At 36.8% G+C, this 288,358-nt stretch overlaps 1 protein-coding gene across 1 annotated transcript; it reads left to right on the top strand.

Moving 5' to 3' along the window:
* Positions 1 to 114,700: 114,700 nt before the first annotated feature.
* Positions 114,701 to 258,867, top strand: ADGRL4 (adhesion G protein-coupled receptor L4). Its single transcript, XM_069595650.1, has 15 exons — positions 114,701 to 115,192; positions 116,560 to 116,709; positions 189,638 to 189,790; positions 201,257 to 201,327; positions 202,112 to 202,285; positions 202,390 to 202,573; positions 204,326 to 204,442; positions 208,029 to 208,231; positions 214,722 to 214,895; positions 216,148 to 216,351; positions 219,096 to 219,316; positions 219,446 to 219,512; positions 253,923 to 254,014; positions 255,378 to 255,546; positions 255,907 to 258,867. The coding sequence occupies exons 1-15, from the start codon at positions 115,171 to 115,173 to the stop codon at positions 255,967 to 255,969; spliced, it is 2,064 nt and encodes a 687-aa protein (XP_069451751.1). The 5' UTR covers positions 114,701 to 115,170; the 3' UTR covers positions 255,970 to 258,867.
* The last annotated feature ends 29,491 nt before the right edge of the window (positions 258,868 to 288,358 follow it).

Genomic DNA, 288,358 nt, shown 5'->3' with positions numbered 1-288,358 from the left:
GAACTAAATATCTAACTGCCCATTAAAGAGCAAAATAGTAGCAAAATCAAAACAGATTATATTTCTGAAATACTTAGATTCTATAATTGGAATCCAAACAAAACCACAAATCACATAACAAACTATTATCAAGAATTGGGACTATAGTCATTTGTTGCAATAGATGTGTCCTGGAAAGTTATACACAAATTGAATTTGTCTAATCAAATCATACACTAATACTTTTTATTAAGGGAAATTATGAATCTCTTACCAAAAAATTGTCCAGAGGTTTATACCGGATTTGCTTGAATCAAGGTAAATTCTCAGGATGGCATCTTTCAATATATTAAAAGTGACAAATAATTGGAAAGGAAATATCTGATGAATAAATTAAAAACCTATATCTTGGAGTCTAGACTCCTACAAAATAAAGGAGCAATGTCCCTGGTTCAATTTGATTCAGTAAATTTGTAAAATAATCAGTTATTTTAAAACCATACTGCATTCTTTAAGATATCATAGGTTATGTTTCCTTCCAAGTACTTCAGAAACCAAGTAAGAACAAGTTTTCTTTCTATAATACATATTAATAACCTCTTCTTTCCCAAGAATGTTTTTATTGAAATACATACTCATGCATACAAAATTCAAGATACTTCATTACCATATGAACTATAATATGATATTTTTTATTTGTTTTATTTTTATTTTTTAATATGATATTTTAACATACAATTTCAAAATTATAGTTTATCTAAAAGAGATCTAAAACAATAAAAGATGATAAAAATTATCTAGTTTCTGTAGAAAAAAAACTTAATCTGCTAAGCAATAACATCTAAATGTCAGAATCTATTATTAAGCAAAACTTTCTCAAATGCTTCCATCACCAAGAGAAACTAGCATGTTAAACCATGAAATTCCAAATTTGCTCTCTATGGAATTCATTCTTATTTTCATAACAGAAACTGAACACGTTACTACCATAATGAAATATATTTAGTCGATAAAATATTTCTATGCTGACTTCATGAAAAGTTTTTTACTTGAATGAAGATAAAGATGAGGACAAATTTGTCCCTGATCAAAATGTAGGAACACCAAATGGCAGCCAACAATGTCCAGAGAGTGGTTTTTGAAATTTCTGTTTTCCAGAGGGTTTCCCAAATGGCTCTTTTTGATATTGCAAGCAGATTGCTTCAAAGGGCCAGCCATTTCTCTAGAGTTCACTTAAATATCTGTGAGCGTGATCTTATTGGGTTACATATTAGATGTATACTGATTATTCAGTTAGCTTCCCCAGGACACTGTAGTTAAGGGGTTATACTGGCTTTCCATTCAAAGGCACATCTAATATTGAATGCAGAGCAGAACTACCTTTGAATTCACAGTCACTGTTAGCCTTTTTAGCATGAAATGTCATGTGTTGTGGACTTTGAAGATATAGTGCCTGAATCCACATGCTTTCATTTTTCAAACAAAAGAAAATGTAGAATTGTACAATATCACATTGTTCTTATCTAGGACTGAAGTTGAGAAAGTATTAAAAAGAAATAATAATTAACACAAACTATTTAACTAAACTCAGCAGTATTTCAGCTGCACAGCAGCAATCTGATGGCAGAGACCCTAGTATAACTTCATACATATTTCAGAAGTTGTTCCTTATAATCCAGTCTTGACTCCTGAAATTATATTAAGCATTTCTTGATTCTTCTTTGAATATTTAATGTCTCAAATTTATTATGTATTTATTTTTGCACAGTCTATTCTCTGAGACTAGATCTAATAGAGACTAGAAAAGCATCATCCCAAATCAGCATTAGGGGCTTCAACAGTAATATCATAGAGTAGTTATCTAGTTGATATATCCACATTCTGCCTGACAGAAAGACAGCCCCTCATTGCTTCTTTTCAGGATAGAATACAGAATAGAATGTACAAGTTGCTCTTAGCTTTAGTTTCATGAATTTTCCTTTAAAGAAGGGGCTTTTGGTAACTGAGATGCTAAAAGAAGTTAATCTACTTAAAATAGTCATTCAGGAAGCATACATTTGTCTACTGAGACCTTGCTTAGTTATTTAAGATAGAAGACAGAAGCCTACAGGACTTATTTGCAAACAAAACTTACTATGATCCCTGGAGTGTGCTCAGGTAGCCAGCAACCAGTTTATACAGGAACTCAAAGGAGCATCCTCTTGTCTCATCTATACCCTCTTATTCTCCTTCCCTCCATCTCATGTAACTCAGGAAACTCAGTCTTTGTGTCTTATTTTTCTCGCTTTTCTGTATCTTCAAAATGCCTATGAAGCAATTACTGCTTTAAGTTATTTTTCTTGCTTTCTATTATATGTGCCCAAATCCTTGCATTCTAGGCTATATAAAAATGAATAAGATGCTCTCCTAATTTTTAAAAATTTATTAATTTTTTAATTGAAGGATATTGCTTTACAGAATTGTATTGGTTTCTGCCAAATATCAACATCAATCAGCCATAGCTATACATATGTCCCCTCCCTCTTGAACCTGGCTCCCACCTCCTTCCCCATCCGACCCCTCAAAGTTGTTGCAGAGCCCTAAAAGTAATATTGGGAAGAGAAAAGTGCGTTCACAGATTAATTTATGTAATTGTCTCCCCTTTTATTGCAAGCATTGGCACTTGAACTCCAAAAATAAACATTTTATGAAGGGCACAGAAGCCAATAGGAAATCAACCCTGAATATTCATTGGAAGGACTGATGCTGAAAATGAAGCTCTAATACTTTGGCCATCTGTTGCGAAAAGCCAACTCATTGGAAAAGACCTTGATGCTGGAAAATACTGAGGGCAAGAGGAGAAGGAGACAGAGAATGAGATGGTTGGATGGCATCACTAACTCAAAAAATATGAGTTTGAGGAAACTCCGGGAGATAATGAAGGGCAGGGAAGCCTGGCATGCTGCAGTTCATGGGGCTGCAAAGAGTGGAACATGACTTAATGACTGAAAAATAACAGCAACATGTAGTAAGTGCTATAATGGCAGAGATTTGAAACGTTGGTAAATCCACAGGAGGACAAACATGGAAACAAATTACTCCCCTCAAGGACTTTGCAAATGATACCATCCTGAAAGCAGGTAAATTTCCTAATTTGCATGAGATTTTATAACTTGTAAAATACAGGTGTTAGAAATGAAAAATCCTAAGAGTTCAAATGATTTAAAGGATGCTTTTTAATTTTGGAGAGGTATGAAAAGTTTAATTCTGAATGATTTTTGGTAGGCCATTTTTGCTGTTGGTTATTCTGGACATGAAAATTTAACATAATGAAGGGTGAATTTGAGTTATGAACGTGCTAATTTTTATAATTCAGTGGCCCTTTAGAGAACATATGCCTAGGGAATTAAGTTTAGCTGAGTTATGTTGAAGAAAGCTTGTAGAATTGAGACCTTTGGGCCAAAATGCCTGCGAAATACAATGCAATATCTTTTTTTATTTTTTTTCAAAATGGAAGGCACTTTACTCTCTAGGATATGATTCTGTGTTCTTTTATTCTTTCCAAAACATGGAGATGTCCACAAGGATCTGTTGAAGAATTTTATAATTTCCTGGAATTTCTTTTCTTTTCTTTCATCTTCAAACATATGCTGGTTCAATCTGACCCACACTTTTACATAATTTGCATTCTGTAATAGTCATTTATTGCTTATCTAAAAATCAGTCCCAAATTTAGAAGCTTACAGAAATAACCAATTTTATTGCATTTTTGATGGTTCAGTTGTTTGATCAAGGCTCTATTACCTGACTCTTCTACTCCATGAAGTGTTGAATGAGGTCTGAGGCAGGCAGGCATTTGTGATTAGTCATGTGACTCTTTGCGAGAGTCATCTGACTCTTTGTAACCCCATTGGCTATAGGCCACTAGGCTCCTTTGCCCATGGGATATTCCAGGCAAGAATACTGAAATGGGTTGCTATTTCCTCCTCCAGGAATCTTCCCAACTCGCAGATCGAACCCATGGTTTCCTGCATCTCCTGCATTGGCAGGCAGATTCTTTACTATAGCATCACCTGGGAAACCCTGTTAAACAGTTACCTGATGCTATTCAGTTGACAGATGGACCAATCTTGAGTTTCCAAGATAGTTTTGGTAATAGGTCTGGAGCCTTTGTAGCAATAATGGGGATGTTGGGTTTAGCTAGAACTTTCCATGAAAGCACCTACACATGTCCTCACCTGAACATTCTCAGAGTACTCACATTTCCTAGATGGTTTTTGACCCCAAAGAAACTGTTTCATGAAAAATGAGTGGAAACTAGTCTTTACAACATAGTCTTGGAAATCACAGATTATAACTTTTGTCACTTTTTATTAAGGAATTAGATACCCTCTCTAAGTGGGAGGAATAGCAAAAAATTGCAAACATCTTTAGCCTATCACAGTCTGATGTGTGCTCATCAATTATTTACATTTCTCTCACTTGAAAAATAAACTCTTTGCCCTTTTGAAGCCCCCCAAATCATCACCTCATTACAACAATGGGCTCAGATTCTAAATTCAGAGTTTTATGTCTAAATCAACTCCAGCTTAGAAAATGTAATTGCATATATTTATGCATAAAACTATCAAAAAACATAATGACTTAAATATATTTGTCATAAGTTCTTATAATTTTGTGAATGTACTGGACCCAGCATGATATTCTCATTGAGTATCTCTCACATTGCTACCTTCAGGCAGGACCTGCAACTAGAATTACATAAAGACATTTTTACTCCATCTGGTTCCTCAGCTGGTAAGCTTTGAAGAAAACTGGGATATCTTCACCCATATTCCCCCAGGTAGCCTCTTCAAATGGCTTAGTTGAGTTTTCTCAGCAGAATACGCAGACATCTAACATCTCCCAGAGTGAGTGTTTCAAAAGACAGGAAGAAGATTCTAGTCATGAAAGACTCAGAACTGAATACTGGTACAATGTTGTAATTTACCACCATAATTTACTACCCAGAAACTACCCAGATTCAAGAGACATATACTCTACATTCATAAGACAAATGCCAAACAGCTTGTAGCCATGTCTAATCTTCCACAATTCCAGGCAACCACAATTTATTAATATTTACAGTTCTCCAAAAACAAAAACACACTCATGCCCTTCCCAAAGTCTTATCCAATCATAGTATCACTTTGAGGCTCACTTTTAGAATCGTTTCACCTAATGGAGCTTCAAGTGTAAATGATCCTCATAGTTGCAGTTCCCCTAGTACATCCCTTAGTAGGGTTTCATTCAAAATGAAGACTTGATAACTACAAGATAAGTTAACTGACCCCCACCACACACACAGCCAACAAATAATGATGATATGGTCTTAGGATAACCACAATAGACTGTCCCTTTCATGGGAGTAGGGGGAGAGCAAGACATACGTAACAGTCATCATGGCCCATAGAAATTCTGAAATATAGCTGAGCACATGTTGACAATGTATGCATTAGGAATCTCCTTTGATCCTCAAAAATGACTCCTTGGTTCTGCTTTCTAGGTTTTTTTATCTTGCCCATAAATTCACCTTTTCTCCTTTCATGAGAAATGGTCAGTATTTGACATTTTATATAAAATTATATAATTTTATTCTGCTTCCTGTTTATAGAAGTTTAGAGTCCTAAAGTCAATTTACTTGTGTTTACTCTCCCTATCCCTTTTAGGCTAAGCTGGTAGTACAATTTTCTTAAAAACTTTATGAGTTTTCTGTAAGCCTTGTAGGAATTCACTCAAATAGAAAACACTTTAAAATTGCCTTGAGACAAACAACTTTCCATCAGTTGAATTCAGTCACTCAGTTGAGTCCGACTCTGCAACCCTATTAATGCCAGGCCTCCCTGTCCATCACCAACTCTCAGAGTTACCCAAACTCATGTCCATTGAGTCGGGAATGCCATTCAATCATCTCATTCTCTGCCGTCCCTTCCTCCTCCCATCTACAATCTTTCCCAGCATAAAGGTCTTTTCCAATGAGTCAGCTCTTCACATCAGGTGGCCAAAGTATTGGAATTTCAGCTTCAACATCAGTCCTTCCAATGAAAACCCAGAACTGATCTCCTTTAGGATGGACTGGTGAGATCTCCTTGCAGTCCAAGGGACTCTCAAGAGTCTTCTCCAACACCACACTTCAAAAACATCAGTTCTTCAGTGCTCAGCTTTCTTTCTAGTCCAACTCTCACATCCATACATGACCACTGGAAAAACCATAGCCTTGACTATACAGACCTTTGTTGACAAAGTAATGTCTCTGCTTTTTAATATGCTGTCTAGGTTGGTCACAACTTTCCTTCAAAAGAGTAAGCGTCTTTTAATTTCATGGCTGTAGTTACCATCTGCAGTGATTTTGGAGCCCCCAAAATAAAGTCAGCCACTGCTGCCACTGTTTCCCAATCTATTTCCCATGAAGTGATGGGATTGGATGCCATGATCTTAGTTTTCTGAATGTTGAGCTTTAAGCCAACTTTTTCATTCTCCTCTTTCACTTTCATCAAGAGGCCCTTTAGTTCCTCTTCACTTTCTGCCATAAGGGTGGTGTCATCTGCATATCTGAGGTGATTGATATTTCTCCTGGAAATCTTGATTCCAGCTTGTGCTTCTTCTAGCCCAGCATTTCTCATGATGTACTCTGGAAAGAAGTCAAATAAGCAGGGTGACAATATACAACCTTGATGTACTCCTTTTCCTCTTTGGAACCAGTCTGTTGTTCCATGTCCAGTTCAAGCTGTTGCTTCCTGACCTGCATACAGGTTTCTCAAGAGGCAGGTCAGGTGGTCTGATATTCCCATCTCTTTCAGAATTTTCCACAGTTTATTGTGAGCCACACAGTCAAAGGCTTGGGCATAGTCAATAAAGCAGAAATAGATGTTTTTCTGGAACTCTCTTGCTTTTTACATGATCCAGCAGATGTTGGCAATTTGATCTCTGGTTCCTCTGCCTTTTCTAAAACCAGCTTGAACATCAGGGAGTTCACGGTTCACATATTGCTGAAGCCTGGCTTGGAGAATTTTGAGCATTACTTTGCTAGCATGTGAGATGAATGTAATTGTGTGGTAGTCTGAGCATTCTTTGGCATTGCCTTTCTTTGGGGTTGAAATGAAAACTGACCATTTCCAGTCCTTTGGCCACTGCTGAATTTTTCAAATTTGCTGACATGTTGAGTGCAGCACTTTCACAGCATCATCTTTTAGGATTTGAAAGAGCTCAACTGGAATTTCATCACCTTCCCTTGCTATGTTTGTAGTGATGCTTCCTAAGGCCCACTTGTCTTTACATTCTAGGATGTCTGGCTCTAAGTGAGTGATCACACCATCGTGATTATCTGGATTGTGGAGATCTTTTTTTTATATTTCTTCTTGGGTATTCTTGCCACCTCTTCTTAATATCTTCTGCTTCTGTTAGGTCCATACCATTTCTGTCCTTTATTGAACCCATCTTTGCATGACATATTCCCTTGGTATCTCTAATTTTCTTGAAGAGATCTCTAGTCTTTCCCATTTTATTGTTTTCCTCTATTTATTTGCATTGATCGCTGAGGAAGGCTTCCTTATCTCTCCTTGCTATTCTCTGGAACTCTATATTCAAATGGGTATATCTTTCCTTTTCTCCTTTGCTTTTCGCTTCTTTACCCAAAACCCATGTTTTACTGCCTTAGAGGTAGTCTTCTCCTTGAGAACATGCTTTACCTTGAGAATATTTCACTAGGAAAGATGGAGAATGAGAGACAGTTTTAATTTCAGGTCTAGCATGTCTTGGGTCCTTTATGGTTCCTCTAAATTCTGCTAGAAGACTGAAACATTTTATCTTTAGGTTACCTCTCTTTTCATATTTTATCTTAAGGACATGTAAGAAGTCAGTTTGCACTTTTTATATTTTTCCTGGAAATCTCTCCAGCGAGATCAATGAGTTCATTTGGTGACCTTTTTATTTTCACCATTACAGCAGATAACAGAGTGGCCAAAATTTGGCCATTATATAAAAAGCGTCCTTTTCTATAACCTCTAAATGTTTTACTTGTGATCCTTTGATCCCTCACTAATAGTCTTTTTTCAAGGCCTTTATAACTTGCAAATAATTTCCTCAAATTTTTGTCCAGTTTGTACCTGTCACCTGTACTCAAAGCCAAGGTCATGTTTTAGGTTTCTCACAGAGTCAGAGACGACTGAGTGACTGAACTGAACTGAATTGAAAGGCAAGTTCCCACTTCTTGCTTCTAGTTTCTGTTCTGGTTATCTAATAAATAACTCCAATTTGGCTTATTAAAACAATATTTGTTTTATTATATTTCATGGCTTTTCTGGGTCACAAATTAGATCAGGATTCGGGGAACTTTCCTTTTATATTTCCTGAGGTTATTCAGTTATATTCATCTGGCGGAGGCTGGTAAAAACAAACAAAAAGGATCAAATATTATGACTTATATATCTAGAGCCTTCCCAGGAATATCTGAAAGCCTAACTTCTTCTGGTGTTGTCCCCTAAAGTGCCCACAAGTGACCTCTTTAGCTTCATTGTCTTAAGATAAAAGGACTTCTTATATACTGTCAGAGGGCTCCAAAGAGAGAGACCTTCCCTGGAGGTTCAGTAATTAAGACTTTGCCTTCCAAGACAGAGGATATGGGTTCCATCCACCTGGCTTAGAAGCTAAGATCCCACATGCCTCACAACTCAAACACCAAAATATAAAACAGAAACAATACTGTAACAAATTCAATAAAGACTTTTTAAAGCTTGAGGAAGGGGTAGGGGGGAAGTTGAAGGATCAAATGACTTGGCCTTGAAAATCCCAGATTTTTGTTTCTACTTCTTTCAATTGGCCCAGCAAATTACCACAACCCAGATTTAAGATGAGGAAAATGATACTCTATCTTTAAGTGAGAGGAGTAGCAAATACTTTGCAGCCATTTTAAAATGTACTGCATATTTCTACTACACATTGAATAGTTTTCTATTAAAAAAAAAAACTTTTAATGTGGGCTTTTGGATATCTTCTATGTGAAGTTTGTTTTGAAACTGGTGGTTTATTCTCCAGTAAATAATGTTGCTGTATTTAAGATTCATATCATTAGTTTTCATGAGGAAATTCTTTGTGTTTTGAGGTAACTAGTCTGCACATGTATGTTTATAATCCTAGGCTATTAAAATGTTACAAGTGTATGCAGTTATGACTCTGATACTGAAGTACAGATATTTCTTTGGAAGATAAAATATTGTATAGGGATGATGTAATGGTTTTGTTTAAATTTAAATTAGGGAAAGTTTCCCCCATTCCAGAGATAATTCACATAAGCCCTGTAATGTATTAGGCCTTGCAAAGGTAAATCTATAAATTAATTGTAATGAAAATACTATGACTTGTTGTAAAATAGATTTTTTAAAAAACCCAAATTTTACCTTTCCCAAATCCCTGTCCTTGTTAAGTAACTTCATAGTTACTTTATAATTATAATTCCCCTGACTCTGGGTCTTGTTCAATACATTTAGAAATGAGTGTGTCAACTGTGAACCTGGGTTTCATGAGTCTTTGCATGCTTGTAGTTCTGGAATTGTCATAACAATGTTCTCAGACCAGCTTGATGTAGAAGTGATAAATGGACCATATCCAAGTTGCCCAAGTCATTCCAGCCAGAGCCAGCCCAGATTAGCCAATAGTCAGTACACCTGCAGACATGCGAGTGAATCTAAAAATCTAAAGAACCCCAAGCAAAGCAAAGCCTAAATCATGAGCACACACTCAACAGCTAAATAGTGCTGTTTTAAGTCACTTACTTTAAGAATAGTTGCTCACTGAGCATTATTGTAACAAGAAGTAACTGATACAGAAATTTATCCTAAGAGTTGGGTGATATTATAATAAAAATCTAAACTATATGGCACAATGTAGGGACAAATTTTTAGCAGAAGGCTGGATGTGCAGTGAAGAGATATTAAAAGGAGGTTGGAAGAATTGCAAGGGAGCTGCCAAAGGAAAATAAACAAAGGGAACATACTATGTAGTTGCAAAACATTTTGTAAAACTATTACTTGCTTTAACTTACAAGATAAAAGTAAGTAGCAAATATTTTATTTTGAACACAGAAATTTCCAGGCAAAAATTTGAAAACAAGAGTTATTTTGTATTTACTATATATGAAAATGTATTCCACTCAAGAGATGAGCCCAGAATAATGGCTAGCGCAATAGAAGAACAGAGGGTCCAGAACCTGCTAAGTTGGAAGTTAAAATGCTTTCTCATCTCTAGCTCTCAAACTAAGATATGGCATAAGAGATAAAGGTAAATCAAGGGTTCAGATATGAGTCCCTTTATTATGACCCCAGAAAGCATTAAGCAGTTAATAGTACCCTTCACCTGGACAAAAGGATTTCTGCAAACTGAATGTCCTGATTCCACAGCAGTCTGAACACTATAGTCCACTATAGTAAAAGTACTATAACCAAATATATAGAGATGCAACTCTCAAAAAGGATAGCAAGTGTGGCTTTGAAGCTTGAAGCCTACTAAATCAAACATTTTAAATACATTTAACATTTTTAAAAGAGATGCACTGGCAAAAGAATAAATAAGCTGATCACTAATCAACTGAGATTTTCAAAATGTAAATAGATCATTGTTGTTTAGTCTCTAAGTCACTTCAAACTCTTTGCAACCCATATAGTGTAACAGGCCTCAAATAGTTCATTAAGACCACAAATTTATATGGTCAGGAAACAAGTTTTTAATGATCTTTATAGGAAAAAAAATTCCAGTGCTGTCTTTAGATGTGACAAAAAGGTGCTCTGGAAAAGGAAAGGCATCCAAGTGATAAGGACTAAAAGCTGTAGAGAATAAAGGAATGAGGAACCCTTGTTTGGTATCAGAATTGGACTTAAGAACATTCTCCATCACCATAATAGAGGACCTTGTTATAACTGTGCAGTGCAATTTCACAATTTCTAGATGAATGACTTCCAAAGAGCCTTGGGTTCTTTGTCTTTGCTAACAGTAGTATTGACTGTTATTATCCTGCTGCAGTTTTGCCAATGAGTGTTGTGTGTGAGTGGGACAGAAAATTTTTCTTTGGTCCATAGGACTTTATATTAAAAGTAGCCACATTCAAATTCATGTAGATCATAAGATCTTAGGGTAGGAACTTCTCTGTGATTAGATGAGAATTGAATTTGTTGTTCAGTTGCTAAGTCATGTCCAAATCTCCTAGACCCTGTGGACTGCAGCACGCCAGGTTTCTGAGTCCATCACCATCTCCTGGAGTTTGTTCAAATTCATGTCCATTGAGCTGATGATACCATCCCACTATTTTATCCTCTGTTGTCCACTTCTCCTCCTACCTCCAATCTTTCCTAGCAACAGGGTCTTTTCCAATGGGTCAACTCTTTGCATCAGGTGGCCAATGTACTGGAGCTTCAGCTTAAGCATCAGTCCTTCCAATGAATATTCAGGATTGATTTCCTCTAGGATTGACTGGTTTGATCTCCTGGCTGTCCAAGGGACAGTCATTTTGCATAAGGGAGGAAATGAAAGATTTGGCCCTTCCAAGCAGATAGGCTCTTGCAAAATTGCTCAAATTCTTCATCTCTCTATATTCACACTGTTTGACTCATAATTTGCACTGTTCTTTATCTCTGACTCTTGGCTCATCATATGACCTATTTGACCAATAGAATTATGAACTCCAAATTCCAAAGGACTTACAGGTTTGTCTCTTGAATGTCTGCCATCACCCTGATGACATGACCAGTAATATCAGTGCTTCATGGAGGACAGCTGAGTCAGGACTCCTCAGTCTTCCAAACTGAAAGCATATCAAGCTCAACCCCAGATAGCTGAATGAGCCTAGTTAAGATCTAAAAGTTAACTAGATAAATTCACTGAAAGTGACCTCTTGCACTTGTCCATTTAGTAAATGCTTAATCATTTGAAGACATTGCAATTTAGAGTTGCTATTTAGTATTTTATGGCAGTAGATATTTGTAAAACTTTTTATGAAATATTTCAGGCAAACAAAAATATTGATAATGCTAAAATTAAGAGCAATATATCTAACCAGATTAAGAAATAAACATTCTGAATTCATTTGAAGCATCTATGTGTAACTAATCATTAAATTATCTTTCTTTATATCCCAGAGATAACAGTGATTTAAGTTTTTTTTTAATTATCCTCACATTTTTTATAATTCTAGTAAGTCGACAGTTTTTCTGAAAACAAAATATAATATTACTTTCCATTTTTTTAAATTATGTGATAGTAATATTATCATCTGCAATGGCTTTTTATGTTCATTATTATATATTTTTAGTTTTTGCCATTTCAAAACACATTACACCAGTTCAACTGTTTTCACTATTGTGTTTCATTACTTTATGTGACTGTGCTACAATTTACTAAAGCATTTCCTCCATATGGACATTATGTTATTATCATGTTAGGACATCAGACACCATTTTGTATATTGACTGCATATAAGACTTTGGTTTTAAATTTTATATCCTACTGTTCTGAGTTACTAAAAGCAATGAAAAGTTCTTAAACCAGCATATATTTTATTCATGCTTCAGGATTTGCCTTGTGTATTCAGCTAAGAAACATCAAATGTAATACTGCTCATGTTGACATATTCCATACATCACAACTCTGCAAAGCCAGCAAAGTTCACATAACCTAGATTGCCTTAACCACCAGGAACAGCAAGCAATTTTTTAAAAATAATATAAATTTTACTATCCTGTATAGACTTATTCAATATTTAATCAATCCTAGAAAAAAAATTGCATTATTTGCTCACAGTTTAGAGGGGTCAAAACAGACTCCTTGGCAATTTACTTTTTAGTCCTGGCTTAGAGATCATTGCTCTAAGTGCAAATAAGAATACAGAAAAGTATTTTATGTGTGATTGGTTAATATTCTGTAGTGAGAAGGCAGTATTGGGAGTTTTAAGGGTGCAATAAGTGCTTTCAAGAAAGATAGTAATGAAGAACTGTAAATAAAATTGAACACATTTTATTTTCCAGAATATCTCTTAGTGATTCTATATGGGGCTTGTTTGTCCTAAATAGACACAAATATTATTTTTACAAACCAGTGCATGGGTACCGAGGGAAGCCATTATTTGGATAAGTTCAGAAACATTAAAGGCAGTATATTCAATGGAATTTGGGGGCATGTGCTCCTGTTGATGCTGGTGCTGCAAAATGTTGACCTTATTGCAATATCAAAATACTTATGTTGAAAATCTGTACACTCCATTTCATTCACTATTAAGAGGAACTTGATTTTTGAACATGAGAAAATCTAAATGTCTAGACAGGCACATATTAAAGAATCATATAGATTACTTCTTATGTCTCAAAAAACATTGTTAGAAAAAATCAAGACTCGTAAATATTTTTACTAGGCCAAAGACTGATCTTATTTAACAGTCTTTACTTATAATAATAAGAACAGTTTCTATTCCTATCACGATAATATGATTTATAACACTTCAAGGTCCACAGAACAGAGTAAATAGTTGATATTAAGTAATTATCAAAACTTTTTCTTCAAAAATATTTTTAAAATAGCAATGATCTATTATTTACTGTTCAAAGACAAGTCTTTATAAACATTTAGATTTTACAGTACTTGAGTAATGTGTAATTGTGCCAACTTGCTACACTTTGTCTATTCAAATTATTACAATTTTAGAGCAATCCATTTCCTTTCACTCATCTAGGCAGCAAATATTTTTATAAAAATTTTCCTTGTTTTATCTTGAATTCCTATTGCTATAAACTGTATGTTAAAAATTCTAAATTAGCAACATTATGAAATGAGGTGCCATCTACAAATTTCAATATAATAATGTGTCTGAATTGTATCGCAAATAATTAAGCATTCAGTCAGCCATAAACCCTCAAGCTAAAGTCTTTACATATTTTTAGGCAATGATCTCCACTTAAAAGCTAAACTTAAAATGCTTTCATAATCAATAGATTAATAGTCGTCAGCAAACAAAATCTAAGAGTTTAAACCAGTGAACAAAAGTCTTCATATTTTCATTCAAGTCTATTCTTTAGACATCTCTACCATATTTGAGGCTCTTTCAGTTGTATATTGCTACACAAAAAAAGTCAATCCAAAATATATTGGCTTAACATAATCTTGTGGGGTTTTTTTTTCCCCCTCACAATTTCATAAGTTTCCTGAGCAATATTTCTTTTGGGTCCTCCTGTACTCACTCAAAGTTTTGCATTCAACTACAGGTCAACCAGTGGTTAATATCAGAAAGAATGGCTGAGATAGTAGGATCATTTTCCCCAACTGGTCTTTCATTCCTAAGGAAGCTCCTTTGATTTATTTAGATTCTGGTGATCTCAGAGTGTCAAAAGGGCTGGGCCAGCTTCATAATTTGTTATATTAATAACAGTATTTAATCAACGTAGGTCCTTCTAAGTCTGGTGCTCTGTAAGACTGCACAGGATGCATGCTCAGAAACCAGCCCTCAAAAAGGGCAAGAGAGGAAGCTACAGAATTTCTTAGAGCCTTAGATCTTAAGTTAAACAAATTCACATCTGCTAGATTATATTTGTTAACACAAGTCTATGCTATGCTATGCTTAATTCCTCAGTCACGTCCAACTCTTTGCCACCTCATGAACTGTAGTCTGCCAGGATCCTCTGTTCATGAGGATTCTCCAGACAAGAATACTGTCTCTTTTGCAATGCCCTCCTCCAAGGGATCATCCCAACCCAGGGATCGAACTCAGGTGTCCTGCATTGCAAGCGGATTCTTTAGTATCTGAGTCACCAAAGAAGTCTATGAATACTGGATTGGGTAACCTGTCCCTTCTGCAGGGGAACTTCCTGACCCAGGAATTGAACCAGGGTCTCCTGAACTGCAGGGGGATTCTTTACCAGCTGAGCTACAGGGGAAGCCCCAAACACAATTTGAAGGCCAGTGCATATTCAAAGGGGAGGACCTGTATGGGGAGAATTTGTGATAATATTAAAATTCTATTCTAAGAAATGCTTTAATTCTGCCCCTTCTTTTCCCATCTAAACACCCTCAACATTTTCTCCCTTTCAAAACAGATAATCTTTAAAAATATTAACTAAATTCAATTCAGCTCAGTTCATTTCAGTCGCTCAGTCATGTCCAACTCTTTGTGACCCCATGACTGCAGCATGCCAGGCCTCCCTGTTCATCACCAACTCCCGGAGTTTACTCAAACTCATATCCATTGAGTCAGTGATGTCATCCAACCATCTTATCCTCTATTGTCCACTTCTCCTCCTGCCTTCAATCGTTCCGAGCATCAAGGTTCTTTCAAATGAGTCAGTTCTTTGCATCAGGTGGCCAAAGTACTGGATTTTCAGCTTCAGCACCAGTCCTTCCAATGAATATTCAGGACTGATTTCCTTTATGATGGGCTGGTTGGATCGCCTAGCTGTCCAAGGGACTCTCAAGAGTCTTCACCAGCACCTCAGTTCAAAATCATCGATCATTCGGTGCTCAGCTTTCTTTATAGTCAACTCTCACATCCATACATGACTACTGGAAAAACCATAGCTTTGACTAGATGGACCTTTGTTGGCAAAGTAATGTCTCTGGTTTTTAATATACTGTCTAGATTGGTCATAACTTTTCTTCCAAAGAGCAAGTGTCTTTTAATTTAATGGCTGCAAAAACTATCTGCAGTGATTTTGGAGCCCCCCAGAAATAGTCTCTCACTGTTTCCACTCTTTCCCCATCTATCTGCCATGAAGTGATGGGACCAGATGCCATAATCTAAGTTTTCTGAATGTTGAGTTTTCAACCAACATTTTCACTCTTCTCCATCACTTTCATCAAGAGGCTCTTTAGTTCTTCTTCACTTTCTTCTATAAGGGTGGTGTCATCTGCATATCTGAGGTTATTGATGTTTCTCTCAGCAATCTTGATTCCAGCAATTCTCATGATATACACTGCATATAAGTTAAATAAGCAGGGTGACAAATGTACAGCCTTGACATATTCCTTTCCTGATTTGGAACCAGTCTGTTGTTCCATGTCTAGTTCTAACTGTTAATTCTTGACCTGCATACAGATTTCTCCTGAGGCAGGTCAGGTGGTCTGGTATTTCCTTCTCTTTCAGAATTTTTCAGTTTGTTGTGATCCACACAGTCAAAGTCTTTGGCATAGTCAGTAAAGCAGAAGTAGATATTTTTCTGGAACTCTGTTGCTTTTTTGATGATACAATGGGTGTCTGCAATTTTATATCTGGTTCCTCTGTCTTTTCTAAATCCAGCTTGAGCATCTGGAAGTTCATGGTTCTCACACTGCTGAAGCCTGGTTTGGCAAATTTTGAGCATTACTTTACTAGCATGTGAGATAAGTGCAATTGCGTAGTAGCTTGAATATTCTTTGGCATTGCCTTTCTTTGGGATTGGAAAGAAAACTGACCTTTGCACTCCTGTGGCCACTGCTGAGTTTTCCAAATTTGCTGGCATACTGAGTGCAGCACTTTCACAGCATCATCTTGTAGGAAATAGCTCAGCTGGAATTCTATCACCTCCACTACCTTTGTTAAATTTAATATCAGAACTTGATTTTCTTGACTTGCATCTTTTGATCACCTTAATTTCCCCTTCTTCTACACATTCACCTCTTATTATTGTTGTTGTTGTTTTAAAGGTACTAAATCATGTCTTACTCTTTCCAACCCCACTGACTGCAGCACACCAGGCTTCCCTGTCCTTCACTATATCCCTGAGTTGCTCAAATTCATGTCCACCAAGTCGGTGATGCTATCTAACCATTTTGTCTTCAGCCATCCCCTTCTCCTTTTGCCTTCAATCTTTCCCAGCAGCAGGGTCTTTTCTAATGAATTGGCTCTTTGCATCACATGGCCCCAAAATATTGAAGCCTCAGCTTCAGCAACAGTCCTTCCAAAGAATATATACAGGATTGATATCCTTTAGGATTAACTGATTTGATCTCCTTGCAGTCCAAGGCACTACAATTTGAAAGCATAAATTCTTTCATTGGTCAGCCTTCTTTAGGGCCCAACTTTCACATATGTGAATGACTACTGGAAAAACCATAGCTTTGACTATATGGACCTTTATAGGCAATGTGATGTCTCTGTTTTTTAAGTTTGCCATAGCTTTCCTTTCAAGGATTAAGTATCTATTAATTTCTGCAGTCACTAAAATTTCTCTTAATGGCTGCAGTCATCATCCACAGTGATTTTGGAGCTCAAGAAAATAATATTGTCACTGATTCCACTTTTTTCCTTTCTATTTGCCATGAGGAGCTTGTGTAACTGAGTGAGACTGTAAGCCATGCCATTCAGGGCCACTCAAGACACATTGGTCATAGTGAAGAGTTCTGACAAAGTGTGGTCCACTGGAGGAGGAAATAGCAAACCACTCCAGTATTCTCACTGCAAGAACCCCAGGAACAGTATGAAAAGACAAAAAACCCCCTCACCTATGGTAGCCAAAAATCTGACCTCTTTTTTCGATGTGTTTGTTTATTTGGTTGGTTGATTTTTGAAGTATAACTAGCCAACTACACTATGTTAGTTTTTGGTGTACAATACAGTGATTCAATATTTCTACAAATCACAAGTGATAAGTCTGGTTACCATCTGTCATCATAGATGTCATCAGAATTTAAATAGGAAAGAAGATTGAAAATGAGTAAATTTAAAAGCATTATTAAAAAGCTATATTTTTAAATTTACATATATATTTATAAAAATATATTTGGAAGGTGAAAGGGAATACTACAAGATCTTCAGGTTGTTCATTAGACTATATTGAGATCTCTGCCAGGTAATTTATTATGAACAAACGTATTTAGGTGGGTGGATATGGAGCTGTTCCATTTCAACAAAACTGTGCAGTAATCTCCAGATGCAGTGTAAGCCCTTCCAAAGCACTGAAGTTCTGTATAGCTCAAATGAGAATTAGTCTCCGAGTGTGCAAAATAGATCAGGCTGTGAACACACATTTCTGACCTGTAGTTCAAAGGGACTAGTCAGCTTTAAAGAGAACAAAGAAAGACTTTGTAAACGAAATCTTTAAATCTAAGGAAGAAAGGGAAAAATCTAAGGTGCTGTCAAGTTCACCATGGGCCACCCAAGTCCTCAGAGCAGGAGTGCTAATGTCGCTGGGCTATGATTAGCAATGAAAGGCTCTTTTATCATGTTGACAGATTCATATTTCCGCCAACACTTGGATGTTTTCAGCATTATTTTAATGCTGTCTTCTGATTTTAACTTCTCTTTAAATGTAATCTTACCTCTAAAGGCAATGGGTCCCAGTTCTCTGCATTAGTTTTTACCTTTCAGTGGCATCCTATTACAGCTTCTCTACATTTTGATTCTAAATTTGCCTTGTGTTCCTTTTCTGATGTCCAAAATAGTGTAGGAGGGTAGGTAGTTTGGTTCTTATAATTGCTCCCCTCCTCTTACCTGGAAGCGGTACAACCATGTGTTTAGCAGAAAGGAAATTGACATAATATATGTTGTTGTAAGCTGTGATAATTGTAGAGACTTTGTTGGACCTATCCTTAGAAGGGAGTAAAAAGTTTAGTAACTGAGAACCGCAGGAGCTTTGCTGGTATCTTCCAACAAGAGCTCAAGGTTTTTGTTGTTATTGCAGTTTTTCTGCTTGAGAAAGACACAGTGAAAGAGGAAAGAAGAGTAGTGATGTCTGTTTCCAATTTCAGGTTAATTGAGAGATTGGTTTATTCTGCTAAGAGTGCACCAAAGAGAAGAAAACCATTATGGGAAAGGGGCAAAGAACCTAGGGAGAGGATAGATTGCCAGAAGTGTGGATCTTATAGCACTGAACACAGGCATGATACAGGCCCCCTTGCAGCTTCAGCCAGAAGGACTTGTTTCTGCCCCTACACTGATCGAGAGTGAGGCTGAGGACATTGAACAGGCTGAGCTTAGTGGGAATTTTCAGCTTTCCATATGCTGTTCACTACTGCCAGGCTGTATTATGTTAATTAAACCTCTTCTTTCAAAGTGGTGATTATAAAAGAGGTCTGCCAATGTCCAGCATAGTGCAGAAGCCCAGGAACAGAGGACGGGGGCTCTGCCAAGAGACAAGGGGAAGCCCAAACACCAGGACTCTGGCATTTTGGGGAAAGTGTAGTCAAAACAAGATTAACTGGTTTCTTGATGTATAAATGAAACAGTGAGCTCAGTCCCCAGCAAAAGCACTGTGAGTGGTAGATACCTTGAAGCCAAATTTACTAATTAGAATAGTCTCAAACAACCCCACATCTGCTGCCAAGGACATCAGTGAAAAAGAGTAGATGAGCTTTCCTCTACAGGGCCACTGTGCTTTACACCCACCCACTCCCTCTTACGTGGTGTGGTTTGAAATGGGAGGTTTCGCATTACCCCTGAGAAAGAGTAAGACACTAAAAAATTTGTGTAAAGAGATCCATTTTTGTAAAATAATGACAAAATCTGTCTAAAATGGAGGAGAGTACATATGGGAGAAACAAAGTATGTGTGGAAGAGCACCGAGGTAAACCCGGAAAGAGCTGCATGCAATAAGGGCAGCTCTGTTGCTCAGTCATCTCCGACTCTTTTGGGGCCCCTTGTCTGTAGCCCCATGGACCTTAATTGATGGCTGCATGGCCCAGTGCTGGAGCGACTGTGAGGAGACACCGCACATCCAAGGGCAAAGAAGTCCCAGGAAGATGGTAGGAGTGGCAAAATCGAGTTTAGCATCAAACCCCATACCCGCCAGAGGCCCTCAGAGGACTCAAACTAACCTTGTGCACACCAGGACCCAAAGGCCCCACAGAGACTGAGACAGCACGTTGTTTGAGTGTCTCCTGTGGAGGCTCGGGTCAGCAGTGGACGGCTGCAGGGGAGAGGCTCTGGGTGCAGTAGACCTGGATATGGCATAAGCCCTCTTGGAGGAGGTCACCATTAAGCCCACCATAGTGGCGCCAGAACTTACACAGGACTGGGGAAACAGACGCTTGGAGGGGACAAACAGAACCTTGTGTGCATCAGGACGCAGGAGAAAGGAGCAGTGACCCCACAAAACTGACCCAGACTTGCCTGTGAGGGGCCAAGAGTCTCCAGTGGAGGCATGGGTAGGCTGTGGCCTGCTGCCTGGTTGGGGGCACTGAGTGTAGCAGTCCCTGCATGGGACCTTTCGAAGGAGGTCCCTATAATCATCATTACATCCACCATAGTTTGGCCCCAGGAAAATAAAAGGGAGGGAACACAGCTCCACCCATCAACAGAAAATTGGATTAAAGTGTTACTGAGCATGGCCCCACTCATCAGAACAAGACCCAGTTTCCCCCTCAGTCAGTCTCTCCCATTAGGAAGCTTCCATAAGTCTCTTATCCTTCTCCATCAGAGGGCAGACAGAGTGAAAACCACATCACAGAAAACTGACCAATCTGATCACATGGACCACAGCCTTATCTAACTCAATAAAACTATGAGCCATGTCATATAGGGCCACCTAAGACAGACAGATCATGGTGGAGAGTTCTGACAAAACGTGGTCCACTGGAGAAGGCAATGGCAAATCACTTCAGTATTCTTGCCTTGAGAACACCAAGAACAGTATGAAAAGGAAAAATACAGGACACTGAAAGATGAGCTCCCCAGATGGGGAAATGCCCAATATGCCAATGGAGATCAGTGGGGAAATAACTCCAGAAAGAATGAAGCAATGAAACCAAAGCAAAAACAACACCCAGTAGTGGGTGTGACTGGTGATGGAAGTAAAGTCTGATGCTGTAAAGAGCAATATTGCATAGGAACCTGGAATGTTAGGTCTATGACTCTAGGCAAATTGGAAGTGGTCAAACAGGAGATGGCAAGAGTGACGTCAACATTTTAGGAATCAGCGAACTAAAATGGACTGGAATGGGGGAAATTAACTTAGATGACCATTATATTTACTACTGTGGGCAAGAATCCCTTAGCAGAAATGGAGTAACCATCATATCTGTATGCAGGTCAGAAAGCAACAGTTAGAACTGGACATGGAACAACAGATTGGTTCCAAATCAGGAAAGGAGTACGTCAAGGCTGTATATTGTCACCCTGCTTATTTAACTCATATGCAGTGTACATCATGAGAAATGTTGGACTGGATCAAGAACATGCTGGAATCAAGATGCTGGGAGAAATATTAATAACCTCAGATATGCAGATGACACCACCCATATGGCAGAAAGTGAAGAAGAACTAAAGAGCCACTTGATGAATGTGAAAGAGGAGAGTGAAAATGTTGGTTTAAAACTCAACATTCAGAAAACTAAGATCATGGCATCTGCTCTTATCACTTCAGGGCAAATATATATGGAGAAACAGTGACAGAAGTTATTTTTTTGGGCTCCAAAATCATTGCAGATGGTGACTGCAACTCTGAAATTAAAAGACACTTTCTCCTTGGAAGAAAAGCTATGACCAATCTAGACAGTATGTTAAAAACCAGAGACATTACTTTGCCAACAAAGGTCCATCTAGTCAACGCTGTGGTTTTTCCAGTGGTCATGTATAGATGTGAGAGTTGGACTGTGAAGAAAGCTGAGCACCAAAGAATTGATGCTTTTGAACTGTGGTGTTGGAGAAGACTCTTGAGAGTCCCTTGGATTGCAAGGAGATCCAACCATTCCATCCTAAAGGAAATCAGTCCTGATTATACTTTAGAAGAACTGATGCTGAAGCTGAAACTTCAATACTTTGGCCACCTGATACAAAGAAGTGATTAATTTGAAAATACCCTGATGCTGGGAAAGATTGAAGGCTGAAGGAGAAGGGGATGACAGAGGATGAGATGGTTGAGTGGCACCGCTGACTCGGTGAACATAAGTTTGAGTAAACTCTGGGAGTTGATGATGGACAGGAAGGCCTGGTGTGCTGCAGTCCATGGTGTCGGAGACTCAAACAGGACTGAGCTACTGAACTGAACTGAACTTCTATATGACTGCCAATAAATAATTATTAAAAGAATAGATAGGTCAACTGATAAATAGAAGTTTAGAAGTGATGCAGAAAAGTGGAAAGAAGAGGAGAGATGAAATAGAAAAAGAATAATAAAAACTTCCTTTTAAAAGTTGCGATTATATATATTATTCAGTCTAAATGTTGCATTTTTATAAGGTTCAGTCAGTTCAGTTCAGTCGCTCAGTCATGTCCACTGCAGCACACCAGGCCTCCCTGTCCATCACCAACTCCCAGAGTTCACTCAAACTCACGTCCATCGAGTCAGTGATTCCATCCAGCCATCTCATCCTCTGTCGTCCCCTTCTCCTCCTGCTCCCAATCCCTCCGAGCATCAGAGTCTTTTCCAATGAGTCAACTCTTTGCATGTGGTGGCCAAAGTACTGGAGTTTCAGCTTTAGCATCATTCCTTCCAAAGAACACCCAGGACCAATCTCCTTTAGAATGGACTGGTTGTATCTGCAGTCCAAGGGACTCTCAAGAGTCTTCTCCAACACCACAGTTCAAAACCATCAATTCTTCTGCGCTCAGCCCTCTTTATAATCCAACTCTCACATCCATACACGACCACGGGAAAAACCATAGCCTTGACTAGACGGACCTTTGTCGGCAAAGTAATGTCTCTGCTTTTTAATATGCTATCTAGGTTGGTCATAACTTTCCTTCCAAGGAGTTTAGATTACATGTGTTTGAACATGTAATAATAAAAATTAGAGGAACCTCAGGTAGTCTGAAATATTGATTCTTGAAAGAAGTAAAGTTACTTCGATGCTCCTTTCATGTTAATTCCTGAACAAGTAAATAGCTGAACAGCCATCAATAGTTATGATACACTTGTTAGAACCCATGAAATGTCAAGCATTATTCTAGTTGTGGGACCGAATAGTCTCTCTCCTCTCACTATGCCTCTTTCCACTTCATAAGAATAAAAAGGTAGTGTGGTATGCCATGGGCCATGAAGAAGAGGAACCAGCTGGACCAAATAATAACCAGCAGCAGTGGGTATGGTGACACTTTCCCAACAGGGATGAAGAATGGAGATGTTCATATATCCATAGTACAAAAGTGAAAGATAAAAGTTTCTAACCATGTCCTGAACACATACACCATGCCCACACACCTTTATAAATTAAATTGTCTTCAAATAGTGATATTTTTTTAAAATATAAAACTTCTAAAGTACTACTTGGTTCCCATAACTTTTCATCTTCTTAACACATTTACTTTGATCCTGGGTTTTCATTGGAAGGACGGATGTTGAAGCTGAAACTCCAATACTTTGGCCACCTGATGCGAAGAGCTGACTCATTTGAAAAGACCCTGATGCTGAGAAAGATTGAGGGCAGGAGGAGAAGGGGACGGCAGAGGATGAGATGTTTGGATGGCATTGCTAACTCAATGGACATGGGTTTGGGTAGACTCTGGCAGTTGGTGATAGATAGGGTGGCCTGGCATGCTGCAGTTCATGGGGTCGCAAAGAGTCAGACATGGCTGAGTGACTGAACTGGACTGAACTGAATATAAAGGAGGATCAATTCTTTATAGCAACTAAATATTTGCATAGAAAATCATTCTTCTAAAACAGGCACCTGTCTTGTTTGTTTGTAGCTTTTTTTGTTTCTGTTTGTTTTTATACCCACTTTATTTTTATTCTCTTCCTTGCCTACAGTAGGAGCTGAAGATGTAATCTGATTCTTGGCTATCCTGTAAAAGCTTCACTTGCTGTCAGGAGCCCAATACTATTGTCCTTTTACTGGCAAAACTCCCAATGAGGTCAATCAGAGCTTTCCTCCTGACCTAAGGAGAGTGCAATTGGGTCTCAGTGCAGCAGAAAATGTGAGCAAATACAGCTGGCTGTTTGGTCACCGTAGATTGCTCAAACACATTTAGAAGGATTGAGTTCCTCTAATTCCTGCTGGGTTGCTGACCTTAAATTTGAGCAGTAGGGTATCAGAAGAAGAGGCTTGCTTTGGAAAAATTCTGTGTCCTTTTTCTTTAGGCATTTTTGCAGACATTTATTTTTTTTTTTCTTAAGTTCTATCACGAGGATTAAATAAATTCAGATAATTAGCTAGCTAAGTTTGTGAGGTTAGAGTAGGAATGCTGAAATTGGAGAGGAAGAGAAGGAAGGAGAAAGAGGAGGATTGGCCAGAAGAGAAATTACATAAGGAGATAAAATATAACATTTAATGATTATTTTTTCAGAGGATCCAAAATTACAACAATCAATACAGTAATCTACAGTGATATAACATAGTAAATTACATTTTTAATCCCTAAAGCACTTCTAATATTTTCAAAGTCAGTAAAATAAGCCTATATGATTTTTTCTTTACATTTACTAGAGCACAAAATATAATATCTGAATTATTGCTTGAATCATTTCACTTTAATTATATAAAAGCATGCGCACTATATTGCTTCAGTAATGTCTAACTCTGTGCGACCCCATGAACTGTAGTTTGCCAGGCCCCTCTGTCCATGAAATTTTCCAGGCAAGAATACTAGAGTGGGTTGCCATGCCCACCTCCAGGGGATCTTCCTGACTCAGAGATCAAACCTGTGTCTCAGAAATCAAACCTGTCCTGCTTTGGCAGACAGGTTCTTTATCACCGTGCCACCTAGGAAGCCGGTAATTGTGTACAATCAGGAGCAACTCAACTGTGAAGTAGTCTAAAACTGAAACCTTGTTTTATCATTATTTTATATTCTTTTCCTTTTTGGTTGATTGATTGAAGAGACTTTATTCACTATGCATTACTGAAGTTATCAACTGGATTTTCTGTTGCTCTTTTCCTGAGATTTCATCATTGACTAAAAGAACATACTTGAATTTACATTTTTAATGAGTTTCTATTGAAATGTAAGTGGTTCATGGAATTTTATCCTTCGTTGTGGAAACAACGCAACATGAGGTCTATACTCCTAACAGACTAAGTATATAATACAGTATTTTTATCTATAGGCACACTCTGCAAAACTGAAATTTTATTCCTGTTGGTTAGTGGCTCTGTGTTTTGCACTTATCCCAGCCTCTAGCAGCCATATTTCAAAGCTTTGGTGCTGTGAGTTCAACTATTGCTATCTGCTTCTGTGAGCAGACATCTCATGTAAGCGAACTTATATATACCTAAAAGTATTTGTTCTTTTATAACTGGCTTATTTAATTTAACATTATGTCCTCAAGATTCATCCATGTTGTCACATATTACAGGACTTTATTTATTTATTTTTTTTAATTTTAGTTTTTTATTTTTTAAATTTTAAAATCTTTAATTCTTACATGCATTCCCAAACATGAACCCCCCTCCCACCTCCCTCCCCATAACAACTTTCTGGGTCATCCCCATGCACCAGCCCCAAGCATGCTGCATCCTGCGTCAGACATAGACTGGCGATTCAATTCACATGATAGTATACATGTTAGAATGTCATTCTCCCAAATCATCCCACCCTCTCCCTCTCCCTCTGAGTCCAAAAGTCCGTTATACACATCTGTGTCTCTTTCCCTGTCTTGCATACAGGGTCGTCATTGCCATCTTCCTAAATTCCATATATATGTGTTAGTATACTGTATTGGTGTTTTTCTTTCTGGCTTACTTCTCTCTGTATAATCGGCTCCAGTTTCATCCATCTCATCAGAACTGATTCAAATGAATTCTTTTTAACGGCTGAGTAATACTCCATTGTGTATATGTGCCACAGCTTTCTTATCCATTCATCTGCTGATGGACATCTAGGTTGTTTCCATGTCCTGGCTATTATAAACAGTGCTGCGATGAACATTGGGGTACATGTGTCTCTTTCAATTCTGGTTTCCTCGGTGTGTATGCCCAGAAGTGGGATTGCTGGGTCATAAGGTAGTTCTATTTGCAATTTTTTAAGGAATCTCCACACCGTTCTCCATAGTGGCTGTACTAGTTTGCATTCCCACCAACAGTGTAGGAGGGTTCCCTTTTCTCCACACCCTCTCCAGCATTTATTGCTTGCAGATTTTTGGATCGCAGCCATTCTGACTGGTGTGAAGTGGTACCTCATTGTGGTTTTGATTTGCATTTCTCTAATAATGAGTGATGTTGAGCATCTTTTCATGTGTTTGTTAGCCATCCGTATGTCTTCTTTGGAGAAATGTCTATTTAGTTCTTTGGCCCATTTTTTGATTGGATCATTCCTGACTTCAGGCTCTACTACAAAGCCACAGTCATCAAGACAGTATGGTACTGGCACAAAGACAGACATATAGATCAATGGAACAAAATAGAAAGCCCAGAGATAAATCCACACACATATGGACACCTTATCTTTGACAAAGGAGGCAAGAATATACAATGGAGTAAAGACAATCTCTTTAACAAGTGGTGCTGGGAAAACTGGTCAACCACTTGTAAAAGAATGAAACTAGATCACTTTCTAACACCGCACACAAAAATAAACTCAAAATGGATTAAAGATCTAAATGTAAGATCAGAAACTATAAAACTCCTAGAGGAGAACATAGGCAAAACACTCTCAGACATAAATCACAGCAGGATCCTCTATGATCCACCTCCCAGAATTCTGGAAATAAAAGCAAAAATAAACAAATGGGATCTAATTAAAATTAAAAGCTTCTGCACAACAAAGGAAACTATAAGCAAGGTGAAAAGACAGCCTTCTGAATGGGAGAAAATAATAGCAAATGAAGCAACTGACAAACAACTAATCTCAAAAATATACAAGCAACTTATGCAGCTCAATTCCAGGACTTTATTTTTTTTAAGCTGAATTATTTTTTTTTCAATTCAGCTTTACTGTATTTAGCAATAACAATGACTTTTTTTCTATAAGAATTTATTGAACTAGAGTTGATTTACAATGTCAGGTATATAGCATGATTCAGTTTTATACATATTATATACATATATATATATATATTATTTTTCAGTTTCTTTTCCATTATAGGTTATTACAAGATATTGACTATAGTTCCCTGTGTGTGTGTCTTTGCTGTTTACCTAGTTTATATACAGTAATGTGCATCTGTTAATCCCCAATTCCTATTTGATCTCCTCTGTCCCCTTTCACCTTCAGTAACATAAATTTGTTTTCTATGCCTGTGAGTCTATTTCTCTTTTGTAAATAAGTTCAGTTGTAACACTTAATGGATAAAGAAGATGCGGTGCATATATACAACAGAATATTACTCGGGCATAAAAAAAAGTAAAGTAGTGTTATTTACAACAGCTTGGGAGAACCTAGATTTTATCATACTAAGTGAAGTAAGTCAAACAAAGACAGATATTGTGTTCCATTCATTGCTGTGGTTAAGTCACTCAGTTGTGTCTTGCTCTTGGACTGCAGCACGTCAGCCTTCCCTGTCCTTTGCATCTCTTGGAACTTGCTCAAACTCATGCCTACTGAATCAGTGATACCATCCAACCATCTCATGCTCCATTGTCCCCTTCTCCTGTCTTCGATCCTTCCCAGCATCAGGGTCTTTTCTAATGAGTCAGCCCTTTGCATTAGGTCGCCAAAGTATTAGAGCTTCAGCATCAGTCCTTCCAGTGAATATTCAGGGTTGATTTCCCTTAGGATTTACTGGTTGGGACTCCTTGCAGTCCAAGGGACTCTCAAGAATCTTCTCCAGCAACACAGTTCAAAAATATCAATTCTTTGGCACTCAGCCTTCTTTATGGTCCAGCTCTCGCATCCATACATGACTACTGGAATAACCAAAGCTTTGACTATACAGACAGACATTTGTCAGCAAAGTAACATCTCTGCTTTTTAATACATGAAATCCAACTTGAATTATTGACAGAAGTTTTAATAAGGATAGAAAACAGTAAAGATAACAATTATTATTTAAAACAAATAAAATATTGTGGGGGCCAAAACTTAAGATGTCTGAAAATATAGATGTTCTCTTAATTTCAATCAATTTAGAATTTGCTAGATTTTGTCACTTGCCAGCCCCAAGTCTATGATTTTGAATCCTGTTGTTTTCAAGACTTGATGTACCTTATGGTAAAATAAACAAAAAATGAGATTCATTGAATGAAAATCTAATTCTAGAATTATTCTTCTACCTGCATTTTCATATGACTTCCAGTTCCCATGGACACTCACTATGGGGACAACAAAGATAGAAAAAATCCACACTGAACTTGGAACCAGAAGGCATCAATTTGAAATGTAGTTTGTTCACTTACTAGCTATAGGATCTTGGGGATTCAAGATTGGAGTAGAGGCTGTTTAAACCATTCTTCTCTTGATATATAAATAAGGACTGATACACAGCAACATGGATGAAGCTCAAAAGCATCTGTTAAGCAAACAGACTAGAAATACATATTATGTGACATAATTTTTCAGAGCAGACAAAACTAAGCAACAGTGAATCAAAAGAATGGTTTCTGCAGGGTGAGTCTGGAGGGTGAAGGCAGAGATGAAGCCTGACTGGGAAAGGAAATGGGGAAACTGGTGGTGAGTATGTTTAGTATTCAGATCTTGGGGTTTTCATGAGGTTGTATATATTCAAAACCACTATGTAGTACTTAAGATTTGTACATTTTATCCTACATAAAATTTATCTCAATAAAATACTATACAAATCTATGGAGAAGGGAGAAAGAAAATGAAAAAATAGAGAAGCTGAAAGTAACTTGAAATAATGCCCAAATCCACAAGATGGGAAGAGAGGACAGGACATCAAAAACCCATTTGAGGGTCTGTGAAAAATAGAGAGCTACAACTAGACCCCAGTAATCCAAGAGGCAGAATATCCACTTTGAATAGGATTCCTTTCCTGACAATTATGCATTGTTACTTCTCCACTGTCTTCATGATTCCCTTAAAAAGCAAATTGCTTTCCAAGGCATGTTAGGAGTTCATGAAACAAATAGAATCTATTTTTTTAAGTCTCCACCTGAATCTATAAAAGTATCATTTACAAAATTTCAAAGTAGAATTATTTCCAGATCTATCCCAAGTTCTTGAAATAACCTGATATGTGTCATCCATATTTACTCTACAATGTACTACTTGGTGTTCTACATTATTTTAACTTCTAATTCCAAAAGACTGCAGTCCCCCTCCATCCATATCCCATCACCCCAAAACACACACACACACACACACACACACACACACGTGTACATTGCTGGGAAATACCTTACTGGAGAAAGGGCACATAGCACGTGAATATTTAGGAAGAAATGGTTCTGAAAAGAAATATAATTATTCATTAATAATCACAGAAATTGAATCAGAGGCATCCAGTTCATCTCCTTGCCATTTCAAGATTTTTCTCTCCATTAAGATACTCATATAGCAATATAAACAAGTGATATTGCATTTTATTAGTTCACATTTTAATATGACATTTATATTCCATTTTCTATTTCACTAGTTGTCATGTATATTCCTATTGTTTTCATATTCCTCCTTTTGCCAATAGTGTTTTTAATAAGATTTTCCTTATAAAGTCAATTCTAAAATGTTTTGATGTTCTATATAATCAATTTTTCATAGTTCTGTAATGATTGCTTCATAACATTCTATGGCTGGTTTTATTGCCTTTGTTTTCATTTATAGAACTATTATAGGAATTGAAAATATAAATGCATGTGTAGAGTTTTCCATATCACTGCAAAGATTTAAATTTAGAATTTTTTCAGGGCAGTCTGTAAAAACATGACAAAATAATCAGAGAGTTGAAAGATGGCTGTTTTCTGATGGAATATTGTTATTGTAAAGCAGACTTACTACAGATACCAAATGACCTCAGTAAATAAGTAGGTTTTTGCCTGTTGCAGTTAGTCAACAAACCTGCATCTCTAATGGTATTCTTAAATTAACTAAAAAATCAAGTATATACCAATCAATAAATTACTTTAGTGCTTGGTATTTTTATTAGTTTATTTGTTGCTGAAAGACAACAAAGACAAAACATATAGTGTGTGCAATAAATTAAATTGTTGAAATCTTTAATTGCTTCACTGACTTTCTGTCATTGGAAATGCACATACACACACACACACACAAATGAGATGAGAATTAGTGATAAGAAAAGTCTGGAACATATTATTCTGCAAAAAAACAGAAACGTGCTACAAGTAGAACTATTCCTAGAAACTTTTACTATCCAGAACTATCCTTTTGGGTACAAGACTCCAGACGATTGGTTCTCAATCCCAGCAGACTCAAATGCTTCCCTTATGCAACAAATATCTTTATAATATCACTTTTATTCTCTCAATACAATATTCACAAGTAATATCATGAATCAATGGCCAATTTAAAACAGAGATCATTAACTGTTCTATGATGGAGACAATAAATTGATTTATAACAATATACTCTATATTAATACTTACATTTTAGACATAACTATGCTAGTAAGCATAATGAATTAGGTAGGTGTGCATTCCTATAGGTAACATCATTGTGAATGTACAGATAAAAATGCAAATGGACTCATTTCATTGTGTTGCTGCCTCGAAAATCAGAGAAATTACAGTGTGATTCTGAGAAATGATGAGTCACTCTTGGTAAAGTTCTTAACAAAGTATAACCTTTCCTAAAGTTACACAGTTGTTGCATTACTGGAAAAAAATCTGTGTGTACTAAAACTATTCACAAAAATACTTGATTTTACTAGGCTCATTTATAAACAGGTCTTTCACTTACATGGTTACTCAGCAGAACATTAACAAGTCATGCAGTGCCATAGAATCAGCCGTTGTGCAAGACTTTCTACACACTCAGAGCACACAGCGTTCCTAACAATTGCCTATTAAATGACAGGAGAGTCTCCCCACTGGTCACGACAGCAAATGCCCCAACACGTTTCTATTTCCCAAAGAACCTCTAAGGGATTGTACGTCCAATTAAGAACCACTGCTCTAAACAAACCACACTATATCTGTTTGCTACTACATACAAAGCACTGGTCTCAGCAACTGTAACAAAGATAAAGTTAAATCACTGCAAAAGAGAAACCCTGCACCTTCCTGCTTTTCTCTTGCTTTTAGAATAAGAGCCTTGAGTATAGAAGAGAAGAGCAGCGCCTGCATGCATATTCTTTCTCTGATGTCACAGAGGTGAATACTTGTTATTATTGGTCCCAAAAGCTTTTCCCAGGACAATAATTTTTTTTGGTTCATTTATTTTCCAGATGGCAACTATCCCTGTAAGAGGTTTATATGTAATTATAAAGCATGAACCTTGAGATAAACTTATCCCATTAAGCAGCATGACATCAATGTGCATACATGCTAAGTCACTTCATATATGACTCTTTGCAAACCTATGGGTTATAGCCTACCAGACTTTTCTATGCATAGGACTCTCCAGGCAAGAATATGGGAGTGGGCTGCCATGCCCTCCTCCAGGTGATCTTACTGACCTTGGGATAGAACCCATATCTCTTATGTTTCCTGCATTAAGAAATGGGTTCTTTACCACTAGCACCACCTGGAAAGCCCATGACATCATAAACAAGACTGGAGTAACCATCATGGTCAACAAAAGAGTCCGAAATGCAGGACTTGGATGCAATCTCAAAAAAGACAGAATAATCTCTGTTCGTTTCCAAAGCAAATCATTCAATATCACAGTAATCCAAGTCTATACCCCAATCAGTAATGCTGAAGAAGCTGAAATTTAACAGTTCTATGAAGACCTACTAGACCTTTTAGAACTAATACCCCAAAAAGATGTCCTATTCATTATAGGGGACTGGAATGCAAAAGTAGGAAGTCAAGAAACACCTGGAGTAACAGGCAAATTTGGCCTTGGAATGCGGAATGAAGCAGAGCAAAGGCTAATAGAGTTTTGCCAAGAGAATGCGCTGGTCATAGTCAACACCCTCTTCCAACAACACAAGAGAAGACTCTACACATGGACATCACCAGATGATCAACACCGAAATCAGATTGATTATATTCTTTGCAGCCAAAGATGGAGAAGCTCTATACAATCAGCAAAAGCAAGACTGGGAGATGACTGTGGCTCAGATCATAAACTCTTATTGCCAAATTCAGAATGAAATTGAAGAAAGTAGGGAAAAACACTAGACAATTAGATTTAAGGGCCTAGATCTGATAGACAGAGTGCCTGATGAACTATGGATGGAGGTTCATGACATTGTACAGGAGACAGGGATCAAGACCATCTCCAAGAAAAAGAAATGCGAAAAAGCAACATGGCCATCTGAGGAGGCCTTATAGCTGTGACTAGGAGAGAAGTGAAAAGAAAAGGAGAAAAGGAAAGATATAAGCATCTGAATGTAGAAGAGTTCCAACGAATAGCAAGGAAAGATAAGAAAGCCTTCCTCAGTGATCATTGCAAAGAAATAGGGGAAAATCAGAATGGGAAAGACGAGAGATCTTTTCAAGAAAATTAGAGATACCAAGGGAACATTTCATGCAAAGATGGGCTCAATAAAGGACAGAAATGGTATGGACCTAACAGAAGCAGAAGATATTAAGAAGAGGTGTCAAGAATACAGAGAAGAACTGTACAAAAAAAGAGTTTGAGCATTGCTGTTATTTTCTTTTTTAAATTTCAGATGATGTAGTTACTCCTTTCTCTATCAGCTGAATCCTCAAATTACTACTGTGATTCTAAGCCCCTACTGCATAGGTACTGCAGAAGTTACCTTTAGCTTGCTGATCTTGGGGATGGCTCTAATTTTAGACTTATGAAGTTTCCCAGAATATGTACTGGCACATTGTGTTTCTATTTATAAATCGTGGCCCTCCAATTTTCCAGTGTTAATTGAATTTTCCAGTGAATATTTTTATTCCTCTGATTCACAGCACTCTAGCCCTGTGAATTTATAGGTACATAGGTGCCTGGAGAATCCAAGGGATGAGGGAGCCTGGTGGGGTCATCTATGGGGTTGTCTATGGGGTCGCACAGAGTCAGACATGACTGAAGCAACTTAGCAGCAGCAGCAGCAGCAGCCGGAGGTCTGGAAATCTCATGAATCAGCAATTACAGTAGTTCTAGGTTATAAGTTCTCTGAGGGCAGATAATGTTTTTCTTCTAGCCAATACTTTATCTCTGTCTGTTAGCATAATGCCTAAACCTTAGCAGGTGTTCAATAATGGCTGTTAAAGAAATAGATTAATGAGTGAATTCTATATAGGATTTGAGGAAACACTTTGGTTTGAATTGAGTCATTCTGATACAATTGCTATGGCTATTCTCTCTTAATCAAGTTTCTTCACTTTTTATCTTAATTATCCAAACCTGTCAACAATCTATGGTTCCCTGTCAGACATGATCCAACTTACCATTGTCCATGACTTCTGAAATTAAAAATAGCATCAAATTTGTATGAAAATCACCCCTTAAAATATCTCCGAAATCTTTTTTGCCCAACAATGAATTGCCATTTGCTGCATATTTATCATAGAAATCAAGCTGTATAATAATCATGTTGTATTTTATGCATATTTTTTTCTATGACAGTAAAAGTTCTGCTTTTGGAGAAGTTACTCTCCAAGTATTGAAAGGGCAAAAAAGGGAAGTAATATATATATATAGGTCAAAATTGAACAGTATGCAAAAGCTATTCCCTTCATTTATATAACTTTTATAAATCAGAACAGAAACTATTTAAGAGTCTATAAAACATTCATGGCATCATTAAATTGGCTGGTTTGTAAAGGTTTGCCTTTCATTGAGGTGATATGTCGATACGGGATGATGTCGAATACAGCTGCAACAGCAACGCTACTCCAATGGCATGCAAAGATTCAAAATGATAAAACAATTTGAATATAAAATATGAACATAGTGTGGTAAAATGAAGTGAATTAATCTTATATTCATTGTAAAGAGCAATTCCTCAAAATATATGAGCCAGGCTTAGAAGCAGTGTTGAAATACTATCCTGAATGGTATGCACAGATCAGAGTACACCTCTCAGTGACACCCCAAAACAATTTTCCCAGTTCTGATTGTTACTGGTTTGTTCTTTTTAAAGGAAAAGAAGTATCTCAAACCAACTTCAAAGACTAATTGGAAATCCCAACTAGGAACAAACCCTAAATGAATTCTCTGAAAATAGTTAATGGGAGTTGAAAATGAACTGCAATTTCCAACATAAAAATGCATAAAAATATTCCCATCAGAGGAAGTAAAATAGAGCAAAAATTTGCTCTGGTATAGGGAGTCTCAGAATGGCTTATGGAACAGGAGATCAGAATGCTTGAAATATTAGGGAGAAATAAGAATTTGCAAATGAAAAATATTGCAAATGATATATATGATTTTTATATATTTGCAAGAGTATTTTTTAAAGTAGCAATGAAAGGAAAATAATCAGAGTCATGTCACTTTAGCATCAGAGAACATGGATCCACCTTACCTCACATTGTTGTCAGACTCAAAATTACAACATACAACGTGTATTTGTATTTGAGTAGGAAGACTTGATAAGGTTAACTTTTTGGTGACACTATCAAAAATTCTCACATCCCTGTTTTGTCATACTGTAAGCCATTTTCCCTTTATTGGTGTTCTGTGTGTGTTAGTTGCTCAGTATGTGACTCAGTCATGTCCAGCTCTTTGCAACCCCATGGACTGTAGCCAGCCAGGTTCCTCTGTCCATGGAATTCTCCAGGCAAGAATACTGGAGTGGGCTGCAAGTCCCTTAAACAGTGTTCTCTAAAAGCATTTAAATCGGCTCTCCTTCAATTTATTTTCCCCTCCTCATTCAGATTCTAAACTGCACCCTAAGCCAAAACCCCTGTTCATCTCCCCCTGTGCCATCAGAATAGATTGGTGCGGTGGTGTCCACCCACTCCAGTACTCTTGCCTGGAAAATCCCATGGATAGAGGAGCCTGGTGGGCTGCAGTCCGTGGGGTCGCTAGGAGTCGGACACCACTGAGCGACTTCACTTTCACTTTTCAGTTTCACGCATTGGAGAAGGAAATGGCAACCCACTCCAGTGTTCTTGCCTGGAGAATCCCAGGGATCAGGGAGCCTGGTGGGCTACCGTCTGTGGGGTCGCACAGAGTCGGACACAACTGAAGCGACTTAGCAGCAGCAGTAGCGGTGTCCACAGCAGGGCTTCCAGTCTGTCGTCATACCCCTCAAGGATTGCAGACACATTTTCTATTAGTCAACAGTGCATTTTCTTAAAACACTTCAGGATTAACCAATTTCTACCCATTTGATAAATTCCTTCATGTCTATATGTAAAATAAACTGAATCACTATGCGCTGAATGCACAGATGCTTCAATGCCCTAATATTCAGTTAAGTCTTTCTTTAGCTATTTTTTAATATAAATTTATTTATTTTAATTGGAGGTTAATTACTTTACAAATTTGAGAAGGATTTACAATTTCGGCAGCCAATCTGCAAACTGCATCTGATAAGAAGGGTAGCAATTGGAGACTTGGTCTAATGTTCCCCAAATAACAGCTATCTCGTCTTTCAACACTTTCCATACCAGTAGAATGAGCACAGAAGGGACATCCTGGGTACAACATTCTATCTAGTAATTAGAAGAGTGTTTCACTTAGCTTTTTTTTTTTGTTTTCAGTGTTAAATTCAAGCACCAGATTTTGTTCAAATTTCACAAAGTTTTATGCTAGTGTCCATTTTTTCTTTTCATACATTATACAAGATTTCACAATTGTAGTTAGTTGCACTGAGCGGCTTCAACTGCATGTAACAAATTTTAATAAATTCTCTTTTCACTTTTATTCTGTTACAAATATTTTCTAATTTTTTGTTATGACTTCTCAGATAAACCCACCATTTAAAATGGACATTTAATTTCCAAATACATGGGGTTTTTAAAGTACATTTGATATTAATTTCTCATTTTAAATGTTTTCTCTCTGCAATTACCATCTGTGTTTTTTTTCAGTCTTTTAACTTTATTGAGGTTTTCAGTGGCTAAATGAAAGATCTCTCTTGGTAAATGTCACATTGCTCTTGAAAATATTTGGGTTATCTTCAAATATCTTTTGATACTGATTTCTACAATAATTCCACAGTAATAAGATAACAGACTCTGTATGATTTCAATAACTTTAGACCATGAAATTTTTGCACCTTGTTTTATGTACCCAGATATGTTCCAATGTTTCTGGTTTATAGTCTTTGGGAACTTGAACAGAATTTGTATCCTGCTGTTGTGTGAAGATTGTATAAATCTTAATTATGTTAAATTGGTTCATAGTGCCTTCCAGATCTACTATAGCCTTCTACTTTTCTCTCTATTTATTCCAATAATTTGAGAGTTTGATATTGAAACTCCAAGTAAAAATCTTAACTTATCTACTTAAAAAGTAATCGTAATATATAATAGAACTATATGTAACTTTGTTTCATAATTTCCAAGTTTCCTGTAAATGTGTTTTTATACTTTCATAACTTAAAAAAGTAAAAAAGAAATATTAAAGATACAAAAAAAAAATCAAGCACCATTTAGACAACATAGTTTGAAACAAAAGAATGATTAAAGACTTGGACCAGGAACCACACCAGATCAATGACCTTAAAACACCTACTTATCTGTGTCTCAGTTGACTCTGCATTCAAACAGTAATGAAACTTATAATATTTTCTTAGGGTTAGAAGAGAATTAAATGAAGTACTGTGTATAAATTGCTTTGTATAGTCAGAGTATGGCACATAGTAAGGGCTATATAAACTTTTACTGTCATGAAAGTACTGGTAATGATGCTCTAATCCAGAAACAAATGATACAATTTCAAAAATTATTCTAATATGAAAAATGTGATTATATATTTATATATCTAGTGAGGTCTTTTAAAAAGATTCCATGTCAAGATTATGACAAGAGGCACATATGTGTACTTTTCCCTGATTTAAAAAGTATCTACTATTATTTTCTTCTTTTGCTCTCTAGACTGGAAAATCTGAAGATAAAGCTCTTCAAGTTTTTCAAATAGGGATCATCATTAGGAGAGCCTTGATGGGATACATTTAAAGAACTGATTTCTCTATGGAGGTCTTACTATATATTAAGTTTCACTGAAATTCATATTGAACAGCAAAGTGAAGGTTTGGTCACCGTTAACCACAATGTATTCAATTTTCAGATGAATCCTTTATAGACAGAGCTATATTTAACCTGAATGCTCCTTCTGTAATCCACAACAGATGCATATTAGTTGAAAAGAAACCAGTAAGCTCTTGGATATGACATAATAACTGAAAGATTTTAATAAGTCTTTGTTTTGTTTGCCTGAATTAAAACAGTAATCTTTTGGCTCATGAAAGAGAAGAAACAACTTATGATCACCAAGATGCATTTAAAAGAGTTCCTATTCCAGTGGAGAGGAGGGTAGAATAAATGCTATGTTGTCGCTCAAAAGTCAAATCTAGAACAGAGTTAGAAATGAGTAAGAAAGACTGTTTTCCTTATTTAATTTTTGGCAGAGATTTTCAAAAGCTGTATCTTCACAAATAACGATTTTATTTATCTCAATAGAAAAAGTATTATATTTGTTAAAGATGTTTTCTTTTCATTTGTGTGTATACATATATATATGTATTTTCATTTATTGGGGGATAAAGACTAGTTGATCGAATGCATTTGATACTGTGGTAAGTATATTACAGACATATTGTAATTTAAGGCTTATAATAAACAAATATGATTATATTTTCTAACTTTATAGTTAAGGAAATGGAAAGTCTACAAGCTTCATCCAACATGAAGAGCCAGCAGGAGAGCAAAATTTAAATCTGATGCTGTTCCACTCTAAATTTTACACTCTTTATACTATACTGTGCAGTTGTTTTACCTGAAATAACTTCTTTGGGTAAATTATGTTTTGTGTTTTTTTTCAGCTGGTTGTTTGAAAGTGTGGGAAATAAGGCTAGGTGTGTTTCTCAGCTTCCCTTTAAGTAGTTCAGCCATTATATTTTTTATTTTTCTGCTTTTTCCATTTGGTTGAAGTATCCTTTCTCTTTCATCTTCTGGATTAGCAGGTATTATTGCTTAAACAAAGGTACTGATTGAATCATAAGTGCAACAGATTTGTATGACCAGATCTGTGGCTACTGAGTGCCAATCACAGCATCAAGATACCTTTTGTGGTGCTTTCAGAAGATCTACTATGAAACATTTCTTTCCACCCCTCTTTTAAGAAAGTTAAGTTATCATATCCTTTGAGAACTTTTAGCAAAATAACTGGCATGCTATTAAGAGCCACTTCAGGTACCTAAACAACTACCTCTAGTCAAAGGAAGAGTACATCCATAAAGTTGAGGCTAAATATGTTACTTTCAAAACTCTCCACTGCCTGCACCAAGACCTCATTTCCATGGGCGGATCCTGAGACACTTATTACCCAAATCAAAGAAAAATGCATTATTCAGTGCCCTTGTTACTAAATTGAGATTTTTAGATTTCTGAATGTGGAAAAATATTGATTTTCAAAAAACTATTGGATTTTAAATCAGTTAATGAAAAAAAATGAGATGATATATTCCATTCATCTAAGAATCTCTGACAATATTTGCAAAGTCTAGAGCTAAAGGCCAACACAGCATCCACAGAACCATGAGGCTCAATCATAAAGTAAAAGTCACTAGTTTTCATATTTCTAGATGAATAAAAAGTATAATTACTTTGGAAATAGGAGGGATATTATCTCAGAGTTTTCAAATTAATCTTGTCTTTAATTAATTAAAATTAATCTTATCTCTAAGTCTATGAAGGCAAGGATCTCATTTCATTAATCATTCTATTACTACTACCTACTGCTATGTATGATGATGTGGGTGCTTAAAATACATTGGAAAAAGGAATTAGCAAAATAATGAATGGATGACTTGATAATAGCCACAAGCAGAAAAAAAAAAAAAAAGAATCAGATCACTCCAACACTGGGTAAGAAGCTGTGTCAGAAACCAAGATGCAGGATGAGGATATTTTAAAATAAATAACTTCCACCCCTCCCCCAATTTGCCTATTACTGTCTCTGATGATATACAATCCCGAGTGAAAGTGTTAGTGAAAGCTTTGTTAATACGTATTCCCTACATTCCAATCCCAGAAAAGTTATGTCTGACCAGATTGTGTTCTATGTCTTCTGTCATCCCCCTGCTGGTCACTCCTCCATTCTCCCTAATGTCACTCTGATTGTAGATCTTACATTGCGGTATTCCTAATTTCCCCTGCCCTAATAGTCATGTATTGACTTTAAAAATATATGATAGAAGTTATACCAAGGCAAAACACATCAGTCAGCAGGATATCTTCTCTATTAAATTTACCATCAAATATTTTAATCAAAGAATCCAAGTCACCAATTATGAAGTATTCTTATTCTGGAGAGGGGTTTGGGGAGGACCATGAAATTGATAGATTAAGTAACTCATCAGCACCTCCGCATGAATGGCTCAGAACCCTACCTTAATAGCTCATTGTGTCAATTTATTACAGATTCTCAGATAAGTAATATTCACTCACAATAGCATAGCAAAATCCCCAATAGCTTTTTTCATATAAATTATTCAACTAAAACTAAAAGAAATTGCAGAATATCCAGTTTACACATTGCTAGCACAACTTAGTGACCAATTATCTCAGGGTGATCTTGTCCTCAGTTTAAACCTACAGAGAAACAGAAACTTGGAAATGAGACACACAGCTTCAACAACACATAGAAATATAACTAGTACATTGTACAGGGCTAGCAATTCTAATATTTTATGAAGTATATTTGTAATTCAGTTCAAGCAGTTTAAATCCCAGCCCCTGCCAATGAATAAGTTTTTGTTTTGAGGATTCAAAAACAGAGTAATAAACAGTTTCTTGACCTTAAGATCTTACTAATCAAGTGAGGAATACTTTTAGTATACAAAAAGTGTTAATATAAAGAAGAAATTACTTGTCAAGAGGTATTAAATCTCATGGGAGTGAAAGAAGAAAAAGCTTGCATTTAGTTGGGCTTCCCTGGTGGCTCAGAGGTTAAAGCGTCTACCTGCAATGCTGGAGACCCAGGTTCGATCCCTGGGTTGGGAAGATCTCCTTGAGAAGGAAATGGCAAAACCCACTCCAATATTCTCGCCTGGAGAATCCCATGGAGGGAGGAGCCTGGTAGGCTGCAATCCACAGACTCGCAAAGAGTCAGACACAACTGAGCTACTTCACTTTCACTTTCTTTCAAATAAGCAAATAAATTGATGCGTTTGCTGATCAACAGGACTAACTCTGTGCTATGCACTATCTGATAACTATACATTTATTATAGAATTTATTATTTTACTGATATATAATAAATATATAAGCCCATTATTTTCACGTGGATAACGTGGATGACTATGTTGTTCGTCAGTCGCTACGTCATGACTGACTCTTTGCAACCCCATGGACTGCAGCACACCAGGTTTTCCCTGTCCTTCACTATCTCCCAAGGTTTGCTCAGATTCATGTCCAATGAATTGGTGATGTTATCTAACCATATCATCTTCTGTTGCCCTCTTCTCCTTCTATGTATATAATTATACTGAGTCTAACATCCATCACAATACACAATTATGATTTTTTTATTTTGATGAGAAATTTTTAGTTATTCCCTTAACAACTTTCAAATACATAGTTCAGTATTATTGAAAATTTAATAAAATATAATTAACACATACAACACCAGCATGAGGGTAAAGGGTTAACATGCTTTTATTATTCCAGTGACAGAGCTGGGTTGGACCTGGGTAGCCTCACTCCATAAAGCTTCTCTTAAACACTCCACCACACTTCTCTCACTTTCTTCTGGGAGAATGATGTGAATGGTGCAGTCATTAATAAAAGCATAGATATCAGAAGGAGGAAATTCTCTGGGCAGAGAAGAATATTCATATATTCTTCATATGAATTCATATTTCTGTATTTCATATGACAGGATTTGACATGATACTCAAGGAGTTGGCTTAAAGAGGTGGAGAAAACTCCCATTTTGATATTGGAAATTAGCCAGCTTCATAGTGTTGTGATTGGAATAAATGAGATTACCACAGAAGGGGCAAAATGTGACAGAGAAGATGATGAAGAGCAGAGTCTTAAGGAAAGACTTCATTTAAAAGAAAAATAGGCCTCAGAGAGGGAGTAGGCACAACTGCTATGATTTCTGAAGAGTTGAGAATGCCCCTTGGGCCAGGCTTCTGCTTAGGCCAGTTGCTCTAACGGACAGCATTCGACTTCTGACCCATCCAACACCCTCTGCAAGGCTTTGTATCTGGCATATAGGAGATTTTCAAAAACATTTCAAAAATGTTTTCAAGTTAAATTGCAAAGAACTAACATTTTCTGTATGTATTTGTTATGGGTATTAGGTTTTCATAACTCTACCTCATCAACCACTTAATTTCTTTTCACCACTTTTAGAAAGGAAGAAACTCATATCTTCAATAAATGGGGAACCGGGGAGTCAACTGCAGGCTTGTCTATTTCTAAACGGATCTCTATCCTCTAAGCTGTACACCAGAGATGTGTGTCTTTTGTTCATTGAGTTGCTTGTAGTGCAGTTTTATTGTTGCAGTGACAAGGATTGAAGAAATAAGAAGACTTAAACAGGAAATAATAAGCTGTCATTTTTACAGTCATACTATCACAAAACAAAGTTCACATGGAAGAAAAAACCAATATGGTGACTGGAAATTGGGTTAAAACTAATTATCACTCCCATCTAAACAAAGTAGTGAACCAAGTAGTTAGCAACATAGAAGTTTTGTGAAAAGATAGTTTTGTAGTATCACTGTAGTTAGTTATTAGTACATCATGCAAAATACCAGGCTAGATGAAGCACAAAATGGAATCAAGATTGCTAGAAGATATATTAACAACCTCACATATGCAGATAATACCACATTAATGGAAGAAGGTGAAGAGGAGCTAAAGAGTCTGTTGATGAGGGTGAGAGAGGAGAGTAAGAAAGCTGGCTTAGAGCTCAAAATTTTAAAAATGAAGTTCATGGCATCTGGTCCCATCACTTCATGGTAAGTAGATGGGGAAAAAGTAAAAACAGTGACAGACTTTATTTTCTTGGGCTCTGAAATCAGTGTGGACAGTGACTGCAGCCACAAAATTAAAAGATGCTAGCTTCTTGGAAGAAAAGCTATGACTAACTTAGACAATGTATTAAAAAACAGAGACATCACTTTGCCAGCAAAGATTCATATTGTCAAAGCTATGGTTTTTCCAGTAGTCATTTACGGGTGCTAGATTTGGAACATAAAGTTGAGCACCAAAGAATTGATGCTTTCAAAGTGTGGTGCAGGAGAAGACTCTTGAGAGTCCGTTGGACAGCAAGGCGACCAAACCAGTCATTTCTAAAGGAAATCAACCCTGAATATGTATTGGAAGGACTGATGCTGAAGCTGAAGCTCCGATACTTTGGCCACTTGATGCAAAGTGTCAGCTTATTGGAAAAGATTTTGATGCTGGGCAAGATTGAGAAGGGGGTGACAGAGGAGGAAAAGGAGGTGACAGAAGAGGAAAGGAGGTGACAGAGGATGAGATGGTTGGATGGCATCACTGACTTAATGGACATGAGTTTGAGCAAACTCAGGGATATAGTGAAGGACAAGGAAGCCTGGTGTGCTGTAGTTCATGTGGCCACAAAGAGTTGAACATGACTTAGCGACTGAATGACAATAGTAATTTTAATAGGCAAATCAGTTCAGGTCAGTTCAGTTTACTTGCTCAGTTGTGCCCAACTCAGCACACCAGGCCTCCCTGTTCACCACCAATCCCAGAGCTTGCTCAAACTCAAGTCCATTAAGCCAGTGATGCCATCCAACCATCTCATCCTCAATTGTCCCCTTCTCTTTCTGCCTTCAGTCTTTCCCAGCATCAGGGTTTTTTGCAATGAGTCAGTTCTTTGCATCAGATTGCATCTATCAAAGACAGGAAAGTGTCAAAACTAACAAACACACAGTCATACAGGTCCTTGATAATTGGACAAAATTCGTTCTATTTACAAGATTTCACACTCACTGTTTTCATTTTTTGTTTATGTGTGAAGAATTTTCTTTTTATCCTTTAGTATTTTGGGATTTATTTTAGACAAAAGCACCTGATTTGAAACTTGAGGAAATGGATTTAAATCTTTCTTTAAGGTTATCAGTGAGATCAAGAAACATGTTATTCAGGCATACAAAACACCATGACCAGGTGGATGAACTCTTTGTCCTGCCCTCCAGATCCTCTCAAAATCCCTGGGGGAAAGGGACAGGTCATGCAATTTCAGAGGAAGGGTGGGGAAGTGGTATTTCCTCTTTTGTAAGAGGAAAAAGGAAACTCATCCATTTAGGATGTTTGAGTTTGATCTTAACCCTTCTGATCTAGAGTTGTCTGTTTTTTGTTAGATAGGTGAGAAAGTTGTGCACTGATCCAAAGAAAAACATAATATCTGAATTATGACCCTGCTCCCCCATTAGCAGCCACATGAACCAACCTTCTGCATTACTAACTATTCAAGTCTACAGGGAAATCTGAAAGGGAATGTGGCATGCGCCATAATGTAGAATTGGAAGGGAGAGACTCCATCAAAAAAAAAAAAAAAAGATGGCATTTTATTCTCTATTAAGAGTTCTCATTCATATGAAGAGATGTTGAAGAAAGAATAACATTGTTTAAAAGGCAACATAGGACTTCCCTGGTGGCTCAGAGGCTAAAGCATCTGCCCGCATTGCGGAAGACCCAGGTTCGATCCCTGGATTGGGAAGATACCCTGGAGAAGGAAATGGCAACCCACTCCAGTATTCTTGCCTGGAGAATCCCATGGAGGGAGGAGCCTGCTGCTGCTAAGTCGCTTCAGTCTTGTCCAACTCTGTGCGAACCCATAGACGGCAGCCCACCAGGCTCCCCCGTCCCTGCTCTCCAGGCAAGAACGCTGGAGTGGGTTGCCATTTCCTTCTTCAATGCATTAAAGTGAAAAGTGAAAGTGAAGTCGCTCAGTAGTGTCTGAGTCTTTGTGACCCCATGAACTGCAGCCTACCAGGCTCCTCTGTCCATGGGATCTTCCAGGCAAGAGTACTGGAGTGGGGTGCCATTGCCTTCTCTGAGGGAGAAGCCTGTTAGGCTACAATCCACGAAGAGTTGGACACGACTGAGCTACTTTACTTTCAAAAGGCAACATCAAAAGTGTACTCAATTCTGACTGTATTATAGCCATTCACCCATTTGCACTGTACCTCATCCCTTAATGTTTTCATGGTTTTCATAACAAAGTTGATGTGTTTTAGAAAGCCAGGGTAAAAAGGAGAGAGAATCTAGAATTGAAGCTTACTCTTTTTAAACAGCTATAAGAATGTTAATGGCTCATAAAGATAGCTGTATATTCCCCTAAGTTTGAATTGATTTTGATATTTAATCCTGATAGTCTTCGATATTATTGACCCATTGTAATGATCAGATAATGTTGATATTGTAAAATGTTGATGACTGGACAACACCAAGGACATTACATGATTTATTGCTTAAATTAAAGCATTTTCTATAGTGTGACCTATGTCTTTATGAACTAACTGATGGATTCACACAGCACAGTGAAAATCAGTGAAACATGAAGTACCAGTAATGATATGTAATATGTTTGCAACAGATGTGATATCCAACATAACTGAGTGCACTGAGATTTACTGCTTCATTTAAGCTTGGCTGCCATGGCTGATCCAATATTACAGAAGATATCTTTTCAAAAGCACCCAGTCCTCCAGCCTCATTGTTTCAATATTCAATGAATAATTTTACATTTCAATTTTAAAGCACTTTGCTGCCTTTGTTAATATTTTAGGTCCTTAAAACAAAAATGCCCAACTATCATTTCAAGAACAGAAGGAAAATTAATCTAATTAATACACAGCACTACTTAAATGAATTCTAATTTTGTCACTAATTAATACACAACACTATTTAAATGAATTCTAATTTTGTCACTTTTTTTCTGAACATGTGCTGTTTTATATATACTACTCTTATTTGCAGCATATATAATATGAAAATATTATTATATCAGATTCTGTAAAAACCAGAGCTGAGTAATGAAATCTAAAGTCCAAAGTAAGTGTTCAGTAAATATGTGTTAGATTAAAAATTCTGGTTCTTTTCTATTAGCTATTTTAAGTTTGCAATTTATAGAAACATAATCAAATAGAACCAAGCAGAAATAGCAGAGTGCAAATTATTGATGTAATACTTAAAACTACAAAGTCCTGAATTTTACCTTCCAGTATGGTTACATCCAGGAGTTGAAAAAGTCTTCATGACTCTTTTTTTTCACTACCACTTCCCTTCCCTCCAGCATGGCCCTGCTTTTCTCCATATTAGTCTCATTTTAAAGTAAGTCCTTTGTTTCTAGTGGTCCTGGAAGCTCCCAAATTCCTTCTTGCTACCTCAATAACCAAGGCAGAGGAAAATCTCTTTTCCAACAATTTTCAAAAAGTCATTGATTATATTTCACTGGCCAGACATGAATTCTGGGGCTTCTCCTAGATCTCAGAAGTGACATCACCTTACATTAAGGTGTAGGTTAAAAGCAGAGAAGTAATTTCCCAAAGGAAAACACAAGCATTATTTGCACAACTTACTTGAGATACTACACAATTTTACCTGAGAAAAATCCAGTTCTTCTTCTTTTTTTTAGTTTTGAGCCTGCCACTTAGTTTAAGGTTCCCAGCTAGGGTTGGAACCCAGGCCATGACAGTGAGGGCACTGAAATCTGATCACTAGACCACCAGGGAACTCCCAGACAACTTTTTAAGACATATTTTAGTCACGAAATGTCAGCAGCATTACAATTCTTCAAGGAATGTCTAAGCTATTTATAATGGTCTCTTGTAGTTTTAGGGGCTTCCCAGCTGATATTAGTGATAAAAAAATCTGCCTACTAAGCAGGAGACCCTTGTTAAATCCTTGAGTGGGGAAGATCCCCCAGAGGAGGGCAAGGCAACCCGCTCTAGTATCTTGTCTGGAGAATCTCATAGACAGAGGAGCCACGGGGTCACAAAGAGTCAGACATGACTGAAGTGATTTAACATGCATGCTTGTAGTTTTGAAGATTATTCTTTTAATGTTTTGGTACCTTTATTTCATCTAACTTAAAGGAGTAGTTTATGTGAGGAAAGTATTAGTTATTACCATAATTCTCCCTGAAATTAGGCCCAAAAGCCACTATTTTGAGAACAAGTTTAACAACATGATTTTTTAAAATATTTATTTTATTGAAAGTAATAATTCCATCTGAAAAATGACTTTAATTTTCTAAAGAATTTGATCAGGTCTACTAATAAATGAAATTGGTGCTAACAAGTTGGCAATATGCTTGTTTTCCTAGGACTGAGAGAAATGTAATCTCTCTTTCGTTATATATATGTAATGTTACTATATATGAATAGTAACTTGTCCACTCTGTTATGAATGGTTCATATGTGTAAGACATCTGAGTGGCCAGCATTAGCTATGCAGTTTGTGATCATGTATCAAAACAATCTAACTGGCCCACACAAGGATCAAAGCCTTGACTTCATTACACGTAGAGGTAATGTGCTTTCTGTGCTTACCAGCCATAGACAGGCAGCTAGGTCACTAAGTGTCTCAGAGTTCCTGATAGTCTTCTTCCAGACAACTCCACAACAGAGCTTGCTGATGATTCACCCAAGAGGCAGCCACACATATCTCAGCTTCCTGAGGAAGGAACCAGAAGAACAGGCCAAACAATCTTTAGAAGCTGATAAGGCTTAAGTCAGCACCCTCTTCAACAACATCTCCCAGGCCTCTCCACTGACTCCTTTCCCTTGGCACACTGATATGTAATAGTTGCATCATTTTTTAGGAAATGGAACTCAGAGCCTAATGCTCTCTGTAGGATTTTTGTTATTTGAAATCTGAGTTGTCCTTTTAAAAATTATTTTGAGGTTGATAAATACATTTGGATGCACCTCTGGTTTCAAATGCATCAGTATTCAAATCTCAATGACTAGATTCCAAGTTCATTAAGGTAATCTGAATGCATTTTAAATTCTTCAATGTTTCATATTCTGGAAGTCATGTTGAAAAAGTATGTTAAGTACTTTCTTTCAACATGTAGTGAACATGTCCCATCCTCTCATTATCACAGCTTTTGGTTTTTCCTTACATGAGAGATGGTTTCTAGCCCTTTATCTATGTGACTAAAAAGACACATTTATATTTTATATATTTTTTAAAATGTATTTTGTCAGATTTCATAATACAGCAACTGACTAAATGCACTTAAAGTATTTATTACATAGTTACCATACTTTAAAAGTTCCTTTTTAACCACAGCTTTTCCAAAGCATGATACCTGTAGTTATATCAACATCAGATCACTACTAATTAAATATTTTGATATTGAACACCATAATCAGAACTTATAGACTGAACCTATCTTATAAAAAGATATAGTTAGTATGCTGCTTTATAGGCCTTTGCTAAAACTATTCTTCTATTTATCACTTTATGGTGATAGTAAGTTTCAAATTTTCTGACGATTGAATCCGAAAATTTCTGACTTGATTTCCAGATGCATGGATAAATAAATCTAAAGAATATAGGGTCAATTTTATCAGCTGTTATTTCAAACTAGGAAGGAAGAAAGACGGGGATGAAGGAATGAAAGAAGAAAAGGAAGAAAGGGGTAAGAGAGGAAAGAAAGAAAGAAGAAAAGGAGAAAGGGAGAAACCAAACAAAAATAGCTCATAACTTTCCCATACAATGTTAGTAGTATGATTGCATGCAAGCATGCTTATTCACACAGTCATGTCTGACTCTTTGCAAGCCCATGGACTGTAGCCCACCAGGCTCCTCTGTCCATGGGAATCTCCAGACAATACTGCAGTGGGTTTCCATTTCCTTCTCCAGGGGATCTTTCCAAGCCAGGTATAGAACCCAAATCTCTTACATCTTCTACACTGGCAGGAGAGTACCACTAGTGCCACCTGCAAAGCCCAAATCTACCACTAAAAAACAAAATTATATATATATATATATGTATGTATGTATATGTATTTTATATATATATATATATGTATATAGTACAGAAACTATCCCTAATTGAAAACAACTTTTGTTAAAGTCAGTCAGAGCTTTACATGCAATAGACAGTGAATGAATCTATTAAGAAACTCAAATAAAATGGCTGAAACATTTCTAACATGATTTCTTTTTTTCTCTTTCAAGTCGAAATACACGAGATGGAAAGCATGAGGCCCTTAAAGGAAAAGAAGGGAAGTGACCATTTTATTTAAAATGAGTTGGCAAATCACTTTGCGAATAGTGTTTGGAAAGACTCTTTATGTGAACTCAGAAAGCTGTGAAAATATTGTATATTGTACCACTGAAAACATTACAGACATTCTGAAAAATAACAGAAAATGAAATACAATACTATTTCAATCACAAAAAGCTAAATGTAAGGATTTACAATAATGTAACTTATATAGATAGTTATAAACACATAATTCTAAGCACATATAGGAACAAGTATAAAATATTGCAATTAAAACATCCATAAATCACATAAATCACATATGGACTTAAGAGTCTCACTGAAATTCCACTATTAACTTTTAAAGGGTATTAAAGCTGCCAGTTCAGCTGTTTAAATAATAGGAAGACTTGTAATTGGAACATATTAGGTCATTGTAATAGAAAAGCTTACATTTTAAACCTCTTTAATGTTAGTTTTTCTGGGGTATTCCCTGAATATTTTATTAATAGCAAGACTCTTGTCTGAGTGTTGTTTCAGCTACACCAAGTTTTTCTAGAATCCATGTGAATATATTTGGAAAGAATCCACTGCAATGCGGGAGACCTGGGTTCCACCCCTGGTTGGGAAGATGCCCTGGAGGAGGGCACTGCAACCCACTCCAGTGTTCTTGCCTGGAAAATCCCCATGGAGAGTTGAGCCTGGCAGGCTACAGTCCACGGGATCACAAAGAATCTGGTATATAACTGAGTGACTAAGAACAGCACAGCACAGCACAAACTGCATAAAGGAAAATATTTTAAATATCTTAAGTCTGGTTAACAGGAAGTGTGCTTATCATGGGAATTTTACCTCTCAATAAGAATTCCACAGTCAACATCCCACAGTGTCAGCATTTAGAAACTCTTAGAAGGGAAAGATTGGGTTGCAATGAGTTTAGAGAGTAACTGATGAAAGAGTAGAGTCCATGAGTGCTGAAAAGTGGAATTCCAATGGATTTACTTATATGGTTTTAAAATTAGTTTCACTTGTAAGGTCACTTCTTAAAATGATCTCAGAAAGTATTGAAGTATTGGTAATGAATTATTCATGATAAAGAAGTGACATTACCTATGGAATCATAGAGGGGACAAGATACTCTGCATAACATAGATTACAGGCTAAATATAGGTCAGGAGTCTCTACAATGGCTATAAATATCATTTTATTTAAATTTATATTACATTTATTTCAGGAGGACTCCATTTACCTCCTGAGTATCCATTTTAACTCCAGTATTCCTATTTTCAGTCTTATTCCTCTCCTCTGCTAGAGAAGTAGTTGTCAGGGTATAAGTTGTTTATCTTCCATTGCCTACCCATGTCTGTCCATCATTCAAGGATTCAGCTGAAAGATCACTCTCTTCCCAGTACCCTGTTCAAAAGATTTTCCCAGTCCTCCCTTGTCTGTCTGTCTGCTTGCCTGCTTCCCATTTCCTTTTTTACTCCCTTCTTTCTAGTATTGTGCTAAAAGCAGTGTCATAAATTTGGTTTGTTTTTAGGGATTACACTTTTCCCTTATATACTTTTCTTTTGGTAATTGTTTAAAATTTAAAAATTTTGATTCCAACCTTTGATCAATCAGTTAGCAGCCATTTTCTTATTCATTCATGTGCACATTCAACACAACATTAAACTTAACATTTAAATAAAGACAACCTAGAGAGCATATTAAAAAGCAGAAATATTACTTCGCCTACAAAGGTCCATCTAATCAAAGCTATGGTTTTTCTAGTAGTCATGTATGGATGTGAGAGTTGGACTATAAAGAAAGCTGAGCACTGAAGAACTGAGGCTTTTGAACTGTGGTGTTGGAGAAGACTCTTGAGAGTCCCTTGGACTGCAAGGAGATCAAAGCAGTCCATCCTAAAGGAAATCAGTCCTGAATATTCATTGGAAGGACTGATGCTGAAGCTGAAACTCCAATACTTTGGCCACCTGATGTGAAGAACCGACTCATAAGAAAAGACCCTGATGCTGGGAAAGATTAAAGGTGGAAGGGGAAGACAGAGGATGAGATGGTTGGATGGCATCCCTGACTCAATGGACATGAGTTTGAATAAACTCAGGGAATTGGTGAGGGACAGGGAAGCCTGGCATGCTGCAGTTCATGAGGTTGCAAAGAGTTGGACACAACTGAGCTACTGAACTGAATTTAAATAAAGAGGCTCACAGAAATGGGATCAAAATCTCATATTCAGATCTTCCTTGACTTATGATGGGGTTGTGCACTGGTGGCTAAGAGTCGGACACAACTGAGCAACTTCACTTTGACTTTCACTTTCATGTATTGGAGAAGGAAATGGCAACCCATTCCAGTGTTCTTTCCTGGAGAATCTCAGGGATGGGGGAGCCTGGTGGGCTGCCATCTATGGGGTCCTGCAGAGTCAGACACGACTGAAGTGACTTAGCAGCAGCTGCAGCAGCAACCTACTTTAAATCTGCTCAGAACTTACTTTAACAAATTTGAGTACTGTCCAGAAAGTGAAAATCACAATGATGGTACAGTTACAGAATGGTTGTCAGTGTGTCGGTTGTTTATCTTTGGTGATCAAGGGCCTGACTGGGAGCTGGGGCTATTGTCTGCCTATTGTCAGCAAAGTATCCATATGGTGTATTGCTGGCCCAGGAAAATATCAAAATTCATAATTTGAGGTATTGTCTCTACTGAATGCATATGGCTTTTGCATCATTGTAGAGTAGAAAAATTGATGCTTTTGAACTGTGGTGCTGGAGAAGACTCTTGAGAGTCCCTTGGACTGCAAGGAGATCTAACTAGTCCATCCTAAAGGAGACCAGTCCAGGGTGTTCACTGGAAGGACTGATGCTGAGGCTGAAACTCCAATACTTTGGCCACCTCATGCAAAGAGCTGACTTGTTGGAAAAGACCCTGAAGCTCGGAGGGATTAGGGGTAGGAGGAGAAGGGGATGATAGAAGATGAGACGGCTAAATGGCATCATCAACTCGATGCACATGAGTTTGGGTGAACTCCAAGAGTTGGTGATGGACAGGGAGGCCTGGTGTGCTGCGATTCATGGGGTCACAAAGAGTCAGACATGACTGAGCGACTGAACTGAATTGAACTGAGAGTAGAAAAATCTTAAATTGAATCATCTTAACTTGGAGACCATCTGTATTCAACTCTTCTTATAATAAAGACTGCTAGACACGTTTACAAATTAACTCATTAAAACTTTCCAACAATCTATCCCCTCCAATTCCTGCTGGGTTCATGTTAAGTAGGAGAGAGAACATCCAGCCAAACAGCAGAAGACCTCGGTCCTGACTCTTCTCCATTCCTCACCAGCTATTTAAAGATAGGCATCTCACTCTACTGGCTTTAAACCATGGTATTAAAACAAACTGAAGATAATGATAGTCTAAGTTCACACAGGGCAATAGATGTGAAAATTGTGTCTGCATTTCAAAGTGCTATTCAAATATCAGGTATTAAAATCTCTTGCGAAGGTATGTGAAAATGACCTTCAATTTTTCACATAATTAACTTTTTAAAGTGTAACTTGGAGCCACTTGAACTTTGTTCCTATAACAAAGTCACTATCACTTTCTCATGTGTTCCTATGCATGGGAGAAGAGTTGAGGTAAGGATGGAAGGGTGGAATTAAAGATTTTTAGGGTGGTCAATGGGCTTCCCTGATAGCTCAGTTTGTAAAGAATCTGCCTGCAATGAGGAGACCCTGGTGCAATTCCTGGGTCAGGAAGATCTGCTGGAGAAGGAATAGGCTACCCACTCCAGCATTCTTGGGCTTCCCTTGTGGCTCAGCTGGTAAAGGATAGTCATTATCCTTAAGTTTCTTTGTTGCAGTTTTTAAAGTTATCAAGAGACAACCTCTTACTTTGTGACAGGGACTAATTTAAGTGCTTGCATCTGTGTTGCAGTCCACAGATTCACAAAGAGTCTGAAACGTCTTAGTGACTGAATAACTAATATTAAAAAAAGACAAATTTCTTCCCTCTGTAGATACGCAGTTATTGTGCTTTTCACTTTCTGCACAGTATCCAAATTGGCTACTCTAAGTTCTGAGCAGATTTAAGGTAGGTTAGGCTTAGCTATAATATACCTAGCTTGGTTAGATGTATTAAATGTATTTTTTACTTAATGATATTTTCAATTTACAATGAATTTGTCAGAATACAATCCCATTTTAAGTCAAGAAAGATCTGTATATGAGATTTGGAGCCCATCTCTGTGAGGCTGTTTATTTTTTAAAACCATGGTGAACATGGCTTCAGTATTCTGGAAAGGAAAAAGAAAAATTAGGATCAATTACCCTGTTGCTTTCAAGGTTGGGAACTGGGGCCTAGTGGAGGTGATGAAAGGTGAGACTGAAAAACAAGAGGCAGGAGCCCAATTAGGTTCTGAGTCAAGGCAAGTTAGTGACAAGTTTCTGGTTGGAGAAATATCTGAGGAACATTTGAAAATCGTATAATTCTAGCACACTTTATTGAAACACCTGCATATCTTTGAACTTCAGTAAAGCCCTCACCCCTTCCATCCCCCACTAAACATACACGCTCTGATGGTTGTGGTACTATGGGGAAGGATTAATAGTTGAGACAGCATCAGGTATAGGATAATATGGAAAAGGAGACTAGACAGGATGGGGACAAGCAGAAATCAGAACTGAAAAGGTCTGGTACACGTGCACATATCATAACAAGACCTTACAAACTAGTAGAATCCTGCAGTTCTAAGTGGTGAGACTTTGAGAAGTTTTCTTTTTCCAGAGACACTGATTCATCAGGAGTAGATGAGGATGATGATAATTTGTACTTTGAGAGACTGTGGTCTATATTGAATATGAAAAACAGATGTATGTATTATATATATATGGAGAAGGCAATGGCACCCCACTCCAGTACTTTTCCAGCGTGGAAAATCCCATGGACAGAGAGGCCTGGTAGGCTACAGTCCATGAGGTGGTGAAGAGTCAGACACGACTGAGCGACTTCACTTTTACTTTTCACTTTCATGCATTGGAGAAGGAAATGGCAACCCACTCCAGTGTTCTTGCCTGGCGAATCCCAGGGATGGGGAAGCCTGGTGGGCTGCCATCTATGGGGTCGCGCAGAGTCGGGCACGACTGAAGCGACTCAGCACCATGATATATATACATATATAGGAATGTATATTTACATATACATACACCTCTGATTGTCTTCAGTATTAATAAGACTATTTCTTGGAATAAAAGTGAAAGACACCGTTCCAGAGAACCATTTCTGGAGACTTTGACTTTCTGCTAAATATACTCCTTCTATGAGGAAATTCTCCATGCCCTAGCTGAAGTTTGGATTTTACTAGATAAAACTATCTATGTTGGTTCCTGTGGCAGCATAGGAAGCCAATGCTGAACACCTCTTCATCTTCTTAGCAAATTGACTTAAGATTCTGCTTCCTATCTTGAAACTATCTTGAATATGGGAAGTGATCTGATAAACTAACTTACTTTAAAGTTATATTAAATGATAGTCTAATGGATAAGCTTCTCTGAAGTATATGTATATACTAAAATAATAATAATGGAAAAACATATATTGAGCCCTTCCTTTATTAACAGGCACTTTTTATATATGTCTGATATTTAACTTCACCCAAACACATGACAGAACTACTTTTAACATTCTCATTTTGAAAATAAAAATAACAGTCCGTGACTGGACTGCTAGTATTTCTGAGCTCTAGACCTCTATGTCACATCACACTCTTTTTTTCACTCCCCCACATTTTTCTCACAGCTCACAGAACTCAGTCCACGTTGCTATAAGGCTTAACTTTCCCACCTTCATTCTGTAAACATCTCACGGTTTCTTCTGTCTCTGTGCCTTCTCTGTTGCATAGAGAACTATCCCCTCATCCTTCATCACTTTGCCAACCTCCATTCATCGTTGGAACCAAATGAAGTGTAACCATCACTATAAAGTGAAGATACTGTGGTTATATCCTCCTGCGGCGTGTGCTGTCTTGTCTGACTCTTTACGACCCCATGGACTATAGACTTCCAGGCTCCCCAGTCCATGGGATTTCCCAAGCAAGCATACTGGAGTGAGTTGCCATTTCCTTTTCCAGGGGATCTTCCCTACCCAGGGATTGAACCCACCTATCTTGAGTCTCCTGCATCGGCAGGCAGATTCTTTACCACTGCACCACTTGTTAGAACCAATTATTACATTCATTCTCTGCCACACTGCAAAATACTAAGATGGCACTGATTAATATTAGTTTTTGTAAGTGTTAACTCTACTTTTTCCATAGATAAGAACTCCATGAGGGCTAGAATATGTCAATTTTGGTTTTGTTTTTCTAATTTTCACCATTTTTCCCATATCCTATCACATAATAAAATGCACCCAATACCTACCAGATATTTTCTAATTTTCACACAGACACATCAAACTGAAAATGTCCAGACTCAGCTCCTTAATCTCTCCCTGAAACCTTCTCGAGAGTCTGTTTCCATTTGAACAGTGACCACCTATCTCTACTTACACCCAGTCACCCAAGGAATCACCCTCCACTTCCTGCTTCCTTCCTTCTTCTCATCCACAGTCATTTAAGTTGTGTAGAGTCTGTTTCTGAAATTTTCCCTTTTCCATTTGCAAAACCCAATATTTAATTTGTCTTGGAATGTTGATATCTAGAACTTGTCTAGCTTCTTTGTCTGCACTTAGCCCTTCGAAAAGACACTCTTTTCCCCAAAAGCTCACAGTTGGTCAAGTTAATTTTTTGGAGAAAGTCTTTCAATAAACTATTTAACTGTCTTTAAAATGTTGTCATATTTTTCTGTTGTTTTCCCCATCCCCATATCCACCTCTTGCCATCCAGCCAGCTAAGACACCTCCAATTTCCCCTCAAATATCTGGCACTGTATTTTCCCCTTACTTGTTCTTTTTCTTTGGGAGTATTTCTAATTCTCATTTATCTGTAAGAATGACCTCTCAATTACTATAGAAAGTTTTTCCTCACTCATTCTTACATCTCGCTCTGTTCTCCAGGGTTTTTTATACTACATGGTACTTGCCCTATGATCAAATATAAGTTTCATATTGCATGTTCATGGTTTTTACTGGAATAAAGAAAACGAGATTTGGTTAGAGCAACTATAAAATTCAAAATGATTAGAAAGAATAAATTTTTCTTTTATTAGCAGGTTTTTTTTTTAAATTTTAGCATTCACTATTTCATTCCTGTTACAATTTCAGCTTGTTATTTCATTCCTGTTACAATTCCAGACACCATGAGAACCCACAGAGGGTTGTGGTTTTGTTTTGGTTTCATAATGAAACATTTGTAATAAAACCTTTCTAACGGTGTCATGAAGACTACAGGAACTATACAAACACTCAGCTCCCAAAGCTGCTTTTATTTTTTGGTAGCTTTAATTTGTTGGTTTTTGAGATAAAAGTTTTAAAAGCTTCAAAAATGATTTGGAGAACTTCCTGCCTTTTTAGAGCTACAAAGACAATATTCAAATCAGAGTAGTGTTTTCTTACATTAAGAGAACCTCAAAGGAATCTTTCTACATAAGTGGCTCTGGTTTGTGAGAAATACAAAACCTGACCCCTGTGTCTTTCACAGAAGTCATGTGCTGATTTCAAGGAATTGGCTTCCTTTTCTTGTTTCACGAAAGAGAGAGAGGTGGGGAAAGGAGAGATGTTTGATGTTTCTTTCCATCTGCATGATTTTCTATTTATTCTTTATGATTTTGTGATTTATAAAGTTAAATGTTTGAAATGTGAAAGGAAGATAGTTGTGTGAATTTTTTTTTAGCTTAATCGCTGTCTTTTCAGAGCATTGTAGTTGAAATGAATATTAAACTTATTATTTTACTTATTATTAAAAGAGTTATTAAATAAGCTTAAGTATATATGGGAAGATCCCCTCAAGGTGGGCATGGCAACCCACTCCAGTATTGTTCCCTGGAGAATCCCATGGACAGAGGAGCCCAGTGGGCTACAGTTCTTGGGGTCACAAAGACTCAGACATGACTCAGTGACTGAGCACATATGCACAAATATATATTAAATGTGGTTAAAAATTAATAAAATTCACATAGATATTTTCTTTATTTAACCACATCATATATATATATATATATATATATATATATGTATGTATGTATTTGCTGTTGTTCAGTCCCCCAGTCATGTCCGACTCTTGGCAGACCCCATGGACTGCAGCACACCAGGCCTCCCTGTCCCTCACCATCTCCCAAAGATTGCCCAAGTTCATGTCCCTTGCATCGGTGATGTCATCCAGCCATCTCATCCTCTGACACCCTCTTGTCCTTCTGCCATCAATCTTTACCAGCATCAGGGACTATTCCAATGAGTCTTCTGTTCACATCAGATGGCCAAAATACTGGAGCTTCAGCTTCAGCCATTAGTCCTTCCAGTGAATATTCAGCATTGACTCCCTTTAAGATAGACTGGTTTGATCTCCTTGCTTTCCAGGGGACTTTCAGGAGTCTTCTCCAGCACCATAGTTCAAAGGCATCAATTCTGCATTCTTTATGGTCCAGCTCTCACAATTGTACATGAGCCCTGGGCAGACCATATCTTTGACTATACAGATCTTTGTCAACAGAGTGATGTCTATGCTTTTCAACATACTGTCTAGGTTTGTCATCATTTTCCTTCCAAGAAGCAATCATCTTCTAATTTCATGGTTGCAGTCACCATCCGCAGTAATTTTAAAGCCCAAGAAGAGGAAATTTGTCACTACTTCCACCTTTTCCCCTTCAATTTGCCATGCAGCAATGAGGCCAGATGCCATGGTCTTAGTTTTTTTTTTTTTTTTTTTAATATTTAGCCTTAAGTCGGCTCTTTCACTCTCCTCCTTCACTCTCATCAAGAGGTTCTTTAAATTCCTCTTCACTTTCTGCCAGTAGAGTGGTATCATCCACATATCTGAGGTTGCTGATGTTTCTGCCTATCTTGATTTCGGCTTGTAACTCATCCAGTCTGGCATTTCTCATGATGTGCTCAGCATATAGGTTAAACAAACAGGGTGACAGCAGACAGCCTTGCTGTACTCCTTTCTCGATCTTGAACCAATCAGTTGTTCCATACAGGGTTCTAACTGTTGCTTCTTGACCTACATATAGGTTTCTCAGGAGACAGATAAGATTGTCTGGTGTCTGGTATACCCATTTCTCTAAGAGCTTTGCACAGTTTGTCATGATCCACACAGTCAAAGGCTTTAGTATAGTTGATGAAACAGAGATAGTTGTTTTTCTGAAATTCCCTTGTTTTCTCTATAATGCAGCAAATGTTGACAATTTGATCTCTAGTTCCTTTTCCTTTTCGAAATGCAGCTTGGACACCTGAAAGTCCTTGGTTCATATAAGGTGAAACATAGCGTGCAAGATTTTAAGCATGACTTTACTAGCATGGGAGATAAATGCTATTGTCCAATGGCTGGCACATTCTTTGGTCTACCCTTCTTGGGAATTAGGATGAGGATTGAGCTTGTCCTGTCCTGTGGCCACTGCTGGGTCTTCCAGATCTGCTGACATAATGACTACAAAATCATAATGGCTTAATTCTTTGGGGATTCAGATAGTTTTGCTGTAAGTTAATCGCATCCACTTGCTATATTAACAGCAGTGATTCTTAAGGCCCACTTGACTTTGTACTCCAGAACGTCTGGCTCTGGGTGACTAACCATACCATCCTACTAACCCAGTTCATTAAGATCTTCTTTATACAGTTGCTTCATGTATTCTTTCCATCTGTTTTGATCTCTTCAGTGTCTACTAGGTCTCTACCATTTTTATCCTTTATTATGCCCATCTTTTCCTATCTCTCTCAGAATTTTCCACAGTTTATTGTGATCCACACAGTCAAAGGCTTGGGCATAGTCAATAAAGCAGAAATAGATGTTTTTCTGGAACTCCCTTTTTCCACAATCCAGCGGATGTTGGCAATTTGATATCTCATTCCTCTGCCTTTTCTAAAACCAGCTTGAACATCAGGAATTTCACGGTTCATGTATCGCTGAAGCCTGGCTTGGAGAATTTTGAGCATTACTTTCCTGGCATGTGAGATGAGTGCAATTGTGCTGTAGTTTGAGCAGTCTTTGGCATTGCCTTTCTTTGGGATTGGAATAAAAACTGACCTTTTCCGGTCCTGTGGCCACTGCTGAGTATTCCAAATTTGCTGGCATATTGAGTGCAGCACTTTCACAGAATCATCTCTCAGGATTTGAAACAGCTCAACTGGAATTCCATCACTTCCACTAGCTTTGTTCATAGTGATGCTTTCTAAGGCCCACTTGACTTCACATTCCAGGATGTCTGGCTCTAGATGAGTGATCACACCATCGTGATTACCCGGGTTGTGAAGATCTGTTTTGTACAGTTCTTCTGTGTATTCTTGCCACCTCTTCTTAATATCTTCTGCTTCTGTTAGGTCCATACCATTTCTGTCCTTTATCGAGCCCACCTTTCCATGAAATGTTCCCTTGATATCTCTAATTTTCTTGAAGAGATCTCTAGTCTTTCCCATTCTGTTCTTTTCCTCTATTTCTTTGCATTGATCACTGAAGAAGGCTTTCTTATCTCTTGTTGCTATTCTTTGGAACTCTGCATTCAGATGGTTATATCTTTTGTTTTCTCCTTTGCTTTTTGCTTCTCTTCCTTTCACAGCTATTTGTAAGGCCTCCCCAGACAGCCATTTTGCTTTTTTGCTTTTCTTTTCCATGGGGATGGTCTTGATCCCTGTCTCTTGTACAATGTCACGAACCTCATTCCATAGTTCATCAGGCACTCTATCTATCAGATCTAGGCCCTTAAATCTATTTCTCACTTCCACTGTATAATCATAAGGGACTTGATTTAGGTCATACCTGAATGGTCTAGCGGTTTTCCCTGCTTTCTTCAGTTTAAGTCTGAATTTGGTAATAAGGAGTTCATGATCTGAGCCACAGTCAGCTCCTGGTCTTGTTTTTGTTGACTGTATAGAGCTTCTCCATCTTTGACTGCAAAGAATATAATCAATCTGATTTTGGAGTTGACCATCTGGTGATGTCCATGTGTAGAGTCTTCTCTTGTGTTGTTGGAAGAGGGTGTATGCTATGACCAGTGCATCTTCTTGGAAAAACTCTATTAGTCTTTGCCCTGCTTCATTCTACATTCCAAGGCCAAATTTGACTGTTACTCCAGGTGATTCTTGACTTCCTACTTTTGCATTCCTGTCCCCTATAATGAAAAGGACATCTGTTTTGGGTGTTAGTTCTAAAAGGTCTTGTAGGTCTTCATAGAACTGTTCAACTTCAACTTCTTCGGTGTTACTGGTTGGGGCGTAGACTTGGATAACTGTGATATTGAATGGTTTGCCTTGGAGACGAACAGAGATCATTCTGACGTTTTTAAGATTGCATCGAAGTACTACATTTCAGACTCTTTTGTTGACCATGATGGCTACTCCGTTTCTTCTGAGGGATTCCTGCCTGCAATAGTAGATATAACGGTCATCTGAGTTAAATTCCCCCATTCCAGTCCATTTTAGTTCGCTGATTCCTAGAACGTCGACATTCACTCTTGCCATCTCTTGTTTGACCACTTCCAATTTGCCTTGATTCATGGACCTGACATGCCAAGTTCCTATGCAATATTGCTCTTTACAGCATCAGACCTTGCTTCTATCACCAGTTACCTCCACAGCTGGATATTGTTTTTGCTTTGGCTCCATCCCCTCATTCTTTCTGGAGTTATTTCTCCACTGATCTCCAGTAGCATATTGGGCACCTACTGACCTGGGGAGTTCCTCTTTTGGTGTCCTATCATTTTGCCTTTTCATACTGTTCATGGGGTTCTCAAGGCAAGACTACTGAAGTGGTTTGCCATTCCCTTCTCCAGTGGACCACATATGCAGAGTACATCATGAGAAATGCTGGACTGGAAGAAACACAAGCTGGAATCAAGATTGCAGGGAGAAATATCAATCACCTCAGATATGCAGATGATACCACCCTTATTTCAGAAAGTGAACAGGAACTAAAAAGCCTCTTGATGAAAGTGAAAGAGGAGAGTGAAAAAGTTGGCTTAAAGCTCAACATTCAGAAAACAAAGATCACGGCATCCGGTCCCATCATTTAGTGGCAAATAGATGTTGAAACAGTGAAAACAGTGTCAGACTTAATTTTGGGTGCTCCAAAATCACTGCAGATGGTGACTGCAGCCATGAAATTCAAAGAAGCTTACTCCTTGGAAGAAAAGTTATGACCAACCTAGATAGCATATTCAAAAGCAGAGACATTACTTTGCCGACTAAGGTCCGTCTAGTCAAGGCTATGGTTTTTCTTGTGGTCATGTATGGATGTGAGAGTTGGGCTGTGAAGAAGGCTGAGCGCCAAAGAATTGATGCTTTTGAACTGTGGTTTTGGAGAAGACTCTTGAGAGTCCCTTGAACTGCAAGGAGATCCAACCAGTCCATTCTGAAGGAGATCAGCCCTGAGATTTCTTTGGAAGGAATGATGCTAAAGCTGAAACTCCAATACTTTGACCACCTCATGAGAAGAGTTGACTCACTGGAAAAGACTCTGATGCTGGGAGGGATTGGGGGCAGGAGGAGAAGGGGACGACCGAGGATGAGATGGCTGCATGGCATGACGGACTCGATGGTCATGAACCTGAGTGAACTCCAGGAGTTGGTGACGGACAGGTAGGCCTGGCGTGCTGTGATTCATGGGGTGGCAAAGAGTAGGACATGACTGAGTGACTGAACTGAACTGATGCCCATCTTGGGCAAAATGCTCCCTTGATGTTTCCAGTTTTCCTGAAGAGATCTCTAATCTTTCCTCTTTTGCTGTTTTCTTCTATCATTAAGCACTGTTCATTGAAGAAGTCTTTCTTGTCTCTCCTAGATATTCTTTGGAACTCTGCATTTAATTGGATGTGTCTTTCCCTCTCTCCCTTCCTTTTCACTTCTCTCATTCTTCTGCTGTTTACAAAGCCTCTTCAGATAACCGCGTTGCCTTCTTGCTTTTCTTTTCCTTTGGCATGGTTTCATTTGCTGCCTCCTGTACAATATTATGGAGTTCTGTCCATAGTTGTTCAGGCACACATTAAGTAGATCTAGTCCCTTGAATCTATTCATTACCTCTATTGCAAATTCATATGGGATATTAAATCATACTGGCTGGCCTAGGGTTTTTCCAGGTTTTCTCTAGCATAAGCCTGAATTTTCCTATAATAAGCTGATGATCTGAGCCACAGTCAGTTCCAGGTCTTCTTTTTGCCGACTGTATACAGCTTCTCCATCTACAGCTACAATTAGTGTAATCCAATTGATTTTGATATTGACCATTCGGTGATGTTCATGTGTAGAGTCATTTCTTGTGTTGTTGAAAAAAGGTATTTGTTATGACTAGTGCATTGTCTTGACAGAATTCAATTAGTATAACTCCCTCTGATACTTCCAGGTTCTATGCAATCACTAATGTGTTTTTGTCTCAATAGATTACCTTGCATTTTCTAAAGGTTTCTATCAATGCAATCATACATCATGTTCTCTTCTTTTTCATTGACTCAGTTAATCATCATTTTATTTCATCTATGTTATTGTGAACATCTGTAGTTCATCTCTTCTACTGCAAAGCTATGTTCTAGTATGTTATTATTCAAAAATTTGTTTGTCCTTTCACCAATGAAAGGACATCTTGGTTGTACTGCTATGAGCATTCTTGAACAAACCATCCCATGAATATATGCTTCAGTAAATATGAAGGTACAGAGTGGCTAAGTAATTTGGCAGGTGTATGGTTAAATATTTTCAGGAAATAAGCAAACACTCTTTCCCAAAGTGGCTGCATAATTTTATACTTTGACCAACAGTAAGAGAGTTATAGTTACTTCAAATAATTGCCAACACTTGGTATAATCATTCTTAAATTTTTTGCATTCTAAGAGGTATATCATGGTATCACACAGTAGTAGTGTATATTTTTAATTAACCTTTTCTTTCAAAATAATTAACTCACATGCAGTTGTAAGAAACAATATAAAGAAATGCCAAAACCCATTACCGAGGTTCCCCAATAATGACATCTTGAAAAATATAAAATAATATGCAGTCAGGATACTGACACTGATACAGTCAAGGTATAGAACATTTCCACCCCACAAGGATCCCTCTTGTCATCGTTTTATAGACACATATACCTTCATATCATTGTTTATTTGTTTTATTTGCTTCTTATTCTTCTGTTTCTCTTTCCTTGGCTTCCCAGGAAAAGATTTCATCTGGATTCATTTAGAATGTATTGGAATATATACCTTTATATGATACAGAGGGTAGAGTGGTTATTCCAAATACTAATATATCAGTTCAGTTCAGTTCAGTTCACTCAGTCATGTCTGACTCTTTGTGACTCCATGAACAGCAGCACACCAGGCCTCCTTGTCCATCACCAACTCCCAGAGTCCACCCAAACCCATGACCACTGAGTTGCTGATGTCACCCAAACATCTCATCCCCTGTCGGGCCCTTCTTCTCCTGCCCTCAGTCTTTCCCAGCATCATGGTCCTTTCAAATGAGTCAGCTTTTCGCATGAGGTGGCCAAAGTATTGGAGTTTACGCTTCAACATCAGTCCTACCAATGAACGCCCAGGACTGATCTCCTTTAGGATAGAGTAGTTGGATCTCTTTGCAGCCCAAGGGACTCTCAAGTGTCTTCTCCAACACCACAGTTCAAAAGCAAAATTCTTCAGCGTTCAGCCTTCTTTATAGTCCAACTCTCACATCCATACATGACCACTGGAGAAACCATATCCTTGATGAGATGGACCTTTGTTGAAAAAGTAATGTCTCTGCTTTTTAATATGCTGTCTAGGTTGGTCATAACTTTCCTTCCAAGGAGTAATCATCTTTTAATTTCATGGCTGCAATCACCATCTTCAGTGATTTTTGAGCCACCCCCCCCCCAAAAAAAAAAAAAAAACTCTGACACTGTTTCCACTGTTTCCCCATCTACATGAAGTGATGGGACCAGATGCCATGATCTTCGTTTTCTGAATGTTGAGCTTTAAGCCAACTTTTTCACTCTCCTCTTTCACTTTCATCAAGAGGCTTTTTAGTTCTTCTTCACTTTCTGCCATCAGGGTGGTATCATCTCCATATCTGAGGTTACTTGGATGCAATCTCAGAAATGACAGAATGATCTCTGGTCATCTCCAAGACAAACCATTCAATATCACAGTAATCCAAGTCTATGCCCCAACCAGTAACGGTGAAGAAGCTGAAGTTGAACAGTTCTATGAAGACCTACAAGACCTTTTAGAACTAACACCCAAAAAAGATGTCCTTTTCATTATAGGGGACAGGAATGCAAAAGTAGGAAGTCAAGAAACACCTGGAGTAACAGGCAAATTTGGCCTTGGAATGCAGAATGAAGCAGGGCAAAGACTAATAGAGTTTTTCCAAGAAGATGCACTGGTCATAGCATACACCCTCTTCCAACAACACAAGAGAAGACTCTACACATGGACATCACCAGATGGTCAACTCTAAAATCAGATTGATTATATTCTTTGCAGTCAAAGATGGAGAAGCTCTATACAGTCAACAAAAACAAGACCAGGAGCTGACTGTGGCTCAGATCATGAACTCCTTATTACCAAATTCAGACTTAAACTGAAGAAAGCAGGGAAAACCGCTAGACCATTCAGGTATGACCTAAATCAAATCCCTTATGATTATACAGTGGAAGTGAGAAATAGATTTCAGGGCCTAGATCTGATAGATAGAGTGTCTGATGAACTGTGGAATGAGGTTCATGACATTGTACAGGAGACAGGGATCAAGACCATCCCCATGGAAAAGAAAAGCAAAAAAGCAAAATGGCTGTCTGGGGAGGCCTTACAAATAGCTGTGAAAAGAAGAGAAGTGAAAAGCAAAGGAGAAAACAAAAGATATAAGTATCTGAATGCAGAGTTCCAAAGAAGAGCAACAAGAGATAAGAAAGCCTTCTTCAGTGATCAATGCAAAGAAATAGAGGAAAAGAACAGAATGGGAAAGACTAGAGATCTCTTCAAGAAAATTAGAGATATCAAGGGAACATTTCATGGAAAGGTGGGCTCAATAAAGGACAGAAATGGTATGGACCTAACAGAAGCAGAAGATATTAAGAAGAGATGGCAAGAATACACAGAACTGTACAAAACAGATCTTCACAACCCGGGTAATCACGATGGTGTGATCACTCATCTAGAGCCAGACATCCTGGAATGTAAAGTCAAGTGGGCCTTAGAAAGCATCACTATGAACAAAGCTAGTGGAAGTGATGGAATTCCAGTTGAGCTGTTTCAAATCCTGAAAGATAATGCTGTGAAAATGTCGCACTCAATATGCCAGCAAATGTGGAAATCTCAGCAGTGGCCACAGGACCGGAAAAGGTCAGTTTTCATTCCAATCCCAAAGAAAGGCAATGCCAAAGACTGCTCAAACTACCACACAATTGCACTCATCTCACATGCTAGTAAAGTAATGCTCTAAATTCTCCAAGCCAGGCTTCAGCAATACGTGAACCGTGAACTTCCTGATGTTCAAGCTGGTTTTAGAAAAGGCAGAGGAACCAGAGATCAAATTGCCAACATCCGCTGGATCATGGAAAAAGCAAGAGAGTTCTGGAAAAACATCTATTTCTGCTTTATTGACTATGCCAAAGCCTTTGACTGTGTGGATCACAATAAACTGTGGAAAATTCGAGGGAGATGGGAATACCATCTTGAGAAACCTATATGCAGGTCAGGAAGCAACAATTAGAACTGGACGTTTAACAACAGACTGGTTCCAAATATGAAAAGGAGTACGTCAAGGCTTTATATTGTCACCCTGCTTATTTAACTTATATGCAGAATGCATCATGAGAAACGCTGGACTGGAAGAAACACAAGCTGGAATCAAGATTTCCGGGAGAAATATCAATCACCTCAGATATGCAGATGACACCACCCTTATGGCAGAATGTGAAGAAGAACTAAAAAGCCTCTTGATGAAAGTGAAAGAGGAGAGGGAAAAAGTTGACTTAAAGCTCAACATTCAGAAAACAAAGATCTCGGCATCCGGTCCTATCATTTCATGGCAAATATATGTTGAAACAGTGGAAACAGTGTCAGACTTTATTTTGGGGGGCTCCAAAATCACTGCAGATGGTGACTGCAGCCATGAAATTCAAAGATGCTTACTCCTTGGAAGAAAAGTTATGACCAATCTAGATAGCATATTCAAAAGCAGAGACATTACTTTGCCGACTAAGGTCCGTCTAGTCAAGGCTATGGTTTTTCTTGTGGTCATGTATGGATGTGAGAGTTGGGCTGTGAAGAAGGCTGAGTGCCAAAGAATTGATGCTTTTGAACTGTGGTTTTGGAGAAGACTCTTGAGAGTCCCTTGGACTGCTAGGCAATCTAACCAGTCCATTCTGAAGGAGATCAACCCTGGGATTTCTATGGAAGGAATGATGCTAAAGCTGAAGCTCCAGTACTTTGGCCACCTCATGCGAAGATTTGACTCAATGGAAAAGACTTTGATGCTGGGAGGGATTAGGGGCTGGAGAAGGGGACAACATAGGATGAAATGGCTGGATGGCATCACAGACTAGATGGATGTGAATCTGAGTGAACTCCGGGAGTTGGTGATGTACAGGTAGGCCTGGCGTGCTGCTATTCATGAAGTCGCAAAGAGTCGGACATGACTGAGTGACTGAACTGAACTGTACTGAGTCTGCATATAAGTTGAATATGCAGTGTGACAATATACAGCCTTGATTTACTCCTTTTCTATTTGGAACCTGTCCATTGTTCCATGTCCAGTTCTAACTGTTGCTTCCTGACCTGCATATAGGTTTCTCAAGAGGCAGGTCAGGTGATGTGGTATTCCCGTCTCTTTGAATAAAGGTATATATATATATGTATACACATATATATAATACTCACAGTATATACAGATCATCGATTTACTGCTTTGATTGAAATGTAGAAATCTTACTTCAACTTAGGACCTTTACCCTTCCCACCTTTGAAAAATAACTAGCCTAAAAAAAAAAAGAAAGAAAAATAATTAGCCTAAGTGTTTACTCTCTATATATTGGTTACAGTTTATGGGGTTAAAATTTTTTCCTTCAACCGTAAATTAAGATTTAAGAAACACAATAAAAAGCAGTATAGTCTATCAACATTCTACTTTATTCACTCTGATGTTCTTCCGTTCTCTCAGAAGTGCCAAGCTTTCCTCTGTTATTGTTTGCTTTCTCTTTAGAGAACTTTTTTTACTTTAGCTATCCTTGGAGATGTAAGAGAAGCAAGTCCAATCTCTGGGTCAGGAAGATCCTCCGGAGGAGAGTATGTCAACCCACTCCAGTACTCATGCCTGGAAATCCCTTGGACAGAGAAGCCTGGCTGGCTACCGTCCATAAGGTAGCAAAGACCTGGGCACAACTGAAGTGACTCAGCACTCATGCAAGCATAGTTTTCCCTACAACAAAGTCTTTTAACCTTTCTTTCCTCAAAATATATTCATATCCTCTTTATTCCTGAAGGACATATTTGCAGGATTTAAAACGACATTAGCGGTTTGCCTCTTTCAGTATTTGAAAAATGTTTTGTCACCTCCTTCTTGCCTTTGTGATTTCACATGAGAAAACACTGTAATTTAAATTGACTTCACTGTTGGGATGGTATGGGGAGGGAGGTGGGATGGGGGTTCAGGATGGGGAACACGTGTACACCCGTGGTGGATTCATGTTGATGTATGGCAAAACCAATACAATATTGTAAAGTAATTAGCCTCCAATTAAAATAAATAAATTTAAATTTTTTTAAAAAAAATAAAGGAAAAAAATAGAAAATGCCATTTCCCCCGCTACTTACTAAAAAAAATAAAATAAAATCAAGAATGTTTGTATAGCAACAACAAAAAATAAATAAATAAATAAATTGACTTGACTCTTGAAGCAATGGCTATGGCTGCTTTATATAGTGTGTGTGTGGGTGTGGGTGTGGGTGTGTGTGTTGCTGTTGTTTTTCTTTGTGCTTCATTTTCATAACTTTGGTTAAGTTTCCTGACATGGATTTATTTGAGTTTGTCCATCTGTGGCTTTATTCAATTTTTTGAAACTGTAGGTTTTTGTCTTTCATCAGCTTTTGGAAGTTTTTAGGTATTATTTCATCCAAAGACTTTTTCAAATACTTTGAGTGCTCTCCTCACCTTCGGGACTTCAATGATATGGATATTAGCTCTTTTTATTTTTCTAAATCATTTCTTTAGCCTACTTTCTTTCTGTTATTGAGCTTGGGTAAACTTCATTGATTTCTCTTCAAGCTCACTGATTCTATCCCATCATCTTCATTCTAGTATTGAAACTATTCAGTGACATTTTTTAGTTACTAGATTTTTCAGTTTTATAATTTCTGTTTGGTCCATTTATGACTTCTATTTCTTTGTTGTTGTTTTTTAATGTTTTCATTTGTTCAAAAGAAGTTGTATTTGCTTGTTGAAGCATTTTTGGATGGTTTTTTAAAAATCTTGTCAGATAAAATCAACATCTGATTCATCTTGATGTTAGCATCTGTTGATTATATTTTCTCATGTTGTGATTTTCCTGATTCTACAAGGAGTTAATGTTATACTATGAGACTCTCATTTTTTTTAAACCATTTGAGAGGGCAGTCCCTTGGGACGGATTAACACTAGGCAATTGGGTGTGCCTGCTCACTCCCACTGTGCCCCACTGACACTGCTCCCACATTTTTGGGCACTGACTCACACTGCTGCATTGCAGACAGTTGGGGAAGAACATAAGCTTCTCCTTGACCCTGATGATACCTTCCCATTAAAAATAGGGCACCTATTCATACCACCTTATTACCTCCGTGTGGATGGGTAAGATCAGCTTTCCATTGATCTCACTGACCCAAGGATGTGGGAAGTGAAGGGATCAGGACTACACTGCCTTATTCTTGCAGGTTGGAGGCAGAAGCTCAACTCCACTGGGACCCCCAGACACCAGGAGAAAGGAGTTGGGGCAAGTAGACTGTCAACCAATCCCACTTCCATTACCTCCTTGTGCCTCCTGAGGGGGATGTTCAGCAGTCCACACCGGGAATGGGGGAGCTGTATGCAGAAACAAGGGTGTGCTTAGCCCTGCCCCTAACTGCTTACGTAGTTGTTTTCTGGTGAATATGAAAGTTCAGCTCTCCACTGGGTTTCAGACACAGGGTGGGAAGGAAGTGAAATACATACTAGCATTTACTTGTGCTATGTGGTTTTATTTTATTGATGTAAGGTAGGGTAGAATGTCATCTCCCCACCACCATGGAGGAAGGTGATGTGAATTCTAGTGATGATCAGCCGTAATTGCACTGCCTCTTTAGTCTCTTTGCTTCTGGGTGTGGCATTGAGGCTAGCTAGCCCCAAGACCCCAGGGACATTATCCTGGCGGGGGAATTGGGATAGCACACGCATCTGCTAGACAGATAACAGACAATCAGCTCCTTGCTGCACCTGCCAGTACTGGAGTTGACTTCCATGGGCAGGAATCTGGGATGGAGCAATACCTCTCCTCATGAAACATAGTGTCTTGAAAACCAATGTTTCATATATTTATCCATTTTTTGTGCCTTTCAGGCATAAAGGTAAACCTTGTCACTGTTACTCCATCTATTCATTTCAGGCCAGAAGCAGAAGGCTGAAATAAATCCTTTGAGATAACTATCAAACTCTTTTGAAAATGGTGATGAGTTGAGCTAAAGTCATCACAGTATCCAACTTTGATGTGCAATCAAATGTAATTAGCTGAAGTACATCAGAGTCATATTGGTATCCTCACCATAACAACTTCGTGTTTTAAAAATAGAGTTTTCCTCAGTAAGAATCAATCAATAGCAAAGTGATGATTTATGTCTAGAGTTTGTTAAGCAATCTTTAGTGTTTTGTTGAAATGCAAACAAAAACAATGATATGGTGATCGAGACACATTTATTCAAATAATGAAAATTGATTATCACTTATGTACATTTGTAAATGGCTTTTATAGTTTAGTAAGTAGTTTGGAATAATGTAAATTTCTTGATTTTGATAGATGTTAATTAAGGAAAGTTAAGGAAAAGGAAAACAGAAACTCTTTCTGGTAAGTTTGCAACTCCTCTGTAAATTTAAATTTATCTCAAAGCAAAAGAGTTAATTTAAGAAACTGTTCCCTATATTGTTATTATCATAGCTAATGACTTGAAATGTCAGAGTCATTTTCATTTCATTCTTTTATCCAGTCAGTCACCGATGCCTTGATTTTCACCTCTGTGCTTTTATTTTCTGCAACACACTCTTTGCTCAAGTTCCCATTAGTTAGTTCTAGCTTGGATCACTGCAAAGGCCACACATTAATCTCACTATTTCTATGTCTATGAAGGAAAAGCTAACTTAAATTGGTCTTCCTCTGTGAATTGACTAAAACTGACTCACCTCATCACTTGGTAGTCACTTAACTCCTCTGGACCACAATGTCTTCAACTGTAAAATGGGAATAATAATAAGTAACAGTAAGACACAAATTATATATAATCTTAGAATCAGCAAAGTGCTTGCAGTTTTAAATGCTAATGCATAATTACTTGCCCAACATGGCCAATTGTAAACAATTGTTTCCAGGAAAATCATTTTACCCATATGTTTTAAGTTCACAAGCTTCTTGTGATCTCCTTGCATAAAAATAGCCGCCGGTGGTGACACTAAAACCCAAAGCACACTGACATGCTTCAAGCCAAGTCCATCTTTGGGATTGCAATGGCCTTTTATTTCTACCTTGTTCAATTTCAGCCTTATAATATAGTAATACAGGACTAAAGCTGTTAATTTTCATTTTGTCACCTTCAGTAACTTCTTAAAGCCATATATCTCTAGAGCTGCCTACAAATTAACCCCAAGTAAAATAAACCACCCTCAAATGATTGAATTGCCTTCCTGGATACAAGTAATAATACTCATTGACTAATATACCTGTGAGTACATGGATAAAACTAAGTAGCAAATGTTTTAAACAAAATAATTTTTTTGCAAGTACAATTGAAGGAAACAATAGGACACATTTTTAAGATTATTCATGACATTTAAAAACCATCATCACTTTTACAAATTTTATAAAATGTTAATATCATTTATGAGAATAATACAAACTTTAGCAAGATTTACAGTCTTTAAACATTAACACTATTTTGGAGAATTTTGCTTGACAAGTCACTGACTCAACCCAACTGGTTCAGAGGTCCAACACCTCCTTTTTTGCATTCATAAAAAAAAACAAATCATCAGAAATTTCTTAATGATAAGCAACAATGAGATATCTTATATTTTTGATGAAGGACTGAGCATATTTTTTTTAATTAACATAGATATTTGAAAAAGATGAAAAACACCAAAGCAAACCTTGTATTTTAGTAGAATTTTCCAGTTTTCAATAAAAGTAACACCCAGACAGCACCATATGTTGGCTGGGTAGAAGAAGGAAGGGTGATGAATAATTCAGAGTTGCCGCCAGAACCTTAACATCATAATGGTTTTCATACTGCCTGGTTATTTCTTGCTGGACTCACTTAACTGGCACAGTCCACATTTCCACAAGGCTTTATTCAGTGAAGAAAATCTATCCTGAGACCCTAAGCCTTAACAAATTGCCAAGGGATGAGGCTAGAGATGACTGGAGATCTCTGCATATTTAAATATTCAGGAAGCGGACCTGATAAATATGGAAGGTAAAGCAGAAATTTAAGTGAATGCAAGGTTCCTATTTGCTTCCCATGTACTTTGCCAGTTCACTGCGATGTTAAATAAGAACCTTGGCTTTCAGTATTGACAGATGAATGATCTGACTCTTGAGGAAGAGTTATTATCCAGTAAGGGCTTTGTGTTATACAAGCAATTCTGTTTTAGTTCTGGGGGCACTTGGCATAAATATCCTCCACTATTACCTGCAGCTTGAGAATGCACAGCTGGAATGGCAATGGATCTGTTATTTGTAAAACATCCATGAATTTCACCACAGGCCTTCTACCAACATGGAAGCATCTGTGAGTCAAACTGTTCCCCAGCTGTTCATCCACTACCTGCGGGTTCTTGTAGGATAGAGTCCCTATTAATACTGCCAGTTACCCTGCACCCCTGATGAGTCCATACAAAATCATTCCTTTTATACTACAGTTTAATGCACAAAATCCCTTAAGATTCTTTTTAAAAATTCATGTTTTTTTCAGAATCACTGCCAAAGTTTCTGGGGCAACTCTCCACATTTTCAACTGAAACCTTGTTTGCTTCCTAAGTTTTGCAAAAAGTTCTCCCTTCTAGGCACATACGTTCTTGGTGCTTTCTTGCGCGCGCGCACACACACACGCGCGCGCACACACACACACACACAAATGGAGAAAATATCTATGAAAGCAAGACTCAAAGATTAAATAGAATGAAAGCAAAATGCCAGACTGAAGCTGTTTTAGGACTTACCTTCAAAAGCACAATTGCTTCAGGACCCCTTAAAAATAGCTTTTTTTATTAAAGCTCTGAAAATTTTAATTTCTTTAACAGTGACATACATATTTTAGACTTTAATTAAAAGCTTCAGTGATACTAATTTGTATCACTGTACCACTGTACTTTTATTTAAAAACAAATTGAATTTATAAATCACTGGGTAAAGGGTATTTAACAGCTTTATTTCAGGAAATGGAAAAGGAGTAAATTTTCATACTAAAAGCAAAGCAGTAATATATAATGTTTAAATTTGCAAAGAACATTTATTTTAAACACTGACTAATAATTGTGGTAAATGGATGATTACAAGATTGAGTAATTCAACAGACTTTTGAAAATGTGAAAGAAAAATATGCAATGGCTTACTTTAAAATCTAGATATCTTTGACGATTATATTTTGCTTTATAGCCCTCAAATTTCAATAAGATAATATTATCTAATGTAATACATAAACTTTGTAACCAGCAATTTGCCATTTTTCCCACATCAGCAGGTCTCCATTTCTTGTCATCAAATTGAATATTCTTTCCAGTACCCAACATTTCTTTTTCTCTGGATGTATGTTTCTTTGGATCTAAAGACTATAGATTCAGTTTACTAAGAATACAGTGTCAAGTGTTATAGCTTAAATCTGATGTATCACTCATTAACGAAGCAATAGCCGTAGAATTTCACTTCTATATGGATTTCTAGATTCCATTTGGATTTTGGTGTGATTTTTGAATTTCAGATATTGGCCTTCTTTTTTAGATTTTAGCTATTTATTTGATTTGTTTGTACTCATAAATGAACATAAGTATGATATCTTTTTTTAAAATAGAATTCTTGGTATAGAGGTCACTTTCAAATGGGAAATAACATATTTGGATCTGTATTGAAAAAGGAAATAAGTCAAATACCTTCTACCTGTTTATATTGAAAGAAACACATTATCAACTCAAAACTAGAAGAATGATTAATAGTATATAATGTGCAAGCTGGTGGAAAGAAATAGTGAGCTAAACTCATCAGCCTCTGATCTGTGGCCTACTTACCCCAACTAAGCAATATTTCTTTAAAGATATACCCACTCTTTTATTCCATTTATTATTTCCAGTCATATCATTATTTACACAGCTCTTTCTCAAACCCAATCCCCACTGCACCACTTGAGCCTTAGTCTCATAAGTATAGAGAATATGTTTTACAAATATCTCCTCAGTGAAATATTGGTTTAACTGAAGTTCAATTAGCAGCTTTGTGTTATGTAGACCAAACTTATAAAACAAATACTTCTGTTTTAAATTCTCACAGAAAATGTCTTCACTATTTTCAGTTAATTGTGTTAATGATTACTCAAATTCTTGTTCTAAAATGTTACCATGTGGAATCAGAGAATTTTCTTTCATACTTGAAGTCCAACACTTTCTTTCTGTAAGGTGAATATTTCTGATCCCTTGGCCATCCTCTTCTCACTCCCCGTCCCCACCAATAACAGAAATGTAGGGCTCAACATATTCTGATCAAACTCAAAATGCTAAAAACTCTGCCAGTTATCACATATATAAATGTTGCAGAGACTAAGAAATCTACTTTTAATTCAAATTCTCTAATACTATACATGAATGATAGATTATTTTTACCATTGATTTTATAATAACTCAATTTAATCTTGAAAATGTAGGAGAAGGCAATGGCACCCCACTCCAGTACTCTTGCCTGGAAAATCCCATGGATGGAGGAGCCTAGTGGGCTGCAATCCATGGGGTTGCTAAGAGTCGTACACAGCTGAGCGACTTCACTTTGACTTTTCACTTTCATGCATTGGAGAAGGAAATAGCAACCCACTCCAGTGTTCTTGCCTAGAGAATCCCAGGGATAAGGGAGCCTGGTGGGCTGCCGTCTATGGGGTCGCACAGAGTCAGACACGACTGAAGCGACTTAGCAGCAGCAGCATTTCATAAATGGCAATCTGTTATATGTAAATTAAGATGAGTAGCAACTTCTTTATCTTTAAAATGAATTAGGCATATAAACACATATTATATATCCTATGCACATAAATAGCTTAGTTGGAAGGTATTCAAGTAGTATTTTTTTAAAAGACTCTATGTTTCAAAAGTATAGCTTGGTAATTTAGTAGCTCTTCCAGAATATAAGCAGGAGACAAGGGTTTGATCCCTGGGTCATGAAGATCCTGTGGAGATGCGAATGACAACCCACTCCAGTATTCTTACCTGGAGAATCCCATAGACAGAGGAGCCCAGCAGGCTACAGTCCATAGGGTCACAAAGAGTCAGACACAACTGAGTGACTAACACACACACACACCAAAATATAAATATCTATAGGTCTTCCCGCATGGCTCAGTGGTAAAGAGTCTGCCTGCCAATGCAAGAGACAGAGGAGATGAGGGTTCTATCCCTGTGTAGGGAAGATCCCCTGGAAAAGGGAAAGACAACTCCTTCCAGCATTCTGGCCTGAGAAATCCCATGGAACAGAGGAGTCCATGGGGTCTCAAAGAGTCAGACATGACTTAGTGACTGAGCATGCACACGTAGGCAGAATGGGAAAAATTCTGCTCATAGAGAACCAATCATAAGTTTCAAAAATAAGCATAAATAGATTGCTGGAAAAAATAGCTATTTTTTTATTCCTTGGCCTTTGATATTGCTGGAAGCATGGGAAAAAATTAATTGTTCGACTTTTTTTTTTCAGTCCATTTGAGACAAATATAAGCAGTGAAAGTTGTTTACCTAACTTTCACCTCTAGAACAGAAATTTCCAAATATTAAAGACAGAACATTTTCCACTGGTTCACAGGGAATTCTTCAGTAGCATCTTTAAACAAAAGTCATAAAAAACTGTTGCAGTTCTTTTCCTATTCTCATTATTATACAATAATTATTGAAGGATGTTATTTTAAAATATCAAAGCAATTGCTTTTCCAGTGAGGGGACTGAAGTACTAGGATACTCTCTCTTAACCGAATTATTCAGTATGACAGATTTCCATTAGAAATAGTATTAAAACTGCATTCTGAATTTCCTGACTCTTGAGACAGTGTTTGGACAATTATTTCGCTAGGGTGCCTAATGTATCCGTAACTGAAAAGGATCATTAATTCTTTCAGGGCACAAAGATATAATTTAAATTCTCAGGAAGAAACAGCTTGCCAGCTGTGACATTAACACCCTGAAATAGTTAATAGAATGAAGAGTTTACATCCATCAAGTATTTTATAGACTTTGGATCATATTAGAATCAGAAATTATCTTTAACTTTGTAAATAAACTTAACTTTAATTGAATGCATGTATTTGTTGTTTGCTTGGAAGTCAAGGCAAATGATTGTAACCTCACATGTTCTATACACTCTCTAACTTATCCGTATGAATTTTCAAAGAAGGCATAACTGACAGTGATAGCAATGACAAACTTGCAATTTCAGAGTTTTAAGTTTTTTATTTTAGATTACATTATGTATCTATTAATAAAGGATAAATTTCTCTCAGTGTTCAAATCTTATCTGCAAATAACAAAATAGGACTGTCTGGCAGTAGAACTAATAAAAAGTGGGTAGGTAAATACATTCTTATTTTGTTACTATTTTTGAGATCAAAATGAGTATCTGAACTCAACTGTAGTATCGTTACTTAATCATTTAGTTGCAACCATTTAGATCCTTGAAGCAAATTTTATTTAGTGCTGATATAAATTTTATCCATGTGTTGCTGATATTCTGATAAAGTCAAACATTTGTTTTGCCTATGAGAATATGAAAAGTAAAGTAAAATGTCTTGGCTATTTTATTGAAGTTTTAGACAAAAGCAACTCATAGTAGTAATATTACTAAGAACATAGGGCCTATAATCATGTACTTATAGTCCAAAATATAACATTTTTTCTATAGTTTTATTTATAAATTATACTTCTCTGAGTTAAGGAATATGCAAGAAGAAAGATAAGGAGAGTGAGGAAATGAAGCAGGGAGCGCAAGAGCAGGAATGACAGAGAGAAGAAGAAAAAGGAGAAGGAAGAGGGAAGGAGGGACCTGAGGAGGAAGAGGAGGGGGAGATAAGAAGAGGAAGGGAGCAGAAGGGGTGTGAATAGATGATCACTAGAGAGAAACATTGTACAGGAGGCAGTGATCAAAAACATCCGAACAAAAAGAAATGCAAAAAGGCAAAGTGACTGTTGGAGGAGGCCTTGCAAATAGCTGAGAAAAGAAGATAAACTAAAGGCAAAGGAGAAATGGAAAGATTAAGAGGTGGCAAGAAGACACAGAAGTACTATGCGAAAAAGATCCTCATGACGCTGATAATCACGATGGTGTGACCACTCACCTAGAGTCAGACATCCTGGAATGTGAAGTCAAGTGGGCCTTAGAAAGCATCACTATGAACAAAGATAGTTTAGGTGATGGAATTCCAGTTGAGCTATTTCAAATCCTGAAAGATGATGCTGTGAAAGTGCTGCACTCAATATGCCAGCAAATTTGGAAAACTCAACAGTTGCAGGACTGGAAAAGGCCAGTTATCATTCCAGTCCCAAAGTTAGGCAATGCCAAAGAATGCTCAAACTATGGCAAAATTGCATTCATCTCACAGGCTAGCAAAGTAATGCTCAAAATTCTCCAAGCCAGGCATCAACATTATATAAACCATGAACTTCCATATGTTCAAGCTGGTTTTAGAAAAGGCAGAGGAACCAGAGATCAAATTGCCAACATCCACTGGATCGTCAAAAAAGCAAGAGAGTTCCAGAAAAATATCTACTTCTGCTTTATTGACTATGCCAAAGCCTTTGACTGTGTGGATCACAAGAAACTATGGAAAATTCTGAAAGAGATGGGAATACCAGACCACCTGACATGCCTCCTGAAAAATCTGTATGCAGGTCAGGAAGCAACAGTTAGAACTGGACATGGAACAACAGACTGGTTCCAAATAGGAAAAGGAGTACATCAAGGCTGTATATTGTTACCCTGCTTATTTAACTTATATGCAGAGTACATCATGAGAAACACTGGGCTGGAAGAAGCACAAGCTGGAATCAAGATTTCCGGGAGAAATATCAATCACCTCAGATATGCAGATGACACCACCCTTATGGCAGAAAGTGAAGAGGAACTAAAGAGCCTCTTGATGAAAGTGAAAGGAGAGAGTGAAAAAGCTGGGTTAAACTCAACATTCAAAAAGAAGATAATGACATTCGGTCCTATCACTCCATGGCAAATAGATGGAGAGACAATGGAAACAATGACATATGTTGCTTTCTTGAGCTCCAGAATCACTGCAGATTGTAACTGCGGTAATGAAATTAAAAGAAGCTTGCTCCTTGGAAGAAAAGCTATAGCATATCTAGACAGCATATTAAAAAACAGAGAGATTACTTTGCCGACAAATGTCAGTCTAGTAAAACTATGGTTTTTCCAATAGTCGTGTATGGATGTGAGAGTCAGGATATAAAGAAAGCTGAGCACTGAATAATTGGTGCTTTTGAATTGTGGTATTGGAGAAGACACTTGAGAGTCCCTTGGACTGGAAAGAGATCAAACCAGTCAGTCCTTAAGGAAATCAGTCCTGAATATTCATTGGAAGGATCGATGATGAAGCTGAAACTCCAATACTCTGGCCACCTGATGCAAAGAACAGACACATTGGAAAAGACCATGATGTTGGGAAAGATTGAAGGCAGGAGAAGTGGATGACAGAGGATGAGATAGCTGGATTGCATCACTGACACGATGAACGTTAAGTTTGAGCAAGCTCCAGGAGTTTGTGATGGACAGGGAAGTCTGGCATGCTGCAGTCCGCGGGGTTGCAAAGAGTTGGACATGACTAAGCGGCTGAACTGAACTGAACTGAAAGATCAGTGTCTCTTTCGGATGTATTTTGTTTGGCTAAAGGAAGGAAAGCTAAGCAAATTATGTATTTTTAAGGCATGTATTTACAAGGAACTCTGACCATGACACATATAATACCTAAGTACTATTGGATAAAGGTCAGACACCTTTCCTCCTTCCCTCCTTGTCTCATATCACTGTTTTGTTTCTCTTGGTTTTCTCTTTTCTCTTCCTTCAACATTTATATTTCCTCCTTTTTTAACAAAATGCAATCTATCCATCTGAAGCACAATAGCATGCTGACTTAAGTCTTTCTGCTTCTTTATCTTTCCAGAAAAAAAAAAAAAGCATTCTACAGTTGAATGCCCAAACTACAGTAAGAAATACACAAGTCATTAGTGATTCTGATTTTGATCACCAATACCAAGTAATGGATTTTTTTTTCCTTTAAAGTGAAAAGCTTATCTTGTAGGTAGACTTACAGAAGGACAGATAGTAACGAGCACACTTTACATCAGAACATTTATAATTCAGTTTGATTCTAGAATTTGGCTGGAGGAGGATATCCAGTATTCTTGCCAGGGAATCACATGGTCAGGGGAGCCTGGCAGGTTACAGTCCTGGCAGGTCACAAAAAGTAGAACACACTGAACAACTGAGCAGTAAACTTTGTAGGTGACATGGAAAACTTCTTTCCTATTAAAAGGTTTGTAGTGTTTTAATAAGTTTTTTTTTTTTATTACTATGTTTCCAATTTGGGAGAAAAATGGGATATCAATAAACCTAAATTTGGGAACCTGACATTTTTTTCTTTTGAAATGCTTTCAAAATTATAACACTCATATATGTCTGTTATTTCATTATAAAATATTTCTGGAAGAGATCCAATATTGCAAGGTATTTATGACCTATACTTGAGTAACTTTACAACCTCTTCTTTTTACTAAATAATACAATCTGTTATCATTTGTGTCTATTTATTATAAATGTTTTCTGTTCATATGAAATAAACTTGTTCTTCATATGTATTCAAATGTTGTATGTAAAAAAACTTTTTATGTAACATATTTTCCAAACATATCTCATCATTTATGTCCCAATCACAACTGAAGTTACCAGTGTTGTTTTCACTGAGAGGAGATAAGTAAAAGGAATCATTGTCACTCAGTCTATTTGTTGATTCCATTTTAATTTGGGGAAAAAATTAAAGTTGCTTAAAAATTTGGTTCTTGACACATTTTCGCTACAGTTCTTCAACTTATGTCTTTAGTTTGCAAACACTGAAGGAAAGTGCCCATAAATATTCAGTTGCCTGAATAAATTAAGATTAAATATACTTGAAAAAAGATGCTGTGATAATATTCCTTTTGGGAAGATGTTCTCACCAATTTACATGCGAGAATGAATCTATATCATTTAAACTAATTTTCAAAACATTTGGCATTATCTTCAACTCAAAAATTTCTTCTCTAAAAGCATTTTTATTGCTCATGGAAATCAAGCTCCTGGGTTTTCTTTAGCTCCTTTTAAGGGTCTTGATCCTTCCATGGATTCAGACTCTATTTTGCAGGTATTGTTAGACAAAAACCATGAATATTAAGCCATTATTTTTACATTAGCCAGTTTTCCCAAGGTGGGTTTTTATCATTTTAAGACATTTTGTTTTGTGTGTTACTCCCTTTTTGTATAATCACCTCTAAAATTATGAACTCTACAAGAATAATACATGCTGAATAACAAAACAGCTTGAAATATTCATAACTAAGAAAGAAACTGTTAAATGTTCATAAACAAAGTTGTTTGGAGACTCCTTTATTAATTTTTAATTTATTTGCAGTCAATTCCTTATTACTTCCAAATTCCTGTAGGGGATTCTGTTAATTAGTCATGTGTAAAATATTCATTAAAACCAGCTTATTTTCTTTTTTTTATTGCAAATTTACATTTCTAATCTTATAACCAAAATAAATGCCATTGGGTAGAAGAACCACATTAATTTTGATCAGCCACTAAAAATAGAAGCTCATACAGCAAAAGATATGGTAATATAAGCTAGGCTAATATTGAGGTATTGTACTATGTTGGTAGACCCTGATATTGAAATAGATGTTTACCAATTTCTCCTTTGAAAAAAGAAGTTGCTACTATGTAAAATAGAGTATGTAAGAAATCCACTCTAAACTAAAATTTAATAATACTGACTATGTGCTTTTATACCTTTATATGTTAAGAATGTTTCAGAAACAACATATACTTTAGTTAAGGATTCAAGGTAAATCAAAAGTGGCAAAGTTAATGCTAAATTTAAATCACTGAGTTGCGCAAGTATTGCTAGACCAGTAAACTTCACATTTTACTTTTCTAATTGGTTTCTTAGTTATCTACTGCAACTAAAATATTTGTTGAACTTTTGAATAAATTCAAAATATTTTAATTATCTGTCCTTACTATCAGTTACTGTTATTTAGATTCAATGTTACAGATAGCAAATAACATAGAATGTGGTACATTTATGTCAGCTTATCAATTTTAATGTAGCTACTGACTATTCCCCATAAGTCAGTAAAACATTCATAGCAATATCCTTAAAAGAATATATGCTATCTTTGTGAAAAATAGTTTCCAATGCCATGTATATAGCATTACAAAAGTGAAAATCTTGGCCTGGTGGAAAACTTTTTTTGGATGCATCTTGCCATCTTATATTAATCTATAGAAACATTGCAAGTTGTCTATACCAACCGCTTCGTTATTGGAAGTCTATGTCCCAATTTTTAAGTCTTCAGTAATTAAAATATGCAAAATATAATTTCATTTGGAAAAATTGCTAAAACAAAGTTACATCATTGTTGTTCAGTCATTAAAGTCTTGTCCGAATTTTTGTGATCCCATGGACTGCAGCACACCAGGCTCGTCTGTCTTCCATTATCTCCTGAAATTTGCTCAAATTCACATACATTGTGCAGATGATGTTATCTAACCATCCCATTTTCTGCTGCTCCCTTCTCTTTTTGCCTTCAGTCTTTCATCATTAGGGTCTTTTCCAATGAGACAGCTCTTCCCATGAGTTGGTCAAAGTATTAGAGCTTCAGCTTTGCACACAATATACGATAAAAAAAAATACCATTATTAATTGGAAAATTTTTTTAAACATATTTTGTGAAAAGGAAATTATACTTAAAGAAATGGAATATTTTGTTTGTTTGGGGAATGAGGACAGTAAATTTACTACCAAATTAAATGCATGGTTAGTGACAATCTCTTTATAGTCCAAGGAGATCAAACCAGTCAATCCTAAAGGAAAACAACCCTGAATGTTCATTGGAAGGACTGTTGCTGAAGTTGATACTTTGGCCACGTGTTGAGAAAAGCCTACTCATTGGAAAAGACTCTAATGCTGGGAAAGACTAAAGGCAAAAGGAGAAAAGGGCAGCAGAGGATGAGACGGTTGGATAGCGTCACTGGCTCTATGAACATGAATTTGAGCAAACTCTGGCAGATACTGAAGGACAGAGGAACTTAGCATTCTACAGTCCATGAGGTCATAAAGAGTTGGACATGACTTAATAATTAACAACAACAAATAGTGACAATACATTTATACTACAGAAACATTTAGTGACAGTAATCAAAGACCTCTCAGTTCTAACTTACAGATCCATTTTGGAGGCAAGGATGTAGGTAGCACAATTTATTGGTTGTTTTAAAGAGAATATACTGATTTAATAGCAAAAACTAACAATTAGAATGTTAGAACACATAGGCCAACATTTTAGTATTTTAATTCTTCATTAAACAAAAAGTGGAACAGAAGTCTGAGTTTTTGAAAGACATATGGCACTATTAAAGCAGATCTCTAAGTAACAGATAAAAATATACACTAAAAAAATGGTTAATCATAGCAGCATATGGCCAATCCTTAGAGACCACTTGCCAGGCTAATTTGAACCATCAGTCAAATTCTTTCAGGTTGTTTATTTTCCTAAAAATCCATCTAACCTGATTTTGATCTAAGTGTGCACTGGTTTCTTTATCTTCACCACAAAAATATCAAGAACTCATCCTATGGTGACATACACTTATAAATTAATACCAATGTAGTACTGTAATACAAAAGTTAACATGCCTTGCTGGGAAAGGATCTCTTCTGGCCCCATTATCACCGCCTTTTTATCTAAATGTTCCCTAAATATTTTCTTCCCAACACTATTTTTCAAAATCAACTGACTTAAGAGTTCTCTAAATTTCTTTCTGACCATGAGAACACCTGTCCTCAATATTTTGCAATTCTCATTCTCCAAGAGAGCTCAAGGCAGCAGTCATGATTTTACACCTCCATTATTTTTTATTTGTAGGCAATGTGAGTCTTCAAAGACTGTAACATACAGAGAGCCCTTTATCTTAGTCTTCTCTCTGTATTCTATGTATAATACCCCTTGATTATATATGTGGCTTGTCTTTCAGTTTAAAAATCATTTTCACATCTTAGGGGGTAGGATAGGGAGTAGCTAAAGAAGAACGTAAAATTCAACCCTCTCTTTTACAGACAAGGGCCCTGAGATCAAGCACGTTTGTTTGTTTGTTTGTTTTTCAGTGAACAGGGGGCTGGCTGGACCTGGGGCCACTCCACAGGTTCATTCTTCCTGAAAAGGAACAGAATCATGTGTGTGAATGAGCGTACTATAACAACAACAAAATAAGTAAAAGGACCAAACTCTGATCTGGGTTTATGTTTTAGTTTAACTCGGGCTAATTTTTGAACATAGCTTGTTCTTCTGAAATAAGCCCCTCCCCCCAAAAAAAGTCTTGTGTTTTACAACACTGTTATGAGATCCCAGATTAGGAAAAAAAGCATGAAAACCATAATAGAATTTATAAACATACATTATTATAATTATATAGTAAATTATACCATCCATCCCTTGTTATTACTATAAACTTTAAAAAAATTAATAAAATCCATCTTTGCTGTTTCTCAAAATGTTTTAAAATCCTGATTGTTTATATCTTTCTAGACTGTATGCCTAAGAAAAGAGCATCATGGGTTTTTTGTGTAACCCAACAAAGTCTTTTGCCTAACAATTTTTGATGATAATCAGCATTTAAAGTTTTTGAAATTGTGTGTGTGTGTTCTACAAGAGTAGTTTGACAAGTTTAATTCCAAGTGGAATTAGGATGATAGCTTCTCCCTAAGGACTAGTAACAACACTTTCTCAGAACTGTAAAAATGAGATATTTCTGAGAATATTCTCAGCTGTGTCTGAAAAGACTTTAAAATGTAAGCTGTGGCTCCTTTTTAACAACATCTCCCTACAAGATTTTCCATTTCAGACACCACCATATGCAGCATCTTCTTGCTCACTCAGAGTCTATTTCATCTCCACAAAAATATATTATGTTATTTCTTTGGAAAGTACTGAGTAAAAGTAGTGTCTTTTAATAAAGAATACCTATTAGTACAATGTACGTGCTTCTAAAAATGTGTTCTCTCCTATCCTTTAAAAGCTGCAAGTAAGCTGAGTTTTATAAAAAGAAACAAAACAAAATTACAGTCTATAACCTAGACAAATGATCAAAATATATTTTGTTTTTACTGTACATGCTGTGAAGCTTGACTAAAGAAAACTAGTTAGTTATTACTATAAATGTATCTTGTTCCTTCATGGATATATATGGGGTAATTTCTCATGAAGTTATTATATCCAGTTGTAAAAGTGTCTAATATCTCAAAGATGTTTTATGAAATAATTAGAGTAGTGATCAAACTCATGTTAAAAATCATAAAGAGAGAGATTTTCTAAAGAAGATAGTTGGTTTTGGTTTTATTTTTTTGAAGAGTTAATTAAGCAATTATTTTATCCATAACCCCAAAACTTATTCACAGGAGGAGAGCAAAACAATTAGATATAATGTAATGTTATTGGTTATACTGGTGGGATTTTGTTATAACAAGTAATATTTTGACTTCTTTATGCAATAGAAAAGAGAAAATTATTTTCTACTAACATTTCAAACTCTAATAACAACTTACCTCAGAAAATTGTGTGAAACATAGTCCCCTGATAAGAAATTTGAACACATTTCTATTCACATTTTAAAATCTCTTTAAGTTAGAATTCAGGTTGAAAAGGAAGGGATTTAGAAGAGAATCAAAGATTAACAATTCATCGTTGCAGAATGACACTTCTTTTGACAACATAACTCAATTGTTACTCAAAAAATAAATAATTTATGACTCAAATGCTGTGAATATTTATTTAGTGTCATACCTGTCATTTGTTTGGCTTTTTCCCCATGGATACAGAAGAACAATTGTATATCTCTTATTACACAGCCAAAATGATTCTTGGTAGCAGAAAAGCACAAATAATATGTATCTGAAAACGGGCAGCAGATTTTCTCAGTTGTCCTAATAAATCACAAAAAGAGCCAGTAGAGTTTCCCTAATACTACTCCACTTACTGTAAAGTCAACACTTTATAAAACATGAGTCAAAAGCAACATTCGAGAACTCAATCCAGGCTACTTGATAGATATTATTGATTTAATAAAAGAATAAAAACAGATTCAAATCCCAAGGTTTTTCCAAAAATTAAGTCTCTATGGGTTTCAGACAGAATCTTTGTTTCTATACTGCCATGTTCTTTAGGAACAATGCATAATCCTTACTTAAGGGTCCAACATGAAATGCCAGAACTGATCATAGCTTAAGAATTAAGAACAACTTCTAAGAAATTAAGCTAGAAAAGACACTACTGGATTCTGGGCAGGACTGAATAATGTTTTAATTAGAATACAGTGTTTCTGTTAAGTAATGTTCTAACATTTCAAAACAACAATGCAAATTCATTTGTGTGGAATCTACAAAGCTGTTAATTTATCGTATAAATCAGTAAATTCAACATCAGAAAACATTTTTCTGGATGAAGGATTTTGGATAAAGTTTTAACACTATCTAAAATGAAATGAAATTTCCTCTATCTTTTATGCCATGTACTATTTATGCTTATACTATTTATGCTATTGATCAAAGTTATACATGTAAAGTGCACTGTCAAATAAAACTCTACATTAATATAGTGGATTACTATGCTGCTGCTGATGATTAATACTTTTGGCCAATTTAGCCAGATGCATTTTCATTCAAACTTAATGTATTTCTGATAGTTAAATAAGCCTGCAGAAACCAGATAAAAATCTCTATTTATTAGAGAATTGAACCTTAATGGAAATCTCTTGACAATAATAGGACAATGAATATAATATACATGTTGATGTGTTTAATAAAACGGTAGTATTGAAATGTCAGGAATTTTGAGATCTAGTCACTCCACAAATCATGGACTGGGTTTCTCTTGATCTGTAAAATATATGAATTGGATTATAGGTTCCCAATTTTCTAGCCAGGAATACAGTTCCATGTGAATGGTCAGAATCAGACATCAACAATGTTTTATAGATCACTAACAGCATATGAATACTTACGGCAAATTGTACTTTGGGGGGTCAAACATTATTTCATATCTGTACCCCAGATGATCCTCATCCCAACTTTCAAAACTGTGCTATGAGGGAGCCAGAACGGACACTACTATCTTGTCATTGTTGTTCAGTCCCTAGGTTGTGTCCGACTCTTTGCCACCCCATGAACTGCAGCACACCAGGCTTCCCTGTCATAAAGTGAAAGTGAAGTCGCTCAGTCGTGTCCGACTCTTTGCAACCTTGTGGACTGTAGCCTACCAGGCTCCTCCCTCCATGGGATTCTCCAGGCAAGAGTATTGGAGTAAGTTGCCAATTCCTTCTCCAGGGGATCTTCCCGACCCAGGGATTGAACCCAGGTCTCCAGCATTGCAAGCAGATCCTTTAACCTCTGAGCCACCAGGGAAACTACCCCCATTTTACAAACCAAGACTAAATTAGATTGTTTAATGTGCTATGGATGGAAACATAAAATATCTATCTGCGGATAAAGTTCAGATGTTTTTCATTCCAAGAGAACAAAAGTATTTTAGGATTCTTATGAAATATTTTCTCAAAAATTTTAAAGAAATCACTGATTGCAGAGCATTTTGATTTCTGTTAAAAATTAAACTTCCCATGGGTTAAGGGAAGATTAAAGTATATGAAATGTATTTTAATTAAAATGTCATAGATTAAAATATATGAAAACTGAAATGTTCTATTCCATACATATAATAGTATGTAAAAGCAAGAAAACTAACCCTATTTTTTATGCTTCATCAAATATTTTTAGGAAATAGTAGAGGAAAATGATAATTTAAGTTTATAAGTGTTGGGTACTTCACCTTAGTAAGCTGTACTTGCATTTCAAACAGTATATGAAAACTGAAAAATACACAGTTAATATGAAGTTCAAAACTACTTATTTTTCTCTGGATTTAAGTATGAGTAAATGAATTATATTTAAAACCTCTAGGGCTGGTTAGAATCAAGTTTAGTCACATTAATTTTAAAACCAATTAATTCACTAAATATAAATGTACATAAGCTATTAATACCAATTGCTTTTAGATAACTAACATTAAGATTTCTGTGATTCAATCACAGTCATTTCTCTAAAATATTTATTTACATGGTATCTAAAAGCAACCTCAAGAAATGATTATGCTTTAAATAATTTGCTATCAGTTTTGATTTGGTTCATAAAATCTGAAACTCAGAGATACAGCCTGTGTATCATGTACATGTCAAAGACACTTGAATATTAACTCTTAGAAATGTTCTTTCATTTCTAGTACTGATTTCCTGGTGAAAATAATGTATTATAATGGATTTCAGGTAGAAGAATAAATATGACAAATTAGGACACAGTGAAACTTATTTACTTCCTTCAGTCAGTTCATTTGGTAGATGGTTCATGACAACTTGTAGTTTTTCTTTTTTAGTGGAGTGATAGTAAGCAGCAGTATATAACTGCCAAAAGGTTATTAGCAGATAGACTAAAGAGAAACTATTTTTGATTTGCTAAAAAATAAATATATCTTTAAATTTTTTTTCTAGGTAGATTCCATTCCTTGTTTTAGTTGACAGAAATGACTTTTCAACACAGATAGACTGACATTTATTACATTTTGAGGTCTACTTTTTACAAAGTTTATGAAAATAAAATGTCATAATAATAGCTTTTGAGAGCATTTTAATTTTTTAAGTCATGAAGTGAATTGATAAATAAGGGGAGGAGCAGAGAGAGGAAAGAAAATGAGAGTGGAGGGCAAGGGAAGGGAAAAGTGAGGGGAAAAATAACCCTGAAGACTAAATAAACAAACTGCCTTCCATTGCCTCATATTCCATTACAGTGAGCAGTGTGTCACTGGCAGAATGAAGTAATGTATAGATTCTGCAGATTCCAGTTATCCTCACAGGAATAGTTTCTGGACTTCCTAAGAACTCACAGAGAAGATGAAATTTGTGAAAATTCATTTCATCTGTTTTCATTTTATACTATCAGGTATTTTTGATGACTAAATGGAAAAGAAAAAATGAAATTCTACCACATGAATTTCTATTAAATATCATTTCAGCTATCAGTTGTCACACACCTGTTATTTAACACATTTCTGCCAATTGCCATAATTATATATTTTTGCAACCTATATCATTCTATGAAGGCATATTTTTTGCAATAAACCCAATTTATTAAAAATGTATCCAGACATCTTAACACATCCCAAATATTTGTTTTCAATACATTTAAATATTCTTCAGCCTAAATCCATAAGGAATTGATAACATGTGGCTGCTTTTAAGTAAAATTAAGTCACTGTTTCCATGATAATGTCACGACAGTTCTGCAGACTCTCTTTAGAAACATACAAGTCAGCACATACACTTAGTTGCATACAGTTTCAGGAAGTTTTAAGGCTTCCTGATGTCTCTTCAAAAGCCCTCTGAGGTTCTGAAGCGCCATCAGATCTCTATAGTCTATCAGTTGCCTTCAAAATTGTATCATTAAATCCATATGTCCATTACCTTTTTGGTATCTCCCATACACATATATATTAACATCTTCTTCAAAAGAAGATTTTGAAAATACAAAATAAAGTTGCAGTGAATAATATTTAACTGCCTCCTTATTGATATGACTCAGAGTACAATTACCTATATTCTTGGGTATTATTCATAATCAATGATAATATAGTATGTAAAACTTTGCTTTAAAATGTGTCCTTTATTTTTTGGCTAAATTTTTGTCAGATATTATTAAATATGTCACTGTTTTTACCTCTTAAAGTGATTCATAGTACAAGTATTAATACCCCACTTGCAAAACTGCAGATTATATAACACTTATTTATACGTATACTGGTTATATATAAATATATATATATACACACACATGTACATACATCATATATGCATGCTCAGTCTCTTAGACATGCCTGACTCTTTGTGATCCCATGATCCCATGGGCTCCCATGGAGCCCGCCGAGCTCCTTTGTGCATGGAACTTTCCAGGAAAGAAAACGAAATGGGGTGCCATTTCCTACCCCAGGGACTTACATCATATTGGATTATGATTATTAAGAATCTCAAAGCTGGCTAATCAATCAGACTCCTTAATGGTCAGAATCTTGCCTACACAGGAATTTCTTCAGAGGGATGCTGAAAACAAAACTGCCCTTACATGTGTATTTCTAATACATATATTTAAATATCTTTAGTCATGGTCAACCTTAACTAAATATAAATACTTTCATCTTGGCTTATTTAAATATTTCCTAGATTGAGTACACAAATATGCACTTCACTGAAAAGATTTAAGATGGCTTTCTGACTCCTATTTCACTCAAGTGACATCTTATTTAGATCTTTTTTTTTGTCTGTGTCATTTAATAGAAAGAATTAAAGAAAATTTTTTTGTTGTTGTTTTTTAATGACAAATGTATTCTCTTTTGGCTTTTCCCTGCCAAATTTTTTTCACTGTGATAAGAGAAATTTTCTTTTCTGAAAAACAAAGATCCTATTTTATGTGACCCATTTCTCAAATTTACTCACTAAAATATTTCAATACTTATTATATTATTTATTTGTACAGTACTCTGCTAGGTACTGCAGATTCCTTTTTCAACAGTTGATATCTGTTTCCTCCCTTTATATAATAACTCTCAGTTTTAAATTAATTGAATTAACAGTACCACCCAAATTTCCTCTGGCAGCTTTTTTTTTCCTACTGCAAATACACATATCTCCTAAACAGTAGAAAATAGCTAGTGCTTATCAACTGCAAAGAATTACTTAACTCTGTATAAATGCTCACATAAGAATCAGTCCCCACCCTCAAAAACTGAGTTTAGAATAAATCCTGGAAGTAATTTTATCAGGGAATATGAAAGCTGACATTTCTATAGTTAGCATGCTTATTCTTTAGTGGTGATAAAAAGGAAAAAGAAAAAAAAAAAAAAGACTGATCTAATCATTTCAGTATTCCAAATTACATCACAGATAGTGATTTTTAAAATGAAAACATACTTTGTAGACCTACTTGGTAAGGTTTATATTCTTTACTGTGATGAAGTATTTTGGGAGTGAAAATGACAGATGTGAAGTACATTAGCAAAACGAAGAGTCACTTCTTCCCACCAGATGAAACACTTTTATCACAGCAATTTATCATGAACCAGATAATTATTTAAGAGGAAATATTTGAACTACAGTATATATTACAAAGGAAGTTAGCAAATTCAAAATTATAACTGCACAACTGGTAAGCACTTTCATTACTTATTTTAACATTTTGAAATCAAATGTCATTTCAAAAATGAAGAAGTAGAATACACAGTTATCAGAATACTTCTGGTAAGAGAGAGGAAAGCAGTTTAATGCTGATTTAGTCAGTAATTGCTTGCATTTTTCACTCTTCATTTGTCTACCTACATTTTTTTTAATCATTTGATTGATTTTGTGGGAAAAACTGATTCTTCCAACCACCTGAGACACTGGTTAAAATTTCCATGATTTCTGCTCAAACATTTTAGAAATAAATTAAACTGCTACGTTCAAAGTAAAAATGCTTAAACAACAGAGAATTCTAATTTTAATTCTATTTGGTTTTATATAATTATTATTATTAACATCTATTATTACTAACATCTATTCAGGAAGAGCTATTTGAAGGCCATTTTTGTTCAAAAAGATCTCTACAGATAGATGTACATAGTACATTTTAACAAATGACAGAATTTCAGAATGGAAACATACTTTGGTCAGGGAGAAACATTCAATCTCTAAGTTTCCCACTCATTTCATTAGAAGTGATGAACCTCTGTCAGACTCTGGGAGTACAAAAATATGAAAGTCACAGACCAAGCTCTCAGGAGCTCACACTTTGTTGACAAGACAGTTGCTATTCAATTTGAATACAGTGTAGACATGATGTCATAAATTGTGTTTAATATGTCAGGGGAGAAACATAAACAGAGCACTTCAGTCTATGAGAAATCCCCAGAAAATGCTGCCTAAAGCAGGTGATCTGGAGTTTAGAGGGTGGCAGGACATAGAAGATCTTCCATAGTGGAAACCAGCTCTGTCTCTCTATCTGGAAGGGTGAATCTAGCCAGACAAGGTACTTCCAGGCTTCTGAGCAGTCATGGCTTTAGGACCTACTCCATGAAATGATATTGGACAGCAACAGGGAGGAATATGTAGGCAGCAGAGTTCTAAAGAAGTTTGAAAGTGAAAAAGAAGTGTTAGTCATTCAGTTGTGTCCAACTCTTCGTGACCCCATGGAACCCTCCAGGCTCCTTCATCCCTAGAATTCTGTAGGCAAGAATGCTAGAATGGGTAGCCATTCCCTTCTCCAGGGGATCTTCCAGACCAGGGATTGAGCCAAGGTCTCCTGCACCGCAGTCAGATTCTTTACCATCTGAGCCACTAGGGAAGCCCTGAAAAAAAGTTTAGAAAAAAACTAAAAATGAACACACAAAGACAGACTTCCTCTTCCTGCCTTTGCACATGCTGTGAGAAGGGATGATGCTAATAGCTGTCATAGTTCTGTTACTCTAAGGAGAAATAAGAAAGAAATAATGAGGGAGGTCAGTTGAACTGAACACAATCTGAAATTTATTCAGGTACATTTTGCATCTGCAAGCAAAATAGCATAGCTTTCCTAACCAATTGAGAGAATACAAAAGAGTCAAACATGGGAATAGATAAATAGATATATAAACTACTTATCTTACCATCAGCACAAAGGCAAAGTGGGAGATAGAGCAGGCAGCTTGAAGAACCTATTCTGTACCATCTATTTAGTCCCAAAATTCCATCTTAAGTGATTCACTCTCTTGGTATATCTTAGTCTTTCAGTCATGTCCAACTTTTTGCAACCCCGTGGACTGTACCCACCAGGCTTCTCTGTCCATGGGGATTCTCCAGGCAAAAATACCTATGGAGTGGGTTGCCATGCCCTCCTCCAAGGGATATTTCCAACACAGGGATTGAATCCATGTTTCCCACATTGCAAGAGGATTATTTACCATCTGAGTCACCAGGGAAGCCTGATTCACTCTCTTAGGTCTTCATATAAAAGCTTAATATGTATGCATAAGCTCAGTTATTATTAACTAATATAACAATGTGTATTCTGTCTATTGTTACATGACACTATTGTTACATGATGCAATAATGTAGGGTCAGATGGGGAGAAGATGGTTGATATTTGGGAGAGGACTGGACAGGGTATCTATTAAGGTTTCAAACCAAAAGGATGTCATAAGTAGAAGTGAAGTTGGAATAGAGTCCAAATTTGCCTGCATTGTAATTTCATCTAGCTCTCATCCTAAACACAGTCTTCAAGATAAATTATATTTCATTCCAGAAAGATATATTTTATATCAAGTATGGCTTTTATATTTACTTATTAATCACGTCTACAAAGGTCCATCTAGTCAAGGCTATGGTTTTTCCAGTGGTCATATATGGATGTGAGTGTTGGTCTATAAAGAAGGCTGAGCACCAAAGAATTGATGCTTTTGAACTGTGGTATTGGAGAAGACTCCTGAGAGTTCCTTGGGCTGAAGGGAAGTCCATCCAGTCCATCCTAAAGGAAATCAGTCCTGGGTGTTCATTGGAAGGACTGATGTTGAAGCTAAAACTCCAATACTTTGGCTACTTCATGCGAAGAGCTGACTCATTTGAAAAGACCCTGATGCTGGGAAAGACTGAGGGGAGGAGGAGAAAGGGACAACAGAGGATGAGATGGTTTGATGACATCACCGACTCAATGGACATGGGTTTAGGTGGACTCTGGGAGTTGGTGATGGACAGGAAGGCCTGGCATGCTTCGGTTCATGGGGTTGCAAAGAGTCGGACACGACTGAGTGACTGAACTGAACTGAACTGAACTGTCTACAGAAGGACAGTTAGAAGTATTTCATAGTCAGTATTTGCAGGTCTATTATGAAATAATAATCACAAATCACTGCCATTATTAAAAATTACTACAGGCAGGAATTATGTTTGATATATATTATCCCACGACTGAAGCAACTTAGCAGCAGCAGCAGCAAAATCACAAGACTGACGCAGTCTTTAAATTCCTAAATAAAAGCAAGACTCAGTTGACCAAAGCCACAGAATTCGTCAGTGTCTAGAGAAAGATCTGGGCTTCTCTTGTGGCTCAGGTGGTAAAGAATCTACCTGCAATGCAGCAGACCTGTGTTTGATCCCTGGCTTGGGAAGATCCCCTGGAGAAGGGAAAGGTTACCTACTCCAGTATTCTGGCCTGGAGAATTTCTGGCCTGGAGAATTTCATGGACTATATAGTCCATGGGGTTGCAAAGAGTGGAACACAACTGAGCAACTTTCACTTTCAGAACAAGATTCAAACCCAGGGTTTCTGAATGCCAAACCAGGGCTCTTAACCACTACATATTATAGATGGCTTCTAGAAAGAAATGTGCAATAATTAGCTACTGGGTGTGGCACATGTTTACTCTGCTGTTGCTGCTGCTGCTAAGTCGCTTCAGTTGTGTCCGACTCTGTGTGACCCCATGGCAACCTAGAGATAATTATTTCAGTGTTCTATTTTTGAAAATTGAAGTACTTTATTGCACTGTTTCTAAATTTTTTTTTTGCTTTTTGCTTTTTAAAATCTTTATTTTTACTTTATTTTACTTTACGATACTGTATTGGTTTTGCCATACATTGACATGAATCCACCACGGGTGTACATGCGATCCCAAACATGAACCCCCCTCCCACCTCCCTCCTCACAACATCCCTCTGGGTCATCCCTGTGCACCAGCCCCAAGCATGCTGTATCCTGCATCAGACATTTTTTATCATACAAACATATCAAATGTTCTTGCCAAGAAATGTTAACACTGCTTTTTCAACTGAGTGCAAACTAATATTTGCATGGATTAGTAATCCAGTCAAAAAAATACCTGAAAACACTCTTATAACACCTGATGGCTAATACTCTCCCAATTATACTCATTTATAAAAACGAATGTTTTAAAATTTGTTAGGATAGTAATATTAATAGCCTCTCTTTAAGAACCAGTGTGTTAATATTCATAAAACACATTGTAAATCCTAGTTTGTGCATGCTAAGTTGCTTTAGTCATGCCTGATTCTTTGCAACTCTATGAAATGTAGCCCACCAGGATCCTCTGTCTATTGGATGCTCCAAGTAAGAATACTGGAGTGGGTTGGAATGTCTTCTCCAGGGGATCTACCCTGCCCCATGGATCAAACCCACATCCCTTGTGTCTCCTGCATTTGCAAGGGTGTTCTTTACCACTAGTACCACCTGGAAAGCCCTTAATTTCTAGTTTAAAGGTAGCTAATTTAAGAAATATCTGAAATCTAATAAAAAGGTCAGGTGTGAAAAGTATTGAACTGAAAGTCAGCTGTTTGTTGTGTGTAATTAATCCTTAAGAGTCCCCTGGACTGCAAGATCAAGCCAGTCAATCCTAAAGGAAATCAACCTTGAATATTCATTGGAAGGACGGACACTGAAGCTGAAGCTCCAATACTTTGGCCACCTGATGTGAAGAACCAACTCATTGGAAAAGATCCTGATGCTGGAGAAGATTGAAGTCAGGAGGAGAAGTGGATGACAGAGGATGAGACTGTTGGATGACATCATGCCCATCACTTAGTGGATATGAGTTTGAACAGACTCCAGGAAATAGCCAAGGATAGGGAAACCTGGCCTAGAGCAGTCCATGGGGTCGCAAAGAGCCAGACATAATTGAGCAACTGAACAATAATGGTGTTGAATGGGGGATTGTGAGAGAAGAATTATAGGAAGTGAAGTTAGAGAAATGAAAGTGAATATAGGTTATGTAAGGTCCTGTGGTCAATGGAAGTATCTGGGCTAAAATTCTGAATGAAAATAGATTGTCATTAGATGGTTTTGTCAGAGGAGTGTCATGGTACAACTTACATTTTAATCAGATTACTCTGATAGCAGTATTGAGTGTGGATTGCTATAGGGTAAAAAGTGAGAATAGAAAAGTTCAGTTAGGATACTTATGGAGAGATCCAGGAGAGAGATAATGGTGGCTTGCACCAGGGTCAAGGAGGCGGTGGCAGTGCAAAGAGAAGTGATTCTGAACAGATCCTGAATGTAGAGCTCACACGATTTGGGGATGAATTACATTGTGGATAAGAGATGGGAATACCAGACCACCTGATCTGCCTCCTGAGAAATCTGTATGCAGATAAAGAAGCAATAGTTAGAACTGGACATGGAACAACAGACTGTTCCAAATTGGGAAAGGAGTATGTCAAGGCTGTATATTGTCACTCTGCTTGTTTAATTTATATTCAGAGTACATCATGTGAAATGTCAGGCTGGATGAAGCACAAGCTGGAATCAAGATTGTCAGGTAAAATATCAGTAACCTCAGATAACTGCAGATGAGACTACCCTTGTGACAGAAAGTGAAGACCAACTAATGAGCCTCTTGATGAAAGTGAAAGAGGAGAGTGAAAAAGTTGGCTTAAAACTCAGCATTCAAAACACTAAGATCATGGCATCTGGTCCCATCAGTTCATGGTAAATAAATGGGGAAACAATGGAAACTGTGAGAGGTTTTGGAGGCTTTGAAATCACTCCAGATGGCGACTGCAGCCATGAAATTAAAAGATGCTTGCTTCTTGGAAGAAAAGCTATGACCAACCTAGACAGTGTATTAAAAAGCAGAGACATTACTTTACCAACAAAGGTCCATCTAGTCATAGCTATGGTTTATCCAGTAGTCATGTATGGATTTGAGAGTTGGACTATAAAGAAAGCTGACTGCCAAAGAATCGATGCTTTTGAGCTGTGTTGGCGGAGAAGACTCTTGAGAATCCCTTGGACTGCAAGGAGATCCAACCTGTCAATCCTAAAGGAAATCAGTCCTGAATATTCATTGGAAGGACTGATGCTGAAGCTGAAACTCCAATACTTTGGCCATGTGATGCAAAGAATCTACTCATTGGAAAAGACCCTGATGCTGGGAAGGATTGAAGGCGGGAAGAGAAGGGGACAACAGAGGATGAGATAGTTGGATCACATCACTGACGCGATGGGCATGAGTTTGAGTAGGCTCTGGAAGTTGGTGATGGACAGGGGAACCTAGTGTGCTGCAGTCCATGGGGTTGCAAAGAGTTGGACATGACTGAGCGACTGAACTGAACTTAACTGAGTTGATTAGTCAATAGTGATTCCAAGGACTATGTTTCAAGTATCACAATGGCATCGTCCTTAACTTAAATTTGCAGGTAAACACAGCTTTTAGATATTTTGAGGGAGGAGGCAAAGGAGAACAGGGGATGTTTAATTTTTGAAAACTGCTTTAGGCATTCAAGTAAATAATTTTATGTGCTTCTAGGGGTATGGTTTAAATCTGGCAGGTGTAAACAACCAAGACATGAGTCTGGTCAAATTTCATCATATTCATTGTTACTTCTCCAAGGCCATGTATAATACATTGCACTTAAGTGCAATATTAACAAATATTCAAGACATGCAGGGACAAATGTTTTAGTATAAACATCTCAAATTTTCCCATCAATTTTCCTTTATGGGAGTTATGCAGCAGGAGTTCTTGAGGATAGGGTAAGCAGTTGCCTCAGAATGAAAAGCCAGATCTATTTGTTTCTGACCTCTATCATTCAAGCAACTTGCTTCCTATAACATGTTTGATTTTGAACAGTGTTATCCACATGACTAGGACATTAGTCAGAAAATAGACTTCCAGATAAGTGAACGAGTTAAAGTGAACACAACTTAGTTTTATCTATTAGAATACCAAGTCATTTTGTGTAAAACAATAACTGTGAATTTTCCATAATCGATAGTCAAATGTTTTTCTGACAATAATTGGCCAAAGTATTTGGCTACTTCCTGTAGCCACTTCTGGAAAGAGGAAGTTTGTTTTCCTGTTGCTCTGACAGGAAAAGGTGGGTCTACTTCATCAAACTGCAGAACCAAATTGTTAAGAAACAAGCAAAAAAGAATGAGTGTGTTGGTATTAATATATGTTATTCTTTGAAGTTACATATCTATTTAAACTTATGTGTGTGTTTATATGTGTGTGTCCACATGTTGAGTTTGCAGTGCTATAAACAAACCTCTTATTATGGATTACAGGTAAACCAATTTTAAAACACTGATGTGGCAGGTGAAACCATGAACCATGAGATGGGATCCTGATACTAATACTCGTCAGTAGATTTAATGTACTGTGTTTAGTTATTTTGGTTGTGTCTAACTATTTGCGACCCCATGGACTGTAGCTTGTCAGGCTCCTCTCTCAATGGGATTTTCTAGGCAAGAATACTGCTGTAGGTCACCATTTCCTCCTTCAGGGGATCTTCCCAACCCAGGGATCAAACCTGCAACTCCTGTGTCCCCTGCACAGCAAGCAGATTCTTTACTCTCTGAGTCACTGGGGATGACACTGGACACATTTTATTCTTCCTAAGCCTGAGATCTCAATTTGACTAACAGTATTTAGTTCATGGAGTTATCTCAAATATACATGAACTTTTATCTACCAATGCTTTAAAGTGACTGGAGCATAACAAACAGATACTAGACAGTAGGTATTAGTTTTTACTGTTAATATTACTGGGTATGCTATTTTGTAGATTACATAAAAATTTTAGGAATTTTCTTTCTGTTCTTTACTTAGACTTATACTGATCTTCCATTTCACTGAATAGTCTTTATAAGTAACATTTGAAATTGCATTTGTCATACTTATTGTATTCAGTTTTCCCAGTATTCAGGATTGTTTTTAAGAATCAGTACATTGGTATCTTTTGTTAGCATTACGTCATTAGGTTTGGCATTTAAAAAATCTAAGATCATTTACTTTATCTAAATGAAGATCACTGTTATACAATTAATGAGAAAAGACAAATCAGTTACTAATCTACAAATCTTGCCAGTTCTGTGACAGTGAGTCTAAGTAGGCAAATACATTATGACATTGCAAATCTTTTTCAGTAACAATCCTTACTCTACTTCAAAGAGATTCCAAATAAATGAAATATGAACATAATAGTATTGCAAGTATAGTTATTTGATAAGTCTACAACAACACTTTCATTTATCCATGATAAAATCAAAGAAAAGGAAAACCAGGAAACTATTCTTTGTAACAAAACCGAAATATGTAGTTTACAATCAATCTGAAAAGATGAAACAAATGAACTTATTTAAAAACAGAAAGAGACTCAAAGACATGGAAAACAAAATTATGGTTAACAAAGGGGAAAAGTTGAGGGAGGGGATAAATTAGGAGTTTGGGATTAACATATACACACTACTAGATATAAAATAGATAATCAACATGGACCTACGGTATAGCACAAGGAACTCTTTTATAATAACCTATTTGAAAAAAGAACCTGAAAAATAATGAATATATATACGAAAGTGAAAGTCACTCAGTCATGTCCGACTCTTTGTGACCCATGGAATATACAGTCCGTGGATTTCTCCAGGCCAGAATACTAGAGTAGGTACCTGTTCTCATTTCCAGGGGATCCTCCCAACCCAGAGATCAAACCCAGGTCTCCCACATTGCAGACAGATTCTTTACCAGCTGGGCCACCAGAGAAGTATATGTACAACTGGATCACTTTGCTACATTCCTGAAACTAATACAACATTGTAAGTCAACTATATCCCAATATAAAATAAAATAAATAAATAAAAAGTTTGCAAGTGAAAATGAAGTTACTCAGTCATGTCTGACTCTTTGCGACTCCATGGACTGTAGCCCACCAGGCTTCTCCATCCATGGAGTTTTCCAGGCAAGAATACTGGAGTGGGTTGCCATTTCCTTCTCCAGGGGATCTTTCCCACACAGCTCTCCTGCATTACAGGCAGACACTTTACCCTCTGAGCCACCAAAAGTTTGCAAAGCCAGGAATAAAAAACTAAAATCTTCTTTTAAATAATCTCTTCAAAGTTATCTAGAGGATATATTGTTGTTTAGTCAGTAAGTCATGCCTGACACTTTGCAACCCCATGGAGTGTGGCCCACCAGGCTCCTCTGTCCATGGGATTCTCCAGGCAAGAATACTGGAGTGGGTTGCCATTTCCTTCTCCAGCAGATCTTCCCAACCCAGTGACCGAACCTGCGTCTTCTGCAATTACAGATGGATTCTTTACCACTGAGCTTCCACAGAAGCCCAGAGACGTATTATATAGGATAAAATATTTAGAATGAAGTATTTGGAATTATTTTATAGTATATCCCTACATCATTCTTTTGAGTAATATAAAGTCAAAAAGAGCTTCTTCAGCAGAAGGAACTAATTTACATAAAAATATACTCATGAGTCAACATTAACAATAGTGACATTTTTAAATACAGCATTTTCTAAAAAGAGATCAAAATCACTTTGTTTTAAATAGTTCATATCTAAATATATTTTTTACTTTATAGTATTTTTGATTCATCAGAAATTATGTTAATTTATATTTGAATGAAAAATATAAATTGACAATTCTACTTCATGATTTATTATATACTATAGTTTATTGCATTTGAAATGGATCAGATATTTACTATCATTTCCTTTTGGGAATTCATACCTTTTTTCTTTTTAAATTAAAAAATAGCACTGATAAGCACATTTTGAAATTACTATCACTAGTTTTATATGACCCTGTAACACTAATTTGCCACAGTTTCCTTAATTATTTCCCTCTTGTTGAGTTTTTAAATTGTTTCCAATATTTGAATGTTATTAATAAAGTGGCTATACATATTTTGATGCTTAAAAATTGTCTAAAGGAGTTCTTTCTGTGTTTATTTTTTTAGAATATTTGTAAAAGACAGGAACCACTGAGTCAAAAGATGACAATATTTTTAAGGCTTTTGATAAACATTGAACAATCACTCTCCAAATCAGTTTAGGTGTTTGTGTGTGGGTTTTTTTTTTCTTTGTTTAAGTAATTAACTAACAACTGCAGAGAATTTGAGTAGGAGGCCACTCGTGTCAAAACATTCTTAGGCATTATTGCTGTAATACCCACAGGATGGATTTTACAGGATCGATTTTCACAATGGACAGCAATGGTAAGCATAGTATGTGACTCAAAACTGCATACTTAGAGCTAAACAACACAGAATTTGTCCCTGAGGGAACTTATAGTCTGATGTGCGGCATTCTACTCACATGTAAGGAACAATACTGAGATAGATCACGGTAAGAGTTAAAGTAAGGAAGTAAATTCAAGTTACATGGAAAATTTTTAAAAATTAAATTTCATTAAAAAATCACCAATCACAAATTGAAAGGTGCCCCTCATTCCTAACGTGTGCTTATAATGCAAAAAAACTTTATAGACTATTCTTATTTTGTTCCTTAATGGACCATTACCCTGAATCTCCATTTTATTTATAACAGAGAAAGGTACTTCAAATTTTCCCACGTTTTCTCCCCAAATTTATTTTTCAATGTATCTTAATAGTATCAACACATTTTTAAGATAATGTGAATTATAAAATAAGAGTTTCAGTTCCGTTCAGTCCCTCAGTCATGTCCAACTCTTTGCGACCCCATGAATCGCAGCAGGCCAGGCCTCCCTGTCCATTACCAACTCCCGGAGTTCACCCAAACTCATGTCCATTGAGTCGGTGATGCCATCCAGCCATCTCATCCTCTGTCATCCCTTTCTCCTCCTGCCCCCAATCCCTCCCAGCATCAGAGTCTTTTCCAATGAGTCAACTCTTTGCATGAGGTGGACAGAGTACCGGAGTTTCAGCTTCAACACCAATCTTTCCAAAGAACACCCAGGCCTAATCTCCTTTAGAATGGACTGGTTGGATCTCCTTGCAGTCCAAGCGACTCTCAAGAGTCTTCTCCAACACCACAGTTCAAAAGCATCAGTTCTTCGGCACTCAGCTTTCTTCACAGTCTAACTCTCACATCCATACATGACGACTGGAAAAACCATAGCCTTGACTAGACGGACCTTTGTTGGCAAAGTAATGTCTCTGCTTTTGAATATGCTCTCTAGGTTGGTCATACTTTCCTTCCAAGGAGTAAGCGTCTTTTAATTTCATGGCTACAATCACCATCTGCAGTGATTTTGGAGCTCCGACCTCTGACCCCCGCCACCCCCCGCAAAAAATAAGTCTGTCACTGCTTCCACTATTTCCCCATCCATTTCCCATGAAGTGATGGGACCAGATGCCATGATTTTAGTTTTCTGAATGTTAAGCTTTAAGCCAACTTTTTCCACTCTCCTCTTTCACTTTCATCAAGAGGCTTTTTAGTTCCTCTTCACTTTCTGCCATAAATGTGGTGTCATCTGATCATGCAAAATGTTGATATTTAGAAAAGTATTTAGGACGCTTGATAAAAACTATAAAAGGACTACTTATCAGGGATCTAAATTTTATCCTTTTTGACTCCAGGATGCAAATTCACCAATATCTGCAAATGAATATTATCTAATAATTGCACTTGAAAGTAAAACCATAACCAACAACTGTACTATCAAACTTATTAATTCTAAACATGGCACTTAAGATGTCAATGACTTAGAAACCAAAAGCTTTCTCAATAAACCACAATTACTTCACTCCCAAAGCCCTGGATTATGTTACAGGAACACCATGTGATATAAATTAATTAAAAATTCCCATTATCAATACAGCACACTGGGATGCTTTTTTCATGTTACTCTGATAAATGCTATCTCATTTTTTAGTGACTGTCTTCATAATCTATTAAAGTCATTTTGTCAACTCTCTAGAAATGTTTCATTAACCCTTTGATTGAACAAAATCCTTATGTATTTCTTGGAAATCCTGGAGGTCTGTCATTATTTTTAATGGAATAAGCAAAATGCTCAGATGTTGGAGACATGAGCAGTTAAATCACTTGGATTTGAGTTTGCCACACACACTGAGGTGCTTTCATGTCACATTCATATTTTAATCAGGGATGATCTCTTTAATTTAATTTACAACTTAGTTCAGTTCAGTCGCTCAGTCGTGTCCAATTCTTTGTGACCCCATGAATCGCAGCACGCCAGGCCTCCCTCTCCATCACCAACTCCCAGAGTTCACTCAGACTCACGTCCATCCAGTCCATGATGCCATCCATCCATCTCATCCTCTGTCGCCCCTTCTCCTCCTGCCCCCAATCCCTCCCAGCATCAGAGTCTTTTCCAATGAGTCAACTCTTCTCATGAGGTAGCCAAAGTACTGGAGTTTCAGCTTTAGCATCATTCCTTCCAAAGAAATCCCAGGGTTGATCTTCTTCAGAATGGACTGGTTGGATCTCCTTGCAGTCCAAGGGACTCTCAAGAGTCTTCTCCAACACCACAGTTCAAAAGCATCAATTCTTCAGTGCTCAGCTTTCTTCACAGTCCAACTCTCACATCCATACATGACCACAGGAAAAACCATAGCCTTGACTAGCTGGACCTTAGTCGGCAAAGTAATGTCTCTGCTTTTGAATATACTATCTAGGTTGGTCATAATTTTTCTTCCAAGGAGTAAGCGTCTTTTAATTTCATGGCTGCAGTCACCATCTGCAGTGATTTTGGAGCCCCCCAAAATAAAGTCTGACACTGTTTCCACTGTTTCTCCATCTATTTGCCATGAAGTGATGGGACTGGATGCCATGATCTTCGTTTTCTGAATGCTGAGCTTTAAGCCAACTTTTCACTCTCCTCTTTCACTTTCATCAAGAGGCTTTTTAGCTCCTTTTCACTTTCTGCCATAAGAGTGGTGTCATCTGCATATCTGAGGTTATTGACATTTCTCCTGGCAATCTTGATTCCAGCTTGTGCTTCTTCCAGTCCAGAGTTTCTCACGATGTACTCTGCATATAAGTTAAATAAGCAGGGTGACAATATACAGCCTTGACGTACTCCTTTTCCTATGTGGAACCAGTCTGTTGTTCCATGTCCAGTTCTAACTGTTGCTTCCTGTCCGGCATACAGATTTCTCAAGAGGCAGGTTAGGTGGTCTGGTATTCCCATCTCTTTCAGAATTTTCCAGTTTATTGTGATCCACACAGTCAAAGGCTTTGGCATAGTCAATAAAGCAGAAAGAGATGTTTTTCTGGAACTCTCTTGCTTTTTCCATGATCCAGCAGATGTTGGCAATTTGATCTCTGATTCCTCTGCCTTTTCTAAAACCAGCTTGAACATCTGGAAGTTCATGGCTCATGTATTGCTGAAGCCTGGCGTGGAGAATTTTGAGCATTACTTTACTAGCATGTGAGATGAGTGCAATTGTACGGTAGTTTGAGCATTCTTTGGCATATCCTTTCTTTGGAATTGGAATGAAAACTGACCTTTTCCAGTCCTGTGGCCCCTGCTGAGTTTTCCAAATTTGCTGGCATATTGAGTGCAGCACTTTCACAGCATCATCTTTCAGGATTTGAAACAGCTCAACTGGAATTCCATCACCTCCACTAGCTTTGTTGATAGTGATGTTTTCTAAGGCCCACTTGACTTCACATTCCAAGATGTCTGGCTCTAGATTAGTGATCACATCATCAAGAGGCCATCAGAGGGCAGACACACTGAATTTACAACTTAAGGATCTATTATTATAAGCTATTAATGCTCAAAGAATAGGGATAAAGAGAGATTTAACATTAAATATATTATTTCACAATAAATATTGAAAAACCATTTATTTTGTCCTAATTTTTTTTTTAATCCCTGGACTCAATAAATAAGTGTAAAAAAAAGGAATCTGAAAATAAAGATTCTAATTTTGGATATTTTTGTTGTACTGATGTATAAAAAGCAGTCATATTTTAAGTAGTTACTATATTTGTGTCTATGTGGATTTTTATATACAGATGAATATGCACTAAATACATATATATTTATACACATGACTTATATTTATGACTCTCAAGAGTCAGTTTTCTTTATGGTCCAACTCTCACATCCATGCATGACTACTGGAAAAACCATAGCTTTGACTAGACAGAACTTTGTCGGCAAGGTAATGTCTCTACTTTTTAATATGCTATCTAGGTTGGTCATAGTTTTCTACCAAGGAGCAAGTGTCTTTTGTTTCATGGCTGCAGTCACCATCTGCAGTGATTTTAGAGCCCAGAAAATAAAGTCTGTCACTGTTTCCATTGTTTCCCCATCTAATTGCCATGAAGGGATGGGATCGGATACCATGATCTTAGTTTTTCGAACTTTGAATTTTAAGCCAGCTTTTTCACTCTCTTTCACTTTCATCAGAGGCTCTTTAGTTCCTCTTTGCTTTCTGCCACAGTGGTGGTGTCATCTGCCTATTTGAGGTTATTGACATTTCTCCTAGCACTCTTGATTCCAGCTTGCGCTACATTCAGCCTGGCATTTCACATGATGTACGCTGCATATAAGGTAAACAAGCAGGGTGACAATATACAGCCTTGATGTACTCCTTTGCCAATTTGGAACCAGTCCATTATTCCATGTCTAGTTCTAACTGTTGCTTCTTGATCTGCACACAGGTTTCTCAGGAGGCAGGTAAAGTGGTCTGCTATTCCCATCTCTTGAAATATTTCCCACAGTTTGTTGTGAGCCACATAGTTTGTTGTGTTTCACTTTGGTGTAATCAATAAAACAGAAGTAGATGTTTTTTCTGGAACTTTCTTGCTTTTACTATGATCCAACAGATGTTAGCAACTTTATCTCATTCCTCTGCCTTTTCTAAATCCAGCTTATTTCCTGCCTAAGCCTCAGTTTCCTTCACTGACAGTCTCTGATCATTACCTTATGGGAGTCAAGAGCAAATTAGGTGGAGGCCTGGCATTATGTTGGTACAAAATATAGTTGCAGACTGCCGTGGTAGTCACGCCTTTGTCCTGGTATGTCTATCACATCTTTGTCCTCATATCCAGCTCTCTCAAATCTAAATCATTGCTAGTTCAGAAAACATCAGCTGGGATTAGGTTTACCTAGGCTTGAGAGTAAATTCCAATATAACAATGGATCAAGCAAGATAGCAGGTTATTTTCTTTACATTAAGGAAGACAAGGGCAGCTAATTCTGCCAATTCTAAGAGGCAGCACTGTATCCACTATCCTCAGGGATCGAACTACTTTATCACTGCACCAAGAGAGGCCTCAGCTCTTTCTCCTGGTATAAGATAATGGCTAGAGTTGTGATTTTTTACCACTGTGTCAAAAGCATCAGAAAGGAAGAAGAAGTGAGAAAAATTAGCCTATTTAGAGAAGGTTTCTAGAAGTGAAATCCAAAGCTTGTGCTTATACCTCAGTGGCCAGTACTCAGTTTCAGCACTCCTAGCTGCAAAGTAGACTAGAAAAGAATAGGCCAAATTCACAGCTTCAAACACTGGGAGCATTATCAGGAAAGACAGAAAAAGATAATTGTTGAGAAAACCACCAGCAATCCCTGCCACACCCGTATAACAGTCTATGTTCTTATACCTTTATTGACTATTATTTCTTAGTATGAATTTATTTTTTGATTTATCCTTGCTTAACTCCACCTTTAATGAAGTCAGGAACATGTTATATGATATATATATAAAGTTATATGGTATAGGAATAGGGCTGTCCAAAGATTCATGCTGGGTTGCCTATCAAGATAGTTTGGATTCGGATTTCTTCTTTTTCCATTAGGAGGCAGTTTTCTCTTCTGTCCCAGCCACTCACAGGAGGAGGTCTAATCTCCCGAAGGTCATATAGTCCTTGATGTTAGGCAGCTTGTCCTTAAAGCCAGATTTCTTGGTTCCTAGGAATCTGCTACCCTCCGAAAAAGCCATTTTCTTAGGCTTGCCTTATAAAAAGGTAGAACAGAAGGCCAAGTCCCCTTCACTAGACTTCAAACATAACAAGTTGTGCAGCAAAGCAGCTATCCAGGGAAATTTACAAGCCCAAGGTCAGAAACAGAAAAGAAAGTTCAAGTCCTGCAATCTTCCCACCATCCCCATGGGAGAGTTAACTGGTCAAAGCTTTTATGCTGTACATTAAGTACTGATATACCTTCTAGTGGAGAGGGCTTTGCTTTTCCTTTGGATGGGATCAATAGGAGATCAATCTTGTCAGTTGCATAGAAAATATTTATTGGTCAATTTGGGTGCCTAGAAGTCTGACTTTCGATATGAGATGTTGATAAGAGAGATGTCTGGGAAACTACCTGGTCACCTTGGGACCCCATGGGAAGCCAAGTTTGGCACAGATTCTCCTAATAAATAAAGCAGAAGAGCATCTCCAGACCCAGGTTAGGAAACCCAGAATGAGCCCCACAGATCATCTTGGGATATTTCTGATTTTTACACTATAATCTTGACTCTACAGACTATCACACAGAATTTGCAATTCAGTAGACACTCAGTCCCCCACTCAAGTATTCTTGCCTGCAAAATCCATGGACAGAGGAGCATAGTAGGCTGCAGTCCATGGGGTCACTAAGAGTCAGACACAACTGAGCGACTTCACTTTCACTTTTCACTTTCATGCATTGGAGAAGGAAATGGCAACCCACTCCAGTGTTCTTGCCTGGAGAATCCCAGGGACGGCGGAGCCTGGTGGGCTGCCGTCTATGGGGTTGCACAGAGTTGGACACGACTGAAGCAACTTAGCAGCAGCAGCAGCAGACACTCAGTCATGTTAGCTGGAAAAGGAATGAATTTATAGAGGATATCTGATGCTAAACTTGAAAACAACACTGAGAAATACACTAAAACTTAAATTATTTGTTCTTTCTTTAAATGAAAAAAAAATAAAATCATCTTTATTTGCTAACCAATTCTCATGAAAGATCAAACCTTTCTACAAATCTGTCAAGGGAAATACAGAGTGAGCCTGACTGGAGTAATGCTTTATCTTGGATATTGCTCATCAGAATGTTCTTTTGATTCCAATCACCTAATTGAATACTTCCTTTAATCATAAAAGAAAAAAGTACTCATCAAAAAACAATTTCTCACTGAGAACTGGAAGGATAAATAGACCACTTCCACTGATTGGAAGGCACATGAAGGAGCAGGAAGGCGTGGCCAGGACTGAGTTTCCTGTTCAAATAGAGTTATCAGGCCAGGTTGGATCGCATCACTGGCTCAATGGACATGAGTTTGAGCACACTCTGGGAGTTGGTGATGGACAGGGAAGCCTGGCATGCTGCAGCCCATGGGATCACAAAGAGCTGGGCATGATTGAGCAACTGAACTGAACTGAACTGATCAGAACAGGCAGCTAAAGGAACACCTTTGGCTTTGGAAGATAAAGAAGTTTGATAACTCCTGGTTATATGTTGTCATTGGAAGCCAATGAGAATGTGGTCTTAGCAGTGACAAATAGGATCAGGGGCACAATTCTCCAGATAAAGCAGGACAGTTCACAGATTATATTCTGTTGTTTCTAGTGGCTTAGTTAATTAGCAGTGGAGAAGGCAATGGCAACCCACTCCAGTACTCTTGCCTGGAGAATCCCACAGACAGAGGAGCCTGGTAAGCTACAGTCCATGGGGTCGTTAAGAGTCAGACACGACTGAGCGACTTCACTTTCACTTTTCACTTTCATGCATTGGAGAAGGAAATGGCAACCCACTCCAGTGTTCTTGCCTGGAGAATCCCAGGGACAGCGGAGCCTGGTGGGCTGCCGTCTATGGGGTCGCACAGAGTCGGACACGACTGACGAAACTTAGCAGCAGCAGCAGCAGCAGCAGCAGTTAATTATCAGACACACTATACAGACTATTTCTTCTATTAGGTAATGATATTTGGAGATGACTCAGTGTTAGAGACTTTTGGTACTCTAAGTACAGATTAATAGGTTCAGTCTTACAAAATATACATTAAAAGTTGCATCTGGAAAAGTTATTTGACCATATACATATTTCTTCAGTGCTCCGTGGCATCTAACATGAACCAGGATATTTACATTTAAAGTATCTGATAAGAATAGTGTATGTTGGAATATTATCTTTCAGTAAACTTTTTGCACAGTGAAAGTATGAGGTACAATTCAAGGATGATTCTGTTATTATCGAACAATTTATGGTGACAGAAGCACAAAATTAATCCATTTTTGTTGACAGCCTTATAAGTTCCTTAAAAGAAAAAAAATTAAAAATGAGAAAAATGAGATTTAGCCATTCTATTGACAAGGATAGTAGAGAAATGGAACAAAATTAGTATATTTACAGGACAACCTATAAGACCATAATTATGTGGTTCCTCTCAAATGCTATAGTAATGGACCATAAGACATTGTAAACAAGACACATCACTTAAAAAATTGTATACATCAACCTTAATTTTAGCACTGAAAGTATAAACAATACATAATGTTAATTTCAGGCTTCAAAAAGAAGACAGTAATAGGCACTGTTTTTAAAAGTACTTTCTTGCAAGTATAAATAAAACTCTTCAGTTCTCACAAATATGAAGGCAATGATGGACATTTAGGAAGTGCCTACGTTAAATTACCTGCTTACACAGAAAGCTTATTTTTATTTTCTGATTTAAAGAGGCAAAGTGAAAAAGCGCTTTGAAGTAAGATATCAACCTTATGATTAAAGGGTCAATTATGTACATAATAATTTAACTGAAACTTCTTTTTCAGTGAGATAATTTCACACCTAAAAATGTTATTACAATTATAGTTTAGAATTCTTTTAATTTTAAACCTGTGTTTATATTATAAAAGTTACCTATAAATACTTGGATACCCATTAATGAAAAACAAAAATAAAACCTCTTGATCATTCAGTGTTCTGGACTCAGCAGTCATAGTCATCACAAAAATAAAATAATGTGAGAATTTTTTTCACATCATTACTCTTCACATGATAAATAATCTTGTTTACACTTTACAAGCAAGTTTCAACTTCCAAAAGACATCATTTTGAGTACGTTTTCTCTTTGTGGAAGTCCATTCATGGAAAGAAATGTTTCTGAAATTATCACTAACTGATCATCATTCTAGGTTCCCATAACTTTCTTGTAAGTCACTGAATAAAAACAAATGGCATTTATATACTTTCATATGACAAAGGAGTCTATTTTACTCATACATTTAAAATTTTTCATTGAAAAAATATTAATACTTGGTATAAATAAATATTAAATAATAAAATATTAATACTTGGTACAAAATTTGAAAAACATCAATAACATTTCAGAATTTGGGAAGATAAATTGTTTGTGAATAATTTTTAAGACATAAATGAGAAATAAACTCTGCTATCTTAGCCCTTGTTTAACAATGTTAACATACAAAGTGAAAGCGAAAGTGAAGTTATTTAGTCATGTCCGACTCTTTGCGACCCCGTGGACTGTAGCCCACCATGCTCCTCTGTCCATGGGATTTTCCAGGCAAGAGTACTGGAGTGGGTTGCCTTTTCCTTCTCCAGAGGATCTTCCTGACCCAGGGATCGAACCCAGGTCTTCCGCATTGTAAGCAAGACGCTTTACCGTCTGAGCCACCAGGGAAATCCTGTTAATATACAAGTTATGTGTCAATGATGCCTTTATGCTATCATAATTTTGAGTATGTTCCGTTTAAATCTGTCTAATTATTTCTGGGTAAGCACAATTATTTTCACAATTGGTTGACTAGAGATAGTACATTTATATTTATTTGTGATTGCAGATAGAGATAAGGGGAAAATGAACGTTATGATGCCTATCTTTAACAATTTTTTTAATGAGATCAATCACAAATGACTATAAGCTAATGTATCTTATTTAGACTTCCAGACAGGTTTTTAATTTTTAAGCCAATCCCTTCTCACAGAAGGATATTAATAAAATAAATTACAATAAGAAAACTAAACCTTGTCTAAGATTAAAGATTTCTGACAAAACAGGAAGGAATGAGCAAGAATAAAAAGATAATTCTAAAAGTGGTAGGACTTTAATAATGATGTCCCCTGGAGATTTGAATCAGTAGCTTGTATCCTCAATATACATGTTAAAACTAATAGATGACAGTGAAGAACAAGAAGCTGAAATATGCTGATAGTATGTAATTATAATACTTAATTTTGGTAAAAAATTGAGGGAAATGGAGAATTTTAAGAAAGTATAATAAACTGGTGATTAAAGAACACAAAGGTAAAAGAAATGTAAAGCACAAAGTATTACATACCTTAAGAAATAATTTAAATTACTTGCACATCCTGATGGACTCTGCAACCTGTCAGGATATTATTTTGGACAATTTAATGAAAAAGAGCAATCAACTACAGATAAATCAATGCTACAACATGTTAAAAGCATGGCTAAAAAGTATAACAATATTAAATTAGATGATGATTGTAGCATGGTTTCTATTTTAGAAGTATTGCCATTTTTAAAAGGTGAGGTCAGTTTCATATTCTTGTAACATGGAAAAGGTTCAAACAAAGGAAAATACATTAATAAGATAATGTAGAAGTCAGTTACAATACAACCAGAATAATGCACATACTTCTATTTTTTTGGCTAACGCCTGGCTTAAAAATGTCAGTTCCTAAAGTGTGGGTGCTAATCTATAAATCTTTATAAACCATAGAACAGAAAAACACATATAAAGCAGAGACATTTGCAAATGTTAAACAGAATGATGGAACGATTTAGCGAGTTTTCTGAAGGCCACAAAACAATCGAACAACCAGACTGGGAAGGAACTCGGATCTCCTCCCTTCCAGCCAAGGTTGAAAACTACTAGATGCTTTTTGCACCCTCTTTGTAGCACAAAAGCTAGTGAAGTGTTTCTGTTTCTAGTTTTTGAAACGCAATTAAAAAAAGTTTTTTAAACTAACTTGAGTATTATAATTAGAAAATTAAGTTGTTAAAAGTGCTTTGTGGAAATGTGTACTAAAACATTAAAAATTATATTTGATACAAGATGGACATTTGATAGACTCAATATAGATTAGAAAGTCACAAATATCCAGGTAACTAGTTTCAGAAGTTGTAGCATCTCTACTCTGACTATTTAAGATCATTAGTTTAACAGAAGAACTAATGCTTTTGAACTGTGGTGTTGGAGAAGACTCTTGAGAGTCCCTTGGACTGCAAGGAGATCCAACCAGTCCATTCTAAAGGAGATCAGCCCTGGGTGTTCATTGGAAGGACTGATACTAAAGGTGAAACTCCAGTACTTTGGCCACCTCATGCGAAGAGTTGATTCATTGGAAAAGACTCTGATGCTGGGAGGGATTGAGGGCAAGAGGAGAAGGGGACGACAGAGGATGAGATGGCTGGATGGCATTACCGACTCAACGGACGTGGGTTTGGGTGGACTCCAGGAGTTGGTGACGGACAGGGAGGTCTGGCGTGCTGCGATTCATGGGGTCACAAAGAGTCAGACACCACTGAGTGACTGAACTGAACTGAGACCAAAAAATGTTCCTCACAGTTTGGGAAATATAGATACAATTAACTAAGGGTTTTCCTGACTTTAAATTTAAATGCAAGTCATAGAGATAGGCTATATACCCATGAAACTGGGCTTTCCTGGTGGCTCAGATGTTAAAGAATCTGCCTACAATGCAAGAAAGAAATCCAGGTTCAGTCCCCTGCTGGGAAGACCCTTTGGAAAAGGGAATGGCTATTCACTCCAGTATTCTTGCCTGGAGAATCCCATGGACAGAGGAGCCTGGCTACAGTCGATGGGGTTGCAAAGAGTTAGACACGACTGAGCGACTAACACAACAGCAACAACAACGATAACACAAAATGCATCTGGAGACCTAAAAGACATCTGAGGCAAACAAACTACAAAGTAAAAGATTTTTATTATAATAGACTTGACTACACACCATTCTAAGTACTTATTGATTTATTTATTCATCCAGTCATCACTTTTACAATTATATATCTTTTTCCTCAAGCTATTGTGTGAGGTGTCATAGAGGGAAAATTAGTTAGATTTCTTACTGTCAGTTCTAAGAGACCAGGTTAAGAATCATTAACAGACAGGTTCACATTGTGGAAACTCAATCCTTATCCACTTGTGGAAGTTTCCTTACAGTGAGAAATTCATGTTCCACTTTGGTAAAGTTTTTCTTGGTTTAAACATTGAGTATATTGCCATCTGATTACTCTTTCCAACTTTACACGTAACTCAATTTTTCTTTTTTCTTTTAAACCGTTTACAGCATTTTCCCAATTGCACATTTTTAATTCTAGATTTGAAAAAAAGAAAGTTGACTTGTGGTAGAAAAACATATCTGGTAAATTGTAATCCTACTGAGGGTCCTATGGGAATACAGATACTAAGAAATGAGGAAACACTTAAATTAATAATTGTTGACAAAGTTTCCATAGTTGAGAAAATTCAGTGATGTAAGTAATGGTGATATTCTAAGAAATAGCCACAGAGCTGGCCCAACACTTAGAATTCAGTCACACTATCAACACCCAGGTGAGGAATCAGTATCCCAGGGGTCTCATGAAGGGGGACCAGAAGCTGGATGTATTTCTTGTATTAGTCTCTGTGGGTACCATAAATACATTTATGGGAAAGGACTTCATTTCAGTTGTGTAATATTTTCCTATATTTGATGCTTTAAATATTAAAGGTATCAAATACCCAATAGTTCTGAAATGTATGTTAATGACTTTAGCAACCCACTATGATCTACTAAGGCAAGCATTGTTATTTCCATGTAACAGTGGGTAAACTAGTCCCCAAATAGGTTAAACAATCTACTCTACTCATGATAAAAGTTAGAACTAAACCCAGGTCTTCCACAGTAAATACTATCCACAGCAAGCTTCAACCTGACCAAGAACCTTTCAAGGAAATCCTGTTTAATTTGGCAGGCACCTTACAGACAGACCCAAGATAGAACTAATCATGGATTTGATAAGATCTCACATTGTGAGGATGAATGTTTGTACTAGTGTATTAAAACCACAATCAGGTAGGCAGCTTAAAATGATTTTACTTCCATGTGTTATATTTAGGCCAAAATCAAGCTCTAAGGGATTGTTAAATTTTCGAAAAACTAGACGTGTCTCAGTGGTACCCAAATAAAGAGTGCTGATAAAAGCTTAAGCTTAAGGTCCTGTATTTCTTTGAGAATACTTCTTTAAACTATGATTTTCTCTCACAATTAAAATATGTGGATTGAAAATTCTAAATATTTTTCATTAACATAAAGACAACAGATCCAAAATTATTCAGTTATCATATTTATTTCTTATGGATATAGACTTTTCCAAGTATTAAATTTTAATTTGATTAAAAAGAATAATCTTAAAACTATGAGCATCATTAAGTACTTCATGCTTCCTTTTTGCTCACTTGTATTTTCTTGATAAAAAGTAAATGAATAAACATTTTTTAAATAAAAACACATGTAAAGGAATAGTTTGGAGAATATTTTAATTGCATTTTAGCTAATTTTTATTAATTGTAAGCAATACATAGAGAAAAATAATATTTTTTAAAATCAGCTGCCTTCTATTATCTTTAGTATAAAAATTAAGAGTAAGCATGTGCAGATGATCTATGGAGTAAACTAATTTATGATAGTGATTTTTAGAAGCAAGTACTGTGTTTCAGTACACAACTTGTCTCTGGAAATAATATATTTACACATTTACGTCTTTGAAATGATGAGTACACTCAGTGACTGCATATGATAAGTATGATGCAATGACTTTGGAAAAACTAGCTTTCCACCAATGGATTGCGTCATTGGAATAGCTCAAATTTTATCTTATAAAACCAGGTCTGTTACTTTTTCCCCTTCAAAGCCACTCTTCATCCTATCTTTCTTCTTTTTGTGAATTTCAGCTGTGGTTTCTGTTTCTGTTCAGACGTCTAGAGGACATTCATACTCTGTCTTAAACTTATCCTTCAGCCTCAGCAAGTTCACCAGATGTCAATTTCCTTTAATTCTTTCTCCAATCTGTCCCAATCTCCCCCACCTGAATATTCCTATCCTGGTTAAGGCAGTTGTAGTCTATTTCCTGGAATACTCTGGCTTCTCAGCCTTTGATGTCTCCATAACATCCCTCATTCAGACTGCTGCCAGAGTTTTATTCACTGAATCACTGTCTAGCTTTAAAAAGTGGGGGGTGGGGGGGGCGGGGAAGGAATCTTCAAAGAAAATGAATTAACAGCAGAATAAAGTTCAAAAGTTATTTTTCGTGATATTTAGGGCATTCAAAACACCTTTCCAGTCTCCCTGAGTAACAGGAACTGATGACTCCTCATTTTGCAGTAGCCTTCTCAGGGTGATACCACCACATAAAGAATATAGCAGTGTGACTGGTTCAGAAACAAGAGAGCCTGGGGTTGACTCTAACCAGTCACTTAAGACGCTGTGTGTGATTTGAAGCAAATCATACAACACTTCTGTTCCTCAAGAGCATTTTGTAGGAATAGAATTAAGCTAGAAGAGGGTTCAGAAAAAGAACTGAAAGTCAAGAAAATGTCTATATATAGTATAGTAGTATATAGTTCAGTCGCTCTGTTATGTCTGACTCTTTGCAACCCCATGGACTTCAGCACGCCAGGCCTCTCAATCCATCACCAACTCCAGGAGTTTACTTAAACTCATGTCCATTGAGTTGGTGATGCCATCCTACCATCTCATCCACTATCATCCCCTTCTCCTCCTGCCTTCAATCTTTCCCAGTATAAGGGTCTTTTTAAATAAGTCAGCTCTTCCCATCAGGTGGCCAAAGTATTGGAGTTTCAGCTTCAACATCAGTGCTTCCAATGAACATTTAGGATTGATCTTTAGGATGGATTGGTTGGATCTCCTTGCAGTCCAAGGGACTCTCAAGAGTCTTCTCCAAAACCACAGTTCAAAAGCATCAGTTCTTCAGTGATCAGCTTTCTTTATAGTCCAACTCTCATATCCATACATGACTACTGGAAAACCATAGCCTTGACTATACAACCTTTATTGGCAAAGTATTGGTTGAGCTGCATACAGATTTCTCAGGAGGCAGCTCAACTGGACATGGAACAGACTGGTTCCAAATAGGAAAAGGAGTACATCAAAGCTGTATATTGTCACTCTTTTTATTTAACTTATTTGCAGAGTACATCATGAGAAATGCTGGGCTGGAAGAAGCACAAGCTGGAATCAAGACTGCTGGGAGAAATATCAATAACCTCAGATACGCAGATGACACCACCCTTATAACACAAAGTGAAGAAGAACTAAAGAGCCCCTTGATGAAAGTGAAAGAAGAAAGTGAAAAAAGTTGGCATAAATCTCAACATTCAGAAAACGAAGATCATGGCATCCGGTCCCATCACTTTATGGCAAATAGATGGAGAAACAGTGGGAACAGTGGTAGACTTTTATTTTGGGGGGCTCCAAAACCACTGCAGATGGTGACCACAGCCATGAAATTAAAAGACACTTGCTCCTTGGAAGAAAAGCTATGACCAACTTAGCATGTTAAAAAGCATAGACATTACTTTGCTTGGTTTTTACTCATTTTAGACACAAGCCTAACCTGTAAGCAAGATAGAGTACTTTTTATTCTTCACTATGGAGCCCTGAGTTCCCACAAGGTGCAGACTGAAAGCTGGAAATCCAGGCCCTGTCGTTTGGAGCTAAGTTTCCAGTCTACTTCTATTTTTTTTTTAATTATTTATTTTAATTGGAGGTTAATTACTTTACAATATTGTATTGGTTTTGCCATACATCAACATGAATCTGGACCGACAGTTCTTTAGGGAAAAGTATTAGTGAAGGGAGGAGAAAAAAAAAAGAAAAGACGTGCCCTGGGAATTGAGGTTGTAGGATGGCGCCCCTGAGATCTAGGCAGTTCTGGAAGTTCTTTCGGGGGTACGCTCCAAAGACACCGGGAGCGCATTGACTTGAAGGTCTGCCCCCTGAACCCTGCGCCCGGGGACGGGGCAAAATCCCTCCGCAGACCCCGCGGAGCTCACGGGGTTGGCAGCCCCGCGGCCGGGAGGAGGTGAGAGTGGCGTAGGGGTCAGGTCCGGACATGGCCTGCAGACTCAGCGCTGGACACACGCACTCACACAAAAGAGGCCGGAAAGTGGCGGGAGGAAGCGGCCGCGTCACGCGGGCCGTAGCCAGGAGTCTGGCGCGCCCGCCCCGCCGCGTCCCAGGTACTCGGCCCGCTGGTCCCATCGCTCCGCCCGCGCCTCCGCCACCGCCACCGCCACCGCCACCACCGCGCCGCCGCCAATGAGACTCCTCCCGCTTCTAGGTAAGTGCCAGGTGCCCGGCGGCCAAGGCTGCCCGGACCAGCACCTGTAGGGAGTATGGTATTTCTAAGGTGGTACTCACGGGCCAAGTGCATTTCGCCAAGACTCCTGGGAGAACTGAAAAAGCCCTTCCCAGGATGTTTTTCTCTTTGGCCTTTCAACGCTGGGGTTCGATATTCAGCATCCAGGGACTAAGTCATCTCTTTGTTCCTGCTGACCAAGTCCCCAAAGTCCCAGACTTTGACCTTTCTTCGGATTGTCCCTCAAAAAATCTGGGAACTTCAAACCATTAACACTTGTGAGAGGTTTCCTGGCCTTGTTTCAAGGGAGACTGCTGGCCCAGACTTTGAATTTCTTAAAAATCAACATTTTGATGATACTGTGTAGAAAAATAATAAATCACATCTTTGAAGCCAAATTAATTCTGATTTAGACACTATATACAGCCCTATGTGAAGCTGGGATTTATAATTGAATGTTTAAGAATCTCTTGTTACCAGATAAGGCCAATTTATCTTGGATGACAGTTTTCAGAATAATGACTTGCATGATTCATAACTGTCCATCTCAAGCAGGCTTGTCTTGAGAAGGACTAGGACAACAATAAAAAAGGAACGTCCTACTGCTTTTCCTTATCTTTTCCTAACAGCCCACAAAATACCATTGCCAACTTTGTTTACAAGAACTCTGAAATGAAGGCTTGTACTCTCTCACGGGGCAAGTTGTTGGTCATGTTTGAATGGTGTCCCGTTTCTGGAAGCTCAGTCTTTGACAGGTACATGGAGGTTTTTTTTTTTTTTTTTTTGTCCCCTTCTAATGGAAGAAAATATAAAATAAACTTTATTATGGAAAAGACAGAATTTTGAAAGATCTTTAGAACACAGGAAAAAGAAAAAAAAAACAAACATTAATTGCGTTTGTCCTGCTCGATGATATGATACATTGCTTTTCATCTTAAAACAACAGATTTGACTTTTTTGAAAAGACCCAGATACTCAGTTCACCTTGATTTCTTTCTGCACAGAGTCATTCCCAGGGTATGGATATTGTTTTACAGTCATGCAACTGCATTTAAAAGTATCTCACCTCTGGGTGAAAGGTCCAATGATAACAGAATACTGTTTTCTTTATAAAGCCAGGTTGATTACTATGTTTCAGCTTGGTTGAGGTTTACTTGATAAATGTTGAGAATGAAGAAAAGTGTTAATTCCTGCTTGTGTCCTGTTATTTACCTTAATTCTCCTTTAGGGAATTCTCATAAAGTATCTAGATGGGAAAAAAAAAGAAGGATATTAATGTATATATTGTCTAATTCAACAATGGAAGAAGGTTTTTATTTTTGAAAAGGTGTATTCTCTACTTTCCTTAGTGGGTTTTTCCACTTTGCTGAATTGTTGCTGCACTCAAAACTGTACCAAGACGCCTTGTCACCCAAATGCAAAATGTGAAATTCGGAATGGAGCTGAAGGCTGCTATTGCAACACTGGATATTCAGGAAATGGTGTCACAATTTGTGAAGGTAAACAATGTTTATTACCTCTTTTGTTGTGTATTTTAATATTAAGTTCTGATATGAATGCTTTTTTTCTAATCTAAAAATTAAGTTGTCTTACTTTATACTGCTTGATTTCATGCTATTGGTAAAAAAAAAAAAAGAAAGAAAGCTTAATTAACTAAACAATAAATTTGAACTTCACAGGTCAAACTTTATACTTGATTATGGATTTTTGGTGATTCCATGCATATCTTATTGGGTTAGTTAGAAAGTAGTTCCATAAAATGGCATGGAAATATTTGAATGAACTCTTGGCCAATCCAATAGTTTGGGTAGATTGCCCTTGAACTTAAGCTGGAAAACTAGGTTGCAGAGAGCAAAGTCAATACTTTCAGGGAAAAAAGCACAGAGAATTCATGACGACCAGGCTATATCCATATGTGATGCATTTAGAAACCTTCCTTAGTACTTGAGTATCTAAATTTGAGAATATCATTAAGAAATTCAAATTTTTTCTTCTGTGTACTCTGAACATATACCCTGGAGAGAGAGAGAGAGAAAATTTTGAAATATATTCTGTTCTGAAATAGTAGATCTTGTTTATGGAACTTTAGGCTAGACCCTGGAGAAAGAACTCCAGGAAAGTTCCTTTGAGGTTACAATTTAGCCCGTTGGCTTGATGAACAGAACACCATCTGATAATCAAATTTAAGTGATTTCTTATCTGTCATCTCCATCATTATCATGCCTCTTCTTTCCTCAGTCTTTACTGAATCTTTATTCTCTCTTTCATTTTTAGTAGAATCTAGTTTAACTAGGTCAATAGGGCAAAATTCTCTGTAGGAGAAAGCAAGAAAAAAAAGTTCCAACTTAGATAAATTAGTTTTAAAATATAATTAAATGGCAAGTTCAGATTAGAACTTTGTAGTATTACACTCCTAAATGTATTTAAGATAACATGAACTTTTTCTAATTAAGCCAGCATATTGTACATTGTTAATATTGTGTGTGTTTGCATATAGCATAAACAAGTTGCATCTTATGATTCAATTTGATAGGCTTTTAAAAAGATTAAATATGCAGTATATAGTAAGGCCAGACCTCATCATAATTAGTTTAATGTTTAAAAAATGTGGAGCAAAGCTACAGTTGCTTAATGGTGCATTAGATCAGGCATTTCTCCTTGTATATATAGCCAAGATTTGTAATTTACTATTGTGCAAGCACTACAAAGCTCTTTCTGTAAATAATCTTGAATTTTTATTGTGTATTTAATTGAATGGCATTATGGCAAGTTGATAGTTGAGTGACCTTCAAAATATGGCATCAGACATATTAGTGTGTTTTTCCACTAATCATTGCAAATTATACCAGAGTACTTTATAAGCAATGTTGCCTTTTTGTTCTTTAGATACTTTTCAACTATCATGATTACCATCATTAACATCAGTAATTTTTCACAATTTGGACCCTCATCAGTCAACCAGTTCCTAATCATGTTTTTAATGATTTCTTTTGAAAATACATCTTCCATTATCCAATACAGTTGTTTTTTCCCCCTGCAGTTAAGTCAGTAGCCAGCTGAAGGGGAGAAAATATTTTCCATTGAAAAATAAAAATATTTTAAGACCTTTGGCACTGCACTTCATTTTTAAACATAACACAGTTTTTAATGGGAATTTTTTTCTTTTAAAATTCTTCTTAAATTCCCTTCTCATTTAAAGAATGGTACATATTCACTTGTGTTGATATTCACTATTTGAGGTTTATAATATCCTCTTAAATTGTTCAATCAGTGATTTTCATCTTTTTCACCTTTTATTAATTCACTGACAGATTTGACACTTTTTTTCAGTAAATACATTTACTCTGATTTTTGGAATTAAAACATTTTTAACTTCTGAATCATCTAGGTTATATTTTGGGCATGAATAATCTTGTTGCCTTTTTCTCATCTCTAAAGAGCTTCTCATCTTTCCTACTTTTCTCTAAGATTGTTAGTAGACCACTATGAAATCACTGGGCAGAATTTTTGTTACAGAGGATGCCTACATTTTGAGCAATGAAAATTGTTTTTTTTTGGAATTATAAATACCGTCTTCATTCCCTGATATCTCAGTTGGTAAAGAATATGCCTGCAATGCAGGAGATCCCAGTTTGACTCCTGGGTTGAGAAGATCCACTGGAGAAGGGATAGTCTACCCACTCAAGTATTCTTGGGCTTCCTTTGTGGCTCAGCTGGTAAAGAATCCACCTGCAATGCTGGAGACCTGGGTTGGATCCCTGGGTTGGAAGGATCCCCTGGAGAAGGGAAAGGCTATCCACTTCAGTTTTCTGGCCTGGAGAATTCCATGGATTGTATAGTCCATGAGATCACAAAGAATCGGACACAACTGATTTTCACTTTCATTATCTTTATAAAATTTGTCTCCCTCAAAGACCTCCCAAATAAATATCATGATAATAACCCAACCTTACTAAATGTATTCTGTTCTAAGAGTTAGTTTTGAATAAGTTATTTAGACTTTGGATTACACAGTCCCATAGAAAGAAGTTTTAATAGTAGTGATTTTGTCTCATTAATTATCTTTTTATTAAACAAGTACTTATTATGTTCTTCATCATTATCATTATCACCATCATCATTAGGATAGTTAATATCTACTCTGCACTTAGTCTACTATATTAATTAGCATAACACTTTCATCCATTATTATTCCCATTATATCTACAAGGAAATAGAGTCTTAAGAAGGTAAAGTGAAAATCTCAAGTGACAAAACAAATAAGTAGAGGAGCCAGGATTTGAACCCAAGTCTATCTCATCCAGTGCCTATATTATTACTCACTGTGTTTGACCATAAGGCCTCTGCTTATCAGATACTGCTCTGCCCTTGGGTTAAAATTATAAATAGGAAATTGGCCTTGATTTCTAGTATATCTGGGGTCAGTCACAGAATTATATTAATAATTTGACACAATGTTATAAAAGGTATTAGGAGAGGTAAATTTGAAATGTCCAATCAACTACAAGGAACTTTGCGAGTGGAGGTGACATTTATAATCAGAATTGAGAATAAATTTGTTTTATTAAGATCAACTTAATAAAGATCGACTTATTAAGGTGAGCTTCCCTGGTGGCTCAGGGATAAAGCATCTTCCTGCAGTGCAGTAGACCCAGGTTCGATCCCTGGGTTGGGATGATCTCCTGGAGAAGGATACGGCAACCCATTCCAGTATTCTTACCTGGAGAATTCCATGGACAGAGGAGCCTGATCGGCTACAGTCCATAGGGTCACAAGGAGCAGAACAGGAAAAACACCCACATTAAGATCAACAAAGTGACCAAGAGAAGTCAGGCAAAAGGAATCAGCAGTAACAAAGGCCTAGAAGTTGAACATGTGTTTTGTTTGCTTTTTTGTTTTGTTTTAAGGAGCTCCAATTATTTCATGCTGACTATATATCACAATATATATTAGTTGAGGGATCAGTGGAAATTAAGTCAAGATGTCAAAGGTATGGACTTTGTTCTGTTAACCAAAAAGGAACCACTGGTAGATATTAAGTAGCTGAATTACAATGATAAGACTGTTGATATTAGAAAGATGACTCCCTTAGGTAGAGTAAGAATGGATTAGTGAGGGTCAACCCACAAGAGGTCACTTACCCAACCCGTAAAACCAATAATACTTTATATTTGTACAGTTCATTATAGTTTATACTGCTTCTACCCAGTGTATCTTTATTCTTATATCAAGCTTTTGAAATATAAACTACAGATGCTATCTTTTACTGACAAACACCAATATAACTGATTATAGCTATTAATAGCTTCTGTTGAGCTCCATGCTACAGCCTTTACATATGAGAGAAGTAGGACTCTGAAAGCTTGAGTGAGTTTTCCAAGATCCCAAGGGTAATGTGGTAAACCTAGGACTCAAACCCTGGAATCTCAGCCTTCTCTAGATTACCAAAAATGTCAGTGTATTATCAGTCACCTGACATAATCCAGGCAGTACAGATTTTTAAATCAAATTGTTGGAACAGTATAATTTTAATGAGAGTTTATTTATTACCACTTTATTGAAGTATTAATGATAATTTATTTATACACTTATCTTTATGCTGACATGTAAGTACATTTTAAGATAGGAGGTGAAAAAGATTGTGTAGAAATTTTGGGGTATGTTTAAAGGCTATTGAAATTTTTGAAATTTAACTCTAAAATGTAGGTGATTTTAATTCTTTAACTATATATTATTATTACTATTCCTTATGGTTCTCAGTACATTTTTGGTTACCTTCTAGTGCACAGTAGTTTACAAATATAGGAAGTTAAAGATCCCTCCTCTCCCAGGTAATGATGTTATAAAAGGGAAGAAGGTAGGAATGGCTGAAATAATCTTTGGGTACACCTAAAACACTATTGCTTGAGTTGGAATAAACTGAGCTGTGAGAATTAAGAAGCAGGAGCAAGGTGGAGGATGCAGTTCAGCGCATGTTTGGGTGAAAGGATGGGGTTGGGGTAAGAAAATAGTCTCTACTCTCGTATCAGCTCACTAAGTAGGGCAATATTTTTGGAAGTTTCGTGTAGTCAGAATGGGTAGGAGGAAAACACTTGCCCCAGGTAGGAAGAGGAAGGGTCAGGAAGGATGTAATTGGCTGCTTGTATGCATGTATAAAATTTTTTCACAGCTCAAGACATGCTATTATGAACCACATCACAGGCACTTTACAGAAAATAATGAAGTCTTGGTGCCTAACTCAAGGAGACACTGTATGATTAAAAAGTAGTTTTTCATTATTATCTAATAACCATATGTATGCTTGTAAAATTCAACTGGAAGAATATCATAATAAACTAGAGAGCAGTACCAGGCTGGTAAAGGTAGAGAGAACAGTGTGACAGTAGCTATCTAAGAGCAGAATGTGGGAGAAATATTAATTAAAATGGTCCACTAACATGAATCTACCCAGGATAAAATAGAAGTGCTGAGAACATGTAATTGCTTCCATAACAATTTTTTTTCAGTAATAAAGAGGAGACTAATCAAAATAGGCAAAGCAACAGTCATCAAAACAGATACAAAGCATGCAAAAATGTGTATGTCGTGTACAAGCACATCAGTTAACACAATTAGGTATACTCTAAACTATGTCCTGCAAATAATAACTGTAGTTATAAATATTTAATGAAGTAATAATGTCTGTAATAGAAATGTGACCAGAAAAATAGCTCTTCTTTGCTCACATCTCAATGATATTTCATATTTAATAATGATACATACACATAGTCATGGCTCTATGATGTGTGTATATGTATACACATATATCTTTTGTCTTTTATGAAGTATAATTATATTCTGCATGTAAGTGATTTTTAAGAACAAACATGCTGAACAAGCTAATGGGTGTCATTCATTTCTCACCCAAGTAAATATCATTGTAGGATGGTTCATTTATGAAAATGATGCTATTGGTGCTCAAAACTGTTCTCGGACTTTAATTTATAATTTATATATATGACATAAATTGAATTTAAATTATTAAAAAATATATATATTTTTTCCTGTCCTCAATGGCAGTGAGATTTTGAGAGATTTTTGTTTAATTTTCAAAATCTGATGGGTAACTTTTAGCCAAATCTGATGGGTAAAGTAGATTAATTGCCAAAATGATGTTAAGAAAATGGTGTGTGGTTATAAATTAATGTGTGGTGAAATATTTTTCATGAGTAGTATGGAATGAAACTTTTTTGATTTTGATATATTTTGATATTGCATGTAATAATTGCAAGATCACTGTGAATAAATATACCGACATTCAAGTTGTTAATTTTCATTAGGATGCTTATGTTGTTATTTGCTTAAATATAGATATATCATATTCATGCATTCAATTCATAAACATTATCTGTTCTTCATGAATATAATTCCAAAGGGCAAATGTAACAAAGATAAGTCTAATATACTGATGAACTAGATTCTGTATCAACTTATTTAAAAATGTTTTCACTGATACAAATATTTTATAAAATAAACATTACAGTGTAGGACAAAATGTCATAAAATGTGTCAGAGCATTTTTGGGGAAACAGAGCAAGCATTTTCATATATGATAAAGCATCATCATTACTTTTTAAATGACTGAGAAAAAAGCAAAATGATTTCCTCATTCCAGCAGTTAGAATATTCATTTTGTCCCTGTCATTTTTGAAACTTGTTATAGTTTTGAAAGTTTAAAAATTGATACACTTAATCATTTAATATACTGACATTCTATTTATCTTACCAAAAAAGATGGTCTGTCAGTTTAGTTTTGCCATGATGAGGCCAATTAAAAAGTCTGGCTACCTAAGTGAGTATTTATTAAGTCGGTTTGGAACAAAAACAAAGAAAATTAATCTTTAAAATATACCCATATTTGTCTTCTGTGGAGTTACAAACCCAGAAGGTACAGTGGATCAAAATTGCCTGGATCAGTTTCCACTAGAGAAGTGCTTTTTCACAGCAGATTCTGAATCTTGTCTTTTTTGTCTTAAGGGTGAAAATGGATATCTTTTGAATATTTGATTTTCATTTCTCATCTGGCGTAATCAGCACTTCTGGTGGTTTATCTGCAACTTTTCTTATCCTTTTATACTCATTATTTGTAGCTCAGCCGGTAGAATCCGACTTCAGTGCAGGTGACCCGTGTTCAGTCCCTGGGTCAGGAAGAACCCCTGGAGATGGGAATGGCAGGCTGTAGTCCATGAGGTCACAAGGGTCAGACACAACTTAGTGGCTAAACCACCACCATCACCACCTTTTGTGATATTTGAGCTTAGGAGCAGAGAATTTAGTAGCAGCCAGTGCCAGCGTTTTCTTTCATTTCTTCCTTTCTCTTTCTCTTTTTTCCCCTCTTTGCCCCCCTTCTCTACCTTCCTATCTTTCCTTTTCTCCAGTCCTTGGAAGGAGATGCCTTATGATTTTTGTCATTGTTCAGTCACCCAGTCATGTCCAGCTCTTTGTGGTCCCATGAACTGCAGCACGCCAGGCCTCCCTGTCCCTCGCCGTTTCCCAAAGTTTGCACAAGGTCATGTCCATTGCTTCCATGAGGCCATGTCATCCTTCAATGCCCTCTTCTCCTTCTACCCTCAATCTTTCCCAGCATCAGGGACTTTTCCAGTGAGTCAGCTGTTCGTATCAGATGACCAAAATAGTGGAGTTTCAGCTTCAGCGTCAGTCATTCCACTGAGTATTCAGAGTTGATCTCCCTTAAGATTGATTGGTTTAATCTCCTTGCTGTACAAGGGACTCTCAGGAGTCTTCTCCAGCACCACAGTTCAAAGGTATCAATTCTTTGGTGGTCCGTGTTATTTATGGTACAGTTCACACAACTGTATGTGACCATTAGGAAGACCATAATCTTGACTATACAAACCTTTGTCAGCAGAAGAATGGCTCCGCTTTTCAACACACTGTCTAGGTTTGTCATTGCTTTCCAGACAAGAAGCAAACGTCTTCTTATTTTATGGCTGCAGTCACCATCTGCGGTGATTTTAGAGCCCAAAGAAGAGGAAATCTATTACTGCTTTCACATTTGCTCCTTCTATTTGCCATGCAGTAATGGGGCCGGGTGCCATGATCTTCATTTTTTTAGTATTCACTTTTAAGCCAGCTCTTTCACTGTCCTCCTTCACACTCATCAAGAGGCTCTTTAGTTTCTCTGCTTCCTACCGTTAGAGTGGTATCATCTGCATATCTGAGGTTGTTGATGTTTCTCCCGCCTATCTTGATTCCATCCTGTAACTCATCGAGTCTGGCCTTTCTCATGATGCACTCAGTGTATAGATTAAACAAACAGGGTGACAGCAGACAGCCCTGAAGTACTCCTTTCTTGATCTTGAACCAGTCGTTTGTTCCATACAGAGTTCCAACTGTTGCTTCTTGACCTGCACACAGGTTTCTCAGAAGAAAGGTAAGATGGTCTGTCCCATCTCTTTAAGAGCTTTCCACAGTTTATTATGATCCACACAGTCAAAGGCTTTGGCATAGTCAATGTAACGGGTAGATGTTTTTCTGGAATTCCCTAGCTCTCTATGATCCATTAAATGTTGGCAGTTTGATCTCCGGTATGGCTTTTAAGTAATATTTAAAGAATATTTGAAGATTTAGAAATCTATGTCTCAATAATATTACATCCACATTTTCTTTCATATGTAAAATATTACTAAAAATTTTTGAGGAAGTAAAATTTTTGTAAAACAAATGTACTTTTATACACTCCAAAGAAATTTCTTAGGAAATGAATAATAATGCAAAATTGAAAATGTATGAACTCTACTGTGCTTCTAGATAGCTGTGCAACAAGTTTTTTTAAAATGAGGTGCCTATTTCCTTGTGACTTCTTGTGCTAAATGGAAAATGTAACCTATTAAAAACTGAGGGTCTAAATTAACCCAAGGCTTACATTCCAGGATGCATGCTTTCTGTGAACTTCATCCAAATAAATAAAACACCTTTGCCAATTTCAGAAATTCTTTTCCTTGTAACTAGAAGTATGACCTCTTTCATCTGTTGTCAAGTAAGGTCACACGATAGAGAAGACAACTCAAGCACGATAATTCGGTAGAATGTCCTTAAAACATCCACTCTCCAAGATTACAAATTCTTTTACTGTATAAAAAGAGAAAAATAAAGGAATAAACCATTATAAAAACTTTAAGCTAATATTTTATTTTTAAAAAGAGAAGGAAAAAAGGACTTATGTCACTTGAGTTTTGCTGATCAGCTCCACAGTTTTAAATCTGAAAAGTTCTCTAGTCTAATTTGACAGTGTCATTGTTCAGGAATCATTTTTCTACGTCATCCTGTTTCATGTTTATCTCAGAGGACAATTATGAGAATGAATGAGACACAAACTAAGAAGTAATCTGAGACCTTAAAGAAGAGTTTAACATGGATATATGATTTTGGATTTTCCCAACCAATTTATAATGAAATATGAAAATGTTTCTTCATGTAGAAGACTCATTTGTTTTTAATTACTTTTTAATCGGTATTAGCTAGATGGATTCATTGCATATTTAGAATCAGAAAAGTAATATCAGATAACTAATGGCACAGAGAATTAAACAGAAATAGTAAAAGTCAACGCAGAACTTCTGAGTTCGAATATTAGTAATCAAAAAGACTTATTCAGATTTCTATGTTAAATCAATCCTAGATAAGACTTACTATCTGAGTTAACATTATCAAAGTATTGACTTTTTTTTCCAAGTGAAGACTATCATTTTCTTTGTTCTTACTGCAGGTTAAAATGTTGATTCTTTATATATATTATATATATATATATATATATATATATATATATATCAGTTCAGTTCAGTCACTCAATCATGTCCGACTCTTTGAGACCCCATGAATCGCAGCACACCAGGCCTCCCTGTCCATCACCAAATCCTGGAGTCCACCCAAACTCATGTCCATTGAGTTGGTGCTGCCATCCAATCATCTCATCCTCTGTTGTCCCCTTCTCCTCCTGCCCTCAATCTTTACCAACATCATGGTCTTTTCAAATGAGTCAGCTCTTCACATGAGGTGGCCAGAGTATTGGAGGTTCAGCTTTGGCATCAGTCATTCCAATGAACATCCAGGACTGATCTCTTTAGGATGGACTAGTTGGATCTCTTTGCAGTCCAAGGGACTCTCAAGAGTCTTCTCCAACACCACAGTTCAAAAGCATCAATTCTTCGGCACTCAGCTTTCTTTATAGTTCCACTCTCACATCCATACATGACTACTGGAGAAACCATAGCCTTGACTAGACAGACCTTTGTTGACAAAGTAATGTCTTTGCTTCTTAATATGCTGTCTAGGTTTGTCATAACTTTCCTTCCAAGGAGTAAGCATCTTTTAATTTAATGGCTGCAGTCACCATCTGAAGTGATTTTGGAGCCCCCAGTAATAAAGTCACACTGTTTCCACTATTTCCCCCTCTATTTCCCATGAAGTGATGGGACCAGATGCCATGATCTTAGTTTTCTGAATGTTGAGCTTTAAGCCAACTTTTTCAGTCTCCTCTTTCACTTTCATCAAGAGGCTCTTTAGTTTCTCTTCACTTTCTCCCATAAGGGTGATGTCATCTGCATATCTGAGGTTATTTATATTTCTCCTGGCAATTTTGACTCCAGGTTGTGCTTCTTCCAGCCCAGCATTTCTCATGATGTACTCTGCATATAAGTTAAATAAGCAGGGTAGTTACCTGTGAAATAATTCCTTCTTAGTGTAGTTGTGGCCGAGTGGTTAAGGAGATGGACTAGAAATCCACTGGGGTCTCCCCACTCAGCTTCGAATCCTACGTGGTATTTACCTGTGAAATATATATATATATATATACAACGACTTACTGACTTCCTAGGTGGGTCAGCCATAATATGTCCACCTTCCATTGCAGGAGACACAGGAGACTGAGTTCAATCCCTGGGTTGAGAAGATCCTCTGGAGGAGTAAATGGCAACCCACTCCAGTATTCTTGCCTGGAGAATCCCATGGACAGAGGAGCCTGGCAGGCTACATTTCATGGGGTCACAAAGAGTCAGACACTCAGTGAGCAACTGAGCATATGCACACATGCACACACACACACATGCTCTTATAATATGTGCTACTGATGATAAAGCATCAACAGCAATAAAATTAGATCAGTATTCATTTTTTGCATGCTAAGTGAACAAGACAGTTCTACCATCTTATACTTTCTGTTCAGTTATATCTTTAGGAAATTCTAGGAAATTTAAGGTGGCTCAGACAATGAAGAATCCACATGCAATGAAGAAGACCTGGGTTTAATCCACGGGTTAAAAAGAGATCTTTGAGAAGGGCATGGCAACCCACTCCAGTATTCTAGCCTCCATGGACAGAGGAGCTTGATGGGCCATAGTCCATGGGATCACAAAGAGTTGGACACAACTGAGTGACTGAGCATGGCAGAAGAAATTTAAAGGGCTTTGCAGGTGATGCTAGTAGTAAAGAAACTGTCCTCCAGTGCAGGAGACATAAGAGATAAGAGTTTGATACCTGGGTAGGGAAGATCCCCTGGAGGGGGAAACAGCAACCCACTCCAGTATTCTTGCCTGGAGAATCCCATGGACAGAGGAGCCTGGCAGACTACTGTCCATAGGGTCACAAAGAGTTGGACATGATTAGAGCAACTTAGTACACATACCCACAGGAAATTTAAGTGAAAATTGTACTCTAGATGTGGGATTTTCATATATTGTAAACTTCTTTTGCTTTTCAAGAAAATATTAGTGTAAAGAACTAAGAAATTTGGAGTTAGCACCCTTAACATCACAAAGTGACTGACTAAGTCTCAATTTTTTTGTTTTGTTTATTATAGTTCCCTATTTGTCAGTATTTTTAAATTGCCAATTTCATTTTGCAAAATTGATGATATTTCTTTTGTTCTTGGAATGTCAATTTTCTACAGTCCCAGTTTTAATAAGGCCCCAGCACACATTATGGCCAAATCCCAGTCATTTGGAAGCAAATTAACCAGATTATCCATTTTCCCATTATTTCTCTTCTTCCTTATTTGGTCTCTTTAGTGCTTCAATAAGTAACTTCAGATTTACAGCTTATTCACAAAAAGAATAATAATACTGATGTTAATTTGAGTGCTTTCTCTGAGCCACCTTCTATTCTAAGCACTTTACATGAATTTATAAATTTAATCTTCATAACAACTCTGAAATAAAAGCTCATATTATCCTCAATTTATAGATTAAGTAATTTTCCCAGAGGAAACCCATTCAAACAGTCGCCTCGTATGATCCTCAAACTACTGTGTGAGGTAAATCTGCAAATAATGAAATTGAATCTCATTAATAAAAAATGAATTATTGTGGTTTTTCCCCTCCCACCTTGATTCTGCTTTTTTTCTCGCAACATTATCAAAACTACTGATAAAAATTTTAAAAAAATGTGAGGGGTATACATTTATGACACTTTAGTAATAAGTGCAGGGAAGTTAAAACTATCTACAAGCTTTAATATTTGATGAAATTTGTAGACCAGGAACAGTTATTTGACTCCTGTTTATCTATGGCTTTAAAGGCCAGTGAATTGACAATAAGTGAAATCAGAGAGGATTCATGAGAAGTCTACAAATTAAGAACAAACTTCTCAAAGCAGAATCTTGTGCTACAAGTGGAATAGTTCAGTGTACACAGAGCAGGCTTCAGTGAAAATGGTGTCTTTTCCCTGTGGTGGTCATCTTCTTTCTCTTGCCCAGAAAAGGAGTAGAAACTTAAGTGATTGGTTGACATTATTTTCCTAAGGCTATGCAGATTGGTCTCTTACCCACTGGTGTTTGCTCCCAAATGAAGCCAAGAAAATACTCTCAAAGAAAACTTTTTCACCTGCCTGCCATCACTGAAGTTGAAAATTAATGCCATCTTTCTGCCCATTCCCCACCTATGCTAACTGGAATGATGCTGGAAACTTCCTATGGCACACCCACATATACAGGAAACTCAGAACTCTTGTGCTGAAGAATTTGCAATTGTCTGGCAGACAGAATGTAGGCCAAAATACCTGTGATAATCAACATTGTTCTTTAGTTATAAACATGACAGTCATTTAAGGATAACCAATCATTGGAGAAAAGCCAAAAATACAAACACAAAGATAAATAAACAGAACAACTGGCCTAAGAAAGATACTTTCTAAGGAGAGGAATGAGGTTGAAGGAAAAATTCTAGTTGATACCCTCAAAGAGATTCTCAGAAAGTTTACATCCAAACAAAACAAATAAAATATGCTTGTGTGTATGAAAAAGGTATCATACCAAAAAACACTTTCTTCTTTAGTGTATTCTATAACCTTTGTGCTACTCAATTCCTTGTGCTTTGTTTTTCCTTTTCTTCATCTCCTTTTGTAGCAATCCCTCAAGACATTAAGCTGGTAAAATTGTCAGTAATGCAAGCAATTCTTAAAAAGAGAAGATTGAGACAGAAGTCTCTATTCTTGGGTTTTCTCTCCTATAGAAATGATCACACATAGAACAGGGAAGCTACAAATTTCAAATTTGCTTACACATCAGTGGAGGATACCTGTGGACTGCATAAGTCAAAATATTCTTAAATTCATCAGTTCAATACAATCTGCCTTTTTATAATAACCCACTTTCATCCCCTTGCTACATCTCTCCCAAATCCCTTCCCTACTTTATCCTAAAGGTGAAACAGGGTAGTCAGTATGTTTTCTGATCCTAATTCCATGACCTACTGATGAATTTTCACATTGTGATATCACTAGTATTGGGATAGAGCCCATACTTGGTACCTAAGAAAAGTGCTGCTGCTGTTGCCGCTAAGTCGCTTCAGTGGTGTCCGACTCTGTGAGACCCCATAGATGGCAGCCCACCAGGCTCCTCTGTCCCTGGCAAGAATACTGGAGTGGGTTCTCCAAGCATTGTTGTTGAAAAGTCCCTGCTCCATTTAACTGAACTCAAGATTTATTTTTGATCCACTTATAACTTCTGTGGTTATGATAGTGCAATTATCTGCAGTTTCCAACCTATGTTTTTTGTTTTCCTTGAGTGATTTCCTGAATTCACTGGCTAATATACTTGATAGTTACTACCCAAAAAAAATCTATTTTTCTGCTCCAATGAAATATATTTATCTTCTGATCTATATTATTCCCAGATTAAGGCAATAATATACAATAGAGGAGCAGAAAAATAATACTCAGAGACTGAAAAACTAAAAGGCAAAGATGGAAACTATGAGAACAAAACTGAGAAACCAAACACAGAGAACTGAATACCCATCCAATCAAAGTCTTATTGAAGAGGGGTCAGGCAAGATTTAGCAAAAGAAATAAAAGATATAAGACAATTTCCCAAAGCTTAAGAAACACAGGAGTCTTCATTTAAAGTATCCTCCAATATTCACCTGTCTTTTGCACAATATGTTTGTGCCAAACATTTCAGCTTTTGTTTAAGGAATACCTCTGTTGATATCTTGCTATAAAAGAGGAGTATAGTTTACTTTATGATCTGTCATTTTTATTTATACAGGCAAGATGTTTATTACCTCTATGCACCTAAATAATAGAATATGTAGGCTTCTTCATTCATATAGCATAGTTGAAAACCTACTCAAATTATAGTGACAAAAAGTGCTTTTCAAAAAGACATTTGAGTGACTCTTACAATCAGGAGAGTGAGCAGAGGCCAAGCAGCCAAGATGTATCCATGACCACTACAAGAAGCTTTTCTGTCAGTCCTTTAGGCCGCCGTGTCTATATTCATCTACTTCCACTTAACTTCTACTTCATTTAAGCCCTTTTCTGATACTGCTGCTGCTGCTGCTAAGTCGCTTCAGTCGTGTCCGACTCTGTGCGACCCCATAGATGGCAGCCCACCAGGCTCCCCCATCCCTGGAAGTCTCCAGCAAGAACACTGGAGTGGGTTGCCATTTCCTTCTCTGATGCATGAAAGTGAAAAGTCAAAGTGAAGTCGCTTAGTCGTGTCTGACTCTTAGTGACCCCATGGATTGCAGCATACCAGGCTCCTCCGTCCATGGGATTTTCCAGGCAAGAGTACTGGAGTGGGGTGCCATTGCCTTCTCCATTTCTAATACTAATTATAGCTTAAGAGAGGAAGGGTATGTTTTAGAAATCTTGCAGTATTACCCTGTCATCTTAAAATAATTACTACTCCAAAGTTTTGTCTTCCAGGTTTCCATTATTCAGTTCAGTTCAGTTCATTTCAGTCACTCAGTGATGTCCAACTCTTTGTGACCCCATAGACTGCAGCACACCAGGCCTCCCTGTCCATCACCAACTCCTGGAGTTTACTCAAACTCATGTCCACTGAGTCGGTGATACCATCCAACCATCTCATCCTCTGCCATCCCCTTCTCCTCCCGCCTTCGCTCTTTCCCAGCATCAGGGTCTTTTCAAATGAGTCAGTTCTTCGCATCAGGTGGCCAAAGTATTCCATTATTAGATCCTTTTTTTATATCCTTATTACTAACTAAGACCCAGCCTTGTAACTTAACCTCTCCTAGTATGTCATGCCCTAGTAACTAGATTCTTTGATAATATCTCATATAACTGTGCCAAGATATCTAAGGTCTCTCTTATTATTTATATGGACTAGTATATACAATCTTCCTGCAGTGTGAGAGATCTGGGTTCCATGGGTTGGGAAGGTGCTCTGGAGAAGGGGAATGGCCACCCACTCCAGTATTCTTTCCTGGAGAACTCCATGGACAGAGGAGCCTTATAGGCCCCAGTCCATGGAGTCGGAAAGAGTCGGACTTGACTAAGCAACTTTCACTTCACACGTGTGTGCATGCATGCACGTGCACACACACACACACACACGCACACACACACACGCACACACACACACGCACACACACGCACACACACGCACACACACGCACACACACACACGCACACACACACGTCCTGTTCAACTGAGACTCTTATGATAATGGTTGTTAATGTCTCTCTCAGCTTTAAAATTCTGATTCTGTTATTGTGAGACTTTTATTTGAACTTTTGTCAATTTAAATGTCATCTTTTTTAGTAACTAATGGATTTTCAGCTCAGTTTGGAACATGAAAGCAAACCAGATATGGATTTTTGTCTCTTGTCTCTAAACTAGTGCTCTTTCCACTGTACCACACTGCTTTTTACCCTGATCTCTGGAGCTGACCAGTGCAGGTGAGGCTTTCCATCTACTGCTTGTGCTCACTTCTCCCTGCTCATGGCCATAACACTATGATGATATTTTTTTTTTCCTACTAAACCAAGATGTGACCTCAAAGTTCTTCAGACATACATTACACATCCATAGAGGTCACCAAATAAACAAAACGTATTTTCCATTATTTCCAGCATGAAAACCTGTTTCCTGAGTGACTTTCTCCTGTGGGAAAAAAAAAAAATTCTGGGCCAATCTTCACTGAACCACCTGTATTACAGTGCTAAAAAGTAGGGAATTAAATATTATCTAATATGATCAGCAAGAGAAGTGCTGTATCAGAGTCACTTGAATCATTCGGAAGAAACAAAAAGGCTATAAACCTTGATTTTTATAGTTGCTCCCTTCAGGGAAAGGTTTAGTCACTGTTGTATGTGGTTGAGAGTACCCCTTTTGAATAAAATAGTACACGTATTCATTTTGTGGAGAGGAGGGTTATGATTCATGTGAATTTATAAGTACCATTTAACGAACAATCTGGAACAAAATGCTACAAAATGGAACTTGTCCTTGTGTTGCAACTTCAAAGGAACATTGATAATCGTTTATTTATAAGTGTAATGAGCCAGGGAGTTTGAGAGTAGACTTGATCAGAGGGGCAGTCTTCTCAGCTGGAAACCTATATGTAAATTTCTCCGTTCTGAGGATTTCATGTATTTCCAGGCATCAAAATACTTTGTCAGACAATAAATGGGACGGAATAATCAATTGTGTGGGTGCTCAGGAGAGAAATAAGGCACTTTAAATGTTGGGACTATTATAAGCTTTGACTTAATGTCTAAGACTCAATACTTACATCAGTTTGCAAGGCCTTTTTTATTCTTATATGTTCAGAATGATTGTTTGCTTTTTCATCTTTTCCTAATTCCTTTTTATTTTTGTATTAATTCATTAATATTGGAATAAGTGTTGATGGAATCTGCCTGCTTTTTAATGGTGCTTGGGGAATCCCAACAGTGACTGCTGTTTGAAAACAGTGACTAATTCTTATTTTTGACTGCATCCTTGGAAACTATCAAAATTCCTGGATACAGTCTGTAAAATACATGGATTGTTTTTTGAGTGGTTATTCTGATTGGTTGGTGCCCTGTTCTTACTATTCCATGTCTGTGCTAAATTTACTAAGATATTGTGTATGATATTCCTGCTTGCATGGATCCACACTCAGGTTTGCTTGAATTCTCTACATTGTAACAAGACCCATACAGCAAGATTACCTTATGCATAATCCCATCCCAAGTATTTTTCTATAGATAAAGACGATCCATTATAACCAGATGGAAAATGTATATGAATGATCAGTTCGCTTAATAAACTTTACACTGGTTTTCTCCAAATTGCCTTTCCCTGTTTCATTTTGAGTGATCAGCTATGCAAGACTGAATTTCCATTAACTTATCTGTTGCTCTTTTGAACATTTTCATGAATTAAGAAGCAGTATGTCCTAAGGCAGGGTTGTTTCCCATAATGGCAATAATGCTTTGTGATGACCTCCTGTTTTTGAAGCACTCTGGCCCTAATCTTCAGAGTCCCAGTTGTCACATTAACTGTGGTATTTTTTTCTGCATCTTATGTGTAAAATATGCTGTTTTCATAGAAATCATAGGAATTGTGAAATTTTTGGCACTTCAAAAAACTATTTTCACTTCTAATCATAACAATTGTTCTTTAATTTCAGAAAATAATTTTTCTGTCATTGAAAATATCTGTCTCACATTTATCACTTTTTACAATGAACTAATCTTTCTAAGTACAGCATTACACAAAGCTGTATGTATTCTTCAGTTACCTACTTAGGGTGAACTTTTGTCCTTTTTGCATTAATATGTACAAAGTAAGACTGTTATTAAAACAAATTTTGCTTTGTTTATTAATCAAGCTCTAAATTTGATTAAAATTGAATAGATTATAACATGAATGAAGTGGGAAGAAATAAAATACTCTCTGTACAATACTTTATTACAATTTTAATACTTGTAATATATAAAGATTATGAAGGAAATATTGTCTTCATCCACAAAAAAGTTGTGTTTAATTTTTGTAAATGTGTTTTAACCCTTCCTCAGAGTTATTCACCTTCTTGCTTTAGAAAACATTCTTTTCATTCTGTCTAGCAGTGGTGAAATCAACTAAAATAGTATATGTTTAGGAGTATGTGGAAAAAATGCTTTGAAAAGCTCTAATGTATTATCTCAGATAATTTTTTCTTCCTGTCTTCTTGAGATATGATTTTATATCCCATATTTTATCAACTGCCAAACTGGTCTCAAGAATCTGAATTTACAATAAATAAATTTTTATAATTTGTTAGTGGCTGTATGAGATGATACCACTGGTAATGTACATTATACAGCATTTGTATAAAGGTATCATGATCATGCATTTTGAATGTTAAAAAATGAACAAATAATTTTTGTCTACCATGAAAATTGTAATTTTATGAATATTAAACATTAAGGCAATATTATTGATATGTTTCAGCTCCTTTAACTGTTTAGTCCATTGCCATTGAGAGAAAAGGTACAAAGACTTACATTAGTGTCGTTTCGTGTGGAGTTGTGAGTAGGATGAGAATCAGTTATTAGGAGGAAAAACATTTTTTTTAAAGAAATTAGAATATAGAGAAACAACTCCAGCACGTGAATATAATACATGATGGTAGTTTACATTCAAGTCAATGAATTTGCATTAAAAATGTGATTATCTTGAGTGTCATTGGTCTGCAAAGTTCAATTCCTGCTAAGTCCTTTTACACGGAATTTACCGCATGGTTATGCTATTTTCCATGTTAACTTGATTTTTCCCACAATTTTATGTTCAGATAATTTATATTACCAAGAAATCCAGATTAGTATACAGTTTCAGAGATTCTCTTTATAATTGTTTAAAAGTTCCTGAACAAATTGCTAGAAGATAGAATTCCAGATGTGTTCAAACCTTGTACTTAGTTTAAGGAGGAAATTAACACTTTGGTCCTTTATTTGCCATGGAAAAAGATAATGACATTCTCTAGGAAGATTAGAATCTAACCAAACATTGTAGGCTATATATAGCATACAAAGCCTTGTGCCATTTGTGAAAACGTTATCAGGGAGAAAACCCAATGACTGATTTTTTGAACTGTATTTTTTAAGGACACAGATTTAATTTAGAGATTATGGTTTGAAAATAAAATTTACTGTATGAGTGTTTTTAGCAGATAAGAAATTGATTTTGTGACCTTGCTACACATTAATTGAAACATCTGCCAGTATATCTTGAAGTGGTTTAAGGAACTGTAGACACTTGGAATTGCATCATTTCTTCATGTTAAACTTACTAGTTAATCACTGTTACCATTATAAAGAAAGAAACTAATTTTCATGTGAGGTCTGAATAATCTCCCTCTCTGGCATAATAAGTGGGATTTATGTAATTGACATTATATTTAGTTGTTTCATGATATTGAAGGTGGAGTCCTTTAATAGTGTTATTCTTACTGAGCAGTATGGTATTTTGTATTCTCTATTATCTTAAAGGTTATATTTATAAAACAAAAAATATTAAAGTGTGCATACATTAGCCCACTTAGACATAAAGATTATTATTTAAATTATTTGTTAAATTTCAAAATGTAGTTTTTAAAAAGTTACAGTAGAATGAAGGTGGTTATCAGTGTTCTGCGTGTCTTAAATCTTAGCTTATTTAGCAGATATTAAGATGTGTTTACAGAGGAAAACCTGAATTGCAGAGGAGAGTTAAAACAAATTGTAAAATTTGTAGTCTTCCCAAAGAACACCAAAATGTTTTGAGATTATTTGGCTTGACTAATCAAATCAGTTATATATGCAATAATTATCCAGAAAAGTGAGCATCTCTACTTTATTTCTCTTTTGTGGATAAAACCTCAGAACTAAAATTTAGGTCATGGTTCTTTAGTGACATCATGCTGAAATGGCCCTCTGCTGATGAAAAACACATTCTGAGTATTAAAGAATTTATTATTAAAAATGTCATTAGAGTTATAGTTAACATTTAGAACTTGCGAAAGGAATCTGCTGTTTATTTGTGTATTTTTGATAATTAAAGTTGGCATGTGCAGATGACTAAATCAATTTGAACAAAGTTGAACAGAAGTTGAGATGGTTCTAACACTTACTTGGTAGCTTTGTGTTTCTAGAAAAATGTTGATATTTTGAAATGAGACAATTCTATATCCTTTGTGTAGGAAAGGTTCTTATGCTAGGTTTCCTGGTGCCATATGGAGGATATGTTCTAAAGATCATTTCTGGACCTTTATAAACACAGAAACCTATTGAGAATACTAAAAAAGTGCAGCAAATCTCTGTTGTATATACAATGCAGGAAAGCAAGCAGATGCTTGATTATAGTGCTATGTTTGTTCAACAAATGTAATACTCACTGCAGCAGTTTCATAATGGAATACCATGTGGAGAAGAATGTTTTTAAATATGTTTTTGACTTTGATTTCAGTTTATTAGTAAATAAATATATCAGAAAATTTTCAATAGAGGCATTAATTGGTTTATAGTCAATAATCTCTTTCTACTTATCCTTTTAAACAGTCTGATGGCCAATTTAAGAATAAAGAATTGTGAAGTTAATCTGAATTTAAGCAAAGTTTTAGATTATAACTCATAATACACTTTCCTTACTCTGTTGAGAAAACTTAAGTTTTATCAATTATTGGAGATACAACTTTTAAAAAAGAATCCATCAATTCATACATTGTGATCAAAGGACTTTCTACTAAATGATACCTTAGTATTTGGAGATCAATTCCTTTATAATTGAAAAGAAATTGCCCTTATGACAGTATTAAAACTGAAGGACCCATGTAGAAATATGAAACGCTTAGAGAATATAATTTAAATTAAAATTTGACATATGGTTAGTATTCAAATCTAGAATACTGAGTACAAATAATAAATATAGAAGGGAAAAATGGGTATTGTTTGTTTCAAAGTAGATTTCAGCACAGGAAGCATTTTAATGGAGACCCGCTTTGAAAATCTGTACCTCAGCATTTTAGAATCAGATAGTATTAACAGTTTAGACCAAGATTGATCAAATGTGATTTACAGCTTATTTGGGGAAACAGGGCTATAGAAGAAGCAGAGGTGCTGAGGAAGCCTCACTTGGGATCAAATCCTGGTTCTGTCATTTACTAGCTGTCATATTTGGACCAGTTTCTATGTCTTTAGTTTATAAATAGTCTCATCAACCTCAAAATATCTTATGCAGATACAAGAAGATAATAAAAGTATAGCACTTAAGTATGATACTGGCCATATAGAGAGGCCTCGGTAACTATTACTATTTCTATTGAACTATTACTCATGTAAATCTGTCAGTCACTTTCTGCCAAATTTTTTTTTGGTAGGTTCATTCTTTGTCTACTTTCCCAACCATCCGGAAAATCAGATTAAGATCATGTAGGCAGCTAGGTTATAACAATGAAGTGCTCTTCTGCTTTTACCAAATTCCATGAACAGCAACACATATAAGCACTTAGTCATACACCTAGAATATAGGTATATTACCCCTCACTTGTTAATAGTTTATTAATCCTTAACTGAAATTTTAGGCTTCCTGTGTCTGAAGGAAAAAAAATTAATCACTCACTTACTCCTAATCTTTCTTTGAAGACTGATTTTCATTTAATTACCTTTGTTCCAGTCACCTGATTAGCTTGGTGGAAGCTGAATTTAAAGAAGCATATTTAGATAAAACCAATACAGTATTGTAAAGTAAAATAAAGTAAAAATAAAAATTAAAAAAGGAAGCATATTTAAAAAGAATATTTAGGAACTAACTGGTTCCAGATTTTATACACACACATATATATATGCCAGTGAGTTTTTTTTTTTTTAATATTTAGCATCGAAGATGTGGTACCTAGTGGAGGATATAGAGTACAGTAGGACACCTTTAAAGAATGCAAATTCTCAGAAAACAGTTTATTCCACTTACTATGAATATTTATCATAATTTATTAATAAATATATTAATATTGCTTGAAAACACAGGAGTTATAAGAAACCTTGGATTAAATCTACATATTGTGAAACTAATAATTTTCTTTGGCATAGCAAGTCTCCTATTGAAATTAGCTATTTAAAAGTATGCAAAGATTATACATCAACTATATCTCAATAAAAATTAACAAAACAAAATGAAGATTGATATATATACAAAAAACAGATATATATTTCTCTATATGAGGTTTTTAAAATTATTATTATGCAATTTTTAAAAAAAGACCTGCAAGATACTTTGACATAAACTTAGAACAGAGAAGTATATGTATATACACACGTATGTATGTGTTTGTGTGTATATAAATAATAAGATCATTATATACAAGATTACCATATAAATGCTTCTCTGTGTGTGTGCTGTGGCTCAGTCATGTCCGACTCTTTGCAGCCCTGTGGATTGTAGACACCTGGCTCCTCTTTCCATGGAATTTTTCAGACAAGAATGCTGGAGCGGGTTGCCGTTTTCTTCTGCAAGGGATCTTTCCTACCCAGGGATTGAACCTGCGTATCTTTTGTCTCTAAGCAGGTGGATTCTTTATCACTGTAGCTCTTCAGAAACCCATATATGCTTATATATGATAATGCAATTCATTTGCCATTGAATGAGACCATTCTGAGAAAAATATAAATACAATAATTTTGCAAAGTGAAAAGATGAGTATTTGGTACAACTTTGTTTCAAGGATGAGAATTTCAGTATAATCTCTAGAAAGTGAAAGTGAAGTCACTCAGTCATGTCTGACTCTTTGCGACCCCATGCACAGTAGCCTACCAGGCTCTGCCATCCATGGGATTTTCCAGGTCAGAATACTGGAGTGGGCTGCCATTTCCTTCTCCAGGGTACCTTCCCAACCCAGGAATCGAACCCCGGGTCTCCTGCATTGCAGACAGATGCTTTACTGCCCTAGCCACCAATCACAGGTCCATAGAATAACCTCCTGGAAAGCACCTATCAGGATTTTCAGTGCCTTGGAGAAACAACATATGTTCATTGACAAGAACTGGTTGAGAGTAATGATTGGAATTACTCTGTCATGATTCTGCTCTTCTGTGGTTGTTCAAGCATTCATCAATGTAATAGTACATTCTGAATAAGGATAGATTTGAGTGGAAATATATCGACACCTTTATTCTGTTCAGCAACATTTCTGAGTTATGGTTTAACTCATGTCACCACAAGATGATCAAATATTTATTCACTGCATTTGAACCATCTGTACTTCTTGGAAACCTTTCTGGTAAATGAAAAGAAAGATAAATATAAATTCATTTGATGAAGAATAAAAAATCATTGTTTTGAAACTAAATCTCAACTAAACATTTTTTAAAGTCAAAACGAACTTCTTAGCACTAGGCCAGTGGTGAAAATCCATATCAGACTCTAAATTTGCTCCTCTCTATTCTTTTCAACTTGTCATTTCAAAATTACTATCAAGGAAAGATAATCCTTAAACCCTTAGTATAATAGCATTTGCTTTTTGATTTATTTTATAACTGGGCAAGAAAATACTAGGTTATGTCTTATATTTCTTCAATTTTAGAATTTTATTTATTATTTTTAATTGGAGTATAATTGCTTTAAAATGTTTGTTAATTTCTGATGTATGGCAACATGAATTAGCTATATGTAAAGTTTTAAATTTTAAATTCTAACATATTTTATAACTTTCATTCTAATTTTTCAATATTCCTAAATTACAGAGAAAAATAAGCTGCTATTGAAAATATTTTAAATAATGCAAGAAATAATAGCTTATAATACACTTAAAAATCCTTTCTGTAATTAGTATAGATTATTTTTTAACAATAGAGCAATAATTTTGAATCAAATCAGGGGCTCTTTTGCATAATTTAGCATTTATTTTGATTCATGTATTCATTCACTCAAAAACTTGTTGAGCACCTATGTTGTGATCAGGTTCTTCTTTGTAGAATTAAATATAAAGTACTGGATAAGTATACGTGGCTGTTGTGGATTCTAGAAGGATAAAGAAACATTTAAATCACAATTACACAAATGAGTAATCCTTTGAGCAGCCCAAGTAATCATGGAAACTTCATAAGCAGACAATGTTATTGAGCTGGAAATTTGCTTAATGAAGCATATGCTTGAGGATAGATATGGCAGGTAGGAATGATCATCATATGTACTTATGAAAGCACTAATGAATGAGAAAGAAATACAAATTCTAACAACCAAAATAAGTTGCTGAAGTGAAATGCTGCAATTGTAGAACATGTATCTAAAACATAGGTCAGTAGCCATGCTATGTAAAGTACTGATGTTATCCATAGGAAAAAAAAATAATTCTGCTTTCAGAAATTCACTTTTTCTTCTATACAAAGTAAATAAATTGAAGGCCAACAAAGTATGGATACAGGTTCATCAGGTGGATGCTGTCTCATGAGTCACGGAGAGTGAATGTTGGCTTAGTCAAGATTAGTGACCAAAAAGATGGAAGAAATTAGAAGGGAATGACATATAAAATGTAGAGATTTATACGTCTTAATGATGATTGGATGATGTTACAAGTAAGAGACAGGAAGATGTGAAGGATATCTCTTAGATCTGTAGTGTGAACTAATAGGTGGATACTGGTGCATTTGATGGAAAAAAAGGAAATATAGATGGAGAAGTCATTAGCTCTGTTTTGGATATGGTGTCATTGTCATGCCATTCATATATATAAGTGGCGATAACACTACATGTTGATCTGGAACTGAGAGAAGTCTTGAATAGAGAGAAAAATTTTTGAGTCATCAGCAGAATATTGGTGTTAATGGAAACCATGGAATCAGACATGCTTACCTATAGTGACTATGTAAAAAGAGATCATAGAATGAAAATGAAGAACTAAGCTCAAATCTTCAGAGAAAGGAAAATTGACATAAAGGATTTAGAAATGTGGCCTTACATGAAGGGAGAACTTGTGTGTTATCATTAAAGCTAAGGGAATGCATTTTTCAAGAAAGAAGAGTTCAAGTTTCAAATGCTACTGAAAGGCCCAGAAAAATCAAAAAACAATCAATAGCTGTTTTAATATAGAGATCAGTGGTGGCATTGGCAAGAACTACTTTGGTGAAATTTTGGTGACTAAATCCAATCTAGAATGGGTTGAGTAGAGCCTGAAAAGTAAAGAGATTGTTTTAAGTGGTAGAGCTAGGAAAGTAAACAAAAAAGTCAGTAAGTCAGTGTGGAAATTGACCAACTATAAAGGTTATAGAAAGAATCAAGTAGAAAATGAGAGAAAAGTTTAGAAGAAAGTATAAGTTCAATGAAGGCAAAGTGGATAGGATTTTGAACACAGGAAAAGTGAGGCTAAGTGAGGGTTTAGAACAGGGAATTCTAGTTTACTTATTCACACAGGCACAGGTTTATTATCTAGAGCATCCCCACATGTCATTTCAAATCCTTGAGTGCTGGGGGACACAACAGGGAATAAATGTGGCTTGTCTAGGAAAATGACAGGAGTCTTGAAATATTGGAAAAGATAGAAACAAATAAATCATCCAGATAAAATAAATAAGCAGTATTGTTTGCCAGACCTGGAGCAAGATGCCAGATTACTGTTTTCAACAATGTCATGTTTTCTGTCTTCTCCCATATATAAGCATCATGATTTCTGTCTTAATCAATTCTGGTGCTGTAACAAATACCATACACTGAGTGACTTAAACATCAAACATTTATGTCACATAGTTCTGGAGCCTGGAAAATCCAACATCAGTGTGCCAGCAGAGTAGATGGCTGAAGAGAACACTCTTCCTGCTTTACTGGTGGCCATTTTCTCTTGGTACACGTACAGAACAGAGAGAGAACACTCTTGTCCCTTCATCCACTTAAAAAGGCATTAATCCCATTCATGAGAGCTCCATCCTCATGACCTAATTATATCCCCCAAAATTGGGATTGGGGCTTCAATATATGGATTTTGGGGGAGATATAAATATTCAATCCATAGCAGTATCCCTTACCAACATTGACTGAATTCGCCTTGGAATTTTCTCAGAATAGTGTACTAATAACTACTAGATAATTAAAATTGACATAGAAATTGATCTTATTCTAACTAATGATGGAGATTATTGTTTTTTTGGTTCTGTTTTCATGCTGTAAATTAGAGTTTTTCAGACTGCACATCCAATATATGTACATTTATTTATAAATTTTATTTATAGCCTTCTATATTACAATCAATAACTACTGAAATGCAGAAAGGAAAAAATATGAATAAAGAAAGAAATTTTAACACTTTTCCTGTATATCAGTGGATTACTTTGCACATGCTTTGGGGTACATTTCCCCCGCTGTAATTTGGAAACAACTGGTACTGATGAGGTTCTCTTTGACAAATATACCATGGTCAGCTATTTTATATATGGTATTTAACTCTCTGAAGTCAGCCATGGAAATTGCTTATTATTGTGATTTCTGTTAGAGATTGATTTAGATATTGAGATTTGAAGTTACTTTTAACTAATGTTTTAGGTAACAAAAAATTCATCTGAGATTGAAAACTTTTCTATTAAAAGTAGCACTGACACCTCCTTCCAAAATATCCCTTTAAAATGATACCATCATGCCATGATTTATCTACTTTTGTTCTGTGACCCATGCATTGAGATTAAATTCTCTTCAAAGCATCTTATTGCTATAGAACACTTCCTTTATGGTCAAATACATTTTTAGACTTTCTATCCAATATCTTTTGCAAAATACATTTTTTTTTCTGTTTTGATAATCTTTACAGGCGCTAACTTAAATTGTTTACAATTATTTTGAAAAGGACTCCAGCTGCTTTTAGTTATGATGAGTCAACAACTTGGAAAATATTTGAATTTGAGTAGAAACCTAGTTTGAATTTAGATTTCAATTGTATTTTATTAGTTGCAAATGTTGTGTCATATAACATCTTTTCAAAGTTTGAATAACAGAAGAAAAAAGATGACTGTCGCTTTAAAAAATTAATATTTTTGTTGCAGACCTCATTGCCAAAAAAGTCACATTTAATCATATTTCTGTCATATAAAAATTTAAATATCTATCTGTTTTTTACATTATGCTTAAGCTTTGCCACTCATGTTTTCTGCCATCTAAGAGGATTTTATTATATGTAATTTTTGTTTTTCATCTTTGTTTACATGGGAAATGAAACATTTTGTATGATAGTTGTCAACCTTCTGAAATTACCGTTGGAAGAAGCATATTATGTTAGTTGTGCAAAACAATTGAAAAATCAAAAACAAGATACTGTTGTTAAATTTATCAAAGCAGGAACAAGCTCTAATATTTTGTTTATGAATATTATTTTGTTTTATAAAAGTGATATATATATATATATACTCATTATAAAAATGTCAAGCCATTTAAAAAGTAAGAGGAGAAAGCAAAACATCAGTAAAGTTCCCAGCCCCTCAAGCCATCTTTTAGATATTTAATGAACGCTATTCTGGAGATCTTTCTATAGATACCTATAAAAGCACATGATAGATAAGGGAAATAATCGACAAGTGATAGACAGACAAATAATGGTAGCAGATGTGTTATTATTTTACTGAAAGATGCTCAGTCTCATTTTACTACATTTAACAGAAGAAAAAGAATATACTGTTATAACTGAAAGCATATAATATACTAATATGGAAAGATACTGACTTTCACTTTACTAGAATTTAACAGGAGAAAATGAAAGTGAAAGAATTGCAGATTTCTTTGTTTAACACAAGAGAAATTTTAAATTAACTGTACAGATAAGAAAAATTATAAATAGATTCAGAGTACTGAGATAATTTTTTTAACCACTCATTTTAATTTTAAACAATGCTGGTTTGCCTGTTGCTATAAAAGACTAATTGATTATCATAGTAAAACTTCTCCCTTCCTTTCCTTTTTAACCTGGTTTTTGTTGCTTATTCTATTTTTTAATTTATCAGGGCTTATTCTGTTGATAATTCTGTTCTACTATGATTCCCATAGAAGTTTAGTCTTACTTTTATGTTTAAAAGCAGTTAGTGCTTTCCCTGAGTAATTTTCACTACTGATGCTCCATTTCTGGGAATTAAAAAATGTCTTATCTGATTAGCTGAATTTCATTATTGAATTTTTTTTTTCGAGGAATGTTTCTGAACACGGTGTTTGATATGTTCCACTATACTTAATAATGTCTAATAGATTCTTTCATAGTTGAAAATCTTGTCTGGACATACTGTCTTTAAGCCAGGTTGTCTTTTCTTTATAACTTTGTATAGTTTTTTATATCTTCTGGCATTGACTGCTCTCATGCCAAACATTCAAGCTAGCATGATATTTAGCCTCTCATAGATGACATGCTTTTTCTGTTTAGATGCATATATTCAGAATTTGTCCAAATTCTGTGATGAAAGACATTTTCATTTCTCTGTATTTTTGTTTAGTAGTATCCTTAATCTTTAGCTTGCATGATTAACAAAACAAGCCAAATATAATCATTCAGTTCGTTCAGTCGCTCAGTCATGTCCGACTCTTTGCGACCCCGTGACCACCACACATCAGGCCTCCCTGTCCATCACCAACTCCCGTAGTCCACCCAAACCCACTTCCATTGAGTCGTTGATGCCGTCCAATCGTCTCATCCTCCGTCGTCCCCTTCTCCTCCAGCCCTCAATCTTTCCGAGCATCAGGGTCTTTTCAAATGAGTCAGCTCTTTGCATCAGGTGGCCAAAATATTGGAGTTTCAGCTTCAACATCAGTCCTTCCAATGAACACCCAGGACTGATTTCCTTTAGGATGGACTGGTTGGATCTCCTTGCAGTCCAAGGGACTCTCAACAGTCTTCTCCAACACCACAGTTCAAAAGCACCAATTCTTTGGCGCTCAGCCTTCTTCACAGTCCAACTCTCGCATCCATACATGACCACAGGAAAAACCATAGCCTTGACTAGACGGACCTTAGTCGGCAAAGTAATGTCTCTGCTTTTGAATATACTATCTAGGTTGGTCATAACTTTTCTTCCAAGGAGTAAGCGTCTTTTAATTTCATGGCTGCAGTCACCATCTGCAGTGATTTTGGAGCCCCAAAAGATAAAGTCTGACACTGTTTCCACTTTTTCCCCATCTATTTCCCATGAAGTGATGGGACAGGATGCCATGATCTTCGTTTTCTGAATGTTGAGCTTTAAGCCAACTTTTACAGCTGTAGTTAGTCTCTTTTGTAACAGTCTGCTAAATTATTAACTCCAACTATTAATTTTTAATTCTAGAACTTCTACCTGATTCTTTAAAATTCTAGAGTCCATAATAGAAACATTTTATTTGCTTTCACATACTACAGATGTCATAACTTAAATATTTTAAACATAGTTATTTTATATAGGTATTCAATAATTTCATTTGTAAAAGATCCTAAATTTCTTACTTGTTGTTTCTGCTGATCCTCAAAACTGGTGTGTGTGTGTTTAGTTTTAGTTGTAGAATTTATTTCAGCCAGTCATTATATGGGCGATCCTGTGATGCCTGTGTCAAAGATCTTTCTAAGGAGGAAGAATATTCATTTGCTTCTTGCAGCTACCATGCCTGCTTAACTACCTCAAAGTCACTTTCCACTAATTTGTCAGGTTACCATTGCAGTAGCCACAGGCATGTAGCTACAGATTCTGAAATGCCTTTTGACCCCTGTATATTGCCTAGGCCAAGATAGATCATTTTTGTGTCACCTCTTTTCCCTGGTGAAGACCTTTGTAAGTCCATCCTATCACTGTGTGTGCAGTCCTTTGATGGTCCTGACTTTAAGTGACGGTTTTAGTCCTTGCTTCACCTTGCACATGTTCAGTCCTTTCCTACCAGAGAAGTCATTGAAAATTATCACACCTAAAAAGTCTTTTCAGGCTTATTTTTACACCCTAATTGTATCTTTCTCTTTATTTTGGTCTTTGAAGGTTTCTTGTATTTTTTAGTTTGCTCAGTTTTATCTTTAAGAGTACATTTATTTTATTTAGTTTATCTAGTATTTCTATTGTTGGAGAAAGATATTAAGATTATCTAGTCTTTATGTATTTAGAATAAAAATTCAGAATTCTTTGTAAGGCATCTTATGACTGTGAAGAAAGCTAGCCTGAGGGGGAAAAGCATTAACACTGTGGATGATGGAACAGACAGAGGAAATAACCTTGATGGCGTGGCTGTGCTGGTAAATTAATCAACCCTGTAGTCACTCTACTGCTGTACTTTTCCTTTTATGAGATAATTAATTACCTTATGGTCTAAGTCACTTTGAAATGGGTTTTCTGATACTTACAGTCAGAAGTACCTTACATGATCTGTGATCAGTTTGCATGCTTTGGTTTCTCAACCCTCCTCACCTGTGCCTTGGTTGTAAAGCTGTATTGGTATGAGCTGTTGCCTTACCTTTCACTAAAGAATGTTAAAGCAAAGGGTGTCTGGCTCTAACAGAAATGGCACACACATTTTGAAAGACACACATATTCTGAAATGGTGCTTGCAAATATGGGAAATATAAGTGAGATTTTCACAGTAGACCACTCTCAAGCTTATATTTAGGATTACAAAACAAATCAGAAAAATATTCAAAACATAAAATTTAATTATGTGAATGCAAACTTTATATAAAGCTTAAAGAAGGAAATTATACCATAGTTTTCTTAGAAGATCCAGAACTCAAGAGAAAGCAAAATAGACAGATGAGGCAGATTGCAAAGAAGACTGAAAACAGGAAAAAGACGAGAGTCCAAAATGAATTATCATATACATGGAATACAAAGTGAAAATAGTGAAATCCTCTATAATTACATTAAGGACATTCAGTTCAGTTCAGTTGCTCAGTCATATCCGACTCTTTGCAACCCCATGAATCTCAGCATGCCAGGCCTTCCTGTCCATCACCAACTCCCGGAGTTCACCCAAACTCATGTGCATCGAGTCAGTGATGCCATCCAGCCATCTCATCCTCTGTCGTCCCCTTCTCCTCCTGCCCCTAATCCCTCCCAGCATCAGGGTCTTTTCCAATGAGTTGACTCTTCGCATGAGGTGGCCAAAGTATTAAGGACATTAAAGGACATAAAATGTTTATGCAATGGTTTAACAATTAAATTTCATTAACTTTTGTTTTATATTAATTATTATATAGACATAATTCATAACACAAGAAAGAGACATTTTAATCATTCCCATAGCCACATTTATAAAACCAAGGAAACCCAGACTTTTATTTGTTTCTCTAAGACAATATCCCTAGATATTTTTAAACATATGTTTAGAGAGTAAAAGATGATTAATAGTACTATGAATATTAATAATAACTACTAACAGTTACTGATCACTTAATACAATAACTTTCATTTCACTTATATCATCAATATCAGTAGGCTTTCTTACTGTAACAATTTTATGGGTGAAAAAATAGTTATAATTTAATTTTTATACTTGAATCAGTAGTAGAATTGACACAAAATAATTTTTTGAGACATCATGAAGTGAATGGGCATGATATCGTCATGTCTTCATTGTAAATGATCTTTGTCTGTATACAGTTCAGTTCAGTCGCTCAGTTGTGTCTGACTCTTTGCAACCCCATGAATTGCAGCATGCCAGGCCTCCCTGTCCATCACCATCTCCCGGAGTTCACTCAGACTCACGTCCATAGAATCCGTGATGCCATCCAGCCATCTCATCCTCGGTCATCCCCTTCTCCTCCTGCCCCCAATCCCTCCCAGCATCAGAGTCTTTTCCAATGAGTCAGCTCTTCACATGAGGTGGCCAAAGTACTGGAGTTTCAGCTTTAGCATCATTCCTTCCAAAGAAATCCCAGGGCTGATCTCCTTCAGAATGGACTGGTTGGATCTCCTTGCAGTTCAAGGAACTCTCAAGAGTCTTATCCAACTCCACAGTTCAAAAGCATCAATTCTTCGGTGCTCAGCCTTCTTCACAGTCCAAATCTCACATCCATACATAACTACTGGAAAAACCATAGCCTTGACCAGTCGGACCTTAGTTGGCAAAGTAATGTCTCTTCTTTTGAATATATTATCTAGGTTGGTCATAACTTTTCTTCCAAGGAGTAAGCGTCTTTTAATTTCATGGCTGCAGTCACCATCTGCAGTGATTTTGGAGCCCCAAAAAAAGAAAGTCTGACACTGTTTCCACTGTTTCCCCATCCATTTCCCATGAAGTGATGGGACCGGATGCCATGATCTTCGTTTTCTGAATGTTGAACTTTAAGTCAACTTTTTCACTCTCCTCTTTCTTCACTTTCTGCCATAAGGGTGGTGTCATCTGCATATCTGAGGTTATTGATATTTCTCCCGGAAATCTTGATTCCAGCTTGTGTTTCTTCCAGTCCAGCATTTCTCATGATGTACTCTGAATAGAAGTTAAATAAGCAGGGTGACAATATACAGTCTTGATGTACTCCTTTTTCTATTTGGAACCAATTTGTTGTTCCATGTCCAGTTCTAACTGTTGCTTCCTGACCTGCATACAGATTTCTCAAGAGGCAGGTCAGGTGGTCTGGTATTCCCATCTCTTTCAGAATTTTCCACAGTTTATTGTGATCCACACAGTCAAAAGCTTTGGCATAGTCAATGAAGCAGAAATAGGTGTTTTTCTGGAACTCTCTTGCTTTTTCCATGATCCAGCGGATGTTGGCAATTTGATCTCTGGTTCCTCTGCCTTTTCTAAAACCAGCTTGAACATCAGGGAGTTCACGGTTCATGTATTGCTGAAGCCTGGCTTGGAGAATTTTGAGCATTACTTTACTAGCATGTGAGATGAGTGCAGTTGTGTGGTCCTTTGAGCGTTCTTTGGTATTGCCTTTCTTTTTGGATTAGGTAAATCATTTATAAATTATCATTATTATTATATATTATATTTATTATTATATTATTGTATATATATTATATATTTTATTATACATTATTATATATGTTGAAGAGTAAAGTTATGAGAAAAAATGATAATAAAAATAGAAATATTTGGCAAGAGTGTCTTGAAAAACTACATGAGAAAGAAACTGAACCATTGATTATTACAGGCAGTTTTTACCTTGGAAATTGTAGCTGTTTGTCTTCCATATTCCTGTGGCAAAGATAATGCCTTTCACTTTTACAGTGTTAGCTGTAGTTAAGGCAGTACATTTTTAAAACAAAACTAGTTGTGTATGTAACAGAACCCATGGTGTCAGAAGATGATCTCCACTGATCCTTTGTAGAGGTTAAGAAAATTCCCCAGAGTAACCCAAGCTCCAGAAATCTAGAACCTGATAATAGGCACAGAGATTAGAGTGACAAATATAGATCCCATTGACTACTTTTAAACTTGAAGAGAACTGGAATGCCGATGATTTGATGTGTGATTTTAGGATCCAAGAGCCAAGTGAAAATCTTACTATTCTGGATGCCAAAGAAGCTGGTCTCAACCTTTTTCACACAGCCATTGTAATAGAGAATGTAGAGTAGAGTGGGGATTTACTATGGAAATTTATAATGTTGCAAAATTTGGTGAGGTTACTGGAGAAGGGAATGGCAAACCACTTCAGTATTCTTGCCTTGAGAACCCCATGAACAGTAGGAAAAGGCAAAATGATAGGATACCAAAAGACGAATTCCCCAAGTCAGTAGGTGCCCAACATGCTACTGGAGAGCAGTGGAGAAATAACTCCAGAAAGAATGAATCGATGGAACCAAAGCAAAAACAATACCCAGTTGTGGATGTGACTGGTGATAGAAGCAAGATCCGATGCTGTAAGAGCAATGTTGCATAAGAACCTAGAATGTCAGGTCCATGAATCAAGGCAAATTGGAAGTGGTCAAACAAGAGATGGCAAGGGTGAATGTCAACATTCTAGGAATCAGCGAACTAAAATGGACTGGAATGGGGGAATTTAACTCAGATGACCATTATATCTACTACTGCGGGCAGGAATCCCTCAGAAGAAATGGAGTAGCCATCATGGTCAACAAAAGAGTCCGAAATGCAGGACTTGGATGCAATCTCAAAAACGGCAGAGAGATCTCTGTTCGTCTCCAAGGCAAACCATTCAATATCAGTTATCCAAGTCTATGCCCCAACCAGTAACGCTGAAGAAACTGAAGTTGAACGGTTTTATGAAGACCTACAAGACCTTTTAGAACTAATACCCAAAAAAGATGTCCTTTTCATTATAGGGGACTGGAATGCAAAAGTAGGAAGTCAAGAAACACCTGGAGTAACAGGCAAATTTGGCCGTGGAATGCAGAATGAAGCAGGGCAAAGACTAATAGAGTTTTTCCAAGAAAATGCACTGGTCATAGCAAACACCCTCTTCCAACACAAGAGAAGGCTCTACACATGGACATCACCAGATGGTCAACACTGAAATCAGATTGATCATATTCTATGCAGCCAAAGATGGAGAAGCTCTATACAGTCAACAAAAACAAGACCAGAAGCTGACTGTGGCTCAGATCATGAACTCCTTATTGCCAAATTCAGACGTAAATTGAAGAAAGTAGGGAAAACCAGTAGACCATTCAGGTATGACCTAAATCAAATCCCTTATGATTATACAGTAGAAGTGAGAAATAGATTTAAGGGCCTAGATCTGATAGATAGAGTGCCTGATGAACTATGGAATGAGGTTTGTGACATTGTACAGGAGACAGGGATCAAGACCATCCCCATGGAAAAGAAATGCAAAAAAGCAAAGTGGCTGTCTGGGGAGGCCTTACAAACAGCTGTGAAAAGAAGAGAGGTGAAAAGCCAAGGAGAAAAGGAAAGATATAAGCATCTGAATGCAGAGTTCCAAAGAATAGCAAGAAGAGATAAGAAAGCCTTCCTCAGTGATCAATGCAAAGAAATAGAGGAAAACAACAGAATAGGAAAGACTAGAAGTCTCTTCAAGAAAATGAGAGATACCAAGGGAACATTTCATGCAAAGATGGGCTCAATAAAGGACAGACATGGTATGGACCTAACAGAAGCAGAAGATATTAAGAAGAGGTGGCAAGAATACATGGAAGAACTATACAAAAAAGATCTTCATGACCCAGATAATCATGATGACGTGATCACTCATCTAGAGCCAGACATCTTGGAATGTGAAGTCAAGTGGGCCTTAGAAAGCATCACTAGGAACAAAACTAGTGGAGGTGATGAAATTCCAGTTGAGCTGTTTCAAATCCTGAGAGATGATGCTGTGAAAGTGCTGCACTCAATATGCCAGCAAATTTGGAAAACTCAGCAGTGGTCACAGGACTGGAAAAGGTCAGTTTTCATTCCAATCCCAAAGAAAGGCAATGCCAAAGAATGCTCAAACTACCGCACAATTGCACTCATCTCACATGCCAGTAAAGTAATGCTCAAATTTCTCCAAGCCAGGCTTCAGCAATACATGAACCGTGAACTCCCTGATGTTCAAGCTGGTTTTAGAAAAGGCAGAGGAACCAGAGATCAAATTGCCAACATCTACTGGATCATGGAAAAAGCAAGAGAGTTCCAGAAAAACACCTATTTCTGCTTCATTGACTATGCCAAAGCTTTTGACTGTGTGGATCACAATAAACTGTGGAAAATTCTGAAAGAGATGGGAATACCAGACCACCTGACCTGCCTCTTGAGAAATCTGTATGCAGGTCAGGAAGCAACAGTTAGAACTGGACATGGAACAACAGACTGGTTCCATATAGGAAAAGGCGTACATCAAGGCTGTATAGTGTCACCCTGCTTATTTAACTTCTATTCAGAGTACATCATGAGAAATGCTGGACTGGAAGAAACACAAGCTGGAATCAAGATTTCCGGGAGAAATATCAATAACCTCAGATATGCAGATGACACCACCCTTATGGCAGAAAGTGAAGAGGAACTAAAGAGCTTCTTGACGAAAGTGAAAGAGGAGAGTGAAAAAGTTGGCTTAAAGCTCAACATTCAGAAAACTAAGATCATGGCATCCGGTCCCATCACTTCATGGGAAATGGATGGGGAAACAGTGGAAACAGTGTCAGACTTTATCTTTTGGGGGCTCCAAAATCACTGCAGATGGTGATTGCAGCCATGAAATTAAAAGACGCTTACTCCTTGGAAAAAAGTTATGACCAACCTAGATAATATATTCAAAAGAACAGACATTACTTTGCTGACTAAGGTCCGACTAGTCAAGGCTATGGTTTTTCCTGTGGTCATATATGGATGTGAGAGTTGGACTGTGAAGAAGGCTGAGCACCGAAGAATTGATGCTTTTGAACTGTGGAGTTAGAGAAAACTCTTGAGAGTTCCTTGAACTGCAAGGAGATCCAACCAGTCCATTCTGAAGGAGATTAGCCCTGGGATTTCTTTGGAAGGAATGATGCTAAAGCTGAAGCTCCAGTACTTTGGCCACCTCATGTGAAGAGCTGACTCATTGGAAAAGACTCTGATGCTGGGAGGGATTGGGGGCAGGAGGAGAAGAGGATGACCGAGTATGAGATGGCTGGATGGCATCACCGACTGGATGGACGTGAGTCTGAGTGAACTCTGGGAGATGGTGACGAACAGGGAGGCCTGGCATGCTGCGATTCATGGGTCGCAAAGAGTCGGACACGACTGAGCGACTCTACTGAACTGAACTGAATACTGAACTGAATACTGTTTGTTATTTGTTAATTTCTGATTTATTAAATTTTTTGTTCTGGTCCAGTGGGTTGTATTTCTTTGCTAATATTTTCTACCACAAATCATGAAAAGGGTGACTGTCCACTATTTTGATTGTGTTACACTTTGCTAATTAATTCCAAGTAAAGATTATACTTGTGTTGTTTTGGGGGCAGGAGGAGAAGGGGGCGACAGAGGATGAGGTGGCTGTATCGCATCACTGACTTGATGCACGTGAGTCTGAGTGAACTCCGGGAGTTGGTGATGGACAGGGAGGCCTGGCGTGCTTTGATTCATGGGGTTGCAAAGAGTCGGACACGACTGAGCGACTGAACTGACTGACTATAAAATGTAATCAATAGTATAAATAGTCTGTAACTAAGTTCTACTAGGACCACCTGAAAAATGGGACTTCTATAGATATAGGCTGGATTTTTGTGACTTGAATTATAAAAGCTCAAAACGTGATAATAAGTGAAGAAAAAGAATATTGCAACTAACAGACACTTAAGCAAAGATGGGGATTGCCAAGAAGCATATAAAAAGATGCTCAACATCATTAGTAACCTGGAGTAATGCAAATTAAAACCACAATGCGCTATCATTACCCACCTAATAGAAAAGTTACATTAAATGATGGACCAATAGCAAATGTCGATGAAGATGTGAAACAACTGGACCTCTCACACATTAGCTACAGGAGAGTTAATGGTCCAGTTATTTTGAAAACATCTTGTCAGTTTCTTATAAACATATACTTACCAAGTGTCTGTTCATTGTAATATTATGGTTTTTTTCACTTATTATTGTATTTTGAGTTTTTAAATATATTGTGGATTATTATTAAGTCTTTTCTAAGATATATTCTTTGGGAATATTTTCTCCTGTGACTTTATCTTAACAGTGTATTTCAAAGAGCAGATGTTTAAATTTTTGATGAACTTTATCAATTTGATCATTTTTTGATTTTGCTCTTTGTGCTGTATCTAAAAAAAAAATTTTATAATTCAAGCCACAAAAATTCAGCCTATATTTTACACTGTGGTCTGCTTTGAGATACTTTTTATATGTGCTGTGAGGTAAGGATTAAAGTTTTTTTTTTAACATATCAATATCCAACTATTCTGTCACATTTGCTAAAAAGACTATCCTCATCAAAAGTTGTTCTGTTCATCTGCCCTCTCATGTGACTCTGCAACCACAGGGACTGCAGCATGCTAGGCTTCCCTGTCCCTCACCATCTCCCAAAGATTGCCCAAGTTCATGTCCATTGCATCTGTTTCCATTGCATCCAGACATTAATTCATGTCCATTACATCTGGCCATCTCATCCTCTACTCCTTCTCCTTCTGCCCTCAGTCTTTGCCAGAATCAGGGACTGGTTCAGTGAGTCAACTGTTTGCATCAATTGACCAAACTACTGGAGCTTCAGCTTCAGCATCAGTTCTTCCAATGAATATTCAGGGTTGATTTTCCTAAGATTGACTTGTTTTATCTCCTTCCTATGCAAGGGACTTTCAGGAGCCTTTTCTAGCACCACAGTTTGAAGGCATCAGTTCTTTGGCATTCTGTCTTCTTTACAGTCCAATTCTCAGCCATATGTGACCACTGGGAAGACTATTGCCCTGACTATATGGACCTTTGTCAGCAGAGTAATGTCTCTGCTTTTCAATAGGCTGTCTAGATTTGTCATCACTTTTCTACCAAGAAACAACTGTATTCTGATTCCGTGGCTGCAGTCATCATCTGCAGTGATTTTAGAGCCCAAGAAGAGAAAATCTATCACTACTTCCACCTTCTCCCCTTCTCTTTGCCATGAAGTAATGGGGAGCCAGTAGAATTCACCTACAATGCAGGAGACCCTGATTCGATTCCTGGGTCAGCACAATACCCTAGAGAAAGAATAGGCTACCCACTGCAGTATTCTTGGGCTACTGTGGTGGCTCAGACAGTAAAGAGTCTGCCTGCAATGTGGAAGATGTGGGTTCTATCCCTGGGTTGGGAAGATCCCTTGCAGGGGGGCATGACAACCCACTCCAGTATTCTTGCACTCCAGTATTCTTGCCTGGAAAATCCCCATGGACAGAACAGCCAGGCCAGTTATGGTCCATGGGGTTGTAAAGAGTCATACACAACTGAGCAACTGAGCACAATGTAGCCAGTTGCCATGATCTTAGTTTTTTTAATGTTTAGTTTTAAGCTGGCACTTTCACTCTTCTCCTTCACCATAATTGAGAGGGTCTTTAGTTCCTCTTCATTTTCTGCCATTAGAGTGCTATCAGTCTGCATGTCTTAGCTTGTTGATGTTTCTCTAGCCTATCTTGATTCCAGCTTGTAACTCATCCAGCCCAGCATTTCTCATGATGTGCTCAGCTTATAGGTTAAACAAACAGGGTGACAGCAGACAGCCCTGTCATACTCCTTTCTCATCTTGAACCAATTACTTGTTCCATATAGGGTTCTAACTGTTGCTTCTTGACCTGAGTACAGGTTTCTCAGGAGACAGGTAAATTGGTTTGGTATTCTCATCACTTTAAGAGCTATCCACAGTCTTTTATGATCCATACAGTCAAAGGCTTTGGTGTCATCAATAAAACAGAGGGAGATATTCTGGAATTCCCTTGCTTTCTCTATGATCTAGTGAATGTTGGGAATTTGATCTCTGGTTCCTCTTCCTCTTTTAAATGAAGCTTGGACATTTGGAAGTTCATGGTTTGCATAATGCTGAAGCTTAACATGCAAGACTTTAAGCATGGCCTTACTAGCATGGGTTGTTGGTCAGTCACTCAGTTGTGTCTGACTCTTTGTGACCCCATGGGCTGCAGCATCCAGGGTTCCCTGTTCTTCACCATCTCCCGGAGTTTGCTCTAACTCATGTCCATTGGGTCGATGGTGCCATCCAACCATCTCATCCTCTGTTGTCCCCTTCTCAGCATGTCTTCAATCTCTTCCAGTATTAGGGTCTTTTCCAATGAGTCAGCTCTTTGCATCAGGTGGCCCAGGTATTTGGAACTTCAGCTTCAGCATCAGTCCTTCTAGTGAATATTCAGGGTTGATTTTCTTTAGGATTGACTGGTTTGAACTCCTTACAGTCCAAGGGGCTCCCAAGAGTCTTCTTTAACTCCACAGTTTGAAGACGTCAGTTCTTTAGCACTCAGCCTTTTTTATTGTCTAGCTGTCCCATCCATATATGACTACTGGAAAAACCATAGTTTTGACTATACAGACCTTTGTTGGCAAAGTAATGTCTCTGCTTTTTAATACGCGTCAGGGTTTCTCATTGCTTTTCTTCCACGGAGCAAGCATTTTTCAATTTCATGGCTGCAGTCACCATCCACAGTGATTTTGGAATGAAAATGAAGTCTGTCATTGTTTCCATTGTTTCCCCATGTATTTGCCATGAAGTGAGGGACCAGAGGCCTTGATCTTCATTTTTTGAATGTTGAGTTTTCAGCCAGCTCTTTCACTCTCCTTCATCAAGAGGCTCTTCACTTTCTGCCATAATGGTGATGTCATCTGCATATCTGAGGTTATTGATATTTCTCCAAGAAATATTTATTCCACCTTGTGCTTCATCCAGCTCAGCATTTTACATGATGTACTCTGCATATAAGTTAAATAAGCAGGGTGACAATATACAGCCTTGATATATTCCTTTCCCAATTTTGAACCAGTCCATTGTTCCATATCTGGTTCTAACTGTTGCTTCTTGACCTGCATACAGGTTTTGCATGGGAGATGAGTACAATTATCTGATAGTTAGCACATTCTTTAGTACTACCCTTCTCAGGAATTGGGATGAGGATTGACCTTTTTCAGTGCTGTGGCTACTGCTGGGTCTTCCAGATTTGCTGACATATTGAATGCAACACCTTGATGGCATCATCCGTTAGGGTTTTGAAATAGCTCTATTGCAATTCCATCACATCCACTATCTTTATTAACAGCAGTGTTTCCTAAGGCCTACGTGACTTTGCACTCCAGAATGTCTGGCTCTGGGTGAATGACCACACCATTGTAGTAATCTGGTTCATTAAGATCTTTTGTGTACAGTTATTCCTTGTGTTCTTTCCATCTCTTTGATCTCTTCAGTGTCTACTAAATCTCTGTGGTTTCTGTTGTTTATTGTGCCCATCATTGAGTGAAATAGTCCCTTGATATTTCTAAATTCCAATTTCAAAAAGACTACCCTGCAATTAAAAAGTATGACTTCTTCCCTTATTGTACTTCCTTTTACTTCTTTTTATTCCCAATCTAAGTGCCCTTTTTTTTTCTTTTTGCCTTATTGTACTGGCTAAAAGCTGTAATTTAATGTTGAATAAAAGTAATGACAACAGATATCCTTATTTTCTTATTCACCTTAAAGAAAACCATTCAGTTTTTCACCATTAACTATAATTTTAAATTTTTTGGTAAACTGCTTTATGAGATTGAAGAAGCTTTCTTCAGTTTCCAGTTTGATGAAGGCTAGCTTATCAGGAATAGATTTTAAATTTTGTCAAATGCTTTATCTGAATTCATAGAGATAATCAGATTCTTTTTTTTTCTTTTTTAGTTGGTTAATAATATTGTTTTTCAAAAATTAGGCAATGCTTTCATTCCTGGGATAAATTCAGCTGTCATGATGTATTATGCTTTGTATGTATTAGAATTAAATTTTCTATAATGGTGTTTAGAATTTTTACATCTGTTTTTATGAGGTATGTTGGTATGTAATTTTCTTGTAATGCCTTTATCTGATTTTTGTATCTGGGTAATGGTGAACTAGGATAAATTGGAAAAGATTTCCTTTACTTGGATTTTCTTGCCGGGGTCCAGCCTCGGTGGATCCAGGGAATTCAAAGGGTGGACAGAGTCAGCGAGGAAAACTTATTTATTAATATAAGATTAGATTATGAAGAAATAGTGTAGTAGGAAAATTAAGTGGAGAAAGAATGCTGAATAACTTGGTTTACGTGGGAAGCCAATAAAATTCCAGACAAGGAGCTTGCACCATCTACGTTAGGCCACCGGCGTCCTCTTGAATATCTTGAATATCGCCCCGCCTTGGGCTCCGCCTCGTGTGGATCTTAAAAGCCGGGACAAGTAAGTATACATGGTGAGCCTCCATGCCCCAGATGGGAATTCAGCCAGAAATTAGAGAGGAGACACGGGGGAAACCAGTCCAGCAACTGGCCCGGGCCTCTATTGTCTAGAAAGGCCTTTTATACCTTTTTGATTGTACATAGAGATCAATGGGTAATACAAAATTATGCAGTGTTAGCAGCCCAGACTCTTATCAAAACCAGGCTTTTCTCTCTGCGTACCTAGTTGTATACACAAGTCTTAGGTGATTTACATCATCTTCCGGCCAAAAGGGCCAATTAACATTTTACAGCCTTTTTCTGATAAGGGTTTGTCAACCAGAAGACTTATTTGTGATGATCTTCCCAAAGTCTGGTGCCACTCTCAGAAAGCACTAAATAAAGTTACATTCTTACATAGCAAGGACACAAGAGGAGTGCAGTGATATATTACAAAGAGAAAAGTAATTAACTCAAAAGTCTAGAGTTGCTAACATCAAAACTATTATATATCTTTTCCCATATCCCGTTTAGATTGATTAACATCCTCCCAGGTGCCTAAAAGATAAAGAATATGGAGGCTTGGCAGTAATCATTGAGTCAACAGTGAAATCCTGTCACCAATATGATTTTTAGCTCTTTAGAAAGGGCTCTGTATCTTTAAGATGCTTTTAAGCTTTGTGCCTCTCGCGGTTAGGGGGCTGTAAGCAATTCACAAGCTAAAGTTTAACATTTAGAAAACGAAGACCAAAAAAAAAAAAAGAAAACGAAGATCATGGCATCCGGTCCCATCACTTCATGGGAAATAGATGGGGAAACAGTGGAAACAGTGTCAGACTTTATTTTGGGGGGCTCCAAAATCACCGCAGATGGTGACTGCAGCCATGAAATTAAAAGACGCTTACTCCTTGGAAGAAAAGTTATGACCAACCTAGATAGCATATTCAAAAGCAGGGACATTACTTTGCCAACTAAGGTCTGTCTAGTCAAAGCTATGGTTTTTCCTGTGGTCATGTATAGATGTGAGAGTTGGACTGTGAAGAAGGCTGAGTGCCGAAGAATTGATGCTTTTGAACTGTGGTGTTGGAGAAGACTCTTGAGAGTCCCTTGGACTGCAAGGACATCCAACTAGCCCATTCTGAAGGAGATCAACCCTGGGATTTCTTTGGAAGGAATGATTCTAAAGCTGAAACTCCAGTACTTTGGCCACCTCATGTGAAGAGTTGACTCATTGGAAAAGACTCTGATGCTGGGAGGGATTGGGGGCAGAGGGAGAAGGGGACGACCGAGGATGGGATGGCTGGATGGCACCACGGACTCCATGGACATGAGTCTGAGTGAACTCCGGGAGATGGTGATGGACAGGGAGGCCTGGCATGCTGCGATTCATGGGGTCGCAAAGAGTCGGGCACGACTGAGCGGCTGAACTGAACTGAACTGAACTGAAGAGGTCCGGAGAACCTGTTAGGCAAGCTAGAGAGCTATCAGAGGGGGTTTGAGCTGAAACATCCCTTTCAAATGCAGAAGACTAAAGCCCCTATTTGACTTTTTCCAGAGAACATCAGAAGAGTGGAAAAGCAGGCAGATTCTTATTTTGGGGGGGGGTGGATGCTCAGGAAATTCCAGGGGGAAAACCTGAGGTCTGATTAGCCTTGCCATCAGAGCTCTGCCACATGACCTTGTCACGGGTGGAATTCCTCACGCTGGCTCCCGGCATTTTCTATAGTATTTTCTATAGATTTTGTATAGTATTGATATTTATTTCTTACATTTTTGGAATAATACTGAAGCCATTTAGGCCTGGAGTTGGCTTTCTGAGAAAACTTCTAATTATAAACTCGACTTCAACAGTAGATACAAAACTAGTCAGATTATCTTCTTAGTGAGTTTTCCATTTTATCTAAGTCAAAGTTTGATAAACCTTTTTATAATGACCAGAAAGTAAATATTTTAAATTACACAGGACAAAATGAAGGCGTTTATGTATGAATAGTACTTATATAATTATTTAACATGTGCCCACTTTAGATTATAAAACTATCCTCAACTCATGGGCAATACAAACAAAACTAAATTAAAATAAAAACAAATATGAAGTGTATTTTTCACTTCAGATATTGAAGATTTTATTTTGAGACTTTTCAAGATATTCTATATCTATACATAATTTTTGAACATATGGGAGGAACTTTTGAAGCCCAACACTTTTGAACATTCTACCTAATGTGCTATTTTCCATCTGGCTTCCAACATTTCCATAAGAACTGTTGCATGGGAGCAGGGAGTACTGTTCTCTCATTCATTGGGATGGTGCTTTCTTCACATGCAGCCGTTTTTCAGTACTTTGCTAAATCCTCAACAGGGACTTTGCAGTTCTCTAGGATTCTCTCTCTGCAGCTTTTTTTTTTTTTTTTTTCTGTTCAGCAAACTCTAGCCACCTTGATCTTCTGGCCCTATTAGCCTATCTGCTCAATTCGGAAAATTCATCAGCCTGCCTTTGGGTCATGGCCAAGAAATTTTCAAGGCAGTAATTTACTTCATTTTGTTTTACTCACATCACAGGGATTAATACATTTCGATATCCATTGTCCAGTCTTGAAAATCATTTTTTCATATACTTTTTCTCTTTTGTTGTTGTGTTGTTAATGTTGAATATTTCTGGCAGGGGAATAAGGCAATCTCTGATATCCATATCCAGCCCTTTGTGCTTTTCTGTATTGTATTTTCTGTATTTCTGTGTTTTTCTGTGTTGTTGGAAAAAACACCATAGCTAGTTCTACAAAAACTGATTTAGATGGGTCAGAATTTTGTTTTAGGATTTAGTGATTCTAAATATTCCTAGAAATGAGTATTTTGGTAATGTTGGAGTAACCAACCCATTGATATGGTATATGCCAACCGTATAATAATTTATCAGTAGTGATTAATATTTGTAGTAGATTTGCAAATATTTTAGATTTATTTCTAGACATCAGTTCAGTTCAGTCACTCAGTCACATCTGACTCTTTGCGACCTTGTGGACATCTGTTACTTGTTTGTATTTTAAATGATATTTTGACCTTACTATGTATTTGTATAGAAAAGAAATGCAAAGATTTTTTATCTTGATGTTTTATACTGAACTTGCTGTATTTATCTATATTTCTGATAACTTATCAAATCATCTACTATTTTATGTTTCTCTTTTAATATTTATGTTGTTGCTGCTGTTGTTCAGTTGTTAAGTCGTGTCTGCTCTTTGCAACCCCGTGGACTGCAGCACGCCAGGTACCTTTGTCCTTCACTGTCTCCTGGAATTTGCTCACATTCATGTCGATTGAGTCGGCGATACTCTCTCATCCTCCACCATCCTCTTCTCCTTTGCCTTCAGTCTTTCCTAGCATCAGGGTCTTTTCCAGTGAGTCAGCTCTTTGAATCAAGGGGCCAAAGTAATGGAGCTTCAGCTTCAGCATCAGTCCTTCCAATGAATATTCAGGATTGATTTCCTTTAGGATTGACTGTTTTGATCTCCTTGCTGTCCAAGGGACTCTCGAGAGTCTTTTCCAGCACCACAGTTTGAAAGCATCAGTTCTTTGGTGCTCAGCCATTTTTGTCATCTAACTCTCACATCCATAGATGACTACTGGAAAAACTATAGCTTTGAATATATGTACCTTTGTTGGCCTTTCTTTTATTTTAATTGCCTTGCTGTATCACCAGTAGAGTGATGAATAGATGTGTTAAAAGTAGGCATCTTTGTTTCGTTTCTGTTCTGTTCTTTATTTTTGCTATTAAATTTTGTTTACTTTATTAAACCTTTTATTGTTTACAGAAAGTTTCATCAGGAATAGATGAATTTGATAAAGTTGTTATGCTTTCTTATTAAGATGATCTTGTTTATTTTTAATATTCAGTTCAGTTCAGTCGCTCAGTCGTGTCTGACTCTTTGAGACCCCATGAATCGCAGCACGCCAGGCCTCCCTGTCCATCACCAGCTCCCGGAGTTCACTCACTCTCATGTCCATCGAGTCTGTGATGCCATCCAGCCATCTCATCCTCTGTTGTCCCCTTTTCCTCCTGCCCCTAATCCCTCCCAGCATCAGAGTCTTTTCCAATGAGTCAACTCTTCGCATGAGGTGGCCAAAGTACTGGAGTTTCAGCTTTAGAATCATTCCTTCCAAAGAAATCCCAGGGCTGATCTCCTTCAGAATGGACTGGTTGGATGTCCTTGCAATTCAAGGGACTCTCAAGAGTCTTCTCCAACAACACAGTTCAAAAGCATCAATTCTTCGGTGCTCAGCCTTCTTCACAGTCCAACTCTCACATCCATACATGACCACTGGAAAAACCATAGCTTTGACTAGACGGACCTTTGTTGGCAAAGTAATTTCTCTACTTTTCAATATGCTGTCTAGGTTGGTCATAACTTTTCTTCCAAGGAGTAAGCATCTTTTAATTTCATGGCTACTAGTTGGCAATTACATTGATTTTTAAATGTTAAGCCATCTTTGTATTCTGGGAATAAATCATAGTTAGCTATCACCTATTATCCATTTCTGAATTTTACTGGATTAGATTGCTGCTATTTGCATTTTGTCATTATTGTTTACAAATTAGGTTGGTCTACCATTTTTCTTTCTCATAATGTCCTCATCAGTCTTTCAGACTTTTATGTTTTTCTGGCTTCTTAGAATTAGTTGGATATTATTTCATCTCTTCTCTTCTCTGAAAGAATTTTTGAAATGGCATTATTTCATTATATTATTCACATGATGCACCATACAGGTCTGGTGTTTTGTTTATTTTTAATTAAAGATTCAGTTTCTTTGATAGTTACTTTTATATTTTATATTAATTTTTGTACTTATATTCTGATTTACAGTAACAGAGATAGTACTAAAAATGAAGAAAGAATGCTCTTTTCAGTAAAATGTGATGAAACATTAAATATCCATGTGGAAAACGAAATGCATACCTTCTGTTTACATCATATATAATAATTAGCTCTAGTTGAATTTTAACCTTTATAAGAAAAGAAACAGCTTGTGGAAGATTAAGAGGAGATTAGGAAATGAGTTCTTCAACAGGACAAAATATTAGTAACCATAAAAGTAAAAGTAAATGAAATTATATGAAATTAAATCTATTTTTTTCCTTCAAATGACCTAATTAATGAAAAAGCATACCATATAGTGGGAGAAAATATATGCAACATGTGTAATCTATTGGTAACCTTTACATCAGATATGTAAAGAATGTCTCCATAATAATAGGGCAAAAAATCCAATAGAAAATGTACGATAGACTTGAGTGGGCAGCCTATGAAAGAAGATATTCAAATGCATTGTGAGCCCAAGAAAAGATGCTCATCCTTATTAATAGTCACAAATATTAAAAGTAAACAAGTTAATACTACACATCTACCAGGATGGGTAAAATGTTTAAAGATTGTTTGGACAATGGAAACCTTCATCACTGCTGATATGAAATTAAATTGATATAACCACCTTGAAAAACAGTTTGGCATTATCTAGTACACTTGAAAATAAGCATAACCTGTAACCCAGCAATTCTACTACTTATGCACCAAAAGGCATAAAAATATTCATAGCAGCAATATTTCTAATATTTAAAACTGCAGACTATCCAACTGACTAACATCAGTAGAGTATATAACTCAGTTGAGGAATATTCATATAATAAAATGTTTCACTATCATCATTTCTGTAATTGTCATATCATTAATTTATCATGAGATATGTATTCTAAGCAATCATTTGTGGTTCCTTCATCATAGTTAAAACCCAGAAACCATTTTGGTCCTATTCATAAGGGATTTCCAGACATATAATAGTTAAGAATTAGTATTGCTTTACAATCACATAAAAGAACTCTCAGTTTCAATTTTGTGCTAGAGAGAAAAGTTGATCTATTTATTCATTTTTTTTCTCTCTGTGATTGTATTTTTATAATAGGACCTGAAAAACAAATGTAGCCCTCTGCAGTCTATTTTGCTAGTCTTGTTGGTATTTCTTCAACGTATTAACTAGGTGAATATGCTTAGAATGATGGCCTACAAAGGTATCTATGCCCTTATCCTTTAAACCTGTTCAGTTCAGTTCAATGGCTCAAGCATGTCCGACTCTTTGCAACCCCATGAACTGCAGCACACCAGGCTTCCCTATACATCACCAACTCCTGGAGCTTGCTCAAATTCACATCCATTGAGTCAGTGATACCCTCCAACCATCTCATCCTCTGTTGTCCTCTGAAACCTGTAAATAGGTTATATTACATGGCAAGAAGAAAGTAAGGTTGGAATGTGAAATTAAGTCTGCTAATCATGTGATCTTAAAGTAGGGCAATTATCCTGTATTATCTAAGTGGGCCCAATGTGAGCTCACAAATGTCCCAAAATGTGTAAGAGGAAGGCAGAAGGGTCAGTGTCATGATGATAAGATGAGAGACAGACTCAACTAGCCATTTCTGGCTGTGACAGTGGATGTGGGCCATGAGCTAAGGAATGCTGGTGGCCTCCAAAAGTCAGAAAAGGCAAGAAAGTAGATTCTCTGCTAGAGCTTTCTAAGGAGAATTCAGCCCCAGCAACACATTTTAGCCCAGGAGAGATCCATTTTAAACTCCCACTGAAACTGTAAGATAATAGATTCATATTGTTTACAGCCACCAAGCATGAGGTAACTTGTTCTAGCAGCAATAGGAAATTAATACAGTAACTGAGTATGTTTCCTTGAGTATAATATTGTATACAAGTGAAAAGCATGAGTACATTTTTTTTCTTTTTTTTAACCTCACAGGAAGAGACACTATAAAAGAATTTTCAAAACCAAATGGCACAATTGGGTTGTCAAGAAATACCTGGAAAAGTAGAAAATAGATCATGCCACCAAAATACTAAAATTCCCCTGTATCCACAGGGGGACATAACACAGGGTGGTGATTTTTACCCCTATCTTGTAGGTAATTATTAAATACTAATTTAAATCAGAATACTTACCTCAAAAGTATGTGTGAGTATGTTTTCAATGTACTGATCAAAAAAAGAGGATGTATTTTTCTCTAAAAATTGTTATCAGTGTATTTCAATGATTAAATAAAAAATCAAAGGTAAAGCTCGTGGATAACTACTTAAAGATTTTTTCAGTTGTCCTAACCTTAATTTTTATGCAAATTAGTTAGAAGCCTTCTTGCAGTTGTTGAAAAGGAGAATTGTAAAATATGAATGTACATGAGGAAAACAACATAAAACAAAAAGCCTTTAGAAATAATGGATATTTTTGCACATTTTACAAGTGGAAAAGAATAACAAACAGGTCAATTTATCATAAAGATTTTAGATGGCAAAATTTGTTGAAAATGTGTTAACATTATATAAATAGACTTCCTTCTTTAACTGTTTCTATTTTACATTTAACCGTTTTATCTCACATCACTTAGGAGAAATTGATATATGTTACATTTTATTCAAATTGTATTTTCAATATGTTATACTTGCTTATAAAATATCCCTTATTTGAAACTTCAAAGGTAGTCATAATACCTTTTAAAGGGATGGTTTGAGGAGGGAGGAGGGAGGGGGGTTCAGGATGAGGAACACGTGTATACCTGTGGCGGATTCATGTTGATGTATGGCAAAACCAATACAATACTGTAAAGTAATTAACCTCCAATTAAAATAAATTTATGCATAAAAAATAAAGCCATGTATGTTTGCACAATAGGTTTTAAAATATTTTTAATTATAAGCATAACAGTCACTCAGAATCTTTCATTTCTTTAGAAATGTAGGCTGTCTCTCTCTGTATATAGCTGATATATAATACCTACACATATATGAAAGGAGTTACTAGACATTTGCTCTGTTACATGGAGTAGAAATATACGCATTTTTAAAAAGACATGTAAATTAGGTGGTAAAAAGAGTTCCTGGTTTAACGCTAAGATTTGAACCAAAATTAAAGAAGCTGTTTTTAAAAATGCTTTGAAACCAGCTCATAAGGAGGGAAAAGAAGAGTAAATCTGGAAGTCAAAGGAATAAAGTGGAACAAACTGGATATCTAAAGATGCAAATGCTAGCAGTCTAAGGATGCATGCGACCTGTCTGGACTCCTTTAAAACCGCAGAAATATGTGCTTTGCAGATGAATTCAGTCTGACATTCAAATCTGAGAGGCCCACACCTGGTGGGAGCAGAGTCCACTGGTAATCTTACTCCTCAGCCAGACTTCCCACACTTTTGGTGTAGCAGGAGTGAAGCAGCAACAACAGATGGAGTGTCGTTGTGGAACAAAAAACATTTGGGGGGAAACATGTGCAGATGTATGCTGGCCATGAAACTATGTGAAAGGTCTTGCAATTTGAGAAATGAATCAAAAAATAGAACCGTTTCAGACAATTTGAGAAAGATTTGGCAATAAGACTACATTTGTGAAACCAAATAGCCAACACCATCCTCCTCGTCTTCAAATAATAAATTTTATTTCCCAACATGTTCCCTTTCTAATTCAGCAAACTCTTGTCAATGTGCTAGTTGTGAATATATTCATTCCTTACATGTTAAAGTTTGCTATAGGAGTGAAACTATTTTTTTATGCAGGCTCCTTATGTTTTGGATTTTATTCTTTTAACATATTTGCAATCTCCATTTGTTCTAAATATGCTGCGTTAGAAACCTTAAGAGTCAATAAAGTTTACAAAGAAACTTACTGATTCTAATCTTAGAATTGCATGGTAATGTGTTTCTGTTTACTCTCTTAATGATGATTTGACCATAATATTTGACCTTAGCATTCATGTTGATATAAAATCCAGTCAGATTTCTTATCCTGTTGATACAGTATATACAGTATGGTAATAAAAACAAGCTTTACAAAAGGAGAGATAGGATTCTATAACCTAAGTGGTGGGCTAAAAATAATTTACTTTCCTACATGTTTACTCAGAAGTTAGTATGCTTTGTTATACATAGTATTTGTATAGCACCTTTAAAGTACCAAGTCCTCCCTGAGGGCATTTGCTGTTTTATTTTTAAAGTCTTTATTTTAAAGAAGTTTTAGATTCATAGCAAATTGAGAGAAAGATGCAGAGATATTCTCTATACCCCCTAAGCCAATACTACGATAGCTTTCTTCATTATTGACACCCCCACCAGAGTGGGACGTTTGCTATAATTGGTGAACCTGCACTGACACATCACCGTCATCCAGAGTCCATGACTTTATGCTAGGGTTTACTCTTGGCGTTGTTATTCTATGAGTTTGAAAACATAAATGATGAAATGTCTCTACCACTACATTATCATACAGACTCTTTTCACTGCCCTAAAAATCCTCTGTGCTTGGCCTATTCATCCCTTCTCCCAACTGCAATGGGTGTTTAATGCTTACAGTAACCCTTTCAGTGGACATTAGTAATTCCATTTCGCTGATGGAGAAATTACAATACAGGCATGTCACATAGAAATCAAACTTAGGTCTATCTGAGTCTTCAGTCTGTGTTTTTTCTCAGTCTTATGATGGCTCTTTCAGCCAAGATTCCAGATACATTAACAGCTTCATTTTAGCTCTGGGCTTTTATCACTTCTGGGGCTTCCCCGGTGGCTCAGTGGTCAAGAATCCGCTTGCCAATGCAGGAGATGCAGGAGACAGAGGATTGAATTGCTGTGTCAGGAAGATCACTGGAGGAGGAAATGGCATCTCACTCCAGTATTCTTGCCTGGAAAATCCCATGGACAGAGGAGCCTGGTAGGCTACAGTCCATGGGGTTGAAGAGTCATACTCAAGTTATAAATGAGCATGAACACATCATCACTTTTAAACTGAAATAAAATTCACTTTCTAATGGGAGAATAATTCTTTTGGTTTCAGGTTGATAATATAAACCTTGCTTAATATTTTAGAGTGTCAGCTCAACTATCATATTTAAAACCCAGTTCTGACACTACAGTATGGTCTCCTTCAGCCTGCTTCTTACCCTCTCTGTGCTTTCAGAATTTGCATCTATAAAATGGGGACAGTACTTTTCAAAGGGGTGTTTTAATATTTGAATGGCAGTTACTGTAATTGCTTAGCATATGGTAACTGCTTCAGTTCAGTTGCTCAGTCATGTCTGACTCCTTGCAACCCCATGGACTTGAGCACACCAGGCCTCCCTGTCCATCACCAACTCCCAGAATTTACCCAAACTTATGTCCATTAAGTTGGTGATGTCAGCCAACCATCTCATCCTCTGTCATCTGCTTCTCATCCTGCCTTCAATCTTTCCCAGCACCAGGGTCTTTTCAGATGAATCAGCTCCTCTCATCAGGTGGCAGAAGTATTGGAGTTTCAGTTTCAGTTTCAACATCAGTCCTTCCAATGAACACTCAGGACTGATCTCCTTTAGGATGGACTGGTTGAATCTCTTTGCAGTTCAAGGGACTCTTGAGAGTCTTCTGCAACACCACAGTTCAAAAGCATCAATTTTTCGGTGCTCAGCTTTCTTTATAGTCCAACTCTCACATCCATACATGACTACTGGAAAAACCATAGCTTTGACTAGATGGACCTTTGTTGGCAAAGTAATGTCTCTGCTTTTTAATATGCTGTCTAGGTTAGTCATAACTTTCCTTCCAAGGAGTAAGCATCTTTTAATTTCATGGCTGCAGTCACCATCTGCAGTGATTTTGGAGCCCCCAAAAATAAAGTTAGCGACTGTTTCCACTGTTTCCCCATATATTTTCCATGAAGTGATGGGACTGGATGTCATGATCTTAGTTTTCTGAATGTTGAGCCTTAAGCCAACTTTTTCACTCTCCTCTTTCACTTTCATCAAGAGGCTCTTTAGTTCTTCTTCACTTTCTGCCATAGGGGTGGTGTCATCTGCATTTGTGAGGTTATTGATATTTCTCCTGGCAATCTTGATTCTAGCTTCTGCTTCATCCAGCCCAGAGTATCTCATGTTATACTCTGCATATCAGTTAAATTAGCAGGGTGACAACATACAGCCTTGACATACTCCTTTTCCTATTTGGAACCAGTCTGTTGTTCCATGTCCAGTTCTAACTGTTGCTTCCTGACCTGCATACAGGTTTCTCAAGAGGCAGGTTAGGTGGTCTGGTATTCCCATCTCTTTCAGAATTTTCCACAGTTTATTGTGATCCACACAGTCAAAGGCTTTGGCATAGTCAATAAAGCAGAAATAGATGTTTTTCTGAAAATCTCTTGCTTTTTCGATGACCCAGTGGATGTTGGCAATTTGATCTCTGGTTCCTCTGCCTTTTCTAAAACCAGCTTGAACATCTGGGAGTTCACGGTTCATATATTGCTGAAGCCTGGCTTGGAGAATTTTGAGCATTACTTTACTAGCGTGTGAGATGAGTGCAATTGTGCGGTAGTTTGAACATTCTTTGGCATTGCCTTTCTTTGGGATTGGAATGAAAATTGACCTCTTCCAGTAAGAGCTTAATCATTATTATAATATCATTATTAGAATATAACCACTATATATCCGGAGAAGGCAATGCCACCCCACTCCGGTACTCTTGCCTGGAAAATCCCATGGACGGAGGAGCCTGGAAGGCTGCAGTCCATGGGGTTGCTGAGAGTCAGACACGACTGAGCGACTTCACTTTCACGCATTGGAGAAGGTAATGGCAACCCACTCCAATGTTCTTGCCTGGAGAAACCCAGGAATGGGGGAGCCTGGTGGGCTGCCGTCTGTGGGGTCGCACAGAGTTGGACACGACTGAAGTGACTTAGCAGCAAGTATATATATCATTGTGTAGTCATTCTTTGGTTCAGTGGTAAAGAATCTACGTGCCAATTCAGGAGACTCAGAAGACATGGATTCAGTCCCTGAGTGGGAAAGATCCCCTTTACGAGGAAATGGTAACCCACTCTAGTATTCTTGCTTGGACAATCCCACAGACAGAGAAGCCTGAGGGGCTGCAATCCATGGGGTCTCAAAGAGTTTTAGCAATTTAGCACACACACACACACTGTCATTATTAGAAGAGAGTGGCATAAATGGGTACAGTAAGTTTAATGCTTACAATCTTTTGTTCTTTCCAGCTATTGGTTTTTAGAGAGCATTATTTTAGGAGAAATTCTGGTTATACTTATTCTTGGGAATCATTTTATTGTTTGCTATAAAAATGTTGGGTTGTGAGATAAGGGAGTGCTCCATTTTTTCCTTAAATGAACATTTTATTTTTGGGTTTCTCGAAGAATACTATAAAAACTGAAATGTTAGCATGTTGTTCTATATTATTTATTTTTATGTTAGCCAGCACATTTTGCCAGCTATTAACAAGACAGTACAAGGAGTTAGTCTCCAAATATCTCCTTTACTAGCATAGTTAAAATTAAATCATCAGTTAATATTTCAGTTACATTTTATTCTTATAACAAAGCAATATTCAAATTATAGGGTTTGTAAGTCTTATTTAAGAGTGATTATTTTAGAAATTTAAAAATTTTGCTCTTACATTAAAAAGGAATGTCTAAAAATATATATTTAAATTTAATTGGAACTCTGGACTATACTGTTATAAGCATCAATTAGGTTTCTGTATTATGACTTAAGTGAATTTCCATTTTCAAAGATTAAAATGCTGGAAGTAAAATAGCTTCACAGTTTAACTTATTCAAGTCCCATTACAGTCACTCTCCCGTTTATTGCTGAAAATATTCTACAGAAATTTTAAAAGGATCAATATTAATATCACCAGCTTGCATGCAAGAAAACGGATACACAAAATAGAACTAAATGACCTGACTGAAATAAACAACTGGTTGTAAATAAGGTCTATCTTCCCAAAAACTCTTCATACTTTTTAACATCAACAAACAAAATTGCATTCTGATTATATGTCTTTTGTCTTCCAGAATATCTAGCAAGAATCATTTAGCCAGAACTGAGAAGTCCCCATTTTCAACGTCTATACAACAAAGGCATTAGGCATAACTAACTGCTATCACAACTATCTTTAAGTGGGCTTTGAAAGAGACAATTTTGATACTGTTACATAAAACATCACAGATGCGGAAAGCAGTATTTTATTTGATGAGCTTAACAATATCTCAACTAATAAATTGGCTGTCATCTTTTCCCCAGGTTGAGATAAGGGGGATAACATGCAGATCCTTTTTTTTGCATACCAATTTGCAACTACCCCATGATAGAGCACAGTTGTACTATGATTGATGAAATATTTTAGAAAGAAAAAAAGGGACTTAAATGAAAGATTTATTAGCTTTTGAAATGGCATTGCTAACAGTAGTGGTAGGAGAAAAATAAACATGAAAACAAACATTTTAAGTAGATAGTAAGGACGCAACCTAATCCCAACAGCCTAGAATGTCCTTCCTGTTTTCATTTACTCTTGCATCATATAAGAGGATGTAAACAACTTAATTCTAAGGTTATTGTTGCAACCTTTTCTGCTTTATACTTTGATCAGAAATAGTGTCTAAAATAAAAATAAGATACCTCTAAGACTTCAGTGGCTTGTCATAAAAAGATGTTATTAAACCTAAGAATATTCAGTAACTGCATACTCTGAGCGAGAAAGGCACTAGAGGGATAAAGTAATGTACATTATATAATAATATGAGGATCACTCTGATCTTGAACATTTATTTCCAAGTAGAACAAAGTTTTTGAATCAGTCTCCTTTGCTCTCAAGTATTCGTATCTCAAGTTATAGAATCAGTTTTACCATCCCATGTTGGGTCAGATCACTGGTCTGGAAAATAAGGCATCACATCTTTTCCTAGGGTCTGCGCTATTAGCTAAAACATCTTCACACAGCTCAGTGTACCTAAACAGTGGTATTCAGGCTGCAAAACTGATGGTGGAAAGCAATTTTTAACTGACCCTTAAGGCATTTATGTTAAGGTTGGAAGTGTGATGTTTGATTACACCTAGTATCATTTCAACTTAAATAGCCATAAATTACTATTACCTTTTTTTGAATAGCAACAATTTCTTAAATCAATGAACTCTTTTAAGAATTGAAGAAATGTCTATATGTTTATCATATGCACCATAAAATAGTGTTTCTTTAGACACTCTAATTATTTCTTTGGGCCTTAGATTTTATCATGTGTAAATTTATTTTTATCATTTTTACTAAGAAATCCTGTAAAACAGTTAACTGACTGATGATTTGAGACCAGCCAGACAAGATAATCATTTTGTAGCATGCTTCAGGATAAAGGCAGATTTGTCTTAAAATATAAACAAATGTCATATTTAATCCTGCTAATATGAAGGCTAGGAGTGCAAGGTTCATTTTCCACAATCCCAAAGTAGACTTCAAATATCCAAATTCAATTAGAGGTTTCCATTTCACTAAAGAGATTTCAAAAGGCAGAGGAAGATAATCTTGGCAGCAGCACCCTGGGAGTGAGAATACGCCTAACTAGGCAGAGTGTCCTTACCTTTTTTCTGGCTCTTAGGATTTGGAGATCAGATAGGAAAGGCAGACAGAGGTATACAAAGGAGCAGAGAGGGGTTGGAGCAAATCTCATGCATCAAGAGTTGCCTAGCAAGCAACACCTATCTGTTTCAGGGTGGACACTGGTGTGATTTATACCTCTTACAAATCACATACTAAGTTTTCAACAGTTTGCCAATAAAAGGTGTATGACATACTCTGATTTGGGAGCAAGCAAGAAGACTCAATATTGTGATCTCCTAATTGAGCAAGCATCTAATGTGCGTCTACTATACGCCAGATATGTACACTTGACTGAAAATATAAGTATCAAAAACATGGTCTCTTTCCTTGAGAATCTTACAGTTTAAAGCAGGCAACATATTTGTAGATGGTTCATCAACTTACAATAATAAAATACAGAAACCATATTTTAATAATAATAAAATATAAAAACAAGCTTTTATGTAAGCCATGTTTTGCATATCAAGTTTTGTTTAGAAAAGGTAAGCTTAAGTGGGCATTTTTCCCATGAAAAATATATTGGCATCATATTTTGTATTATTTAAAATTTGTTATTTGATTTGTTCTATTAGCCTTAGATTTATGATGTCCTTATCATTATTGTACTTTATTTTGTATGTAGTGAGTTATCAGTCAGATTTGAAAGGATATGTTACCAGAAAGGTGGAAATATTATTAAAATAAAATTTGTATATTCTTTCTTTCAGAAAATAAAAACTATGTATACTATACACACATATATATGTTTTATATGTATATATAAATGACATATTTTTGAAGAATGTTCAGTATGATTTATGGAAATATTTAAATAAAAAATGTCATCTTGACATTGTCATGACAAAGTTTACGCTTGGATGGAGAAGACAGGGGATAGAAAAGAATCAAAGTTGTCTTCAGCATAGGTCTGCAGGAGCACTCCTGAAACAGTAGTGCAGATTTCAAGAACTTGAGGGAGGTAGAATGGTTCTTGTCTTTGAAAAAGGAGATAATGAATGAAAATATTCTATATATACTATAGGGAAATGCTGAGAGAGATGTAGGACTATTCAGTAGCTATTGAATTAAAATTCAGAGAAGAATCAAAGATGTAGGAGAAAAAAAATGTAAGCATGTCACAGAGAGTGAATGTGATTTCCAGGGAGAAGGACAAAGGCGGCTTGCTGACTGAGGCACTTTAGGGATGCATTAGATGTCGATTGCAATGTCATCTAAAGTCCTGCCCATGTTCTGCTATCCAGGCCCTGTTCAAGATGTAGGGCTGCTTTCATACAGAAAGGGGATGCTTTTTACAAATTGCTGCAAAAGGTTTGGATACTCACCTACTCTCACGCTTACCAAGATGTGTCTGTCTGGGGAGGGCACATCTTTCTAATACGTACAATGGCACCATATCAAAGGTGTATATACAGTGGTGCCATAGAAAGGCCATATCTGCAGCCCCAGCCTGGCTCCAGGGTTGTTGTGACTGCCAGTAAAAAACATTGCTTGGCCTTTGGCATACAGTAGGTCATCAGTACATGGTGTCAGGAAATGTGGAACTTACGCTAAACAGAATCAAGTGATTTGAGCCATCTGTGCTTTTTCAGACTGTAGTTTATGTAGTTAAAGGGCCACAAAATCAATGGAGTAGATCATGACCAGCTTTGTAAAACATACTGAAATCATACAGAATTAAAAATATCAAATCACAGTAAATGAGAAGGGTAAATTGTTTTTAATTAAATGTTGTTTTGCTATATTTATAAATATATCTAGTCATGGATAGGTGGCTGCAAAAAAAAAGAAAAAAATTGCAAAATTTAAGAAGAAAGTAGTAAGTAGAAGAGTTATGACAATATCAAAATTTAACTCTGCACCCCATTCATAGTTGGCTTTTCAATGTATATGGTCTGGGATAGAGGCAAATATGTTAGATCACTCAATAAGGGTGTCAGGGCAATAACTGATGTTTCAGTAGCAAGGTATCATTGTGAGATTTATGGTCTGTTCCAAAGGTTTATGGTTTCCAGGAGCCTGATTTAAATACTTATTATGGCATTTGTGTGATAATTTTAAACTCTAGATATTATTTACAACATATAATATGTAAAATCATAAAGTGCTCATGGGCACAGGTATAGTTTTAAAAAAATCTGAATAACTTTTGTAAAGTTTTGGAAAAAATCATGGTACAAGCAGATACTTAAAAAAAAAAAGCCACATCTTTATTTCAGTGAAATAATTCATATAAGGATATACCTCTAGGTAAGCATCTTTCTTAAAAAATATCAGAGATATTTCAACTTACTAATAAGCAACAGGAGTTAGGATTCATCATTGTGTTTTTCAGGATGGTTCACTTACTAAACTATGAATGTTATCTAAAGTTAGCCAGTGTTCTTTAAACACTATTTTGAATGGCTGTAAATTATCAGATAATTCAAAAGGTTTGTAGTGGGTATTTTGTTGTTGTTGTTGCTGTTTAGTTGCTAAGTTGTATCTGACTCTTTTATGACCCCATGGACTACAGCCTGCGAGGATTCTCTGTCCATGGGATTTCCCAGGCAAGAATACTGAAATGGGGTGCCATTTCCTCCTCCAGGGAATCTTCCTGACCCAGGGATTGAACTTGTGTCTCAAACTCATGTCTCCTGCATTGACATTTAGGTGCTTGCTTATTCTTATCATTATATGTCTTCAGTGAATATTCTTGAACTAACTTTAGCCATATCTTTGAACCTTTGAATAAACACCTACAAAGAAGATGCTTGAGGCAAAAATTTGGCCATTCTTCAGGCTCTTGATTTAACACTGAATGTATTTCCATTAGCAAGATATGTGAGTGCTCCTATAACAACCAACTCTGGTTCAGTATTCTTGTAAGTTCCTCTATTGTCTCATTTACAGTTACGGGAAATTTAAAAGTTGAAGTATTCAAGTAATGCAAAATGAGTTCAGACCAATAAGATCAAAGGAAGTACAAGTTGAATTCCATTACTTCTGTAAATTGTGATTTAAAAACAAAAATCATGATACCAGGTTGCCCACCAATTCAAAGACTGTTCTGACATTTTCCCCAAGATAAAAACATATCCTAAAGTGAGAGTGAAGGCAGGATTGGAGTACGATGTCATGGGAGATGTTCATGTGTCTTTGCTTTTTCCACCCTGTGCCCCAGTCCTGGATACAAAACTTTATTAGTAACAGATAAAGAATATAGCATGGGATAATGTCATAACCAATGACTAAGAACTATGTATTGATCACAAAATAACAACAAATCTCTAACTTTAATAAAAAAGGTAAGAATTTTTATAGATATCTTGCACATTTTATAGATGATAATTGACCTTGCATTTGCTATTTTGAGTTTCTTTATTAGTATGGATAAATATTTATTTGAAATCATATATTTTGAGTTTCTTTTGTGAATTATGTACTCATTTCCACTATGAAAAAGGTACAAAATTTTTCTTAAACTTTCTGGTTTCTTCTGTCTTATGGATTATTTATAAGTTTTTGGTTTTAATTTGTTTTGTTTTCTAAAACTTTGGATAATTTTAATTAAAAAATTTTGTTAGTATTTAATGCTGTTGATAACTAATTTAATTCACTGTTGTCAGCAATACTATTTTATATTATATATTATGAAAAATAATAATAAGGAAACCTAATTTAGCATGAAAGAATTGAAAAATAAGGGAGAAGTATATTAGATTGAAAATTTTGAAAAATGAGCATTAAACTCTTGCCTTTGCCCAAATTAAAAGGTAAGATAGACGTGAAATTTAGACAAATACTATTTTTCATTGTTAATTTGACATCAAGATAAACTAGTTGATAGGGAAATAAATTTCAAGTCTGTTGCCATTTCTTGCTCAGATAGTAACAGTCATATCTTTAGCAATCAATAGTAAAATAAGCAAGGCTCAGGAAAGCTGATGTAACCAACATGGGGATTAGGAACAAATATTCCTCAGGCGTGGGGAGTCTTGTCTGTCAGAGACCAAAGCTGAGTGCTGAGAAGTTATGTAATTTTCAATGCTATTCAATACATTGAAATAAGAAACAAAAAATAGCCTACTTTAGCTAAAAAGAAAAAGCAGACAAACCTCTTGACAGCTTTTGTATTTTAATAACTTCTGCCACGTTAATGCAGTAAATACAGAGATCAACCTAAGGAAGACATCACATTATCATAACATATGTACTGTTGGATTCCAAAGGTGACTACAAATTATATTAGAATATAATGTTAAAAAGGATTAGAGCCAATTTTATGATAGAGGTCTATGTATCTGTGTGATAAATGAACTTTGAACTTTCAGTAAGTGTAGATAAGATTTTTCCCCAAAATATTTTATTACATCAATAAAGTGTTATAAAATGTATGATGTCTTAAAATTAAGGAAATAAGGTTTCATTAAGAATTAAATTAGACTGTTAGTAATGTGGGTATTTGGGGTATTAAAAGTACCATCCCTATTTTCTTTGTCCTCCGATTTATTTTCAAGGTTGCTTTAAACTGTGTGTTTATTATTAGCAGAATAGATCTGGATTTCATCTGGAAACTAATCTAACAAGCTGTATCTTTTAATGGGGAAATATTAGTCTTTTCCACTTAGCATAGCAGTTGATATTTTTGATCGATATTTTTATGTCATCAAAATTATTTCTATTAGCTATTTTTGCTTATAGTTTCATTCATTCTTTTAATTTTTATTTAATCAGTTTACTTTTTCTTTTATGAAAATTCAGTTGCAAATTTTCAGTCCATTTCCTGTTCTTACTCACAATCAAACTCACATTATTGCACTTTACCAAAATCAGGTAACAAAACTTCCTTTTTACAGGGTGTTTTACTTGCTATTGTACTCAATCTGACCAAAGTAATATGTATTCTATGAACCCACTATATCCCGGCTATTTATTAGGTTTTCTTTCAGTAAATTTTTATAAGAATCCTTATTATCTTTTATATTACACATTCATAATCATAATCATCATTCATTTGAATTTACATATTGCAGAATTCATTGTCTACGACATTGTTACACCTCCATCTCACTTTCCCTTGTTGACATCTGTCTTCTAAATTCATTGTTATTTGATTCAGGAGGTATCTTGAATGCTTTCTTCACAGAATGTGTGGGTGACCTACTCTTTGAATCCATGTTTTTATAAATGTTTTCAGATTTACTTGTCTGGTTAGAGAATTACAGAACTGGTCTCGCAGTCATTTTATCTCAGTGACTTGCACATAGTACTTAACAGTCTCTCAACCACATTAGCAAGATTCTGATGCTATTCTAATTGTTTTTCTTTGTAAACTGGTAAATTCTTTAGCAACTGAGAGCTTGTTACTGAACCAAACTTAGATCTGCTTACCTAAAGTGCAGCAAAGCCGGTCTACTAACTTATGGTGAAAGAAAGTACAGCATTTATTGAAGGGCACCAACCAAGGAGAACAGGGATGCGTGCTCAGCTCATGAACCTTCTTCTGCTTGGTTGGTGGTGAGGTGGCAGGGTGATGTTTCAGGAATCTTAATCACCAGCCCTTCGGTCAGAACCAGTCTGGGTCTATGTTCTGTAGTCAGCAGGCAGTCACCATCCTCCGATGGGTGGAAGGTCTTAGTTTCTGCAGAACCACTCAAAGATAAGATTCAGATTATTGTCTGTGTCCGTTCTGGAGGAACTAAGTCCTATGACTTATTGTTGTATCATTAAGGGCTTGAATCTGCTCCTTAGAACTTGGGGAAGAACTAGGAGACTAAAACCTTCTCTCTACAAAAAGAAGCAGGGATACTGCGGGCTGCTGTACCTAAAAAGGCCCCCTGCACAGTCCTTCTTGGTTCACATTCCCTCTTTTCTTTTATACATGTCAATCCTAAGGAGAACAGGGGCAGAACAAGACAGTGTTATAGAGAAGGGGGATAGAGAGATTTATTGCAAATTCTGCAGGGGAACTCAGTTTTGAGGGGACTCAGTTTCAAGTTTGCAAGATATTTCTGTCATGGATTTGATTTTCCCCTTGAATATATATTATTTAATGATTAGAAACAAAAATCAATAAAGCTATTTTCTTTAAAAGTGTTTCATAACCATCATAACTGCACCAGAAGGACTATATGTGAGTATCATTCATTTTTACTATTAGAATTGATAGATACAGTGAAATGAAAAAACTTCAAAATAATTGATTTATAATTTGAAATACATGTATGAGGATTTTCATCCCACCATTTGTATCAAATGAACAAGAGAAGTGGTTTCCAGTGTCTAGAGAAATAAAATGGTTTGTTTTTCTCCTATTTGCCTGTTCTTCTTATACTCAGTTTTGCTTGTTTGTTCTAAAATGTGTGTTTTAACAATTCTGGGAAAGAGAGGACAGAAAAGATGACAGTAGTATAAAATTAGAATATTTTCTTAAGTTCTTTCCCTCAGAAAATAAGTAAATGCAAAAAGAGCAACAGAGACCCTCCTGCATATCTTTCTTTTCTGGTTTATATAGCCTTTGCAAAATATGATCCATAGTCAAAGGCACACTTTTCCTTTCAGAAAATTTTCAAGCGATACTTCTTGCTTCAAACAATTTAACAAACACATTTCTACTGAATATTTGTTTTTAATACTAAATACCCATCATGAACACTTTATTTTTGTGTAATTCTACTGTCTTTACCATGATAAATTCTAATATTTTGCAGTTGATGTATCTGACTTTTCTTTTAGTAAATCAGACTTACTAATTTTATGACTATGGGAAATGTACATTTTATACTATGTGTTTTATAGTCAACAGTGGTAAAGTAATGCACTGAAGTATATCTTCAGTATTGAATTTATTTTTTTTCTCAATCTTCTTAACTATTCTGCAAATATCAGTATGTTCATGTGGAGGGGTGGTTTATGTGTATATCATACTTGTAGTCTGGGCTGCACTTAAGGTTCAGGTGCAGAAGAAATTCCCAGAGGGGAAAAAGGTATAATTCCATGTCTCTTCTTTGATCCCTTTCCTTGTCTTGTAGAATGGTTGGTAATGACAGTTCCAGTGTGAAAACAACAGCTCCATTACTTTTCTTGACTGACTGAACTCATTCTAGTTTCTTTGCAGCTCTGCTCTTTTCCTTTCTCTTCTGCTGACCTTTTCCTCCCCCTTAGCTCATAACTATATGTTTACCTTCATACTCCCCAGAAAAATATAAACTGTAGAAAGTCTATAATTGAGGGGACTCGTAAGGAAGATTTTTCTAAGTTCATTAGAGAGTGCTAGATATGAGAAGAGAATTACCAGTGTTACTGAAAACAAATGAGCCCAGTAGGCTGCCTTTGGGAGAAATAGGGGGGGAAGAAAGCTTCTGCATTGCTCCACCTTTGACTTAGAGGGCCTGTTTCACAAGAAATCACATAATGGTTATAGTCATTTTAGTGTTCAAATTTACGGAGCAATCCTGGCAATCGTGTCCAGAGGGAAAATGTGTGTAAGAGGGATGCTGCTGTTAAAAGTTCTCTGGCTTTCAAGTTGTTATAATCAATTTGAGCCCAGCCAATCATATTTCAAGTGCTAGAAAAAGAAAGGGGAATATTTTCACTTGCTAAATTACCCCCCACCCCATGGTCAGTCGATTGAAAAATGGAATATAAACTAAAATCTTGTTCACATTCTGTAATGCCAGTGACTTATAAAACCAGTAAAATTCCACTTTATTATACAGAAGTAATATAATTGTATGGTTGTTGCCCCAAATGTGTCATTCCTACAGTATCACTCTTGAATTTAGAGAATTAGATACCCATTACTTATGACTTGTTTAGAAGTACACTTTACAAAATACACCTCACCTTACAATACAAAGATATAGCTTGGTTTTTAGATTCAGGCAATCTTAAATATTAATATAAAAACCGTGTACAGCACATTCTCTAAACTAGCATGATTTAACCCATCTCAGCTTTAATTTTCTAGTACGTAGAATGAGGATCATATCAATCATTGTGTTATTATAATTATTAAATAAACTAAAATGAGCTATCTAACAGAATACTTGAAAAACATTTTCTCTCTTCTTTAAGATTATGAGGTACAAATCATGCTGATCTAGTTTTTAATATAAGTCCACAATAAACAAGTAACTAGCCATCAACCATAGGTTAGTTGAATGCTAAGTAAGCTTCCCAAAAACATATTGAGAGGAGATATTTCTGGCATATGTTTTCGGGAAGCTTAGTTGGCACTCAACTAACCTATGGTTGATGGTTATGCGTTATGTTAAAGCCCTATGTAGTTTTCTGATAGGCTGGATTGAATCATGTGAAACCCCAAGGAATTTTCTAGTCAACACTGAGACCAAACACAGGTTAAGGGACTCCCTTAGTCCTTTTTACCTACTGTCACATCCTAAGGAAGCAAACTCAAGTAAGTAGATGCATGCAAAAACACAGCAACAACAACAGCGACAACAGAAGAAAGAAAAAAGGACAACAAGGGAGTGTGATAATGCCAAGGCAGAGTTCATTGAAACTACTGAGATCAAAGCAGGAGGAGTCAAGAGAAAGGATCCATCTAGAGATGAGTGCAAAGGAGACAGCAAGCTTGCTGCCTGCACTGCTGCTGCTGCTGCTGCTAAGTTTCGTCAGTCGTGTCCGACTCTGTGCGACCCCATAGACGGCAGCCCACCAGCCTCCCCCGTCCCTGGGATTCTCCAGGCAAAAACACTGGAGTGGGTTGCCATTTCCTTCTCCAATGCATGAAAGTGAAAAGTGAAAGTGAAGTCACTCAGTCATGTCCGACTCTTAGCTACCCCATGAACTGCATGCAGCCTCCCAGGCTCCTCTGTCCATGGGATTTTCCAGGCTAGAGTGCTGGAGCCAGTAATTGCCAGACTCCTGCTTCTGACCCATCCTCTAGAAGAAAAGTAGGGAGTCTTTAGCTCCAGCTTGTGATTAAGCAAGTTATGGCTTCACTGTTGAGTACCCAGTTGTGGATACTCCCATCCAGATGTCCTAATGGCAACTCAGTCTCCCCCGTCCAAAAATGAACTTGCTCTTAGCCACAAAGCTTCTCCTCCTATGCTTCTCTCTGTCCTCATGAGTCAATATACCCGCCAGATCCCTCCAAATCAGAACCTGCGGATCATCCTTGCTTCCTCTGTCCAACTAACTCATATCCAGTTAGTCTCCAAGCCGCACTAATAGTTTAAAATTATTTTACTGTGAAAAATTTTGAAGTCACATAAGTAAAAAAAAGAATATGAAGATCAGATGGTAGTCATCCAGATGATAGTTTCCAGTGTATGCCTAATCTAGCTGAATCCTACCCACTTTCCTTTCCATCCCCAGATGACTGACTTTTAACACTTAAACGTATCTGATCTAACCACTTTACTAATTTCTTCTTGACCATGTTTTTTTTTTCATGTCTTCAGTGTTTTAGCAGATTTACCTGGGTCTTACCTCATTTTCCTTATGTTTCAAAAATTGTTTTGAGATCAAATCAAATAAAATTTCTCTACTACATAAAATCTGCTGATGTTCATCCTTTACCCACTGAATTTAGTCCAAAATATTTAGCAAGCATTTTCCTGCTTGAGACCATACATATCTGCATAGAATCTTGCCCTACAGTCTCTACCATCATACCCAGTGTTCCACAATATGTTCTTTATTCGCTGTTCAACCCTTTTGCAACCCCATGGACTGTAGCCTGCCAGGCTCCTCTGTCCATGGGATTTCCCAGGCAAAAATACAGGAGTGGGTTGCCATTTCCTTCTCCAGGGGATTTTCCCAAACCCGGGATCGAACCCATCTTTCTTGATTCTCATGAATTGGTAAACAGATTTTTAAACACTGAGCCACCTGGGCAGCCTAATAGCTGTTCTCTTCTGCAGGCTTCAGGCATTTGCGTGAGTTCTTTCCTTCTTCTGAATGGATTGTTGGAGCCGCTTTTGTTTGTGTTAATTCTTATACTTCAATGCCTTGCTTAATCATCTGTTGCTTTTCTAAACCTTCTCTGAGAATAACCTTCCCCCTTTTATCCTGAAAACTTGCTAAGGAAACCATTGCTCCTCTGAGTTACCAGTATATGGCTAAATACCTTGTTAATTTGCTATATATAACACATGCTAATAATTTGAGGTTTTGTCTGTCTGCTCCAGCAGCCATGGATCCTGTTGTTATATGTTAGGTGTGTGTCTTTGTTCTTGTAGTGCTCAGCTTGCTGTGTTAAACGTGAGCCAGTAAGAATTTCTGCTGAAAGAATGCCAAATATTTCTCCTTATTAACATTTTTTTATCATTTTTATATAATGTGTCTTCTCTATAATGGTGTTAAAATGAATTTTTCAAGTGACATCCTAACCTAAATATTTATTTTATAATCCCACAAGAAATTAGATATAGCATCACAGAGAGTGACTAAACTGATATATTGATATAAACAATGGAGATAAGAGTACAAAAGAAACAGTTGTATATTTTCTTATATAATACTCATTCAAATAAGTTTTCTCCTTGAAACTTAATTTTTGTTATGTTAGACACTGGAAGTTTAAAGCTATTTAAATAATTCAAATTTATATATTACTTCACAAAGATAATTTTTTGCCCACCTCTACTCTCTTGGGGGAAGAGAAGAGGTTACTTTCAGATAAGTGGTATTTCAAGGAACAAGATTGGAATCAGACCATTTAGGGAATTCGCCTATATCGTATATCCAGCCCAGAAGATTGGGAGATAGATTAGAAACTGTTTTTATTTCCAAATTCTTGATAAGAATAAGAGGTCAAGTGCTCAAGACTACATATTAGGGAGAAACACAAAAATCAGTGTGAATCTTTGTTTTTTATTTGGTTTTGTTTTTTTCTTCTGGTTAATGTGTTACCCAAAACTTGAAAATAAATTGAAATCAAATAATATATTGGTACATTAATTTGTTTTCAGAAACAATCAGGTGGTATAAAGTGGCTCATTTTCTTGGACTCTGACCAATAACTCAGACCTAGTGAATCCTTTTCCTCTGTACTTTTGCATATCATTTTTGCAGCTATAGACCACAGGGGATGCAATCTTCATCATTTTCTATATTACCAATAACTGATCCGAGAGCACAATTCCTTTTAAAGTTAATATAAACTTTTCCCAGTATGCTGTGAAAGGAGTCAAATTTTGAGATAAAAATTGAAACTTTTATTTTAATAAGAACTCAATTACATGCTTCTATGTTAACTTGCTTTAGAATGTGAACTCTGACAGCAGGGCACAGATCCTGACTTTTTGATTAATTTTTACTTATTTCCCAATGTGGACATATTCACATTTGGGAACTGGGAAGTTCCATAAATATTTGAGTAACTGAATGATTGAGTCAAATCCAATGTGTATGAAGTAGTTTTCTTCAAGTTGATTTAGATACTTCTATATCAATTTGTGACATGCTCTCAGGTAATTTTAATAAACTAGCCTAATTTATTTTGAATGAATTTATAGACATATATGTTTTCTTTCTGAGTATATGTGTGCATATAGTCATCTTAAGTTATACATCTATGTACAGAATAGATAAATTAATAACTAATACACACATGTTAATAAAGTATTAACTCTTCAACATTTTATATGATGGCCTTTCTATTTCTCTTACTTTATTATCATATTTTCAGCAAATTTACTTAACTCCCTTAACATTTATATGCTTTAATTTAGGGGTGACAAATGCCTAGCCAAATGCTAAATCTGAAAAAAAATTTAAATATGATTGTCAAATTTTTGAAAATTTAAATCCTTTAGGAGATTTGTGTGCTTCCCTGTATCATAAGCCATACTTCCTTCTATTGTCTGGCTCCTGATGGAGTCAGACTTTAAGTCTCTCACCTGCCTGGCCTAACCAAGCTTCTGAGAACTCAGTCTTTGTATTTACATGTCTCCAAGTTGTTGGCCTCTAAAGAAAGAAAGAAAGAGAAGTTGCTCAGTCGTGTCCAACTCTTTGTGACCCCATGGACTGCAGCCTACCAGGTTCCTCCATCCATGGGATTTTTCAGGCGAGAGTACTGAAATGGGTTACCATTTCTTTCTCCAGAGGATCTTCCCAAACCAGGGATCAAACCCAGGTCTCCTGCATTGGAGGCAGATGCTTTATCGTCTGAGCCACCAGGGAAGCTTCTAGGGGGAGCTCAAAACTCTTCTCTTGGTACTCTAGCTTTTTACTCACTTTAGAGTAAATCAGACCACATACTGAAAATTAGAACTTTCAAGGAAACAATGGTATTGAACCCAAAATCAGAGAGGTGCCTATCGAGAAATTAAAAGAGGCCTGAAGTCTTAACATGAAGAACATACTAGGTGTGAGGCCTGGCCTAGCTTTTCTCTAGGCTTTGGAGAGAATGATCTTGCTTCTCATAGACTTGACGAGTTTTTCTTATTAACTGGTTATACACAAATGAAATGGTCCTGTGAGGAAAGTAGAGATTCAGGCCTATGTTCGGAGCAAAGAGCCTGCCACTTTTGTTGTAGAGACAGGCCTGCCTCAGGCCTAGGAAATGAATTTGACACAGGGTCCTACAGTTCACTGTAGGAGATAGGCCTGAATTGAAGGTCATTCTCAGAGTAATAAAGGTGTTACACTTGTTAAGCTTGGAACCTCATGGGTAACAGTCAAGGTCAGGTCTCAAATATTTGAAAGTCTATTTCAGAGATATATTATAAGTAAATTGCATTTTTTTCTATGTCAAAATGAAATAATATCATTTTATTGATGTTTTGAATGACTTTTAAGAACATGGAATATTTTTTAGCAAAATAAAGTTAATATTAAAACTTTAAAATAAACTACTATATAAAGCCATATACAAAAGAAGTGGAGAGTCTACATAATCTGAATTATCTTTAAAATGGAGGTGCCTCAAAGAATGAGTGGTTATCTTCATGTAATAAAATTACAAATAGGTTTTATTTTCTTTTTTCCAGTGGCTTTTAAATAAATTATCATGAACTGGATTATTGGAATTTGTAAAAATGTTATAAGGAAACAAATTTTGATCTTTCTTCTTTGTATTTAGTATGGATATATTCTATCCATATACTAATGGAATTTGTACTTTTTGAGATCTTTGTTATAGATTCTTTAAGGATATATTTTTTATTATACATATCTAAGGATAAGCAACTTAAACTTATTTCCAGACTTTGGAAACTCACTTCTTCATGAGAAGGGGTAAGTCTCTGTCACTTATGAAGGACTTATGTTACATATCAAAGGCTGAGTAGCTATTAAGAATTTTAAGTGGAGTGTAACTAGATCATATTTCTAGTAACTTAATAATAACAGTATATAGAAAATAGTATACCTGTATATTGCATACTACATGCGAGGCACTGCTGTAAGCACCGTCTGCTCATGAACTCCTTGTAATCTCTTAACAACCTTTTGAGGTGGTCACAATGTATTTCCATTTTATGGTAATCTTCCTATCACAGTGTCTGCTGCTAAGTCACTTCAGTCGTGTCCGACTCTGTGTGACCCCATAGAGGGCAGCCCACCAGGCTCCCCTGTCCCTGGGTTTCTCCAGGCAAGAACACTGGAGTGGGTTGCCATTTCCTTCTCCAATGCATGAAAGTGAAAAGTGAAACTGCAGTCGCTCAGTCATGCCCGACCCTCAGCAACCCCATGGACTGCAGCCTTCCAGGCTTCTCCATCCATGGGATTTTCCAGGCAAGAGTACTGGAGTGGGGTGCCATTGCCTTCTCCGATCACAGTGTCTAGCACACAACAAACACTCGATAAATAATAGCTATTATGAACTCTTTTTATAGGATAGTACTTAAGAATGAGATCTCTTTGACAGTCAGAATACCTAAGGCTTTAGTCAAAATTTGCCACTGATCTGTGTGCCATTGATCACGTTAATCTAGCTTTTTATACTTTAGGTTTTTTTATTTGAAAATAGCAATAATGCCTGCCTCATAGGCACGTTGTATGTGTATATGAGCCCTCCTCCAGGGGATCGTCCCGACCCAGGGATGTAACCCACAGCTCCTGTGGCTCCTGCATTGCAGGCAGATTCTTCACTGCTGAGCCTCTAGGGAAGCACCAGGCTACAGTCCATAGGGTCACAGGGAGTCAGACACGACTGAAGCAACCAAGCACGTAGTTGTGAAGGAATAAGTATGGCAGAGAACTTTAGCTGTTCAAAATGTCTTCTTTCTTATTCTGCACAGCTGGCCTACAGCCATCAGCTTCCCTGTGGTTAGGTGTGGACATTTGAATGAATTCTGGTAAATAGAATGTGGATAAAAGTGATGGGTGCCATTTATAGCTGTGGCTTATTACTCTCTTATGCTCTGTTTGAACCCAGCTCCCCACCAGGATGAATATAGACAGTGTGGAGGCCCGATGGGGGTGGTGGAGCCATTAGATGAAGCAAGTCTGGGTCCTTGAACCATTATGGAAGAAGCTACACCATCAGCCGGAACACTAATCTTGGCTTCTGACTAGAGCAGCAAATAATCTTTTATTGTGTTGAATTGTTATATGTTTGGGTATATTTGTAGCAGTTGGCCTATTATAAATAATATACTAAGTCAAAGTGATAAAACATATAGATAATAAAATAAAATTGTGTAATAGAGCCTCATCGGTTGAATATCTTAAAAAAAAAATAGGGTTTCTAAATCTTACCTGCTGTGACCATAGTAGTAATTTTTGAAAAAAAAAGAGGACTTCACATTTAGTTGTCTGTCATATGGTAGGTAACTTCTGTACTTATATCTGTAATGTTTGAAAAGGACTAAGTGGAAATAAAATTTAAGTGAGAGACAGACTACAAATAAAGTTTCTATTTTTCTTCTGAAATCTCTATCTCAATATCTTGTCCTCTCTCAAAATAGACCCATAATCCGTCAGATACATTCTGGCCTTATATATTTGCTTTGTAAAATTATCCTTGCAGAGGCAACAGGATGGAGCAGCAAACAGGCTTTGGACCAGACTACTAGGCTCTAACTAATTAGCTATAACTAAAGTGACCTTGACAAGTTAACATTTCTTCTCTATGGCTTATTTTCCTCATCAGTTAAAGAGAGTGATAACGGCACCTGCTTCTTGGAATGTATATGAACAACAAGTGAAGTAATATTTATAAAATATTTAGGAAAATCTCCAACTCTTAGTTATCAATATATGTGTTCAATAACCTGTGTATAAATTAAATGTTATATAAATCATTCTTTAAAAATAAATTAACCTTGTGCTGTGCTTAGTCAAATCTGACTCTTTGCAACCCCATGGACTGTATCCTGCCAGGCTCCTCTGTCCATGGGGATTCTCCAGGCAAGAATACTGGAGTGGGTTGCCATGCCTTCCTCCAGGGGATCTTCCCACCCTAGGGATAGAACTCAGGTCTCCTGCATTGCAGGAAGATTCTTTGCTGTCTGAGCCACCAAGGAAGCCCAAAAATATTGGCATGGGTAGCCTGTCCCTTCTCCAGGGGATCTTCCCGCCCCAGGAATTGAACTGGCGTCTCCTGCATTGCAGGCAGATTCTTTACCAGCTGAGTTACTGGGGAAGCCCCCAAATTAACCTTGGTTTAATTAAAATGGAGAATAAAAATTCAAGACATTTTCCAAACTCAAGTCATACAACTGTTCCCCTATGACTTCTCCCTGAGCCCACTGATTAGGCTTCCCTCAGCCTTCAGAAATATCTCAGTCACCCTTATGTTTGAATGTTTGCCCCTGATTTTACCTTCCTTTTAATTACTTTGCTTCTCTCTGTCTAATCAGTACTTATCTATCTTGGAGACTAGCCAGTTTGGGTCTATTAGTCCCCTAGGGCTGCAGTAAGAAATTAGCACAAACTCCGTGATTTGAAACAACACAGGTTTGTCCTCTCTAGTTCTGGAAAGAAGTCTGACATCCTGGGGTTGGAAGCTCCACACTCTCTGTAGGGCCTAGAGAAGAATCTTTGCTTATGGCTTTCTAGCTTCTAGCTAGCTGTCCTTGGGAGTCCTTGGCTTGCATCTACATTACTTCAGTCTCTGCCACTGTTTTCACATAGCTTTGTCCTCTGTGGCACCATTTCTGAATTTTCTAAGGACACCATTATATTATATTATAATGTATTATAAGGACACCACTCTTGGGCCCCACCTAATTTAGTATACCCTCATCTTAACTTGATTATATCTGCAGAAGCCCCATTTCCCAGTGAGGTCACACTCACAGATACTGGAGATTAGGACTTGAGTATATCTTTTTGGGACACACAGTTCAGCACATGAGGGGATCTAATGTCTCCTCCAACCAATCGTAATTACTTCTGAGAACCATTTATTTTTTATTTCGTTCATTGGACAGGTAATATGAATCTGCTTTCTAATTAAAAAAAAAGGTTTATGAACCTATGTATCTTCTCTGATAAATTACATTATAAGAATCTAAGGGTAAGGGCTATGGATCATGATGTTATTTTTTTCTGTTTGTGTACTCTTTCATATATCACACAATGTATATGGTAACAAATACATATATTAACGAATGAAAGGATACAAACCTGATAACACAAAATTCTTCTGGAGAGTAAGTAGCAAAAATAAATCATAAGAATTAAAGATATTAAAATTTAAAAAATTTTAAAAAGAAGATATATGATTTAAAAAATCAATGCCTAATCTCTGATTTTTCATTTTTAACTTATGGTATGCTTTTGACTGATTATTGTGAGTATTATTGTGACTGATTATTGACTGAGTATTGTGAGTTCACCAATAAGATATTCATTAACATTGTGATATTTAAATTCTATGTAAACATTTGAAAAATAATCCAATAAAATTCAATAGCTATGTTTAGTGCTTTTGCAGTAAGAATTTCTACCTTGCTCTGTAACTTCAAAGGTTTTACATTTAAACAAGACTAATCAAATATGTAATGTGAATTCTTATTAACTTTTCTTAGAAATAATATCACATACCTTATACTATTTAACAGGGAAAATTCCCCAAAACTGATGGAAAATGTTAGGAATTCATCTCAATTCTACAAAAATAATGTTTAAAATTGATATGTCCACAGATGATAATGAGTGTGGAAATTTAACACAATCCTGTGGTGAAAATGCTAACTGTACGAACACACAGGGAAGTTATTACTGTATGTGTGCACCTGGTTTCAGATCCAGCAGCAACGAGGACAAGTTTATTACTAATGATGGAACCACCTGCATAGGTAAGTTCAGCTACCTATCTTAAAATTTGTACCTATCGTTTATTGCTTATACCTCCACAGATTAAATAATATCCAAATCAAATTCTGTCGGTCGATTGTACCCCCGTTGTTAATACTTTCAGAATCTTCATTAATTCTTTTAATTCTCCAATATGGTATCAGTTACTATGGTATATTTATCCAAGAATATAAGATGAAGAATATCAGTTTACAAAAAAAAAAAATTGTGATGTTATGAGATCTAGCAAGGTGGCAAATAACAGAATAAATGCTTACACTTTAAAGTGATATATTCACTCCAGAAAATTACCATTAGCATCACCAGACAGTAATGCTTTTATAAATATGCACTCTGAGAGGGCTCCCATGTTTTCCTGGAAAGTGTTCAGATAGGCATTGCTTGTGAACACTAGTAATGTTCACTCTAGGCAACACTGCTGCTGCCCACCGAAAGTTTGTCACATTTAAGGTCTGCATTCAGTTTTTTTGAACCCCGACCTATTTAGAAGTAACTACAATGTCTTCTGGAGGGATAAAAGTAATTGCAGTTCAATTCCTAAGTAAAATATTGTGAGAGAGTATCTAGATTTTTTAATGTCATTCTATTGTATTTTGGTCACGCATTTGATTTATCAGATACTATAGTTTGAGAAAAAAAATTATAGAAAACTGTAGAAATTTCAAAAGATGAACAGTTTTCAGAGACAGAGTTTTCTCTGGAACCAAAGACTTTAACTTTGAAAACAAATTATGAATTATCTTAATCATGGTTTCTAAAATTTGTCTAGTTTACCAGTAGCTAGTATGACTATAATTGATAATTAAGTATAAAATTAATGGATGAATTGAGGCCCTGAGAGTTTGATCACATAGCCAGGACTAGATATGAGATGAGCTCAGGACTGAACAGGCAACATGGGCAGGGGTAAGGTACTGCTTCTACCTTTCATAGTTAAATGAGAGACATCCAATCACACTAAAGCTTTAGATCAGCCCCAGTAAAGTTCTCATCAGTGAGCTAAGGAGAAGTCTAGCAATGTTATTATTAACACACATGATAAGTCAGGAGATAGTGTTCAAAGAGAATTTCTCATTGAAATGTCTGTATCAAAGAAATTATCCTGTCTTACATACCTAGAGTTCACAGTGTTTTCTCTTTTACCTAATTAAGTAAGATTATATTCTCCTGTTATAACCAAGGGAAGTGAACGGCTATTCCAGAGTCACACATTTAGGATAAAGGGAAGGTTAAAATCACAGTCTTCAACCTAGAATGCCACTGATATTTCCACAGGAATCTCAAATGTGACCATTTAAATCTCACACATGAATCTGGATCATGCAAATATAGTGAATCAAACTTTACAAGGCCATACATGATGTAAAATATGAGAAAATAATTCTGTTTCTGTTAAACTATAATTTTATCTGGATTGTTTGCAGCAAAAATTTTTATTGGATTATATCATTACAATATATTCAAGAAATTAAAACCTCCCAGAAAATGTATAGTACCTCACTGTTTGTTCTTCTCAAACCTAAACTCATGTTTTTAGTCTTAGAATGTTATATAATGTGTACATATATTTACCTTTAGTAAAGTTCTAACTTTGTAGCTATATAACTAGAAAAATTTCAGTTAATGAAGAAACCTAACTTGAAACACCTTAGTTACTGAAATTTAATACAATTTGAGCTATACTTTCCATTCCCTCTTGTCTCTACAAGACATTTGTCTTTTCATCTGATTATGTTTACTTTTGATACACCTCAGTCCACAGAGGGATATATAGTTCTCTATCTGTATCCCTTAAATGTAAAGAATTCTTATTTAGAGAAAAATTAATCATAGGCACAGAGAACACACACACAAAGATGACCGAAAGCCAACATTTTATGGAAGAGTAATACATTTGTGATCCACACAGTCAAAGGCTTTGGTGTAGTCAGTAAAGCGAAAGTAGATGCTTTTCTGGAACTCTCTTGCCTTTTCAATGATCCAGTGGATGTTGGCAATTTGATCTCTGGTTCCTCTGCCTTTTCTAAATCCAGCTTGAACATCTGGAAGTTCATGGTTCATGTATTGTTGAAGCCTGACTTGGTGAATTTTGAGCATTACTTTGCTAGCCTGTGAGATGATGAAATTGTGCAGTACTTTGAACATTCTTTGGCATTGCCTTTCTTTGGGATTGGAATGAAAACTGACCTTTCGCAGTCCTGTGGCGGCTGCTCAGTTTTCCAAATTTGCTGGCATATTGAGTGCAGCACTTTCACAGCATCTTCGTTTAGGATTTGAAATAGCTGAACTGGAATTCCATCACCTCCATGAGCTTTGTTTGTAGTAATGCTTCCTAAGACACTGAGAAATCCGTATGCAGGTCAAGAAGCAACAGTTAGAACTGAACATGGAACAACAGACTGGTTCCAAATCAGGAAAGTAGTACGTCAAGTCTGCATATTTTCTTCCTGCGTTATTTACCTTATATGCAAAGTACATCATGCGAACTGCCAGGATGGATGAAGCACAGGCTGGAATCAAGATTGCCAGGAGAAATACCAATAACCCCAGATACACAGATGACATCACCCTATGGCAGAAAGTGAAGAAGAACTGACGAGGCTCTTGATGAAAGTGAAAGAGGAGAGTGAAAAAGTTAAAACTCAACGTTCAGAAAGCTAAGATCATGGCATTCGGTCCCATCACTTCATTGCAAATAGATGGGGAAACAATGGAAACAGTGAGAGACTTTATTTTGGGGGGCTCCAAAATCACTGCAGATGGTGACTACAGCCACGAAGTTAAAGGACGCTTGCTCCTTGGAAGAAAAGTTATGACCAACCTAGACAGCATTTTAAAAAAGCAGAAACATTACTTTGCCAACAAAGGTCCATATATATAGTCAAAGCTATGATTTTTCCAGCAGTCATGTATGGATGTGAGATTTGGACTGTGAAGAAAGCTGAGTGCCAAAGAATTGATGCTTTTGAACTGTGGTGTTGGAGAAGACTCTTGAGAGTCCCTTGAACTGCAAGGAGATCCAACCAGTCCATCCTAAAGGAAATCAGTCCTGAATATTCATTGGAAGGACTGATGTTGAAGCTGAAACTCCAATACTTTGGCCACCTGATGAGAAGAACCAACTCATTGGAAAAGACCCTGATGCTGGAAAAGTTTGAAGGCAGGAGGAGAAGGGGACAACAGAGGATGGGAAGTTGGATGGCATCACCGACTCAACGGACATGAGTTGGGGTGAACTCCAGGAGCCTGCAGGCTTCCCTGTCCTGCATGTTGCAGTCCATGGGATTCCAAAGAGTTGGACACGACTGAGTGACTAAACTGAATACATTGGTAATTTAAGACTTCCTCCCAATACTCAGTTTATTGAGATACTATGGAAGAGCCCTATATTTTTGCTAATTCTCCTTTTAGCTCTTTTAAGATCTCAGTAAACACTATAACTTAGATTAAAACTCAATATCCAATATCCTGTGAGCTACAGTTCATAGGGCCACAGAGTCGGACACAATTAAAGCAACTTACCATGCATGCCATCCAATATTGAGTCCTCCAGTTTCCACCTGTTTTGTTTGACGGATCATTCAATGAAAAAAATCTTTCTCTGCAAAATTGTTATTCTCACCAATTTTGTTGTCCTCAAAGATTAAGCTTTTCTCAGAAGCAAAGAAACTGTTTCTTTTCTGTTTTTTTTTCCAGTCCTGTAGTAATTTTCATTGTTAACTATGATAATCTTCAGGTAATTTGAACAGAGAAGCATAATTCTGTTTTCTTTTTACCTTAGTGTTTCACCTTGTAGTGTATTGCTTATGATTTGAAAATTTAGCTAATCCTTGAATTTGACATATCTGGTAATTATAGTGATTGCATGCTTGCTAAGTCACTTCAGTTGTGTCCAGCTCTTAGCCCACCAGGCTCCTCTGTCCATGTGGATTCTCCAGGCAAGAATACTGGAGTGGGTTGCTATGCCAACCCCAGGGGATCTTCCTGACCCAGGGATTGCATCTCCTGCATTGGTAGGTGAGTTCTTTACCACTAGTGCCACCTGGGAAGCCCAATTATAGTCATTAAGAACATCTGTAAATATATAAGGAAAACCTCCAGTACAGGACAAAAAATTACCCAAGCAAAATTCTTTATCTTTAGTCTTTTGAAATATTTTTTTAAACAGATGAATAATCTTGTTGGAGAAGGCTTTGAGTGAGATTGAGCATCATTCCTATTTTTCTTCTCCTTGGAATCACAGTAAAATAGAACTTCTGGTGCCCAGTTCCCCAGAGACATTGTTGACAAGTGGGGAAGCTGAAGCATTCAGTAGTATGACCTTCCAAAACCAAATGAGTAGAACCCAAGGACTTCATGTTTTCTGTGTTCGTAAGAGCAGTTTTTACTACTTGTCATTTTTTTATGTCCTGTTGTCTTAGGTACTCTGATAGTTTTTTTTCTGGCTTTAAATAATATTAAAATTCAATTTTGTCTTTGCAGATTACTTCCAGTAATTGAACACTTTATCTTTTTTTTGCAGTCTGTGAGTTACACAACATTAGAAAATTCAGGTATTGATGAAAATTATGAAAATTAAAGCAATCATACAATCATGCTTTGAAAGACAATTATGATAAAATGCTGCTGGTTTGGCTCATTGTAGACAAGAAAAACAAGCATAATTGTATTAATGAAAAAGCAAATGAATTTTTTGATTTGCAGAACAAGCAAGTGCATATTATGACATACTTACATTTAGTGAAATCAAGTTATTGGTGTTAAGCTGAGTGTTAGTTTGGTAATGGAAAACGTGGATCACTTATTAAATACAGCTTGTCAGTTCTAGCCAAGTTGAAATAATTATATGGCAGCAATTTATCCTTCATTAAAATGGGGGAAAGGGTGCTTTTTCTCTTTTACAGCTCTAGGGAGTACCAAAACATGGCAATTTAACAAGACAGTCATTATCATTGTGTTTTCTCTAAACCTACATACTCACAGGGTTTATGCCATTAAGAAAACACACAATCTGAATAGAATCACTGAACCTGATTCTCAGTTACAATATCAGGCACCTACTGTATCTTAGGCACCCCTCCAAACACCTTTACATACATTTCCTCATTTGTTATGAAAAAGAACCCTTTTGAGTTAAGGGTATTTTATGGTACCACCCAGGGTCATAGAGCTAATGAATATTAGAGTCAGGATTTGAATTAAGGTCTTCCGCAGGACCTTTACCTGTAGGAAGGAGGATACATACTGGTTTTATTAGATCCTAGGTCCCGGAAGAAATTGCAAGAGATATTATTGTGGACCGTGATGTAAGATGGCAGTCACACTTATTTTGTCTAAGCCAGTTTTATCCTATTTGAGCATGAGATACTTTTTCAGTATTTTGTGAATCTTTTCATACTACTAGGTAGCAAGGAGGTATAGAGTGATATTCTAAGGATAGTGGAAGCTCCTTGACTATCCTGTCACACAGCCAGTTGTAGGGGTCACACACTCCATCACTATGTTAAACTCAGTAGGTTCTACTACTGAGGCCCAGAGTGAGAAGGATAGCAAACTTAATATCTACATTTTAGTAAAAAGCTAGGGGAACAATAATGTAAACAAGGAAAGTATAAATAGTTCAGAAAAATGTCTTTAATGGGGTAACGAAGGTTTGAAAAACATATCTTTGGTAGGGTGATTAATATTCTAGAATATTTGGAGTCAGAATATAAAATTTACATAATCCTAACTTCAAATATTCATCTCCAAGGGTATGACCTCATTATTTTTAAGATTAACATTCTGTCACTTGGTGAATTCAGAAGTTGAAATGCTTCAGTTGGTCCAAGGCTGACATGCTGGGATAGCAAACAGCTGAGTGGGTGCTGGGAGAGCTGAAACCATAGCAGAGAACCCAAAATAAGGACCACAGGGTGTAGAGAATACACGGGGGAAAGCTGAAACCATCAAGAGCAATGATACTGTCTGAGCCTCCAGGGAACTCCAAGACTTTGTACACTTATGTCCAAAGGCATGAGGGAGGATGAAAACGGCATTTGCAAAGTTAAAATCAGTATGTTGTTCAGAGATTGGATTTGGGATAAAGTTCCCAAGAAAAGTCTTTCTAAATGATTTTGAAATTGAGAGAAATCAACACTTTGTTTCCAATTAACCGTAGATGGCATCTGAAAATGTGAAATAAGGGTATTCAGAGAACATAGCTTTCTTTCCCATGAAATGAATTGTTCTGTTTATGATACTTCATGAATCTTTTCACACCTTCATTGGGATACTATCCTCATTTGGGTGCTATGCAAGTAATTTATTCAACACTGCTCCAAAAAAGACTAGTCTTTTGCTTTCTTTTATTTTTTCTCACTTCTTGATTTCATGAAAAATATTAATTCTAGTCTGCTGTCCACTAGCATCTTTACTTCAGCCCAAACTGGAAAGTTTTCCCTAATGATTCTCAAGAGCCAACAGCTGTCACTCCCTCCTTTATTTCTGGTGTGTGTGTGTGTGTGTGTGTGTGTGTGTGTGTGTGTGTGTGTGTGTGTGAAGGGACAGCTTATGATTACATGTGTATAGAAATTCAGGAAGAGAGTGAAGGTGCTAGGGCAGCATTTATTCCTTTAAAAGTAGAGGACTTGGATAGCTGGGTAATACAGGTCATGGCTGGGGACTTTGAGGTGGCAGAGTGGTAAAGAAGCTGCCTGCCAAAGCAGGAGATGCAGGAGATGTGAGTCAGTCCCTAGGTCTGGAAGACCCCCTGGAGGAGGGAATGGCAACCCACTCCAGTGTTCTTGTCTGGAATATTCCATGGACAGAGGAGCTTGGTGGGTTACAGTCCACGTGGCTGCCAAAAGTCAGCCTGACTGACTGAGTGAGCACACACAGAGCATGGCCATATGGCCTTGACAGAAGAGGCATTTCCTACTGCTTTTCCTGGCCCACTAATCATCTTCTTAAACCCAGTACCATCACCTTTTTAGCAAGTGGAAATTTCTTAAAGAACAGACGAGATTTACTGCCTGGCGGTGTGAGGTTTAATGGGGGTGAGGGGGTGGTGTTTATACCATTTTTGCATTTTTAAAATGAAAAATTTGGATCAGCTACATTTTATATATCTAGTGAGATGACATTTTAATTGGATCTTGAGCACTCCCCCTTTATAAAAAGGCTAACAGTATTGTGCCACTCTATTAAATAGTTTTTAAAAAATCAAATTATATATTCAGAATTACAGACTTATTCTCTAACATGGAGTAGCTCTAAGATGTCAGAGCTAGACTTAGGAGCACAGAAATTTCTGCATTAGTTTAAGGTAATTATCTGGACTATTCAGTCCCTTGGAATCATTCCATATTGGAACTTTGCCTACTAGCAGAGTATTTATACTATATTTATAATTTTAAGATATATTTCACTCTTCACTATAGTATGTAAAATTTTAAATTAAGAATATAAATTATGTGAGTTTATAACCTACCACTTTTATTGTAGCTTTGATATATACTGAAAATCTAAGACTTAATTCTGTATAATTTGTTACTTTATCCATGATGACTGTATATTAAGAATGATGGCAAAATATACCCTGAACTAAAGTTATAAGTTTTAATAAGATTTTAAGGGCACTGAATCACACATTCTGCTACATCTTAATTTTTTCAGTTAACTTATACAGAAAAAATGAGGGGCTTCCCAGATGATGCTAGTGGTAAAGAAACCTCCTTGCCAATGCAGGAGGCATAAGAGATATGGGTTCAACCCCTGGGTTGGGAAGATCTCCTGGAGTATGAAATGGCAACTCATTCCAGTATTCTAGCCTGAAGAATCCCATGGACTGAGGAGCCTGTAGGGCTGCAGTCCATAGAGTCGGAAAGAGTTGGACACAAATCCCTTATGACTATACAGTGGAAGTGAGAAATAGATTTAAGGAACTAGATCTGATAGACAGAGTGTCTGATGAACTATGGATGGAGGTACCTGATATTGTACAGGAGACAGGAATAAAGACCATCCCCAAGAAAAAAGAATGCAAAAAAGCAAAATGGCTGTCTGAGGAGGCCTTACAAATAGCTGTGAAAAGAAAGGAAGCGAAAAGAAAGGAGAAAAGGAAATATATACCCATTTGAATGCTTTGAGTTCCAAAGAATAGCAAGAAGAGATAAGAAAGCCTTCCTCAGAGATCAATGCAAAGAAATAGAGGAAAACAATAGAATGGGAAAGACTAGAGATCTCTTCAAGAAAATTAGAGACACCAAGGGAGCATTTCATGCAAAGGTGGGCTCAATTAAGGACAGAAATGGTAGGGACCTAACAGAAGCAGAAGATATTAAGAAGAGGTAGCAAGAATACACAGAAGAGCTGTACAAAAAAGATCTTCACGACCCAGATAATCACGATGGTGTGATCACTCACCTAGAGCCAGACATCCTGGAATGTGAAGTCAAGGGGCCTTAGGAAGCATCACTACGAACAAAGCTAGTGGAAGTGATGGAATTCCAGTTGAGCTATTTCAAATCCTGAAAGATGACGCTATGAAAGTGCTGCACTCAATATGCCAAAAATCTGGAAAACTCAGCAGTGGCCACAGGAGTGGAAAAGGTCAGTTTTCATTTCAATCTCAAAGAAAGGCAATGCCAAAGAATGTCCAAACAACCACACAAGTGCACTCATCTCACATGCTAGTAAAGTAATGCTCAAAATTCTCCAAGCCAGGCTTCAGCAATATGTGAACTGTGAACTTCCAGATGTTCAAGCTGGTTTTAGAAAAGGCAGAGGAACCAGAGATCAAATTGCCAACATCCACTGGATCATTGAAAAAGCAAGCAAGCGAGTTCCAGAAAACCATCTATATCTGCTTTATTAACTATGCCAAAACCTTTGACTCTGTGGATCACAATAAATTGTAGAAAATTCTTCAAGAGATGGGAATACCAGACCACCTGACCTGCCTCTTGAGAAACCTGTATGCAGGTCAGGAAGCAACAGTTAGAACTGGGCATGAAACAACAGACTGGTTTCAGATAGGAAAAGGAGTATGTCAAGGCTGTATATTGTCACTCTGCTTATTTAACTTATATGCAGAGTACACCATGAGACATGCTGGGCTGGATGAAGCACAAGCTGGAATCAAGATTGCCAGGAGAAATATCAATAATCTCAGATATGCAGATGACACCACCCTTATGGCAGAAAGTGAAGAAGAACTAAAGAACCTCTTGATGAAACTGAAAGAGGAGAGTAAAAAAGTTGGCTTAAAGCTCAATATTCAGAAAACTAAGATGGCATCTGGTCCCATCACTTCATGGTAAATAGATGGGGAAACAGTGGAAACAGTGTCAGACTTTATTTGCCAACAAAGGTCCATCTAGTCAAGGTTATGTTTTTTCCAGTGGTCATGTATGGATGTGAGAGCTGGACTATAAGGAAAGCTGAGCACCAAAGAATTGATGCTTTTGAACTGTGGTGTTGGAGAAGACTCTTGGGAGTCCCTTGGACTGCAAGGAAATCCAACCAGTTCATCCTAAAGGATATCAATCCTGTGTGTTCATTGGAAGGACTGATGTTGAAGGTGAAACTCCAATACTTTGGCCACCTGATGCAAAGAGCTGACTCATTGGAAAAGACCCTGATGCGGGGAAAGATTGAGGGCAGGAAGAGAAGGGGACAACAGAGTATAAGATGGCTAAATGGCATCACCGACTCGATGGAGTTTGGGTGGACTCCGGGAGTTGGTGATGGACAGGGAGGCCTGGTGTGCTACGGTTCATGGGGTCACAAAGAGTTGGACACAACTGAGTGACTGAACTGAACTGAAGCAACTTAGCATGCACATATGGAAAAATGAGGCTTTGGAAAGAAAATGGGCTACTCTTTTTTTTTGCTCTCTAGATTATTCTAAACTGAGTTGTACAATCAGTTTAACACTAGAAAACAAAAAATGTTTGTTTCTAAATGTGTTTTTGAAATTAGATTTTTATTTATTAGGAATAAACATTGCATCATCAATGACGGAAATTATGACAATAATTTTTCTGATGAATCTTGCTGTTCAGAAAGCAATTCAAGTGTTGGTCTATGAATAACATTTTCAATATACTGTCAAAATGGATTGACCAAAAGAAAGCTGAAAATATATGCAACTTAAGTTTGCCCTGTCCTTTTCCAGATGATGGCACTTTTCTTGCATTCTTATGTAATTTGATATGAAATTACTAACAATATGTAATACTATTATCAACAAAGTAGCAACTATATGAGCACTAAATTAAAATCTTTATTTTTCAAACATTTCCAGATATTGATGAGGACAGTGAATCATTTGCCTGTGGTGATCATGCAGTGTGTAAAAAAATTAATGGTGGCTCTAACTGTTCCTGCAGGGAAGGTTATCAGACATCCACAGGAAATCACTGTTTACACTTATTGATAGCATTTATTGCCAAAATAAATATACTACTTAATTTTATATGTTATCAAAGCACTATGGGGACTTCTCTGGCAGTCCAGTGGCTAATACTTCACCTTCCAATACAGGGGGTGCAAGTTCAATTCCTGGTTGAGAAACTAAGATCCCACATGCCTCACAGCCAAAAAAGTGAAAGTCACTCAGTCATGTCTGACTCTTTACAACCCCGTGGTCTGTATAGTCCATGGAATTCTCCAGGCCAGAATACGGGAGTGGGTAGCCTTTCACTTCTCCAGGTGATCTTCCCAACCGAGGGATCAAATCCAAGTCTCCCGCATTGTAGGTGGATTCTTTACCAGCTGAGCCACCAGTAACAAATTCAATAAAGACTTTAAAAATAGTCCACATCAAAAAACAAAATCTTAAAGCACCGTATAAAATATGACTGCATAGTTGTGAAGTATCAAAGAGCTACACCTTTCAAGAAACGTGCCAATAGTCCTTTATCTATAAAATGAAATAATGGAAGATGTTTTATTTAATGGCAGATGTAGATCACGTGTTTTATGTAATTGTTGTTTAGTCACTAAGTCGTGTCCAACTCTTGTGACTCCATGCTGTAGCCTGCCAGACTCCTTCTGTCCATGGGGTTTCCCAGGTGAAAACACTGGAGTGAGTTGTCATTTCTTTCTCCAAGGGCTCTTCCCAACCCAGGAATCAAACCCCATCTCCTGCACTGGTAGGCGGGTTCTTTACCACTCATCCTGTATACCCTATTTCCTTTCAGTAACTATAATTTTCTATTTTCCATAAAATAGTTTGCATTTTAACAAATAAAAATAAGTGAATTTTTATGAGGAGTAAAACTTAAATAATAATGAAAAATGTTTTAAATAAATGAACTTTCATGAATAAATAAAAATAAAACTGAAATGTTAAGAATGTGCTATTAATGTCTAAATAAGTGAGCAAAATCTTTGGAATCAATATAATTATCTTAGGGAAAATATTTTTTTGAAACTTAATACATAACTATTTTTTTCTACAGAAATTGTGAATCCAGACTGCCATTTAGATAATGCCTGTATTGCCGAAAATATTAATAAAACTTTAACAAAAGTGAGTAAAAGAGTTGAATTAAATTTTATTCTGTTTTGACATTTTGGTTTCAGTTATAATCTTTCCAAAGGCACATTTTTTAAGAGTAACAAACAGTTGATCTTCATGTAGAGTTGAAAATATTTACATACAGAGAACCAAGTATTTTGTTTGGGTGTCAGACAGGATTAATTTGAAAATCCCCCAAATACTGAAGAAGACATATATTTAATGTAGCTTACTTTTTCACTATTCTGTACACTGGCAAGTTATTTCAACCTGTTAAGAAATTTGATGGATAAAATAGTAAAAACACATTTTGATCACAGGCCATTTCCACATTTTTAGGAGACATAGTTGTATGCAAATAGATTTTGTACACCAAAGTAATACTGTTTCAAAGAGGAAGATGTCCATGAAATTATTGTCTTATGATTAGAAGTGAGTTTCAACATGACTCATTAGCAATCAGGTAAAGCAAATTGCCATTTTATCATGTAAAAAATTTTCTGGTTTACTAAAACCTAATTCAAATTAAGTCATAATTTATTATATATTTTAAAAGCTAATTTAAAATGATAAATTCAAATGTACATTGCCTTCATGAAGTGACTTCTATGCTTTTTAAGCTATTTGCTAATCCTTTGTAAATAATTTCAGGTTTCATTGCTTCAGGTTAGGGTTGTAGTCTGATAGCTTACATGTAGGAGTGAAAAACAGTATATTTAATGTGTAACCTCTATTCTTGCAATGATCCAGTAGTGCTTTAAGCTGGTTTTCTTTTTCTGGACTTGTATTTGTTCAGATTAGACACATAGAAGAACCTGTGGCTTTGCTACGAGAAGTCTATAGAAATTCTTTGAAAGATCTTTCACCGATGGATATAATTACATATACAGAAGTATTAGCTGAATCATCCCCATTATTCATAAACAGCACAAATTCAGCCAAGGACACCTCTTCTAATTCAACTCTTACTGTAAGTATGTTGAGCTTTAACTCAATATAAGTTTAAAAGTTTCCTTACATCTGTGATTAATGTAAGATTCCAACATTTTTAAAAGGTACACTTTTTTTCAACAGGAATTTGTAAAAACTCTGAATAATTTAGTTCAAAAGGATACATTTACAGTTTGGGACAAGTTGTCTACAAATCAGAGAAGAACTCATCTTACAAAACTGATACATACTGCTGAGCAGGCTACCTTAAGGATATCTCAGAACTTTCAAAAGACCACTCAGTTTGATACTAATTCAAGTGATATAGGTAAGAAGTCAAGGTCAAATTCACAGCAGTAGTGTTTTCCAAAGAAGCCATGCTCAAAAGAGATGAAAAGTATCTAAACTGCTGTTAATTAAATTGGCAGTTGTTTATCAGTGCAGACGTGAATGATGATGCATATCACAAGAGTGGGTATGAATGAAGTTTGAATAAAAAGGATGAATCAATGAGATTTGTCTCCTACTTGCAACTTTCACCTTTTCCTATTTCTGAACTGTTTATCATTTAAATGCTCAGAGAACCTTACTTCCTTGTCATCTCATGACTTGGCAGGATCTGTCTGGACCAGTGATAGTATAAATAGATTTTCTGGATGTAATATATTTAAAGTCAAAGTGAAGTGAAGTGAAGTTGCTCAGTCGTGTCCGACTCTGCAACCCCATGGACTGTAGCTTACCAGGCTCCTCCCTCCATGGGATTCTCCAGGCAAGAGTACTGGAGTGGGTTGCCATTTCCTTCTCCAATTTAAAGTCAAACTTTTATTTAATTATAACCCATATAAAGACAAATGTATTTATCAAATGAATATAAGTTGATGAATTTTCACAAAATGAACCTCAGAAGATCCCTCACCTCCCCTTGCCAACCACTCCCTGACCCCTAAAGGTAATGCCGTCCTGACTTCTAACACCACTTCACAAGCATAATTTTTATTATTTCTGCAATAATCTGATTATTTTTAAACATTGAAATCCTTTGGACATATATGTTTGTCATGAACATAGTATATTTTAATTTCTCATTAGGAATCCTTTGCCTTTCGGTAATATAAAGCAATTAACATAGCAAATTAGAATGTTACCTGCTTTATGAAATCTCATGCTTGACACTTTTAAAAATCTGTATCAAAATGAGGTTGCCTGTAAAGTTGTTCTGAGGCAGCAAGGTACACTTTCTGAAATAATCATCGCATACACCCCTATTATATTTTCTGGATACTATCCTGCAATGGCACCCCACTCCAGTACTCTTGGCCTGGAAAATCCCATGGATGGAGGAGCCTGGTGGGCTGCAGTCCATGGGGTCGCTAAGAGTCAGATACGACTGAGCGTCTTCACTTTCACTTTTCATTTTCATGCATTGGAGAAGGAATGGCAACCCACTCCAGTGTACTTGCCTGGAGAATCCCAGGGACGGGGGAGCCTGGTGGCCTGCCGTCTATGGGGTCGCACAGAGTCGGACATGACTGAAGCGACTTAGCAGCAGCAGTAGCAGCATCCTGCTGTGTAGTAGATATACAAAAATCATTACGTCATCAGGATTTACCAGTTACTCAAAATTAAGATAACAAGCATTGTGACTCATATATAGAAGCTTAAATTTCTATATCTGTTCATGAAAAAGGTGACTAGGCACAGGTAAGGAAATTATCACTCAAGAATTTAATTCAGTCACTCTGTATATAATAAATTATGTTGTAGATATAATCCTCTAATACATTGTAATTTCTTGTCTGCTTTAGTAATTAAGATTTATAGTTTCTTTGTATACATATTTTCTTTTATTAATAGAGATAGAATTAAACGATGAATGCTGTAGTGTAATAAAAAAGCTATAAACTTGAATCAAATTTTAAAATACAAATTATAATGTCTAGACGTCATGTTCAGAATACATTCATTCTACCTGATGTAATTAAGAGTTGAAATACAATAATGATAGATCAAGTTCTCGCTAACTAAATATATTAATTAAACTAATTTCAGAGAATTTATTATTTTCATATTTTTGTTTCAGCTCTCAAAACTTTCTTTTTTGATTCACATCACATAAAATATATTAATTCCTGTATGAATATGGACGGAGATAATATAAAGATATTTCCAAAGAGAAAAACTGCATATGATTCAAATGGTAGGACTTTGACAAGCTTATAAACAATATTTCAATGTTTTGCAATAAATACCATACATTTGCTTGTATCATATGTGCTTATAACATGTGTGGTTTTCTATAGAAAAATGTTATGTTTATACATAGAAATTCTGCATTTGTATTTGATATTTTTATTATGATAAAAATACCTGGGGAGGATTTTAGCTCATTATCTAGATCCTTCTTGTCCTTGACCCTCCGAATCTGTAATTGTCTAATATTGTTAGGATCCCAGTGGAAATACACAAAGGGACTGTCGTTTTATTCCTCATTTTTCAGCAGCCAGTAGATGCTATAATTTTCATAAAATCCTTTTAACAGTTCTTCTTCAGAAATCCTTCATATTCCTCGCTGTGAGCCTGAATTTGGGGTTATGTGAGGAAGACGAATAGAAATAGTTTTCAAAAAAGGCAGAAAGTTATTGTTTAAGCTTGAATTTCTCTTCTGTTCATTTCTTAGTCATTGTACAGTAACTCTTCAACTAAACTAAAGGCAGGGTTTCTTAAGAAATGTGATCCAAGAGCGCTAGTACTAGCAGATGGCTTTATAATTATCTAACTAATATCCTCATTTTATGGACAAGAAAACTAAAGCACAAGAAGGTAATGGATTTGTCTCTATATATGTAACAGATAATACAGAACTAAAACTTGAAGGGAAGGAGTTAACATAGAAATCAGCCCTGAACAGGTTTTCCTTGTCACCTAACCAGACAAGCTATCAGCTGCTATTCTAGTTTAACCATTTATCTGTCCTCAGTGCAAAGCACTTAGAAAAAAAAAGTAACAACCCTGCTGATAATAGAAATATTGTTGTTCTCACATAGGTCAAAATATATTACCTAAAAAAGCATGATCATAATATTTTCTCAAAGCAAGTATACATAAAATGGAAAATATATGTAATAATACACATATGTCACTTTATAGACATCATTTTATTTTTAAAAATTACATTGTCTTTATTGTTTAAAAGCAGTTTGTGCTTTCATTCTCAGAAAAATATCTTTAAAAAAAATTTTTACAGCACTAATGGGAAATGTTTTTCTAATCCATTGATATTGTCCTCTCAATTTTTTCTTGTCATTTTTTATTCAAAAGTAGGGAACAGATGGCCATAAAAAAGCAAAAATAGCTAAGCCATACTGCCATTGAACCCATGGTTCTTACCCCATTATATCATATTCGAATTAACCAAGCACACACATAATATTTAGGAGCAAATCCAAAGAATGTGTTAAACTGTTGTATTTTCAAAGACAATTTGAGTAGGATTTAGAAACTGAGAATAAAGACATTGAAAATACTTATCATAGTGACAGATGATAAAATTGTCATAGAATTAATATCTCAAAGAGATCCTGTCTGAGTGTATGATAGGTTTGTTACATTTCATAATCATGCATGCAAACTCTGACATTTGAAAGGGACAGTAATACTGGCTCTCAAGAATGCAGAGGAAGAAAATTTGTTTTCCTCAAGGTTGAATCTTTAAAAGAAGGACAAGTGTAACAAACTGATCAAACCCATTCAATGATGTCTACATGCAATTATTCATTTATTGACAAAATCCGTTAATGAAAACATGCATTAGTTAAAAGCTGCATAATGTCATCCGTAGGAAAATACAGGAGGCACAGATGGATTTTTAGTATTTTTTATGTACTGAATTTTGGTGTCTGTCGTTACTGAATGAACTAGTTTACAAAAATAGATGCTGAACTGATATGAAAATTAAAAGCCAGATCAGGCCTAGAATTAGTGGGAAATTAAAATTAAAATAGGTTCCAAATGGTAAAAATAAACAAATATTGAAACTATATTCAGAAAAAAATTAAAAAGGTATTTTGAACTGTTCTATGTGGTATGCATTTTCTTTTACTCAAAATTGATGTTAAAAAATAGTTTCCTTTAGAAAAGATTGGAGTGATTCATAGTTTTAAATCCATGTTACCTTTATGCTGCTTCATTTGATTTTGAACCATCCCCTCCTGCAATCTCTGAGAAGTTGCTTTTGTATGAACTTGTTCATCAACTGGACTAGGTCAGGTTCACCTAAGAGGTTTCCAGGTTCTGTTTCTGATCAAGGTCTGTCCATAGCAAATGCTGGATTAGCTGCCAATCTCCTAGAGCCATCACAATTTCACTAGCTCAAACATGGTATACTAACATTTCTCTGAGCTGACAGTTTAGGAAAATATGTAATGTATCTGAATGTCCGCAAGACTCTTTGCGGTGTCTTTGGTACCTTTCTAGACTGAGATAGAAAACGTAGTGATATATTTTTGCAACTTCTAGCTCACATAATGATATCCAAAGAATACTATTTACTAATAAATATATTAAATAAATTGTGATGTGGAGAGTTCCAGCTTTGTATCACAGTCCTTTGTTTTTTATGACATTGTCAACATTTGTATCAATGATTGTGATTATTTTGTGCTTTTCAGATTATTTGCTAGTGTCACAAATTTGAGGAAACAAATGAATATGATAGAGTTATTCCTAAGTTGTTCAAGCATCAAAGCAAGCATATAATGTTTCCAGTTAATAAGTATGCAATAATCATCTTAATATAGCATCTTTTAATTTTACAGACAGCTCTCTCATATAATGACAGTACATGGTCTCCACTTTATCCAAGTAAATAGCCAGGGGGAATATCACTATTCACTCATGATGTTTTACATGAGAATGTTCAAGTTTACCCAGGGACAGACAAGTATAAGCAATGACTAAAACCAGAACTTCTATTTCTAAATAAATAAATTCTAAATATAAATTCCTCAATTTACTGTCTATTATTCTATACAGCAGAGAAGTTACATGACCTAAGTGAAAATAGGAATTTTAAAAGACAATAAGATGCTGATGTTGAGTTGTTCACACAGTTAATATCAGTGATAATGAACTGCCACAAAAACTGAGGCAATTTGAGATCCAGTAAAGTAGGTACAGAGTCCAGGCTAAGGAAAAAATAGTCATGAGATAGTATGGACTGATCTGGTAACAGTCCTAGTATTGGGTTATGTGCTGATGTGCTGCATCTGGGGAGTATGAGGGTGCGGATAAATGGCTGCCTTGAAAGACAATAAATTCCCTACCCTGAGACTGTATATGTCATCAATTTAAATAGAAAACATTTCAGTGGGCATGAGATTGAACTCAGTGGCATCTCACAACTCTTCAGTTATAAACTTTCTTAGCACTATAAATCTTTTTTGTTATACTGTAATTTTTTACCAATATCTTTCTAATGCATACACTTGCCCAGCAAAGTAATAAGTCAAGATTTTATTTTTCAAGTATACATAATACCTTGGTTCTTACACAGCACTTGGATGTAAATTTATATAGGACAAAATTTCTCCTATCTATAATTTGTGCCAAAGAGATGCTACAGTCCATGATCAGAGTCACAGAGGTCAGAGAACCTGTTTTAATATCGTTTGATGATGTGAGCATAGATATAATAAGACCCACATTTCAGTATGTGGGAATGTGTATAACTGCCTTTTTTATGTTTATTTTAAGAATTTTTCTGAATACCTTTATTTGATTGACAGGCAGTGTTGCAGTTGCATTTTTATATTATAAGAGCATTGGTCCTCTGTTTTCGTCATCTGACAACTTACTGGAACCTCAAAGTTATGATAAAGCTGAAGAAGAGGGAAGAGTCATCTCTTCAGTAATTTCACTCTCAATTAGCTCAAACCCACCCACATTATATGAACTTGAAAAAGTAACATTTACATTAAGTCACATAAAGGTAAGTTGAAATTCCAGTGACTATATATTATTATTGTGAAACATTCAAAGAAATGAGTGTTGTTTTTTTTTTTGGTTGTGTCACTTTAATTGTATGTGAATTCTTGAGTTTAAACCTACAAATTCAAAATCAAATTAAAAGAGTAAAGTGACTTCAGCTAATTTTTCTATAAAATATTTTGGGGGCTCCCCCGGTGGCTCAGAATTTGTCTGCCAATACAGGAGACAAGGGTTCAATCCCTGGTCTGGGAAGATCCCACATACCACAGAGCACCTAAGCACATGCACCTCAACTATTGAGGCTGTGCTCTAGAGCCCAGGAAATGCAACTCTTGAGCCCACATGCTCCCAACTACTGAAGCCCACATCCTAGAGCCCGTGCTCTGCAACTAAAGAAGCCACTGCAAGGAGAAGTCCACGCAAGGCAGCTAAAGAATAGCCCCTGCTTGCTGAGAGTAGAGAAAGCCCACACAGCAGTGAAGATCCATCACAGCCAAAAATATTAATAAATAAAATGATATCAATTAAAAAACTGTGTAGCTAAAAATAGGTTGGTACTTTCAGTGCTTTTTAGACTTTCTAATGAATACCAAAGAATTTTATGTATTTGATCTCTGAAACTAAACTACATTTTAGTTTTAAAAGTACATTGTTCATTTTTGAAATCTCTGTACCTTCAAGGAATAAGTTATAAAAATATATCAAAGAGACGAATATTACTTTTGTAATGAGGGAAATGTTTGGTTAATAATTGTCATATAAAACAATATTTGGAGGGATTTGATTACAGTGAAATCATAGAGGAGTTCATAATATTTTTTCCTAAAGAAATTATCTGAGACCACTTTACTCTTTGATCATTATTCCAAATCTTTTTTCACATCCATGTATAATTAAAACCATACAATGAAAAAAATGATTAAAAATAACCAGGCATTTATGTTTTTTATAGACCTAAAAGTGAATGGGGAAACACGAAATCATATTGTTTGCTGCATACCGTTGATGGTTTCTTGGGCTTTCAATTGAATTTCAGTCCTAGTACATGATTAAAGTGCCTTAGAAGCTCCATTTAGAGAACCTTGAAGCTGGGCAAGGTTGTCATGCAAATTGAAAATTGTATTTGCATGTTTATGGGAAACAGGGGACTCAAAGAACATATAGTCAGCCTTCCATATCCACAGGTTCCACATCCATGAATTCAGCCAAACACAGATGGAAAATATGTGAGGGGAAAAAAATCCAGAAAGTTCCAAAAAGCAAAACTTGAATTTACTGCAGGCCATCAATTATTTACATAGCATTTTCATTTTATTGTATAAGTAATCTAGAGATGATTTAAAATATATGAGAAGATGTGCATAAATTAGAGGCAAACACTATTCTCCGGAAGTCACTCGAGCATCTGTGGTTTTCAGGATGCACAGGAGTCCTGGAATCAATCACCTGTGGCTATCAGGGGACCACTCTACATGCGTACATACAGTCCAGATGTGGCACTGTAAAGAAAGATGTCCAATGCAGAGAGAAACTGAAGTGTGTATAGAAGATCCAAATAACTAGTAGCTCAGACCTAAACATTGATAGGCATTCTGTTGAGGGAAAAAGAAGGTGTGAAATGTTTTAAGAATGGAAATTAAGTTTAGATATATTCAGATACTAAATGCAAATGACCTTTGGATCCTAGGAAAAAAAATATTGTTCTTTTACATGGTCTCATGGTTTTTCTATGCTATTTTAATTGGGGTATAATTGCTTTACAATATTGTATTAGTTTCTTCTGTATAATGAAGTGAATCAGCTATATGTGTATAAATTTCCCTCCCTCTTGAAGCTCCCTTCCACCCCACCCCCATCCTACCCATCTAGGTCATCCAAAGCATTCAGCTTAGCTCCCTGTGCTATACAGCGGTTTCCCACTAGCTATTTTACATATTTGTTGTTATTGTTCAGTTACTCGGTGCATGTCTGACTCTTTGAAACCCCATGGACTGCATCATGACGGGCTTCTCTGTCCTTCACTGTCTCCCAGAGCTTGCTCAAACTTATGTCCATTGAGTTGGTGATGCCATCTCATCCGCTGTCATCCCCTTCTTTGCCTGCCTTCAATTTTTCCCAGCATCAGGGTCTTTTCTAATGAGTGAGTTCTTCACATCAGGTGGCCAAAGTACTGGAGCTTCAGTTTCCGTATCAGTCCTTTCAATGAATATTCGGAGTTTATTTCTTTTAGGAGTGACTGGTTTGATCTCCTTGCTGTCTAAGAGACCCTCAAGAGTCTTCGCCAACACCACAGTTCAAAATCATCAATTCTTCGGCACTGAGCTTTCTTTATAGTCCAACTCTCACATCATAAATGACTACTGGAAAAACCATAGCTTTGACGAGATGAACCTTTGTCGGCCAAGCAATGTCTCTGCTTTTCAATACGCTGTCTAGGTTGCTCAGCTTTTCTTCCAAGCAGCAAACGTCTTTTAATTTCATGGCTGCAAAAACCATCTGCAGTGATTTTGGAGCCCAAAAAAATAAAATCTCTCACTATTTCCATTGTTTCTGCATCTATTTGTCATGAAGTGATGGGACAGGATACCTTGATCTTAGCTTTCTGAATGTTGAGTTTTAAGCCAGCTCTTTTACTCTCCTCTTTCACCTTCATCATGAGGCTCTTTAATTCTTCATTTTCTGCCACAAGGGTGGTGTCTTCTGCATATTGGAGGTTATTGATATTTCTCCCAGAAATCTTGTGCTTTGTCCAGCCCGGTATTTCACATGATATACTCTGCATATAAGTTAAATAAGCAGAGTAACAGTATACAGCGTTGACATACTCCATTCTCAATTTGGAACCAGTCTATTGTTCCATGTCTGATTCCAGCTGTTGCTTCTTGACCTGCAAACAGGTTTTGCAGAAGGCAGGTAAGGTGGTCTGATATTCCCACCACTTTAAGAATTTTCCACAGCCTTAGGAAGCATCACTATGAACAAAGCTAGTGGAGGTGATGGAATTCCAGCTGAGCTATTTCAAATCCTGAAAGATGATGCTGTGAAAGTGCTGCACTCAGTATGCCAGCATTTTGGAAAACTCAGCAGTGGTCACAGGACTAGAAAAGGTCAGTTTTCATTCCAATCCCAAAGAAAGGCAATGCCAAAGAATGCTCAAACTACCGCACAATTGCACTCATCTCACAGGCTAGTAAAGTAATGCTCAAAATTCTCCAAGCCAGGCTTCAGCAATACATGAACCGTGAACTTCCAGATGTTCAAGCTGGTTTTAGAAAAGGCAGAGAACCAGAAATCAAATTGCCAACATCTGCTGGATCATGGAAAAAGCAAGAGAGTTCCAGAAAAACATCTCTTTCTGCTTTATTGACTATGCCAAAGCCTTTGACTGTGTGGATCACAATAAACTGAATACCAGACTTCTCGAGAAACCTATATGCAGGTCAGGAAGCAACAGTTAGAACTGGACATGGAACAACAGATTGGTTCCAAATAGGAAAAGGAGTATGTCAAGGCTGTATATTGTCACCCTGCTTATTTAACTTATATGCAGAGTACATCATGAGAAACGCTGGGCTGGAGGAAACTCAAGCTGAAATCAGGATTGCCAGAAGAAATATCAATAGCCTCTAATATGCAGATGACACCACCCTTATGGCAGAAAGTGAAGAGGATCTAAAGAGTCTCTTGATGAAAGTGAAAGAGGAGACTGAAAAATTTGGCTTAAAGTTCATCATTCAGAAAACTAAGATCATGGTATCCAGTCCCATCACTTCATGCCAAATAGATGGGGAAACAGTGGAAACAGTGGCTGACTTTATTTTTCTGGGCTCAAAAATCACTGCAGATGGTGATTGCAGCCATGAAATGAAAAGATGTTTACTCCTTGGAAGGAAAGTTATGACCAACCTAGATAGCATATTCAAAAGCAGAGACATTACTTTGCCAGCAAAGGTCTGTCTAGTGAAGGCTATGGTTTTTCCAGTGGTCATGTAAAGAAAGCTGAGTGCAGAAGAATTGATGCTTTTGAATTTTGGTATTGGAGAAGACTCTTGAGTCCTTGGACTGCAAGGAGATCCAACCAGGACTAAAGGAGATCAGTCCTGGGTGTTCATTGGAAGGACTGATGTTGAAGCTGAAACTCCAATACTTTGGCCACCTGATGCAAAGAGCTGACTTGTTTGAAAACACCCTGATGCTGGGAAAGAATGAGAGCAGGAGGAGAAGGGGATGACAGAGGATGAGAAAGATGATTGGATGGCATCACTTACTCAATGGACATGGGTTTGGGTGGACTCCGGGAGTTGATAATTGACAGGGAGGCCTGGCGTGCCTGGTTCATGGGGTCGTAAAGAGTCGGACACGACTGATCAACTGAAATGAACTGAACTGAACTGAATTGAACAGTTTATTGTGATCCACACAGTCAAAACTTCAGTGTAGTCAATGAATCAGAAGTAGATGTTTTTTTCTGGAATTCTCTTGCGTTTTCTGTGACCTAACACATATTGACAATTTGATCTCTGGTTTCTCTTTCTTGCCTATGTGTTGCTAGTTTGGTTTAGTCACTAAGTCATGTCCAGCTCTTGTGACCCTGACTGTAGATGGCCAGGCTCCTCCCTCTGTGGGATTTCTCAGGCAAGAATACTGTGGGGTTGCCATTTCCTTCTCCAGGGGTTCTTCCGAACCCAGGGATCAAACCTGGGTCTCCTGCATTGCAGGCATATTCCTTACCGATTGAGCCACCAGAGAAGCCAGTACTATTTCATGCATGGTAGTGTACATATGGGCTTCTCTACTGACTCAGTAAAGAATCTGCCTGCAATGGGGAGACCTGGATTTGATCCCTGGGTCAGGAAGATCCTCTGGAGAAAGAAATGGCCACCCTCTCCAGTGTTCTTGCCTGGAGAATCCCAATGATAAAGGAGCCTGGTGGGATTCAGTCTATGGGATAGCAAGATTTGGACAGAGAATAGTGACTAAACCACCACCAATATTTTCTTTAATGAATATTTAATCTGAAGATTTATGTTTGATTCTGTTTTACTACACTTATCAATGATTTGTTATTGTTGTTTAGTCACTAAGTCATGGCCAACTCTTTTGCAACCCCATGGACTATAGTCTGCCAGGCTCCTCTGTCCATGGGATTTCCCAGGCAAGAATACTGCAGTGGGTTGCCCTTTCCTTCTCCAGGGGATCTTCCAAACTCAGAAATGGAACCCACATCTCCTGCTTGGCAGGTGGATTCTTTACCACCGAGCCACCAGGTCTTAAATACAATTTTGACATATCTTAGTCTCTTAACACAATACCCTCTTCACAAGGCTCTTTGGAGGATCAGATTAAACAAAGTGGGTGAGAAAGCACGTGGTTAACTATAAATTGTTATATAATTATAAATAGTTTCTATTTCTATAAGATAAACTAGCATAGATATATAGCATTCTATGAATAACTTATTAAAACTTACAGTGCATTCATCAGGTATTGTATTGTGATTAGTTAATATTAATATATGATAAGGAGAACTCTGCTACATATTGAACAATCATCCTGTAGTCTATTTGATCAGCCCCTGTGATCTATGATCTTAAACTCACCACACTTTACCTCATTCATTACTGGAACTGCATTGGCTTCTAAATATATCTGGAAAACGTTCGTTGAGTCTCACTTCAGAGCTTTTCAGTATTACGTTCCAACTGTCAGAACCCTCTGTTCCCAAGTCTTTAGGGCTCACACTGTCACTTAATTGAAGTATTTTCTTAAACATCTTTTCCTGTGAGAAGCCTCCTCAAGATTAATCCTGTTCCTGCTTCCCTGGTTTATTTAATAATTTCTCATCTTCTCATTAGAATATAAATTCACTTTTATATTCTATATACACTTTTTCTGTTTGCAATACACTTTTTCTGTTTTGTTCAGTGTTTTATTTTTAGCCCCTGGATCAATGACTAACAGCTAGTGCATACTCAATAAATATTTGTTGAAGATAATAAAGATAGTCCTGCACCATTCTAGACAAGATACATGATAGTGCTCAGTCGTGTCTGACTCTTTGCGACCCCATGGCCTGTAGCCCTTCGGGCTCCTCAGTCCATGGAATTTTCCAGGTAAGAACATTGGAATAGGTTGTCATTTCCTTCTCCAGGGGATCTTCCTGACTCAGGAGTTCAACCCTGGTCTCCTGCATTTCCTGTATCAGCAAGCAGATTCTTTATCACTGAGCCACCTGGGAAGCCCCTACATGATCTCAGTTGATAATAATTCTCACAACTACATGAAACAGGATTGATAAAATATAGCATGGTCGTAGGATAAACTTCAGTTCTTTCACACAACAGCAGCACTCTCTTATTAGTGTTGATTTTATGCTTTACCTTTTAGGCGTGGTTTTAATTATATTGTTATGCAAAATAGTATTTTAAATATAACTGAAATGATATCGTATGTGTGACTCTTTTCTCATCAGTAAAACGTCTCTTTTTCAGACCACAGATAAATATAAGAGTCAATGTGCATTCTGGAACTACTTACCTGACACCATGAATGGCAGCTGGTCTTCAGAGGGCTGTGAGCTGACAAACTCGAATGATACCCACACCTCGTGCCGCTGTAACCACCTGACACATTTTGCAATTTTGATGTCTTCTGGTTCTTCTATTGTAAGGCAATTTCCTACTTCATATTTCTAAATCTGTCTTTGCTTTTTTTCTTGTTTTTTATGTTGTTCAAGAGAATAAATAATTTCTATATGTTCTTTGGATGTAAATAGCATATTTAATTTATTGATGTGATCTCAACATTACCTTTTTTAGTCTTTCTTTTCTTACCTGCGTTCTATGACATGTCTAGTTTAAATCTTTGATTGTTTTTAGTGTAAGACTTACCAATCTATAATAACTAATAGGTTGTATATCAGATTTCTATCCAGACTTTAGTTTTTAATGCTGCTTTTAGGAACCATTTGTACATTTTAAAGGATCATGAACTTTAAGGGCTTTTCCCTTTGTATTGAAAGTTTAATTTTATTGATGACAGATTCATTTAAATCTCTGATACCTGGTCAATAAGTGTTAGCACATCTGTAACAAATACAGTTTTTTAATAATGTAGAATGCCACAGAATTTTAGACATGAAAAATCCCACTAAAGTGAAAAGCTTCAGATTATGTATTTTACATCATAATATCTTGCATTTACATTGTATAATTTTTTATTTTGTATTTTGTAATCTTTAGATTGCAGTCTCATTTCTATACAAAACTTAGAATTCACCAAATTCTTATTGTGACTAAATAAATCTTCCTAACCGTAATGTCAGTGATAAAGTTTTTTTTTTTTTTCCTGAATGAAAGGTGATTTTTTTCTGAATGTTAAATAAACTAAGGTGCCTCTGTTATGTATATAAAACCATCTGGTTAGAGCGAAACCAAACTTTCCCATTTCAAAGTCTCTCACCTATACTATTTTGTTATTCTATTTATGCAGCATTTCTGATACCTTCATTTAATGTGTTTAAATGAATTACTGCATAGAAATAAGACTTACTATTGTCACTGATAAATCTGCTTTAATTAACCATTTTCACATTACAATAATGAATTGCCTTGCTAATATCAAGAAACCGATGGTGGTAACATTGTTAAACCATATACTAATATATACTATGCTTAGAAAAAAAATCACTAATTACAGAACTGTTAAAGTGCTATGTGATTTATATCAGATTTCTGTGACTATTAAGCATATTCAGAAGTACAAAGTTTTCTCATCTAAATGCACATTTGTATTTTTACATTTTAGAAACAGTTTGATTAATGTTTCACCAAAAAAGAAAGTTCATTATATGTTGCAGTTCCTTTGACAAGCTACTGAGTTAAGTCTCTTAACAGCTGTATTATTATTTTCCCTTAGGGTATTAAAGATTATAATATTCTTACAAGGATCACTCAACTAGGAATAATTATTTCACTGATTTGCCTTGCTCTATGCATTTTTACCTTCTGGTTCTTCAGTGAAATTCAAAGCACGAGGACAACAATTCACAAAAATCTCTGCTGTAGCCTGTTCCTTGCTGAACTTGTTTTTCTTGTTGGGATAAATACAAATTCTAATAAGGTATGTAGATCTCTCTTACTCTCTGCTTTCTAAATTTTTACTTTCCTAAATATATATGTAATCGAAACATGAGTTGAAATTAAGGGCTCCGTGGAGCAAGCACACTATATACTTTGTTCTTAAAGCTTTTCTAAGTTTGAAATGCTAACATATATTAGCAACTTGCTGATTAATTCCATTAACCACAGTGGCCCTCATGATGAGTTGTAAAAAGAAATAGCCTTGTTTTGTTTTGGTTTCTTTCTACATGGCCATTAAACAAAAGTGGAGGGGAGAAAAATAGTAGAAAACAATGTTTATCGTATGACAGGGACAGAACAGAAAAGAGATTAGAATTCATAGGCTGAAATTTGATAAATTAGCTCCACCTAGTAACTGCACTTTTGTAATAACCATTTTCCACCATTAATGATCTAGAGCCTTATCAAATATCTCCCATATTGATGTAGACTGGGTCATCCTAAGGTGAGATAAAACAAGCAATAACTTTATGAGGTGAAATGACTCTGAGAGAAGATGGGAAGAGAAAGACATGGAGAGCCATCAGACCAGGATGCAGGTCTGAGCCTGAGTGAAGGAGGAAAGAAAGAGGAAAGGACTAGTGGTAGACGTAGAAGCACCTCGGGCTTCCCAGGTGGTGCTAGCGGTAAAGAACCCACCTGGCAGTGCAGGAGATTAAGAGATGCAAGTTCGATCCCTGGGTCGGAAAGATCCCCTGGAGGAGATGGTATGGAGAGGTAAAGATCCCCTGGAGGAGATCCTTCACAGAGGAATCTGATGGATTACAGTCCATGAGGCCACAGATAGTTGGACACAACTGAAGTGACTTACCACACATGCACAGAAACATTACAAAGCAGGGCAGTTGAGGAAAGCTCAGCTTGCCTGTGAAGTAGTCCTTTCAGAAGACCGTCAACCAAAGTCACATGGCAAATCTCTCAAGAAGAGTAATGTCTTGCTGTGCTCAGTCAATGGCTGCCAGCAGTCAATCCTAAAGGAAATCAACCCTGAATATTCATTGAAAGGACCGATGCAGAAGGTGAAGCCCCAATACTTGGGCCACCTGATGTGAAGAGCCAACTCATTGTAAGAGACTCTAACGCCAGGAAAGATTGAAGGCAAAAGGAGAAGAGGGCGGCAGAGGATGAGATGCTTGGATGGCATCACCAACTCAATGGATATGAATTTGAGCAAACTCTGGGAGATAGTGAAGGACAGGGAAGCCTGACATGCTGCAGTCCTTGGGGTCTCACCAAGTCTGACATGACTCAGCGAGTGAAAAACAACAACGGCCATCGGAAGTCGTGAGCACATCAGTGGCTTTCCTGTGCAGCTGCTGCAGCCCACTCTGCAGCAGGAGACCAGAGAAATACATCAACATGACCACAGAACCTTCAGTTGCCTCCATATTTCCATTCTTTTTCGTGATCTTCCAAGCAGTGGAGGTAACCCATCAGTAATCAATGTTCTCTTCTGAAGTAGATGCCACAAAGCACCTATTTAATATAATATATGCTAAATTGTAAACTCCATATCTGTTTTTGTTTGTTTTTCAATGGTATTTATAACATCATTCATTTTTGTGTATCCCCAATATCCTCCAATGCATAATTCCCCTGTCTTCATCCCATCATTATCCTCATCACAAAACTATTTTTTTCCGTCTTTCTTTACAATTCTGTGTTTCAACTGTCAAATTCTCCCCATTTTTAAGCCATATTTCAAATTTCACTTCTGCACTAAAGTGGTTCCCAGATTTTAATCACCATCCCCAACCTTATATAGTGCTCTAAAATATATTTTAGTGGGTTATCTCTTTATGGTTAACTTATATTCTATTAAGTGTAGTAAGTATCTAAATATTATTATGTTATCTCACCAGTAATTGGGTTGTGTGTGTGTGTTAGTCACTCAGTCATGTGCAATTCTTTGTGACCCCATAAACTGTAGCCTGCCAGGCTCCTCTGTTCATGGAATTCTCCAGGCAAGAATACTGGAGTGGGTTGCCATTTCCTTCTCCAAGGAATCTTCCTGACCCAGGCATCAAACCTGGGTCTTCCACATTACGGGCAGATTCTTTACCATCAGAGCCACCAGGGAAGCCCAATTATATTAGTTCTGTTAATACAGAAATGTGTAACTGCTGCATTTGTTATTTCTAACTCTAGTTCTAAGTTTGAAGTCAGTACTAATAGATAACATTTTACTGAAATCTATCTCAAATGTACCTGTTAATCTTGTAACTTAAAGTGAATGTATAATGGGTATTTTTGTAAAATATATCATCATTTATTCATTTGTTTTATAAATTAAGTACTCTCTCTTATTTATTATTTTTTAACATAGTGTTAGCAATAGTTTTCATTCTTTGAGCACGATTAAAATAAAGACATCTCCAGAACAGAAATCAGCTCAAATCATAACATAGTCACCGAGATAATCATGGTTGCATGTGACCAATCCACAGTTTATCACATAAGTGTATAAAAAGTATAAATCTCTAGACAAGACTAGCAACTTAATTCTATTACAGGACTGATGAGTGTTGCACATTGATGAAGCACAGTTCTCTTAAATCAGGTGGAAGTGGTGCAATTAAAAAGCTTGACATTTGACAAGGATATTTTACTGTGATCAAGCATTATATAAAATAGTATAATTTATAGAGAAAGTCAAGATTTTTTTTGCTACAATAATGTTAAAATAAGCATTGCTTATGGTTTCGTTCTTTCTTTATGGTCTAGCTCTTCTGTTCCATCGTTGCTGGGCTGCTGCACTACTTCTTTTTAGCTGCCTTTGCATGGATGTGCATTGAAGGCATCCACCTCTATCTCATTGTTGTAGGAGTCATCTATAACAAAGGATTTTTGCACAAGAATTTTTATATTTTTGGCTATCTCAGCCCAGCTGTGGTAGTTGGATTTTCAGCATCATTAGGATACAGATATTATGGCACCACCAAAGTGTAAGTTAAGATGTTCTCATAAATATTTGATATGCAATTCTGAATAAGCTGTGTATATCATTGAAACTCTTGCTTTGTCGAAGTACATACAAACATAAGTATAGATTTTATCTATTATTTACTTTTCAGATGTTGGCTTAGCACAGAAAACAACTTTATCTGGAGTTTTATAGGACCAGCCTGTCTAATCATTCTTGTAAGTATATTTTAAAACTGTGGTTAGAATTCGGAAAAGTGTTGATTTAAAAGTGCTTGAAATTCTCAGCAATCAGTCTTTACTTTGAGAGGAAAATTTATTTGAGCACTTTACTATAAATCATTTATTAACACTATAAATATTGCTTCACTAATAAGAAAACATATACATCTTAAACTCAAAGCTATTACAGTTCACTTGCACCTCTTGGGAGGATGTATTTTTGCATTACTTGTAAGAAAAGCATTTTTCACTTATCAGTAGTATCTCAGCATACTTCAGTACTGAGAGTGTGCCAACCAGCTGATAATCTGGCATTTCAGATGTTTACGTTATTTAATCTTTTATCAATGATCAGTGATCTTTGAAGATTAGACTGTCATCTTTATAGTTTTATCATCCTTATGTACCCTGTCATCACGAAAGTGACTTCAAACTAAATTGCAACATCAGAGACAAGAACCCACTATTTCCCATGAGCAGACAAGTCATGTATTGATAGCCCTATTTCAGTTGGGAAGAAGGCCTTTTAATTCTTATTGGAAGTGGTTTCAAACCTACAAATTTGGCAGCTGTTATATGTTCCATTCTAAATAAAGACATTTTTATATGTCTCCAGAGCATTTCTAAGTGCCGTAAGTTTTCAAAGCCATTCTGAATATAATAGTCTGTCAGTGAATCTGGGAGGTCTGACAGTGCTCTACAATAGAATGAATTGTTAATGGAGGAGTTGTGACAATATTTTGGACAACTTTGTCCCATATGTTTTGACCATAAGTTAGATATCTTTTTGAATTTTTTTCCTCTCAGTCTTTCCCCATGTGTTTTTATGGTTGTGAGGAAGCTGCTAAATGGAAAAAGACTTGAAATGCAAAGCAGAGGATTTGTATCAAGTTTTATTTTTTTAATGGCATGATTGAAAGTCCATTTAGAGACTATATTTCCTAAACATTGCAGAAAAATTGCTTATAATTCTGACAATGAGTCTAGCAATAGAAAAAGAAAACATTGGCAAGATTTCAGCTAAAACAGTTTCAGAGTTAATTTAGAATTGCAAAATTTTCAACTGTGTGAGAATACAGGTTGAATAAGTCCCATCCATGTATTTTCATGCCTTTCCCTGATATGGGTATTTTGTGTGTAGGCCCTATCTATATATTCTTATTGTACTTATTCCTTCTCTACAGAGTGGACCATCTCTGATACTGTTTTGTACACGTGAAAGTTCTGTGGATCAGTGATCCTTAGAGTTTAGAGGAACGTATGAGTTAGGAATTTTCTGAAAACAGGACAAAATAACAAGCGTGCTTCTCTAAAGTAAGAAATGGAAAGTGTTCCCTGAAATTATATTTTTACTCTTGCTGCTATAAGGGGAGAGATAACTGGATTCTCTTATGGTAAGATGGATGGGCTTTAGAAAGGATATCCAAAAATGAGTCCTGTAAACTTTCCTAGAGACTTAAATGAACAGGGTCACACTGTCCTAGTCTGAAATCAATGAACCAATGTGTCTTCCATACAGTTTCTGTATATTAATCATTCCATTTAACTAGAGGGTCAACTATTTAAGAAATGGATAAGGCCCCTTAGTTTTACTCTAAAACTGAATACTGTTTATCTTTTATATATATTTAAAACAGCAGAAATTCTTTAAATAATTATTGAATGAAAGTGAATTCCTTTAGTTATCTCACTTTTTGTGCTAATGCTGGCATATTATTATTAAGCAGTATGATACATTAAGTAAAACTTTTCCTGTTGTCCTAGAATAGTATTGAGTTCAATGAGTAAAAGAAATATTAAGCACCAGATATTTTAAAAAGAGCCCCAATAGTTTGGACCTGACACTTTCCAGGGGTCTTACAAAGAGAGTAGGATGAGCTATAAACCAGTAAGGAGATTTGGGGGGTGGTGGGGGCGAGAGAGTCATGACTTGGAATTAGGAGTCTTTGGCCTGTAAGGGAGGGCATTGTTATTTGTGTAAAGATTTTCCTTACCTTACCAGTGGAAAGAAATAAGTGCTCCCCCCAGTTCTCCTTGAAGACGAGTTGTAGAGGAGTACTGTAAAATGTCTATAGACAATGGCATTGGAAATGGTGAAAGAGTAAAGGCTCTCATCCTGACCCCAGATTGAATGCCAGGGGAATTTTAATGTCTCCTTGATATACAAGAGCAGAGTATGAACAGTGTTTATGACACCTTGACATATTCCCCTCACTTTGGGTCAAGGGTGAACATAGAACATAGAGTTGCTTTTGGTTCCCTGCAGATTGCATGCTTATTGTCCATTCCCTTGACAGCAGGGAGGAAAAGGATTATTGTAGAGTGTGCCTGGAAATAAAATGATGGGGGTAACACACAAAGGTTTCAGCTATCTTATAGGTACAGAAAATTTAGACAAGGAAAAGTTGTAGGGGTACACAGAATATTGTCAGGTCAAGTGAAGTTACAGACAACAAGAGAATAGGTTGAGGACAGGAATGTTGAATGGTAGCATGGCTAGCACTCTCTGAAAATAGAAGGGGTTAAAATGGAAATAAAATACTATAAACACTAAGATCAAACTTACCATCTAAGTGGAGGCCAACACATAAACCAAGATTGTTGTTGTTGAATCACTAAGTCATGTCCAATTCTTCTGCGACTCCGTGGACTGTAGCCCCTCAGGCTCCCTGTCCATGGTATTTCCCAGGCAAGAATACTGGAGTGGGTTGCCATTTCCTCCTCCAGGGGATCTTCCTGACCCAGGGATTGAACCCATGTCTCCTGCATTGGCAGGCAGATTCTTTATCCCTGAGCCACAGGGGAAGCACACCAAGACTACCAACAGTAATAAGAACCAAACTAAACCAGAGTGATGTCATGAAGCTCTCTCCGTCACCAAGAGCTGATCAAACCCTTCTAGCCCCCTGCAGCAGAGAAGCTGAGCTTTATGAATGGAGGAACACATCCTAGAACCAACCATGCCACTCTAGCAGTCATCTACACAGAATTACTGAATTGAAAATTATAATCCTATGTTGGGGGATATTCTGGTAGGAAAGGATGCCAAGCCATATCATTAAGTTTGCTATCTTGATTGAGTGATCTGGGCATGATGGGAAAACAAAGGAAATATAAGAACTATGCTCTGTCTGCTATAGTATCAGTGAGGAGAAAGCAAGTTGAAACAAATGCAAAGCATAACATATAATTAAATATGAGTGGTAACTGGTGAGATCTGAGAGACACCAACATGGTCTGGACCACATCAGTGAGATGAGAAACTCATTTGTGGATGGGTGAGAAACAGAGTCTACTCTACATACACTGGATTCTTAGTGTGAACTTAAGTGTCCTCTAAGCAGCCTGTAAGCTTGCCAGATTCCTTCTGAAGGAAAACAAAGGGCACAGACAAAATAGTTGCTAAAGAATCCCAGAAATCACAGAATTATGTTATTAAAAATATTCAATAATCATATTTTCATAGCTACATCACTTCTTAAGTCTATGTGTCATTAATTATGAAATTTCCCACCTTGAACTTATCCATTTCTTCTCTACTTTCATAATCAGACATTTGTTATCCTATTGAGTCACTGCTGCTCCTAAGATTATAGTATTAATAACAATAATCAGAATTTTAAATTTACAATTTATTGAGCAGCTACTAACTTTAAAAAGACAGCTAATATTTTAATATTCAGTCTCCTTAAATCATCCACCCACATTGTTATTGTCCCATTTTATAGTTAATGAAAAGTAGAATTTGATTCAAAATGCTAAGTGATTGGTCCCAAGACACTACAAATAAATAAGGCTAGAACTTGAAACTAGTTCTGTATTAATTTTAACTTGCCACTTTTGCAGTTGCCTTCTAATCTGACATTCTGATGCCATTCTGTCCCATTTCATTTTAATCTATTCATAATCAACTGGCCCAAACTCAGGTCACATAGTGGGAACTATTAATAAGAAAAATAAGAACATTAATATTAAGCTCATTTATTCCTGGCAATAAGTGTGTTAGTCTAATCCTTTAACAACTCAGAAATGCATGTGTGTGATGCATTTTATTTTCAAGTTGGAGAAATTGAAGTATTGAGTGGTTACACAATTGGCCAAATAGCCACTAAGTACATAAAGCAGGAACTCAGGTTCATGAATTTGAATCCATGTCCTACTTTCTTCATCTCAGTACCGATAGTTTCCCTTGACCTATAGTTCGGAGCCTGGTGGGCTGCTATGGGGTCGCAGAGTCGGACACGACTGAAGCGACTTAGCAGAAGCAGCAGCATAGTTCGAATAGGGCTTCCCTGTGGTTCAGCAGTAAAGAATCTGCCAGCAGTGCAGGAGACATGGGTTTGATCCCTGGGTTGGAAAGATCCGCTGGAGAAGGAAGTGGCAACCCACTCCAGTATTCTTGCTTGAGAAATCCAATGGACAGAGAAGCCTGGCAGGCTACAGTCCATGGGGTTGCAAAACAGTTGGACACGACTTTAGCAACTAAACCACCACCACATGTTTCAAATACCATAGACTGGTATATAATGTTATCAGTAGTTTAGCCGAGCCCTGTGTATTCTGTCCTTTTTCACACTGCATGTCTCCACTGAACAACTCTTATAAAAACATTATCCTCTTTAGAATATTTACTGTTCCTTGGCTATTTCCTTGATTCTTTTCAGTCAATAATCCTACCACCTTGTGATGCCTGAAATCAGCTTGATCCTTTCTTCAACATGATACCACAGAACTTTGACTCAGTTCCTTTTTTTTTTTTCTTTTTTTTTTCTTTTTTTTAATTTTAGTTTTTTATTTTTTAAACTTTAAAATCTTTAATTCTTACATGCATTCCCAAACATGAACCCCCCTCCCACCTCCCTCCCCATAACAACTTTCTGGGTCATCCCCATGCACCAGCCCCAAGCATGCTGCATCCTGCGTCAGACATAGACTGGCGATTCAATTCACATGATAGTATACATGTTAGAATGTCATTCTCCCAAATCATCCCACCCTCTCCCTCTCCCTCTGAGTCCAAAAGTCCGTTATACACATCTGTGTCTCTTTCCCTGTCTTGCATACAGGGTCGTCATTGCCATCTTCCTAAATTCCATATATATGTGTTAGTATACTGTATTGGTGTTTTTCTTTCTGGCTTACTTCACTCTGTATAATCGGCTCCAGTTTCATCCATCTCATCAGAACTGATTCAAATGAATTCTTTTTAACAGCTGAGTAATACTCCATTGTGTATATGTACCACAGCTTTCTTATCCATTCATCTGCTGATGGACATCTAGGTTGTTTCCATGTCCTGGCTATTATAAACAGTGCTGCAATGAACATTGGGGTACATGTGTCTCTTTCAATTCTGGTTTCCTCAGTGTGTATGCCCAGCAGTGGGATTGCTGGGTCATAAGGTAGTTCTATTTGCAATTTTTTAAGGAATCTCCACACTGTTCTCCATAGTGGCTGTACTAGTTTGCATTCCCACCAACAGTGTAGGAGGGTTCCCTTTTCTCCACACCCTCTCCAGCATTTATTGCTTGCAGATTTTTGGATCGCAGCCATTCTGACTGGTGTGAAGTGGTACCTCATTGTGGTTTTGATTTGCATTTCTCTAATAATGAGTGATGTTGAGCATCTTTTCATGTGTTTGTTAGCCATCCGTATGTCTTCTTTGGAGAAATGTCTATTTAGTTCTTTGGCCCATTTTTTGATTGGGTCGTTTATTTTTCTGGAGTTGAGCTGCATAAGTTGCTTGTATATTTTTGAGATGAGTTGTTTGTCAGTTGCTTCATTTGCTATTATTTTCTCCCATTCAGAAGGCTGTCTTTTCACCTTGCTTATAGTTTCCTTTGTTGTGCAGAAGCTTTTAATTTTAATTAGATCCCATTTGTTTATTTTTGCTTTTATTTCCAGAATTCTGGGAGGTGGATCATAGAGGATCCTGCTGTGATTTATGTCTGAGAGTGTTTTGCCTATGTTCTCCTCTAGGAGTTTTATAGTTTCTGATCTTACATTTAGATCTTTAATCCATTTTGAGTTTATTTTTGTGTGCGGTGTTAGAAAGTGATCTAGTTTCATTCTTTTACAAGTGGTTGACCAGTTTTCCCAGCACCACTTGTTAAAGAGATTGTCTTTACTCCATTGTATATTCTTGCCTCCTTTGTCAAAGATAAGGTGTCCATATGTGTGTGGATTTATCTCTGGGCTTTCTATTTTGTTCCATTGATCTATATGTCTGTCTTTGTGCCAGTACCATCCTGTCTTGATGACTGTGGCTTTGTAGTAGAGCCTGAAGTCAGGCAAGTTGATTCCTCCAGTTCCATTCTTCTTTCTCAAGATTGCTTTGGCTATTCGAGGTTTTTTGTATTTCCATACAAATCTTGAAATTATTTGTTCTAGTTCTGTGAAAAATGTGGCTGGTAGCTTGATAGGGATTGCATTGAATTTGTAAATTGCTTTGGGTAGTGTACTCATTTTCACTATATTGATTCTTCCAATCCATGAACATGGTATATTTCTCCATCTATTAGTGTCCTCTTTGATTTCTTTCATCAGTGTTTTATAGTTTTCTATATACAGGTCTTTAGTTTCTTTAGGTAGATATATTCCTAAGTATTTTATTCTTTTCGTTGCAATGGTGAATGGAATTGTTTCCTTAATTTCTTTTTCTACTTTCTCATTATTCGTGTATAGGAATGCAAGGGATTTCTGTGTGTTGATTTTATATCCTGCAACTTTACTATATTCATTGATTAGCTCTAGTAATTTTCTGGTGGAGTCTTTAGGGTTTTCCATGTAGAGGATCATGTCATCTGCAAACAGTGAGAGTTTTACTTCTTCTTTTCCAATTTGGATTCCTTTTATTTCTTTTTCTGCTCTGATTGCTGTGGCCAAAACTTCCAGAACTATGTTGAATAGTAGCGGTGAAAGTGGACACCCTTGTCTTGTTCCTGACTTTAGGGGAAATGCTTTCAGTTTTTCACCATTGAGGATAATGTTTGCTGTGGGTTTGTCATAGATAGCTTTTATTATGTTGAGGTATGTTCCTTCTATTCCTGCTTTCTGGAGAGTTTTTATCATAAATGGATGTTGAATTTTGTCAAAGGCCTTCTCTGCATCTATTGAGATAATCATATGGTTTTTATTTTTCAATTTGTTAATGTGGTGAATTACATCGATTGATTTGCGGATATTGAAGAATCCTTGCATCCCTGGGATAAAGCCCACTTGGTCATGGTGTATGATCTTTTTAATGTGTTGTTGGATTCTGATTGCTAGAATTTTGTTGAGGATTTTTGCATCTATGTTCATCAGAGATATTGGCCTGTAGTTTTCCTTTTTTGTGACATCTTTGTCAGGTTTTGGTATTAGGGTGATGGTGGCCTCATAGAATGAGTTTGGAAGTTTACCTTCCTCTGCAATTTTCTGGAAGAGTTTGAGGAGGATAGGTGTTAGCTCTTCTCGAAATTTTTGGTAGAATTCAGCTGTGAAGCCATCTGGACCTGGGCTTTTGTTTGCTGGAAGATTTCTGATTACAGTATCAATTTCCATGCTTGTGATGGGTCTGTTAAGATTTTCTATTTCTTCCTGGTTCAGTTTTGGAAAATTGTACTTTTCTAATAATTTGTCCATTTCTTCCACGTTGTCCATTTTATTGGCATACAACTGCTGATAGTAGTCTCTTATGATCCTTTGTATTTCTGTGTTGTCTGTTGTGATCTCTCCATAAGAGTACTTTTAATGCTTTGTTTGATTTCACATGGTAACTTTCTCTGTGCATTACGCTTCTCATCTCCAACATCCAAACACCCAAGCAAAGAGCTGTGAGTCTCTTAGTTCACTAACCATAACTTGTTCAATAATCAGTGCCACTGGTTGCATGACCTTAGGGCCCACAGCCCAGTGAGTTGCAAATGAATTCTCTAGGGAGCAACATTCACAATACATTCTATGCATGATTGGACTCTACACTGTAAAACTGTCAGCCCTCTCTTTGGTTACTCCAGAACACAGAAGGTAGGAAGTCCTTAATAATTATCTAGTTTAATTGATTCATTAATAAAGACCATGATAATAAAAGAGGCATGAAGAAACACCCTGTGACTTTCTTAAGACATATATTCTGGATTCCTACCATGTAAAATGAAGATAATGATGGCCAGTCCAACAAAAAAAGATACAGTTAATACCAAACAAATTTTTAGAAAAACAATCTATTCTTTAAAAATTAAAACAGTAAAACACACAATAATTTGGAGGACTTTCTTAGCTTTACCTTTTATATTAAAAATTAAATTAAAACCCTGATTTTAAAACCATCATTTGCACAACAAAAATCTGTATGCCACAAAATGTATGTTTGGCCAATATAGTGTGTGTGTGTATACATATACATAAGCATGTGAAAGTGAAAGTGTTGTGTCTGACTCTTTGCAACCCCATGGACTATAGCCCACCAGGCTCCTCTGTCCATGGAATTCTCCAGGCAAATACTGGAATGGGTTGCCATGCCCTTCTCCAGGGGATCTTCCTGACCTGGAGATCAAACTCGGCTTTCCTGCATTTCAGGTAAATTCTATACTGTCTGAGCCACCAGGGAAGCCCACAGATAAGCATAATTCACCACTAATTTTTAAATAGTGATGAAGATGTGACATCATTTGTTTGATTATCTGAAGGTGAAGGTGAAGTCGCTCAGTCGTGTCCGACTCTTTGCGACCCCGTGGACGGTAACCTACTAGGCTTCTCCGTCCATGGGATTCTCCAGGCAAGAGTACTGGAGTGGATTGCCATTTCCTTCTCTAGGGGATCTTCCCAACCCAGGGATTGAACCCAGGTCTCCCGCATTGAAGGCAGACACTTTAACCTCTGAGCCACCAGGGAAGTGGCTGATTATAGCAAGATGTTATATTGTAATAAATGTGTTTGTTATATGGACTTGGTTAAAATTCACTAGTACAGTCTACTGGAAAACATAACTGAAATGAAATAAAATGTGAAATATCAAAGAAAGTAGTAGAAATTTAATAGGATAAATAGTATATTTTTTCCAGAATAAAGATAAAATATAAGGAAGTCTTCAAATTTAAATAGAAAATTTGTGGTGACTTGGCTGTGCGTGCCTTTAAATGGGAGATAAGATTGCTTTCACAGCTTTCTCTGAACAAATCTGGGAAAACTTGCCCTTGTAAACAACATTTTAATAGAACAATTGACAATGACGTTAATTCTTACATGGAATGCTTTTATTTCTTCTGAAGACGGTTCCCAGTAAATGATATTTGCTTATTTTTATGAATGGAGCCCTGGGGCATGTCTGTTTTGGGGTTATAATAATAATACCTTTAAGACAATATGTAAATAAGTATAGTTCAGCACTGGTGGATTTTTCTACTCCTTGATATATTGTTTTTTAACTACTTAGGTATTTGAGCAGCAACATTTCTGCATTGATCAAATGAATGTACTTCCTCAGGTGTTAACTCATTATTACTAAGGATATCTTAGAATTCTGAAGTATGAACTGCTGACCCCATGATTCTATCTATGAATTGCTACCTTTACAATGTTAAGGTTATAACTATACATGAAAAGACCTAGCCATGCTTTTGAAAGACTGAGCTGTACAAGAAAGAGATTTCTAAATCTTTGTAAGGCAAGCTGCAAACTGAAGATAATTTCATATTTTATTTTCTTTCTTCAATATTTTTAATCTCTCATGCTGAATTCTTTTAACTAAAACTATGCAAATGATTACATTCAAGTACACAAATATAAAAAAAGTTTGTAAAATAATTTCTTTTAAGTAGAAATTGAAGTTTCCTATAGATATGTTCCGTATTGAAGAATTTAATTTGCTTGATTGAGGCAAATGCTAATTAAGCTGTGTCCAATTAAGGCATTTTCTTTTTTAAAAAAAAAGAGAGCTTTCATTTGAATTTAAATCACAACTCTTACAATTGAGTGTTTCTACATTGCTACTTTACCCATTTCTCTTTAGGTTGCCCAGAGTTCCACTCAGTTTTTTGTGGTGGTCTCCTCTAATTGTTCCAAATTGTCTTTAATTCCCTTTCACCAGGAAACACTAATTAAAACCTACTCAGAAATGAAGTCCTCACATAGCCCTTACAAATAGACCGTGTCTATGTGTACTTATTATTATGTGATATATTCTTATTGCATTTTTTAAGATTTCACAAATTTCCTACACTTGAAAGAAATGTAAATATTAAACTTTCTAAAGTAAAAAGTGAGCATTTCAAAACATGCTCCATGACTGACTCTTCTTTTTCTTAATATTTACTTTTTATCCTTCCTGACTTTTGCTATGGATACATGCACACATAAATATATATATATATACACATATATGTGCACCTACATATGTATAAATGTAAGTAATAAATTTGATTATAAATATAATTATAAACATATGAATTATAAATTCATATAACCTTAATTATTTATAACCTGTAACATATCGTATTCATCATTCCTTGTTAGACTATACAGTTCTACCATTTTTTATCATTGCCTATTATGAGTATCCTCTTTTATTTAACTTCTTACTTATTGAACACTTGTTCGTGCAAGAGAATGGCTATTTCAATACAATTACATATACTCGTTATATAAATTTGTTAGGAAGTGCTTCTTAGAAGTAAAATGTACAGCACAGGAATATAGTCAATAATACTACAATAACTTTGCATGGTACTTAAGATACAAAATCATCAAATTGCTGGTTGTACACCTGAGAGGGTTACTGAGTCCAAGCTTGCTCTGCTTGCCACGTGGCAGATCAGTAAGTCGACACACAAAGTGTTAAGGCAAGGAATATGACTTCATTTGGAAAGCCAACTGAATGAGACTGTGGGAGACTCATGTCTCAAAATAACTATTTTATCAGTGCTGGATGTCAGGTTCTTTTATAGAACAGAGGTATGGGATGTGGGGTGAGGAAGAAAAGTAAGAGGATCATTATTCTTGCAGATATCTCCTGGAATGGCCAATTTCTGGAATTGGATGTGTTAATTTCTTCCTTCCTGTAGCCGTCCACAGGTAGACAAGGTCCCATACAAGAGCATTTTGGTTTAACATTCACGTAGAGGGACTGGGTTCCCCAAGACAAGCCATTATGTATGGACAGTATCCTTTTAGCGAACAAAAGCAACCAGAAGCCAAGATTAAAGTAAAAGAAACAGATCCAAAGGAGTTCTTTCCTGTAACAAAAGTAATGTAACATTGTAATTCGGCTAAACTTCAAGTTAAAAAGAAAAGTACTAAGGCAAGTAGAGGAAGATTTTTGAAGTTACAAATTGCCTCCAAAACATTTACTTCAATTGATATTCCACTTTCATTGGCAAATTATAAGAATGGCCATTTTCTGACATGTTGCCAATATTAGATCGTTTTATCTACTGTGGTTATTTTATGGCTATATTGGAATATATAAAATGAAAGGATGAATTATGATAGACCAAGATTCTGTAACAGTGACATTGTTGACACTTAGGACCAGATCTTTGTTTTGGGGCCTTTGCTTTATAGAAGTTTAGTAGCATCTCTGACTTCTACTCACCAGATGCCAGTAGCACCAGCTCACATACCAGCCAGGTATGACAAACAAAATCGTCTCCAGAAATAACAAAATGTCTTTTGAGGGCCGTATTCCTCATTCTCCTGATTGGGAGCTACTATCCTACATTGGATTATAAGTTTCTTTAATAGGAATGCATTTACAGCTTTCTTTAATTGGCATAAATATAAGAAAAGGAATTGAAATCATAGCTTGGGCAATGTCCTTTAGATGACCCCACTGAAGCTATATTAGAAACACTATTCATTGTAGATTTTAAATGGTGGGGATAACATTTTAATTACATGTTTTAATTTAATGGCATCATATTTGTTAACTGCATTTTTTAGTGACCTCTGTGGTTCAGTATTCTATCATTTTCACCATATTATGTGTTATTAAGAACTTCAGAGCCTATAACATTTAGCTATTTTTTTAATATTATTCTGACCTTCTTACAACAGGTAGCTAGAATTTTAAAAAGAAAAAGTGGAGCTAAAAGAACAACATAAATAATACATTTGTAGTTTTCAGTGTATTCCTATTCATGGGGGTTATATTCTTACCGGAAATACTTTTTGCAGATAATCTACTAGCTACTTGTTCTAGAAAATTTCATAAAAATTGAATAACTTAATAAAAATTGGAGATCAAAAATAATATTGAAAAAGAAAAACTTTGAGTCTCTCAAGCCCAATTAGAAATTACCAAGTGAAGTTTATCACTGGTGCTTTTGTGTAAATGCAGCTTTACATTGAGGGATATTACGTAATGAAATGGTGAAAGGAAAACAGTAAGAATGTTGGTACAGCAAGATAGTCATTATAATTATTATTCACTTTACATTCGTTTAATCTCTTAATCTTTACAAAACCCTTTTAGCATTTCAGTTAATCTTCTCAAAAGCTTCAGTAATATATCAAAATTAAGATAGTAATAGCATGTAATAAGAGATAATGTATTACTAGATTTTTGCTAGATCTAGTAACTATAATCTTGACTTATCTATTTATAAATACCTATGGGGATTCTGCTATTTATAGCTTTTTAAAGAAGTATACTAATGCCTTGAGAAGAACTGATTACACTAAAGCAAATGATGTACATTCTTATGTATCTAACAGATGAAATCTTCAAGCTTCTACTCACTAGAATACATAAAAATCCTTAAACTTAGCAAGAGCACACTACATATTCTGATCATTCTACCTCTGCTAATCCTCTGAGTGTAACACAGAGTCCTTAACCAAGCTGGCTTGCAACAAGAGTCAGCCCTTCTTTGAATCAATCTTTGTTAGCATTTGCTGAGCTCTTGTTCTACACATCTGAAAATGTGTAATCTTCCCTATAAGTATTTATCATGTTCCTCTGTCTCCTTCAGTATTCTCTGCAAAATATAAAATATTCTGAGAGAATGGACCCTCCGTGTGGCTCTGTCTTGATTTCTATTTCTCACATAAAAATGTTGTGTCTAGTTTCAGGGCTTCCCAAAAAAGGAACATTTACAATTCCTTCTGATGAAAAAACATGCCTCCTGATGGTATCTGTTGAGAAAGAGAGCCCAAGTCTGTCAGTGTTAGGGCACAGCCTTTTTTCGTTAGAGTTTCATTCACGCTTTGAGTAAGAGCCACCATTTTGTCTATATTTTAAATAAGTGAAATCTTAAGGGAGTTTAAGCAACTTACTTAGATCACCCAGCTACTGAGTGGTAGAGGCAAACTCAGGATTCCAAATTTACATTCTCTGCTGTTTCCCTATCACACATTCTTTCATCTTCCCTTGCCCAAGAGGTTGAAGGTTGATCTTTGTTATATCCATGAAAACCTTGTTCCCGTCTCCCAGATTCCACAGTTGGTTTCAGGGTGAGTTGTCAGAGACCCAGCAACCGCAGACCTTCTAAAACTTATTCATAAGCTTTCAATTCTTATAGGGAAGATATCAAAATAAAGTACTTTTCTTCTCATCAAAAATGAGGGAAATCTTGTCTACTGTAGATGTCTCTTCCCCCATTTTACATTACTTTTTCTAAATACTTGCCAAGCATATCTAGCAACTAATCAAAATATCCTACCAGAAATCCTAACTATATCAGACTGTAGATCAGTATATGGAATATAGTTTGGATGTTTACTTTTCTTTTAATTGATATTCATCAGTAAGCAATTTTCAGTACCCTGTATGACATCTGATTGCTCAAATTCCTTTTTCATTTTCTCACATTTCGAAAAAGCTGAAAGGTAAGTTTAGTCTTTCAGCCATTATTTATTGTCCTTAATTCCATACTTCTCTTTTTTTCTTTTTAATGGGTTTTGGTTTTGGGGGTTTTTTTTGGTCCTGTTGGGCCTTAGTTGCACCATGAGGGATCTTTTTCCATTGTGGCACATGGGCTTTCCCTAGTGTTGGAGTGCAGGCTCTAAACCATGCAGGGACTCAGTAGCCCCATGGCATGTGGGATCTTAGTTCCCCAACCAGAGATCAAACCCATGTCCCCTGCATTGGAAGGTGGGTTCTTAACCACTGAATCATCAGGTAAGTCCCAATTCCATACTTCCGATTAGAAGATTTGTTTTCTTTAGAAAAAATAATTTGATTTTTTGAATTCTTTGAAGAATCTATATGATTTTTTAAACTATCAATATAGGTAGTATTAAATCTAAATAAAAGTGCAAGGAGTATTGGAAGAAACAAATAACCTGGGAAAAAATAGGTACAATGCTTAGACTATTTCAGAATAGGGCAAAACTTTATCAAGTATTAAAGCCCCAGCTAAGGCTGTGCTAAGAACTGAGAATGTGTGAATAGAAATACCTTGCTCCCGAAACAATGTATCAGGTGGACATATACACAGGAACAACTCAAAGACAACACATCTGTAAGCTTGAGGTAACATCATGGTACCTCAGACAGTAAAGAATCTGCCTGGAATGCAAAAGACCTGGTTCGATCCCTGGGTCAGCAAGATCCCCTGGAAAAGGAAATGGCAAACCATTCCAGTATTCTTGCCTGTGAAATCCCATGGACAGAGGAGCCTGTCAGGCTACAGTCCTTGGGGTCACAGAGTTTGACACAGCTAAGTGACTAGACCACCACCACAAAATCATGGAAAAGCAAATCAGAACATTTCTTCACTCCGTTTACGTCTTTTTGGCTTCATATTGTTCTTGGGGTCAAGTCTAAAGCTTTAAGGGAAGGCAATGATAAGGTTAATTAGATTATCTGTAGTCAAAGTAAGGACCCTTTTGAAGTGAAAAGTAGGTAATAAAAATGCTTCAGAACAGTTCACTGTATTGGTGGACCTATCAGTCAGTTCAGTTCAGTCGCTCAGTCATGTCTGACTCTTTGCAACCCCATGAATCACAGCACGCCAGGCCGCCCTGTCCATAACCGACTCCCGGAGTTCACCCAGACTTACGTCCATTGAGTCCGTGATGCCATCCAGCCATCTCATCCTCGGTCGTCCCCTTCTCCTCCTGCCCCCAATCCCTCCCGCATCAGAGTTTTTTCCAATGAGTCAACTCTTCGCATGAGGTGGCCAAAGTACTGGAGTTTCAGCTTTAGCATCATTCCTTCCAAAGAAATCCCAGGGTTGATCTCCTTCAGAATGGACTGGTTGGATCTCCTTGCAGTCCAAGGGACTCTCAAGAGTCTTCTCCAACTCCACAGTTCAAAAGCATCAGTTCTTCAGTGATCAGCTTTCTTCACAGTCCAACTCTCACATCCATACGTGACCACAGGAAAAACCATAGCCTTGATTAGATGGACCTTAGTTGGCAAAGTAATGTCTCTGCTTTTGAATATACTGTCCACCTGACCTGCCTCTTAAGAAATCTGTATGCAGGTCAGGAAGCAACAGTTAGAACTGGACATGGAACAACAGACTGGTTCCAAATAGGAAAAGGAGTACATCAAGGCTGTCTATTGTCACCCTGCTTATTTAACTTATATGCAGAGTACATCAAGAGAAACGCTGGACTGGAAGTAGTAACACAAGCTGGAATCAAGATTGCCGGGAGAAATTTCAATAACCTCAGATATGCAGATGAACCACCCGTATGGCAGAAAGTGAAGAGGAACTAAAAAGCCTCTTGATCAAAGTGAAAGAGGAAAGTGAAAAAGTTGGCTTAAAGCTCAGTTCAGTTCAGTCACTCAGTCGTGTCCGACTCTTCGCGACCCCATGAATCGCAGTACGCCAGGCTTCCCTATTCATCACCATCTCCCGGAGTTCACTCAGACTCATGTCCATCGAGTCAGTGATGCCATCCAGCCATCTCATCCTCGGTCGTCCCCTTCTCTTCCTACCCCCAATGCCTCCCAGCATCACAGTTTTTTCCAATGAGTCAACTCTTCGCATGAGGTGGCCAAAGTACTGGAGCTTCAGCTTTAGCATCATTCCTTCCAAAGAAATCCCAGGGTTGATCTCCTTCAGAATGGACTGGTTGGATCTCCTTGCAGTCCAAGGGACTCTCAAGAGTCTTCTCCAACACCACAGTTCAAAAGCATCAATTCTTCAGTGCTCAGCCTTCTTCACAGTCCAACTCTTACATCCATACATGACCACTGGAAAAACCATAGCCTTGACTAGACGGACCTTAGTTGGCAAAGTAATGTCTCTGCTTTTGAATATGCTATCTAGGTTGGTCATAACTTTTCTTCCAAGGAGTAAGCGTCTTTTAATTTCATGGCTGTAGTCACCATCTGCAGTGATTCTGGAGCCCCAAAAAATTAAGTCTGACACTGTTTCCACTGTTTCCCCTGTTTCCCCATCTATTTCCCATGAAGTGATGGGACCGGATGCTGTGATCTTTGTTTTCTGAATGTTGAGCTTTAGGCCAACTTTTTCTCTCTCCTCTTTCACTTTCATCAAGAGGCTTTTTAGCTCCTCTTCACTTTCTGCCATAAGGGTGGTGTCATCTGCATGTCTGAGGTTATTGAGATTTCTCCCAGTAATCTTGATTCCAGCTTGTGTTTCTTCCAGGCCAGAGTTTCTCATGATGTACTCTGCATATAATATAGTTAAATAAGCAGGGTGACAATATACAGCCTTGACGTACTCTTTTTCCTATTTGGAACCAGTCTGTTGTTGCATGTCCAGTTTTAACTGTTGCTTCCTGACCTGCATACAGATTTCTCAAGAGGCAAGTCAGGTGGTCTGGTATTCCATCTCTTTCAGAATTTTCCACAGTTTATTGTGATCCACACAGTCAAAGACTTTGGCATAGTCAATAAAGCAGAAATAGATGTTTTTCTGGAACTCTCTTGCTTTTTCCATGATCCACCGGATATTCACAATTTGATCTCTGGTTCCTCTGCCTTTTCTAAAACCAGCTTGAACGTCAGGGAGTTCATGGTTCACGTATTGCTGTAGCCTGGCTAGCAGAATTTTGAGCATTACTTTACTAGCCTGTGAGATGAGTGCAATTGTGTGGTAGTTTGAGCATTCTTTGGCATTGCCTTTCTTTGGGATTGGAATGAAAACACCTTTTCCAGTCCTGTGGCCACTGCTGAGTTTTCCAAATTTGCTGGCATATTGAGTGCAGCACTTTCACAGCATCATCTTTCAGGATTTGAAACAGCTCAATTGGAATTCCATCACCTCCACTAGCTTTGTTCGTAGTGATGCTTTCTAAGGCCCACTTGACTTCACATTCCAAGATATCTCGTTCTAGATTAGTGATCACATCATCATGACTATCTGGGCCGTGAAGATCTTTTTTGTACAGTTCTTCTGTGTATTCTCGCCACCTCTTCTTAATATCTCCTGCTTCTGTTAGGTCCATACCATTTCTGTCCTTTATTGAGCCCATCTTTTCATGAAATGTTCCCTTGGTATCTCTAATTTTCTTGAAGAGATCTGGCGGCTGGGAGTGCCGGCTCACTAAGTGCGGGCGGCTACGAGAGCTGGTTCACTAAGCACGGGCGGCTGCAAGAGCCGGCTCAAAGCTCAACATTCAGAAAACGAAGATCATGGCATCCGGTCCCATCACTTCATGGGAAATAGATGGGGAAACTGTGGAAACAGCGTCAGACTTTATTTTGGGGGGCTCCAAAATCACTGCAGATGGTGATTGCAGCCATGAAATTAAAAGACGCTTACTCCTTGGAAGAAAAGTTATGACCAACCTAGGTAGTATATTTAAAAGCAGAGACATTACTTTGCCGACTAAGGTGGACCTATAAAACAGCTCTATTCAAAAGTAATTTTTTTTTTCTACAGAGTATCTACACTTACTTGGAATAGAGCACCATGCACTTGATAGACTTTTTGAATGGTAATAATAGATTCACAATGATAAATGTTTTTCTTTCTTCCACTACCCCTGAGTTATGAAGGGAGTGGCTCTCCCTAGCCACTTGTGCCTGAACCTATTTGAGTGAAAGGTGATGCTTACATCATTTCTAGATAGGGTCTGGGAAGAGAAGCAGGATGTTGCTGGTTATTTTCCGTACTTAGGCACATTTGCAATTAGAAGAGTCACTACACATGACTCACATGGTACCCCAGGAGTCATGGCAGAAGCTGGAGCTTTCCAGACCTGTATGAGCCTATCTCAATAAGATGTAAACAAATAAAAGACTCAAGTAGATTCTACATTGAGCAAAACACTTGGTAACAGAAGTAACAACAACTGCTGCTGCTGCTAAGTTGCTTCAGTCGGGTCCGACTCTGTGCAACCCTATAGACGGCAGCCCATCAGGCTCCCCCGTCCCTGGGGTTCTCCTGGGTCCCAGCAAATAAGAATAAAGTGGACCCTTGCCCTGGGAGGCACGGCATGTTCTGGCCTCCATCTGCCTATTAGCCTCATCTCCCCCCCGCCCCGTCTTTTGTGTTTTAATAACATTGACTGCTCTACAGTTCCTCACTAGTTCTTTGAACCTGTCCTTCTCAGTACCTCTACGCTAAAACACTCTTCATAGCTTTCCTCTGACTGTTCTTCATCCTGTGAGTTCCTTTCAGATACCAGTTCAAGAAACACTTTCTGAGGAAAGCTGTCCTTGACTCATTGGTCTTTTAAAATATTTTTGTATATGCCTACATAGAAGCCTTTTTTTATGGTTGATGACTTTCCTCTGTTTATAATTACAAAGATGTTCGTTTGAATAACATATTCATAACTGATTCAGATCTGTCTCTTCCAGGAGACTGTAAGCCCTTTGAGAGTGAAACATTATGGACCTTCTTTCCCTATATCCTTGAGGTTTTCCAAGAAGGCTATAATCCGTAGGGTTGGAAGAGTCGGACACAACTGAGCAACTGAGCACACACACACTATAGTAATGCAATTGGATGAATAAATAATGCACTAAGTACAGTAGTTAGTCAAAAATGTTCATTCTTTTCCCCAAAGGAAATTTAAAGGAAGAAACCATCATCATGGAAATGAGTTATTTCGGAAAGAATGTCTCAGAAGAGAGAACATGTGAAGCATTCACTATATCACTTTTTTAATTGAAATATAGTTGATTTACATGCCCTGTTACAGCACAGTGATTCAGTTACACACACACACACACACACACACACACATACATATATGTATATATTCAGATTCTTTTCCTTTCTAGGTTGTCACAAAATAATAGTTCCCTGCACTATATAGTAGGCCCTTGTTGATTATCTGTCTTATGTATAGTAGTGTGTATAGGTTAATCCCAACCTTCTAATTTATTCTCCTGTATCCATAAATTTGTTTTCAATGTGTATCTTTTTCTGTTTTGTGAATACGTTCATCTGTATCTTTTTTAGATTCCGCATCACATAATTTCTATCATATATTTGTCTGGTTTACTTCGCTTAGTGTATTGCTGCAGATAGCATTATTTCATTCTTTTTTTACTTTCTTTTCACCTTAGACATATTGCTATATCTATATATCTGTCTTCATTGGCTTTTTCAGTTTAACTGAATAAAATGAAAGTGAAAGTGAAGTCACTCAGTCATGTCTGACTCTTTGCAACCCTGTGGACTATAGCCCACCAGGCTCCTCCGTCCATGGGATTCTCCAGGCAAGAATACTGGAGTGGGTTGCCATTTCCTTCTCCATGGGATCTTCCCTACCCAGGGATCAAACCCAAGCCTCCTTCACTGAGGAGACGCTTTAACCTCTGAGCCACAGAGTTCCTAGCCAAATAATGTCAGAGTTTTTCAAAGCAGTATAATTAGTAAAAGCACATATTTGGTGTCCTCCTTATGCCCTGGATTTCTAATATGTACATAAGGATGATGATGCCAGCCCTATAGACAGAGTTAGTATAAAAAGAAAAAAAAGATATTAAAATGATTTTTTAAATTCTTTAAAATTTTGGAAAAGTATCAATAATTTGGGGGACAATCTTATGTCCTTCTTCTCTTTTTACCTTTTATATTTGTGATAACCTTAGCAATATCTTTTAATTTAATTGTTCAAGTTCTATCTTAAGTGCTAATTAACAATTGAATGATTTTATGTTTGTATAATTTATTTAACTGTTAATAACTTCTATCCTCATTTTATACAGCAAATACATACAAATAACATTTTTCCTTGCTTATATCTTAACAAAAGAAATTTCATTACTCAGTTTTCATTGTCACATTAAATCGAATAATTGTTGTAAATACTCCACATATAGTTTTCCTCCTTCACCTTTGTTCCCTTTCTACCATCTTTCTATGGCTTATAAACATCTACAGTTGAAACCAACCATAAAAATAAGCTCTTGAAATTCACTTACACCCACAGAGATCACTTTATTGTTCATGTTTATAAATTTCTAGCTCTCTTCACCTTTTAATTCTGTTTGGAGGCTAGTAAATTATTCTTTTAAACATTAAAATCTAGCTATTAAAATATTCCTAGTGGAAATACGAAGTGCAAATATTTTTTTAATTTATGATTATATATTGCTGTGGGATTTTAGCCATAATAAAATAGAGCAATTATTTAACTATTACCTCAGGGGATGTGGGAAGATGTTTTCCTAATGAGGCAGTATTTTGCCCACTTGTTGATTAAGACTTTTGTGTGGCCTGCTTGTGTGCCCAAGTCTGATTAATGAATACATATCATAAAGTCCATGAGTCTGTGGTTTCTATTAGATGCAAAATGTTGCATATATCCTGAGGCGTCCATTCATAAAATAAAGGAGGTGAAACTTCATTCTTATAGCTTTTCTCAAAATTATTCCTAGAGGGTCATTTCATTTTGCAAACTATTTCAGTTTCCATTGGTATTTCTACCCACAGACAATAGATTTAGAATGATATTGTTTTGTCAAAATTGCCAGAATGTGAGAGGAAGCAAAATTTAGATTTAAGAATGTTTAGTCAATTTAATAGTTGAATGTTCCTTTACATAAACCATTAAGGGTACCTAAGATTGGGATATACCACCCTTCATCCTCTTGGTCATTCAACAAATGTTTGTTAAGCATCTTTTATTAATATATGTCAGACTTTGTACTATGCCTTGGGAATACATCAGTGACTAAAATATTAAAAAGTCTTTATCTTTATGGATCTTATTCTAAACTACTGTGCTTAGTTGCTCAGTCGTGTCGACTCTTTGTGACCCCATGGACTGTAGCCCAGCAGACTCCTCCATCAATGGGGATTCTCCAGGCAAGAATACTGGAGCGGGTTGCCATGCCCTCCTCCAGTGGATCTTTCCAACCTAGGGATGGAACCCAGGTCTTCCGAATTGCAGGCAGATTCCTTACCATCTGAGCCACTAGGGATGCCCACAGTAGTCACAGCATGTTTTAATAAATAAAGATTTTTTGCAATATAGATAGACACATTCATTTGTTTGCATATTGTCTAAGGCTGTTTTAATGGTATGGAGAATTGAGTAGTTGTGATAGAGACCATATGGTCCTCAAAGTTTAAACTATTTACTGTCTGGCCTTTGATAGAAAAAGTTTGCTTATCCCTCTTCTGTGTTAGAGCAATGTAAGAAAAGATAACTAGCCTCTCCCATAAAATACCCCAGATTATCATATTACATTTATTAAGAATATTCTTCTTATATTAATATATCTAATAATTATTTATATTTATTGCTCTTTGAAATACAGTTTCTCTTTCCTTTTCTGTAAAAATTTTAAAGATAGTTAGATTTTTGACCCCGAAATTTCAATTCTACCCTAGAGAAGTTTTAATAAAAATGAGAAATTGTTTAGATGAACAATAAAGAATTATTGTTGAATTAAACTTATTCAAGTATTTATTTTGCTGATATTATTTTAGAGGAAAATCCTGAAAGTGGAAAAAAAGATCTATATTTTTCATTGAAGAGGTATTGCCTAAAATAAAGACCGACAGATATAAGTTCTGAAATTTTAAGATGCTATTTACAGGTCCAGTGAGTCTCTGACACAAAATAATGTCTATCCAATTGTTAATAAATACACACTCTATTTATTGTTAGACACTTCAAATATTTGAGACAATTTGAAAGAACGTCTTTCCATATGATTCAATAACTGTTAGTGATAATTGATGTTTGTTTGGAACATTTATATTGAACATTATTCCAAGTACTTTATTATGTAATTTAATACATGCAAAAACCCTGTGAAATAAGTACTAATATTATCCATATTTTACAGACAAGGAAAGTGCAATACAAAGAAATAAATAACTGGAACTGGAATTTGAATCTATTTGTGGATTTTAACTTGACCGATTTATGAGGACTTGCCGCTTGTATGGCAGATAACTCAGTGTAGGAATAGGAAGAAAAGTCAGTTGTGTCACTTTCTTCTTCGTGTATACTTATCAGTATTAAGTTTAATCCAAAGTACACTTGGAGACTTTAGGTCTTACTTTTTCATTTATTGCTGTGCTCAGTCGTGTTGGCCTCTTTGTGACCCCGTGGATGCTAGCCTGCCAGACTTCCCTATCCAGGAAATTGTCCAGGCAAGAATACTGGAGCAGGTTGCTATTTCCTTCTCCAGGGTACCTTCACAACCCAGGAATCCAATCTGCATCTCTTGGGTCTCCTGCATTGGCAGTTAGATTCTTTACCATGGAGCCACTTGGCAGGGCTACTTTATTAAACTATGTGATATGATCTGGAAAGCCACCTGGCAGGCTCACATAGTGTACCCTGCAAGAGGCTCAAAGATAACAAAGGGTTGGGGGAGGAGGGGAGGACTTCTCTATCTTTAGTAACAGTCCCTTGTCTCTCCAAATGGCTTGTGTGTGTATATATATATATATATATATATATATATATATATATATGGTTTTTTTTTAATTTTTTTTCCAAACGGCTTTCATTTGACGTGTGAATAAGTGATGCAGAAAAGTGATGGCACCAGTGTCCTCTATATTTTAAGTAGTAAACTTCAATTTTTCCTTGGAAAAATATCAGTAAGAACTCTAATGTGTTCTTCCTGTGTAGTAATAAATTATTTTTATATTCCACATAAGACCACTGACATGAACCCAGTAACCACACTTGAACTCTAAAGGATATAGCGCTCTATTGTTCAGCAGCACAGGAAAAACTTGACCGCAGAGATCAAGAACGCATGTGTCTCCTTTAGGGGTTCATTGCCGTAAAACACTACATCGTTTTCAGTGTCACTGGTGACTGACTAAGCTCAATGAATACCAATGTCAAATAGCTAACCAAATCGCTACTCATTAATGTTTTCTACTTTTAACCATTTCTAGAATAAAGTTACTGTTAGCAGCCAAAAATAAATAAACATCTGAACAGTTAAATTCTTGAACTTTTAGATGTCAGTTTAACTTCTCTTTATCCTCCATCTATAGTTTGGTAGTTTTGCAGAGTTCTTAGGAGCATTAACTGTAGAATTTGTCTACTAGATATGAATCTTGACTCTGTTACATTGTTTCACTTTGAACCAGGTATTTAACTTCCCTATGCTTCTGTTGCCATAAATGTGAAATACATGTAATGATACAGATCTTACTCAACTTACAGTGGGGTTATGGCTCGACTAAATGCATGTACACCCGTGGTGGATTCACGTCAATGTATGGCAAAACCAATACAGTATTGTAAAGTAAAATAAAGTAAAAATTTAAAAAAAATAAAAAAATAAACCCCATGTATTAGATACATGTAGAAATGCTAACTTTAAGAACATCATAGCTAAGCCTAGCCTACCTTAAACATGCTCAGAATTATTATGTTAGCCTAAAGTTGAGCAAATCTTTTAACACAAAGCCTGTTGTGTAAGAAAGTATTGAATATCTCATGTAATTTCTTGAATACTGAAAGAGAAAAACTGAGTGGTTGTATGGGTACAGATATTTGTCAGTGTCCTGGTTGTTTACCCTGGCGACCGTGGGGCTGACTGGGAGCTGAGGCTCGCTGCCCCCCACCCAGCATCAAGAGAGTACCATACCACATATAACAAGACTGGGAAAAATCAAAATTCAAAATTTGAAATACAGTTTCTACTGAATGCATATCACTTTCCCACCACTGTAAAGTCAAGAAATCCTAAATCAAAAATGAGGGACTCTCTGTAATGATAATATTAAGAAGAATAAATACTTATCCTATAAAGTTCATATCAGGGTTAAATAAATGAATAAATAAAGAAGGCTGAGAATAGTGTGTCTGGCACATAGAAAACACTCAATAAATATTAGTATAATTTTTTTTAACGATCTGAGTCTCTGTTTTGGATATTGAGTATATGAAAAATGGTAGAACAATTCATCCAGTTGTATACCCAAGAAGTAAAGGCCTGTTGGGAGAGTATTGCTGTGTTTTAAAGTGTATATCTTAAGAGATTGTCAAGTATCAGGGATATTGTTAATGTTGTTCAGTTGCTAAGTCATGTCCGACTCTTTGCGACCCTATGAACTTCAGCAGGCTGACTGGCTTCCCTGTCCTCTGCTATCTCCTGGAGTTTGCTCAAGTTCATGTCCATTAATACACTGTTAATATCCCAGAATAATCTGTGAGGGATACTCTCCTCTTTGGATATTTAAAACCTACTTAAATATACTGTATTTTCAGATTCTTGCAGATGTTTCAGTATATTTCAGATTGCTGAATATTCTTTTCCTATAGTTATAAACTGCACTCCCATTTCTCCATAGTTTGCTCTCTCACGTGCCAGGCGTTAGCCTCAGGAGAGGATATTCTAGATATTCCCAAAGCTGCTCAATACTGAGCCTAGGGAATATTTTAAAAAGATGAGGCTTGTGATGCTGGGAAAGAAATGTCTCCTAGCAGTGTCATGAAGCTAATGTAGGGGAAGTTAGTCCACTCCACAGTTCTAATAAAAGATCAACAAACTCATTGGCATCACAAATTCTGTGTTTCCTCCAAGTTTATACTAATGCAATTTATCATCTAAACTTTGAAAAATTCATTTCTATTACTGACCAGGGTTCTTGGCCTCCTTAATCAGTAGAAATTGATCACAGACCAGACAAGAAATTCAAACAAAGCTTTATTGGAGACCCTGCTGCAGCGGGGGGTTGGGGGGGTGGCGAGAACAAGCAACAGGTGTCCTTGCCCGCTTGCTCCCTGAGAGGATGAACTTGTTCCATATATGGGGTGAGGGTAGGGATGTGTTCTGGGGTCAGGCCACAAGGATGGCTTAGGTGGCTTGCCCACCACTTAGGTGGTGTTGTGTGCAGGGGGCATGTGCAGTACCCTGCTTTTGCTCCTGAGCCCTGCTTTTGCTCCAGGTTCTTCAAAAGTGATAGTTGAGTTTATTGGTCTCTCTGTATCTTTTGTCCAGAATCGGCCACACTTAATTTTAGTCCCACATAGTTTCTTTGTATTTTGTTGCTTGAGGAGGGGTGTGTTCAGGTGCATTCATTGCTGCACTGCACTAAAGTTCTCAGGGTTCAGCTTGTCTTACGACTATTACTTTATTAGCAAAAGGTGTTTAACTAGTGCGTGCTGCAATTCATGGGGTTGCAAAGAGTCGGATACGACTGAGCGACTGAACTGAACTGATCTGAACCCAATCAATTGCTTCCTGGCACAGCTTCATCACGCAGATCTTGGGATTTCCAGAGGGAGTTCTGCCAAGCCTGCGTGTATTCTTTACTGGGCTCAAACATTTTAAATGTGCTTTCAGCCGCTATATGCCTTCAGGTCTTTCTCATAGTGTTGCCAGATTAGTAAATAAAAATAGGATTCCAGTTAAATTCGAATTTCAGAAAAATGACAATGTAATTTTATCAGGGTATTTTATCAGTCTCAGTACATTCACACATGTTCAGGTTCCACAGTGGTTGCAATATCTGAAAATTCACCCCCTCCTCCTTTGAGATCTCTTTTCAAACAATTATAGATCAGCCTTCATTGAAAGGATAATGTCCTTGGGGTTTTCTACTATGAAGTCAGTGTCCTCAGATTATAAAAAAAGATCAGATGAGAGAATAATTTGGAAGCTATGAAATGAGAATTGTCATACAAACCACAGAATGCTCATGTGCTTTGACTTTCAGATAAACAACAAATTATTTTTTAAGTATATTCTCAATGTTGTATGGAATACACTTACACTAAAAAATTACATTGTCATTTTTCTGAAATTCAAATTTAACTGGCATCCTATATTTTTATTTACTAATCTGGCCACACTATGAGAAAGACCTATAAAGGTAGGTATCAATGTTATGATGAAGAAAATTTGACAAGTACTTGAAAGTATTGACCATTTATGATTTGCTGAAAAGGAAGTAATTTACAAGTTATAACTTGGCTTGATCTTTTTACTTTAGGAAACACAGAGACAGATTTCACAAATAATAAATGTTTTCATATAATTGACTACCCACAAAATATCTAGAACATCAATAATAAATATGAGTTATTGATACATTAGCATTGGTTTTAAGCTGGATTTAAAATTTTTATTTTAAAAATAAATACTGTAACTATGTGGGATTTAATATCTATATCAAGGTAATCAGTGATAGTAAACTAACACAGGGTGTTTTACTGATGCTATAATAACAAATTATTACAAACTTCTTGGCCACGAATCTGTGAGTTCACAGTAGGGGAGGTCAGAGGTCTGCAAACAGAGAGGCTCAATTGACTCCTCTGCTCAGAGACTCACTGGGCTAAAAACAACACAAAAGCCATCATGGAAACTTTAGGGGAGAATTTATTTCTGTGCTTATTCAGATTGTTGGCCAAATTCAGCTTCATGCAATTTGATTTCTTTGCTGACTTTTGGACAGATGTCAGACTTCATTTCAGAGAAGGCAGTGGCAACCCACTCCAGTGCTCTTGCCTGGAAAATTCCATGGGCAGAGGAGCCTGGTAGGCTGCAGTCCATGGGGTCACAAAGAGTCAGACAAGACTGAGCGACTTCACTTTCACTTTTCACTGCATGCATTGGAGAAGGAAATGGCAACCCACTCCAGTGTTCTTGCCTGGAGAATCCAGGGACGGGGGAGCCTGGTGGGCTTCCGTTTATGGGGCGCACAGAGTCGGACACGATTGAAGCAACAGCAGCAGCAGCAGACTCCATTTGTGGAGGCTCCCACATTTCCTGCCTCATGGCCCACTTGGTCTTCTCTGCTTTCTGACCTTCACTTCTGCCCCATCTCTCCTGCCTTCTGCAGCATCTCTCTGCTGGCTCTCTTTTGCCTTCCTTTTTGGTTAAGGGCTCACATGTTGACATTGAGCCCTTTTTGATCCAGGATAACTTTCTTATCCTAAAGTCTATAACCTTAATTCTATCTGTAAAATCCCTTTTGCTGTACTCAGGGTTCCAGATGTTAGGGTGTAGACATTTTTTTGGAGGGGCATATTATTCCACTTATCACATAACCCAGTACTATGTGAATATCCTGTAACTAAGGCATGTAATTAAGGCATGAGCTTCCTCGTAGCTCAGTCGGTAAAGAATCTGCCTGCAATTCCAGAGACCTGGATTTGATTCCTGAATCAGGAAGATACCCTGTAGAAGGAAATGGCAACCCACTCCAGTATTCTTGCCTAGAGAATCCCATGGACAGAGGAGCCTGACAGGCTACAGTCCATGGGGTCGCAAGAGTCGGACATGAATTAGCAACTAACCCATCCCCCTGCAAGACATGTAAAAGAGCAATTCCAAAATTTTTTTTTTTAAAGAAAATCAGAAGATCAAACTCTCAGCACTTAATTCCAATCTAGCTAATAGATTTTTTGTATTAATATATTATCTTTTCATTTTAAAGCTTAAATTAAGAACTACTTAGCCATCTCTGCAGTGGTCTAAGGATTGAGAATGGGTCTTCTTTTTTTATAGCCTCTTGGTAAGCCAGTAAAAAGCACCTTTCGTCCATAGCAGAAGCAGTTTTGTTCTAGTCCAGTTAATTTAAAGGTAATAAAACTATCTGAAGGGATATTATGGTTGTGATCATGACACATTCTTAAATGAACCAGATCACATTTGATATATGTGAAAAATTAAAGCATAGGACTAAAAGTGCTGTAAGAGAAATTTTCTCATTTTTTCTGGTGAGATCTGACATCAGCATATAGATGGCTTCATCAATTATTGAGAAAAAGACTAAGAAAGAGAAAAAAATGACTGATTGGAATGCTTCATTTTGAAGTCTGAGTTTGAAGCTCTTGGGTTGAATGTACCCTGTTAGCCTTAATCTTTAAGAATTAGCAGCTGCTCTCTCACCAATGCATCTATTTAAATTTCTAGTTAAAAAAAAAAAAAAACCTAACCCACTTAAAAAAATTTAATGCTTTCTGTCAAACATCAGAGTATGTGTGCCAAACTTTAAATTAATTGCATGTATCAATAAGCTGAAGAAACAGATATCTGTATAGATAAATATCACTTAAGATGAAGCAAAGGAAATTATTTTGAAAGATTTTTTTCCACAGCTATTTTTATTCTTTTCTGCACTCTGTATTCTAAAGTATAGCAGTGAATTTCACAGTTCTTATATTTACCATGTAGTGTCCTTGTTTTGTTTATTCCTAGAAAAGTATTGTGGACTCCTGGTTGATAAGTTAAAACTATGTTTTAAAAATTGAGACAGAAATGATAATGAATGACTGTTAATTTGCAAGTCATTAATTAGCCCCTTTGCTTTTGTGATGCTAGCATTAGAGATAAATAATAAAGGAACAACAGCTCTTAAAATCGGCACACATAGGTAAACAGTAATGAGCAAAAGTGTGAATCATTTTAAAGGGTCTATTTTCCTAATTAAGGTTAACAGTAATTGTTTCCATTATATTTTTAAAGACTTGCCTGGTGGCTCAGATGGTAAAGAATCTGCCTGCAATGCAGGAGACCTGGGTTCCATGCCTGAGTTGAGAAGATCCCCTGAAGGAGGGCATGGCAACCCACTCCAGTATCCTTTTCTGGAGAATCCCCATGGACAGAGGAGCCTGGAAGGCTACAATCCATGTGGTCACAAAGAGTCAGACACAACTGAGCGACTAAGAACAATACATTATATTTTAAAGCTTTACTGAAGCATTCAAGTTTGTTATTATTGACAGTGTTAATAGTATCTTTCCAATTATTTAATCTAAAATATAGATGTTTCTCTATAAATTTTCAAAATAATTACTTCTGGAATAATTGCCAACTATTTCTTGTTATTAGAAATGTTTTTTTTTAATTCTATATAATCTTGTTCTGAGTATTGTTTTTATCACATCTCACACGGTTCATGCTTATTTAACAAAATATTCCCTCCCAGAAGATACTTTCAGGACCATGTAAACATGCATAGAGTTTCAACTTAATTTCCACCTCTTAGTAAATGAACTCCTGTGTCTCTGCTGCTGCTAAGTCATCGTGTCCGACTCTGTGTGATCCCATAGATGGCAGCCCACCAGGCTCCCCCGTCCCTGGGATTCTCCAGGCAAGAACACTGGAGTGGGTTGCCACTTCCTTCTTCAATGCATGGAAGTGAAAAGTGAAAGTGAAGTCGCTCAGTCGTGTCTGACTCTTAACGACCCCATGGACTGCAGCCTACCAGGCTCCTCTGCCCATGGAATTTTCCAGGCAAGAGCACTGGAGTTGGTTGCCATTGCATGTGCCTTTAGGTGATACTAATTCTTAACTCTATTAGAAAAAGAATTTAAAGTAGCTTATGTATTTATGAATAAAAAGAGAATAAGGCAGTGTAAAAGGAATAAATGTAGGTTTTTCCAGTTATCCCAAATTTGCTGAAAATTATAATATGACCTTGGATTTGGCTTTGAGTTTTGTCAAGGAAAAAGATATTCTGACACTTGTTAAAATGGTAAGTAAGACTTCATTCAGGACTATTGTGATAGGTGTCAAAACTATCAATATAGAAGGGATTAAGAACAACTCTGAATACTATAAGAACAACCAGGGATTTATAGCCTGAGAACAGGTTATGTGTGGGGGTTGTGGATGGAAAATTACTAAGACATCAAATGTAGGGAGAATTCTTGCTAAACTTATTTTAAGAGCTTTCTTGCTGAATGGCAGTCCAGGGTGATCAGATATCAATGATGGGAGATGAAAAATTTGATTAAACGTTGAAAGTGATCACATATCAAGGGGGGAGGGGGAAATCCTCTGTAAGCTGACTCGACAGAATTCCTGCTAAAACTAGACACTGCAAAAATGGCACTGAGGCCCAGGGTCAAGGCCTGAATGAGAAGAGGGCTCATAGAAACGTGACTATAGTTTAGTTAAGGAAAGTTTTTGTCACTTTCCTACTGATGAAAGCCAGGGAAGAACATGTCAGCATACAGAATTGGCACTGTCCAAACCAGTAAAAAATACCATCATGCTCTGCATTTCCATGCAGTTGAACTCAGATTTGATTTTATCATTTGGGCTTCAGTTTTTCACAAAGCTACCCTGGGAGTCTGTAGGTAGGTGAGTAGTGTTAAACAGAGGTGGTGAGGTAATGAGCCAAGGGGATATCTAAGGGTCCTGCAAGGACAGTGACCTGAAGGCATGCTTTGTGTGCTGGAGGAAGAACAGAGAACCCAATGTGAGTGGAGTGAACTGATCAAAGCAGAGAGAAGTAGAATTTGAAGGAAGAAATATATCATTTCAGACCTTGTTGGGAGATTTTCAGGTTTAACTCTAATAGCAACCTATGGGAGGGGTCAGACTAAAGAAATGATCTGACGTACATTTTATTAAAAGGTCAATCTTTCTTCTGTAACGAGAAAAGACTGTAGGAAGGCAAGGACGCAAGCAGAGAGACCAATTAGGAAGCTTTAGCCCAGGAGAGGGATGACGGTGTCCTCTTCCAGAGGGAAATGTAAAGACGTTATGCGGTGGTCATATTCCAAATATGTTTTGAAGGTAAAGATGAAAGATTTGTTGATGAATAAACTTGATTACTGCTAAAAAACGAGATATAAGTTGGTAAAGTTTACAGCAAAAATGGATTCTTTAGGAGAATAGTAGTTTAATTTTTGACATTTTAATTCATCATGTCCATTGGATTTCCAAGTGAAAAAGTCAGAGCCTAAGGATCTTATTTGAATCCACTGAGTCTGAGCAAGTAAGTATACGTAGATAGGTCCAGTGACTGAGATCCAGACAAACCACTTATTTTCTCTGTGTTGTACTCTTTTGGCCACTCAAGACTGGCCTAGAAATCATGCATTAGAGTGTCATCCCTGTCCTTCTCTACTCTGCAAACAACTGCATGGCCCTTCCTGAATAGAATTGTACACGCCTGTTGACTGGCCATCTCCCCTATTACACTGCAAGTTTCTTTTGGAAAGGGACTATAGTGCATAAGTGATTCTTGAGTGAAAGAATAAAAAACCTTTGCCTTCAAGATAAAATCTAAGTACTCTTTATCTCTTTCTGTCTTGCCTCCTGCTCCTCTTCCCGTTGTTTTCCTTAAAGACATACCACATTCTTGACTCTTTTAGGTCTCATGGCTTTTTTAAAATGCCATTTTCTATCATGAAATGCCTTTCTCCCTCATTTCTGATCAAGTCCTGGTTTAAATGCTAAATGTACCCAGCCCTCACCACTATACCAGACACTTCAGTTCAGTTCAGTCGCTCAGTCATGTCTGACTCTTTGCGACCCCATGAATTGCAGCACGCCAGGCCTCCCTGTCCATCACCAACTCCCGGAGTTCACTCAAACTCAACGTCCATCGAGTCAGCGATGCCATCCAGCCATCTCATCCTCTGTCATCCCCTTCTCCTCCTCCCCCCAATCCCTCCCAGCATCAAGAGTATTTTCCAATGAGTCAACTCTTTGCATAAGGTGGCCAAAGTACTGGAGTTTCAGTGGACCTTTTATAAGATGTTTTAAATACATGCAAATAAAATGCTCCATATACTTTCATTGTTGAGTAGTCGATAAGTTATGTCCTACTCTTTTGAGACCCCATGGACTGTAGCCCACCAGGATCCTCTGTCCATGGGATTTCCCAGGCCAGAACACTGGAGTGGGTTGTCATTTCCTCCTGCAAGGAGTCTTTCCAACTCAGGGATTGAAGCTACATCTCCGGTTTCTCCTATATTGGCAGGCAGATTTTTTACCACTGAGCAACTGGTATTGTCATCAAATGTGAATAATACAATGTATTTCTGATTGTTTTCATTGCATAAAACCATAACACTTTTTTGATAAAAATGCTTTAACCTGTTTTATCTTACAACTGGGAAAATATGTTTATGGACTAAGAATCAGTCTCCTGTTTCTATAGTAGCACCTATTTTATGTGTAAACATTTTCCCTTTTATGTAGAAAACATGTACTTTCCATAACTAGATCACCCATAGAGAATGTTCCATTTTATTCTTCATTATTTTAGCATATGATGTAAAAGCATATCCAAAATGCATATGCATTTGTGAGAAACCATAAGAGCAACTGCTTTCCAAATGTGTTTTATCAAAATTAGAATTTTAAGAAACTCTAATAAAGATTATAAATGTTAACCACTAACTTTCATTGGTGAAAAATCACTTTAAAATTTAATGTTATTTTATCTTACAACTCTTCTTTTGTTGAGATAAGTTCAATATAAACACCTCATAAAATTCTCTGAAGATTTCAAACTAATAATGTTTTGAGTATATTATTTATACTAACCAAATTTTAATACTTTTCCTTATTTTAAAAAATGTATAAAATTAAATACAACTGTTCCCAAATTTATTTAAAGAAGCTGTAGCTATAGAAATCTAGAAAATACTAAACATCTCTCTTTCGTAAGTAGCAAAGACTATTTGTGAAATTAATATTAAATTGTCATTCAATGTAATTGTTTGAGCATGTAACAGAGCATGAAACTTGTCAACTGAATCAATTTAAATATATTTTATCTCTCCTCTACAATTGCTGAATTCTTTTATTTGCATGGGCTCCTTACTTAATAAGAATTTATTAATCATATAATTGGAAGCAATAAATATTTGGAAGCAGGAGAAGGGACTAGATCCATATTCCTCTTAAGAGTTTCTCTCAAGAACCTCTCCATGGAGACATGACAATATGAAATTATCTGATCTATTATTTTATATTGCTTTTGAATCAGTAACTAATAAATACCATTTTCAGTGCTGTGTTTGTGCTCAATTGCTCAGTTTTGTCCTACTCTTTCTGACCCTTTGGACTGTACCCTGCCACCTCCTCTGTCCATGAGATTTTCCAGACAAGAATGCTGGAGTGGGTTGCCATTTCCTCCTCCAGGAGATCTTCCTGTGGCTCCTGCATTGCAGGTGGATTCTTTACCACTGAGCCTTCGAGGAAACCCCTATGATTTTCAAAAGCTATGTAAAATTTTTAGAATATGGAAGAAAAAACATAATTTTTCTATGTTTCTGAAATACTAGTATAACAATTAGCCAAAAAATTAGAATACTTCACTTTGCTACTGCTGTTATAAAATGCTTTTGAAAAATCTGTTTGGGTTAATAAAGTATATTCAATAGAAGATTAATCTACAAATTATTTTTATAATTTTAATATTTCACATTATTAGTATGCTTTTGTTTAAAAAAATATACATTTAAAATATATCCCTCAAGCATCCAATATAAATAAATTTATATTTAAAAATAAATGAAAATAAAATATATCCCTCAATTAATCCTGACACTGTAAATATGGCTTACAAATCACCAAGAATACAGGAAAAGGAAAAAAAAGAAATGGAAATTTTTCATAATAAAGTCATTTTAGAAGGGGTAAAAATTCTCTGCATTCTGTATAACCAATACTCGGGAATATAGATAATAGAATATAAATATTTATCAGTAAAATGTATATGTCTTCAAACAAACATATTTCATTGAAACATTCATTTTGAAAGTTTATGAGGTTAAATTTAGGAAAATTAAATCTCAGCATAATATTAAAAGAGATAGCTAAAGGAACCATACAAAACAAAGTTTATTCAAACTTTTTATAGTGATAGAACTTGAGAGTGTTTTTTCTAATTTCCTTTCAAATTCTCTTTTCCAGTTAAAATTTTCAAAGGATTGACAGAATTATCACTAAAACTTTTCAAAGAAATAGCACACAATTTAATGAACAAAAATTTGATTTCTCAAACATTCATTAAGTTTTTCAAGCCAAAATTTATCTTAATATGTATATTAACTATATTATTGGCAGAAGATGATATTCATCAATCTGTAGACATGATTGCAACATCTGAAGAAATTCTTGAACAGGTGCTTAATACAATCTGGTGAATTGTACTACTATGATTTGTACTGACAATTTTCAGTGGTATTGTAAAGATCAACACATCTTTGTTTGCATACGTCTATCAGAGGATTTGTACTTCTTAATATACATAAAAATGCCATGGTTTGCTGGTTTTTATTTATTTTATATCTTTGACACGTGTTTATTTTATTTATATGTATCTAGTTTGTTATGAAAATTATCTCTTGAAATTATTTTCTCAGGTTAATCTCTTGGCATTTGGAGTTATCATATACAAAGTTTTTCGTCACACTGCGGGGTTGAAACCAGAAGTTAGTTGCTATGAGAACATAAGGTAAGCATTTCTTCAATTGTATTTTCTTTAGCAATTCAAAGCTTTAGTAACTTAAAGTGCAAATAATTTTTGGAAGTCAGTTTTTAAATTATTTTTTCACATTTTCTCCCATCATATTTAAAATAGTTACTGCTAAATAGCACTTAATATATTTAATAAGCCTGTAATCACCACAGATCAAATGGTAAGTAATCTTTTTTGAACATACTCCCTTTTGGGAAAAAAAAAAAAAGAAAAAGATAATGACTACATTTTAAGATAAAAGCCAGCCTTAAGATCTTCTCAAAGCAGTTCTCAGAGCTTAGTAGCTGTGTTTCTTTCTTGTGATTCCTAGTTTGCATGCTGCCATGAGTTTTCCTCACCTCCTGCCCTTTAAAACTGATTTATTGAGATCTTGAAAGTGGTTTGTTCAGGAAAAACTGCAGTGTACTGTAGGGAACATTAGAAACAACTGACATTTGGGTCGCTTGGGAACACTTCTGTAGTTTCAATATCTTGCACAAGATTTATAGTTAGAATTTAGCAAATGTTTGATTACTTTATTTTACTCCTCACCATTCATAGTAACATGTAAGTTGCTGGTTTTAGTAAAGTTGAAAATGACTTATTTTCTGTGGTACACTGCAAAAATATCTTCTGCAGTAAAGAATGATTGCACTAAGAATGAATGAGAAAATAAGCATCAGTTGCCTAATTTTCAAGGCAGTATCCTCAGTGAGCTGGATTGAATGTTTTACCAAAACTCAGAGGCAGTAAGTTGAAAATATGTAAGAGAGTATGTTCCTGTGTTTTGTTTTGTTTTGTTTTGTTTTTCAAGAAATCAGCATTCTAACATGAATTTACTTTGAAGTAACTGTATTGGAAACCCCTCCCCCCCAAATTGTTGTTTTATATCTTACATGTTCTTCTCTACTGAGCCTAAAAGGAAAGCAGAAGCTTCCTTTGATGTCCTGCCTATGTGCTGACCTAAATCCACATGGTATATTTTTCAAGGTTTCTTAGGGAGACTACTTCCTAACAGCTATATGTCTTAGCTCCAGGAGTTCCTGCAACATTGATTTTGAAATCAAAGCATACACACTATAGTACACCAGATGAGCATATTTTAAGATTAAGGAAATTTCTCAAAACTACCAGATTTTAATAATGCTGCCTTGAATTTGGACACATGTCTCAGCCACAGTGCACTAGTATACCCTAGCCTGTCCCATGTAACTATGGCACAGTTTATCAGTTTCAAAATTCTTGTTGGTCTTTACCAAAGATTTCTGGGTTATTCCAACTGCCTACAAAATTTAAGGGATTTGAGGATGTGTTAAGTCTTCACAGCTTTCTCAGCTGGAGCATTGCAAATTTCTTCTAGGTCTTGTGCCCGAGGAGCTCTTGCCCTCCTCTTCCTCCTTGGCACCACCTGGATCTTTGGCGTTCTCCATGTTGTGCATGCATCGGTGGTGACAGCTTATCTCTTCACCGTCAGCAATGCTTTCCAGGGGATGTTCATCTTCTTATTCTTGTGTATCTTATCTAGAAAGGTAAATGATTTGTTACTCTTGTCAACCTTCTAGTATAGATATGTAGCATCAGTGAACAAATTGATAAAAATTCTCATTTTCATAAATTTATGACTTGTGCCTTTATTGCCTAAATGCAGTACATCTTAGCATTGAAATAATCAGAACACCTGTTGTTTGTAGCAAAATGTGCTTTTAAAAACTTGCTAGTAGGAATATAAATAATACAGCTTACACTCACTTGAGTGTGTTCTGACATATAATCAGAAAGCAACAATAATTTATAAACCAAATATAAGTTTAATGTGATTTGAAAATAAATTGATGTGATTGTTGCAATTATGTTTCACATTTCTTACTTTATTTTTTTCTCTTTTTTAGATCCAAGAAGAATATTATAGATTATTCAAAAATGTCCCTTGTTGTTTCGGATGTTTGAGGTAAACAGAACTATAGATGGTTATTGTTATGCAGAAATAAAAATGCCTAGCTGTGGATGGCCAATGTATAAATATGATTCAAACAAATTGTCCAATTATTAATTACAAGATAATCAAATATTTTAAATCCATTTTTCTGTTTACTGTGTAGGAACTGTAGATAATACAAAATAAATTTATGTACCATATAGCTATAGTAAGCTTTTCTACATGACTTACTTAGCTGTGTCAAAAATAGTATTGCAGATATTTGGAAAGTAATTAGTTTTTCCGAATGATATCACTGCACCCAAGGAAAGATTTTCTTTCTAACACAAAAAAAACGTATGACTGTCCTGAAGGAAACCCACTGGCTTGATATTATTGTGACTCGTGTTGCCTTTGAAACTAGTCCTCTATCACCTTGGTAATGAGCTCTTACAGAAAGTAAAACATAAGAGAATGAAGGGGTAGAATATGAAACAGTAAAAAGAGAGTGAATGTTATAACAATGAGATGTATTTTGAGCAGACTTGGTGTTTTGTAAACTAGATGAGAATTGAATAAGCACATCTTACAATTCCATGAGTTGTTCTGAACTTCAAGTTTTACTGAAACAACTTGTACCTGTTACATCAATTTTCTATTCCAATAGAAAACACAAAACTTCACAAAAGGAAAAACTAAACATTTCTGTTCTGTTTTTATGTTAATATTAGAATGAAGTATATGCTCTTTCTATACTTATTTCACAGATTGTGACTTCAAATGCTTATTCAGTAGTACATAAATGTGTCAGAATATAATATTGTTCATGCCTGTAAATGTAAAAATCATGTATATAAACCTGAAGTACTCTATTCCATAACCTTTCAGTGCAGTGAAAAATACTGTATCTCATTAGACTCATATATTTGAGTTCTTTATTTTTTTTATTTTAGAAATATTATGGTTCACATTGCAATATTCCCTTTTAACTTACTATTTTTAAAAGGGCACTGTAAATATGAAAGTATTCATAAAGTGAATTGCTATTTTTTTCTGTTCAGAAAAGTACACATTAAAAATGTTATTTATAACAAAGAGATCATTGAGAACTGACTGTATAAACTTCCACAAAGAATATATTTTCTGACAGTTTTCCACTAGTAAAATATATCTCCTAAAATGTAAGTCTTCTACCTTCCAATCTTCAAATTAAAATATAGAAGCAGGGATTTTATTTCAAAATATATGTAATTGGTCTGCACTTACCTGTAAAAGTATGCCAATACACCAAATGTTGAGATTTTAACTTAATTTCTCCAGCTGTTAAAATGAAGTCTGTCAAATCTTGCTCTAACAAATAAAATGTTATCTAAATGAATCCTTCTACTGCTTGGCTGAGTCATTTCTCAAGAAAGATAAGCTACCTGCCAATGTCTTAAACATTTTTAGAAGATCTGTGATAATAACTTTTTATTTGATCTTTTGATCTCTTATATGGTTAGCCTATAACCTGTTGTTATCATTATAATTATCGCTATAGGACAGTGCTATTGGAATAGGATACTGAAAAAGTAATCAGTTCAATCAGTGTATACAAATTATGTGTCGTGGACAGAATAATGGCCCTCCCAAAATGCTCCCATCCTAATCTTTAGAATACATGAATATGTTAGGTTACATGGAGAGAAGAATTAACCAGCTAATAGCTATCAGCTAATCTTGGCATGAGGAAATTATCCTGGATTATCCAAGTGGGCCCCATGTAATTACAAGGTTCCTTATAAACGAAAGATAGAGAGAGGCAGAAGCAATGCAACATGAGACGTCCTCAGCCGCACATTGCTGGCTTGGGAAATGGAAACAGTCCAGGAGCCACAATATGCAGGCAGGCAGCATATAAACTGAAAAAGGCAAGAACAAGGACTCTCCCCTAGATCTTCTAGAAGGAAGGCAGCTCTGGTGAACCTTCATTTTAGCCTGGAGAAACTCAGTTCCAACTTCTAATCTCCAGAACTGTAAAATAATAAATGCCACTCAATAACATCCATTGTCACAAGTGCTTGATTTATCATCAATGAAGAGCAGATATAATTCAGAGAGGCTATGAAACAGGAAAACAAAAGTGAAGGTCTACATTGGGTTTATTTTTGTTTATATCCTAGGAATAAATGTGCTGCTTGTGAATCAAATAAAAAGAAAATAATAAATGTATATTATTTTAAGCCACCAAGTTTGTTGATAATTTTCATAATTTTTTCAAAGCAACTATAGGGAGCTAATATTATGGAAATATGTATGTGATGACATCTGTAGAGCTAAGCAAGTATTTATATCATTAGAAAAACCTTAAATTCTGTATCTTGTTTTCATAACCCTGTCATAGACATCACTGGATGAAGCTTCTGTCCTTTAGCATGAGATTTCATATCTGCTTGCTTACCTTTTTATTAGATAAGTAAGGATCTCTCCTTGGACTGCAAGGAGATCCAACCAGTCCATTCTAAAGGAGATCAGCCCTGGGTGTTCTTTAGAAGGAATGATGCTAAAGCTGAAACTCCAGTACTTTGGCCACCTTATGCAAAGAGTTGACTCATTGGAAAAGACTCTGATGCTGGGAGGGATTGGGGCCAGGAGGAGAAGGGGATGACAGAGGATGAGATGGCTGGATGGCATCACTGACTCGATGGACGTGAGTTTGAGTGAACTCCGGGAGTTGGTGATGGACAGGGAGGCCTGGCGTGCTGTGATTCATGAGGTCTCAAAGAGTAGGACAGGACTGAGCGACTGAATTGAACTGAACTGAACTAAAGGATCTCTCTTTTTTGTTGTTAAATGGGTGTGTGCACATGTATACATGTATGTTCATTGCATTAAATGCCTCCTAGCATTTGCCCCCTGATTTTATAATCCAAAATAAAAATGATTCAAAAAAGTTTTTCACTGTGCTCAGTTTTTAAAAATACAAACTTGAACATTACAATGACAGGAATGTGTTAAGATGTTGAATTCAAAAGGACATACAAAGGACATACAATAGTACACACAACTGCTGGCAACACACTTTGGACTTGCAGTGAAGCCCTGTCCCCTGAGGCCCAGTAGCTCAGCCTCAGCAGGACCCAGGGTGACCCGCTGTCAGAGGCCTCACCCTTATCCCAGAGCGACACTGTCCCATCTCGTGGACATCCCCCATGCCTCCAGATTCCCACACACCACATGCTTAATTAACATGAAAAAACTTTAAAAGCACTCAAAGTCTGTGAGATAAAGACACACTGCCTCCCTGGTTCTCACATTTGCCCTATGAGTTTCTTCAGTTTTCCCAAGACTTTCTATAGTTTACCAAATCCCAAATTTCTGGAGCTTCCTCCTTGTTATCATCATTATTCTGACAAACATCTGCTTACCTCTCATGTGTCTTTCTCTATGAGGCCTTTCTGGGTTCACACAAGGAATTTATCACTTCCACCTGTGTCGATCACTCATCCACCACTTACCTATTTTAACATCTGTCTCACTGTATTGCAGTTATTTAGTCCAAGCTCAAGATATTTATTATACCAAGTTTTGTTCTTCCTTTAAGGCACCTTCTCTTTTTTGCTTCATGAAGCAATGGTACAGCTTTCTTCTGTTTTGTGACCACGTGGTTGATGGGACAAGAGAGTCTGGGCCCTCCAAACTGTCTGGCTTTGGCTGGTTTGCTTTAGCTATCCTATTTTGGAAGCCCATTGGATGGTCAGCTTTCTCAGGTAAAGCCCTCCACGCCTATCTCTAAATGTCATTAGGTGAAAAACAATGGTCCAGCAATCTCAAATTGGTGAAGAGGAATTAGGCTATCGATATAGCCTAAGTTCACAGTGTAGCTTCAACTGTTTTTCCAGGGAAGATCTTTGGGAATTTGTAAGAAGCTTGCCAAACAACTAAGTAATGCTTCATTTTCCATTTGGCAATTATTTCTCCTGTATTAATTATTTGGGCTCCCTGATGGCTCAGTGGGTAAAGAATCTGCATGGGATCCACCCAGGGATCCCAGTGCAGGTTTGATCCCTGGGTCTAGAAGATCTCCTGAGGAGGAAATGACAAGCCTGGCAGGCTACAGTCCAAAGGGTTGCAAAGAGTCAGACACAACTGAGCGGCTAAAGACACACACACACACACACACACACACACACACCACTTTTTCACTTGATGGTGAGAGGAATAAATACTAGGATTTGAGATTTCAATCTCTTCAACCTCTAAAACATATCACAAATTCATTAATAAATATTAATTTGCAAACTCTTCATGAGCAAATGGAGATAGAATGTTTATAGTATTTCAGGGGATTCAATCAAAGAAATTAGTACTTTAAGATGCGCTTCAAACAATGAGATGAATGGACACCAAAGAAGTATAAGATAAAATCCCTGACTGAGTAAAACCTTACTATTAACCAGAGACACTGCTGCTGCTGCTAAGTCGCATCAGTCGTGTCTGATTCTGTGCGACCGCATAGATGGCAGCCCACCAGGCTCTGCTGTCCCTGGGGTTCTCCAGGCAAGAACACTGGAGTGGGTTGCCATTTCCTTCTCCAATACCAGAGACACTATAATCCCCTTATTAAAAAAATCTGTTGATTGCTTACACTGTGATCAGGAAAAATGCATTTACACACAGCATAACAAAAAAAATCTATGAGAAAGTCTATAAGCAAATACTCTACAATCTTCATGCTAGGCATAACCAACCAACTATATATACTCATTTGATGATGGCATCATTTTTTCAGTCCTTTTTAATTCAATGCCCCCCAAATTAAACATTAACCCTGTACTTCTTAATTTTCCATATACTTAAAGTTATTACTCCATCTTTAATGATATAAAACATGAGCTTTTTCTATGTATCAAGATTATTCTCTAATTTTTCCGGCATGAAATCTTTGAGGAGTGCATGCATTATTGATTCAGTGTTGATCCAAAAAGAGTACCTGTTGTTCAGATTTTTCTGCTGCCTAGAAGGTCTTCACCCATGCAAACTCTACCCATCATTCAAGGCCCCTATTATGAAGTCTCTCAGATTAATTAATTTAGTTCTTATTAATTTCCCCAGTCACTACAACTATAGCACTTGCAAGGTGTACAGAATAACATAGCACTTAATAGGGGTTGTTAAGACATCACTGTGTTCAAACTTTAAAACTTCAAGTTTTAGACTACAGATAAAAGAGAATTAACTCAGAAATGGCGTAGAAAGGAGAAGAAAGGACTTTTTCTTGAAATTTGATTTCAATTTGTTAAATTGCACATCTCGTTTAATTCTTACAGTAACATATGCAATTTTGTCATCATTTTTCAGTGTGAAAAGCTCTCAGTCACACAGCTAGGAAATTGCAAATTTAGCGTTTAAACTGAAAGTTATGGCTCCTTCTGCTTCCCCATGGAAACTCTGAGGAACTTGTTCAGATGCTCTCAAATAGGAAGTCAAAGTGATTGGATTCATACCCAAGTTTCTGCCTCTCAGTCTAGAGCATATTCCACTCTTTCATAGCTGTAGACTCATATAGTGCAAGGATAATATCCCTGTTTACAAATATGTTCTTTTGGGTCTGGAGGAGTGTGGCATGATTTTTAAACATGTATTTTCTATATACATATGCAATTAGAAGTGTTTATTTGATATGTTTTAAGGTGAAGTATTTTTCTTCTTTTCTCTTCTCTTTGCTGCCCTTTCTCTGCACATTTATTCCTATCCTCCCATCCCCACTTACACTCTCAACCAGGCCATTTATTTTAACTACCTGGTATATATTCTTCCATTTTTTTCTTCCTGTTCATAGCATCATATTCAAATGGTTGTATGAAATCACATTTTAAAAATACCTCTTATCACATGGAGAGCTAATGTATATATTTCATTCATTCCTTTTAAATGATGAATAATATTTCATATTAAGGATGGACCATAAATTTCACAGCTGGTATGTAATCTGGACTAATGCAGTAATACTTTAGAAGACTTCAGTATCTTTCAGGAGTAATGGTCTCCATGTTATATGGCTTGGTTTTATTGTTAAAAATACCAAATGTCAAGTTATTTTTTTTCTTATGATGGATGTGGACCCATGTTGACAAGCCAAAGCACTATAAGCCTTTCATTGATATAGAGGTTGTTTATTTCTTGCAACTATTCAGTGAAAATCATGCCATGTGTTTGAGATCCACAAAGCTCCTTGAGCATTTTCATTTAAGTGAAAAGGGTTTGAATTAGTTACCCTAGATGGAAGGCTTGAGCAAGCATTATGATCAGTAGGCAATCTGAAAGTACAGAACAGTTTGCTTATGATTCCATTCAAACCTTATACATCCTAGGTTTGTATGGTAGTTATGATTAATATAAAATGAGAGGGTTGGTTTAGTTGCAATGGATCTCTTTCGGTGCCAATGTACCACAGTTCTAATATCAACCCCACCAACATTTTGAGGCATTGTAAATAATAAAATCTAAAAAGTATATTACAATTTTATACACTCAAAAATAAGGGGAAAAATAATAGGTTTCTTGCAAAATTGTTCTTCAGGAATATGGTTTCATTTCCTATTGGGCTGCAATTTGCCGTGTATCAGCGTCCAAGGGCCAGGCTGCTCAACCTGAAAATGATTATTTTCTTTCTTTTCCTTAATGTATCGGAAGTGGGTCTAAAAGAAGCTCCAGTATACAGGGGGGTTAATTATCCTGGCAGTCAGTTAAGCTTTGTAAGTTTTAGGTGATAAGAACAGAGCCCTAAAAAAGACCCCCCACTACTGCTGCCTGCTGTGAAGAAAGAGTGTTGTGCTGCCACCTCTGCAAATATTGTTCAAATTACCCTAAAATTCCCCCTGGTTTTCTGTGCATCAGGCTCCTGGAGAGCGGCACTGCTCCAGTGAGGTCATTTATTCTGTCACTTCAGCCCACTCGGTAATCATGACAACTACATCTTTCACTCAATCTAGTGCAGGAGGCTTTCCTGCAAGACCTTCTATGACCTGAGTGAGGAAAGTAATTATTCAAAACAACATCGCTTCTTGTTCCTCAAGTTCCACCCACTCCTCTGCAGAATCACCTAAATGCTCCCCAATTTGATCTTCCTTCTCAGATCAATCTCTCAGGTTCTCCTAAAGGAACATGTAAATAAACAGCCACCTCTCATATCTTAGAACTTTACTTTCAGAGAGGCAGCACGGTTTGGTGGGTCACTCTACAGTCAGAAATATCTTTCCAACTTACAGGGAGAAATGCGGTCTCAGGCCAGTTATTCCTGTAACCATTTCTCATGTCGAAAGAAGATAACAAAACCTACTTCATCACATTTCTGTCAAAATTCAATCAATTAGTATATGGAAGATAGTTACTACAGTGCTTAGCATACAGCAAATGATATCAAAGGTGATAGATTAGCTATGATTATTTCCATGTGGGTCAACAGCTATTGACTATACACCTTAATTGTCAGGAACTGTTATAGGTATGTGGTGGAATTCACTAACAAAAATCAAAATAATTTTTAAAAGACAAGCATTTATTGTATAAAGTGAGGATTTCCATGTTATTGATTTATCAGCAACTTATGTCTAAAACAGCTGAGGAAACGGTAAAAATAAAAATCAGTAATCATGAAGTCAAATTGTAGGTTCACTTTCTTTATTTTATACCACCTCCCAACCTATACTCCATCTCTACCCTGCCTCATTCAAAACATCAAATTTCACTGCCTTCCACTGTAAAACTAGTAGAATGTCAGAAAGAATGTTAAATGTTCAACACTGCTGACACACCCTTTGGAGCAGGGGTGCAGCCAAGGCCCCATCACTGCTCCAAACAAATAAAATCCCTGCCCCTGTAAGACTAAATGTCCTACAATTTAATTAAAATTGTTTACCTACACAAAGGTGCATTGATCTACTCTTATTTAAATATACATACCGTGAGCACTACCCCTGGAGAAAGAAATGGGAACCCACTCCAGTATTCTTGCCAGGAGAACCCCATGGACAGAGAAGCCTGGCGACCTACAGTCTATGGGGTTGTAAGGAGTTGGATATGATGTAGCAGTTGAACAACAACTATGAGCACTTACATGAACTTAAAAAATATAATCTCTTCTTTAAACAGTACTGATAAGCAAAGATAATTTGGTTTTCTCAACTTTCCATATGTTCCTTCAAAAGACCAAGAAATTCATACTGGCATCATTTGGGTACTTATCTCCTTTGTGCAGGACAATTTGTAGTAATTTCATTTGCTCTTACCTAATGTAAAACCATGGGTGTGAGAGTTGGACTATAAAGAAAGCTGAGCACCGAAGAATTGATGCTTTTGAACTGTAGTGTTGGAGAAGACTCTTGAGAGTCCCTTGGACCTCAAGGAGATCCAATCAATCCATCCTAAAGGAAATCAGTCCCGAATATTCACTGGCAGGACTGATGCTGAAGCTGAAACTCCAATACTTTGGCCACCTGAAGCATATAACTGACTCATTGGAAAAGAACCTGATGCTGGGAAAAATTGAAGGCGGGAGGAAAAGGGGATGACAGAGGATGAGATGGCTGGATGGCCTCATCGACTTGATGGACATGAGTTTGAGTAAGCTCTGGGAGTTGGTGATGGACAGGGAAGCCTGGTGTGCTGCAGTCCATGGGGTTGCAGAGTCGGACATGACTGAGCGACTGAACTGAACTGAATGTAAAACCATAGAAACCATGCTTTTTAAAACACACTCTTAATTTGTTTAAAGGCAAAAGCAAATGAGCTATTTTAATACTTGAGAAAAAATAAAAAGGAATCTTCAGCAGAAAGGAAGAAATATTCTTTAATAAAGACTTGCTTATATGTAAAATGCATTTGTTTTTACCTATTTTTGTCCTATTTAAGTTTCCAGCATTGTTTCCTGAACAATAAGATGTCTTTGTTATTATATATGAGCAGTTTATAGTTTCCATATTTAGTAAGCTAGATATTGCAAATTTTTGAGATAAATGAACCAGAAATTCTATTAGTTACTAATTTAAGAATTCATGCATTTTGTTTTATCTGTCACCTTCACCTGCATACCTCATCATTCTGATGAAGAATGCCTCTGAGGTCAGAAACATAGTGCTTTAATCTTTTATGTGCTAAAGTATAAGACATGTTTAGCATTGTGTGATCTTTTTTCTCAAGTAGATTTGCATGCATAGCTTGGAAGCTGAATAACTCTACATAAGCAAACATTTTTTCTTTACTTGTTGGGACAAGTAGAGTAAGAGACTTGCTCTTGCTCATCAAATCTCTATTTTCTTGAGAAGCAAGAATATAATGTTATTTCTTAGTATCCTTCTGTTTTCTTCACAAATCTCACAAAAGGTAATTGGATTAATATGTACTCTTGCACTTGGACATAATGTGATTTTATACACGAAGCATTATGTACATTCACCTTCTTACAAAATAAATATACCAACTAGATATTACTAATGCAAAACACATACAAGAATTGAGTCAAATCAGAAATAAGGGTACAGCCATAAAATGAACTTAAAACTCAAGTGCTTTATTCATCCAGGTTCTGGCCTGTTACCTGTTGCTTATGTAACCACATCATTCCAAAACCTGGTGCCTTAGAAAAATAATTTATTATTGTTTCTCACATTTTTGCTGGTTAATTGGGCTTCAGAGGGTACCTTTCACCCATGGTTTCTCATGAAAATACAGTCAGATATTCATTGGTGCTGCAGCCATCTGACATGGCCGCTCACTACAATCTCCACAAGGGCTGCCAGCCAAGCATCATTCATGGTCTCTCCATGTTATTTGGGTTTTTCACATAGCATGGACTCTGGGGTCCTTGTGGCAGCATCTCCAAAGCAAACATCCAACATTCCCTGGTAGAGGCTGAAAGGCTTCTTACCACCTGGACTCTGAAGGTATAAAGTTTACTTCTACTAAAATGGTCCACCCAGATTTAAGGGGTTGGAGAAAACGATCCGTCTTTTAATTGAGTGACAAAGTCACATGCATAAAAGTATATGGAACAGGGAAATATCATTGAGGTCATTTTGGGAAACTATAATCTGCCATGACTTTTATGCTCTTGCTAATATGTGTTGAGTTTCCCTGGTAGCTCAGCTGGTAAAGAATTCACCTGCAGTGCAGGAGACTCCAGTCAATTCCTGGGTCAGGAAGATCCAGTGGAGAAGGGATAGGCTAACCACTCCAGTTTTCTTGGGCTTCCCTGGGTGCCTCAGCTGATAAAGAATCCACCTGGAATGCATGAGACCTGGGTTCAATTCCTAGGTTGGGAAGATCCCCAGGTTGGGAAGATTTCCTGAAGAAGGGAATGGCTACTCACTCCAGTATTCTGGCCTGGAGAATTCCATGGACTGGTTAGTCAATGGGATCACAAAGAGTTAGACATGACTGAGAGACTTTTACTTTCATGTATTACAATAATATCTTTTCATTAGACAAAACAATGAATTTAATAGGATTGCTTCCCGAAATATCCCAGAGTATAATCTGATGAAGTCACACCAAACAACAATTCATTAAGAGCAATAAAAGCCATAAAAGTACCAAATGACATGACTCAGATAACTATGCTTTGTTATATCTGAATCCAGATATTATACTTGAGCTGTGAAAGTCCAGATGTTCAAACTGGATTTAGAAAAGGCAGAGAAACCAGAGATCAAATTGCCAGTATTCATTGGATCATTGAAAAAGCAAGAGAGTTCCAGAAAAACATTCACTTCTGCTTTATTAATTATGCCAAAACCTTTGAATATGTGGATCACAACAAACTGTGGAAAATTCTTCAAGAGATGGGAATACCATACCACCTTGCTTGCTTCCTGAGAAATCGGTATGTAGGTCAAGAAGCAACAGTTAGAACTGGACATGGAACAAAAGACTGGTTCCAAGTCAGGAAAGGAGTGTATCAAGATTGTATATTGTCACCCTGCTTATGTAACTTTTATGCAGAGTACATGATGCAAAATGCTGGGCTGGACTGAAGCACAAGCTGGAATCAAGACTGCAGGGAGAAACATCAATAACTTCAGACAACAGAGGATGAGATGGTTGGATGGCATCACTGACTCAATGGACTTGAGTTTGAGTAAGCTCTGGGTGTTGGTGATGGATAGGGAAGCCTGGTGTGCTGCAGGCTTTCATGGGATCTCAAAGAGTCAGACACGACTGAGCAACTGAACTCAACTGACCTGAACTGAAACCAGAAAGTGAAAAGTGAAAGTGAAGACGCTCAGTCATGTCCGACTCTTTGCTACCCCATGGACTGTAGCCTATCAGGCTCCTCAGTTCATGGAATTTTCCAGGCAAGAGTACTGGAGTGGGTTGCCATTTCCTTCTCAACAGGATCTTCCCGACCCAGGGATGGAACCCAGGTCTCCTGCATTGCAGGCAGACTCTTTACTGTCTGAGCCACCAAGGAAGTGCAATGAGTATTCTGATTAAAGTTAATAGGGTCCTATTTGAAAAAATAAAATAATATAGGTACTCCATAAGTAAAAATTCTTGTAAAAGCCTGCATGGCTCACCTACAACCCTTAACCAGCTCTACCACTGACTGAGTCAGCCTGTCAATTCTTTTCAAATATATGAATTACTGCTGTTTAAACACACACACACACACACACACACACACACGTTGATTTATGCTTAACACAGTTTCCCATACCTTCTTTTTTAAATCAGGGTATTCAGAGTTGTTTTAGGGTTTTCCAACGAACCAGCTCTTCACATCGGGTGGCCAGAGTATTGAAGTTTCAGACTCAGTCCTTTCAATGAATATTCAGGCTTGACTTCCTTTAGGACTAACTGGTTGATCTCCTTGCAGTCCAAAGGACTCTCAAGAGTATTCTCCAGCTTCACAATCAACAGCATTAATTCTTCAGCACTCAGTCTTCTTTATGGTCCAACTCTCACATCCATACATGACTACTGTAAAAACCATTAACTTTGACTATAGGAACTTTGCTGCAAGGTGATGTCTCTGCTTTTTAATATGCTGCCCAAGTTGGTCATAGCTTTCCTTCCAAGGAGTAAGCATCTTTTAATTTCATGGCAGCAGTCACTGTCTGAAGTGATTTTGGAGCCCAAAAATATAAAATCTGTCAGTTCTTCACATTTCCCCTTCTATTTGCCATGAAGTGATGGGACTGTGGTTTTTCCAGTGGTCATGTATGGATGTGAGAGTTGGACTGTGTGAAGAAAGCTGAGCGCTGAAGAATTGAGGATTTTGAACTGTGATGTTGGAGAAGACTCTTGAGAGTTCCTTGGACTGCAAGGAGATCCAACCAGTCCATTCTAAAGGAGATCGGTCCTGGGTGTTCTTTGGAAGGACTGATGCTAAAGCTGAAACTCCAGTACTTTGGCCACCTTATGCGAAGAGTTTACTCATTGGAAAAGACTCTGATGCTGGGAGGGATTGGGGACAGGAAGAGAAGGGGACAACAGAGGATGAGGTGGCTGGATGGCATCACCGACTCGATGGACGTGTTTGAGTGAACTCTGGGAGTTGGTGATGGACAGGGAGGCCTGGCGTGCTGCAATTCATGAGGTCACAAAGAGTCAGACACGACTGAGTGACTGAACTGAACTGAACTAATGGGACTGTATGCCATAGTTTTGTGGGGGTTTTTCCAAATGTTGAAGGATTTTTTAATGTCTTTTTTTATAAATTTATTTATTTTAATTGGAGACTAATTACTTTACAATATTGTATTAGTTTTGCTATATGTTGATATGAATCCACCACAGTTGTACATGTATTCCCCATCCTGAACCCCGCTCCCACCTCCCTCCTCATCCCATCCCTCTGGGTTATCCTAGTGCACCAGCCCTGAGCATCCTGTATCCTGCATTGAACCTGAACTGGTGATTTGTTTCACATATGGTAATATATATGTCTCAGTGCCATTCTCCCAAATCATCCCACCCTTGCCCTCTCCCGCAGAGTCCAAAAGACTGTTCTATACATCTGTGTCTCTTTTGCTGTCTTGCATACAGGGTTATCATTACCATCTTTCTAAATTCCATATATATGTGTTAGTATACTGTATTAGTATTTTCCTTTTTGGCTTATTTCACTCTGTATAATAGGCTCCAGTTTCATCCACCTCATTAGAACTGATTCAGATGTATTCTTTTTAATGGCTGAGTAATACTCCATTGTGTATAGGTACCACAGCTTTCTTATCCATTCATCTGCTGACGAATGGTTGCTGATCTAGGTTGCTTCCACTTCCTGGCTATTAACAGTGCTGCGATGAACATTGGGGTACATGTGTCTCTTTCAATTCTGGTTTCCTTGGTGTGTATGCCCAGCAGTGGGATTGCTGGGTCATATGGCAGTTCTGTTTCTAATTTTTTAAGGACTATCCACATTGTTCTCCATAATGGCTAAACCAGCTTTTTCAGTCATACAGGAGATGCAAGAGATGTGGGTTTGGTACCTGGGTCAGGAAGATCCCCTGGCGGAGGAAATGACAAACCACTCCAGTATTCTTTCCTTGAAAACTCCATGGACAGAGGAGCCTGAAGAGCTACAAAGAGCTACAGTTCAGCAGCTACAGAGAGTTGGACATGACGGAGTGACTGACCATAAACACATGTTTTTCTGTGAAAGCAATAACAAAAGAAGACTCAGTACCTTTATTAAGTAACATACCAATGGCATATATTATTTATGCAATGTCACAAATGATTGGGTAATTGAGAGCCCAGACAACTCCTTACCTGTGGTGTAGTGAGAATTAAAGTTCTCCCTGGCCAATATACAGACAAATATCAAGCTAAATGAACTTTACAAATACATTGATCGTAATACTAAATTTCAAGGTTATAAGTGTAAAATCCAAAGTCAGTGTGAAACCTATACATATATTTCTTTCACTCACTTGATAATTGTCATAGCAGTTTCAAGTTTAGAACATACTTAAAAATATTTAGTTCTCAAAAAATATATTATCCTAAAAATTAGATGAATATATTTTCTTTTTGCAAGATGGCACATGTTATTTTTTATTAGCCACAATTATCATTCTAAATTTAATCATTGTGTGACTAGTTACAATGTAGTATTTTCTAAACTAACATGAGTTAACTAATATTTAGTAAGTAAATGAATGCATATTCAAGTATTTTTTATTAAAGTATCGTTGATTTAAAATGTTGTATTAATTTCTGCTGTACAGGAAAGTGATTCAGCTATACACGTATGTATTTTCTTCTTGCATTCTTTTCTGTTACAGTTTATCATAAGATATTGAATACAGTTCCCAGTGCTATTCAGTAGGACCTTGTTGTTTATCCATATTCAAGTATTTTAAGGTTATATAATCATATCCAGTTGTGGCTCTGCTTTAGGCAGTTGATGGCATTTGCAGAATAATATTTCTACATAGTTCTCTGACTAGAAAGAAGACAAATATTTAATATGAGAAAAATTAGGAAGTTTACATATACAAGGAATCTATTTCAAAAGTTTGATATATTTACTGAGACCAAACTTAACCTATGTCCTATTTTCTCTTTCCATGACAACCTGAGTCAAAAAAGATATGACCTGAAACAGATTGTACACTAAGATTGCATTTCATCTCACCCAGATCAAGTCATGGAACTTTTTCAAAATGAGATTCAAAAATAAAATGGGTGCTACCCAAGACATTAAAGAACTTTTGAGTCTCTGATTCACTATGATAGTTTACAAAAGAGAAAGAGAAGTAATGAAGTTGTGTTTAAGTAAAAATGAATTTATGAATTAGAAAGGAAATTAAAGACATTTTTTAAAGGAAAGTAATTTGCAAGGGTACTTCTCCAGAAGCTACACAAAATTCAAAAAGCATCTACCGAATCTGAAAACAGCATTCAATGATATCTTCCCTGTCTACCCTTTTAATGGGTGGTTTGTATGCAACACTTCCAAGTGCAATGAGGGTATTACTGACTACTGAATCAGACACAATCACCTGATAGACCGAGAAGGGGAAGCTGAAGATAATAGGGAAAGGGTGAAAAATCTGATACTCAAAAAGTGTTTTTCTCTGAAACCACTCAAGCAACACAGCCCATGAACACTGCACACATCATTACGAGACCTTTGCCACAGCGAACATCTCTCATTTTTAAAGAGAAAATTACCACCACCGAAAAATTAGCCTGTTTCCTTTAGCACTCTGCCTCTAATAAGCTAAATCTCAAAGTGAGCAATAATTGCCTTCTGGTGGCACTACAGGTACTAGCATGTTTGAAATGAAGAAAGTTATCTTGGCTTTAGTTAAACTCATTTTTAAGAGGTGACATTCCAAAAGTATTGTATGCTAATGGAAACCAATGAAAAGATCTGTAGACAGTAACCTGATCACTGAAAACCAGACAAAAAAATATTGATTTATAAGCAAGGGATGATAGCTAAATTTAAAAGAATTGCCTCCCTTATTGAAAGAATGTGTCCCTGAGGGAAGAACATGTAAAACATTCTTGTTCCTACATTGTTAAAGACAGACAGCATACTATAAAGATTAACATATAATAATACAGAAAACTACAACAATTATCTAAGTATAAAAATTGACCACTTTTAATATTCTTTATTAAAATGTTGGTTTTAAACTACTTAAACATATTATAATTTACAACCTTCTTTCTGATAGGAAAGGAAAGACCTCAAGTTCTTCAAAAATCTGATAAGTATTGTCACTACCATGTATATTTAAATTCTGTTTTATCTTTAAAATCCATATAATTTTATGTCCTGTGTGATGTGTAATGAAGAATTAGCCTTACCCAAAGAGAGGTCTGAACTTTGCTCTCAACTCCTGGAAGGTGGTCTCAAGGTCCCTGGGATGTGTGACCCAATGGGAGTGTCTTTGCTGGCCTAGGGGCTATGACCTTCACCATATGATTTATGGTGGGATATTTGGGCCACACCACATTAGCTGTGACCTCCAAAGGAACTGGAGGCTAAAGTGTTAGTTCAGTCTTGGAGGGAGGCTAGAGATTAAAGGTCAGCTATGCAGGAAATACATAATCAAGCCAATAAAACCTCTGGACACCAAGGGCTCTGGTGAGCTTCTGTCCATGGAATTTTCCAGGCAAGAATATTGGAATGGCTTGCCATTCCCTTCTCCACGGATCTTCCTGACCCAGAGATCAAACCCTGGTCTCCTGCATTGCAGTCAAATTCTTTACCATCTGAGCCACCAGGGAATCCCATAGACACATAAATATAGCAACTGATTTTTAACAAGAACACAAGACAATGCAATGGAGAAAAAGCAATAATTTCAATAGAAATGTGTCCATGTGAAAAAATATGAAAAGGATAGAGACTAAAGGTCATACACATACATTAAAAAAAAAACTAAGATCATAGACATAAATATAAAATGCTAAATTATAGCCCTTTGGCAAGAAAACATAGGAAAAAATCTATATAACCTAGAGTTTAGATATAACAAAAGTATAGTTTATGAAAGAAAAATTGATAACTTCCACTTTTTTTTTAATTAAGAACTCTTCTGCAATGACACTGTCAAGAGAATATAATGACAAGTCACATGCTGGGGAAAATATTTGCAAATCACATATCTGTTAAAGCATTTATACCCAAAATACACAAGAAGTCTAAAAGTGAACAGTAAAAACCAAACAACTAAATTTTAAAAAGGGCAAAAGATCTGGACACTTCACCAAAGCAGATATACATATGGCAAATAAGCATATGAAAACATACTCAACACCCTTTGTCATTGGAGAAATACAAATTAAATCAACAATGAAATAGCGCCACGGGCTGATCAGCAGGACTGAAATCTAAACAACAGCAACAACATGACAATATCCATTGCTGACAAGAACGTAGGGCAACAGAAACTTATTCACTGCTAGTAGGAATGCAATGCCACCACTCCAGAAGACAGCTTGGCAGTTTCTTAGAAACTCAACACTGTCATCATTTGATGCAATAATCATGCGCCTAGATATTAACTTGGAAATTAATGTCTACATAAACCTGTACATATTATAGAAGCTTTATTCATAAAAACTAAAAATGTTAACAACCAAGATGTCCTTCAATAGGTGAATTAATAAACAAACAACAGGATATACATGAAATGAAATGCCATTTGGTGATTAAAAGTGAAGTAAGTCAGAAAGAAAAACACCAATACAGTATACTAACACATATATATGGAATTTAGAAAGATGGCAATGACGACCCTGTATGCAAGACAGCAAAAAAGACACAGATGTGTATAACGGACTTTTGGACTCAGAGGGAGAGGGAGAGGGTGGGATGATTTGGGAGAATGGCATTCTAACATGTATACTATCATGTAAGAATCGAATCGCCAGTCTATGTCTGATGCAGCATACAGCATGCTTGGGGCTGGTGCATGGGGATGACCCAGAGAGATGTTATGGGGAGGGACGTGGGAGGGGGGTTCATGTTTGGGAACGCATGTAAGAATTAAAGATTTTAAAATTTAAAAAAAAAAGTAAAAATAAATTAAAAAAAAAAGTAATGCACTATAAAGCCTGAAAAGACATGGATGAAGTTTAAATGAATATTACTAAGTGAAAGAAGGCAGCAGTAAAAAAAACTATATATGGTATAATTTCATGTATATGACATTCTCAAAAACTCAATATTTTAAAGAAAATAAACAGATCAGTGGTTGCCCAGGAGAAGCAAGGAAATAGATCTATACATGGGGAAATATTACAATACAATAGATTTTTTAGTGCAGTGAAACTATCCTGTATGATACTGTAATAGTGGATACATGATATTGCACATTTGTCAGAAAATATAGAAAGATACAGCAAAAAAGTAAATTCTAAAGTATGCAAATTTTTTAAAAATCACTTAGAAAGTTGAGGGATTCCAGAATGTAACGTGAAATGTGGCAAAAGAATATAACTGTACAGCAAACGTAAGATACATCCTCACTGAAAGAAGGCGGGGTGAAGAATGCTAAGTGAAGAAACTCTGGAAATGAGTAGTCTATAGGACTAAAGGGGAAAAAAAAAGAAATGTACATCTGCACTCTATTCTAACTGATAAAATTGTTTCTTATGAGTGTATGGGTTAATAATTCTGAAATCATTATACATGTATACTGGAATTGAACAATTAAGTAAAAGTAAGGTGGAAGCTCTCAGCCAAATGTCTCACTTTTGGAGTGAAATTTTTCAGTTAAACAAGCAGGGGTGGTTAGAATGATATATAAGGCAATGCATTAAAGTTGGTGTTATCAGTATGAACTCTTTAATATACATAGAGATGATCACATATTGAAATGTGTGTATATGTGTTCATGGGCTGTGCATGTTTATATACATGAGTTGGTAGATCATCATCTATTTAATTGCTCTATCATCTGAGAGAATTTAAAATGATAACCTGATAAAAAATGAGCACATCTAACACTCAAATCTTGATTTTGAATATTATTCTCCAATGAAAGGAACTGGGCTTCTTGAAGGAATGACTATTCTAGGAATGGGGCAGGAGATATACAAGATGAGCCTGGGCTATCTTGTAGTGCCAGAAAGTAAAGAAGTGCTCAATTTTTTTTTTAAGTGATGGAAATATACCAAAAGGGTTAATGGAAAGAAACTCCCAATAGTCAAAGCTAGAACACAACTAATCTTTGACAAAGAGATTGGGCTTCCCTAGTAGCTCAGTTGGTAAGGAATCTGCCTGCAATGCAGGAGACCCAGGTTCATTCCCTAGGTTGAGAAGATCCCCTGGAGAAAGGAATGCAACCCACTCCATATCCTTGCCTGAAGAATTCCATGAACAGAGAATCTTGGCAGGCTATAGTCCACACGGTCACAAAAAACTGGACACAACTCAGTGACTAACACACACACTAGGGCTATACACTGCAGGAAAATTAGTCTTTTCAGAAAATGGTCCTGGAACAACTCTATATCCACATGCAAAAAAAAAAAAAATGAATCCACATGCAGACCTTTACCCCTCACAAAAATTCAAACTAGAGCTATGTAAATGTAAAGTGTTAAACCATGAAAGTCCTAGAAGACAACAAGGGAGAAATGCGAGTTGACCTTTGGTTTACCAGTGGCTTTTTAGGTAATACCAAAAGCATAATTCATGAAAGAAATAATTGGTAAGCTAGACTTTATTAAAATTTAAAAATTTCTGCTCTGAAAAAGGCAGTATTAAGAGACTAAAAATACAATGTACAGACTTAGGGAAAATATTTGCAAGACACATCTGATAAAAGACTTTTCTAAAGAATATATATAGAACTCTTAAAACTCAACAATAAGAAAATGAACAATTTGATTGAAGATAGAGAAAAGACCTAACAGATTCATCATCAAAAGATATGCATATGACAAAAAAGCATATGAAAAGAAGCTCCATACCATATGGCATTAGGAAAATGCAAATTAAAATAATAAGATACCACTATGAAGACTGTGCAGATCCAGAAGACTGACAACACAAAATGCTGGTGAGGATATGGAGGGCCCTCATTCTTTGCTGGTCAGAATGTAAAATAGCACATCCACTTTGGATGACAGTTTGGTAGTTTTTTACAAAGCTAAACATAATCTTACCAAACAATACTACAATCACACTGCTTAGTATTTACCTAACGAAGATGAAAGCTTATGTCTACAAAACACAGTTGCACACAGGTATTTATACCATTTTTATCCATAATTGCTAAAACTTGTAAACAACCAAGATATCCTTCAGTAGGTGGTTGGATAACTAAACTTTGGTACATACAGACAGTGAAGTATTATTCAGTACTAAAGAGAAATGAGCTATCTGGTCAGGAAAATACATGAAAGAAATTTAAATGCTTATTACTAAATGAAAGAAACCAATCTGATCAGACTACATACAGTTTGATTCCAACTATAGCACATTATGGAAAAGGCAAAACTATGGAGGCAGTGAGAAGATCAGTGGTTGCCAGGGGTTAGCTGGAAGAAGGGACGAATATGCAGAACAGAGAGAATTTTTAGGACAGTAATACTATTCATATGGTGCCATAATAGTGCAGATATTTTGTAATACATTTATAAAAACTTAAGAAAATGGGGACTTTCCTGGTGGTCCCAGTGGTTAGGACTCTAAGCTTCCACTACAGGGATCCCTGGTCAGGGAATTAGGATCCTACACTCCATGTGGTCAAGTCAATAAATAAATAAAGCGTTTAAAAAAACCTAGAGAATGTACAGCACCCAAAGTGAACCATGATGTAAAGAATGGACTTTGAGAGACAACCATACACAAGTGTAGGTTCATTGTAACGCATGTATCTCTCTGGGGGGTGATGTTGGTCATGGGAAAGAATGTGCATGTGTCAGGGCAGAGGGTATGTGGGAACTCTGTGTTTTCCATTAAACTTTATAACTTTCTTTTGAAATGAACTTTATTAAATCAATACTTAAAGTATTGAGTTATAGCCCAAAGTATAAAATAAATATCCATGGGTCAAGATGGATATAAATAAATAAATAAGTGGAGGAGAGTAAGCCAATCTTCCACAAAATAACAATGCATGTGAATATCATCACTTAAGAATGTGCACCTTATTTCCCCTACTTAATTATGGATGGTAGCTATGTGACCACTTTCCAAAGAGTACACTATAGAAAAGAGGAAAAAGTGAGTAACTCTGGAGAAAACTGACAAGCACTACCTCAGTCAGATGATCTAGACCAACTTCTGAAGTGATAAGCATGCTGCCAGGTGTGGCTTATGTCTTGATAGAATAAGAATGTCAATTTTGTTCTGTGATCCTCCTTTCCAAAGTCCATGAAAAAGTGAAAGTGAAAGTTGCTCAGTTGTGTCCGACTCCTTGCAACCCCATGGACTATACAGTCCATGGAATTCTCCAGGCAAGAATACTGGAGTGGGTAGCCTTTCCCTTCTCCAGGGGATCTTCTCAACCCAGGGATCAAACTCAGGTCTTCCTCATTGCAGGTGGATCTTTACCAGCTGAGCCACAGGGGAGGCCCATAGTCCCAATCTAATAATGAGGAAAACATAGAACATAGTCACATCCCAAGTGAAAGACGTTCCACAGAAATTCCTCAAAACTGTCAAAAAGTCATCAAAAAGATGGAAAATCTGATCTATTGACATAGTCACTGGAGCTAAGGAGACCATAAATAAATAGAATTATGGTGCCCTCAATGGAATTCTGGAATAGAAAAAGGATATTAAATAAAAACTAAGGAAGCTGAATTACAAACTTTATATAATAAAATTGCATCAGTGTTTGTTCACTGATTGTGGCAAATGTATTGGCTTTGGGTATTTAGGAACTCTGTACTATCTTCACAATTTTTCTGTAAATCAAAAAATTTTCTTTGAAAATAGAAAATAGTCTTTTAAACATTTAATATGTTTAAAAATTCACCTTGAAATATAATTAAATTCTCATATCAGAAAGTGAAAATATATTTGCAAGTGGAAAAGACATGCTTCGCATTTTTTAATTTACATGCTGTACCCACAATGAAATGTTTACTTTCCAATACACAGCATTACTTGGTGCTGATAAATTTCTGCACCATCACTCAAATAACTTCTGAGAACCTAAGATAACCTCAATGTTTGACCTGAAATAAAACTGACCACATTAACATCTACCTAACAGAATATGTAATTGCCCTGTCTGACCAATCTCTTTAAGGTTTTGACCCTGACAACAAACACTAAATTAAAATGCTAGAGTAGAGCAAGAGTGGCTTGTGGCTCTGGGGCATGGAATCAAAAGATGCTGGATGTTTTCTAAGGTCAGGAAAAAAATGAAGATCCAAGCTAATAGAATGAACAATCAAAGAAGATGGGCAAGGTGGTAGAACAATTTCTGAGGCAACAGAATTTCAAAAGGGAAATGGGAAATTATAGGAGGGGCTTTTGGGAGTCCAGATACAAAATAAAGGCTCTATATTATGGGTGCTTTTAGTGTCACCTGCCCTTGTATTTGGAGAGCACTATCAATGATGAGGAGTCTGATCCAGCTAGGACAACAGTTCCTATATTTCTTAGCTTTCAAAGTCTAGCTTGAGACATGAATAGGAATTGTCTAAGCTGAAGTATTAGGTATAGCAATTCTGAGAACTGAAAGAATGAAGAGGATGCAGTCCTTATCAAGTAATCCTATGTGAGAATCCCTCATTAAACCCTTGTGGAAGAAGCCCCACATTAAGAGAACCATCAACAGAGAAAACTGATTATACCAATGTCTCTGTCCCTCCTACGGATGCCCTTTGATATTTTTCTGACTTCCTGGACTATTTAAACATGTTTCTCTGATTCATCTCATTGATTTCTCATTTCTCACCTTCAGACTCACCTCCACACCCATTTCTGACACCTTGCCCTATAGTATGAGTCTATTCTGACCCAGTATCCAATTGTGTTCCCCAATCTTCAGTCTGGGTTGAACTATTCCTTTTGTAGCCCTATATAGAATCCAAAGGTTTCCCAAGTGGTGCTATGGTAAAAAACAAACAAACAAACAAAAAAAAACCATCTTCCAATGTAGGAAATGCAAGAGACCCGGGGTTCAATCCTTAGGTTGGGAAGATCCCCTGAAGTCGAAAATGCAACTCCACTCCAGAATTTTTGCCTGGAAAATTTAATGGACAGAGGGTCCTGGGTGGGTTACAGTCTATGGGGCCGCAAAGAGTAGGACATGACTGAGCAACTGAGCGCATTACACATTGCACACAGAATCCAAGACACCAGCCCAGTGTGTATATACCTCTCAGGGGCTTTACCCTATAACGTACTCCTTTGCTACAATTGTAACATTCTGGCACCCCACTCCATTACTCTTGGCTGGAAAATCCCATGGAAGGAGGAGCCTGGTGGGCTGTAGTCCATGGGGTCGCTGAGAGTCGGACACGACTGAGAGACTTCACTTTCACTTTTCACTTTCATGCGTTGGAGAAGGAAATGGCAACCCACTCCAGTGTTCTTGCCTGGAGAATCCCAGGGATGGGGGAGCCTGATGGGCTGCCATCTATGGAGTCGCACAGAGTTGGACACAACTGAAGCGACTTAGCAGCAGCAGTAGCAGCCTACTCTAGTTTCATTTCAAGAACGTGTGTACAATTTGATAGTGTACAAAATCATTTCCACATATATTTATTCATCTGATTCTTCCACAAACTCAAAGTCAAATAATAGTTTCCCAATGTTAGAAGTAAGTTCTAGGAATGTTACTTGCTCTAAATCCCACAGTTACTGACTGAGATTTTGAGTATTAAACCACAAGTACACACAGCAGGTACAACATGTTCTGTTAGTCTGGTTTAAGACCTATGATTGACAAGACTAATGTGAAAATTCTTAGATCACAAATATGCCACATGAAAACAGATTTTTTCCACTGTTATTTTTGAAAACTACATCTCTATACTAATGAGTAACACTTGAAAATCTCTCAAAATAAACTTCTTTTCTCCACTGTCTCTCACTACAAACTATAGTCATTTTTTGGAATTATTTGGGGGATTAGTCATTTATAGGAAGCAAGGATTTATACTTAACCCCCAATTATAATTGGTCACACAATTCTGCTATTTATTTTCCGCCATTTCTGCATGTTTCCATGTTTTCTGCCAGACTCTCTGGTCACTGCATCATGCGATTGTTACTCATGCTTTCATCTGAAACATGATCATGACAACAAATTTACCATTTGGGGCACAAAATTTTCAAATAGAATACATTTTAACACCCTCTTATTAGTCTTTATCTAAATCTAGACTTTGCAGACCATTCAAGACCCCAACAAATTATCCTGCTTTGAAATTCATCTCGACTTCCTCCTATATATTCCAATCGTCAATTTCTTATTATCCCAAGTAGGTGCTGATCACTAAACTCTCTATCCCTGGATTTTATTTCATACTTCTCTTCCTTAATTAATATCTTTCATCAACTTCAAGATCTCAAAATGCACCTCTTTTAAATAATGTATTTGATTGTCTTTACACTATCAGTCAAATCCCTCTCTGACAATCTTATTTTCAGAATACGTTTTTCATCTGGAGTGATCATGTCAGGGAAAAAATATGTTCTCTGTCCTCTTCTAAAACCCATGCTGAGCACTGAGAGCATGGATTATGCTCTAGTTGTTTATGGCTTCATTACAAACCAACCAAATTTAGTAGTGGTCATAACACCTGATTTTTTTTCTTTATTGTGCCATCTAATTTGGGGAGTCAGAAATTCTACCAGGACATAGTGGTGTGGCTTGTCTTTCCTCCTGTATGTCTACAGCCTCCTCTGTGAGTGATACAAGTGTCTGGGAACTGAAACAGCTGGAGCTGTAGAATATACTTCCAAGACAGTTAATTTACTGGCATGTCTGGTTCCTGGGCTGGGGTGACTCAAAGGCTGAGCTTAGCTAGAACTGCTGGTAAGAACATCTACACACAGCCAAGTCAGTGTGTCTCCTGGGCTTTAAGAGGGATCATCCCAAGCACAGTATTCCAAGAGACCATGGCAGAAACACAATACTGCTTTTAACCTGGCTTCAGAAGCCCTGCAGCATCACTTCTGCCATTTCTTATTAGTCACAATCCAGATTTAGGGACAGACGGAGGAGTTAGACCTCACCTCTTGATCAGAAAGTGGTTAAGATAATATTGAAGAAAGCATGTGAGGTAGATTGGTTTCAACCATCTTTGTAGGTTAAAGTATTAAAAATTATCCCAAGGCAAAAATAAATTTTATTCAGATGGCATTCCTTGTCAGGATGTATACTGCTTACCTCATTGTTTCCAATCTAGGAAACATAATCTCCACTGTTAGGTCATAATTGTAGTCATATATTGAATGTCCAACAACACTTTCCATCTGAGAATTCTTCCTTCAATACCTGTATTCTTGCAGTGATATTACATAGGGTGCCAAACACACCTAGGCCACTGAAAGTTGGGGAGTCAGAGAGGAAAGGGACATGATCTTCCAAGCTAATCCAAAAACCAAGCTAATCATAAAACCCAGCTTTGCAAATCATTCCTGAGAACTGCATGGCTTGCTGGACCAGTCAGTGTTTTCTGAGGACAAACATTAGAGAGATAATATCTATGGGGCTTCCCTGGTGGCTATGATGATAAAGACTCTGCATGCAATATGGGAGCTGTGGGTTCAGTCCTTGGGTTGAGGAGATTTTCTGGCATAGGAAATGGCAACCCACTCCAGTATTCTTGCCTAGAGAATTCCATGAACAGAGGAGCCTGGTGGGTTCCACTGGATCACAGAGTCAGAAAAGACTGGGTGACTAACACTTTCACTTTTCAATTACCTCCTTTAGTGCTATTATACTGGAAACAGGGATAACTGGTCCCTCCACAAGCCTCCTTAAAAACCACATGTGAAAAGCTCATCATGAGTAGAAAAAAATTAAAATGACACACAGCAAGAAGCAGAGCTGAGGGGTGAAGATAAAGGCCTGATAACCTTACTAGAGCCCTGGGTTTTAATGTGCATGAATCTAGATCTACGCCTGATTTCTAGGTTACCCAGACCAGTAAGTTACTTTTTTTATGGTATTTAAATTGAATTTCCAGGACCTGTGCTGACAAAACTCTGCTGATTTGAGTAATGTTCACCTACTATGTAATCTATGTATAAGAATGTGTGTGTGTGTGTCTGTGTGTGTCTGTGTGTTTCTGTGTGCATTTAATCACTCTGACACTTTTGCAAACCCATGGACTACAATCTGCCAGACTACTCCATCCACAGGATTCCCCAGGCAAGAATATTGTAGTCCATTGCCATTTCTTTCTCCAGGGGATCTTCCCAACCCATGAATTGAACCCAAGTCTCTTGTGTCTCCTGCATTGGCAGGTAGATTCTTTACCACTGTGCCCCCAAGGAAGCCCAATGTATAAGAATACTTGAAAGAAAATCTTTAACAAGGAATAGCATTCAACAGAAAATGTTCATGTGAAATGAAACACTTAGAGCAAAAGAAATTCTGATATAGATGACCAAGGCACAAATTAACAAAACAATTTTGAATGCAACAACATGAATTACAATGTCAATCTGTCTACATAGAAACTGGTAAGAAATCTTGGCAAGGAAAGTCAAGAGAAAAATTTTGAGTTTCCTTCCCAAGTGAAGAAAAGGGAACCCTCTTACACTGTTGGTGGGAATGCAAACTAGTACAGCCACTATGGAGAACAGTGTGGAGATTCCTTAAAAAATTGCAAATAGAACTACCTTATGACCCAGCAATCCCACTGCTGGGCATACACACCAAGGAAACCAGAATTGAAAGAGACACATGTACCCCAATGTTCATTGCAGCATTGTTTATAATAGCCAGGACATGGAAGCAACCTAGATGTCCATCAGCAGATGAATGGATAAGAAAGCTGTGGTACATATACACAATGGACTATTACTCAGCCATTAAAAAGAATACATCTGAATCAGTTCTAATGAGATGGATGAAACTGGAGCCGATTATACAGAGTGAAGTAAGTCAGAAAGGAAAACACCAATACAGTATACTAACACATATATATGGAATTTAGAAAGATGGTAATGATAACCCTGTATGTGAGACAGCAAAAGAGACACAGATGTATAGAACAGTCTTTTGGACTCTGTGGGAGAGGGAGAGGGTGGGATGATTTAGGAGAATGGCATTGAGACATGTATATTTTCATATGTGAAATGAATCGCCAGTCCAGGTTCGATGCAGGATACAGGATGCTCAGGGCTGGTGCACTGGGATGACCTAGAGGGATGGTACAGGGAGGGAGGAGGGAAGGGGGTTCAGGATGGAGAACACATGTACAGTTGTGGCAGATACATGTTGATATGGCAAAACCAATACAATATTGTAAGGTAAAAAACAATAATAATCATATGTTCCATATACCCATCTCTGTAGATATTTTAGTATTTTTTACTCAAGATTTTCTGAACATTGTTGTATCTGTTCCCAAAAGCCAATAAAATTTTAAATTGAGAAAAAAATTTTTTTGAATTAATTAAACCTAGGTTACTTTTTATGTACTCATATCACAGGTCTATTGTTCAATTTTCCTATACTGGGTAGACATTTCACTCCATAGCATTTGGTGCTAGAAGAACCAATATTTGCTTTACTGTCCTCATTACTGAGACTTTTTAATTGCTTGCTTTCAAATGATCAGATCACTTTCTTCACTAGGCAATGTGGTTGTAATACTGAACAATATGCACACATTCCTTTATATTTTTATGGATGTTTTACATTCAGACAGGATGCTCTATAGCATATTTTATCTTCATCTTTCAACACTTCTTCATTCTAACCTGAGTAATCTTTCAACAAATGTTTAGCGAGTACATCCCATATGCCAGCTACTGTGTTAAACACAGAAGAGTCAAAGTTGTGCAGAGTAAATTCCACGTCATCCAGTCTGCAGGTGGGAGTGATGGGCATGGATGTTACTTCTGCTTCAGTAAAACTGAACTCCAGATCACATTATAAATGTCTTTGTTTCCATGCTTTGGTTTAAGCCATGTTCTATGTCCTAATACCTTTTTCTCCCTATTTCTTTTCTCAACGTCATTCAAAGAACTTTCTAGTTTCTAGACTTGAATAAGATCAAGATTTCTTTCTGAGGTTCATTGGTGAAGAACTATTTTTAAAATCCTTTCTTTAGTTAAAGGGCTTCCCAGGTGGTGCTAGTGGTAAAGAACCCATCTGTCAAAGCTGGAGACACAGGAGACACAGGTTCCATCCTTGGGTTGGACAGATTCCTTGGAGAAGGGAATGGCAACTCACTCCAGTATTCTTGCCTAGAAAATCCCATATACAGAGGAGCCTGATGGGTTACAGTCCATGGGGCCGCAAAGAGTCAAACACAACTGAAGCAACATAAAGAATCACTAATTAGTGGCAGAAAGTGAAGAAGAACTAAAGAGCCTCTTGATGAAAGTGAAAGAGGAGAGTGAAAAAGCTGGCTTAAAACTCAACATTCACAATGGAGTATTACTCAGCCATTAAAAAGAATACATTTGAATCAGTTCTAATGAGATGGATGAAACTGGAGCCGATTATACAGAGTGAAGTAAGTCAGAAAGGAAAACACCAATACAGTATACTGACACATATATATGGAATTTAGAAAGATGGTAATGATGACCCTGTATGTGAGACAGCAAAAGAGACACAGATGTATAGAACGGACTTTTGGACTATGAGGGAGAGGGAGAGGGTGGGATGATTTGGGAGAATGGCATTGAAACATGTATACTATCATGTAAGAAACAAAGGGCCAGTCTATGTTTGATACAAGATACAGGATGCTTGGGGCTGGTGCATGGGGATGATCCAGAGAGATGATATAGGGTGGGAGGTGGGAGAGGGGTTCAGGATTGGGAGTGCATATACACCCATGGCGGATTCATGTCAATGTATGACAAAACCAATACAGTATTATAAAGTAAAGTAAAAAAAAAAAAAAAACCCTCAACATTCAGAAAACTGAGATCATGACATCTGGTCCCATCACTTCATGGCAAGTAAATGGGGAAACACTAGAAACGGTGACAGACTTTATTTTGGGGGGCTCCAAAATCACTGCAGATGGTGACTGTAGCTATGAAATTAAAGACATTTGCTCCTTGGAAGAAAAGTTATGACCAACCTACACAGCATATTAAAAAGCAGAGACATTACTTTGCTGACAAAAGTCCATCTAGTCAAAGCTATGGTTTTTCCAGTAGCCATGTATGGATGTGAGATTTGGACTATAAAGAAAGCTGAGCACTAAGGAATTGATGCTTTTGAACTGTGGTGCTGGAGAAGACTTTTGAGAGTCCCTAGGACTGCAAGGAGATTCAACCAGTCAATCCTAAAGGAAATCAGCCCTGAATATTCATTAGAAGGACTGATGCTGAAGCTGAAACTCCAACACTTTGGCCACCTGATGTGAAAAACGGACTCATTGGAAAAGACCCTGATGCTGGGAAAGATTGAAGGCAGGAGGCAAAGTGGTAGACAGAGGATGAGATGGTTGGAGGGGATCACTGACTCAATGGACATGAGTTTGAGTAAAATGGGAGTTGGTGATGGACAGGGAGTCCTGGTGTGCTGCAGTCCATGGGGTCGCAAAGAGTCGGATACAACTGAGTGACTAAACTGAACTGAATCAATGATTAATTCATGAAAAAACAGGTTTCCTGTTGACCAAATACATGATATTTTCTGAGAAAAATGACTAATTATCACTCCTGTAGGAATCATTTAGGGAACTTCCTGCTTAACAGTTGCCTATTCTGTTTCATATTGTCTATATAATGGTTATTTGAGCACTGTTTAGGTGCCTAGAACGGATTGGGCACTATGTCACACAAGCATAGTAGTATATGCCCCTACTAAACAGAAGGACGGTACTAAGCAGTACAACATAGAGACGCCAAGTAGAAAGCAAATTATTGTGTGAAAAACACATGAAATAAAGAAACTGAATAATAAGTCATAAATAATAGGACATAATATTTATAATGTTTAAAAAGATGACAAAAACAGAGTATCAACATAGGACAAATTCTCAGAGATGCTGAATAAAGGTGATAGAACATGATTCTTGTAGAATGAGTGGTAGTGGTAGTGGTTTAGTTGATAAGTCAAGTCCTACTCTTCACCATCCCATGGGCTTAACCTGCCAGGCTCCTCTGTCCATGGGATTTCCCACACAAGAATACTGGAGTGGATAGCCATGCCCTCCACCAGGGGATCTTCCCAATCCAGGGATCGAACCTGTGTCTCCTATGTCTCCAGATAGGAAGAAGGATTCTTCACCACTAAGCCACCTGGAAAGCCAGTAGAATGATTGTGCTGTGTTGTGCTTAGTTGCTCAGTCGTGTCCGACTCTTTGCACCCCATGGACAGAAGCCCACCAGGCTCCTCTGTCCATGGGATTCTCCAGGCAAGAATACTGGAGTGGATTGTCATGCCCTCCTCCAGGAGATCTTCCCAACCCAGGGGTCAAACCCAGGTCTCCTGCACTGCAGGCAGATTCTTTACCATCTGAGCTACCAGGGAAAGGTGTCAACAGAGGAAAATGAACGAGGTGCATGGCTTTTGTGGAATAAGCATTTTGGACTAGGGTGTCAAGGTGGGACCACACACAGTCCCACCTTGGAAGTGAGTACTGGCCTCCCTAGGGCAGTTAGCACACATTAGTCAACAATAAAATTGACAAGTTAGAGAAGCATCCTGTTTTCAGGGGAACTGAAATCTAGAGAAAGTTCAAACGTTTTTATGGTCATAGCAGAGAACCACTTTAGGTTCTTGAGCAGGAAAGTTACAGTTACCCTCAGCCAGAGGCGCTGTTTCAGGAAGTAAAGATAGACAATTCTTGGCACTGAACTGATAACTACCTGAGTCAGAGTGGGTACCCAGCCCAGGGATAAAGATCTACCCAGTGTGAATAATGATGATTATTATAAGTTAAAGTAATCAGATTGATTGCAAAAGGGACAGTTCAATGGAGAAGAAGAGTTATAAAGAGGAAATCTGTAGCTGAATCACATCATGAAATCACAGTCCTAAGAGTGGACAATTGCCCCCAACAGTCTCCTTGTATGTAAGGCAATCAGAGCAAAACTCCATTCTTTGGCTCCGGAAGCCTAACTAACACAATGGCATCATGAAAGTGATACCTGAGGAATATTTATCAGGCAGCACTGCTGAATCTTGGCCCAAGAAACAGAAAAGCAAAGAGAACCACTAGGAATATATTACAAAATGTAAGCAAGCTAGACTGGGGAGCAGCAGAGCTCGAGACTAAGGTAATAGAAGTGAGGAAGAAATATGAATGTGATGAACTGACCATCATCAGCCAATTCTCCAATTGATCCACAGATAACTAGATAAACATTTGTGTGGGGGATAATAAGAAAGGCTTATGTTCCAATTTTTAAAAAGTGAGAGACAGTTTTCTTTGGTTTCCTCTTTTGATTCCCTCCCTCCCTCCCTCCCTCCCTTCCTTCTTTTTTCCTTTCTTTCCTTTCTGTAATATAAAGAACGTATTAGTGAACCAGTAGCCTTCAATCAGGCAATCAAACTAACTTGGATAACTTTGCCTATTTGACCTGAGGAAAACAACAGTCAGTTTATCAGCAATCAAAGAAAGACTTTCTCATAAGCTTAAGAGTTTTTCAAAATAATTAACTCACAATGGACAACAACAACAAAAAGTGTATCACCCACAGTAACACTCAGGTTCTAAACACAGGCAACCACAACAATGGCTTAAAATCTGAAGAGTAGCTTGGGGGCCTGTGCTTTTCTATTTTCAATGCTGAATTTTCAGATCTGTGTATCGTTTCAGATCTGTGTACCATGTAAATTCCCCTGTGACTCCAGTGAGCTGTAAACCTGCTCATTGCAATTGGCTTTATGCTTAGGACTGTTACCAGGGAGCTTTGGCGGGGGGGTAGGGGATACATATGCATATATATATATATATATGCATATATATATATGTGTGTGTGTGTGTGTGTGTGTGTGTGTATTATACACACACACTGCCTGTATTCCCTGACACAAAAACTCTCTCCGCCCCTTACCACATATTCACATGGTCCATGCCCTCACGTTCATGGCTTCATTTGGAATTTGCAACTGCCTACCTCGAGAGCATTCCTCCTCTCCTTTTTCCCTGCTGTACTTGTCTCTCATTTCTCACCTTCAAACACAGTAACCTTTTTTGCTTTTATAGCTTGCTTTCATATTATAAAATTTACGTTTATATTATAGTAGATTTCCTTTTAAGAACCAAATAAGGTAATTAATATGAACAGAGCATACCACAATGTAAATGCTTGATAAATGTCAGCTAGTTGCCAGGCTTCCCAGATGTCAGTGCTAAAGAATCCATTTTCCAATCAGGAGATGAAGGCCTGGTTCCGGGGCGGGGAAGATCCCCTGGAGAGGCAAATGAGAACCCACTCCAGTATTCTTGCCTGGGAAATCCCACGGACAGAGGAACCTGGCAGGCTACAGTCCATAGAATTGCCAAGAGTTGAACACGACTTAGCAACTGAACAGCAGCAGCAGTTTCTGCCTCCTCTGTAGTAGTCAAGACAGACTAGGTTTGCTGCAGTAACAAATAAACCTAATATCTCAGCTGTTAACAGCAACAGAGGTTTCTTTGTCATTCACAGATCATGCTTCTTATGGATCAACAGACTCTGCTCCTCTTAAGTATTCAAGGACCAGGCTGAAAGAGAAATCACCTTCTCAAATAGTGTAAGTCACAATGAAAAGAGGAAAACCAAGAGCTCTTGGCGGGGGTGGGGTGGGGGGTGGGTCATACATTGGTGATTAAATATTAGGGCAGAAATTACACACTTCACTTCCATGCAA

The sequence above is a fragment of the Ovis canadensis genome, chromosome 1, assembly GCF_042477335.2.
Source record: "Ovis canadensis isolate MfBH-ARS-UI-01 breed Bighorn chromosome 1, ARS-UI_OviCan_v2, whole genome shotgun sequence".
NCBI lineage: Eukaryota > Metazoa > Chordata > Mammalia > Artiodactyla > Bovidae > Ovis > Ovis canadensis.
This window is presented reverse-complemented; position numbering and strand designations above follow the sequence as displayed.

Coding starts and splice junctions, on each gene's coding strand:
- ADGRL4 (XM_069595650.1), top strand. CDS start 115,171: ATGAGACTCCTCCCGCTTCTAG. Junction 201,328..202,111: donor TTAATAAAACTTTAACAAAA/GTGAGTAAAAGA, acceptor GTATTTGTTCAG/ATTAGACACATAGAAGAACC. Junction 214,896..216,147: donor TGTCTTCTGGTTCTTCTATT/GTAAGGCAATTT, acceptor ATTTTCCCTTAG/GGTATTAAAGATTATAATAT.